This window comes from Malaclemys terrapin, chromosome 2 (assembly GCF_027887155.1).
Source record: "Malaclemys terrapin pileata isolate rMalTer1 chromosome 2, rMalTer1.hap1, whole genome shotgun sequence".
In the NCBI taxonomy this organism is placed as follows: domain Eukaryota; kingdom Metazoa; phylum Chordata; order Testudines; family Emydidae; genus Malaclemys; species Malaclemys terrapin.
Window position 1 is genome coordinate 256,949,560 of NC_071506.1, and position 288,358 is coordinate 257,237,917.

Genomic DNA, 288,358 nt, shown 5'->3' on the forward strand with positions numbered 1-288,358 from the left:
TTACCACGGCTCCCAGGAAGAGGCAGCCAGGTCCCTGCAGCCCCTAGGCGAATGCGTGGCCAGGGAGGCTACATGCGCTGCTGTCGCACCCCCAGGTGCCACCCCCATCGCTCCCATTAGTTGCAGTTCCCAGCCAATGGGTGCTGTGGAGCCGTCACTCGGGCGGCAGCAGCATGTGGGGCCTCCCTAGCCGCCCATGCGCCTAGGGGTGGCAGGGACTTGGCAACCGCTTCCAGGAGCCATGTGGACCCAGGGTAGGCAGAGAGCCTGCCTTAGCCTCAGGCCCCTGCTGTGCCACCGACCGGACTTTTAATGGTCACCCCCAGAGTTGAAAACCGGATGCCTGGCAACCCTACACGGGACCCAAAGAGGATAAAGGACAATACTGGGCCCGGGTAGCCCTGTCCCCTTCTCCTCAGCCTTCAGAGCATTCTCCAGCTGGAGAGGAAGCTTTAAAAGGGAGCCACTCAGCTCAGAAGGGGAAGAAGACAGACCTATCCTGAGGGCTCTTGGACAAGGGTGCCAAAGAAGCCTCCTTGTGGGGAATAGAACTGCATGCTGAGTCCAGTTGGGGCTGAAGGTTTGGTTGTCATTTCTTTTGCTTTTATTACCTTATATTGGACTTGGAGCTGGGGGGAGAGACCAATGGTAGGAAGTGACCCAGGGAGAGTAACTCTGAGGGCACTCAGAGTGCCAGATACTGTTGACTCTCATAGGACTCTGGGTGGGAGCCCGGTGGAGTGGGATGGCCTGGACTCTCCTACCAAGTGCCCCTGCTGCAGGAGGGTCATAAAACTTATTTCTATCCCATAATTACAGATATTATTAAGCTGCATTTGTTGGTCTACACAAAACTATCCATGCCTTTCACAACACACACCAGGAATGTATGCACATTTGAAAACAGACTGGACATGTCTTAGCTCAGTATCATTTTAGTCAATTGCATGGAGGAAATGAGGTGGTACTTTCTAAATTTTTAGACTGTCTTCTGGTGACCCACACAATGACCAGAGCTTTCCAGGTGTCTGTGGATTGCACAGGTGCATCCCAAGAGAGGGGATGCCCCTGCTCAAAGGAGACTCAGGACTGCCAACTCTCATGTTTTTATTGAGAGTCTTCCATCGTTTGGTGCTTTCCTTATAGCCCCTGCTCCTGAGAGCAAGTGATTAGGTGAGAATCTCAACTTTCATTTTTAAAAAAAAGGAAGTTTCTAGCCCTCACAATTGTAAATTGAAAACATGACCCAAATGCACCCTAGAGACTTGAAAACCAGAAGTCAATAAAAATAATCCAATATTTATTTATTGTAAATATCATTAATTTTAAGCCAATATCATGATTTTTAGCATGATATCATCTCTCCCAGGAGAAACAGCATCCTAATGGCCACACTCCTCATAAGGTATTGTGACATCTAGCCAGGGTGGGGCTTTTTGTGTCCTTGCTTCTGCCTTGAGTACCTGTGGAGAGGACAGTCACAAGCTGGATTATAGTTTTACTATACTGCAGTTCTCCTGGAAAAAAGGAAAACTCTCTCTGGCACTTCTTTATCTGGTGACAAGGAGTGAAAGTGGTGGTCAGTCATCTAAGCCAGTGGCTCTCAACCTTTCCAGGAGTCTGATTTGTCTTGCATACCCCGAAATTTCACCTCATTTAACCTACTTGCTTACAAAATCAGACATAAAAATACGTCACAGCACGCTGTTACTGAAAAATTGCTGACGTTCTCACTTTTACCATATAATTATAAAATAAATCAACTGGAATATAAATATTGTCCTCACATTTTGGTGTATAATATATAGATCAGTATAAACAAGTCATTGTCTGTAGGAAATTTTAATTTGTACTGACTTCGCTAGTGCTTTTTATGTAGCCTATTGTCAAACTAGGCAAATATGTAGATGAGTTGACTATCCCTGGAAGACCTCTGAGTACCCCCAAAGGTACACGTACCCCCGGGTTGAGAACCACTGATCTAAGCTGCCACTGGATGTCCCTGTAAAATGGATTCCCAGGCTGAAGAGAAAATGGCATTTGATTGATATATGTAAAATGAGAAGAAATTGACAGTAATTGTCCTTTGATTGTGACTTTACAATTTGGATTTGATTATATCATTCAGAGCTCAGCAGATTTCCACATCCTGAACAGTGCAAAACAGGCATGTTCCATTTACAAAAAGGAATTTCTGGGAAGCCTGTTGTGCGTACATATCAGGAGGCAGGATTGGCTGCTACTTCGTCGGATGGTTTTTATTTAATAGGGTTTTGAAGAGCATATGGGGAAAAATTCTACAGTGCTGCATCTAACTTGGAAATATGTTGTGCCTGGAGGAATAAGCTTTTAAGAGCTATAAGGTTCTTGTATCCATGTATAGTGTTCTAGTGCAGGGCTGTACATTTGGGCTTGCTTTATCACAATCTCTGAGGTTGATGTCTGGACTGTACCCTCTTGGAGGTTCAGTGTGTGTGCCAGAGAGCCTGTGCAGAGTCTGTGCAGATTTTTTTCTTATAGATTTTAGCTCAAGGCCTTGAGTTTTATAATATTCTCTTTTTGAAGTGAGTTGCTCTTTGGAGTGAGCTCTACTAAGTGTTCAATTCCCTTTCCTCAAAGTTCCCCCAATCACTTTCATATGGCAATATGTAACATACAGTATGTGACCTTTCAACTTTCAAGGCACAATTCAAGTGTTCTGCATTTGTTTTGTGATAGTTATTTGTAGTTATAGCTACTAAAGTGATTTAAAGATAGATCATTTCTGTATAATTTGAAGTATGACATAATCATAATGGTATTTGTTTTAACTAACTTCTTTATTTGATTCTAGTGGAATTCCACTTCTTTGTTTAATTCCAGTGGAAGCATTTCTGAATGTGAGTAGGTAAAACTGACACATAGGAACAATTTAGAATAGAGGCAAGAGGATAATACAGGTTATGGGCTAGTTTCTACAAGGAGCTGAGCACCACTGACTCTCAGTAAAATCAACGGGAGTTGAGGGCACTCAGCACCTTGCAGGATATGGCTGTATTGGAGATTTTGAAGACACGTTCCCCTAGAAAAGTTTTCTGTTTTTTGTTTTTAAAGGCAAATCAGTGCATTTGAACACACTCCAAACAGGACACTATCACCTTGAATTTTTTTAAATGGATTAATTTCAAAATATTCCAGTCTCTGTTAGAGCACACTTTAAATACTATGACCTGAAATTAGTGTTTAAAAAGCTTCCTTTAAAATTGTTAGATTTTTTTCCTGTTTCTCTGATGATGTTTATAATGGTCTTTTTAGGAAAGGAAAAATTGACCAAGGTCTCAAACCAGCAAAGAGTTAACATGTGCACTTACAACATGCAGAGAAGTAAAAAGCATGTGTAAACCTTTACGGGATCACAGCCTAACTAGATGTAAAGGGGAGACTGTAAAACTGACTGTACACAGTGTGCAGTGTCATACACATACAGCAAAGTGAAAAAAGAGACACAGTTTTTTACTAACTTCTTTAAATGTTATTAAAGTTAAGTATTACTTGTAAGTATAATAGGAATTTTTCAGACAAATTTGATTTTCAAATTGAAAGTATGCCTTTAAATTAAATTTCAAATATGTTTTCCTAATTTATTTACAAGTGCAGCATACATTATTTATAATCATAAGTAGTTTTTTCTTTTAGCCTTCAGTGGAACTGATGGTTGAAATTCTTGTAGTCTTAAAAGGATGCTTAGATCAATAAAAATTATCAGTCTCATTAAAAAGCTTACTTTCACAATTCAGAACAAAAAATACAACGCATAATGACACAGCAGGTATGTACAAACAAACTTGGAAACAAGAGTGAAAACTGAAAGAGAGTAAGATGTAAGCAGAAGAGGAAAAGAGACAAGTATAACCACTAACAACCTGAGTAAACATTAACAAGAAAAGACTCCCTGAAGGGAAAAGGTCCCTTTCTCATGACTTCTTTGTTTATTGATTCAAATGAAAAAAGATAGATTCCCACATTGTGAACCTGTTTTCTAACTAGTAAACAAACTCAAATAATACAATTAAAACACCTGCATTTTAAAAATGCATGAAAAACAACCTTATTGTTTTGACTGTAGCTTGTTTAGTCTGCTTTGAACATTTTAGAAGCTCACTATCAAAGGTTACAGAACAGATGGAGAAAGCAATGCAATAGTACTTTTTTATTTCTTAAACTGCATGGTGACATTCAATAGGTAGGCATCTCATATCTAGTTTGTGCTAAGAAGGCAGCAGAAAACTCTAATTTTAATTCTACAATTTGTATGGACAGTATATATTCTAATTTTTCATTACTGACAGCTATTTTAAATGATTTCTCTTGTATGTTGCAATCTGACCTGGTTAGTTGCTTTACAGGGATATTTTTAAGTCTGCCATTTCAAATACTGTACAATAAACTGAAAAATAATTAAACTTCTACGTCATAAATATCTTATTTTGATTCTAGTTTTAGTTTCTTATTTTTCTGTTTATTATGTGGAAGGGCTTATTTTAGCACTTTGTAAATCAACTGCAAAAGTCAATGTTATTAACTCTACCATATTCTGCAAGGCAGATGTCAAAGCTTTGCAATACCCACATAATACAGGCAACTTCCAAGAACTAGAGGGGCACAAATAATTTGCAAATGTAGCCACATAACTTTTTAAAGTAAAATTCATCAACACAAGCATATTTGTTTGAACTGGTCACAAATTGCTTTTAATTTTAGGTTCACCAGAAATAAAAGCTCACAGCTGATCAGGTTTGTCTTTGTTTTGGAGTGAAAAGGAAGAGGGCAGCTGCATCTGGGGTCCTATCCAAAGCCCACTAAAATCAATTGGAGTCTTTCCAGTGACTTAAATGGGCTTCCAATGAGGATCTTGGCTCTGCAACTACACATTATACTCTGGTCTAAGAGTTATTAAAAAAAAATCCAGAAATATTTCCATTTCTATATGTAAGACAGAAGAAGGGATTGATGAGGTACCCCCAAATATTTCCCACATAAAATAAAGTTGTAATAAACTGTCCTGTTACATGGCATAACCTAATTCACTGGAGTGACTGACATCCAAAGTGGCCTGCAGAGGGAAACAAAACAGTAGGTCTATGCTCTTATTTGCTAATTTATGATATATAAAGAAAGGTTTTTCATTAAAAAATATAGTGAGAGGTAGTTCTGTTTGTGGTTCTTCAACAATAGAAATACAAGTCTTGTCTGTCTGGTTTTTCCTAGAAGAACTTCATTGATGACCGAAGAACAAGCAGAAGTAGGACATCACAAATATGAACGAAATCAGAACAATTGATAGGAAGAGGGATTTTTAGTTAGACTATTGTGGGACCCAGGAAGCTTAAGAACCAGCATTTTGTATTTAGTACCCCAGTAATTTTTGGCAGAAACAGAGCAGTAGCATGGAATGAAGCCATACAGTATATACAATTAGATAGTCTTGATTAAACTGTACTGTATGAAAAACCACACAATGACCTAAATGTCTCATTTTTATACATCATGGACATTCTCAATGATATGATCTAAAAGGTCAATATCGAAAGGCCTTTTGTTAATGCCTTCTAGAAGGATTACATAAGTGTAAAGTATTATTATTAGTCCATTATTAGATGACAAGTCAGAAGACCTTATTTGCCACAATGCTATTTATCCCTGTACCTCTGCTGACACTATTTCTGGACAAGAGAGAAGATAATTTTTTGTGTTGGCAAAAGAGTGAAAGAGAAGTCTTTTCCACTGAAACATCATTCATATTAGGAAATTTTAAAAAATCCCATCAGTTCAGCTGCAATGTTAAAACTGCTGGGAGCCCTAATGTAGACATCATTCAGCTGCCTTGCGACATTTTTACCAGTAGTTTACCAATCAAACCTGCTTCTTAGCCTAATTAGCTGATATGGTAGTAAAAATGTCAGAGCCTTTTCTACACTAGGGCTCTCATCAATGTGAAAAATAGTTTGTGATCATGAAATGTTGGAATCTCCCAGTGGAAGCTGGTGAAATCTGAAAGTTGGTGGACAAAAGCAAAATGCAGAATCAGAGCCAATTTACTGCAAGAGGTAAAGATGATACTGTGTTAGGCTTAAAATTAGAAAGAATCAAAACAAAATTCATGCTTGGAGAATTTCTTGAGAATTTTCATTGGTTGATTTCAACTTTTATATTACATTCCTGTTCGTCTAGTTTATTTTTTAATCAGAATATTGTATAGTAAAAGTTCTGATTATCAGAATTCTGGCGAAACGTCCCTAAAGCCAGAACACTTTTCAGTTCTCCTACGATTGATCTATGTACTGACTTGCCTGGAACAACAGCCCCATGACACTTTGAAGGGTATAAAATAAGAATATTTAAAATGAAAAAAAAAATTGCCCAGCCATTGAACACTGAATTACAATCTACCCTTCCCTTTTCAGCAATAGGCAGAGTCCCTAGTTCAGGGATGTTTCATGAGGATACTGACATTACCAGTGCTTTGGAGATAATGCCCCAGATCCTCCAGTCTGATCTGGCTGCTTTGCACTGCTAAGCAGCTGTAAAGCTGACTTAGCTAGCTAATGGCCAATTGCCCCTGCCTGGGGGAATCTCTGGGTGACATAAAGGCGCCATAGTGGCTCCTATACTACTTCTTTCATGGGTCCCAATGTGAGGGGACAGATATGTCCATGGGAAAAGGTTATGGGCAGCAGTATACCTAAACTCCAGCAATCTCTGACTGCTCAAATGGCCCCTTGAAGCCATTGTCAGCCAGATGTAAATTAGAACAGCCCACAAGATCTAACCTGTAGTGGGGGCTTGCAGCACTCAGCCAGAGTTGAGGATCTGGGCCAAGTTGTGTAAAGGTTAGTGGTAGCACAGCTACTTTGCCAGGGACCTGGGATTATCAGAAGCCATGGTGTGTATCCCCTTTTCTCTAAATATAGATATCCTACAATGCCACTTCCCACTATAAGATTCTGTTACTTTAGCAAGCTATAACCACGTGAGCTGAAATTTTCCAGGCTGTATGTCTGTCTCAGATTGAAATGTTTTGGAAAACTTCAGCAAAAATGGTTCAGCTATTTCTGGGAACAAGGCTAGTGAAAAATCCATTGTTTTGCCATGTTAAAAAAAAAATCTGACAATATTTTGAGAAGCGCTAATGCCTCCACTATTACTAGTACTTTGAAGATGCTTTGACATGGCTGGGTATAGGCAGTGTTTGTCTAAACAGATTTGGCAGGTTGTTTAAGAGCCCTGCTAATACTGGGAGGGTGATCTTGCTATTAGGAGGGGACTCCACTATATCAAAGACTGGGTTAGAGGTCTTTTCTACTGAGAAAAATTATACCTTTAAAGTTGAAGCCATTCTGACTGCTGAGGCAACTCCTGGGTTGTCAGCAGGAGATGTCTAATCATCAGGCTCCATAGCCATGTCCTGCTATTCAGTGGTCCCACTGGTTCTTCCTCTGCGAGTGTATCTGGCCTGCCATACATTCCATCTCAGGGCTTCTCCTCTAGGAGCGTACCCTGCCTCTCTAGTGTACTTTCGTTCCCCTTTATCCTCCTGTTAAACCCTAGATTTGGGTTGCTCTCTGCTAGAGAGACCTGTCTACTGCACTGCACAGCAGTCTCATCTCTCCTTCTCCCAACTGAGCAACCTCAGTCTACTTATGGCTTAGCTTAGAGGAGAGATTAATAAGATTGGAGTTTTAAGCCTGGAAAAGAGATGACTAAAGGGGGGATATGATAGAGGGCTATAAAATCATAACTGGTGAGGAGAAAGTAAATAAGGAAGTGTTATTTACTCCTTCTCATAACATCAGAACTAGGAGTCACCAAATGAAATTAATAGGCAGCAGGTTTAAAATGAACAAAAAGAAGTATTTCTTCACATAATACACAGTCAAGTAGTGGAACTCTTTACCAGAGGATGTTGTGAAAGTCAAGACTATAACAGGGTTCAAAAAAGAACTAGATACATTCATGGAGGATAGGTCCATCAGTGGCCATTAGCCAGGATGGGCAGGGATGGTGTCCCTAGCCTCTGTTTGCCAGAAGCTGGGAATGGGCGACAGGGGATGGATCACTTGATGATTACCTGTTCTGTTCATTCCCTCTGAAGTACCTGGCATTGGCCACAGTCCGAAGATAGAATACTGGGCTAGAGGGACCATTGGTCTGACCCAGTATGGACATTCTTATGTTTCTTCTTCTTAACTGTTTAAGAACAGACAAACTATGTGGGCAAACTATGGCCCGTGGGACCGTCCTGCCCGGCCCCTAAGCTCCTGGCTGGGAGTCTAGTCCCCGTCCCCTCCCCCCCGTCCCCACTCCCCCGCAGCTACGCTGCCGTGTGGGCCGCACTCTGGCCTGCCGCTCCCGCTGGGCAGCGTGGGGAGCACAGCTGGCTCTGGCCGGGTGTCGCGGCTGCAAGCTCCTGCTGCTGGTAAGGGAGCGGAGGGGGGGGTTGATAAGGGAGCAGGGGGTTCTGGGGGGCAGTCAGGGAGGGAGCAGAGGTTCTGGGGGGGCGGTCAGGGGATGGGGAACAGGGAGGGTTGGGAGTGGGAGTCCTGTCAGGGGGCAGGGATGTAGATAGGGGTCGAGAAGGCAGTCAGGGGACAGGGGGTGTTGGATAAGGTGGTGGGATCCCGGGGGGGGGCAGTTAGGGGCGGGGGGGTCCCAGGAGGGGGTAGTCAGGGGATAAGGAGCAGAGGGTGGTTGGATGGGGATGGGAGTCCCAGGGAGGCTGTCAGGGGGCGGGGGTGTGGATTGGGGTTGGGGCAGTCAGGGGACAGGGAGCAGGGGGGGTTGGATATGAGGCGGGGGTCCCGGGAGTGAGCGGTCAGGGGACACGGAGCAGGGGGGTTGGCTAGATCAGGGGTTCTGAGGGGGGCAGTCAGGGGGCAGGAAGTGGGAAGGGGAGGGGGCCAGACTGTTTGGGGAGGTACAGCCTTCCCTACCCGGCCCTCCATACAGTTGCGCAACCCCAATGTGGCCTTTGGGCCAGAAAGTTTGCCCACGCCTGGTTTAAGAAAATGTAAAAGCTGATAGCATGGGGGCAATTCAGGTCCCCCCAAACTGAAGTTCCATAGGCGGTAAACTGCATTTTTTCCTTATTATTATATTGATTACCCAAGAGAATGTTCAGACTGGGACACATCACAATGTAGTTAAAATGCCCTTATATAAGATCCGAAAAATAGATGTTGCAAGTTTTATAGTAGGTATTAACTGTAGTTGCAAACCCTAACATTTCTTCAGTCCTTTCAGGCTGAATATTTTTAAAGCAATGGATGATGTTGGAATAGATATAGATGTCAAAGAACTTGTAAATATACTGCATAAGAGCAGGTTGGTCATAGTGAAATATTCATTAGCTATAGATAAAGTAGTCTAAGATTAACAACACAACTAAGTATGGTAGTTTTGGATTCATGGTCAAGACTGCTATTGTATATGCAGTGTGCTTCAACATCTTTTTTTTTATGCTGCAAATTAATCCTATGCCTAACTCATATTTAAGGTAGGGTCTAAATTCATATTCTTGAATGAAAAGGGATCAGTTTAAACCATCTCCACAGGGAGGGAAAGGGGTGGAAGCCATACAGTTTAATTTTATTCCCTTCACTGTTTAAAGGACAAGCCTTCAGTATTGTTGTTAATAATAATTAACTCAATTCCTTCTGCCCCATTCTTCAAGCTATTCTAATATCTGCAGACAAGCTAAAATGTAAACAAGTTTACTTGTAAGAATGAAGCACAGTTCTTTGAGTAACCTGATTTGGCAGAATTAGGCCCTGTCTATGCTAAACACACCATATTTTTGTAATCATTTGACCTGGTTACAACACAAACAGTTTGATTGTGTCCACATAGCAATTTCCCCCCCACAACACAATAACGTATGTCGCGCATACTTTGTTGTCTAACTATGGGTATATAAGTGCATTCTGGGAGAATCTGGAGAGGATACTGCCTCAGTAAGGCATAATGCCCAGAAGACACACACAAAGAATAACATACATCAAGCGATGCACTAAGGAATGTTTTACCACACAAAGCTAGAAGCAGGAACAACCAGTTAATTAGGTTACACAGGCAAGGTTAAGACAGTCCCACAAACACAGCCAAATAAGTTTTACAACCTGGTTAGAAGAAAGCAACCATGCGCCACTTTGGTCTGATTGCAAGGGTGGCACAATTAGTTACTATCATTATTAAATAGTGCATTAGCCATGACATCCAGGGAGCCAGCTATGTCAATAACTGGTTACAAACACTTAATTTATATTGCAAACAGGAATAAATATGATCCAGTTAACCAACTCTTCATTTTAGCACTCCTGATTACTTTGATTTTTATCATCTAGGGACCAAGTTCTGAAGTCTCATTCAGTCCTTATTCAGGCACAGCTCTTATAACCTTCAGTAGTTTTGCCTTCTTAGTAAACACTAGCAAATTTGGCCCCTAGATTATTATCTTTCACCCACAGCTGGTTTGTCTCTGCTAAAATTTTTAACTCTACTTAAATTATCTCAAGTTAGCTAACAACTTTCTTACATGGTCGTGTGGGCACTCCACGTTTGTTCAAGGACACAAATATTTGTGATTTAGCCAAGGGCTGAGTGTGTTGTCTTGGACCAACAATTTGTTGAGTATCCCAACTAGCATGTGTAAGTGTTAACTAACTCTGAGTTTAGACTCAAGTGCACAGATATCCACCCTGTAGGGAAGCTGATCTGCACAGAGGCTTTAAGCTCACTTTTACACTCTCCTGATTCTGCAGCTCCCTGCAGAACTAGTCCCCCTATACTATGTTAGAACAGCCTGAGGGCCTGTCAGGCTGAAAAAGATAAAAAATTCAGTTGCTTGGTGTGATGCAGGACAGTCATGACCCTTTTCCCTTCTATGTCAGTAGCAGGGTATGTATGAGGTGCACAGCTCTACAGCAGAGAATCACCTTGCACTGAGGTGATTCTCCCTGGTCCACCAAGCCAATTTCATAGCCAGAGTATACTGCTGGGGAGGTGTCAAATAGTCACACCAGAGAACTGACCATAGAGCCTGCTTTTCAGGTAGGCTAGGGCTCCTTTACATCATTCATTTACACCCATCCTAAGATATCTTGGCACTGCCAGTGGGAGGTTAAAGCTCCATTAAAGAACTGAGAATCAGACCCACTATGTTTAATACCTTAATGTTTCATCACATGTCTCATAAATTTAGCTCATAACCATTATACTATTCTTAGTCTTTTTTTTAAAATAATAATTATTTGTTGTGATTTTTATAAAAACAACCAAAGCCAAACAATTCAGACTTTTATTTATTTATTGTGGCAGTTATATTCCTTTTCTGGTTCTTTTTATGCTAATACTGTTTATTCAGAAGACACGCTACAAGCTCCAAATCTACAAATTTTGCAAATATATTAAGCACTTTGCAATAAAAGAAAACGAATGACATCTAGCAAGAAAATGTTTCAAAAATTAAAAAAAAAAAAATCTGTGCAGTGAAATAATCAAGAAAAGGATTGTAAGTTTGCATCTAAAGATCTGAGTGAGACAGCTGTACGGATATCACAACAAACAGAATAACTCCAAATGAGAGCCAAACAAGCAACAGCACAATATTTTGAAACAGCAAGGAAAAGGGTGGGTAATAGAGCTAAATCAGAAACAGAACGCAAGTTACAGGAGGAAACAAATATGAACCATATGGAAAAATATTCGTAACACATTAGTGTATAATTAAATAATATGCTGGAAAGGACACTTATGCAAGTCATCATAAACATAGACAAAGAATAAATGAAAAATGTGCTGCTCATAAAACTGGTTGACCTATTTGCCCTCTAATTGTAATCTGAGCAGCCACAAGTTCAGACATGGTGACTTAAAGCTGAAAATAATTATATTTTTGGTATATTACTTTGCTACTGTAAATCACAGGCTATAGATTAGTGACTATCAAAGTAGAAGCTCCAGGATATTGTAAGAAAGAGCTACTCATAATCAAATATATGAGCCCAGAATTAATGAGCCACATTGCTAAAAGAAAAAGAAGAAAGTAGTAGAATGTATTTGGAATGGTGGTAGAACTTCCCAGATTACATTCCTCCTTTTCCTAAACAGCAGTTTTTTATGGAGGGTGTTTGTAAATAAATCCACATGGCTGGTCCATACATGCTACAAACTAGGGCATGGATCCCCAGAGTAAAATTGGTGTAAGAGTGGAGAATTAGACACTGTTTGTCCTATTCATTAAATTTATACAATGAAGTAGTACATAAATCACAAAATTGGCATAGAGCATCATCATAGGTTAATTGCATTCTAACAGTAGACTCATCTGTGACAGCATTGGCAATGGAAGGGAGTGAAAAGTACACAAGACAAACAAAATGGTAGAGAAGTAGTTTGGATATGTATGATTCTTCATATGTTTACAAAGAAAATTTCAGAAGAAAAATACACAAGTCTGACCAGCCCATGGTAGATGTAATGTACACAAGTAAATGGCACTTAAGCATAGTGAAAACTAAGGTTAAGACTTTCTAAGAAGTCTCTTCTCACTTACTAGAGAGATTTGTAGAATTATTTAATTATTTTTATATAAATTGCACGTGGTATTTTTTCAGGTTAGTAAGGATGATAATTGGATCACAATTAATTTCAGCAACAGGGCTCAAACACAGAGAATTTCATGGTAAAGTTCTCAAATGGAGAAAAAAAGTTTGAGGATAAAAGTAGATAAAAACCAATATCTTTAAATTTTTGTTGTTGTTGAACTGTATAAAGAAAAGATCCTAAACTATACAATACAATAAGTACTTATATTAATAAATGAAAAAATCTGTATAGTAACCATGAGCACAAAATATTCCCATTGTACATGATTTACAATGCACTTGCACTAATGTGACTAATTTTTTTCTTAACACAATTTGCATCCCCTCCCAACCAAAGACTTTCAGTCCTAAAAGTTTCAAGCACATTATGTCCATATTGCACAAATTAGATTCATATTTAACTGGAACTAAATTTGTATAATATTCATATGGAGCTGAAGATTGGGCATTTTTGGTAACTGGCCACATATCTGGAATTCTTTCTATAAAGAAATATGCTTACAAACCAGGCTATATTTAGAAAGAGCCACAAGATACCATCTCTTTGCCCAGACCTTTACAAATAATTAAACTATTAATTCCTAGGTTCCTAGATGAAAAATCAGATTAAAAGATGGGAACAATAAGGTGTTTCATGTTTCTTAATTCTCATTTACAATATAAACTGACACAATTTAAACCTTGTAAGATGTGCCTAGATACTACAGTGATAAGCATCTTATAAATGCAGTAATAACATTTAACTAATTGGCCTGTATGAGGAATCAGAAGAGATTCATTAGGCCAAAACATCATATTTGATGATGGCTACATTTTATTGTGACAAACTTTTAAAAACAGTATAGTGAACATATGGAATTCTTCATGAGAGGCTGAGAGATCTGCAGTTGCTTGGTGATTAAATATAGCAAAGTTCAAAAAAATCCACTCATCTACTTGTTAATGGTAACTGGGAGGCTTTCAATGGTGAGTGGTGGTTGTGGGCTAATTCATCAATTTATGCAAAATGTAGCTTCTCTTTTTTTAGTTGCTAGTCCTTTTGGTTGCAAAGTTAACTTTCCAAATGTAAACTAATTCAGTGCTGTCTTCATGTGACTATAAACAGATCACTCCAGTGACCCTAGTATTATTTCTAAGCAGCAGCAGTATGAAATTAACAACCCTCCTGTCACTTTCACTTCTGCTCTTCACAAACTGGTGGTCAGCAAAGAAAATGACAACAATTGTCATCTGTTTTCTTGCTGCTGTTGCTTACAAATCTCCAAGAGACAAGTGTGTGAACAGCAACTATTCACGAGGAGTATCAGACAAAACTGAACAAAACCTCAGAGGTGAGGCTGAGGAAAGTGAAGAATAGCAAGAGATATACCCCATCATGCAGAGCAGCCAGTAGGCTGAAGGAAAAGTAAAGAAGCAGAGAAATGATACCTTCCTACAATAGTCAAGAGGCTCTAGGGAAGGAAATAATCTTCCCGTTCTCCCTCTCAGCAGCCAGAGGAAATCACCTTGATAGAAATCGCAGCTTCTTTAAAACTAAGAGCCAACGTGATTTCCCCCCCCCCCCCCCCAAAAGGTGAAAAGTTACAAAACAGAATCAAAACAAGCTAATTGAAGTACACATACAAAGGAGAAGTTTGGATTTTGGTACCATGTGTGCAAGAGACAACTATTATAAACCTTTTGAATAAAGAGAATATGAATGGTGAATTAAACTAATGAGATTTTTTTCCCCATCTTCTTCAACTGCCTTCTAAAACATCACAAGTTTAAAGAGACTTAAATCCTAGCACAGTACTCCACAAGCAACTCAGGGCAAACATCATCCGTAGAATTACAAGCATTTAAATGTATTACCTGTGTTACTAATACCTTAGGGCAGTGGTTCTCAACCTATTTACCAGTGTGGGCTGCATATGAAGCTCTCTATGTGTCATGTTATCCACACACTATATATATACTACCTGTATGGCTCTGAGGATGTCATGTGGGCCACAACCGTGCGCTGATTGGGCTGCATGTGGCCCATGGGTTGAGAACCACTGCCTTAGGCCCACCTGAAAGGTGCTCCACACGACTGGATGTCTGCTTGTATGCAGAGCAGCTTGCAGGACTGGGCCCTAGACAAGATTAAAACCCTGCCTTACTTTTCACCATTTATATTTTTTTACTCTTTGTAATTTACTCACTTTTAACAATAATATTTTACTGAGGGTTTCACTTGTATTTCATAGTCCATTTCACTTTGTGTTTCTAAGGTACCCTTGTACTTGGGCTTCAGAAACTTTTAATTCATAAAAAGATTTCTATTATGGATTGTAAATCTTTTAAAAAAAGTGCTAATGGGCATATCCTCAGCAGGCATAAACTGTCATAGTTCCACTGAACTCAATGGAGCTCTGGTAATTTACACCAGCTAAAGATCTGACCCTAAATGCTGAGCCCAAATTTACCCAAATTTTCAGAAGTATGCACAAACAATGTTGACATGTGCCTGTAAATGAGGGCTGTGAGATACTTGGGCATGTGAACACATAAATCCATGACTTGCATACACTTTTGAGACTGTGGACTACCCTGTCCCTTTAACACAATGTACAGAACAAATACACAGCTATAAAAAATTAGCTTACATAGATCAGAGTTATGAGAAAATATTTGAGAAATCTGTGTAAACCTCATGTTTCAGCTTTCTCTGTCACTTTTCAATTAAGAAAAAGTCACTTCAGTTTAAAAAACCCATTGTTTCTATAAAATGAGGTCATATATGATGTACATGAATACACAGATTACCTAAAGGGATGTGATAAGGTAATTTAGGCCCCAGATTTAGTAGTTTTTTAATTATTTTTTAAAATCTAATACAAGTAGAAATGTTTTCCCTGAAATTTACTGTGTTCTGTTCAGATTTAACCATTCACAGAATTGTTGGCAACCTAAACATCATAGAATTATTCGAGTGCATGAGAACCAGGAAGTGAGAATAACTAGAAATAAGAGGGAAACTGACTAACTTATTTTTGTTATCTAAACTGAGTGAAATGTAAAAAGTAAACAAATAGCATAAATGGTAAAAGATCAATCAAATGTCTAACATTTTCAGTTTTTTAATAACATGAGGTATTTATTAAATAAAGAAATATGTAGGTTTTTAATTTTTAAAATAACAGCATCTTTTTGGTGTGTATAACCTCTCCACCCCTCCCCCTCCCCTGGTAAAGTAGAAAATATGGTTTGTTAAAAAGATATTTGACTATTTCTTTACATTGTGGCGACAGCTCTCTTTTCTTCCTGTTTTTTCTTTCTTGATTAGAGCCCTGAAATGCAATATCAACATAATTTATGTAAATCATCCCATAGTAACACCTACACTTTGAAGTACATGACAAATTAGTCAGTTACTTCATATCTATATGGTGATGGAGATGATGGTAAGAGGTAAGTGAGGTCATGCTATACAAGTGGAAGAAGAAATGACAAATATGTAACATACATTATGTTCTGAAGCTGTTATGGCTACAAGTGGAGCTTCTCTGCCATTTTGCACTTGGGAAATCAAACTTAACTCTCTTCTTGGCCTCAGTTAACCTTTTATTTCCTAACACCAAGTGCTTTATTTTAGTAAATCAGATCTTCCCTATAGACTTGTATACCAAACAAAGCCAGACATGCTAAATCTCTCCAGCTATTTTGAGGGTGATGGTGAGAGAGACTCATGTGGAAGACAGGAGGCAAGACCTGCCCCTAGTGTTTTTGGCGAAGGAGACAGGCTCATTTTGGGGAGTGGGGGGAAGCAAAGACTCCTTCACTGAACATAACTTTTAAGGCAAGTATCTCTGTTCCGGAGATGACTGAAAGGGGATTTTGATTCGAGAATTTTGCTATATAGGTTAGTGTCCCTGCCCACGAGCATACCCATCACACACGGAAAATCCCCCGACCCCGCTCCGCATGGGGCCCCGGGGGAGATCCCCCTCCCGCACACCCATGCTCACAGGAATCCCCGCCTTCCTCGGTGGGGATCCCCCTCCTGCACGTCCCAGGTCCAAGGGCATCCCTCTCGCCTCCCGCCCATGGGATCCCCGCCCCCGGTAGGGATCCCCCTCCCGCATACCCCGTACCCACAGAAATCACTCTCTCTCACACACACACAGTACCTAGGGGGATCCCCCTCCCCCACACCCCTTACCCACGCGGATGCCGCGCCCTGACCCCTGTAGGGATCCCCCTCCCACACACCCCTTACCCACGCGGATGCCCCGCCCCCGGTAGGGATCCCCCTCCCACACACCCCTCACCCACGCGGATGCCCCGCCCCCGGTAGGGATCCCCCTCCCACACACCCCTTACCCACGGGGATCCCCCTCCCACACACCCCGTACCGACGCGGATGCCCCGCCCCTGGTGGGGACCCTCTTCCCACACACCCCTTACTCATGGGGACCCCGCGTCCCTCTTTCGCTCCCAATCCCCGGCTCCGCAGCCCGCACTGCGCTCTCCCCTACCCCGGCACCTGAGGCACTTTTCCCTCTTCCCCGTTCAAACGTGCTGCCGTAAAGCACCCGTCTCCCCTGGCAACAAGGTTCCGGCCGAGAACTAGGTGTAGGAAGGTGATGTAAAAGTAAAACCACCCAGTGTCGTAAACCAGGTCCGGGGGGGAGGGGTGGGAGGGGAGGGAGGGGGAGGAGGTGACTGGAGCATTTAGACACAAGCGAGAGGATCATGGCGGATGGCCCCAGGTGTAAGCGCAGGAAGCAGGCGAACCCGAGGCGCAATAACGGTCAGTCAGCCCGCAGGGCAGCGGCCCGCTCCGCGCCAGGCCGGCTCCGGGGCCGGGCCGGGCCGCCTGGAGTGCAGGGGGGACGGGAGAAGTAGAAAGTAATTTCCCTGCTGCTCCTCGCTGGGTGCCCGGCTCCCTCTGCACCGTTATATCCGCTACCTGGTGCCTCCCTCGCTCCCTCCCTCCGCGCTCGCTCCCTGCCTCCCTCCTCCGCCTAGTGGTGCCTCCTCGCTCAGCCGCCTGTCCGGGACCGTTACACGCTGCCTCCCCCACACGCCCGGCAGCGGCAGCACCTTCTCCTGCCGCTCCCCGGGGCTGCGGGTCCCCCCTCGCGGGGCTCCGAGCCCCTCGGGGGACCGCGGGGAGGCTCGGCCGGCCCTGGCAGCCCAACTCCCAAACTTGTTACCTGGGTGCGAGAGAGAGCGGGGGCAGGCGCCTCCGCCCCGGGCTGGCAGCGTGCGCGCCCCGGGCCGGAGCGGGGCGCCCCCCTCGCTGCCGCCGGGGCGGCTGTCTCTCTCCCCCACGGTACTTTCCCCGCTCGCTCCCGGGGGTGGAGGGGCTGGTGTGAGGCGTTACCTGGGGCGACTGGGACCCACCCGCGGAGTGTAGCGGGGTGACGGAAGGGGCTGCACTGTTGCTTGCTGCAGTGTGTATCGATTTGTGCTGATTTGCGGGGAAAACACTCCCCCCACGCCATGGGGGCCGCAGTGGAAGGGGAGCCTCCCCCACACCCCAAAATAGCCCGTTTGCTACTTTCGGAGCCGCCTTCAGTGCAGCGCAAGTTTATTTCTGTGTGTGGCCGTTGACTGGGCTGTTTCTCCTCCCTAAAAAAGTCCCGATCTCTGCAGGATTGTCGGGACAATTAGGTTTCATAGGAGTGGCGGAGAAGGGAGGGTTTCTGTCTGTGTGGCGGGGGAGGGAATGCGATTCGGTGAAGTTTCTTCCCTTCCTTTGGCTTTGGAGGTACCTGTTTGTATAATAATGGGTGGTAACGGTTTGGCCAGGGGCCCCTCTGCTGTGTGTCTGAACTGCTGCAGTCTATATAAGGAATTACATTTACATTTCAGACTTAAGGGGCTGTTTTTTTGGTACGTGTGTTACTTCAAAACGCATTTTGAAGATAAATAGAGAGGGGAATAAACGCTCATAACTCCTACTCCGTGTTTATCTTCAGAAAATAAGGAAACAGCTCTGTTAGCTTAGTAACTCTTTTTAATAGGATGTTAAACGGGGTGGGTTTGTAACCGTCCTTGGCAATTTTAGGTTTTATGTGGCATTTCCTGTGTAGGGTCACGGATAGGAAGGCTTTCAGCTGTGATTCTTACCGTGTGAACAGTTTTTTTCCCCTCCCCCTTTTAAATATATTTGAGTCGGGATTGATGTTTCTGATCACTGCTTCGAATTGTTTAGGTGTATAAATGCGTATGTAAACATTGGCCTTTTAAGGGACTAACAAGTTGATCTGATTGTTCTGAACTCGTGGCTTTTATTTTTACCGTATCGAGATATTATTATAGCAAGTATCGGTGTATTTAAAATTGCAGTTTTTAATTTCATGTTTTACGTCAGTACTTATATTTAGTTGATGTTGGCTTTATTAAAGGTAAGTTTAGAAAGTGCTTTTCTCTTCCACCTTATTTAAAATGTTGATGATCAGAGAAAGGGGCTTTTCTTGTTGCTGACGACATGTGTGTGACATGTGAGTCTGAACCACCCAGTGTCTGTGCAGGAGCAGTAAACATGTTTACCTGAGCAGGAAAGAAAATGGATTTTATCTTAAAGATCCCGTGATATGAATATCATCCTCTTAAAGCATATCAACAGATGACTTGCGAGAGAGAGAGGTTTTTTTTTCCCGAAAACCTAGCTTTTTGAATCAACGGGGAAAAGAGGTTCTCGATCGCTGCAGCAAATGGCAACTTGTGCAGGTAGAAAAAAAGATGGTGTTTAGTTTTCTCCTGCATGCATGTCAGCCCCCTCCTGTCTGCTGCTTTCATTCTCCAGGGAGGGATTTATTTACCACGCTTGCTGTCAGTGTTTTTTCCTTTGTGCTTAATATTAGAAAAACAGATTTGAGGCTGTTTAGCACAAAACGTTTTGTCTGCAGCGTGGATCGCTTGCAGAAAACAAAAGGTGTATAAGGCCATTCAGGTGTCTTTCATCTTCGTCACTTTTGGTCCTCATCATTGCACCTTTTTTGTTATCAGAGGCCTTTGATTCTTTAACTAATTTGTTGTATAGAATTTAATTTTTTTATTTTACAAATTAAATATAACTTCTTAAGCTATTGTGTATTTAAGCATGAGGCTAGGTTAGATAATGCTGGATAATCGAGATTTCTCGGCAGTGGGCTTGTGTCTGACTTGCAAATGTTTACTGAAGAAAATTGATAGAAAAATGTTAAACCTTTAGCATAAATAAGTAATTTGAAATTATTTCTGTGGCAAACTTCTAAATGTACTATAGATAGAGATCTTTTTGTTATCCTAAGATTAAGGAACAGTAGATCCTCTAGCCACTGTGTTACTAGGCATATGCAGTAAATTAATTTTTACTCTGTTCCTTTCTCCCTCTACATCTCTTCCCCCTGCAGGACATTTTACTGGATGTCAACAGTGTATGGCTAGAACACCAAACTGTGTACAGTACTCTAAACTTTAACGCTGTTGCTCATGTAATGGAGCCACATACAAGCTCTAATTGATTTAGCGTGACTTTTTTGATGCTGTCTATTATTATTATTATTATTATTATTTATTATTATTTATTATTTTTAACACCTATGCTTTTCTCCTTTCTTCCCCTGTTGGGAGTCCAAACTTATGGCTGCCATTCTGATACATTAACTCTGGATGGAAAGACAGCTGCACACCTTTCTGTCTCCAGAGATCGTTCCTTTGCTGCCTTTTGAATCAGCCAATAGTGGATGCTAGCAAAAGATCTGAATGTTGCCGGTGAAAGCTTTCTAGTAGAACCAGTATCTGGCACTTTCAGTTCATTCCTCAATAAACTATTGATTAAAGAGCAGCATAACACATATGAAAAGATCCAAAGAATAAATGTCTGTATGGTGTTTCTGTATTAGAATTAAATTACCAGACTATATACAGTATCAACACAAAGTGATTGATTGTATATTTTTTGTTTAGCATATTTGTGCTGGGGGAGGGGGTGGGGGCAGGAAGAAGGCTGTGATCCTTCAGTCTGATCTGCATGGACATTACCCTTACAGCTGTGTAGAGAGCCCCTGAAAAGTCAGTGGGTCCTGTGTAGGCACAGGGGTCCAACAGTGTGGTTCAATGTGCAGGCTTAGGGCCTAAGGATATTGTTTTGTCCCTGTGGCTTTAGGTCATACACCTTCAATTAAAGACTTTATTAGCATATTTAGCATGCATGTTGCTTAATTCTTATTTAAAGACAGTTCAGATATGGTTTATGGTAATGATTAATAATGGTTGATGGTGAATGTCTTTTTAATTTAGAAGTCAGAAAGCAACAACTATTACTTACTTATTTCTATCAAAGTGTTTAAATAAACTTCTCAAGCAGGAAAGCTAAATGGACAGTAACTCAAAATAATAAATTTCAAAAAATAAGTTTAGACATAACTACAGACACCTTGTGAGCACTACATCTTACACTGACAACCTCTACCAGCTTTTTGTGGTGGTAAAATATTTCTCCCTTTTAAAAAAAAATAAGTCTTGCTCCATGCAGAGGAATATGTGAAACTTACTAGCCATATAGTGTGGTCATGTTTACAAAATTGAAAATAAGGTGGATTTTTCTTTAACCTTTCACTTATAGTAATACATAATATTACTTCTAACAAGAATAGACAAACATTTTCAGGAAAGCTTTTTTTATTAATGACTCTCTAACTATTTTACAATTGGTTTTTCTTCATTTACCATTTTATGATATTTATATATCTTCCGTATGTTAAAATATAGATTTTAAAAATAACACTGCTTCCAAATAAGCCAAAAGTATGACATGTCTGTTACCTTCAAGGTGTTAACAACTGGCAGGATGTCAGGTGTTAGTGATACTTTGGATACTACATTCTTTTTCAGGCCTTTCTCTTCTCCCCCCCCCCCCCCCCCGCCCCCCAAGGTATCATGTTTTCACTCCAGCATTAATTTAAACTTGCAATTTGGGAATTGAGGAATGTAGCCCAAGTTAAAATTCTAGGCACAGTGAACAGGTCTGCTCAGCCAGCTGAGTTAACTGTTTGAATACAAAGAAATCCTATATCTCATGTAAACTAAATGCAATTTTTGACATTAAGGAGATAAATACTGCATTTTAAAATCTAATCCAGTTTTCTCCTTTTTAACTTTCTTCTGGGTTGTTTGTGTCTATTATAAAAATGGCTATGAAGCCTGTTATTTGAAGTTAATCAACTTATTTACTACTAATAGTAGAAATATTTTCACTTCAATTTTTACAGAGCTTCTGTAAGTGCATTAGTGATATAATCAATGAAAAAACTGCAAGCAGACAGAACTTCTATATAGAGGAATAGAAGTTAAATCTGACTCTAAATTATAGAAGCTTAAATTAACTTCCTCAGCGTGGCATCAGCTTTCTTATATCAGGAGTTTAGATGTTTTGGGAGAGGTGGGTGTTCAATTAATTGAATGTAAATCTTTTGTTTTGAGTTACCCTTTATCATATTAAATATTCCTCCCCATTGAGAGCGTGATGGGAATCTTTCCATAGATCTCACTGGGCTCTGCATCAGGCTCTGTATGAGTGTCCCAGCTTCTGTTGACTCCTGAACTTGGGTTTTATATCTTCAGTGGTTATCAGCCTGGTATCTAGATGTGCCTGTCTCCTTAATAATTGTATGTACAAAAGAAGATAACTTAATAAAGTTCAGGCTATTGATAGAATTTATATTCTGTTTTAGGAGGGAGGCTAGAGAGACAAGGCAGGTGAGGTAATATCTTTTATTGGACCGATTTCTGTTGGTGAGAGAGACAAAGTTTCAAGCTACACAGAGCTCTTCCTGAGGGAGGTGGCAAAGTGTTGGTTCATCTATTCTTAAAATTATCCTCTGTTAAGATTTGTAAACTTCATATTATTTTTTGTCATCAATTTACATATTGCACATGTGGACATGACTATAGAAACATGGGATATTCCCAGCCAGGGATAGTGATGATGATAAAACCATTATTTACACTTTTTTTTATTCCTAGGGATGTTGTACTCTTTCATGGTCTCTTTTTTTTAATTCACTTACATGCATGTGACTAGCATTAGTGACTGCAGTTTGACTTTTTTTTTTTTTTTTTTTTAAATCCCTGAGCACAATATCTGCTTGAGCAACTATTCACAATACTTACAAGAGGAAACACTGCTAAGACTGAGACTATCCAACCTGCTGGTTTAAAAAAGCAAACACTCAGATGCTCAAACTTTTAACCACAACCACTATGTTAATAAAAATTAGTTGCTTTTACTTGGTTGCTGTATTTTTTTTTGCAAAGATGGAGGACAAATGAGAGCTGATTATGCATATCACTTAGTATGAGGCACACCTTCCTGTGACCATAGAAGTGCAACAAGTGCTATTAACGTTAACAATTTTTATCTTTGTAGTGCCTAGAGGTCCTGGTTGTGGTAGGCTCTACACAAACACAAAAGACACAGTGCCTGCCCCCAAAAGATGTGACTCTGGAGAATTGGTTTCAATTCCTGGCTTTGCTACAGATTCCTTTGTGATCTTGAACAAAGTGCCTAAAGTTACATTTTCAGGTGTTCAGTACTCACAAATCGGATCAAATTTTTAAAAGTTCCTTTGTAGGCACGTAAATAAGGAAGAGATTTGTAAAGGTGCTCTGCACCCAGCAGTTGCTATTTTGCCACATATAACTAGACTTTAAGAACTCTGCACCTGTTGTGCTGACCTGTCTTGAAAATTAGCCACTTCATATTGGTACCTAAATGGGCAGTGAACTTTCTAGAAAAAATATGGCCCTAAGGGATTTGCCCAAGGTCACATATGTAGAAATGTGATGGGAATTGAACACAGATAACTTGAATCCCAGTCCATGTTTTGCCATCAAGAGCATGCATCCTCTCTGGTGAAGAGAGAACATTAAAGAAAAGGGATGGATCTGGAATAAAAAATTGGCAAATGCCTATTAAATGCTTAGGAAGCATCTTTGACTGACTTATTATTTGTATATGTTGACTTTAAATACCATTCACACATATCAAGGTGCAGGTATTAATGCATGTCAAGTGGTGGTACTTAACCAAAGCCAACTAAAAATGATTAAAGAAAAAATTAGGACAGTTTCTTCATGAATGACTCTTCCTACATTTAAAGTCGATGTGGAAGGAACGAGGAGCAAAAGTTCTGTACCTTAATTTTGCACAGCATAACAAGCAATAAATCTATTGCGAAACAGCGTGTAGGCAGGGACGCCAATCAAATAAAATGAACGAGGGAATTGAACTGTAAAGAATGCTAACTAGCGTTAACTGTCTAAATCTTCTCAGGTGTTCGAGTAGCTAGCGTAAGTCTTTACTTAGGCGGTTAATATACATGTTCCATCAGGGGAGGAGACTGCTTGACCTGCCCTTGGTCAGGATAGGACTGTGGCTGAGAGCGCGCACTACTGGTTGGCTGGGATTGCTAGCTTCAGAAAGCATTTGCCAGAAAAAAATAGCAGCATGGTGGATTTTTTCATTTTTAGATATGAATAGGGTTGGAAAATCCACCTGTTCAAGGTAGGCACAATAAACATCTGCTGAATTATGTTTACTTTTAAAATCTCTAGCCCTCATGGCTGCATGCATAGCCATCCAAGTGTGAACAGGGACAGCATAAATCTATGAAGTGATGTCTTCCTAAACTGCCTGGAAATCTCTAGTATCATGACTGCTTGGTGGGGAGGGAAGAGAGGGAATTACTGCTTTAGGGACAGAGAAGGCCTCTCTCGGGGGTAGGATGGCCTGGTGAGGTGGTGGCTGCTGCTACAGTCACCACCAACCCTGGATCATGTGTTTGGGTGGAGGGCTGGCATCCTAACTGAGAAATCTGTAGACTTGTGGGTGGAGTAGAGGGCATCATAAACTAATCTCTGGTGACGGGGAATGTCTTTGCTTTCATTTACTGAAAAACAGTGTAGGTTGATTGGAGGAGGGGGATAACTGGTTGTAGGAAAACATTGGGAGGTGTTAAGGAAAAAAACGATTTTTTACTCTTTTTGTAGGGGGTGGGAAAGTGGGAGCATTCCAACTGTCACTGAAGTCTGGTACCTTGTTCTATGGTGAACTATTCTGGTGATCTTTCAGTGGAAAAGTGTACACCCATCTCTTACAATGTAGTGCCGTTGGCTGGTTGTGCAATAGAGACCATAGTATAAAATATATATATTTTTTTGACATCAGTTGATCAGCTTATGCTTTGAAACACTAGGATTCCTAACCCTTAACTTTTCTCCTTACATGTTCTTCATGTAAATGAGCAATATTTTTTTTTTTTTAAATCTCACTTGGCTGTTGCCTCCAATATCCTGATTTAGTCAATCCCATAGGTTAATTATAAGATGCACAGGAGTTTCTCATCAGTCTTTAATCAGTTTTTTTTAGCTTTTTAATTTCAAGTGTCTCCTTGTTTTTTAAATTCTAGGCAAGAGTAATGAAAGTCCATGATTAGGTTGAAACCACTCATTGTTCTATATTGTTGTACTTCTGTATTCTCAGTCTCTTTCTCCACTTCAAACTAAATAACCCTAGTCTTTTAAAAATTGCCTCTTTTATGGAAATGTCTTCTGTGTATGTACTGATTACTGATCTTTTGGGACCTTTCTAATTTTTGCTGTGTTGGCTAGAATAAGTCCTATTTGATAGCCCAGACAAATGAAACTTCTTATTTGGTGAACAAGCTACTTACTTGCACTTAGATTAACGTGCATACCCACAACTAACCTAGGTATTTACCTGGACCACCACCATCATAGTATCTAGCACCTCCCAAGTATTTTAAAAACAAGGATAGCTTATAGAGTCCCCTGTTATGGTAATTGTGTGTTTGTGTCCCTGAATCCTTATCTAAATATTTCATTACCAGCGCTATTACCCTCTGAATCCATTTTCTCTTAAGGACTTTTGTTTACACAAGAACTTGCTCTCCTGGGTCTTCTGGAGGGTGAAGAAGGAAAACAAAAGTAGTGAAACTTAATTTTTTATGTTTAAGACTGATGGGACAGTAAGGGTTTAATTTCCTTGTCTTGATGGGGGAAGACTCTTCCCAGCACCTGACCACAACACACATTTTTCAAAATGTGGGGGCAAGAATAAAGGAGACGGTGATACAGAGGAGTCAGAAAAAAGCTTTTAGATTAGAGGCAGGTGGTGATATTTTTAAACTTCTTACCGGTCTCCATCTTCATTCTTCTGGGTCAGTTCATCCTTATCTCCCAACCCAACATTTCATGCTTCTCTCCAGTCATGTTTTATTTGACCTCTTGTGTCTCTTTTGGGGTGCTGTAACACTGGTTCAAGTATCCTGGGTTTTCCAGCATGCCTTTCTGTTCTTAACATGTCTCTGTTTCTGCTCCTGCTTCTAACATTTGACATGTGGGCTGCCAATAGCAGTATAGTGAAACTGATAATCCTGATCTATCACTCTGCTGCTCTGGTGGAGGACATGTTTACAGGAGCTGTTGTGGTGAAGGGTAAAAAGAAAAGCTTGAGGGGATGTTGCTGACAAACAAGGGAGTTGGATAGTAGTAGTTTCACCAATGGTCAAGTGAAAGAACACATCAGTACCTCTTCTGCCTGGTCCAGTGCTGCAAAATTAGTACATTCAGGGCCTGGTTTGTGAATGCTTCCCATCATTCTAGGAAACTCCCTTTCACTAAATTGCATCTGACAGAGTAGTGTAGATGGACAATGGTGTCAGCTGTGCCCACCCTATTTTGTACAGAGGGTTGCCAACATAGGGGAACTTTGGAGGGAGTAAGAAAAATAAGATTCCAAAATATCCACAAACAAATATGGTAGTTGCTTAAAAAAGGGGTGTGTAGGGGGAAACGCACTCCATCTGAAGGGATGGATTAGAGAAGAGACCCAGAAAAGAGGAGAAAATTGCTTGTGGGGGGGTTGAGTTATTTTTCCTAAGCTGAAGATGGCAAACTGGACTAGTGGTCCAAAAAAAATATTGTCTAACACCAACATTGTGGGATTCTCCATCTGAAAATGTTTGGGGGAGTGGGAGATTCTACTTCCCTTACTCCCAGATACATACATACATACATACATACATACATACTTTGTGTTTGTGCACAGCTTCTCTCCACACTTCAGTCTCTGAGCACCCTCCCACTCCAATACCCTTTCAGGGCTATCTTCTGAAATTTCTTTACCATCATTTTGTTTGTTCATTTTCCAAGGCTACAGATCACAGTGACCACCAGTCAACTAATTCTGGATTTGACTTCATCCAAAGCCTGGCAAACATTTTCTTTGGTCCAGCCTCCTGCTCTGCTCTTCCAAAACAGTATCAGGAGCAACAAGGAACAGAAAATTCTATCTAGCAGCAGCACCAGGAACACTGATGTTCCCTCTTGCTAGGTTCACTCTGCAGTTGCTGTGAGGGAAATATTGAGTAGCAAAAGCAAATCCCCCAGATGCAATTGATTCCTGCAGCAAAAGGGTCTGAATAGGAGACGAGAATACAGTGAATCTCTCTTAATGTCTACCTATTAACTTTCTCTCCCATCAGAAGAGAACCTGATAGGATCAGCATCAATTTCTTTCCGCTTTTGAGGAGGTGTTCTAGGTTATAGCAGAGGTGAGGTGTGATCTTCTATGAGATTGTCATGCAGGGGAATGTCAGAACTTTTGAGTAGTGAAAAGGGACTAGAAAACACAGTTCCCAAGACAAAGTGTACGTCTACACTTACCTCCGGGTCCGGCGGCAGGCAATCGATGTTCTGGGATCGATTTATCGTGTCTGGTTTAGACGCGATAAATCGATCCTGGATCGATCCCGGAAGTGCTCGCCGTCGACGCCGGTACTCCAGCTCGAGGGAGCCTTCCTGCCGCGTCTGGACCTGCGGTAAGTTCGGACTAAGGTACTTCGAATTCAGCTATGTTAATAACGTAGCTGAATTTGCGTACCTTAGTCCGAAGTGGGGGGTTAGTGTGGACCAGGCCAAAGTTAAACTCTTGTATTGTGCAGATTACTTCAATGAGTCATCCACAGCTATACTTAGGTCTTTTGTGAGAGTACAACTAATTCAGATACCATTAGTGAATTAGAAGCTCAAACTTTTGGTTCCAGTGTATGTTTATACTCTGAATTTCATCTGTAGATTTGTTGTTCGTAATTATTTAAACTTTATAATACAATCTATACAGATATTTTTTGCTAACATCCTATACCTCTTACTTCATCTAAGAGATTGGCTTAAACTCTGCATGTTATAACATGGATAAACTACACTTGCTCAGTTGGTAACGGTAATGATACTAAACAAAACAAGACTAACAACTTCCATATACAGAATCTGTTCTAATTCCTTGTCCTTATAAAATTCTCTCTGTGGAATAATGTTCTTCAGTAACTTATTTAACATGGGTGGTTGGTTTGTTTGTTTTGGAGCCTTCTTTAGGGAAAGAGGGAAACGTTCCATCCTATACCTAGTGCCTTTCCCTACCTCCTCCTCATTCTATACAGGAACAAATGAAATAAATGGTTTGCATTTTTCTTGCAAACAGGCCTTTATGGGGTGTGGGTGAGAGAGATTTCCCTCTAAATTGTAGAACTTGACTATTTTCTGAATATTTTTTTTAATATTCAGAAACTTCAGGAAATTGTAAAATTCATATTGCAATCTTTTTTACAAGCTTTTATTTTCTCTAACTGGACACTGTTCCTTACACTTCGACCTTTATCTCTAACCTATCCAATTTAGAACTTTGAGAAATTCAAACTTTTATAAGGATTTTTCTACAGAAACTTCCTGAGACTCCATCTTTGGCATCCTACAGACATTGCTTGTGTTATAATGACTTCCATTCTCTTGATATTTAAGTAAACTGAGGGAAAATCTTCACTAGTATCAGGCATTCCACTCAGATTTTTAATAGTCTAGGCTGAATAGGCTTAAAGAACTGCTATGTCTCCCACCAGCCTCCACAATGCTAGGTATGGTTGCAGGAAACAACTAGACAAGCTTCCCATAGGAAGGTATTGGATGGTCCAGCAGGCACAAGAACCAGCAAGTACTGATGAATTTTTTTCTTCCCCCTTGTCTCTCTTGCCATGGTAACTGTTGGTAGGAAATGCCAACAGCTTCAACAAATGGCTCTACTGCTTTTAGGCATACAAGAAGTTGTTTTCAAAGATATTGACACACCTGACATTAAAAGCAGCTTGCATCTGCTTCACTCCTTGTGTCCTGGCTTCCTTCTTAACATTAAGTAACTTAAAATTTTGTATTGGTAAACTTTACCACTTCACTCATTTTAATCGGTAGAAGAGCTTTGTGTAGTTTGAAAGCTTGTCTCTTTCAACCGAAGAAGTTGGTCAAATAAAAGATATCTCATCCACCTTGTCTCTCTAAAATATAAAGCAGTCTTGGTACACTGCACCATCAACCTCTTTCCACAGTGAGAAATAGCCATTTTTGATTGTTCCTCTTACCCAGTTCTTAAAGTTTGACAGTAGATTTATTTCAACTTGGTTCCCAACTCTTTTTAACAGCATCTCTTCAGAGATTATATTAAATATTTTGAAAGTCTAAATTAAATCCACCAGCTCCCCTTAATCCATTTTTTTTAAATTAACTGCTAGCATCCATGACTTTTCCATTGTGCCAAGTGTGCTAGGTGCTTTACAGACTAATCTAAAGAATAGGTCTTTGCTCCAAAGATTAAAAAAACTTAAGATGATGTTTTAAAAAAAAAAAAAGTGAACGGTACAGAGTTTAAGCATAGAAGTTTCTGGTTATCAGGGAATAATGTACAGATTATCGAGGGTGCAAAGTTTGGTTTAAGATCGGATGGCATAAGGAATACATAATCTGCAATATTCCCGATTGGGAGTAAAAGGTTGATGGGTCAAAGTACAGACATTGAGATATGAGGGTATGAAGTTCATAAAATGTCTATGTTCGGGTGTGGAGTATGATGATGAGGATGGATTGACCCTCATTTAGTGAGATTTAATGTTCAGGGAGTTTATGGTTCCAGTTCATATGATCCAACGGAGAAAGTCTCTTGGTCCCTTTCTCGTAGTCTAAGAACGATGTCACTCTGTCTCACGCCTCCTGGTACTGTCAGTGGCCGGTGATGTGTTTGATGCAGATGTCCCTGGACCATTGGATGGTGTCTGAGACTATGATGCGCCGCATGAGCCATGCGTAGCATCGACCGATACTGCAGGTCCGCAGCACGTGCTCGTTGCAGGAGTCCCAGGCACCCAGGGCTCCGACGATCAGGGCGTCCATCTGCACCTCATAGCCTTCGCTCTCTGTGTCAGCCAGGGGGGCGTACTTTTCCAGCTTATGAGCTTGGGCTTCGCGAAATGCCGGGGTCCTGTTCTCAAAGGTGATCGTGACGTCGATGAGGATGATCTCTTTCTAGGCCTCATCGGTGACGACGACATCAGGTCATAGCTGGCTGTTGGTACCAAGGATGGTGCAGTTCACAATAACTCCCCCAGGTGTGGTGCGATGGCTTTCACCAGGCGGTTCTGGATGGCGGCGTGGCGCAGCTGCCAGGCTCTGCAGTGGGGTTTGCAGCTGCACAGGACTACTTGTTTGAGTAGCCGCACTTTCTGCAACGCTTGTCTCAGTTCCCGTGGCGGACGGCTCCGTTGAGCGGGACGCAGTTGAGCCGGGCACGGTGGATGAACCACCAGTTGGTGAAACTGGTGAAGCCACCCTCGGTGAGGGAGTGGTTGCTGGCGTCCCACTTGCTGGTCAAATCAAAGGCTTTACTCTGGCCCGGTTTACATTTTAGGGTTTCCACGTACAGCGAGTGCATGGCGGCCTTCAGGGTCCTCTCCAGCAAGCCCCTGGCGCTCGGGGTGACAATGGTGTTGTCGTCAGACCTGATCTGCGGCACCTGGACTCCCAGCTCCTGGCGCTCCTCACACCACTCCCAGCAGCAGCCGATGTGCTTTCGCAGGTGACGCATGGCGTTGCGAGTGCGGGACCACAGTGAAGCAATGTCGCTCCCGTCCAAATTCCTCATCCAGGGAGCTGCTCAGGAAGGTGGCGATGTCTTGGTTGGAGGGGGATCTGCCGATCCGCTTCTCTGTGGTGTTCCGCAGGGTGTTTGCCGCGATGTTCCTTACCATGGCTTCAGGACATGTCAGCAGGCAGAAGGTGTGGGTGATCACCGCAATGTCGCATAGGTCACCCATGCGGGGGACATTGGCTCTGCCATGCCTGTGGGCGATGTAGACCAACTCGTTCATTCTGAAAGGACAGGGAATAAACAAGGGATAGCAGGAGGAATGTGACGAAAAGTAGCATGATAGTATGGTTAAATAAAACAAGCATCTTATTCCACTTTAATTTAGTGTTTTGAATATAGAAGAGTGGTTTGTCTAATCCTACAGGCAGAGATGTTAGGCTTTTATAGGCCTTTTGGAAGGGGTATCCGATCTACTTGAAGGACTGGAGGCCAGAAGCATGGTGGATTGAGACAGGGTTGCAGGGCATGGAGAGAAGAAAACTTTACTGGTTGGGTGGAATAAAAGCATAAAGGTTTGTGCAGAAATGCCCAGGAGTTAGTGTCTCAAAGCCTAAACAACCCAACCTAGTACCTTATCACAGCAGGTCAGGGTTTCAAAGACTTAAGCATTTTCTGCTGCCCATATTCCTCCTAAGCAGCCAGCACATGCTGTTGCCTCCTAACCTCTCTTCTCTGCTAGAGCTTGGAGTGGAGGGGAGAGATTTTATTTGCTTTGTGGTAGGTTTGCAGCATCCAGCCAGCAGATGATCTGCTCCTTTGTTCTGCTGTAAATGAAGGAGCCTTCCTGGACTTTGCCTCCACTCATGAAGTGAGGGCGGTGTCTTTTGAAACAAATGCAAACTCTCAATTGAACTGGCAAGTTAACATAAAACAGTTTGGTGTTCTGTTATGGAAGGAGTTGGACTCTTGAGGTTTGCAAAATTTTGTTTCCAGTGTTTTATTTCACCTGAGTGAAAGTCCAGTCTATCTTAACATTTTGTTTTTAGTCCTTAAACTCTGACATATCAAAGCTTTTTCAGATTTTCACATTGGAAAGGATGGTGTTTAACCACATGAACACTAGTTCATTGTCATTTTCATAATAATAGATTCTAGGGCTGGAAGGGATCCCGAGAAGTCATCGAGTCCAGTCCCCTGCTCTCATGGCAGGACCAAATACTTAAGCACTAAGTTCTTGTTACTGTATAATGTAAGTATTTGTAACTTACTCTAGTGGTATTCATGTTCTTATTTTCCTCTTTGACAGATATAGCTTACAATCTCCTTACTCCCTGGCTGCTTCTCTTGGTCAACAGTAATTACTGTCAATCTGGATGCATCATTTTCATGTACATGAGACTCACTTTATGACCGTTCCAGATTTCATTGTGTGTCTTAAGTACCTCTACATCAAATTTTCCTTCAGTCCTAGATCCTATTGTCAATAACCTTTCCCTCCCTCATTTCTATGTTTCTCTATTTTAAAGAGTGACTTTAGAATATGAAACCTACTGTTGATCCATCTGTGGCCCACAGAGAGCTTCCAGGTGACTCGGTGCTGCCTCCACCTCTTTCCTTAGATTTGTTCCTACAGACATCCAGGCTCTTTATGGCATTGAAAAGCCTGTCTGTCTATAAAAGAAGCTAGAGACAAGGAAGAACTAACCTAGATGCTTTCTGTAGAGCAGTGGCTTCTAGTGGAGGGAAGGGGTGAGTAGGAGGAGAATGGAACCAAAGCCACTCATGGCGACTATATCAAGCAATTGGTGTAGTTTATATAGTATCAAATGCAAAGAGAATGGTTCATGCAGTCATCATGGGAAGGGAGATTGCCAGTGAGACTCTGTAAAATGTAAGCCAGCCTAATGAACTCTTGTGTTGGAGCCATAGTAGATTTCCCTGAATGCCAGGGTTAACACTAATGAATGTGGCCAACCTATGTTTGTTACTAAAGTCTCCCTACTTTTCAAACTGAATTGGCACTCTCCGAAGTGAATGTCCCAGTAGACTGAGTCTCAAATGCACATACATGGGGGAAGAAGGTGTCCAAAGACAACCGTGACCTTGAGCAAAGAGGGGGACTTGGATATGATGGGGAAAATATTCTCCAACTGTTAATGGATGTGGAATTATAAAGATCACATGTAAAACTAGGGAGGTGGTAATGCTGCTTAATGTCGACTTGGTGTGTGACTTGCTAGAATGTTGTGCAGTGATCCCCACGCTTCAGGGAGGCTATAAAAAAAAGCAGAAAATAGCATACAAATGGAGGGATCAATTGCCTGAAGTTTTAAAAACTAATTAGGTTAGAAAGAACTTTCTTTAAACAAACAAAAAAAAATAGATAATGGTAGAATAACTACCAAGGTAGGTGGTGTCTGAGGCACAATTACTGCAGATACTAAATCTATTGCAAAAATTTGTTAGTGGGATTTGTGTAGTGAATAATCCTCCTATTAAGGAGGTTAACAGTATTGTTTTCAGGCCCTGATCCTCTTTTCTTCTCACTACATAAAAAAAATCAGTCACTTTGTACATCACAGTATCTGCAGCAGTATCAATGTGATGAGTTCTTTCTGAATTGTCTAATCTCCTAACTCAACCAACTGGCAATGATGACTTTCAAACCAGACTACTGCATTTGTTACTCTCATTGAAACTGTCAAATTGAGTTTGAGTGCACTGTTCTAAAATTTTGTTTTAACACTAGGTTCTGTCCACACTGGCTAGTCCAAACCATGTTAAAAACTGGTTTTGCTGAGATTGCAAAAATGCAGTTACAGTAAAACTCTATCCTTAGACCTCTGGTCTGCATAGGATCACCTTTCAGTCTTACTCCTGGGGGAATTCTGTGCCACTGCGCATGTGCAGAATTCACGTCCACTGCAGATTTCTTTGCTTCCCTGCAGGAAAAATTACTTTTTGATGGGGTAGCAAAGGGAAGCCCCAAAAGTTCTCATGCAACCCTCCCCTAGCAGTATGTTTTGGGTGCCCAGGGCAGCTGGCAGAGATACAAATCACTGTTGGGCTGGGGAAGACCTGGCTGGTGGCTCCTACCCTGCACCAGGCTCAGCTACTAGTCCCGGCTGGGCTGGGGAGGATGGGACTGGATCAGACCCACCCCCAGATTTTTCCCGAGGCTTCAGGAAGCTCTGCAAACCCTTCCCTCCCCCTGATTCCTGCACCCATTGCTCCTCAGCTGCAGGGGGAGGGATCACTGTATGGGGAGCTGCTCCCCCATCCGCCTAACCCCCATGCATCCAGACCCTCCCACCAAGTCTCCCCCCTGCACCCAGAACCCTCCCCGGCCAAACCGCACTGGCCCTGCACCTGGACCACTTAACTACACCTGGATCCCTGCTCCACTGAGCCCCAACCAGCTTCATCTGGACCCCCCCACTGAACTCCTCCCCCCCCCACACACACACACACCCTGCTGAGCTCTATCCCTACCACGCTGAGCTCCAACCACCTTCACCTGGATCCCCCTGCAGAGTCCCATTACCCTTGCACCCAGAACCGCCCCCAACAAGTCCCTGTGCATCCAGATATCCCCTGTACCCAGATCTCTTCCCCCTCCCCCCCATTGAGCGGCTTGCACCCAGATTACACTACACGGAACCCTCTCAGCCCACACCTGAATCCCCTCACACTAAGGCCCTCCACACTTGGATCCTGCCAGTCTGAGCCTGCCTGCCCACATTTGGTGAGCCTGGTACAGAGGGACAGGGCCCTGGGTTGTTTCTGGAGCAGACCCCGTCCTTGCAGTTTCAGGGTTGGGTGCAGCCTCACCACTGAGTCCATGTCCCAGGGCAGGGAGCTGCAGAGTGCCATGCTGGAGCCTCCACAATTATTTGACAAATTTGCAGAATTTTAAAATATTATTCACAGTTTTGGTGTTTTGTTTTGTTGGTGCAGAATGCCCTCAGAAAATTGAAACAACTGGGTCAGATTCTGGCCTCTGCTCCAGCAGCATATGGAGTTGTGGTGTGTGAAGAATAATTCCCTCACTGTAGGGTGGATGCAAGTGATTCTGCGCTGCCCAGCAGCACCCCATGGGCACAAGAATAGGAGTCTGCTGGGGACAGGAGAGGGCATTCTCATAGCATGTGGTCAGATGGAGATTCTGGACTGCAGAACAGCTTGAGTACAGCTGTCATAAGTTAAAGTAGCCCTGTGCTGCTTTAACTCATGGTGAGGCCACTTTAGCATTAAGAGCAGTCCAGAATTCGGGTTGTGTAAAGCTGCCTTTCCCTCAGTACAGATTCTAGCCTATTGTAGCCACACACTATAGAAACTACAGATTTAAACAAATCCTTTGTCAAGCACGAGTTTTGGAAGCCAGATGTACATACATTTCATTAAAAATCTAATGAAGTCACTTTTAATCTATAATAAAAGCAAATCAGAACTGGAAGTTCTTTGCTCAATTAACGATTTGATTTCAGGGAACAATCTTACAATTTGCTGAAGTGACAACTAAACTCACACTCATCTTTGGTAGCTGAGAGTGTGTGCTTCACAAAGGCATTAAAAAGAATAAATTAGTTTTCCTGCATTACTGTGTTTTGCCATCTCCCCTCCTCTTTAACTTTGTAGCCATCCAGCCTGCTAGTGTTTCAAATTGCTCCATGCTAACTGGCTTCTTCAAAATGTGTTTTGAACAGTTTTGTAAAAATTGACATTTGAGGTGTCTTTTTAATTGACTCTAGTTAGAAATCAGTGTGTTGCAGCTCTGCATTTCTATCAAAGTAACGAAGGTCTGTCTGGTAAGCCAGGATCATTACATCTGAATTTTATACTTGATCCAACTGACTAAACTTTCATTTATACAGAAAAGGCTTTCTGTATTTTAGGGGGCAAAGGGATAATTGAATTATCTATTCAGGGCCTGCTTTCCACCAGTTCACAATATTAGTTGTTCAATATCTGAGCTGTATTAATAAAAATTGGGATGATGTGGTTTTTTGTTTTTTGTTTTTTTTTTTATTCAGTTTTTGATTTCACTTTTAACAGCAATCTTTTTGGGGATTTTTATTTTCTTAGAGACAAAATTGTGCCACTTGCTAAAAAAAGAAATCTAGTTTGTTGCTTCATATAAATGACATTCTTTGAATTAAACTTACCAAACATTCCATGAAATATTCTTGGCCAGCTCAAGCTCCCATGTCAGTGTCTCCATTACTGTAGGGTTAAGAGAGTCCCTTTTTAAATCTGAGTAAGCAGCAGCTGAAATACTGCTAAATGACCTTTGACATAGGAACCCATGAATGCCCCAAGTATGATTTCACTTTCACCATGTTCTTTGTGAACCTGAATGCTTGTCAAATCAGATGTGTGTTTAGACCTTTTCACTGAATGTGCCTGGAGGGGGAGAACAAAGCATGGGGTCAATTTGGCATAATCCCCACGTTTATCTTTATTCTGTTATAGTGGCTTGTGGGGGATGGGGTAACTATTCTTCCTGAGGTGAAAGTGCAAGCAGAGTGTAGGGAGGCTATCAGTCATTTCTTCTAGACTTTTTTTCTCAACAACCTAGCTGGTCTCCTGTGATGTACACATGCTAATGTATGGCTGACTAGATAGGTTGCTGGTTGATATGCATGATTGCTATTTGCTCTACTCATCACTGTTATGTAATAGTAGCATCAATTGGCTAATTATGTGAAGTAAACAAATGTATATATTTAACCTTGGGCAACAGATGCAGAAATCTATACTAAACACTGCTTTCTTCTTGGCCTTGAAGGCGGGGAGATGAGTATTTGTGGTGTATTAAAATGATAGGTAAACAGAGTATCTTAAATTATTTTTATAAAGACTCCCAACTTACTATACATTTTTACTGTGTAATCTTCATTACACTTCCTTTTGCAGGTTGTCACTACTTTGAGTAAAACTAACTAATACATTTTCAAAGCATGTAAGGTTTTGTCGTTTGGGGAAAAAAATAGTAGAGCTCCTCTCCTATTAAATTATTACATGGTTCTGTAATAGTATTTGGAGATTTTACTCCTGTAGTAGATTGACTTTGCAATAAAGGATATTGGTTTCTGTATTGAGCTTGAGTGGTCTGAATCTGTAAACTAGCCATTGTGTGGAAAAGTACGAGTGGGTGGAGGAACTATATGACAAAGGGCCTAGTTACCTTTACAGTTTGTTCGCTGTACCTTGTACACTTTGTTTCAGAAGAAAAGCGCTATTCAGTGTCTTGTGTGAAAGACTGCCTCCTCACACACAAGACTTGTGGGAAATTTCTCTCCAACTTGTGGGTTTTCAACTTGTGTAGAGCTACATTGAATGCCTTTGGGATGTGACTCCAAACAGGAGGGGTGGGTGGGTGGGTGTGTGTGTGTAATTTATATTATATTAAAAAAACATCTTTAGACTGAGCATTTCCTAATTTGACACTTTGATAGTGAAAACAGAAATCAAACACCAAGAGCACCTAAGAGGTGGAATATGTTAGTCACTAAGTTTAAAAACTTACTCTTCAGAAAAGATGCCTTTCCAAGGGACTCCTGAAATAGGAAATTGCTTTCACTGAGATTAAAAATCTTGCTTTAATTTTGGGAGGAGGAAAACACACTTAAATGTAAAGAGCTAATTTAGTATTGTCTTAATCAATTCTGGAAGAAAAACTAGTTTTTGTTAATTGAGATCTAAACCTTATCTGCTGTCCTTGTTAAACCTGATAGTTGTCTTCACACAAACCCCATAAAAATGTACACGTACTTCAATATTGTATCTGGGTATTTACTTTGGAAAACAAAGGGACAACTTTTGTTTGTCTACATTAGCACAGCAGAGAATAAATTTTTTTAAAATACTCTTCTGAAAGCTTCTAGGTACACTTAAGAGGTGTGCTTCACTCAAAATATGACTATTATGGGGATTAAAAATGTAACTATTCTTTCTCTGCACCGACAGTCATTGATTTGTTTTTTATTTATTTTACTGCAGTCCTCTTTTTGGCATTGAAGTGGGAAAGGGTGTGGTGGGGGGAAAAAGAGCTAGGCTCATTCCTGGCTAGCAGCTTCCTTCAGGAACTCTTGTATTCTTACCCTCAAGCTTATCTTCTGCCCATCTGTACCAATAGCTGCTTTTCTTGTCTAAGAAGGTAATTCTGGGAAAGGATTAATACTACTAGGCTTTAGGGACATTTCCCAGAAGAGGCTGATTAAGAAACCCAGCCTGTCTCTGAGGCAGGCCTTGGCTCCATAAAAGCTCTTGCAATTTTTCCCCATTGCAACCTGCCACCCTCTGATTTTTCCGACCTTACATCAAAACTACTAACCTAAGTTCACAAGCATGTGCTCTTCTGAATTAAAGGAATGCAAGCCATAGCACATTTGCGGAACACCTGAACAATAGCCTCTTCTCATTCATACCAAGGGTGCTTCAGCTCATCTCTTCTGTGTTAGTAGGTTAGAAGCCGTCTCCAGTAGATAAATTTTCTGCAAACAAAAAAATGGTTAAACTTAATTTGGAAACCTATAGGCAAGGAGCACTGGCTTCATCTGCATGTACTAAGAATGCTACTTACTATTGCATTCAGGAACTGCTTCAATTTAGCCTTAATCTAGTGTTGGGGGGTGGGGGGAGGGAAATTACATTAATTGCATTGTGAAGGACTTTTTTGTCCCCCCGATGCATTCAGAAACTAAGAACAATTCTTTAATGTTTTATGCGAAAAAAACTTTATTTTACTAGCAAACTGAAAGAACTAGCAGGAGTCTCTCTAGGTGAACCTGTATGCAATTTTCACACATCAGCATTGATGTGGAGTGGTAAGCACGTACAAAATCACTGCATTCTCCATGTTGCTTGTCTCTCTTCTGATCAGCTGACTTTGGGCAAACATGGCAGCATCAACTGCTGAGTTTGCTAGGTGCTTCAGTGGTGGCTGGTTTTTCATGGTAGGCAAGGGACAAGAGTGCTGCTTTGATGGACATGGGGAGATGATGGATTCTTCCCTTTATATGTGTGTCTACGAGTCATTCCGCTAGATTGACAGGGAACAAGTGCTTTCTTTGTCTTAGTCGAGTGTGCAATGCCAGCAACATCAGGTATGTTGAAGAAAAGAACCATTGGGCACCTATTTACCTTGTGCCTGAAGGAGTACATTCTTACAAGATGGTCCATATTATTGCCACCACTTTTAATGTCATTGTAGTGGAGAATTATATAGGGTTTCTTTTTGTTTCCTCCTACAACTTTGTCATGAAGCATCTTCAATAGCATTATTACTGACTTGCCCTTCTTTGGCATATAGGAAACCAGAGTGAATGGCCCAGCAAACCTGAACATTGATGACTATTTTCTCTGCTGTGTTATGGATGCATCTCACTGGGTGTATGTGGCTTATTTCATGGGATTGTTCCAGTATAACTTCTTCACCAATATTCAGTTTGCTGAAGATCTAACTCAAAATTTTTTGAGGTAGATCCCCCAACTACATCTCTCCCAGTGTTCTATTGGGTCTGAACGTGAGCTTCTGATTGTCTGAAGATGAACTATCAATGGAAATCTGGTCTTCCTTCTCAGAGCAACTCTTGATGTGATCTGGCACGAAGTCACTATTATTTAATACATTGTCATCATATGACAACTTGCTTTCTGAGTTGCCAATCATTTTTATAAGGTCAGAAGCAAAATATTGTGCCCATTTGTTGGCTATCTTGAATTGTGCAACACAGAAAATTCCCTCAAGAGTTTCCTGAGTCTGCAGTGTTTGGAGCCCAATACCTGCATAGAAAATCCCCTTGAGTGTTGGGTATCCTCAACACAGTGGACTGATGCTGGTTCTCTTTGCCTAACAGGCCTGGAAGGACCAACCTCCCTGGAATACTTTCTATGGGGACTATGTCATTGCAACATTATCAATTAGTATATGCTGACTACTACAATACCAGATACTCTCACTAGAAGCAAATATGTAGATTGAACTACTAAAAATACAGGATAATAGTGCAACATGTTTCAGGTACACTGTTGTGTACCACATACAGTGTTTTCATATAATTTTTTTTCCCACTGAATCATGTACATGTGCCTAGGTGACAGTGTGCTAAAATAGCATAGTTGGAGGGCCACTAGGTCATGAATTACTGCAATTTTATATGCTTACGGGATATAACAGTACCCAGCAAATGTGTATGAGGTCTGAGTTGTAGACCCATGCAGAGAGCATTGCAGTAATACAATCTTGAAGTGACAATGGCATGGATGACAATTAGTCTGCTTCTAAAGGGAATGTTAGCCTCCAGATCATACACCGAAGAGAACAAAAAGCTGATCTGCCTGCTGATCTCCTGGTAACAGCAGAGAATCCAACCAGATCCCTAGATTGTGAATCTGACCAACAAATGGCAGACACACATTCTCAATTAAAGGGGCAATTGTTCTTGTCCTATCTATCTTAGAGTTATATGCTACTGCCCATCACCATAATGTGAGTACTGATGATTTTACATGGAAGGCAGAAAGTCCGTCCCTGATGTACCTATTGTCTGGTTGCTTCCCTCAACCAACTGACATCACCACTGTCTTGTCTAGGGCCTCGGTGAAGTTCAGTCCAGTTTGAGACACTGGGGCAGGGGAAGAAGACTGAGTGTAAGTGGAGGATGAATGGGGGTGAATGAACAATCTGGGTATGTATGAGTTGGTGCGGTGGCGGTTGAGTAGTTAGTCATGGTTGGTGTGGCCTGTGTGTGTTTCTCCTTGTCTGTGGTTATGCGAGTGGAAAATCTAGGGGTTTCTTCATTTTGATATTCATGGTAAGGTAGGCTCTTGTCCAGATTGGTAAATTTCCTTGGCAATTGTGCAAAACTGTCTTAATGTTTTGTGCACTTAAATTTTAAGCCATTAACTGACTCTGCTAGTTAGCTTCTTTTACCACAAAATTTTACTTAAGTTGAAAGTCAGGAGCTATGCTTGGATCCTGGTGCCTTTGGCTACCCTGGTTGCCCTGCTCTGTGGCACTATGAGCTAAGCGATCCTGGAGAGCTTGTCAGTGCCTCAAAGTACTGACCGCTAGGGCTGCCCCGACCCTATTTAGTTCAAGGTTTTGTGGCAGTGGAAGCTAAATTGCTTCTAGCTGAGCCAGTTAAGTGCTAAGGCACTTGAGGAAACCTTAATTGTTTAACTGATGAAGCAAAAAGCCAGTTATTGTTGATTAATATTTTCTCCAGCCTCCATGGTGTAGACTAACAATGCTAATAACTCTTTACTTAAAACTGGCTATGATTGTTTTGCATCTATTCCACTAGTAAGTCTTTCATGTATTTAAACAAAGCCATGTAAATTTGAGGGATCTGAAAATTAACCCCCCCCACTAATTCTTTAAATTTCTTGACTATTGAATATACTTGTAACTCTGTATAGTTATAGAGTATATTCAATAGTGTTTACTTAATGTGGCATACATTTGATGGTTCACATTTTTTGTTCTTCACAAGTGTTAAACCCTGCTTCAGCTGGAAAGAAGTATCCAATACCTATAAAATTATAATGGATTTCCACCCTACTACTTCTTCCTTCTTCTTTAAAAGCAACTTTTTTTTTCCCCTTCAGGTGGCAGCTGCCCCATCCAGCAGGGATTACAGTTGTGTAAATAAAAAAAAGGGTCTATTCTGCATCACTGTTAAACTATATGTGAAGTTGATAGCTCCGTCTACAGTTAGATTGCCCATCACTTGCCATTGTAGGACCCTATTTTCAGTTGTTTATAACTTTGGGTTGAAATATCGCAGGTGTTTGCTTCAGACTGAATTGACTTTTTTGGAAAGCTTCAGCAAAAACTGTTCAACTGTTTCTAAGGATATTGAGGAAAATACATTATTTTGCCCATGGTTTTAAAAAAACAAACAAAAAATCTTACAACCATTTCCTTAAGAATCTTTACTGTCTGCATGCTTTGGGGCAGGGACTTGAAATTTGGTACACCTCTACCTCGACATAACGCTGTCCTCGGGAGCCAAAAAATCTTACCCCGTTATAGGTGAAACCGCATTATATCGAACTTGCTTTGATCCGCTGGAGTGCGCAGCCCCACCTCCCCCGGAGCACTGCTTTAGTACATTATATCAGTATTCGTGTTATATCGGGTCTCGTTATAGCAGGGTTGAGGTATATGTGTGTTTCCCTTTGTGGCAGGGATATGCTTTGGGTGGGCCTTTTGCTGTTCCTATGAAAAAAATCCAAACTTGGCCAAATTATAAGCCTGTGAAAAATAAATTTGCATATGCTCAGTACATACTTGTTAGAATTTGGTAGCTAAATTCTCCAAAGATTCCACTGTACTGGGCATACTCCAGCCCAGGGCTGCAGGGGTGGAATAGGATTATTGCTGCTTCTGGCTGCTATGGGCTGCTGTGGTGCCAAGCGAATAGAATTTAGAGCATGAAGATTATTTTCGGTACTCCCAGTGCTGCCTCATTTGTTGCAGAAGTTAGAAGGTGGTAATAAATGAGGCAGGGGAACTGCAGGAACAGAGGATGGCCTCATGACTAAAGCAGTTGGAATTCTTCCCTGGAGAATTGGATTGTATCCCTGCCTCAGACACAGGATTGCTGTGTGATGCTATATAAGTCACTTAAACCAAACTTCACAAGTGGTTGCTAATTGACTTCCTCATTTTCTGGGTGACTTAGTTGAGACGCTGGGTTCTGAATTTTCAGATGTACTGAGCACTCACAGTTGTAACTGAAGTTAATGGGAACTGTGCTTTGAACATATGAAGTACTCTATAATACTAAATACTCTGAAAAATCTTGCGCTACGTGTTTGTAAAACGTGCATAATACCTCCTCTTCACCTCACTGGTATGTTGTGGAGATAAATTCACTTTCTGAAGCACTTGGATACTATAATGATGAGCACCATAGAAAATCCCATGAGGGAACTAATACTTCTGTATTCAGAGCAGGGTTTGAATAGTGTGCAGAAATAAGGGATGAGGCCACATATTGAACAGTAAGTACTCCTCAGGGAATTCTGTGCCAAAAAAAATTTAATTCTGCGCATGGTATTTTAAAATTCTGCATATTTTATTTGCCACAATAACACTATATAGTCGTGCCAGTTTCAATTAACAGTTTCAATTATTTTGGTAATTTATTTCAAAATACTTCTCAACAACTAGACACACACACAAATTTCCCCTAGGAGTATAGTTAAAGAAACCCCTGTGACAATCCAGTTCCTGTTTCTCTGTTCCCTCCCGCCCCTCCACCCCCCCCCCCCGAGCCCAACCTGAGGAGGGGTCAGATAGCTGCATCCCTACCCCCTCCAAAACCCAGGGATCCAGAGGGAGAAACAGCCTGATGCTGGGTTCCCAGGCTTATATGGCGTTTCCTGCATGCTGCCTCCTTCCTTCAGGGTTTGCCTGGAAACCTCCAGCTCCTTCCCCTAACACTGTCCTATATTTACGAGCTGTGGAGCGGGGCTCTGCCGAGTCCAAGAGCCCCTAGTGGCGGCCAGCAGCTCTGCAGTGCCAATTCTGGGGGGGGGGGGAATTCAGCACAGAACACTAATTCTGCGCAAATTCTGCGTTGCACAGTGGTGCAGAATTCCCTTAGGAGTAAATAAGGATAAAACAAAATATTAAATAGTCACTTATTCAATGAGTACAGTTCATCCTGTGTATTAAATGAGGCAGCAATCCTTAGAAAGTCAATGTGTGGTTATGTAATGAAAGACCATATCATTATGCAACTCACCAACAGGGTCTTTTTAAGGTTGTATGGGTAACTTTTATTCTGGTATTTCCTAAACTTTGAGTAGTTGACTTTGCAACCTTAACATTCTTTTCATGTAGTTTTTTGGAAGTAATAAAATTATGCCCATGGAAGTTGCATCCTAAGGATGGTAGGGAATTTTGTAACTCTATGTAAAAACACAGTATTAGCTTCCCAGTATGTGGAAACTTGATAGCTCATAATTTTAACTTTCCTCACAACTTTTTGTACACTGGGGAAGTTAGTACTCCATTTTATTACCAGGCTTGAACAAAAACTTCTGTACTGCACCATTTAAAAACAAACAAACCTGGTTACTGTTAAAATTAATGAGCTGTCACATGTGATGTTCCTTTTTCTTCCCTGTTGTTCACATCTCCTGCTACAAATGAGTGTTTGCTAATATTTTATTTTGTTTTTACAGAGTAAATCAGGCCCCCAAAATTTTTGTAATTATTCTGTAGAGGCTTCTGCTTTCTGAAGCAATTCATGCCAGCCAACTGTCTGCTGCTACCATGTATAAAAGCAGTGTTGAACGTAGCCTGGGCTTATCTCTGAACTATTATATTTTTATAATTTAGGCCCTTCAACCCACAATATTTAAATCTATATCCAGCCTGCTGGATAAATAAAAAGGGCACTTGTAGGCCTCCTGCCATTTGCAGAGTCACTGCCATCCAAAGTATTTCCTCCAGTGATAAGCAAAAACTGAGCTGTCTATTGCATCTCTCTGGAAATCACTTGAACTTTATAAATATAGTCAATTTCTAATTATCTGAATTTATCAGGAAGTATTTGTGTAATCCGTTTGATAATTGATACAAAAACAAATATACAGGCAATCCTCTGACTTATGACACAACTTGTTCCTGAAAATTGTCATAAGTCGAAACGTTATAACTTGGAACGGCAATCCACTCCATTGTAGGACTGAGCATTGTAAAGTCGAAACCAATTGTCGTAAGTCAGATCAGTGTGTCAATTCAGAAGCGTTATAAGTGCGTTTGTCATAAATCAAACGTTGTAAAGTCGAGGACTGCCTGTATATATATTTTTGAATTAGATAAACTGGAAATATGGATAATAGAGGTTGAAATACAGCTGGAGAGCCCTTTACACAACACTAAAAGGCACCACCTGTAAGAGTGGAATATGACAACTCTTCTAAAACGGAGAGAATTTTTGTGGGTAAAATCATTTAGTCAAAGATAGGGCTAGCTATGGCTACTACTGTACTGCAAAATGTGCTTTTATTTATTTTTAACCCACATATGGTTAGGGCCTCCATTTCTTGTCTCCTCTGAAAGACACCAAAGTGCCCATAACAGCATGCCTGTGCACTTGCTTCATATTTATTCAGAGGGGGGAAAAAAACAACTCATTGAGTGACAAACACCTTTTTGCAGCATTTGGTGTTCTTAAAACTAGGTATTCATCAGGCCAGACCCTGAGTAGTTTAGGAGATTTGAATATCGGAGCAGTGTTGCTGCCTTTCAAACTACTCATTCTGTTAGGTGGGCTTGGGTGGAGGATGAAGCCTGGCTAGAGGTGGGAACACTCTCCAATTGACCATATTTGGACAGAGAGAGAATGTCTCCTTGTTTTTCTTTTTTCTCTTTTTTTTTAACAAGAAAATTTGCTCAATCTATTGAATAAAGGCAGCGATGAACACAGCTTAAATGTACAGTAACCAGTCTAGTAAACAGAAAGCTTCCATGGGTTCAATCATCATTGAACATGTGATTGCTATGTAATAGCAATCACGTTATGATTAAATAAGTTTAGTATTTGTAGTACCAGACAAGATTCTGACTTCTAAAATCACATTTGATTTTTTTCATATTTCTCCCCAGCTTGGTGTTTATGGGGTAGAGTTAAGGTGATTAGGGTGTAGTAACTGCATTTCTTTCTTAACATGTTTCAATTTCTTTTTAAGTGTCACCTTTACTGTGAATTTCCTTGGTTTGTAATGTTTATTTTGAGGTGATTATAACATCCCTGTGGTGTGTGTGTGGTTTTTTTTGTTTTTTTTTGTTTTGCCATTAAATTACTGAAACGTACACTCAATCTTAACTTTATCATAACATAGACTTTTTTTGGGAGTGGTGGGTAAAATTTCCTTTGTCTTGATTATTTAAAATTTCATTCTCTCTCTTTCATGCGTGCGCACACACACACACACTTTCCCGCCCCCCCCCCCCCCCCAGGAGAATGTTACCAAGAGAGATTTCTAATGACTCGTAGTAACACTTAGAGATTTTTCTTCTTTTAAGATTAAATTTTAAAGGCAGGCTCACTGGTAGCACAAAACCAGAGTGCACTTACTAGTGAAGCAGGCTTTACAGCTGCTTTGGGTTACCAAAGCAAAACACCTGAAGCATACTAGTAAATCTGGCCCTTAATTTGCAGTCAATTTATCAGTTTAGAGGGTTGACTTAATGAGACTGGCACAAAGGAATGTGGGGTGGACAGGGAGAATTTGTCCCAATGTCTTTGTGCTTTAAGGTGTTCTCCTGTACTCTTGTCTCAGTTCTCTTGGCCTGGCAGTGTTGCCTCAAACTACAGTGGACCCATAGCACTGCTGCTTTGGCACTCTTTCAGTCACTGATGCCTAAATTATGCCACAGCATCTTTAAAGATGGGACAAGTAATCTGCCAACACAAAGTTTTGATGTGTGTCCAGTCTTCCTCATACTGCTAATTCATTACACTCAATAGAATTGTTGTATGAAAACTAGCTGTAGAAGAAGGGTGCTGGTTGGTTCTGTTAGCTCTGTCACCACAATGGCCTCACTTAAGGGTTATCTGACTTACTGATTTGATCCTGTCTAGAGATTACATAATCACAGTAATTAGATACAATCATCAATAATGTAGCTTAGATTGTAATTAACTTAAAATATAGCCTATGCACAATATTTCAATTCAAACTTTCTAGAAAGTTTGGTGTGTCTATTTCATTAAGAAACTTAGCATCTGTTTCCCCCCCCCCCCAATTAACTTAAAGGGCCCAGTTTTTAATGCTAACTCAGACTAATTAATGAATTTACTTGTCAGTTCTCAGAAAATTACTTCTGTACTTATTCTAAGTGCTGGAAGTTTGTAGCGGAGGCACTGTATGCTTAATATAAAGCAAAAGATAAATCCCTGCTTTAAGTCAAAATGGAGCTCTCTTAGCTATAGTCATGACCAGCACCTCCATAATATAATCACGACATAGCAATTAAAATAAACCAATAAAAGCTCCTACTCTGCAAAAATGCTAATAGGCATCAAACCTAATATCGGCCAGCTTTTTACTCCTAAATAAAGTGAAAGATAAGTACAGAATTTCCACACAAGAAAGGAAGAATGGTGTTGCTGTTAAAGCATTGAACTAGGATTCAGGTGATCTGTGTTTAAATTCCTGGTTCTGGTACAGGCTTGTGTGACCTTGGGTAAGTAACTTAATCCCCTGTTGCTTCAGTTCCTTATCTGTAAAATGGGACTAGTGTTTCCTCTGTCTACTTATAATCTTTTGGTCAGGGGCTTCCTATATGTACAGCACCTAAAAGAACAGCAGATTCTTTCATAATGCTAATATGAGAGAGATCCCAAGATGAACAGCAGGGCTGACAGTTTACAAGTGAGGAATATTTTTCCTGAGCAGTAGTGATCTAGAAATCCACTGACGTATGTTGCCACTTCTTTCAGAGCAGAACCTCATCCATTTAAAGCATGCATGCCTAGAAACTGCTCACTTTCAAGCAAAGTAACACCTGAATGAAAAATGGTATAGGAATTAGCTTAGTTTTCCATGCTAGCAGATTTTCCTATACTGCCTCTAATTTTCTCATTGAGTCATCCTGTTCTGAACAGAATTACAAGAACACTCCCATAACACACACTATTCAGATATAGTGGTGTTTTTTTTTTTCTTTTTAATTGCATCTGTGCACCTCAGCACACCAATTTGTGATTTTTGACTGGTTACTTCTCCTTTCATCACTAAGGGACAACACAGCTGATTTTTATTTAGGTACTCTTTTTCCCTCTGCTATTGAAATTCTTCTGCCGTTACTTTCTCTACCTAGTATTTTTTCTCTTCATAAAGACAGACAAAGTTGAAGCAGTTGCTGACTTATTTTCCTATGATAAAACACAGGTTGGACTTGAAATATCTCAGTACAGTTGAAGTGACTAACTTTAAATAGCCACTATGACTGATGATTCTCTATCTGCCCTTAGGACTGCATGAAATCTGAGTTGTAGGATGCCTGTCTTCAGATTCTCTTCAAAGCTTCTGAGGCTATTCGTTTAGTACAGGGCCATTCTAGTTCCCCTAAAGTATCTGACAAAAAGACTGATGGCAGTCCTTGGAAAAGAAAACCAGAGAGTTTATATCTCATTGGGACCTACCAGCTTATTCAGGCTCGGTTCAAGGATTAGCATCAAGTAATTGCGTCCTGTAACTATTTCACCTGACGTTTCTTCATCTAATTGAAAAAAGAGCTTGTGAGATAATTGCAACCTATTTGACCTTCCATGAGTTATAACAGGCACTTAAGGAAAGTTTATTATACTTAACACAAATGATTGGTTCCCCTGCTTAAGACATACCTGGTTTTTATACTGAGAATGTCCATGACTGATGTTCTACCTAATTGCACAGGTTTCCTGCCTGGAAGAAGTGGGCAAGACTTCACTCCAGATGTTGTCGTCGTCTTTTTTTCTTTTTCTTTTTTTTTTTTAAGTATATGTAACTCCCAGATTTCATAATGAGAAAGCAACAGGATTGCAGTTTGTGCTTATAGTCTGTGCTAACGGCCTTTTGGGCTGTATAAGTAGGGGCATTGCCAGTAGATCGAGGGACGTGATCATTCCCCTCTATTTGACATTGGTGAGGCCTCATCTGGAGTACTGTGTCCAGTTTTGGGTCCCACACTACAAGAAGGATGTGGAAAAATTGGAAAGAGTCCAGTGGAGGGCAACAAAAATGATTAGGGGGCTGGAGCACATGAGTTATGAGGCGAGGCTGAGGGAACTAGGCTTGTTTAGTCTGCAGAAGAGAAGAATGAGGGGGGATTTGATAACTGCTTTCCACTACCTGAAAGGGGTTCCAACGAGGATGGATCCAGACTGTTCTCAGTGGTACCAGATGACAGAATAAGAAGTAATAGTCTCAAGTTGCAGTGGGGGAGGTTTAGGTTGGATATTAGGAAAAAAATTTTCACTAGGAGGGTGGTGAAGCATTAGAATGGGTTACCTAGGGAAGTGGTGGAATCTCCTTCCTTAGAGGTTTTTAAGGTCAGGCTTGACAAAGCCCTGGCTGGGATGATTTAGTTCGGGATTGGTCCTGCTTTGAGCAGGGGGTTGGACTAGATGACCTCCTGAGGTCCCTTCCAACCCTGATATTCTATGATTCTAATCCAAAATATGCTGGCTTGACTAGTTCCCCAGTATGTTTTCTGAACACTGACTCAATCTAGCTACTGTAAATGGTCCCCCTTCTCTCCCTCCCCCTCCACACTCCTTCCCCCAAATTCTGTGGAGTCACTGGGTGCTATGGTACACCAAATCCTTCCAAGTATTTGGTAATATGCCAGGTGTACTGTGAGATAGAAATAAGTGCTGGAAACACCTACAGCATTAGTACTTAAGTTCTAGCACCTGGCAGTCTGCCAATCAGTCCTCTCAATTTTTAATGAGGGTGCAGTTACCATAGGTACAAATTCTTAGACATGTCACTTGCGTATATAGCTTCTTATACCTGACTAATGCACTGTTGTCTAAGTGTAACTTTGCCCACTAAGACCAAAACTGAACACGGTACTCAAGGTAAAAATGTGCTAATTTTATATATGTACGCACACGCACAATCACATTTTAATATTTTCAGTATTCTGTTCCTTTCTTCATGTATTCTAACGTCTTGGTCTCTTTGTTTTCAGTTTTATTGAACACTGCTGTGTACTGAGCAACAATTTCATTAAGCTGCCTATAATAATCTTAGGATCTCATTCGGGGTGGTTTTAGTTAACTTAAAACTCATGAGAGTCCGAGTAGCTCATATTGCTCCTTCCAATATACATTACCTTGCACTTACCTACACTGAAATTCATTTGCCATTGTATTACCCAATTATGCTCCTTGGAACTGTGATGGGGCTTCTTGCCAATTTGGAACACTTTCAGGCCACTTGCCCTTGCAGCCTCCCACACTAGCAAGCATCATGGCTTTCCTCCTTGTGTTCCTTAGTTGTTCCCTCAGGCCCCTTCCCCTGCTGTCTGTTACTCACCCACCCTCCCTAGCATTGAGCTGCCTATACCTGTGGCTCCTCCTTGGTATGTACCACCTGCATTTCTGGTATCTCCCCTCCTCCCTACAATCTGACCCTAGACCTTCCGTTCTCAATTAAATCGTGGTGGAGGACTCTCTACTGTCTGATGATTGGATTCCTAAGAAACCCTTCTGTGTTTGGACAGATCCTTAATATTACCATCCACCTGGTTTCTCTGTACAGGTAGAGGCAGTCAGATCTCCTCGTTCATCTGACCCATGGTACTCTTTCTCATTCCTTGCTAACTGACATGCTTGGAAGAAGTTTTGCCTTTGAGTATATTACTCCATAATGTCTACTAAGGTTTCTTGCACCTGCCTCTTGCACTTTTCCACCTAAAATCATGTAAATTAGGGGTGAAAGGACAAACAGCACATCAGTTTCATTTGAGGTATTAAGATGAATGAAGCCAGTTGGGAAGAGTTCCTATATTATCAAAAAAACATTGGTTTATTTTTAACGTACATGTTTTAAGGACTAAAACTACTGAACCTGTAATCATGAATAAGTATTTAGTAACAAGTATATCTTTTAATCTTTTTAATAGGGAAAGTTACTTTGAAGTGTGGCATATCAACATGAAGAAGAACTAGGGGTTTTAATAGCTGTAAATTTTTTTAAATTGGATGGCTTTGAGTTTAGTGTATTTAGGGTAACTTGATGGATGTTTCAGATCAAGGAAAAGTGAGTTCATTGCTTAATTGAATAATTCACAAGGCACAAAAGCAGCTTTTTTTTTTTTTTTTTTTTTTAACTCTCCACTCCTTTCTTCCTTAATGGCCCCTTCCTAGCCAAAGAGCAACTTTGTCTGGATGTGCAAAAGCTTGGACATGACTGCAACCCCAATGTTAACAGACTACTTGGTGGTCAGAAAAATCTGTCTCGAACTCGTTAATAAGCAAGAAAACTAAACTGTACTTAAATGCATGCATTTCATTATGAGGCTCTGTATTTATCAATATATATAAAGTATTTGAAAATATCAGCATTCTAAAAGTCTTGCCTCTTTATATTGTATGTTTCATACAGCATTAATTTTGTGGTTTTTCTTTAAACAAATAATGGAACTGAAGAGGCCTGTGTTAGAGCAGGAGTAGAATTAGCACCACTTAGCTCAGTTGTTACTGGGCCACTAAAATAATTCTTTTTCAAGTGACCCGTAAAAAGATTATAGGCCCTAAAATCTGAGATTTTTACAAGAGATTGAATTAAACAGTACAACATACTTTTTCTCCCCCTTCAGATACCAGTTGCCTTTTTAGTGACCTAAAGACTTTTTTTTTTTTTTCCCCTGGTAAATGAGACCATTATCAGGATGTAAATAGCCTAAATCCACCCCTTGACCTCATAAAGCTCCGTCAGAACGCTTGAATTCTGAACTACAATTGGCGCTCCTTATAGTCAGTTCTCCAACTAAGTGTCCCAGATTTCCACGACATCAGTTTGTTGGAGTCATATTTTAGACTGTGGAGATTGGTCATTTAATTCTAAAATTTTATTAAGGCTGTCAAGCGATTAAAAAAAATCGTGATTAATTGCACTGTTAAACAATAAGGATACCATTTATTTAAATATTTTTGGATGTTTTCTACACTTTCAAATATAGTGATTTCAATTACAACACAGAATACAAACTGTACAGTGCTCACTTTATTTGTGATTACCAAGTATTTGCACTATAAAAAAAACGAAGTATTTTATAGTTCACCTAATACAAGTACTATAGTGTAATCTCTTTATCATGAAAGTTGAACTTACAAATGTAGACTTGTGTACAAAAAAAACTGCATTCAAAAATAAAACAATCTAAAATTTTAGAGCCTGCAAGTCCACTCAGTCCTACTTGTTAAGCCAATCGCTCAGACAAACAAGTTTGTTTACGTTTGCAGGAGATAATACTGCCTGGTTCTTGTTTACACTATCACTTGACAGTGAGAACAGGCATTCTCAGGGCACTGTTGTAGCCGGAATCGCAAGATATTTTTGTGTGCCAAATGCACTAAAGATTCATATGTCCATTCATGCTTCAACCACCATTCCAGGGGACATGTGTCCATGCTGATGATGGGTTCTGCTCAATAAAAATCCAAAGCAATGCGGACTGATGCATGTTCATTTTCGTTATCTGAGTCTGATGCTACCAGCACAAGGTAGATTTTCTTTTTTGGTGGTTCAGGTTCTGTAGTTTCCGCATTGGAGAGTTGCTTGTTTAAGACTTCTGAAAGCATCTACACCCTGTCCCTTTCAGATTTTGGAAGGCACTTCCAATTCTTAAGCCTTGGGTTGAGTGCTGTAGCTATCTTTAGAAATTTTACATTGGTACCTTCTTTGCGTTTTGTGAAATCTACAGTGACAGTGTTCTTAAAATGAACAACATGTGCTGGGTCATCATCCGAGACTGCTATAACATGACCTATATGGCAGAATGCAGGTAAAACCATGCAGGGGACATATAGTTCTCCTCCAAGGAGTTCAGTCACAAATTTAAGTAAAGTGTTTTTTTTTTTTTTAACAAGCGTCATCTGCATGGAAGCTTATCCTTTGGAATGATGGGCAAAGAATGAAGGGGCATACGAATGTTTAGCGCAGGGGTGGCCAACCTGAGCCTGAAAAGGAGCCAGAATTTACCAATGTACATTGCCAAAGAACCACAGTAAGTCTGTAGCCCCCCATCAGCTCCCCCACTCCCAGTGCCTCCCACTCACCGGCAGCCCCACCAGTCAGTGCCGCCTCCCCGCACCTCCCGATCAGCTGTTTTGTGGAGTGCAGGAGGCTCTGGTGGGGGGGGGGGAAGGAGCGAGGGCATGGCAGGCTCAAAGGAGATGTTGGGAAGGGGTGGAGTGGGGGCATGGCCTGTGGCAGACCCAGGAATTGAGCAATGAGCATCCCCCAGCACATTGGAAAGTTGGCACCTGTAGCTCCAGCCCTGGAGTCGGTGCCTATACAAGGAGCCACATATTAACTTCTGAAGAGCCGCATGTGGCTTCGGAGCCACAGGTTGGCCACCCCTGGTTTAGCATATCTGGCACGAAAATACATTGCAATGCTGGCTACAAAAATGCAATGCAAATGCCTGTTCTCACTTTCTGGTGACAGTGTAAGTAAGAAGAGGGGGCAGCATTATCTCCTGTAAATGGAAACAAACTTGTTTGTCTTAACGATTGACTGAACAAGAAGTAGGACTGAGTGGACTTGTAGGCTCTGAAGTTTTACATTGCTCTGTTTTTGAGTGCACTTATGTAACACGTAGATTTTTTTTTTTTAAGTTGCACTTTCGCAACAAAGATTGTACGACAATACTTGTATGAGGTGAATTGAAAAATACTATCTTTTGTTTTTTTTACAGTGCAAATATTTGTAATAAAAATATACACCTTGATTTCAATTACAACTCAGAATACAATATATATGAAAATATAGAAAAAAATCCAAAATATTTAATACATTTCAGTTTGTGTTCTAACAGTGCAATTAAAACTGCGATTAATCGTGATTAATTTTTTTGAGTTAATCGTATGATTAATCGACAGCCCTAAATTTTATATTAAAAATACTACCGTCTGGCCTTAAAATCTATTAAATAAATGATTCTCTTCACAAAACAGTTCAAACATACAGGTTCCAAATTTCTAATTGTCAGAGAAACTCTTCTAATCTCCAGTCATTAAATGTCCTGGTTAGACTACTCTGAGGATTTACTCTTTCATATTTAATTGTTTACTATTCTGTTGCTGTAAGCCTAGGTCTTTCCTTTACTCCTTAATGACTTCATCCCAAATACTTCCTGAATAAACTTCTATTGATAACACAAATCTTCCTGGAAACTTCCTGTTCCATAACAAAGCATAGAAGATACAAAATTTTTAAAGAGAATTCTTAACTATTTTCCACAAATACTACCAAATAGTGCAAAGGTAGATTATAAACACTCATATGTTTAAATTACTACAACTCAAACTAGATAAAATTTTACCCAAATAAGTTCTACGAAATGCTCATGTGGTTCTTTATCTGCAGGTCAAAGTGATCCAGTTAGATACCAATTCATTCAATCTTACTCCAGAAGAAATGACTTCTCTCTCCTGACCCCCCAGCTACTGTTTGTTGTACACAGACTCCCAGTAAAGAAAATGGCACTTCATCTACCATCTTCCTAGGATGTGTTTACACAGCAGCTGGGAGGTATAATTCCCATCTTGGGGAGATATGCACTCTAAAAAATAAATATGGCCATGGTGGCTTGGCTAGCTGCTCGAGTATAATCCTGTCAGAGGTCATACGTATGTAGCTGGCGGTAGCAGCTCAGGCTAGCCATCCAATTACATATCTTGGATGGGATTGTACTCAAGTGGTTAGCTTGAGCCTCTGCAACCATTGTTCTTTTTAGTGCAAGAGGCTTGATTTAAAGCTAGCACATATTGGTTGATCTGAGCTGGGATTTGTACCTTTCTGCTGCAGTGTAGGCATAATCTGAGCATGCAAATACTAGGCACGTTGATTGCATCAAAACTGAATAGAGCTGGTAGTGTGGTGTGTGTAGTGTTTTTTTTTTTTTTTTTTAAATACTATAGTAATACTTATGAGTTGGGCGCATAGACCCAGGACTTCATTGTGCTAGGCACTGTACAACCAGACAACAAAAATACAGGCCCTGCCCTGAGGAGCTTACAATCCGTTCCCTTCTGGCCACATAGTATAATGCACTTCATTATATAGAGCTTTTCTGTAGAGCCATGTTGATCCATTATTGTTGAGCTTGAAAAGGTCAAAAATGCAATGATGGTTCTTGGGTGAAGTGAGCCACCAAGAACTCTACTTAATTTGAAGAGACTTGGGTCTGCTTGTAGTTTACTGTGGGACAGAATCTACAGTGCTAATTGCTGTGCTGAGAATGTTGGTGTGGCTGTTTTTCTCACCTCTGCTGTGGGACTTACATGAACACCTACTCTGCACAGAATTGGTGTTTGAGGGAGGACTGTAGTTGCAAAATATGCAACAGTGAAATACTCAAGTAATTTTGTGGAGAGGTATTTCCCCCTCCCCTTCCCATTGGAGCATTACACAGTGATAGGATTTGGGGGTGGGGAAGAGGTGGGGCGGGGGAGGTAAAAATATTTCTAACTTCCAACCTCTGAATTTCTTTAAGAGGGAAAATATGCCCTTACTTAAGTTTAGATGACATTTAAGGTGATTATAATTAAAAGCTTTGCTAATTGTTTGAATGGGCTTATGCACTACCCTTTTTCTCTTCCTCTAAATTAATTCATTTAGCAGAATGCAACCCCCGCAACCTCACAACTATGTGCATGTGGGTGCCTCTCTGTCTGGACTGCTGGGGCGGGGGAAGGGTAGATGCTACTTCTAATGGTCTCTTCTCCCTTGCCCACCTGTGCCCCCTCTCCCACCTGTTGGAGTTTGAAAGATGGCTAGCTGGAGGTTTGTGGGGAGAGGCTTCACCTGAAGGGGTGGGTAGGCAGGCATGTGGGGCTCAGGTAAGCCATTGACCCCCATGGACCTAGGGGCAAGGAGGGTATATAAACCATGTCCTTCTGGCTTGATGCCCTTCTGCTGCCCAGATTACCAGCTGCAAAGAAGCATCAGAGGAACCTGCCACTGTTCAACGTGGCAGTGGACCCACTCCCAATGCAGGATTGGAGTCCTACTGAGGATGAGGGACTAGGAAAGATTTCTCCCCCTCTCCCCCCCCCCCCCCGATATGGTGGAGGGACCTGGTGGGGTAGGTCAGAAGATAAGAATTTCACAATTTTAGTAGGTGGCAGGTGTGTCCTGCAGGTACTCATTGTATAGGAAATTGATTCCTTGATAAACTAGAATTGGAAGTGGACTCAGGGGAAGGCATTCCCTAAAGAAGCTGGGAAATGGGATTGGGGCTCCTAATGTCTGGTACAGTGAGGAGACAGTCCTTCTCCAGCCTTTTAACCCTCATAGAAGATGAGGGCATGGGGTTCCAGCAAGGGTCTGGGAACAAGCTGTGGAGGGGTAGGGGGCTGATGTCAGCTCTCCACCAGGTGGAAATGATTAAGGAAGGAATCATGACCTGTGCTCTGCGAGTTATTGCTGAATAGTTCAGAGATAATAAAAGCTGTGGCCTAATTAAACCACTTCCTTTGCATCTTGTCTTTCTTCCCACATGTCCAAAATAATATTAAACTGCTTCTTGTGTGACCTAGGTCTTTCCTACAGGCTGTAGAGTCAAAAACATTTCACCCTCTTGGGACTTAGCTTTATCTTATGGTTGTGTTTTTTTTTTTTTTTTCCAGCTCAAGACTACCCCTCCCCCCTCCCCCCCCCCCCCAAGGTTTGGATGCTCTTAGGGTTTCTGATTTGAGCTCTGGGCTGAGCAGTCCCATCTCTTTTCTTCAGATAGCTACTTGCACTTCCCAGATATCTGGAAAGGAACCACCAAACTAGCTTCTAGCAGGAGCAATGCCTGCTGTAGCTTTTCACGTCCCACCTCATGGCAGTTCCCCAGTGTACCAGTTCGTGATACCAGGCACTTCCAGAGGGTTATATACTTTTGTCAAAGAATTATACCAGTGAAAAAGGTTAAACTTAATGCACTATGAAATTCTTCTTTGTCTGGTATTTGTCTCCAGCTAAGGTTTAATTAAAATGAGTTCTAAGTTACTTTTTACATTTGTAGTAACTACACAATTTAGTGGAAAAAGCTACACTGAAGGATGCTCAACTCATATGAAAAGACACATGTGTAAGGACCTAAAGAGAACACAGTAGTAAATGCTAAAAACACAAAAGAAAAAAATGAGAAAGGGTAAGTCTTATGTTGCACCCCTTTCTCACACCACATTTTGTCTGTTTATATACCATCATAGGTGTTCTGTTGCTTTACAGACATGTAAAGATAATTCTCTGCCCAAGAGAGTTCAGTCTATCTCAGGATAAGATGATCTAATAGTATTATTCAGAATATAGTTTTCTTTTGGAAAACTTCAAGGGCTTGTAATTGGAAGATGACTTATGGATTAGAATTGGGTCTTCAAAATTTGTTCAAAGATTCAAAATATAAAACTTCCCTATATATTTTCAACCTCATTTATAATAATAAAGCTGTTGTCTTTCCATACTTAAGAATGTGATTATATTTGTTTAAAATCACAATTTGACCCGCCCTTCTTTTTGCCTACATATCTTGTGTTCTCACTGAGAATATCTTTGATCACGTTGAGGTTAGCCTGTTAGAGTATATGGGAGACATGAGTTTAAAATAGAGGGCTGTTCACTTTTTCTAGATGTTTTATAGGAATATTTTCCAGTTTATCTCACAACTGGCATAGTGTGTGTGTGGGTGTGGCGTGGATTTGGAGGAGGGGGGTTGTGTGGTTTTTGTGTGTGTGGTGGGGGAGGATATCTCAACAAGGACCATTGACTTAAACTATTTTTTTAAATGAGATACCTTTTTAGATTGAGTCGTCCTAAGCTGCTTATAAGCTTGAGTTATGCCACAGAATTTGAAGTCTGAAATCCTATTGAATGAGATATCCACAGCCTTTTCCTAAAGTCTGTATTCAAGTCATGAAAGACACCTGTAGCTGAAGACTCATAAAAGCTTTTTAGGAACTACTGCCTCAGAACACCTAGAGGGGTCATAATATCATAGAGCTACAGCAAGGATTCCTTTCTCCCTTGTGGTCCCCTGCTGCTCTGTTGATTTAACTGATGGGATTTTCATGGTTCCTCCTTTTTATTTTTTTCCCTCTTTAAACACCTTAATTTAGGATATGCTAGCTGTTTTTTAGTATCTACGATATTCTAATAATCTATTGAAGTAACTGATTTGTTATATGAAACCAAGTGTTATGCCAGTAAATATAGAACTTAAAGGCCAGTCACTAATAAATAATTTTGATAGAGAAATTAAAAGTAAAAAGAAAAGGATTAGTGCAAGACGCTTGCTAGGTGAGCAGTCATCTTGCTACTAACTTGTTTCCCTTTTTTACTTTTCTATATGCAATACTTAGAGACTTCATTATCCAGAAACTCCATTATAGTTAGACAAGCAATTTATTTTAAACTAATATTTCCTGGAATGGTGGTACCAGTTCAAAATAGTCAAGCACCTATATCCACAATAGCATTCACTGTAATAGAAGTACCAAAGTTCATTGGGTTGATCCTGACTTATTGGAAATAAAGTAGTATACTAAGTATTGATTTATAATTGAAAATAGTGAGTTATGAAATAAAAATGACTCTTAGTATATTTAAAGCAAAGAACAAACATCACCTCATTGTCCAGTTCAATTGTATTTTAATAGTGTTGTATAAAGCAACTTATAAAATGCTTTTTTGGAAAGTCATTTGAACTTACATATCTTTTCAAAATAAAGTCTTTTGAACAGACATTTTATAATAGAATCTCTCTGTGTGTGTGTATACATACACACAATTTTAAATGGAAATATCAAAAACTGTTTTCTCTCTGTCTAAAACATTATAAGAGATCTTTTGAAATGAAAAGGTACTATGGGTGGATGAAATAGCTTGTGAATTTTGAATCCACTTTTGCCAGAGTTAGGCTTTGTCTACACTGAAACCTGAACGGCAAAACTTTAGTCATTCAGGGGTGTGAAAAAAAAACACAACACCCACGAATGACAAAAGTTTTGCTGACAAAAAGCATCGGTGCGAACAGTGCTTTGTTGGCAGGAGAGCTCTCTCCTGCCATCAAACAGCAGCTACACTGCATGCCTTTTAGCCGCATGGCTGTAGAGGCACAGCTGTGTCGCTAAAAGGTGCGTAGTGTAGACATAGCCTAAGGCATCTCATTTGTTAGCCTTGGTATTGCAAGATTTTTGGTGGCTGAAAAAGATAGCTTCACAAATCTGAAACTTAAAACTGTGTACTATTAAATTGCACTCTTCAGATGTAAGGCAACCAGTGTATTTGGACTACTACTGTACTTGTTTGCATGTGTAAATTTCTTAAAGGAGTTGACCAATATCTGTTAGTTATGTAGTAGATTATGTAACTATTGAATTCAGTGGTGGAATTGGAATTCAGCCAAGGGTGCCCATGATTATATTATGATCTAATTCAGTAATTAATCTACCTGAACTAGTTGATGATGCTTACATGAAACTACTCATGCTATGGTAGAATTGCAATGCTGTATCCTAAACTTCTGTTCAGCTCTGAAATGACTGATCTTACCACAGTATAGAATCTTCTATGGAACTTTCTTAATATATTAGTTATAAACAAAAAGGATATAGTGGCTGAGGAGTTTGGTAATACATGCGGTCTTTCACTAGGTCACAGGCACAAATTTGGAAAGGATAGTGGTGACCAAAACTAGCTGTCAAACATCTTTTCATTGGTCTATGTGCAACAAGATGATGGTTTCAGTAAAGCGGTCTGTCACAATTGCCACCGTATTTGTTACTCTTAGCAGAGAGACTAAAGAGTGCATTGGCTTGGCCAACCATCTTCGTTCCAAGAGGTAGTCACTGCTAAACGGGGGGGATGCTCATCGGCAGGGTGCTATGGGGAAGCTCACAATGCTGCTGCCTGCAACTAAATTCATTCTAGAATTCATTTTAAAAGTGCTGTTTGGAAAAATGAAACTTTAAATGTGCCTTGTGTGTCTCTTCCACCTCCCCCAGTATCTGGCACAATAGTTACATTTAATGTTTTCCATTGTGTCAAGTGTTGGAGTCAGCAACGTTTGTGAGAGACAAATAGGGTGCACTTGAACACTTGATGGTAATAGAACCACACCAACCTACCAGCTGTCTTGTTGTACATATGTATGTCTCCTCCTTTTCACTCTAATGGTTTACACAGTTCCTGAGAACAGATAAGATATTGAAGTTCAGGCAAAGTCTACACTACAAACTTTTGCTGGCACAGCTGTGTGATTTGTGACAGACATAGCAGTGCTGGCAAAAGCCTGTATGTAGTCTAGATATACTGGCCAAGCTGCTTCCACCCTAGCAAGGGACATTATAGGGTAGCAATACTAGCAAAGCCTTCCAAGTCAACTTGGTCTTACAAAAAGTGAAGCAGGATTCCAGTGGAATTGCATATCTTGCTTGCTCACAGACCTGAACTCAGAAGATGGAATGATATGTTTTTGCTAACAAAAGGAGAGAGAAAAGTAGGTGCTAATGGTAATATAAATTATCTTGGCAGATAATTTAAAACTTTATCAAGCTACAGTCCTTATTTTGGAGATCTGGGGTTTTGTCTCCCCAGGATGAGAAGATCATTTTTAAATTAGATTAACATGAGCCTGTTGCTAATAATTTTGACTTTTGTTTACCACATCCTTAATTTAGTACTATTGTGATTAAAGATGTGCAGGTAAGCATATTTTACTAAATTTAAACAAAATACAGTCTTGATTTGGTCACTGTTAAACTTTTGCATCTAACCCCAGTTGGCTGTTGGCAGCATTCAGTTGCTCATGAGAGGAAGGGTGTGGAGGAAATGTGATATAGCTTGACAAATGGACTGTAACCCTTTTAGACTAAACCTGCTAGGACGTACACGCATAGTCAAGGCCACATGCTGCTTAAAGTTTTTTTTATATATGAAAAGAGAAGAGCAGCTGGTATATGTAGCTAACATAAGGTAGTTTGTGGAGCTGAGTAATAAAAGTATTCTAGTTTTGAACCCTCAGGCTTCTGGAAAACTGCTTAGCAACTAAAGATGCGACCTGAATTAAAGCAGTGTTTTGATTCAGAGGGGGAAAATGAACTAAGGCTAGGGTTTTAAAATTAGTTTAAGAAAAACATTTGTTCTGTTAAATTACATATACTTTATAAAGTGTCTTTGGAGGGAACTGTACATGGTAGAAGTACAATTAAATAGTCTTATGTTTAAAAACATAGGACAAACGTATGTTTGTTTTTCAATTGGAAAAATCAAACTTAGTTTTATAAGGCTTATGCACAAGGAGGGTTATTGTTTGGTTTTTAATCTGAGCAAGCGAGATCCTTATGTCACCATTTTCCGACACTCAATTTGATTTCTTCAATACCATATTAATATGATTGACTTTATCTGACTTACTGCTATTTTCTGTTTTGGGCTAGTATTTTGTCACTATCTGCGTAGATTGATATAGATTTATGGATGTGCATTGTAAGTCCTCATGCATTTGTGGTGCTTTGAAAGTGCCAGACCTACCTTTTAAGGCATGATGCTAGAAAGTATGGCAATACAGAGTTAAAGGAAGCTATCACTGTTAGCAAAGGTTATATAAATGTGTTAAATATTTACCGGTAACTAAAATAAAATTTAAAAAATTGCCATGAAGTTTCAGCTTTTCTTTGGCAGCCCTGACTCAGTTTCTCGTCAACTGCCGTTGTGAGGGTCAGGGAGCAAAGCAGGCTGTCTCTCTCGATTCTGGGGTGTTGCTAGAAAATTTTAGGCAGAGGGAGCCACCTTCCCAGCAGGTTACGTGACACACCTTTCACAGTAGGTGCCCCTACCCTTCTCCAGGATTTAAAAAGATAATATACCAGGTGAACTGGGTACCTTTTTTAACGTTGATTTCAAAACAACCAATTATTTTAAATATAAACTGATAATTTGAAATTTAGCTCTTTGTAATGGGGCATTTACTACATGCATAGAATCAAATATTAATACAGGAGAAGATTCTCATGAGCAATAAGCATATACAATTTTCTATAAAATTGTAGTAACACTTGTTAAAGCTGATCATATGGAAACACCCAGATTTTTATGGTCAAAATGTCTGAAACTATGGCGCATACTGCATTAAAAGAAAATCTTTTATGGGTGGCCCATATATCCATCTTCCCTCCCCCGCCCCCAACTTCAAACTAGTAATCATAGGGTTAGAAAAAATAAAAGCAACTATCTTAAATGATCAAGTGATTGATTGCGTTAAATACATTTATTAAGCTACTCTCAAAATATAACAGATACTGTAAATATAAAATTATTTGAATGTTCCCTTTTTAAAATGCACCATTTGCTTGGATAATTTGTCGACAAACGCAGAATTACAAATAGTTTCAGGGACCTAGTGTTCAAGTTTAAGTTCAAATTGAATTTCTACCTTAAACTTCCTATTTGGATCAGCTTTGATAACAAAGGTCAATGGCTCACTTCACTTCAAGAAAGTTTGGTAGTTGTCTTTGCTAGACCTCTGGAAGAAGTAGTTTGTTAAGCTTCATTGGCTGTTGAATAGGGTATTAGTGAATGGTTTGATTGCTTTATGTGTAAACTATGACTTTTATGACCTGTTTAAAACTAATTAACATGTTATGCTTTACTGGAAACCACTTGTGAGTTTTGACTTTGAACAGAATGGTGCAGTGAGAACTAAACCGATTTGTATTAGGCTTGGATTTTTTAGACTAGATTGGTGTGGTTGTTTTTTTTTTTTAACCCAGAAATATGAAATCAGCATTCAGTATTTTACTGACTGGGATTTCATTCTTGTGTATTCTGTTGCTGTTGTGTAAACTGAGTAAATTCACTATTCTCTGGCAGCCAATCACAATGCAAGACTTTTACGCCACTCTGCGCCTGGAAGAGGTGTGTTGTGTTTCGTTGTTCTCCCTGCCTCCCTTCCCCCCCCCCCCCCCCCCCCCCACCGACAGAGGCCTCATGCGGTGTTACTTCAGAATCAAGGTGTCAAATGAGTCAGCTCATTCTTACCCAAAACCCTAGGACTGCAAGAAGTATAAATTCTGTGGAACTCAATCTTTTTCTTAGGATGTCCTGTAAACCTTCCAATCCCTTCAGAATACAGTTTAGGCATGAGTCCTCATTAAAAGTACAGCTTGCTTAGTCATTTTTGCTTGCCGTAGAGCCATGGGCTGTATAATACTTTAAGAAAGTTGCATATTCATGTTTCCATAGTACCCATTCTCTCCATTCTGGATATTGATTTAAAAATACATCTAGTAAGAAGAAGCTACAGCTTTTGATGTGTTGGAAGTTCTCCTTACAGGTGACCAAAAATGAAGTAATAAGCCTAAAGAAGATTATTTATATGTATATATTGTATGAATTAGCAGCTGTATGGAAGTACTATCTCTACTTGAGGACAAAGGGGCTCAAATGGAGAGACCCTGGAGCAGATGAAAATAATAACTGACTGAATTATATTCTTTATTAGGTCACATTGCTATTTGGGACCTTTTAAAATGCAGACTTGCTGTTCTTTAGCCCAGGGAAGATTACCATGGCAGATGGTAATGTGGGAAAATTGAATCTGCAACAAAGCAGATTAGGCCATTTTACTGAACTTTAAATGATAATCGATGAGGTTGGGTTTCTGGCTAGACTTTGCACCAAGGTGTTTATGGTCTGTACTTATTCATTGTACTGATAGCATTTACCAAATCATACTGTACATTTAGGGAAAATGTTAAAAAGTGACATTGTCATTTAAAAAAAAATAACATTCTTTTCCCTTTGTTTGGGGTATAGAGCATATAATACTGTGACTACTGAATGTTTAAAAAAAAAAAAATTGTAGGGCACCTGTGCCTTGATCTTAACACATCCTTTTCCTGTTTAATTGTGCGACCTTAATAAATATTTTAAAATAAAACTTAGTCTAGGAAAACCCTATTTTTTAAAAACAATCGTTCTAGACTGGATACTGGCGAGTCTGCATTGGAGAGTCAGCACTAATTGCTAATGTATGCTAGAGAGACCAAACTTGCCACACTAGTTTGGAGTGTGTAATTGTGGTGGCCACTACCTAAAAGAAATCTGATTTACAGTAACTGGTGATGGAGCAAAGAACTTTAGACTCAAACTGCAAGAGCTAAGAATGATGGTTATGGAACTTGTGGGGGTGGGGAAAACAGGCATTTGGGTAGAGAAGAAAAACATTATCATGCTTCTAATTTTGACACTGATTTACCAAGTAATTGGGAATATATTTTTAAAAAATGTACAGCTAAAATAACTCTTCTAGTTGCATAAAATATTCCACTTCTCTTGGGATGCATGAGCCCAAGACACTTCCCTAGATTAAATTGAATGGAAGTGATATGAAGGTCACAGGTTGTGACTAACCTGTAGTATTGTGTGATTTTTTTTTTTTTTTTTTTTTTTTTTTTATAAATGAATTTAATCCGAAACACCTCAATTAAAAAAAAAAATTGGCCGTATGAAGGTGTGACTGCTACTGTTACTCATACTTTTAAAGCATGTGTCCTAGTATTATCAGAAAGCTCCTCTTATGTTAGGTATTGCATTCTCTCTAGATGAGGTTTTTTTTTTTTTTCTGTTCGTGACATGTTTAGTGAGATAAAGTGGGTGAGGTAATATCTTCTATTGGACCAGCTTCTGTTGGTGGGAGATACAAGCTTTTGAGATACACATCTCTTCTTCAGGTCTGGGAAAGCATTCAGAATGTTACAGCTAAGCACAAGGTCCAATGGATAGTTTAGCATGATTTTTAATGTCTAGCAAAGTTATGAATTTAAGTTCCCAGGCTCATCTTTTGAAGCTGTCGTCCAGGTTTCCTTCGAGGATGAGGACTGATAGATCAGATATAGAGTGATCGCTTTGTGAAGAGTGTTGACCCACAGGTGATATGGTGTTTTTGTCTTATCATTTTCCTGTGTGAGTACACTCTAGAGCAGGGGTCGGCCACCTTTCAGAAGTGGTGTGCCGAGTCTTCATTTATTCACTCTAATTTAAGGTTTCGCATGCCAGTAATACATTTTAATGTTTTTAGAAGGTCTCTTTCTATAAGTCTATAATATATAACTAAACTATTGTTGTATGTAAAGTAAATAAGGTTTTTAAAATGTTTAAGAAGCTTCATTTAAAATTTAATTAAAATGCAGAGCTCCCCCAGACCGGTGGCCAGGACCCGGGCAGTGTGAGTGCCACTGAAAATCAGCTTGTGTGACGCCTTCGGCACATGTGCCATAGGTTGCCTACCCCTGCTCTGGAGCATAGTGATTGTCTGGTTTCACCCACATAGTTGTTGTTGGGGCATTTAGTGAGCTTGATGAGATACAACATGTGGTGTGACAGGCATGTGCAGGACTCATGGATCTTGAAAGATGTAATGTGTGTGTGGAGGGGCGGGGTATTTGGTCATTGTAGCAGTGGAGCTATGTCTGCAGGTTTTGCATCTGTTGTTCTGACAGGGTCTGGTGTGGCTTTGAGTTGGTGAGTCCTAGTCTGTGGGGAGTTAGTTCCTGACGCTTAACTTGGAGAGTTTGGGGCGGAGAGGTTGTTCGAAGGCCAGAAGAGGGGCTCAGGAAACATTTTTTTCAGGATGGGATTCCCATCATGTATGGATTGTAGTTGTTTGATGATGCCCTGTATGGGTTCCAATATAGGGTGGTATGTAACTGCTAGCAGAGTGCAGTCTTTCAAAAGACAAGCCTGGGAACTTAAATTTGTAATTTTGCTAGATTTGAAAAACCACAGTCTTTATTAAGACAGGTTTCAGAGTAGCAGCCGTGTTAGTCTGTATCCGCAAAAAGAACAGGAGTACTTGTGGCACCTTAGAGACTAACAAATTTATTAGAGCATAAGCTTTCGTGGACTACAGCCCACTTCTTTGGATGCATATGCATATGCATCCAAAGAAGTGGGCTGTAGTCCACGAAAGCTTATGCTCTAATAAATTTGTTAGTCTCTAAGGTGCCACAAGTACTCCTGTTCTTTTTATTAAGACACTGGATTTAAGGCTTATTACACCAATCTGTAACTCGCTAGTTTAGTCTCTAAGGTGCCACAAGTATTCCTCCGTTCTTTTTGCTGATACAGACTAATAGGGCTACCACTCTGAAACCTTTTTATCCTATGACTACAGGGGTGTTAACAGACCACTTCACCTTGAATGGTCTCTTAGAATATGTGCTAACTACTTATGCTAAACTATCTCTTTGACCTTATATTATTTAGCTGTGACACTCCTGAGTACCTTTCCCAGACCTGAAGAAGAGTTCCGTGTAGCTTCAAAGCTTCACTCTCTCTCACCAACAGAAGTTGGTCCAATAACTGATATTACCTAATTCACCTTGTCTCTCTAATATCCTGGGACAGACATATCTACAACAACATTGCAAATGACATGTTAGGATTTTTTTGGTTTAGTTATTACCTTTCATTATGAGGAGCAGATAAGATGTACTGTAACTTGTTTTTAAAGATTCAGACCTCACTTATTGCTGTAATATTCATATTAACACTTTGATTTATTTTTTCCTGTATAGGAGTTCAAAGGTAACTTTAAGAGTAAATCTAATATCACTGATTAGAACATAATAGGTCTCAACAGAATTGTGACTTTTAAAATTAATGCAAGACTGAAACTAGTGGACAGATATCTTTAAAAATCTAGATATATTTGGCCACTGGAGGGCTCCCATATTTTTTCCTTTTATGCAGTAGAAACCTAGTGGGTGAATTGCAATATGTTAAAGTTCAGACTCAGTACACTTAGTTTATACTAAGATCTGATCATAAAACTTAATGAAAATCCTACTTAATTTACTGTGGTTGTTCAACAAAAATGCAGTGGTGATGTTTTTTTCCCAGAACATTTTAGCTATAAACTCTAGCCATAAACAGGGCACATTCTGTGTTTTGGTTTTGATTTTTATAAAATATGACTATTTGCCCATACATACTTGCTAAGATGAAAGATAGAGTTGCCATGATAGATTCTCATTTAAAAATTCTTTCTTGTATAGAATGAGCAGTGCCATTACTAACTAATCTTTGAGATATTAATGTGACTCTGAAGTACCTGTATAACTTTTCTAAATGAGAGTCTCCTTCTGGAAAATTTGGACCAGGGTGGAATTGATTTAAATCAAATGATTTAAATCACTAGTCAGGAAGGCTCAATTTAATCATGGATTTCTACATGAAAGTGCATTCTTGTTGGTTGTTATAACCTTAATACATATTCTTCAAAACTCAGAGATAGATGTAGGTTTCATTTTTAGAAGGTACAAACTATACATTTTTAAGTGATTTATTTTGAAAACTTTTCAGATTAGTTTTACAGCTATATCAGAAAATGAATGATTGTTTAGTTGTTTCATTTACCGAAGGTAATTGAAGCGGATATTTATGAAGTTATTGGGAGGTGAACTATCTCCAATTCAACAGGTTAGTCATTAATATTTGGAGGATTTTCTTGCTGTGCTGTAATAGGAAGAGAACATCAGACAGACATTTAAATTGTTTTATTTAACTAAAACAACATCATTCTGGATTTTTTTTCTTCAACAGCAAACATATTTGAACAAAACAAGCATATGATATTTTGAATGTAGTTAAACATTCAAGTTTGTTAAAATCAGGTTTGTTTTTGTTAAAATTGTTTAACTATAAAATAGTTCTGCAGGTAACTCAGTCATCTTCACCTTCTTTTTCCTGTTTTTTTATATTCTGGAAAAGAAAAACAAGCTTTCCTGCTTTTTTGGGTCCCAAACGATTTCTCAATTTGGAATGAATTAGTCCGAAGGAAGAAAATATTCTTTCTACACCGGCAGAAGAAGCTATTGCTGTTAAAAGTGAGATTAGCACTTCAACAGTCTCTGAATCCAAGTGCTTAAGTGACTTCCACCAGTTCACTGATGTGACTTTCTTTAAAACATCAGCAAACCTATATTTCTTGACTGGTTCACCCTTAGCTCCGAAGTTTATTATAGTTGGCATTATGGAGGGATGATTGCTGGATGTCCATGTCATAGCCAATTCCTCTTCTTCAGCAGTTAAGGTTTGACCCTGGTACCGACTATCAGGGCAGGCTCCAGGCACCAGATGAGCAAGCTGGTGCTTGGGGCGGCAGATTGTTGGAGGCGGCATTCTGCCCAATCCTAGGGTGGCACGGCCGCTTTTTTTTTTTGTTCTTGTTCTTTGGCCGCCCTGTAGAGGGCGGCGGTGCGGAGAACCAGAGCGCCCTGCAGGGCAGTCCTCTTCCTTCCCTCTCCGCCGACTGGAGCGGAGCCCTCGGAGCAGGCGGCAGGAGGTGGCACAGTGGGAGGGGCCGTGTGGCAGCGCCCCTAATGTAGCCCTTGCTGCCCCCTTCTCTCTGTCTCTCCCGCCCGCTCCCTCTTCTTCTGTGCCCCCGCACCCACGCTCCATTTTTTTTTTCGCTTTGACATTCTGGCTGCCCCGTGGTTTTTTTGTTTGGCTTGGGGATGCCAAAAAGCCAGAGTTGGCCCTGCCGACTATTGAGAATATTTGCAAGAAAATGAGCTGGAGATAGTGCTTGTCCCATTGTTTTTTTTTTTTTTTTTTTAATGCTTGTAATTTAACTCTGTCATTGCATATTTCTCTTTTTAAGATCTCACTCAGTTCTTTCCAAATTTCAGCAGAGTTCGCAATAAAATAGCGAATTCCCTGCATTTTGTTCAATGCTACAGAAATAGGCTTCAGGGTACTCAGTATGTGTTCAACATTTCTCTTAAGCCCAACGCTGAGAACTTTGGCTGTGACGGTTTTTCACGATTTTGTTCACAAACTCTCATCAGATTAGGCCAGTTCTTGATATAGTGCTCAAAACAGTCCACTACTGAGTTCCATTGCACATCTTGTGGGAGAGTTAGCTTGGCTCCTCCCACTTTTTTCAGAGCAGCTGCTGCAAAGTGGTTGGTTGTTACCGAAGTATTTTGCAATTTCAACAACATTAGCCTTTATTTCTGGAACACTTAAGTCTTTGGCTAGGAGGTGCATCAAATGAGCCCTGCAACCTTATGTTGTTTGCTTGGGATTCTCTTCTAAATTTCTTCTCATCTTGGATACATTTGCAGCATTGTCTGTGACCAAGCTGCATATTAAACATTTGAATTTTTCAGTTCGTTATAGCTTTTACTGCTGCTACTTGTAAGTATTCTGCTGTGTGTGCATTTTCTGATGTATCAATTGTTTCTGCAAGGAAGACATTCCCTTCTGTCGTCACACAATCACATACAACAGGATAATTGTGGACATTGCTTCACCCATCAGGACTCAGGTTAACAATTTCATCCTCTAGACCTTTTGCACACTGCTCAATTTCTCTTTCATACATTTTATCCAGCAATTTGTCTGCAACATCTCCTCTGTTGTGTGGACTGTATCCTGGTCTTAATGACTGAACCATGTTAATGAAGTGTGGGTTCTCAATCCTATGGAAAGGAGAGTTTGTTGCATTAACAAACCGGGCATTTTTTTTCCCATCAATTACCTCTTTTTGTAATCTGGTTCTTATCACAAACTTATCTGTACTGTGGCTATGTGACATACATGATGTGACTGAAAGACTATCATTGGCTCTGAAACTATTGAAAATGATGGTGATCTTGAAGATGGATAGTCTTCAGAATCCTATGTGTTGAGAATGGATTATCTTAAACAAAATAAGTCATTGCAGTTAATTTAATTATTATTACCACACTGCTCATTTAGAATTACTCATTGCATTCCCTGACACTCAGTACTACTTTAAAGGTGAAATTGTAAAAGGAAGATCTGCCTATTTCAGCTATCTGCCTATTTTTTATCACAACTGCATCTAAAATGATAGTACTGTAGAGTAACAACTATATTTTTTTGCTCAAACATGAGAATTCAAGAATAGTCCAGAAGGAAGACAGGCAGTCCTTAAGAAAGAAGTATGAAATAAAAAAGTTTACCAACCTGAAGATCCTGCATGTTCAAACATGTTCCTTTCATCCTCTTCAACTCAGCTTCCTCCTAAGAAGGAACACTTCTCATGATGTTGTTTTACTTGGACAACCAGGTCTTGCATTTCTTTGTTGCACTGTTTGCATTTTGCACTCATGCGTGTCTTACCCACAGGTAGAGGAACTTCATTAAAATTACGGTTACCATATTTCAACACTGAAAAAAGAGGACACTCCACAGGGGTGGGGGCCTGGCCCTGCCCCAACCCCACCCCTTCCCCAAAACCCCTGCCCCAACTCTGCCCCCTCCTCTGAATACCCTGCATTTCCCCCTCCTCCCTCCCACTCTGATCTTGGTTGGGGGTTGCTAAGTGCTTCCCTGCTCCCCACTTGCCCTGCAGCCTCTGTGAGCCCTGCTCCCCACTCACCCTGCAGCCTCTGCGACCCCCACCCCTGCAGCCTCTGTGTCCCCTGCCTGCCCTGCTCCTGCGCCCCCCGGCTCCTGCAGCCTCTGTGACCCCTGCTCTCAACTCACCCTGCACCCCCTGCACCCCCTGCAGCCTCTGTGACCCCTGCTCCGGACTCGCCCTGCACCCCCCTGCCCCTGCAGCCTCTGTGACCCCTGCTCCCGACTCGCCCTGCACCCCCCTGCCCCTGCAGCCTCTGTGACCCCTGCTCCCGACTCGCCCTGCAGACCCTGCCCCTGCAGCCTCTGTGACCCCCGCTCGCCCTGCAGCCTCTGTGACCCCTGCTCCCGACTCGCCCTGCACCCCCCTGCCCCTGCAGCCTCTGTGACCCCTGCTCCCGACTCGCCCTGCACCCCCCTCCCCTGCAGCCTCTGTGACCCCTGCTCCCGACTCGCCCTGCACCCCCCTCCCCTGCAGCTTTTGTGACCCCTACTCCCGACTCGCCCTGCAGACCCTGCCCATGCAGCCTCTGTGACCCCCGCTCGCCCTGCAGCCTCTGTGACCCCCTGCTCCCGACTCGCCCTGCAGACCCTGCCCCTGCAGCCTCTGTGACCCCTGCTCCCGACTCGCCCTGCACCCCCCTGCCCCTGCAGCTTCTGTGACCCCTACTCCCGACTCGCCCTGCAGACCCTGCCCCTGCAGCCTCTGTGACCCCCGCTCGCCCTGCAGCCTCTGTGACCCCTGCTCCCGACTCGCCCTGCAGCCTCTGTGACCCCCTGCTCCCCACTTGCCCTGCAGCCTCTGTGACCCCTGCTCCTGACTCGCCCTGCACCCCCCTGCCCCTGCAGCCTCTGTGACCCCTGCTCCCGACTCTCCCTGTAGCCCCTGCACCCCCCTGCCCTTGCAGCCTCTGTGACCCGTGTTCCCCACTCGCCCTGCAGCCCCTGCACCCCCCCCGTCCCTGCAGCCTCTATGCCCCCGTCTGCCCTGCTCCCCCGCTCCCCCGGCAGCCTCTGCCTGCTGGGGGCTTCAGACGCTTGGTCGGCAGCACGGGTCCCTGCAGCCCCGGACACAGCTTCCTTCCTGCCGCCGAGCTCGTTCCCCGGCCTGTCTGTCCCCACCGGAAACAGCTCCCGCGGCGCCGGGTTCCGGCAACGGGGCCACAGGAAGGGTCTCCCAGTGGCCGGGGGGTCCCCGCCCGCGAGGGAAGCCCGAGCCCTCCCGTTCCCCGCCTGAGCATTGTAGCTGGGGCAGCTGGGCTACGCTGCGGACCCGGCGGATCGTGCTGGGTGGACCCTGGCTTATGCCTCCCTGTTTCCCCGGACATGTCTGGCTCTTTGGAAATTCCCCCCGGACGGGGATTTGAGCATCAAAAAGCCGGACATGTCCGGGGAAATCCGGACATATGGTAACCCTAATTAAAATATTCTCAAACTGGGTCTCTTTTACAGCCTGCTGCCATTATAGGTTTTCCCTTCTAGTGAGAGAATAGTATGGTAGATCTTAAATCAGTGAAGGCTATACTCAGAAAGCCCTCAAGACTTCTGGAATATGCTGCTCAAAGTTTCACTTTTGTTACTATTGTCTGTCTCTTCTTTCTCACATTTCTCTCCAAACTTCTTCTCCTTGTCCAGCTCTATTTCGCCTCCAACAATCTTCTATTCATCGAACTTTTTGAAACTTTGTACTTTTAGAGAGAGGTAAGGGATTGACTCTGTACACACAAATTTGCAGCGGGACAATAGAGTTGAGGTCTGTTATTTCTCACCTCTATATTACATATTATTTATTTATTTACTTAAACATTTTTGCTGTTAACAAGTATGTGATCTCTGGAGATACAAATCCACAGTTTGAGAACTGCAAAACTAAGCATCTCTGATGGTATCTTCTAGACTGAGCACTGAGTCCCATTGGGTAGATAGAAAGATTAACCTGAATAATCTATACAGAAGCCCTGGAACCCCATAAGATTGGGTCCCTAATCAATGAACTATTGGAACTCCTTTACAAAACTTTTCTTAAACATTACATGAATATATTGTCTCGTGCTATAGAATTTATAATCCCTCTTCCATGGTGAGATATCTTTGAGCTATAATGCATTCTTAAAATGCTTTTTGAGGAAAAAACCTATCAAAAAATCTGGCTTTTTTTTTTTTTTCTTAAAAAAATCATTCATTTTTATCCACCCTGATTTGGACAAAATAAGGGAATTTCATTTCAGTAAATTCTGAGTTTGTCACTCACACTTATGATCTTGTAACTGATAGTACTGATGACTATCTTCTATAATGCTCACTTCCCAGAGGATGGCCCGTATTGCATGTTATGTGCAGGGGATTACTATAGTACTTTGCAATTTTTCTATGTTTTTATTTTCCAGTAATTTCTGCACTCTAGATATTGACAGTACAGAAAGCTGGGTTATCATGCATGCACTCTTTTTTTAACAGGCAGATGGAGCAAAAAGCATGTCCGTCTTTTTGGCATTATGTCAGCTACGCTTGCCTCTTGCACAGGACTTTGTATTCCCCCCCCCCCCTTTTTGTTCAATGTCCTTATATAGCAAAACAGATTAATTTTCCCTGCCTTGAAGTATATGGGGTAATTGTACCTCTTGTGACTTCCTCAAGAGCAGGATCCTTCTGTTCTGCTCGTGATAGATGCCATATTGAGACTCTCCTGAGAAATGGTAGCTCAAAGGCCTCATCTTGCACCTTACAACAGAAAAGAGAGAAGTGTTTCTGGGCATAAGAGGGCACATTTCCTCTTCATCCACCCTGTGTACATGCAGAGCTGGTTTCGGTTTTAAGCAAAGCCCTATAAAGCATCCAGAGCGCACAAAACAAACCTGTTTAGAAGTCACAGCTAGCCTATGTGACTCTTGTAATCGGGCAGAGGATGGTCACCATCTCATTTTACATCAATCTCTTCCTCCTTAACTTACATTGAAACAAGAATGGGAGAGTTCTTAAAATCTGTCCATTTTTTGTCTTAATTTGAGTGATTTTTTTTTCAACAACTCTATTTTCAAAAGAGGAAGGAAGATGTTAGATTTAGCCTAGAGTCTCTCCTTGATGCAGATAAGACTACTTACCTGCATGTGTATTTGCTTAATACGTTGAGACAGAGTAGCACTATATTTAAGATGTAAATCCTTGTCAGTGTTTCTAGAAGACTAATCGTGTTCTCTGTCTGAGAGTATATAAAAACTTGGAGGAGCAATAAATAAGTTTCCAGATGTGATGTATTCTTGGGTCTGTCTTAAAAAAAATTAAGACGCCCACGGCTGTTTCCTGGATTGAAAGTCAGCTCTTATAATGGACTCAGTGGTGGCAGGCTGCATTGAAACCCTGTGATGGGACCAATTTTTTGTCTTTAAAGCGGCAATTGTAAGCCAGATGGATGGTGTGCTAACATAGAGATAAGACACAGCTGGAGTCCTTAGTTTCCCCATTTGACTTCTACAGTGTCCAGACAAATAGTGGCTTGGTTTAAAGATTCAAAGGATTCCAGGCACAAGACATCTACGAACCGGTAAAAACTAACAGCAGACTTTTGTATGATATTGTTATAGCGGCGATTACATTTGTTTCCAAACTTGATGTACAGTCTATTGCTTAGATAAAATCAGTGGATTAAGCCTTTCGCAAGGGTTTTCACTTTGAAGGTCAGAATAATTGGCTTCTTGTTTTAAGACTTAAAAAACTGGAATTTTAAGACTGTTGTGCTGTAAGGATCGTTTTTATTTTGTATTTATTTTATTTTGCTAGGAAAAGATGCAAATAAAATTAACTCTTAAGATGGGTCATGATTTTGGGTCTATCTTTAATAAAAACAAAACAAAAAAACAGCCCCAACCCAAACAAAAAAACCTAGAAACTGGCTGCCTAGAAAGGCCATACAAAGCCACTAGCAAATGTTAATATGAAATGGTGACCATCTTGCTGAGGACAACTTGTTGCTTTATCCCATGACAGCAGTGGCAAATTGCAGTCCTTTCGGGGAAGGATAAAACTTCACAAGATTTAGGGCAGAAATCAAAGTCTTGTGAAATTTTTTAAAGCCTCCTAATTTTGCAATAGTCATGATAAAATCATGATGGCTAGCAATACTGATTCCTGTTTGAGGTGAGGAAATGTGGTGAAGGATGTTTTGTTTGTTGATTTGCAGCTTCTTAGTCTAAGCTCCCCTAATTCTTGCATGTGAGAAATTAAAGCATAATTAGAACTTAAAATCTCCACCAGTGAAATATATACAATAACTTCCCCAAAATTTGGCATACGGTTGAGTTCCAGCAGCTTCTCAGTCCACGGCTGATATTTCTCAGTGCAGCCATTTCCCTATTTAGTTCCTGAGTAATGTCCCATGACTCATTTTTATAGTGCTGCCTATATTGAGGAAACACCCAGACACCCTTAAGAAGCAGCTATCAGTCTTCCCCAGAGTGTAGGGAATAAGTGCCAGCTATATGGGACAAATCTTGCCTCAGGGTAAACCCACCCTATCTTAAAATTTTTGGGAAAATCACTCTCAGCTCATATTTATTTAAAAGGAAGTTGAGGCTGCTCAGCATTGTACGGGAATAGGTCTACAGATAACTTTACTTTCTGCTGAGAATTGCATTGCGGGAAAGCAGCAAAACCTTAACACCTGTATACAGTAGAACTCCTGTTTTCAGACTATTGGGCATTGAGGAGTTAATAACATTGAACATCTCAAAATCACAGTCACTAGGGACGTAAGTTGCAGTATGGTATACTGCATCCCTTTCTTCTTGTCATTCAGATTACTGCAAAGTGATTTCCAATGCAATGAAGGCATCAGAATGTGAAGGGATGTCATGGCTGATCTTTCTTTGACATCACTTTCATTGTGTGTTTTAATTTTTTTTTAACCTTTTCCCCATTGGGATAAAAGGTTCGTATAACTGGTCATTTGTAAGATTGGTGTTCATAACATTAAAGTTCTACTGTATAAACTCTGAAAATGACCAAGATTACTCTTGTTTTCTATGTTACCTCAATTTTCTGGAACATGAAGACCACACAAGGGATTCCAGATGTGGCTTTAGGAAAATGAAAATAAAAATACAGTACTTGAGTGAGAAAATACTTCTTACTCCTATTAAATCCAGCTACAGTGGCTCCATAGTAACTTCCAAACTGGTAGCTTTCTTCTGCCTCGCTGTTAGATCAACAAGGTAGCCATTAACTCTCAGAACTCTGCTTCAGGACAGACGTCAAAACAATGTGTGACCACAGTTGAATAGAAATTGAATCACAGCCATTTCCTCTTAATGTTTGCACAGCATTTTTTAGATGTAAAGCTCTGTGATTCCTGAGGAGTATTCCCTGGTGAATAGCAAAGCACTCTTAGCTCTAGTATACACTAGAAAAGAATTGCTGGTATAACTATACCAGCAAACCAGCCCAGTGCACAAGCACATTTTGTCAGTATAACTTACACCAGCTCCTCAAAAAAAAAATATTGGCAAAAACACTTTTCTCCCAGCATATAATTGCGGCTATACTAGGACTTTTGCCAGTTATAAATAAATAAATTAAATAAAACATTACACACTTAACCAGCACCACTCTACTGGCAAAATATTTTAACTATAGACCCGACCTCAGTACTTGGGTCTAGAGACACTCTGGATTGAGGTGAGACCAAAGAGACAAATGTTTGTTTGGTGTTATCTAGTTAGATGTTTAAATTCATAAACACATCTCTCAGTGCACATAGGGTGACCAGATGTCCCGATTTTACAGGGACAGTCCCGATTTTTGGGTCTTTTTCTTATATTGGCTCCTATTACCCCCCACTCCCTGTCTCGATTTTTCACACTTGCGGTCTGGTCACCCTAAGTGCACAAACAATGAAAACATTTAAAAAAAAAAAAAAAAAAGTAAGCTTTAAGTGTCATTTAAATACGCAGCATCTGAGGGAAAATTCTTTTGAAAAAGGCTATGCTTAGTCTTATGGTAGATCCATGCTAGTAGTACCAACTCATGCATATGCTTGAAACTCCCATTGCATACCCCGAACTGCCTCAATAGTCTCTTTAGATTTAACTTTAAAAGAAAATTTAAAAAGACACAAACTTTAAAAATCCCCAGAGAGGATCTGATTTAGCAGTCCCTGACTCACTACCAACTACTTGTCCATCCCCAGGGGGCTGTAGCAGTGGCAGAGAACCTGGCCTTCTACAGGCTTTGAATTGCTGGGCAAACAGTGGGAAAATAAGGGTTGTCAGGAGCACAGCCTTCTTACTGTCATGAGAGGCACAAGGAATATGTGCTCAGGGCTGTTATTGTGCATCTTCCATGAAGATTACTTTCTGAGAAAGTAATTTAAGCCCCTAACAAAATTAAGGTAGTATAATGATGAGAATAAACTTTAGCAACATGGTAGTTCTAAAAACCAAAAGTTTGAAAGGATGTCTGGAGTTAAGAAGTACTGGAAAAGCTGTAGTTCTGGTGTAAAGGTCCCTATTGGTGAAAGAATTCCAACATTGCCACTAACTCTGTCCCTCCTTAGTCCTTACCCTTGTTTATGCTCCCTTTTTACCAGTGCAAGAACCTCACTAGGTGCCAATTTAAACTAAAGTTTTGTGTTTATCAATTATGATACTTTGGCTTTGTTGTCCAGTTGTATAAGCTGCCCTAACCTTCTGGTATGTTTATGTAGCTTTGAATATATATTACCTTGAGGTAGATAGAATACCTACAGACCTGCCCCAATTGTTGATTTCACCATTAGCCTAATACGCTCATAGGGGAGATTTCAAAGACACAAATGGGAGTTGAGCATCTAACTGCCCATTCATGCTTTGAAAATATTCCCCCTCTCTTCCCCCCCCTCCGGCCACCCCAACATAACTTAGATTCATAGATTCCAAAGTCAGAAGGGATCATTGTGGTCAACTTATCTGACTGGCCATAGAACTTCACCCAAATAACTCTTAGAGTATATCTTTTAGAAAAACATCCAATATTGATTTTTAAAGTTGTCTGTGATGGAGAATCTGCTACAACCATTCATAAATTGTTAGCTGGTATAGCAAAGGCAACTTGTTCACAGGCTAGTGAACAGGGCAGAAAGTGATCCACCAACAATTAGTGAACACATCCTACAGTTTTGGCTCTTAATTTAAGAGTTGACACTTCCCATGATTGTTACCACTCATCTCAAAGATGCTTCTCAGTGGCAATCAGTATCTGTATTACTAGTAAGCAAAATAAACAGTTTGTAATTTTGTAACATGGTTGGGCACATAATTAGCAAAAGGAATGAAATGTAGTAAAAAGGTGAAATATACCACATATTGTCCTTCATCCAGATACTTACCTGGCTTAGCATACCTAAATACTTATGTCTCCATCTATAAACTTTTTCCTTACCCAAAAGTTTTATATATTCATTTTGAATTAACTTAAATTTAAGTTAATAACAAAAACAAAACGAGTCTCCATGAGAGAGAGAGTGGTGTGTGTCCTTTGTGACGTGCTGCATGAATTCTGCCTCACAAAATGACAGTTGCTGTTGTAGACAGAAATATAAAGATTCAGTACAAAGGATAGTCACAAGCTGAAAAGAGAAACAAAACTATAGATAGATGGAGACACTATTTCTGGAAAGGAAGAGTAGGTAGCACGATACCAGAAGGATGTACTTAGCTGTAGACTGACTAAATTTCACCAATTTTTAAAAGGGGTCACTTTAAATTCAGTGAGGCATAGAATTAATAACAGGTGATCTACAGGAGATGGATGGCAAGACACAGCATGAGGTAGCTGTTTGTTTTAGCTGCAGATTAATGTGTAGGTTTTTTTTTTTTTTTTTCCTGGAGGCCCTTGATATTTTGGATGCTCTCTGTTACTCTCCTACAAATATGGTGTCTTGGCTATAGTGGTTGTAGCTTTTTAAAACCACCTTCCCTCCCTGCTCCTGTAGCACTCTAAGATTGTTGGTCACTCGAGTAGGTCATGGATATGGAGTTTCAGAGTGATAGTGTCTCATTAGCCTCAAGCTTTATGTCTCTACTCTTCCAATGAACAGCTCAGCTTGCAACGAGAGTTTTCAAGCCCCACACACTCTCTATTGGATACCCCCACCCTGAGTAGCGCATAGCTTTCAGATGAGTGAGGCCCTGGGCAGGGGAGCAACCAGGAAAGAGAAGTGCAAAGAATGTTTAAAAATGAAAGCAGAAGACATGGGAAAACAAGATTTGGGGTGAGGTGGAAGAAGATCGAAAAAAGGAGTGAGCGAGAATGGTCAGAAATGTAGAGAAATGGCACCTGTGCTAGGGCATGATGAGGGTGCAGATAGCCCACACAGCAATTTGTCAAAAGGGGGCTTCAATAAAACAGGTTGAAACTCTTAATATAGTGATTTACAGTTTCTCTGTCCTTTCACTGATTAGTTCCAGCAATGTATATTGCCATAACTGTGCACCAGTCTACATTTAAAAGGTTCAACAAACTAATCAAAACTCTAACGTAAGTTTACATGCTTTTTATGAATCTTCATGTCATCTCTTCCATCCTCAGTCTGTGCTTGTATAAATCTACATCATGGTAAAATCATTGGGCCAAATTAAGAAGTGATGCAAGTTAAGCTCACGTGTACTTCCCTAGACCTACTTTCACCTATCCCACCCATGTGTAAGTGCTAAATTGCACCACTCACCTCTTCTGAATTAGTCATTTTAACTTTTATGCTGAGGCCCTGACTTCATTTTATGATGTGTAGGAGAGGCAATAATCTTTCTGATGTGCAAGGGGTGTTTCCCAAATGGGAGTTTACTACCCCCTTCACTCCTCTGCAGTTCATACATCTGCTGCCCCGCTCATTGTTTAATTAATTTTTTTTTAAATTAATGGAGATATTCCCATCTCCTAGAACTGGAAGGGACCTTGAAAGGTCATCAGTCCAGCCCCCTGCCTTCACTAGCAGGATCAAGTACTGATTTTGCCCCAGATCTCTAAGTGGCCCCCTCAAGGATTGAACTCACAACCCTGGGTTTAGCAGGCCAATGCTCAAACCACTGAGCTATTCCTCCCCCCCATAAAAATCCTAGCTAGCTAGCTAGCTATCTATCACCCACCAACCCACAGGTTTAGAACAGCAGCACAAGGAGGAAGGGGAAGGAAGCTATGTGGAGAAGAGGTTGCTGGACAAGCAGGAGAGCGGCTTGAAAGGAGGGACAGATGAATATTCTATTTAGAGGGCCTTCTCCCCAAGAAAGGAAAATTGGGGATGTGGGAGGGGGAAGGGGGAGAAATCCACCATATCAGCAAGGACTACTACCTGCCTTCCACCATACCTAGGGCCCTACCAAATTCATAGAAGATTAGGGTTGGAAGAGACCTCAGGAGGTCATCTAGTCCAACCCCCTGCTCAAAGCAGGACCAACACCAACTAAATCATCCCAGCCAGGGCTTTGTCAAGCCGGGCCTTAAAAACCTCTAAGGATGGAGATTCTATCACCTCCCTAGGTAACCCATTCCAGTGCTTCACCACCCTCCTAGTGAAATAGTGTTTCCTAATATCCAACCTAGACCTCCCTCACTGCAACTTGAGACCATTGCTACTTGTTCTGTCATCTGCCACCACTGAGAACAGCCTAACTCCATCCTCTTTGGAAAACCCTCCCCCCCCCTCCCCCGGTCAGGTAGTTGAAGGCTGCTATCAAATCTTATCTTCTGCAGACTAAACAAGCCTAGTTCCCTCAGCCTCTCCTCGTAAGTCATGTGCCCCATCCCCCTGATCATTTTTATTGCCCTCCGCAGGACTCTCTCCAATTTGTCTACATCCTTTCTGTAATGGGGGGCCCCAAACGGGATGCAATACTCCAGATGTGGTCTCCCCAGTGCCGAATAGAGGGGAATAATCACTTCCCTTCATCTGCTGGCAGTGCTCCTACTAATGCAGCCCAATATGCCGTTAGCCTTCTTGGCAACAAGAGCACACTGCTGACTCGTATCCAGCTTCTCATCCACTGTAATCCTCAGATCCTTTTCTGCAGAACTGCTGCTTAGCCAGTCGGTCCCCAGCCTGTAGCAGTGCATTCACGGTCCATTTTAGTCAATTTCACAGTCATAGGATTTTAAAAATAATAAATGTTCATGATTTCAGCTATTTAAATCTGAAATGTCATGGTGTTGTAACTGTAGGGATCCTAACCCAAAAAGGAGGAGTATGGTGGGGAGGGAGTGGTCGCAAGGTTATTGTAGGGGGTCTGCAGTACTGCTACGCTTACTTCTGCACTGCTGCTGGCAGCGAGGCTGATTTCAGAACTGGGCAGCAGCAGCGCAGAAGAAAGGATGGGATGGTATGCTATTGCCACCTTTACTTCTTTGCTGCTGCCTGCAGAGCTGGACCCTCAGTCAGCAGCCACCACTCTCCGGGCACCCAGTTCTGAAGGCAGCAGCGCAGAAGTAAGGGTGGCATAGTATGATATTGCCACCTTTACTTCTGTGCTGCTGCTGGTGGGGTGCCGCCTTCAGAGCTGGGCACCTGGTCAACAGCCGCTCCTCTCTTTGGTTGCCCAGCTCTGAAGGTGGTGCAGAAGTAAGGGTGGCAATATTGCGACCTCCCTAAAATAATCTTGCGGACCCCCCCCATGCAACCCCCTTTTGGGTCTGGACCCCCAGTTTGAGAAATATTGGTCTCCCCTGTGAAATTTGTATAGCATAGGGTAAAAGCACACAAAAGACCAGATTTCATGATCTGTGACGTGTTTTTTATGGCCGTGAATTTGGTAGCTGCTGAAGGAGACTTGCTCTGGGAAGACTCTTAAAGTCTGTTTGTTGCCCTGGAACTGAGCAGCAGTGCACTCGCTTGTCCACTCCTGCAGAATGGAATTTTTAAATTGTGTGTGTGAAGGGACTGAAAAATATACACTCAGTAAACGTGCATTGAACTTAAAGCCCTGTAGGACAATCAAACTGCCATGCATGTTGAGCAAGTTTAAAAGTAATCTTTATTTGATTCCAGTAAGTGAACCCCTGAAAACATGAAGGAGAGCCATTTTTAATGGGGACAGAGTTGTGGCAACAGGAGGACCATACTCTTGTTTAGGGTATAGCATCTAAAATTAGTAAACTTGGGGGGGGAGAAAAAACTAAAATTCCAGACTGTGATAATGAAGCAAAAGTTTACACTGAATAACTGCAGTTTACTTTGAATAACTTTCTTCATGAAGTGCTGTTAGTAACAATCAAGAATATTTCACTTCATTTCTATAGCGCTATACATGTTCAGTCTGAGAATAAATTCTGTTTAATTTGTTAAACTAATATATCAAACTGAGACCAGCTTTTCTATAGCATATATTTTTTTTACATCCAACTGATGAGATACTTTATCAACCAGCTAGGCAGAGCAATAGGAATTCAACAGTAAGCTATGCCAAACTGATCTGCACTCAACCTGTTTGTTTTTTACCTTTCCAAATATGGAGATGGAGTGGAGCTCCTATAAGGAAGAAGAGTTAATCCTTTTTGTTGTTCTGTGTATGGCTGCCATGTAAGCAGAAATTTACACAGAAGCAAATACAGAGATAAAACAATGTAATAAAACAGTTATTTGTTATTACATTTTAAACTTAAACTGTCTTATTGCTTTTATTGTTTTTATTTTTTGTAAAAGGGCATTAACTGTACAATCATAGAAACTGAAGGTGGAAAAGACTTTTTATGTAATTGAGACCCCTCCCACCTGCCAGTAAAGAATTGTTCTCTACAGTATATTTTTCAGCGCTTTAATCCTGTCCAGGTCAAAATAATTGCATTAAAATCATGTAAGGTTTATGTGTAATGGGGTTAAGAGTTCATTCTATCAAAAGACAAAAATCTGAGCAAGTCCAGCTTTGCTGTTCAATCCTATGTTAACATGCTTTGATGCCACTATTTATTTTTCATGATTTCTTTTGTGTATGACAGTGTACTTTAATTATATAAATGTGTGGATCTCTTCAGGTGCCTTTTTAATCCACAAGAATACTTACAGTAAATTACACAACCTATAATTTATAAGTAAATTTTGAAATGCAAAATAGCTGGCTGACACCTTTTATTTTGTTTAGGTTACATTCTTGTAACCTTGGAAAGCTGTCATATAGTATGGGGTGGTGTTAATGTTTTTAAATGATTTTCATAAGGATAGAGCCAAAACAGATTCTGTGAAATAACCAAAACTTCAAAATACCATGCATAAAGTGGCTAAGTCATCACCAGTGTGAAACTGATTCCCCTTATGCTTGACAGATACACACAAATTTTTGAGTCTATAAAGTTTATACTTTGATCTTTCCCATGCCTTAGACCAGACAAGAGTTTAATCCTAATACGTAGTAATAAGGGGAGAACACACAGGAATGTCTTTCAATTTGTAATGCAACTACACAGCTTGGCATTATATGATTCTTTCTGAAGTGTTATTTGGATGATAGGAATGGGGATAGAGATGGTATACAGGCTGCACTTCAGTTCTCTCCTCTGATTTGACATTGGATTGTCATGAGGATGGTTGTTGCCTTGGGTGACTTAAATCTCCATGCAAATGATGATTCTTCTGAGTTCCCTCATGGTCTCCATAACAACCATGAGATGATCCTAGATGGTTTCTGGTTCAACATACAAAGCAAGTCATAGCATGGATCTTGGGTTTTGGGATGCTTTTGGGGAAAGCTAATGTCTGTTACTTTGCCATTACGGTCTCTACTTGAGGTCAGGGCTCACCTTTTGCTCCTTTTGTGGCATAGGGCCTGTTTTAATTACTTGGCCTCCAGATGGGTAGAATCAATTGGGTTTGGAAGTCTCTCTGCAGAAAAATGCTGTTCAGATGAGTATTATTGATAGCTTGCTTAGACATTCTGATTTTCTGTTGTCCTCAACTACTGGCACTGTGGTTTTTAAGTCGTCTATCCCTTGTGTGTGAATAGTCTGCAACATATAAAACAATAAGAACACTAGAGCATTGGTGGTGGAAAGCTTTTTAAATGTGTTGACCTTAAGAGTCTAGAGAAAAACCCATCTTTTCATTGGGGCTTATCTGGACAGGAAAAAATTTTCGGATTGAAATCTGGAGGTGAGTGATGTGTTCAGTCTTTTTAAAAAATTGTTTTAAGGGTCTGACTGGTTATTTTAATTCTTGTTGTAACTTGATTGCTGGATTTTGTTGTATGATTTTTGTATTTATTGTGGCAAAGGCACTTAGAGCTGAGAATAATTGGTTTTTAAGGTGTTTTTAGTTATCCAAATAAGCAAAGTAAAAGTTTATTTGGTAATCAAGTTACTAACACTTAGGGTTAATTGAAAACAATTCTAAAAAAACCCAGTACATCTAATTCAAAACTAAAGGAAAAAAGAAATTATGATTTAGTAATCCAAACAGATTTCTAACTTTGTCAATCTAGGAAATTGATTGTTTGTACGTCCTTACATATTGGATGCAAAATATACCAATAGGAGATAGACATTCAGGTTCTAAAGCTCAGAAAATGGACTTCTTATGGAAATGCGTGTGCAGGTAGAGCTATAGTAATTCTGTAACATCTCATGGGAGCCCTACTGGAAGAAATTCACCAATATTATTATTATTATTTATTGTTGTAATTAATAATACAAAACTGAGGGCATTTCATGTACATGATGATATATGCAGACTCTTGCATTTAGTTTGAAGAAATTAGGATTATTGGTGTAGGTAGTTGAATTAATGTGACTAACTTTGTCTTACGGTTACTTTTTAGGTGGTTTGGCAAGATAGACAGGAATCTGGGGGACTGCTGCTTCCGTTTATTCACTGCAGCCATAGTTCTTGAAAGTGACACAGCCCTAACGTGCAAAATGTACTGAGTTGAATTTTCAATCTACAGTATGGTGTAACTTCAATATAAAGGGTTGGGACTGTGTGTGGGTAGGTAGGTAGGTGTGCGTATTAAGCTTTGCTTAACTATTCACCCAGTTTGACACAAATTAGTGCTCAATGAATGTTGTAAACCTTTTTATGAGTTAGCAGGCAATCTTGGTAATATCTTCTCCGGTATATCAGTCTTTTTTTCTTGAGAATGGAGGTGGGCATTTAATATACTCAACTTTTTAAAGAGAGAAGAGTTTCCCTATAAAAGTAGCAGGTAAGATGATGAGGTGAAGAAAGTGAACCCTTTTCTATTCTTGGGTGGGGAGGTGTAGCAGTGTGTGCACTTGCTTCAGACCTCACAAATTAAAAACCAAGTCTCTTTTTAACTTTATTTTTAAAAACCAAATTGAGAAATCCGTTTTAAAAAACATTAAATTCAGGTGACATGCAAAAGAAGAATACTCAAAATATCCCATATGAAGTTATTTTTATTAAGATTTATAGTGCATGCGCTTGATTATACAAATACTAATACTTCAGCACAGTTGCCTGCCATATTCCCTGGATAGTCATAAATATTTTATTTTCTCTTTTGTGTCTGGGGCCCACAAGCATAATAACCTTAAAATGTGGTACTTGCCTGCTATTTTTTATTTCATAATTTCAGTTTTACCTGCAACTATTATTCTTATGGAGCTTAAAAACAGACTACACTTAACAAGATGGGTACACATGTTAAAATACAAATATGTTTTAGACACTGATAATATAAATATATTCTGGATTTCGAATATTGTTAAATTGTTGGTGCTATGACCTTATGCTTTCAGTGTGCACTGGAAAAATCTTGTGTGAACAGGAAACAAAAATGAAACTAACTCCAATTATACACTCTTTAGCTGTAGCAGCAATATTCTGGTGTAGTAGTTACTGTCGAGTAGTCACGCAGTACAAAGAGTCAGTATTATCAGATCTCTCAAAAGCCCAAAACAGAAAGATTTGCAGTGAGACTATTCAAGTTAAGTTGGTGACTGACTTCTCTAGACCTTTAAGATTAAAAAAGGTGTGTGGCGGAGAAGAAGAAAAATGCTGAAAAGTGTGGGTGGCACATGTGCGTGCGCACAAACACCCCTTTTGGGGAGGCTAGCCCCCCCATCCCCACTCCACACCCTGTCCCCGCTCTTGACGGCCAGCCTGCCAGTGCAGCCCCGAACCCCAGCTGGCGCCTCGAGCAGCCCCAAGCCCAGGCCAGCCCACTGGCATCTGGAGTATCCCCGAGCCCTGGCCAGCCAGCGAGGGCCAAGCCTGGGCCCACCCAGAGAAACTCTGAAGCCTGCCGTGGCCTCACCCCGGGCTGTGGTGAGGTGCATTAGCGGAGGTTTGGGAAGGCTTAGTCTCTCCAGCCTCCATTACCCACCTCTGAAAAGCCCAGTTTTCCTCACAGATTAAGTAGGAGCCATGGATCTCAGTCTTAATGCATCAATTGACATAGTTTGTGTTGACTGAATTGGTTCACAGAAGTGTTTAATAAACAGCAATAGGGGTCTAAATGCCAGAGATAAGGGGGGAAAAACAGTAATCTAAAAGAGAAGATATTTTTGAGGCATCAGTGGGTAGCCAGGCAGCTCGTAAAGCAGCTGCAGTGACCTCGGGAAGCTCATTTTACTAATAAGTGTCATAAGGAATTGAAGGTTGAAAAACAAGGGGCCTCTGCATTTCACTACAGGAGCTTGCACAAGATTTGTGAACGAGTGGCTAGGAACTTCCATAGATTCATGGATTCTGAGGCCAGAAGGAACCATTATGATCATCTCGTCTGACCTCCTGTATAACACAGGACATAGAACTTCTTCTCCAAAACAATTCCTTTTGAACTAGAGCATACCTTTTGGAAAAACATCCAGTCTTGATTTTAAAAATTGCCAGTGCTGGAGCAGCTATCACAACCATTGGGAAATTTATTCAGGGTTTAATTACTCATATCCTTTAAAAATTTCCAGTCTAAATTTGTCTCGCTTCAAATTCCAGCCATTAGATCTTGTTACACCTTTGTCTGCTAGAATGAAGAACCCATTATCAAATATTTGATCTGCATGTAGTTACTCTTATAAACTGTGATTTAAGATGCCCTTAACCTTCTCTTTGTTAAATTAAATGGATCGAGCTCCTTGAGGCTATCACTATAAGGCATAAATTTTAATCCTTTTAATCATTCTCATGGCTCTTCGCTGAACCCTCTCCAATTTATCAACATCCTTCTTGAATTGACATCAGACCTAGACACAGTATTCCAGTAGTGGTCGCACCAAATACTTCTGCTTCAGGTCAAGATTTCTGTTAATGTATCCAAGGATTGTACTAGCTCTTTTAGCCATAATGTCACATCGGGAGCTCATGTTCAACTGATTATCCACCATGATCCCGGTGTCCTTTTAAGAGTCATCACTTTCCACAATAGAACTGCCCCCATCTCACCTCCATCTTGTACGTATGGCCTACGTTCTTTGTTCCTAGATGTACAACTTTACATTTAGTCATATTAAAATGCATATTTGCTTGTGCCCAGGTTGCTCTGTATCAGTGTCCTATCCTCTTAATTCTATACCAATCTGTAATGCTTTCTTGGGGCACCCAAAACCATAAGTCACTGTATTACCCTCTGCCTCAGCAAGAGAGAGCTTTGTTGGAGATTAAATGTGTCAGCTCCCTGACACACCAATTTGTCTGCCTCATCAGCAAATTACTTGAGACTCTGCTAGTTTCAACCTTGCCTTGCAGGCAACATTCAGTGAATGTTTGTTCCCGAACCACCTGGAAGAGCATTCCTCTGCAGTATCTAGCCCCTTTCACCGGACACTCACAGATATTACCAAGTCCGCTGCCTCCAAAAAGATGGTATACACCCAGCCTATTAGTTTAGCTGAGGAATGACACTTACTTTTATACACAGCACTGAGATGATTTTAAGGAAAAACCAGAAATAAATTTATTAAATAAGAACAGAGATTTAAGTGATAGTAAGCAAGGATAACAAACAGAAAATGATTACAAATAAAACAAAAGTAAAACACTCTTTCTAGTGTCTAAAATGTAACAGATTACAATCCTTGTCTCAGGCAGTTTCTCAGTTAGTTAGTTCTCAGCGTTCTCAACCCACATGGCTGGGGGATCCACCTTTCACAGATTCCAAGAGCAGTGGCCCCTTTCATCCTTAAGTGATGGATAGCCAGAACGTCTTTTTGTTGCTCATTATATTCACCAAAGTTCACTGTCTTGCCTCAAAAGCCAAGAAGACCCCCTTGAGTTCAGAATCCAATCATGCTGTTTGTTTTCCGTCTTCCTGCTTGTTTGATCGCCCTGTTTACCTTGGATCCAAATGTACTTTGTTGTCTTTTGTTTTTAACTAAGCCATGACTTTTCCTCCTTTGCCTGTTAGCTTTATCACTGTGTTTACAATAGATGCAAATATATTTATTATTCATTGTCTCTGGCTTACAATTCTTGACCCAGGCAGACTGGCCAATATACGTTCTTTTGTGTAGGACTCTGTTTATCAATTCTGCTTGGATTGCTTGGTCCAAACATATTTTAATCACATTTTCCAGTATGCCTAGATAACTCTTTACACACTAACTGTACATACATCACACACAAGTATTAATGAGCAGTGTCACCAGTTTTCATATGATACCTTACAACATACTCTTTGGAATGTATATTATAACAACTGTGTAGTGAGTTTGTGTAGTTTAAGATAGTGAACCTATTGAGGGGATCAAGGGTCTCTCACTCTCACAATTTTTGTCGTCTGTAAATTTTCAGTGACGATTTTTGTGTCTTTCTTCCAGGTAATTGATAAAAATATTAAATAGCACAAAGCCAAGAACAGATGCCTGCAGGACCCAACAAGAAACACACCCACTCGATGATTTCCAGTTTACAATTACATTTTGAGACCAACCAGTTAGCCAGCTTTTAATCCATTTAGTGTGTACTAATGTTAATTTTGCATTCTAGTTTTTTAACCAAAATGTTGTGCAATACCAAGTTGAGTGCCTTACAGAAGTCCGTTACATCAGCATTGTTACCTTTTATCAGTCAATCTTGTAATCTCTTTTTAAAGATTGTTAATTTAACAGAATCTATGTTCCATAAACCCAGTGATTGGCATTAATTATATTACCCTCCTTTAATTCTTTCTTAATCAAGTCCCATATCAGCCCCTCCATTATCTTGCCTGGGATTGATGTCAGATTGATAGGCCTATAGTGACCCGGGCCATCCCATTTACCTTTTTTAAATTCTGACACATTAGCTTTCTTCCCGTCTTCTGGAATTTCACTGGTGTTCCAAGACCTATTGAAAATCAACATTAATGGTCTAGTGATCTCCTCAGCCAGCTCTTTTAAAACTGTTGTATATAAGTTGCTGGACCTGTTGATTTTAAAATGGTCTAACTTCAGTAGCTGCTGTTCAACATCCTCCTGAGTTACTGTTGGAATGGAAGGAGTGTCATTGTCGTCATACAATATGACTACATCATCTGTTTTTCCCCAAATACAGAATAGATCTCTTTATTGGACATTTTTGCCTTTTCTCCAATATTCTTGATAATTCTACTATTTCGATCTAGCAATGGACCAATGCCATTGTTAGGATTATTTTTGTTCTTAATGTACTTGATTTGATGACTTAGTGTCCCTGTATTTCCCTTATCAATTTTCTACGATTCCTAGCTGATTTATATTCATTACTGTTGACATCCCCTTTCTTTCATTCGTTCAGCAGTCTTCACTTCCCCAGTGAGTCAAGGTATTTTTTTAACCATTATGACTTTTTCTTGATTGTGGCTTTTTGAGCATCTAGTAAAGTGTTCTTAAACAATTCCCAATTATCATTCACATTTTCTGTTTAAATTCTGTTTAAATTTCCAACAGTGAGCTTTGAGCTCTGCTTTGATTACATATAGGAGCTTTGTCCCAGGAACTGGGTTGGCAAAAGCTACTGCTTCAGCAGCTTTTAGACTGATGCACTGAATATCATTGTGTTCATGGATGGAAGAGTTGTGTGCAAGCTGTGTTTGTGTTAACAGTAATAGCAAATAATCCCAAATGAATTGGTATAATCAGTACTGTTTGTGATGGGTTTGGGTACATATTCTCACCCTGAAAACTCTCATGTGAAATTAACTTGTAGAATAAACTGAGTAAGAGGCATTCCTTTTGAGTTAATTTGGAGGCTGATTGCCTTTCATTAATATATCAAAGGGAGATCAGTTTCTATCTAGCCTGTAGTTATCAGATTAGTTTGGGGCTTGTTACCCATAACTCAAAGATTTGCATATTAAAGTAAGGCTACAGAATATGTGACGTCCAGTGACCTCCATGACTTCAGCCTGCAGTGGTGGGGAGCTGCAGAGTTGCCTGTGGGGGCAGGGAATGTCAGGGTACCCCCACCACTTTTGGCAGCTCTCAAAGCTCCAAGCAGCCGTGCGCGGCGGGGTACCCTAGAGCTCCCAGTTGCCATGGGGGGAACTCCCAGAGCTCCTGGCCCCTGTGGGCAGCAGAGGCACCTCACAGCTGCCGCAGGGGAACCTCCGAGCTCCTGAGTGCCGCAGGCCCCTGGAACAGCAGGGGTACCCCACTACTCACGGCTTATATGGGAGGTGGGGTTACCCCACAGCTCCCAGGTCTCATGGGCGGCGGGGAACCCCCAGAGCTGGAGGCTGCAGGGGTACCCCGCAGCCCCCAGCGGCTGCAGGCGACTCCTAGCCCCTGCACAGCTGCCCCGCTTCAGGTGGTGTGGGGACCCACAGTTCCTCATTTTGTCAGATACTTTTAGTAAAAGTCACTGGACAGGTCATGGCTTCCGTGAATTTTTTTTTTTTTTTTTTTTTTTTTTTTTTTGCCCATGACCTGTCCGTGACTTTTACTAAAAATATCCATGACAAAATCTTAGTTTTAATTATGGGATATTAATATGGTCCATACTAACAAAAAAGCGCCTTTTGAAACGCTCAGTATCCTTTCAGCTCAAGTTTCTCACATGTCATGTTCTTGGTGGCAGAGATTGGCTCTAAAGGCTGATCCCCTTTACTATTTTTTCATAATACTTTATCCTACACTCCATCCTAACATCACTATCGCTTGGTTTCATTGTTACAGAAGCTCTTTCCAACTCTCTCACCCATTGCCTGATGATTTTATTTTGTGATTTCTCCCTCTCCACCATCCCACACCCCATAGAACGAGATTCTGATATTAGAATCCCTCAACTTGAACAGTAATAAATGTTTTGATGTAATATTTACCTTTTCTTCACTTCCTATTGTTGCAGTATCTAATAGTTTAAGAAACTGATCATTTTGTTTGAGAGGCATCCCTGGGTTTTTTAGTCTCTTGGGGTGGTGCTTGTTTTCTCTGCCTCTGTGGAGAAAAGAAAATCACTTGCCTGTAATGCTGTTCTTGAGATTTCCATTCACCCGCTTCTCTTCCCTCCCCCTACCCCCCAATGCTCTTTCAGTTGAAGGTCCTGCTACATATTTGCCTATATAAATAAATAAAATTCTGTGCGCGTGTACACACACACACCCACTCTTGGATCCATGCAAGCTCTTTTATTGTATTGTAATGTTTTGTCTGTAATTTCCCAATCTCTTCCTGACTATCATATTTCCTTAGTTGTCATTTTGTTTTTGTCCCGCTTCGGGTAATCAAGTATTTATATGTCTGTTGTAGAGGAGTTCAGCTGGTGACTTTCCATACTGAAGCAGTGTAGCTCGATAGTTGAGTAGCACTAAATATGGATCTTCTCTTGCATCCATTACGCTTTTGAGCAAATTCTTCACTATAGCTACTCCACATTCAGCTAATCCATTGTTTTGAGGATATCTGGGATTAAATTCCTCGTGATGAAAGTCATACATTTTAGCAAAGTCCAGGAATTTCCTATTCTTGAACTGTGGTCTGTCAGCTATTACTGTTCTTGGAATTTCATGATGTGCAAATACAGATCTAATGTGCCTGACAAATGTTGTGGTCGTATCTGCAAGTCTGACTACTTCTAGGAAATTGGTAAAGTAGTCCATTATAACTGACTGATCATGTCTTCCCAGGTTGCACATGGCAATTCCAAAAGGACAAAGTTGGAATTCATAAGTTGTTTGTGAGGTGTCATTTGTTCTTGCTGCTGGGAGTCTGTACTCTGGTACACTGATCACTATTTCTTTGATGTCACTATTCATCTGTGGGCGGAATACAACTTCTCTAGCTTTTCTTTTTTATTTGGTTGTTCCCAGGTGCTCTTCATGTATTCATTCCGGTATTTTCCTTCTCATCACTGTGGGAGCCATGATCTGTGCCTCCTTCAAGAGCACTCTTGAGAGCACTGAAAGTTCACTTTTATAGTGGGAATAGGCAGATGGGAAGTGTTCAGGGTTTGTTTTTTTTTCTTCCTTTATTTCTCACTTGTATCACTACTTGTAGCATTTCATCTTTAGCTGTTTGTCTCCAGTTTATCATATGTGCACGGAGATACAGCACATGACATGATTAAAAATAAGTGTCCACATGTACGTTTATTGCTTGTTCCAGATCATCAAGCTGTGTATTGACAGATGGAGCATATGCTCTTGAGAGTGTGTCTGCCATTACTAAGCAGCATCCAGGTTGAAGTCCAAAAAACCTTGACAAATTAGTGAATTGGTTTGAAATAAACAAGATGAATTCAGTGAAGACAAATACAAAGTACTACACACAGAAAAGAAAAATCAAATTCACAACTACAAAATGGGGAATAACTGGGTTGGCATTAGTAATGCTGGAAATGATCTGGGGGTTATAGTGGATCACTAATTGAATTAGTGAACAATGTGATGCAGTTGCTAAAGAGGCTATAATTCTGGAGTGTATTAACAGGAGTATTCTAAGACATCAGAGGTAATTGTCCCACTCTGCTTGGCACTGGTGAAGCCTCAACTGGAGTGCTATGTCCAGTTCTGGGTGCCACATTTTAGGAAAGATATGGGCAAATTGGAGAGAGTCCAAAGGAAAACAATAAAAATGATAAGGTTAGAAAACCTGACCTATGAGGAACAGTTTAACAAAACTGGGCATGCTTAGTCTTGAGAAAAGAAGACTGATTGGAAACCTGATAAGTCTTCAAATATGTTAACATATTAAAGTCTGTTTATAAAGAGAACAATTCAATTGTTCTCCACGTCCACTGAAGGGAGGCAAGAAGTAACTGGCTTAATCTGCTGCAAGATAAACATTAGAAAGTTTTTCCTATGCCAAACCTAACTATAAGGGTAATTAAGTACTTCAGTTTTCCATGGGAGGTTGTGGAATCCCATCCTTTGAGGTTTTTAAGAACAGGTTGGGCAAACACATGTCAAGGATGGTTTAGGTTTACTTGCTCCTGTCTCCTCAGAGGTGGCAGATGGGAAGTGTAATTGCTTCTAGTCCTACATTTCTGTGATTCTGTGAAACTCCTGGGTCATATCATACTTCTGTATTTTCAAAAGTAGTCACTGCAACCCTGGAGGTGCTTCTCCAAATCCCTTACTGTGTATTGTAATAAGTGGTTTGTGATCACTTTCTGATTTGAAGCTACAGCCATAGTAAAAGTAGTACAATCTTTTACATCCATACATCAAACAATGTTTTTCTTTCAATTGGTGTGTGTATCATTTCTGCAGCTGTCATGGTCCTAAATGCATATCAGACTGACAACCAATCCATTCCATGACACTGTAATAGTATTGCTCCCAACCCTCCTTTTGAGGAATCTGTGGAGAGCTTGATGTCTTTCAATGGGTCAAAAAATTGCAGCATTGGCGCTGATATCAAAATGTGCTTAAATCATTGAAATCTTTCATGCTCTGGCATCCAGGCCCAGTCAGTGACCTTGTGGAGATGTTCTCTTAGGTGAGTTGTGTGAACTGTATAGTTAGATATGAACTTGCTGACCTATTTAATATGCCTTGCAGCCTTCGAATTCCCCTTTTTTATCTTCAGAATGCAGCATGTTCAGTATTGCCTGAATCTTTGATTCATTGGGCAAAATTCCCATTGAGTGGTCAATCTTTCTCCCAAGTATGTTATTTCTATTGTTTAAAATTGACACTTGGCCTCATTCGGTTTAAGGTGGTTAGCTTTTGCGATTTCTGGTCCTCTCCTCAGTTCATGATATTCAGTGACAGTGTTGCCCCAAATTATTGTCTCATCGGTGTACACTTTCACACCTTCCAGGCCTTCTAGCATCTGGCTTATTGTATGGTAAAATACTTCTTAAGCAGAATGTATTCCAAAAGGCAGTCTTAAGAAGCAGTATCTGCTGATGGTGTATGAAAGTACAGATCTTAGAGATTTCTGTCCAAGGGGTCTGCCAAAATCCAGCCAATATATGTAATTTGCTTGAAGAGTTGGGTTCCTGCAGTCTCACTTCTTGTAGGCAAGTGTGGTTTTTTTCTTATATTTTTGTTGAGCTCCTTAGGATCCATACATAGCTGTAATCCCCCCTCCTTTTTTTTAACAATCATTGAGTGAATCCAAACAGTTAGTGGTTCTATTATTTGAATATCATCTGAAGACATGTTCCACAACTCTTCTAGCTTCTTTCTTATGGTTTGTGGAGTTTTCATGTAGTATGTACCACAGGTTCTGCATCTTCTGTTAACTAGTTACTGAGAGGCACCCATTTCCTGTGAATACATCTTCAGATGATGTGATTTATACGTTCATACCTGGTTCTGTGTTGACTGTCTCTGTGGCATACATTCTCTTAATGAGACCACGTACCTTCTATGTGGATAGGCCCAAGACCAGTTGCTTGTCTTCGTATACCATCACGAATTCTTGTTTTTATCATTTTCCCTTTTTACTTAAGTGTCTATGTTCACACGCCCAAAACTGGTATTATTCCTCCATTATAGTCTTTCAGACACTTCTGATTCATGTACTTTCATATGGCTTCTTACAGCTCTCTTACGTACTGGGGCACAAGTAAACAATAAATTATCTTCTTTGGCACATAAGTGCCATTTGTGGACATTTTAATTAGCCAGTTTAAGTTTTCCTCCTCTTCCATTACTGCGCTTAAGAACAGCTCTTCCTTTTTAATGGAGGAATCCATGTTTGCACTTTATATATGCACTTTCCTGCTTTCTCTGCATATTTCAGCATAATAGTTGGGCTTGTTACAGTTTATTCATATCTGCCCAGATGCTGGGTATTTCATATACTTATGCTGGTTGCCACATGGCTGGCATTGTTTCCTGATCTTCAATTTTCTGCCTCTGGACAATTTAATTACTGTGGACTTTTCCCTTTGTGGTTTAGCTGTGGCACTCAGTCATATGCTGTGCACTTTCTCTAGGCTTTTTAGTTGTGTGTGTTCTACTGTTTAATAACCATTCTTAGTAACCATTCAAACTTTTTATTGTTACACCCTTAGACAGTTTGATCTGAGTCTTGACAGATTCCTATTGTTTCCCCTTCATTCTGTGTTCTTATCCTGAACACCTCTTATAAATAACGTTTTTTCCCCTAGGGACACAATGAATCTAAAACACTTTCATTATTTCCAGAAAGCTTTCCTCTCTTTCCCCACAATTATCTGCATGGAATCCATTGTATACATCTAGGGCTTCTGTATATGCCACTTTTAAGAGCAGAGCGGTATTTGGCGCATCTTCTAGTTTATTTGCCCTGGTGGCTTTTGTATACAATTCAAATTGCCATTTGAACATTTTCCAGGAATCTTCAGCTTTTCCCCTGATTCTCAGGGCTGGCAGGGTAGTTATCTGCAGTTGCGCAGCCTCTGTAGCATCCATTTCCAAGTTACTTATTTTACCTTGTAGTATCTTACTGATAAGCAGACTGGTGTAAAGATATAAACCCTTCCTTATTAACAAGAACTATGTACAGAAATGAGGTAACAATCTTCACATTGCCTTGTGTAGCTGCGACTGGCCTGTCCTGGGCTTATTTGTTTCTGCTCCTCAACAAGAATGGTCATCAGGGAAACCAAAAACTGCATAACAAGTGTACAGGAAGTGAGGCATCTCTACACTTTTTGGAGGACTTGCTCTATAGAGCAGTATACATACTTGAGCATCTAATCATTCTCTTCAAGGCTCTGTACAACTTTGCCTCTACATCTGTGTTAATTTTCTGCTAATCCTATCTTGCTGCTTTCACTCCTTCCATGCCCCTCTTCTAAACTTGGGTCTTTTTATATACTTTTTGCATTATCCTGTTCATGTCCTCTTCCATGGCATCCCTCACAATTAGAACACACACACACACACACACACACTCTCTCTCTCTCTCTCTCTCTCTCTCTCTCTCTCTCTCTCATATATTGTGTGGGGAACAATCGGTTTTTTTTTTCTTTAAAATCTTCAACACCCTTCTTTCTCAAAGCTTTTTGAATTAAATGTAGTTTTTTAAAAAAAATGTCTAAAGTCTATTTGTAAAGTCTGGCTTCCTTAGTGTCACAAATGTCAACTATATGGGCCCCTGCAAGAGAGAAATTTTATAACACCCACATTTATAATATTGTATGTAGAAAAGCTGGTAAAGAAGGCAGACCTAACTAAAGCTACTCCTTTGAAGTTTCTTCATTAGGTTCACAAACCCAAACAGAACAGAGTACTGATGAGTTACCAGGGTGGAACTATGGAAACAAGTAGCTTCTCAGTTTAAGACAGAGGAAAGTGCATCAGTCTCTGTACAGAACAAAAAAGTTTTCTTTATAACCTCGTTCCCCATCTCCTTGAAAAGGGTACAGGTTAGGCTATTAAGGCAAAACCCTGACTTCTACATTTTGTCTCATATTTAATTTAACTTGTCCTTTTACCTCCATCAACTGGGTTAAGGAAAGCAAGCTACTTAATGCATGTAAAAAGAGCTTACATAGTATCTGACACTTCAGTATGGAAAGGGTATATGGCTAACATTGTCAACATTAATTTACTTTGTAATTCTTGTCTACTTTTTCCTCATTAGGAGTTCATCCTCATTTTGTAGCTCCTGGAGCACATTAGCTTGCATTCTGATTTCAAAAGTTATTTATTTCTTTGAGATATTTCTTTATTAGTGTGACTTTTTGGAATAAAAATGCTGTTTTAGTCATAAAGTTGAAGTCAAGAAACTGAAAATTCTACTGTCAGTATTATGGTTCAGCATAATGTTTCCATAGTCCACATTCTGCACCACACACAAATATTTGTGGGCAGGTCTGAAGTTTAAATTAGGTTGATTGAGCATGAGACGTTAATCTGAAAAGGTCAACTGAAAAAGGGACTTCCTAAAACAATTCAGGTAAGCAACACTAGTCTATCAGAAATACTGTAATATAGAAAATGCCTTCTGAAACAATTCAACTAGATTTTTATCCAGTTGGGCAAGAGTATTTATTTTAAAATCTTATTAATTGTACTTGATATAAAGCTGTTTTCTTTCTGCCTAAATTACTCACTGTCAAATTAACTCTTAGATGCAAACTGTTCCTTTTTATTATTGAATTGTTTTATTATTGAATTGTTAGGCAATTTATTAAATATTTTTGTATCACTTAAAGAAATAACAGTATTTTAATACTCTGAACTGGTTATTCATTAATATTGCATAATTCCCCTTCTCCCCCCTCCCCTCCCCCCTTAACACTGTCATTTTAAAAAATAACTATCAGATTTTTTTTTAGTTTGATTTGTGGTTTGATGGAAAGTTTAATTTCATTTCAGGATAATAATCCAAGCAAGAGATTAACAAACTCTAAAGAATAAAAAAAATGTCAGAGCACTAAGAAAAATACAGGAAAATATTTGGAGCTTGTTACTGTCTTTCATGGTTTCCATTAGAGCAAATTTTTAAAGATAAAAACCACAGACTTGGTCTAAAATTTTCAAACATGTACACCTACTATTGGGCTCCTAAATCCAAATTTAGGCATCTGTATATAAAATGTCTGACCTTCTACCCTATATCTTCTCCCCCGAGAAGGTGGATGGATCTGCACGGAGCTGAGAGCCCCCACACTGTCCCTTTTCAGTCGGTGGAAGTGCTCCTGTTGAGCATCAGCCACAACGATAATTACTTATTGACTTTTAGAAGAGACGGGAGAAGAACTCTGGTACTTTCTTTAAGATCAGTGTTCTGCATATCTTAGTAATAGATCCTTAAATCAAGATAATGCCCATAATTTTGTACATGATGTACAAATGCTGTCCAACATGGTGCTTACTACTGTGAGCCATCGTAGTCAATGGCACTTCTCACAATAGTAAACACTATGTTGAGTAGTATTGGTAGGAGATGAACCTTTAATGGGAGTTTCTAATACTTGGTTTTAAGTGTTTTAACCAGACATACAATGAAATGTTTGATGGCAGAATGTTTCTTCAGTAGCTTGAATGGAAAAGTGGGAAGAGGGTGCAGGAAGAAGGGGAGAAAGTTGCATGATGATCTTTGAGGGCCTCTGTGCATTCCCATGTATGGGATTTAGTGCCTCTAGCATCAAGCTGTAGGACTATATAACACAGCCTTGTCCCATGGATGGTGCAATAGTGTTCTCAAGCTAGGATAATGCCATTGGTTCCATCTATGAAAGGGAGCTCCCTAACTACCAACCTCTTTGGTTCCCTTGTTGCTGCAGAGAATTAAATAGAACTACTTCTCATGTCCACAAGCTGGTTAGCCTTGTTGTTTGTTTGAGTAGTTTAGGCAACTTTCCTTGGGTATCCTCATGGCTATGTCTGGTCCTGAACCCTGTAGGTTCAAGAGACCTGCTCAGCCATCTTTCCAGAGCCAGATGTACACATTTGGTGCCCAGTGTGCTTGGGAGAGGCTCGCATAGTATCTCCATACACCAGAGCTGTAATTAAACATTTTAGCTCCCATTTAGCCCAGAGGTTTTCAAACTGTGGGGCATGCCTCCCTAGGGGGATGTGTCCTATAGTTTGAAAACCATCATCTCCTGTCAGGAGCTGGCAGATCAGAAGTTGGTGGGAGCTGCCTGGAATGCTCAGGCCCCGCCTTTCTGTTCTGTGAGAGCTGGGGTGCTGTTTGGCTGCATCTGCACAGCCAGCTGCTCCACAAGCTCCAAGCTGCACCCCTAACAAACTTTTGCCTCTGCCCCAAAGGAGCTTGGTGCAAGCCCATGACACCCTCTGGAAGCAGCCCGTAAGCCCAGTGCCCAGCGCCCAGCCCAGGCACTGGGGGCAGGTGGCTGTTGGCAGGGCAGACTTGCTCCCACCAGCTCCAGAAACCAAGGATGTGAGAATGGAGCGACCCCTAGGGTTACCATATTTCAAGTTCCCAAATAGAGAACAGTAGTGGGGAGAAAGAACTGCAAGGGGTATTTGGGGTGGGAGAACTGAGGGGTGTCTGTGTACTGGGAGGGATATTTGGGCACTGGAGGAGGCATCTGCCGCAGGGATACCCACTAGAGGTGGGCTGCCAGTGCTGGGGGGGAAGGGGAAGATGACTGGCACTAGGACACAGGAGGTGGCATCGAGCTACAGAAGCACCCAGCATGTGAAACAGCTCCATGCCACACCCTCCACTCCCAGTCTGGGCCTCTGCGGGGGCAATGCCCCCCACCCCAAACTACACCTATGGACTGTGGCCGACGCTGTTGGGCCCAATCCTGAGAGGGGGAGGGAGACACCGATGCCACTGGTTCCGATCCTGCACTGCTCCATTTTTGTGCCCCTGCCATCTCGGCGCCTTGGATTGCTGCCCCTTTTGCCCTACCCTGCCCTAGTTACAGCCCCACAGTACACAATTTGCTAGGCCTTCACTCCTTGGATGAGGAAGAACAGACTGTTAAGAATGCAGACCCACTAGGCTACTCTGAGATTTCAGTTGGAACATCTTAGCACTTCTTTTGGAATTTTGAGATCCATCTCTTTGTCTGCCAAGGACTTCTGTAAAGAGACAAGAGATGCACCTGCCACCCTAGCCTTTGTATGGTCCTCAATTTTGACCCATGATCCACCCCCCCAAGGTAAATACCTACTGTAGCAGAGCTTCCCACCCAGGACTGTCCAATGCCTCAGGCTCCATTAAAACTGCTGACTACTCTGGTACCTCATCTGTGTCGGTACTGCTGGTGGCATCAAATGTTCTGTCAGTGCCCTTAGTCCTCACTTGCAATGTTGATTGGTGTGAGTTATGCATACAGATCTCCTCGTTCTCCTGGTTTTAGGGACTCCAAAAGGAGTGTAGGGAGGAAAAAGAAGGAAAGCATGATGGTTCTCCTTTTCCATTGATATATATCACTTTTGGAGACTCCTTAGTGATCTCAATGCTGCCTCTAGCATTCACCCCTTCCCAGCTTGAGGCTCCAGTGACACTTTGGTAGCACATACCTCTGATACAGTCAGGTTTCCCCTTCTATGTCTGTGGGACGTCTGTCAAAGCTTTTGGCGACACTTCTGCTGCTTGACTGTGCAGCAGTATTTGTTGCTGGTTGTGACTGAGCACTAAGAGAGGGAGCTTGAGCCAGCACTCTGGTCACTATTAGCACCAGTTAGGTTCCCCCAGAGAAGGCCTAATTGCTCAGGGTATGCCTGAATACTAGGCCAGACTGCAGTTAGGATGTTAATGAGCTAATTACCCATTAACAGGCAAGTAATTTAAAAAGATCACAGGAATGAAGTGCTCAGAGGGGGATGTCGAAGAAAAGGAGAGGCTAGCTGGGCCTGATAAAGGGAGCCCCCTGTGTGAAGAGACCTTCTCCCTTCTTGGGGGAGTAAAGCTGAATGACTCTCTGAATCATGTGCATGAGCATGTAAAAGATGGGGAGGTGAAGCGCTGTACATAAACTGCACAGTGGAATCTATTAAAGGAAGGTCTCTGAGCAGTCTGTGTGAGAGTAAAAAAGACAGGAGCAGAAGGCTGTGCCTCTATCACTGCTATTGTTCAGGAATATCCTTGAGGAGCAAGGGATTGCCTTGGAATGGATCAGGCAAGTTCCTCCAACTTGCTGCAGAGAGCCTAGTTAGCTTTCCTCACCGGAAGCTGTATTTGTCTGGAAAGACCCAAGGAAGGGCCCCCTACAATTGTTAGTGTGGTTCTACATTCAGAAGTCAATGAAGGCATTGTTGAATGCTGCCAAAACTAGTATGGTACATTTAACACTGATGATCACATTGACACAATACTCCTTCTGGCACTGTAGGCAAAGGGCACAGTCAGGTCTGTCATTCCAAGTAAATTTCACGCTCTAGAGTGGCTCAGGGCTGAAAAGTTGCAGGGTAAGTATATTTACAAGAGCATGAATAATTTTTCTCTTCTTCTGAAAACTAGTTTTTGTCTTTACAGTTATTTACCAAAAGCTCCCCATACACTATAATCTTTAAAAAGCTATATTTTACTGGAATACAACAGAAAAGAAAGAAAACTTTGCTACAGTAGAAATGATTACTAATAGTATGTCTGCACTTGTGACAGCATGTAGAGTACAGACACTGCTACCCAGGTAGCATGGGTATAAATAGCAGTGTAGACAGCTTAGGCGGGAAGAGTGCCGTACACACCTGAACTCCCAAGGTATATACCCTCTGGTATACATGTCCACACTGCTGCTTTAGCTACGTAGTGTCACATTGACTCCCTGCTACTGGAGGCTTTTCGTGTTGCCTCCCTGCTGCTGAAGCCTTTCCCTGTGGTGTATAGCTATACAACGCAGTGACAAGTGTGGATGCAGTCTGCCTTTCACGGTGTACATGGTCTTTTACATGTGTAGCTACACATGTAGTGCCTGGACTCTACACAGTGCTGTAAGTGTAGATATAGCTTAAAACATGTAGCCATTAAATGCCAATCTGGAATCTGTAATTGTAAAATGTAGGGTTGCAAATGTTATACTCTAACAAAACCGAACACCCTTGCTCTGTCCCATCCTGCCCCTTGTCAGAGGACCTGCCCCTCTTCAAGGCTCCACCCCCGCTCATTCCATCCCCCTTCCCTCTGTCACTCGCTTTCCTCACGCTCATTTTCACTGGGCTGGCTCCGGGGGTTGGGGTGTGGGAGGGGGTGAGGGCTCTGGCTGGGGGTGTGGGCTCCAGGGTGGGGCTGGAGATGAGGGGTTTGAGGTATAGGAGGGTGCTTCAAGCTGGGACCAAGGGGTTTGGAGAGCGGGAGGAGGATCAGGGCTGGGGCAGCACGAGGGTGGGGGGGAAAAAGGAGGGAGGTAAGGTCTCTGGGGGTGTGGGCTCTGGGGCGGGGCTGGGGATGAGGGGTTTGGGGTACAGGAGGGTGATCTGGGGTGTGACCGAAGGGTTCAGAGGGCGGGAAGGGGATCAGGGCTGGGGCAGCAGATTGGGGCACAGGGGACAGTGAGGGCTCCAGGTGGGGGTGCGGGATCTGGGATGGGGCTGGGGATGAGGGGTTTGAGGTGTGAGGGTGCTCTGGGCTGGGATTGAGGGGTTCGAAGGGTGGGAGGGAGATCAAAGCGGGGGTTGGGGAAGGCGTGCAGGCTCCGGGACGTGCTTGCCGCTGCTTCCGGGAGCCGCTTAAGGTATGTCCCTCCTCTAGCTCCTATGCAGAGGCACGGCCAGGTAGCTCTGCACGATATCCCATCCGCAGGTGCCGCCCCTGCAGCTCCCATTGGCTGCGGTTCCCGGCCAATGGGAGCTGTGAAGCTGGCGCTTGGGGTGGGGGCAGCGCACAGAGCCTTCTGGCTTCCCCTACACCTAGGAGCCTGCCTTAGCCCTGCTGCATTACCAACTGGACTTTTAGTGGTTGAAAACCGGACACCTGGCAACCCAGGTAAAATGCCTCTTTTAACCCACACTGAAAAATATTTGCAAAAAGACAGTGGCTTGTACTCTGAGGCCCTGATTTTAGCAGAGCACTTAATCATGGGCTTAAAGTTAACCATGGGTGTAGTTCATTGAAGTAAATGGAATTATTTACATGCATAAAGTTAAATGTGTTCTATTGAGTTGGGGCCTAAAGCCTTAAAGTGTCTTTTAAAGTGTTACCACTGATGATCCATACTTCAGTACACACTAATTATGTAAAGGCACAAAAAAGGTCAGATGTTTCATATTGTGAATGGGAATTGGGCCACAATGTCAGTGGTAGAAAAAAGATTGGTCAGGTGTGCAAGATTAAGCTCTGTAGTTGATATTAATATTGAAATGGTTTTCTGATATGCTTAGAAATGCACAGCAGATCTATTGCATGTGGCCTTGGGCACATCTATGGCCTGTCTAGCATACAACAGTCTACATTTCTCAGAGTAGCAGCTACATAATTGTCCACATGGGTACTACTTGCTAGATGGAATGACAGTTCTTTGATGGATTAATGTCAAAGTAAGTGTTCCATTTAAGTCACTTGTCCAAATAAGAGTACTATCTAATCTTAATGTGTATATTTAATGACCACCTTTCACATCCCTTTAATGAAAATGAGTCTCTTAATGATAACTTTCAACTGATGTTTTCAAACACCTCTATGAGCACAACAGTATTTACTATACTATACACTTCTGGTATGTAGTGCTGTAGTAGTCTGTCTTTTTTTAAGAAAGTTGCGTTAGTATTAGCAAAATAGGTAGAGAACTGATATTTTGTTGGAGAATAAAACAAAAAACAACTCATCAACCATGCAGAATCAATTTGGCTCTGAAAGGGGGAACTGGATTCTTCTCTGGTGTCCTCAGATCCTGATTGAGCATGTGTGTAATTTCAAAGCAGTGTCACTTAAGCACATGCTTTAGTTTTTAAATGTATTTATGTATTGTCCTAAATAGAGAAGCTTTTCTGATTCAGGGCCTCAGTTGTTAACTGTCTTCAAGTTCCTGGGTTCCTTTTCAGCTGCATTGTCTCCAGATTATGCCTCAATTACACATGTGCATTCAAACAGAAGGCAACATGGTTGTACCCATATAATTGAGGACATAATTTGAGAAAAAATGGGTTGCCCAAGTAATTAGGGATAGTACTTAGCCTGCAAAACTTATAGTTGAACACCCAGAAACCGGTTAGGTACTTCACAAGAGGAGATTAAGACTCAGTCTTTGCATCAAAGTGTTTATAATCTAAATTTGGACATGCACAACAAGTGAGCATGAAAAAAATGGATAAAAAGGGAGGGACTATGGTTATAGCTAGAAAATACATATACATGATAATTCTATTGTTAATAATCATATTTATCATGTAATGCCTAAAGGCCAACCAAGATTGGGATCCCATTGTGCTAGGTGCTGTGCAAACTGTAGCAGACATCTCCTGCCCTGAAAAGCTTACAGTCTAGATGGAAAAGACAGACACAGGGTGGGGGGAAGGGGTAGAACATCCAGCAGAGTGAACAGTGTGATGGCAGCAAAAGTCACATTAGTTCTATGGTTTTTGGTGGGAGGGAAGTTCAATGAATGGGAAAGGGAGAGTGATGATCCAGGACAGAGGAAAAGAGGGGCAGGTGTGGAGAGAAGCTGAGGTGAAGAGACTGTGAGGGAGTAGGAGTGGGAGGATTGGAGTAAAACAGCCAATCAGCACAAGACAGAGAAAGTTCAGTCAAAACTATAGAAAGTTTTCCAATGTCCAAAGGACCAAATGTTCCTGCTTTGGCCACTTCTGCCACTATAGGCTGGAATCTGTGTTTTGGCTTCTTTTTACACTGTTCTCCCAAGCCCACATGGGGAGGAGAAAGGGAGACACCTCCTGAATGCTAAAACCCCTACAGCAGTAGTTCTCAACCGGTGGCCTGTGGGCCACTTGTGGCCCAATCAGCACAGAGCTGCAGCCCATGTGACATCCTCATGACCATACAGGTAGTATTGGATGCGGCCCACATAACACATTGTGGGCTGCATATGTGGCCCACAATGGTAAATAGGTTGAGAACCATTGCCCTCGAATATTTGTGTGAGGTTTCCCCTGCACCATTGTGGGCTCAGGTAGTGGTGCTGGGGGAGGTTTGGCTCCAGCTGGGCCCCAGCATAGCAGTCCCTGCTAAGGCTGTTTCTGCCCCTATTGGCTGGAGTCTCTGGCTGGCTTACAGCCAAAATAATTTTTTAGCTGAGCCTTGAATAAGGAGGGGGGAAAGTGGCTTACAAATTTTGGAAGGGCAATCTCAGGGAACAGCATATGGTAAGGTACAGATGTAGATGTAAGAAAAGAAAATGCAGGTGGCATCAGAACACAGTTTGACTCAGACCCAGGTTGAGTTTGCTGAAAGTAAACCATCTTTTTACTTGCAAGTTGAGCAATATAGAAATCACTAATGGTCAAATGTAAAGATCACCTTTACAAAGTCAATTTTGAGAACAGAATTCTACTGTAAGAACTTGTCGTCTAGCCTAGTGAGCTATTACCAGAAACCTGTACATAAGTTTTCAGACATTTGTTATTAGTAGACATTTCCATAAGCATAAGAACTGGAGGACAAAAAGGGAGAGGGAACTGGAATATACTACATTTTATGATTTTTCTTTAAAGTTAAATACAAACTGCTCTCAAAACAAAAATCAAAGTACTATATTTGAAACCGAGAGCTCCTTTCTTTGGAGCAAATAATTCTTAATTCCTGTGATATTCTCCATCTCAAAGATTTAAATGCAGTAAAACACCATGAAAATGAATCAAAATTACACTAAATGCACGATTAATGTATTTTATGCTTTAGTGTATAGCAAATTATCATAATGAGCAAACTACACATGGACAAATATCGAAAGAATCTCATCCTTCTAACGAAGTCCTCACCCACCATAATATGATCTAAAATGAGTATGACCTAAAAGTACAATGCAGAGAAGAAATAATTTGCAAGAGAAACTGTACAAAGAGCTGAATCCATATAAACTGGTGGTAGAAAGAAGGAAAACATGAAATATGGCTGCATTAAATATTCTTTGCTGCCACAAAATCGCTTCACTCACGAAAAAGCCAAAATAACACATTAATCCAACATCAAATCAATTTTCCCCTTTAACTAGACACATGATTAAAAATCATGAGCAATAGATTTTTTAACAGTTCTTTGTCTGAACCAAGGAGTACTGCAACTTGAGCCCAGCTGACTTCTATAAATAATTCTCTCTTTCAAGGCCAATAAGACACATACTGTTCCTTTCCTTTAAGTTTCTCATTCCCATTGCCTGTTGCTTTAGAAGATTTTGCTTTAAAAATATCTTTTCTGGCTTTGTGGACTTCAGTGGGATTGAAGAGGCCTCCCAAACAGGCATCCAAGCACAAGCCGTATTATGCAAAGTGCTCAAGAAGAAACTGCTATGTATTTATTAAAAAGCCACCTTAACCTACAGTGCAGTAATAAAATTCAAAAACATACCTAGCAGACACTTTTCAGTTAAATTAATCATATGGCAGGACAATTCCTAAATTAAGATTTGTATTTAAAATAAAGTTCCACTTATTTTGCTCTACATGCAACGTTACTTTTTTTTTTTTTTTGAGCCAATTAAACTAATACAGACTGATTACTAAATGCATTATTTTAAACTATGGCAAAACTGTGCTACCAATGGACATCTTATCAAGTAAAAACTAATTTAAATTATGACAATTTCATCCAAAATGATGGACATACTTTGAAACCTATTTTGAACAGAAGGTTACTATATTTTTGCAGGGAGATTCAAAATTAGTCATGCCTCTAGCATGCATATGAAGTGTGGTTTGTGAGTCACTGTCACCTGTTCCTTATTCATATTGTAGAGGTAGAAAAGAGATGACCTAGTCCCAGGTGGTTAGAACTGGTTTATTTCCAGTTTCTCCACCCAATTTTCTCATCTGTTACAATATACATAGAACAGTTGCATGTCTGGTCAGAGAAGTATTCTTAAAGTTTGTGGCTTTCTTTTCCTGCTTAATTTACATTAAAAGTTTCTCTGATACTAAAATTTAATATGCTATGTGCTATGACCATAATTTACTTCTTTGCAGTAATTAAGATCAGTAACTTGTTGGCATCTGAATCTTGCCAAGTAATCATAATTTGTTTTGAAAAACTTATTGCAACCAACTATAATAGCTGAAGATCTTATTCCACGACTGGATCACTATCTCTTGTGGTAAAACTCATTGGGGGGCACTTAGGAGGAGGAAAACTTTGTAAGGACATGCTTGTGTATTTTCTCTGTATAAACACACCAAACTACATTAAAAGAACCACCATTATTAAGGTTGCAAAATCAAGCACTCCGAAATTAGGAAATGTTAGAATTAAGGTTGCCTGTGCACCTTTAATTTGTCCCCCTTGTGTGTATGCATTATGATAATTTTCAGTTACAAGATCACACGTTTTATTCTAGAGGACCCTTCCCTCATTTAGCGCACGTCATGGATAGTGCGCAGTTACTGAGTAGCTATTGATAGTTTATTTTATCCTCATTGTTCAATGAATGGCCCTAGCTCCTTATTTACTGCACACTATTCAAATCATGCTCTGAATATAGGGTTGCCAACTTCCTAATTGCACAAAACTGAACACCCTAGACCCGCCCCTTCCCGGAGGCCCCACCCCCCACTCACTACATTCCCCCTCCCTCAGTGGTCGTTCTTTCCCTCACTTTCACTAGGCAGGGGCTTGGCATGCGGGAGAGGATGAGGGCTCTGGCTGGGGGCGCGAGCTCTGGGGATGAGGGGTTTGGGGGGCTTGGGGTGCAGGCTTACCTTGGGCGGCTCCCAGTCAGCGGTGCAGCAGGGTGGGGGCTAAGGCAGGCTGCCTGCCTGTCCTGACACTGTGTTGTGCGTGCGCCAGAAGCAGCCAGTAGGTCTGGTGCTAGTGGGTGCGGGGAGGCTACGCACACGCTGCTCTTGCCAACAAGCATCGCTCCCCCAGCTCCCATGGGCTGGTTCCCAGCCAAAGGGAGTGCGGAGCTGGTGCTTGGGGCGGGGGCAGCGCGTGGAGTCCCGTGGCCCCCCCGCATAGGAGCCGGACCTGCTGGCTGCTTCCAGGGTACAGCGCAGTGCCCTGGGACAGGCAGAGACTAGTCTGCCTTAGTACCGCAGCACCGCCAACCAGACCTTTAATGGTCCAGTCGGTGGTGCTGACCAGAGCTTCCAGGGTCCCTTTTCAATCAGGTGTTCCAGTCAAAAACCGGACACCTGGTCAGCCTATCTGAATACAGAATTATTAATGTCCTTATAGGCTTTTCAATGGTGTTCAACAATATAGCATTTACAAACATTAATAATCTGCACAGTCCTCCTGTTAGGTGGAGAGGTGGTGGTATCTCCCTTTAAAAAATGGGGAAATGAGGCACAGAGGTTAATGTAAAAAGTTTCCATTAATTTTTGGTGCTCAGTATGAGATACCTAATTGCTGAGTTTTTAGAGAATTTAACACTTATATAGCATTTTATGTGTTCAAAGTACAGCTCCCATTGACTTCAGATGCAGCTGCAAGTGAATGGCATGTCTGTAGTTTACACCCCAGGATATTAAGTTGGGCAACCAGAAAATGAGGAACACACAGTTACTGACCACGTGGGGAAAGATTGGTTTAATTGACTTCATGAGATAGAAACTCTGTGGCTGAGGCAGGGATAGAATCCAGTTCTCGAGGGCAGCATTCAGCTGCCTTAACCATAAGACCATATTTCTCTTCCTGCAATCATTTACCTCAATCACTATGCACCTTCCAAGTTCTGTAACAAATAAGGCTGGTGTCCTACAGACTGTAGCCTCCTTCATGCATAGCTGAGATTTATTCCCAGAGCAGGTCCATCTTGTGCACTGAATGAGGCAGTGGTCCTGTGGGGGGAAAAAGTCTTGTATTACATACCACATACTATTTTAATGCATATAGACAAGGAGACTGAATTAAGGATAGACAGGCAACCTTAATCCTGACAGTTCCTAACTTAAGTGTGTGACTTTGCAAACTTCCTGGTCTCTTAAAGACAAACTGAAAAAACAGAAAATCTCTTATGTGGCATTGCACTGGCTCCTACATGGTTCATCAGCTGGAAACCTTAGATCACACAGACCTCAGTCACTTGAGCTAATGGAATAACTGATAACAGTAGTAGGTTGCTTATCCTCTCTAAAGACCAGCACTAGAGGGGAATGACACACATTTTGCCAGTGGTTTTCACAGATGTTTGCTGATGGCTGGGAATAGTGAGACTCAGGAATTTTGGATTCCATTCCAGGCTCTTGTGAGGACTGTGCTATAGTGGACGCAGATTCTTTTGTCTCCCCCAAGCTTAACTGCTTCTGGCCCTTTCCCTTCTGTCCTATCTCTTTCCCAGCCCTGGATCTTGCCATTCTCCACTTCTCAGGTTTTTCATCCCAGTCCCAATCTCTTTGTCTAGTCAGTCCTAGTTCCTCCTCCTGGCTCCTCCTCCAATCTGTTTTCCCACCCCATCCCTGGCTTCTTGTCCCAGTCTCTTTGCTTTCCCACCCCATCCCTGGCTTCTTGTCCCAGTCTCTTTGCCAAAGGCAGATTATGGATTTGTGGGGCCCTGAGCCAGAGCAAGTGGGGGCCCTTCCCTGCCCCCTCTGCTCCTCCCACCCCCGGCTCTCCTGACCCTGCTCCCCAGCAGAAGCACCAGGTAGGCGGAGCAGGCAAGCCCCCATGCCCCAACCCTGTTCCATGGCAGGAGCGCTGGGCAGTGCAGGTCAGGGCACGGGGGCATCCATTTTTCCATAGCGCCCCTCCCTCCCCTTGGCCGGGGCCCCATTGACCCAGTGGCTAATCCACCACTGCTCTTTTCCCAGCCAGTCCCAGTTCTTCCCACCGCATTCCAGATCCTTGTCAGATCTGTCTCCTCTCCCCTCATCCCCATTTCCCTTACACTGGTTCCTAGTACCAATGTCCTTGTCGAGCCAATCCCAGTTTCTCCCTTCCTCTTGCCATCCTCTTGTCCAAATTCAGAGCCCTTGCCTTGTTGCCCTCACCTTGGTCAACCATCTGTATCTTCTTGCCTAGCCAGTCCCAGTCTCTTCCCCTGCCAGTTCCAATCTAGAATATCAGGGTTGGAAGGGACCTCAGGAGGTCATCTCGTCCACCCCCCTCAAAGCAGGATAAATCCCCAGACAGATTTTTGCCCCAGATCCCTAAATGGTCCCCTCAAGGATTGAACTCAGAACCCTGGGTTTAGTAGGCCAATGCTCAAACCACTGAGCTATCCTTCTCCCCTCTTCTCATAGTCTCCTGTCCCCAATCTACTCCTTTTCCTTCCCTGCGGTCTGGCTTTTGTCTCCCCTGAATTCAGATGAGACAACTTTCTCCTTTACGGTGCCTGAGTGCCATCACGAAGATCATTGCAAACACAGGAGAGAGAGATGCTCTTCGCTCAGTTCCAGTGTCTGGCCCCACAAAGTCCTAAAGCAATTAGGAGCACCCATTATAGATAAAGTCCAGTGCTTCACCTGTAGCCCTGAGATGGAGGGATCATGCTCACTCTCTGTGGGGATAAGGCATTCTCAGTTTGGTCAGCACTAGGAGCTGTGTGAGAGGTTCACAGATTCAGTCCACACTGAGCATCTTGGAGATTTTAGCTATTAAATGCTAAGATAACTTTACAGAGCATATGATAAGCATTTTCAGAGGCTTACAACTTGGCTAAATTTGGATTTTCACACAGGTAGCAAAAATAACTTCTCTGACACAAACTCAGGCTTCCCAATAGTCTTGAGTTTTGGAGGAGGGAATGAAGCCTAAATGCTTAAACTTTGGCAAAGTACAGTAACTCCTCACTTAAAGTCATCCAGGTTAACGTTGTTACATTACTGTTCAATTAGAGAACATGCTCGTTTAAAGTTGTGCAATGCTCGCTTATAACATCATTTGGCAGCCACCTACTTTGTCCACTGCTTGCAGGAAGAGCAGCTCGTTGCAGCTAGCTAGTGGGGGCTTGGAACCAGGGTGGACCGGCAACACCCCCGCCCTCCCCCATCAGCTCCCCTTTCCCCTAAGTTCCCTGTGTGGCAGCAGCCCAGCAGGTTATCAATTGCCAGCAGTTCAGCTGTCCCTCCCTCCACTGCCATGTGCTGCTCCTGCCCTCTGCCTTGGAGCTGCTCCCTGGAGCCTCCTGCTTGCTGTGCAGGGGGAGGAAGGAAGGGGGCTAATGTCAGGGTGTCCCCCTGCTCCTGCACTCTGCTTACCCCATCTTCCACAGAGCAGGGGGGACACATGACAAGGCTCAGGATGGACAGAGCTTCCTGGTAGCAGCTGCGGTAGCAGCTTGCTGATCTACTTAAAAAGGCAATGTACTTAGAGTGCGGTCAGCGTACTTTAAAGGAGCAATGCGCATCTCTCTCTCGCACACACGGTGTATGTCTTTGTCTTTCTCTGCCATGCTGTCTCCCCTCCCTCCACTCATGCTGCCTTGTAGAGTGTGAGGCTACATTAACGAGTTAACCCTTGAGGGCTCAGCCAATTGCTAGATCATCATTTAGCAGCAGTAAGGCAGTCCCTGGGAAATATCCCACCCTCTGACTTCACCACCTCAACCAAGCTTCACAGTCATCATTGCTGTGTACCAGTATTAAATTGTTTCTTTAAAACTTATACTGTGTGTGTATGTCTGCTGAAAATTTTTTCCCTGGAACCTAACCCCCTCCCCCATTTCAGGGCCGGCTCTAGGTTTTTTGCTGCCCTAAGTGAAAAAATGTTTGGCTACCCCCCCCCCAGCCCACCAGTGCCCCCCCCACCCACACCCCCTGCCACCCCAGCAGGGGGCTCCCCCCAAATGTGGGATCTGCTACCAGCACACGGCGGCCAAGCCCTGGCCCAGCCGTGACTCTGTCCCCATGCAGGTGGAGCTGCTGGGCGGCGCAGAGTAGAAGTACTTCCAAGTGGCAGTGCGGCTGCGGGGTGGTGCGGAGAACATGGCCCCTCCCTGGGCTTTGCGGCGCTGCTGGTGGCCAAGGTGGATCAGTTTGTGCTCACCACCCTCACCCCTGACATGCTGGCAGCTGAGGACCTGGAGAGCCCCCCGCACCTGCTGCTCTTCAGCCTCACCGCGCCCTGGCCCAGCCCCGGCGGGCGGGAAGGCGAGGATCTCCGGCTGCAGGGGCTCAGCACCGACGAGCCCAGCCGGCCACTCACCTCTTCACACACTCCGGGAGCCCCTCTCGCCGCCGCCGCAGTCCAGGCTTGGCTCCAGCGGACCCCACTTCCCTCCCTCCCCGGCTCCTCACACACTGTGGGCAGGGCTGCCCAGAGAATTCAGGGGGCCTGGGGCAAAGCAATTTCAGGGGCCCCTTCCATAAAAAAAAAGTTGCAATACTATAGTAACGTATTTGGAAATGTAAAAAATAACTAGTGAAATAGATTCAAAAATTAATTTGTAATAATTTGAAAATACACTAAATACATTATTTAAAAATATTAAATGCTTTAATGGTATGTATACATTTGCAATTACATAATGGGCTGTTGCTGGGTGATGGTTGGTGCCAATGGGCTGTCGCTGCCTGGGGGTGGTGCTGCTGTTGCCCAGGGCTGGGTGGGTGTTGGGGGGTACCCGGCTCACAGGGGCTGGGCTCAGGGCTGTGGGGAGATGGGGTTGGGGGGTGTCCGGCTCAGAGGGGCTGGGCTCGGAGCTGGGGGTCAGGGTTGGGGGGGGTCCGGCTCAGAGGGGCTGGGCTCGGAGCTGGGGGTCAGGGTTGTGGGGGATGGGGTCGGGGGGTGTCCGGCTCAGAGGGGCTGGGCTCGGAGCTGGGGGTCAGGGCTGTGGGGGATGGGGTCAGGGGTGCCCCGGCCCCTTACCAGGCCGCTTACCCCTCTCCCAAACATCGCTGCAGCCGCCTGGTGTCTCCAGCAGGGCCTGAGTTCCCGTCGCTTGGCCGCAGCTTGCGGCCCCCCCCCTCCCCCCTTACCGGCTGAAATGCCGGGGGATGGGGGAAGACTGAGGCGGGGGAGCCTTGGACATACCCAGGGCCTGGGGCAAATTGCCCCACTTGCCCCCCCGCAGGCAGCCCTGACTCTGGGAGCCCCTCTTGCCTCCACCGCAGCCCAGGCTCGGCTCCAGGGGGCGCCGCTTCTCTCCCTCCGCGCTCCTCACACATTCCGGGAGCCCCTCTCGCGGCCGCTGCAGCCCGGGCTACGGCGGTGGCTAGAGGGGCTCCCGGAGTGTATGAGGAGTGGCGGGGGGGGGAGGGAAGGGAAAGCTCGGCGCAGCAGGGGCAGCAGGAACCCATCTCCCTCCCTGCATCCCGGGCGCCGCTTCCCTTCCTCTCCCGCTCCTCACACACTCTGGGAGCCCTTCTAGCCACCGCCGCAGCCGGGGGGGGAGGGGGGGAGGGAGGGAAGCGGCACCCGGGATGCAGGGAGGGAGATGGGGTCCTGCTGCCGCGCTGAGTCTCCCCAGGGCAGCGCTGTACAGGGCGCTGCTGGGCTGGGCAGGGGGCGCAGATCCCAGCTCCCGCTGGCAGGGCGAGTGGCTGGGTCAGGGCCGGCTCCCGGCAATGCTGCCCCAAGCAAAAACATAAAAAAAAAAAAAAAAAAGAAAGGGAGGCTGGAATGCCGCCTCTTAGAAAGTGCCGCCCCAAGCACATGCTTGGAGGGCTGGTGCCTAGAGCCGGCCCTGCCCATTTACATTAATTCCTATGGGGAAATTGGATTCACTTAACATAGTTTCATTTAAAGTCGCATTTTTCAGAAACATAACTACAACGTTAAGTGAGGAGTTACTGTAATAAGCCACTGAAAAGAGAATCTTATAATGGGAAATGTCAGTCAACCTTAATAGGTGGTGACCAGCCCTGCCTATAATTCTATTCTATATAGGTTACTACATAATTCTGTTAGGCAGGTGGGGAGTGTGCTGTTCTCTCTGCCCCTCTGATAGCCAGAAAAACTGCCCTCCCCCTTCCCCTCCCCCCCCCCGCCCATCCTTGGGATTCTCCAAATGACAGGAGAATCTGTGTGTAAGTCTTGTGACTCTGTGCCGGCTCGGTCCTCAACAATCCATGTTTTTCCTTCTGCCTCCTTCCCCTACCCCTGGAAGTACAGTTGCATCTCTTGGCCCAGGTTGCCCCAGGGACACCTCTCAAAGGGAAGGAGACTCTCCAGAAAAAAATTTACTCTAGGCTGTTATCTTTTCTCTGTGGATCTACTAGTGGATGAGGTGTGCCCCATAGCTGGAGGAAGGGTTATCATAGGGCCAGCCAGTTCCCTCCCTATCTGCTGGCTGGATCCTGACTCCATGCAGTGCATTCTCTGGGGTTCAGGAAATTACAGGCTGTACCCATCCTCCCCTCACCTGTGTTGAGAAAGTTGCATCTACATATGTCTCTCTTCCTCAGTATTTTTTTCCTGCATTGTCAAATTTTGCCTTAAAATAAAAATACTGTTTGCAACAGCAAACAGAAGCAATAGTAGAGCTATTAGAGAATTCTGAAACTTTTCTCGAGTGCCACATTTTCACTTTTTAGGAGGTATCAACTAATATCTGTGCAACTGAATTGTCACATTTCAGAAATGTTGTTCTGCTTAGTGTGGAAATAATGCACTTTTTTACACATCTGTTTTGAATTAGAACCTATGAATGAGAAACTGCTGTTGTGAATTGTTTAGGACACATGGAGAATAAACAGGAAGAACTAGAAGTATTAGTATGTAATTTAAATTATGACTTAAATGGCATCCCAGAGGCTTGGTGGGATAAATTTCAAGGTTGGATTATTGATATAGACTGGTATAGTTTGTTCAGAAAGAACATGCAAGGAATAAAGTACATTATACATAGATTCATAGATTATAGGACTGGAAGGGACCTCGAGAGGTCATCGAGTCCAGTCCCCTGCCCGCATGGCAGGACCAAATACTGCCTAGACCATCCCTAATAGACATTTATCTAACCTACTCTTAAATATCTCCAGAGACGGAGATTCCACAACCTCCCTAGGCAATTTGTTCCAGTGTTTAACCACCCTGACAGTTAGGAACTTTTTCCTAATGTCCAATCTAGACCTCCCTTGCTGCAGTTTAAACCCATTGTTTCTGGTTCTATCCTTAGAGGCTAAGGTGAACAAGTTCTCTCCCTCCTCCTTATGACACCCTTTTATATACCTGAAAACTGCTATCATGTCCCCTCTCAGTCTTCTCTTTTCCAAACTAAACAAACCCAATTCTTTCAGCCTTCCTTCATAGGTCATGTTCTCAAGACCTTTAATCATTCTTGTTGCTCTTCTTTGGACCCTTTCCAGTTTCTCCACATCTTTTTTAAAATGCGGCGCCCAGAACTGGACACAATACTCCAGCTGAGGCCTAACCAGAGCAGAGTAGAGCGGGAGAATGACTTCTCGTGTCTTGCTCACAACACACCTGTTAATGCATCCCAGAATCATGTTTGCTTTTTTTGCAACAGCATCACACTGTTGACTCATATTTAGCTTGTGGTCCACTATAACCCCTAGATCCCTTTCTGCCGTACTCCTTCCTAGACAGTCTTTTCCCATTCTGTATGTGTGAAATTGATTTTTCCTTCCTAAGTGGAGCACTTTGCATTTGTCTTTGTTAAACTTCATCCTGTTTAACTCAGACCATTTCTCCAATTTGTCCAGATCATTTTGAATTATGACCCTGTCCTCCAAAGTAGTTGCAATCCCTCCCAGTTTGGTATCATCCGCAAACTTAATAAGCGTACTTTCTATGCCAATATCTAAGTCGTTGATGAAGATATTGAACAGAGACGGTCCCAAAACAGACCCCTGCGGTACCCCACTCGTTACGCCTTTCCAGCAGGATTGGGAACCATTAATAACAACTCAAGAATATATACACTAGTTCTGAGGTCGAGAAGGAGGTGAGAGGCAGACAAGTTGAAAGTCTGTGGGTAAAGATAAAATGGGGAAAAAATAAAGGTGATGTTATGCTCGGGGTCTCCTATAGGCCATCAAATCAGTAATAGGAAGTGAATGAAGCATTTCTAGAACAAATAACAGAAACATACAAGTCACAAGACCTGGTTGTAATTGGGGACTTTAACTACCCAGGACATCTGTTGGAGAAGTAATATGGCAAAACAAAATTTCTGGTAAGTTCTTAGAATATATTGGGAACAACTTTGTTTCAGAAAGTGGAGGAAGTAACCAAGGGGTTTTACACTTGATTCTGACCAATGGCTAGTAATTAGTTGTGAATCTGAAGGTGGAAGGCATTTTGGGTGAAAGTAAGAGATCAATATGGTTCCATCAGGAGCTCTTTAATGGCCTGCAAATCAAAAAGGAATCCTAGAAAAAGTAGAAACATGGATAAATTGTTAAGAAGTACAAAAGAATAGCACAAGCCTATAGGGACAAAATCAGAAAGGTTGAGGCACAAAATGAGTTACACCTAGCAAGGGACATAAAAGGCAATAAGAGAGGTTTGTTTTTTTTATATATATTATATATATGGTATGTGTCCAAGCTCCTCCTCTATCTTGGTGCTTATTGGCAGATTTTCTTGCCTCAGAGATTCACCATGTGGGTTGGGGAACAACCCAGAGACCTTCCCCTCTGGAAGAACCCACAGTCCAGGTCAATTGGGAGGTTTGGGGGAACCCAGGCCTGCCCTCTACTCCAGGTTCCAGCCCAGGGCCCTGTGGACTGCAGCTGTCTATAGTGCCTCCTGTAACAGCTACATGACAGCTACAACTCCCTGGGCTACTTCCCCATGGCCTCCTCCAAACACCTTCCTTATTCTCACCACAGGACCTTCCTCCTGGTGTCTGATAATGCTTGTGCTCCTCAGTCCTCCAGCAGCACACCCACACCCTTTCAGCTCCTTGTGCCTCTTGCTCCCAGCCCCTCACACTCACTCCACAAACTGAAGTGAGCTCCTTTTTAAAAACCCAGGTTCCCTGATTAGCTTGCCTTAATTGATTCTAGCAGCTTCTTCTTAATTGGCTCCAGGTGTCCTGATTAGCCTGCCTGAACTGGTTCTAGCAGGTTCCTGATTACTCTAGTGCAGCCCCTGGTCTGGTCACTCAGGGAACCGAAAACTACTCATCCAGTGACCAGTATATTTGCCCTCTATCAGACTCCTGTACCCCACTGGTCTGGGTCTGTCACAGGAGCAAGAGAAGGACGAAGGAAAGTGCAGATGTTCTACTTAATGGGGAAGGAGAGACAATAACGGTGACAATCAAGAAGAATGAGGTGTTTAATGCCTATTTTGTTTCTGTCTTCACTAAAAATGTTAGTGTGACCAGATACTCACCACAATTTAATATTAAACAACAAAGGGGAAGAAATGCAAGACAAAATAGGGAAAGAACAATTAAAGAATATTTAAATAAGTTAGATGTGTTCAAGATGTCAGGGTACTTAAGGAACTAGCTGAAGCAATCGTGGAAACATTAGCAATTATCTTTGAGAACTCATGGAAAAAGGGTGAGGTCCCAAAAGACTGGAGAATCGCAAATGTAGTATCTATCTTTAAAAAGGGGAATAAAGACGACTCATGGAATTATAGACCAGTCAGATACTGGAACAAATTATTAAACAATTTGTAAGCACCTAAAGGATAATAGTGTTATAAGGAATAACCAGTATGGATTTGTCAAGAACAAATCATGCCAAACCAACCTCATTTCCTTCTTTGACAGGATTACGGACATAGTGGATGGGGGAAAGCTGTAGATGTGATAAATCTTATTGATATATATTTGTAATAAGGCTTTTGACACAGTTCCACATGACATTCTCATAAGCAAACTAGGGAAATGTGGTCTAGATGAAATTACTGTAAAGAGTGCACAACTGGTTGAAAGACTGTACTCAGAGAGTAGTTGTTGATGGTTTGCTGTCAAACTGAGAGTATGTATCTAATGGGGTCCTGCAGGAGGCAGTCCTGATTCCCTTTCTAGTCAATATTTTCACTGATCACATGGATAATGGAGTGGAGAGTATGCTTATAAAATTTGCAGATGATGCTGAGCTGAGAGGGGTTGCTAGCACTTTGAAGAACAGGATTAGAAATCAAAACAATCTTGACAAATTAGAGAGTTGGTCTGAAATCAACAAGATTAAATTCAGTAAATACCAGTGCAAAATACTGCACTTAGGAAGGAAAAATCAGATTGTAAAACTACAAAATGAGGAACAGTTGACTAGATGGTAGTGTTGCTGCTAAGGCCCCAGGGGTTATAGTGGCTCTCAAATTCAATATGAGCCAAGAATGTAATGCAGTTGCAAAAAAGGCTAATATCATTCTGGGATGTATTAACAGAAGTGTCATATGTAAGACATCGAAAGCAATTGTCCTGCTGTATTCAGCATTAGTGAGATCTCAGCTGGAGTACTGTGTCTAGTTCTGGAGGCCACACTTTGGGAAAGATGAGGTTAAACTGGAGAGAATCAAGAGGAGAGCAACAAAAATGATAAAAGGTTTAGAAAACCTACCCTATGAGGAAAGGTTAGAAACACTGGGATGCTTAGACACAAGAAAAGAAGAATGAATGGGGACCTGTTAAGTCTTCTGATATATTAAGGGCTGTTGTGGAGAGGGTGGTGATCAGCGGGGATCCTAGCAATCCATTTGCCATGAAAAAAACTCCAAATTTGTGATTTTTACAGAGTTTCTTTAGTTTTTACATTTTGTGAAAAAATAAAATCATATATTACTCTTAACTAAATTTTACTGAAAGTACCAGTGTCACTTATTCAAAGCACACAACCTACCCCTTTTGAATGCGCGTTAAATTTATATAGCGAAACATACTGCAATAAACTGTTTCCAGTGTGTAGTGGTTACTTCCAGGTTCATGTTCTAATGCATCTCAAATTTCACTTCAGCCTCCAGACGTGAGTACAATAGAACCTCAGAGTTACAAACATCTTGAGAATGGAGGTTGTTAGTAACGCTGAAATGTTCGTAACTCAGAACAAAACATGGTTGTTCTTTTAAAAGTTTACAATTGAACATTCACTTAATATAGCTTGGAAACTGTATTATGCAGAAGAAAAATGCTGCTTTTAACCATCTTAATTTAAATGAAATAAGCACAGAAACAGTTTCCTTACATTGTCAAATCTTTTTTAAACTTTCCCTTTACCTTTTTAGTAGTTTACATTTAACACAGTACAGTACTGTATTTGCATTTTTTTTGTTGTCGCTGCTGCTTGATTGCATACTGCCAGTTCCAAATGAGGTGTGTGGTTGACCAGTCAGTTCATAACTCTGGTGTTCGTAACTCCATACTGTAATTAACATTATGAAAAGATGCCAAAAACTTTAAAAATCACCCCTAAAAACTGTGTCACTGAGTTTGGCAAAGACATATTGATGGTAATGTGCTGTTCTGTACTGTATGTAGCATGGCTGTAGATTACATTTGAAGGCAGACAATTGTAGAACACATGGAAAGTGCTAAACTGAATGAAAAGAAATGAAAACAAGAGGCTGAAACCGCAGGGCCATCAACAACAGTTAAGAAAAGGCACTGTGAATAGATTAATTAATATTAATTTTATTATAAGGATTGATGGCACTGGTAGGCGTCGAACTACCTTAAACATTGTAAATATATCAATAAAACATTGTGTTCAACTGATACTTCTATATATTCTGGCTAGGGAAATTAAAGTTCAGCATTTCATTTTAACTGTAGAAAAAGGAGGATTTTTATGGTGTGTTTTTTTTTTTTTTTTTTTAAATCAGAGAATTTTGTTTTTTTATCATGGAAAAGTAGGATCCCTGCTGGTCACTTGCTCCCTATGTCTGCTGAAGGGAGGACAAGACGTAATTGGCTTAATCTGCAGCAAGGGAGTTTTAGGTTAGGTATGAGGGAAAACTTTCTAACTATAAATGTAGTTAAGTTCTGGAATTGTCTTTCAAGGGGGGTTGTGGAATCCCCATCATTGAAGGTTTTTAAGGCCAGGTTGGAGAAACAGCTGTGAAGGATAGTCTAGGTTTATTTGTCAAGCCTCAGCACAGAGGACTGGGGAAGTTGATGACCTCTTGAGGTCTCTTCCTGTCCTACATTTTTATGATTCTATGATGTTCAGAGTTAAGCACTGAAAAGATATATACTTAGAAAACCAAAACCTTTATATAATAATGTGGGTGTGTAAAAGTTGATCTCGAGCTAGGTCTACACTATGGGAGGGTGTGGGGGGTCGACCTAAGATACGCAACTTCAGCTACGTGAATAGCGTAGCTGAAGTTGCGTATTTTAGGTCGACTTACCTGGCTGTGAGGACAGCGGCGAGTCGACCGCTGCCTCACCACCGTCTGTTCTGCTTCCGCCTCTTGCCGTGGTGGATTTCCAGAGTCGACGGCAGAGCCATCGGGGATCGATTTTATCATGTCTTCACTAGACGCGATAAGTCGATCCCCAATAGATTGATTGCTACCCGCCGATCTGGCGGATAGTGAAGACGTGCCCTCAGTGTTTAAGCTTCTCTTTTAGAGATTTCATTCAAGTCCATACAAGCTTCACTTTTTACCACCACTTCAGTGAAGGCCCAATCAATACTTGAAACCCACAACAAGTACTTTCTGTACATCGCCATTTGACCTAAAACTTATTTTCGCCTCATTTTTTAAAAAAAGATGATCCAAACTGATCAGTAGATAATTGGCTGATTTTTCCCAATGTCTATCACCTTTGCCTCCTCCTTTTTTAAGAATACCATCTATAATATTTAAATTTTGGTTTTTCAAACCTGCATTTTATACATTTAAGAAACTTCTTCCATGATTGATGCAGACCATTAATGTATATTATTGTCCATAAATTCATACTTTTGTGGCATTGGCAGTTGCTGTATAGTACATCTTCCACCTTTTGTTCTGTACGTGTCTGTTGCTGATATAACAGTTAAACTATGTTTGTGAATTTACTATGACTTCCTCTTTAAAACTACATAATCTGAAAAATATTGCATTTTGTAGCCTTATTAATCTGAAATTTGTACAAATTTCAAATTATATATCTTGAGTTTGATGCAGAAAGTTAGGATTTCCAATTGTATGTTAGTACTTATGGCTGGAATTAGACCTGCAAATCCAAGAATCAGCACTATATAATAAAAAAACAGGTTATTTGATTTCAGCCACTAGAATTGGGGTGCATTGTCCCCTCTCAAATCCAGCCTGAACAGAAGGCAGTTGAGGATTAATTAATATGCATCAGGATTAGTTTCTCTATCAGTTTATAGGTAACATACAGCAGAGACATTGGTCATAGTTCTTTTGGTCTATCAGCGGTTTCCCTTGCTTGGGAACAGCTACAGTCTTTTCTCTGTACCACACTTTTGGGATGCGGTAGTCTTGGCTATGACAATTCAAAATTGGAGCAGCCAAAAGCATTTGGCCCAAGAGCATTGTTAAGCTACAATTGATGTATAACCAGGTCGAGCTGTTGATCAGTAAAAGGAGCCATCAGATTCATGTCCCCACTCGGAGTCTGCCATCTGTCAGCAACAATCATTTTAACTGCATGGCTTAAAACATTCTTGATTAGAAGGAATCGGCCACTAGCAGTGATGCGATGAAGTTTAGTCTGACTGGATTTTCCCTCTTGATCAGACTAGATGTCCACTCAGTCTCTTAACAGTTTGCCAGGGTTTGTTACTGGAATGCATGAAGTTCAATTTGAAGACGGGTTTCTTTCCATCACTCTTGCCTGGTTTGATCTAGATGGTCTCTACTTCTGTCCAACCCCACCCCCCCAAACACCCTATTCATTCTTGGTGGATTTAAATTCTTGATATTGTCTGGTTTTATCAGATGACCATCCAGGAATTAATTGTTGATTAAATCAGTGAAGCGTACATTTCTTTGCATCAGCCAGAACTTTATTGATGAAAGTTTGGTAGACAGCACTGATATGGTTCCGAATATCTGATTCCAAATCTTTACCCACAAGAGACTCCAACTTGGATTTGAACAGATCCCGGCTTGCCTTCTGGAAATTGCACCAAGGTTTCTGGGGGGGGGTCACTTTTACTTGGAATTTGCATGTCTGCTGTGATCAGGCATAGCTAGTGCAGGGAACAAGGAAACGTATCAAGCACTTGAGGCTGCATGACCACTAGAAAAAAGAAGAACAGGAGTACTTGTGGCACCTTAGAGACTAACAAATTTATTAGAGCATAAGCTTTCGTGGACTACAGCCCACTTCTTCGGATGCATATGACCACTAGAGGGTGCTGTCCAGTTCAAGGAAGGAACCTGAGGTCCATCTTTTATTCTGGGGGTGGCTACTTAGGATCCTACAGAAGCTGCAGGTTGACCATCGATGCCCACTCCCCAAGCCTTACACCATCCACACTATCATCAGGGTATCCCCTGTGGGAATAGTGTGAATTTTAAATTGCCACAGTGAACTTAAGGTCCTGAGAAGATGGGAAAGACAGCAGTTGGCTGATGGAGGTTTGTAGACATTAATAAGAATCAGATCCTTCACTTTTATAGCTTTCCACTTGATAACATTATTTGAACATGATGATGAGACCGGTGTTGCTGGAATACCTTCCAATATTGCCTATGAGGGAGTGAGTCACAAAGGCAAAGCCGGGAATTGATAGTTTAGTGTTAGTAACTGTGTGTGTTTCCTGAAGCAAGATGACATGTGCTTCAAGTTCTTCTGTCAGCTGAAGGGAGGATATTTCTCTTGGCCACTGAAATTCCTCCAATATTGAGATGCAGCACCTTGAGAGCCAATCGCAGTGCTAAGATTTGTAATGTTGACTCTGATATGGGCTCCCTTGGATGATGATTCCTTCTGACTGTATTTCTTTCACTTTTTATGATAAGAATTTGAGCTCAGATTTTGCGTTTTGTCAACTTTAGCTTCAAGTTCTTTGTGTGACTCAAGACATAGAAAATACATTTGAGTCAGGAAAGAAAGTTGACACAGTTCTTGTTGACCTGACAGCAATCTGAGACACTGTAGAATGTTGAGCTGATTGCCAAGCTGCTGCACAGTTACTTCTTGTAGGCCAATGGTGCGATTCATCCAAGAAATGATCAGTAACCAAAGCTTCATCCTGGAAGCCAGGAAGAAAATCTAATCACCTTAAATGTGTCTGTAACTGCCTTCCACAGGGTCATTTTTGGCTGCCCTTTTGTTCAGTATCTACATATATAACCGACCTGAAATGAAGGACAAGAAGGATGTGTATGCTGATGATTAATGCTACGTTTTAGTCACAGGTATTTTTAGTAAAAGTCACGGGCAGTAAACAAAAGTCCATGACTTTTAATATATACCCCTAACTAAAACTTGGGCAGGGGGGTGGGGCCGTGGTGCTCAGAGGTGCGGTCCGGGGACACTGTGGGTGCTGGGGGAGTGGCCTGGGACCTCTGTTGGTGCTGGGGAGTAGGGGGCCAAGCCTCGTTGCTGGTGCTGTGGGGGCAGGATTGGCGGGGCTCGCAGGCTCCCTCCTAGGCTCCAAGTCTGCATGTCCCTGCAGCTCCAGCCGGGGGAGCTCCAATCACTCTTCCCGCCACAAGCGCTGGCTCTGCAGGTGCAGCTCCCGTTGGCTGGGAACTGCAGCCAATGGGAGCTGCAGGGGCAGGGCCTGCGGGAGCAGGCAGTGCGCGGAGCCCCCTGGCCTCTCCTCCACCTATGCCAGTGGGAGCTGGGGAGTCCCCCACCCCAAAGTAAGTGCCCCCTCTACCCCTCAACATCCTGCCCCTAGCCTTGAGCTCCCTCCCACACACCCAAACTGCTGCTGCTGGCCCAATGACCTCCATGACAAACAGCCTTACTGATGATATCGGTATTGATGGCACTGGAAATTGGCACTAGGATTGAAGAGACTCTCAGCCAAGACATAGATATTTTGATCACTTACATCCACCAGTGGAGATTAATCCTTAGTGAAACCAAGACAGGGCAACTACTTTCTTTCTAAACAGTCATCTTGCCAGTCAATCCATCTTGATCTGTGTACAAGGACAGTTACATTCCATTCCAACCAATTGCCACATACTTGGAGTAAAACTTGACTGTAGCCTGAGATACCAGCCTCACCTAGAACACCTGAAAATGAAGATCTCTTCCTGTGCTGGCTTGATACAATAACAATCAAGAAGCTCCTAGGGAGCAGACCCTTCAGTCCCTTGTACACATGTATTGGCCCTGGTATTCGCTCCAACTGAATACTGCTCTGCAGCTTGGGGGGTGCAGTTGCCATGCTCCTCTTGTCAACATGGAGCTGAATTCAGCCATTTGTATTATTAGTGGCTGCTTGCATTGTACCCCAACCTCCAGTTTGTATGTGCTAGTGTACATAGCTCTGTCAGACCTTAGATAAGATGCCATTACTGTTAAGTCTGCCAGGAGAGCTATGACAGATGAAACCAACCTATTACACCTCTGGTTGAAGCCCCATTTTCTGACAGGAATCAACACACAGCAGCAATTGAAGATCTGGTTTTATTCAGAGAAAGGATAGGAAGGAGTGTTTGTAAGCAAGACATGAGAAGTAAATCTCCCACTCTAGTCAGCATTAGTAAGGCCTCAGCTGGAGAACTGTGTCCAGTTCTGGACACCACACTTTGGGAGGGATATGAACAAACTGGAAAGAGCCCAGAGGAGAGCAAGAAAAATGATTAAAGTTGTAGTAAACATGACCTATGTGGGAAAAAAATGGGTTTGTTTAGTCTGGAGATGAGAAGACTGAAGGGCAACGTAAGTCTGCAAGTATGTAAAAGGTTGTTTTAAAGAGGAGGGTGATAAAGTGTCTCCTTATCTGCTGAGGACAGGACAAGAAGTAATGGGCTTAAATTGCACAAGGGAGATTTAGGTTAGACTTTAGGGAAAAAACTCCTAATTGTAAGGGTAGTTAAACACTGGAACAAATTACCTAGGGAGATTGTGGGGTCTCTGTCATTGGAGATTTTTAAGAACAGGTTAGATAAACGCTGATCTAGATCATCCCTGACCAGTGGTTCTCAGCCAGGAGTACATGTATCCCTGTAGGTATGCAGAGGTCTTCCAGGGGGGAACATCAAATCGTCTAGATATTTGCCTAGTTTTACAACAGGCTACCTAAAAAGCACTAGCAAAGTCAGTACAAACTAAAATTTCATACAGACAATGACTTTTTTATACTGCTCTATATACTATACACAAATGTAAGTACAATATTTATATTCCAATTGATTTATTTTATAATTATGTGGTAAAAATGAGAAAGTAAGCAATTTTTCAGTAATAGTGTGCTATGACACTTTTTTTTGTATTTTTAGGTCTGATTTGTAAGCAAGTAGATTTTAAGTGAGGTGAAACTTGGGGTACGCAAGACAAATCAGATTCCTGAAAGGGGTACAGTATTCTGGAAAGGTTGAGAGTCACTTATCTAGATAATACTTAGTCCTGCCTCAGTGCCGGGGACTGGACTAGATGACCTAGCAAGGCATTGGCGCGGACTTTTGGTTTTGCTAGTGGGTGCTCCTCTCCGCCCCCTCTCCCCTATGTAAACTGCAGGTGGGGCCTCAGGGGGAAGAGGTTGAGTGAGGGTGGGGTCTTGAGGAAGGGTGCGGGCTGGGTCATGTGGGGAAGAGGCCAAGCAAGGGCTGGGCCTGGGGCAGAGCAGTGGGCGGGGCTTCAGAGGGAAGACGCCAAGATGGGGCAGAACAGGGGGTGGGACCCACAAAAGATTAATCTGGCCCTGTGGGTGCTGAGCATCCCCTATTTTTTCCGGTGGGTGCTTGAGTACCGGAGCTTCCACAAAGTCAGCACCTACATATCAAGATCTTTTCCAGTCCTACATTTCTACAATTCTATGATCCTGTGGACCCGGCTGTGACATCACGTCTAATCTCTAGACATCCCTTTGCTAAGGCAGCTCAAGCACTCCTGGAGAAGAGCACTACTGGCCCTTTAGCATACACTACTGTTCAGCGTTGCTAGTGAGTGGAAGCAGCAGTGGAAAAGAGTCTAACACACTAAGTAAATTCAGGAATCCATTGCTGTACGTGCCTCCTTGTCCACTTGAACACAGATCCTGGACCAGGCTCAACAGGCTACTCTGGCTCATGCAGAGTTGCCACAGCTGTGTACTAGATTGTCCTGGTCTCCTCTCCATGTTGAGCAGCGTTGCAATCAGCAACTCATGTTATGGAAGAGTGCCAACTTGACATCTAGTGGGCAGTTTATGCCTTGCTTAGCCTCCCTTCATTCAAAGGCTATCCTTTAGTTATGGAACCTAGACACAGAGCTCTGATGTTTGCATATGAGAAGACATTACTAGATATTTGTTAGTGATATTTTTTAACTAGCTATACATATTTTTAACTAAAGTGAAACACATTTCTGTTTTTGTCTAAAGATGGTTTTACACAGGATATTTTGGCTAGTGGGCAAGTGATTTTTTGCTTAGAAACTTTGCTAACAATGATGTTTTACAACAATTTGCTTATTTCATCTTCCAATTATTTTTTTTTTACGCTGATGGTTAACTTATAGAAACTCTTTCATTGTGTATTTGAGCTTCCTATACCTCACTAAAATGTGGTCATTTTAAAACCCTGATCCAGATGAGCTTTTGCTAGACCATTTGGGCACAAAGGGTAAAAATGATCCTGTTTGGGCTTGTTTTTGGCACAACTTCAAATTCTGAAAGTTGTCATAGTTGCAGGTTTACACTGCAAGTGACACTGAGTTGAGCATTATAAATCTGGAAAACAGCAGGAAGCAGCTTCTAAAAATAACATTAAAGATTTCCTTATATTCCCAAGTATTAATCTACAAAAATCTATACTGCCCTCATCTGTTCTTTGCATTCAGTTTAAAAACATCTGTTTAAATTTGCTTTTCCTTTTAACTTCACAATTCAAACTGAATGATTGCTGTCTGAATTTGTTTAAAAGTAAATACTCTTATTTACTAGGACCAACATTTGACTAGTATGGCTAGTATAAAGTATTTAGGAAAAGATGCTGGTAGTGTCACCTATAGTTAAAGTTGCCTAATGCTTTCCTTGATAAAGTCCTGTTTTCAGATACTTATAACTTTGTCAAACTTTAAGTATTTGAACTAAAACTGTTCATGACTGGTGTCTGTCTTGAGCTTTTTTTTTTTTTTTTTCCCCCTAAGCCTCAAACTGCTGAACCATTTTACTGAAATGGGGGTGGGGAATGTTTTTGCTCATGTTTAAATTTTTTTTTAAACTATTTTGAGAAGATCTAGGTTCTCCATGTTTTGGAACAATTTGCTGGAGGGATTGTCCCAGGGCAAGAAAGATTCATGTACCAATTTCTAAGACTCTGAAAATCACCATTTGCACATACTCAGCAGAGGTTTGTGAGATTTTAGAAGCAAAATTCTCTGAAGATTCTGCCAGCACTGAGGAAGGCTGTCCTTTCAACTTTTGCTCCTGGATGTTGGGGCCATTGGGGCATCAGGCACTAGAACGGAGAGCTTGGAGAGACACTTTGCAGTGCTATGTGTTTCCCCTTCTAGTGCCCAGGCAGCATTGAGGAGAAAGAGGAAGCAGCCTGACCCCAATGCAGAGAAGCGAGGAGTCAGAGGGAAGGAGTGGGGGAAGTTGTGGGGAATAAAGAATGGGATAGTAAAAGAGGGAGCTGGGAGAAGAGATGATGAATCTATAACCCCCGGAGAACTCTCCCTTGCAGTACCTGTAACTGAAAGCAGGGTTCCTGGGTCCCAACATTTTTTCTGTTGTCAAGCAAATAGCCATTAAATCCCACTAGCAAAGGGTCTTATTCCTCCCACCAGTGGCTGGCTCATATAGGACACATCTGCACTTCAAGCTGGAGGAGTAAGTTCTGGCGGGAAGAGACATACTGCACTAGCTCTGACTGAGCTACCTTGCTAAATATAGAATGTAGCTGTGACAGTGCAAGTGACAGGAAGGACTAGCCATCCCAAGTACATACCCATCCAAGATGCTATATATGTACTTGAGGTGACTAGCCCCTCTCCCTGCTGACCTACACTCTATTTTTAGCACAGAGCTGGCACAGGTGTGTCTCTTTAAACTGGAATTTACATTTTCAGTTTGAAGTGTAGGTGTACACATAGTCTAATAGCCTACCTCTGCTGCCAGTTATTCAGTTACCTCAAATTGTGGAAATCTGTGCTGTTGATCTAATGCTGCTGGTGACCCATGTGGGGGTCAGTATAGTTCCATCTAATAGAATTCATTTTTAAAGTTTGCTTTTTTTTAAATGTAGGAAATTACATTTAAAAATCATCAAATTAAAAGAATATTAAGGCTGTAATATTAAACACTCAAAAGTTAAGAAATGCCATATGTAAGCAATGCCAGATTGCCTGTGTAATCTTAATTCAACCCCCCTTGTGCATGTGCATTATGATAGTCTTTAATGATATGATCACATATTATTTTTCCCATACGACACCTGCTTCATTCAGTGTACAAGATGGAGGGTGTTTGGGAATGAATCGGGTTGGGTACTGACACCCTGGTCCAGATTTGCAGAAGTATTTATCGCTCACAATAACTGAACTCAATTGGAGGTGTAGTTTGGACTTATAAAGTGCTATAAAATGTTAAGTACTCTTAAAAACTAGGCCCTCAAGTGTTCATGTGCGTCAGGTTTGTATAATTTTTGGTATTGCCTAGAATGGGTCCAGGCAGACCTGTCCAGTCCGTAGTACGGACCGGGGCAACCGCCCCGGGTCCCGCACTTTGGGGGCCCTGCGCTTCAGGGGGACACGGGGTCCAGGGCGGCCTGGGGTTAGCGGGGGCTTGGCGCCAGCAGCAGCAAGCAACCTGGCCCCATCCCGCCCCACCCTGCCAGCTCCCACCATTGCTCGTGGGATGGGGTGGAAGCCAGAAGGAGGTGGGAAGGGGTGGAATGGGGGTGGGGAGGGGGCACAGCAGGGGCAAGCTGGAGCCAGGCCCCCTGCTAACCGCCCAGGCCGCCCTGGACCCTGCATTTCCCTGAAGTGTGGGGCCCCCCCAAAGCGTGGTAAGCCCAAACATTGGTGGAGCCAGGCCCATGTTCCTAAATATTGGTGGAGCAAGGGCCCCAGGGGCCCATATAACTCACCACCATGCAAGTGTAGGTATCTCAAGTGTAGCATACAAATTAGTGGACACTTCTAACAGTTTTGATTTTAATCTCCTTCTGCTTCAGTTCCCCATCTGTAAAATGGAGATAATACCACCTATTGTCATAGGATGTTGTGAAGATTGATTAATGTTTATGAGGTACATAGATATTATAGTGATGAGCACCATAAACAAAGCTCATGATTAAGTTAATACTATTTTCAGTGCAGGGATTGGATGGTGTGTGGTAAATAAGGCCTGGGGCCACACATTGAATGATGGGGATAAAAAATAAATATTGATTAGCTACCTTTTCAGCAAGCATGCTGTTCATCTTATGTACTGAATGATGTAGGAGTAAGGAGGAAAAAATTGTATGTGATCATGTAATTAAAGACTATACCATAATGCATACATACAAGGGGCCCAAATTAAGGTTCCACAAGCAATCTTAATTCTGGCAATTCCTAGCTTTTGACTGCTTGACTTTGCAACCTTAATATTCTTTTAATGTAATTTTTTGGTCTGTAATTTGTATTGTTGTAGTTTTTACTGGTGGTTCTTACTACAGTTTCTTTGCATAGTTTCTTTTATTATGTTGGGAAGGTTTATATAGTTCACATTGTTCAGAAAATTTAATCTGAAAAATCAGAAGTGCTATTTGCTTTTCAGTCTTCATCTAGTCCCATGGAAGTCCAAGTCCTGCTACCATCCCTGTCACGTTTCTGCAAGTGAAAGTTTGCACATACCATCTTCTCTTGCTGAAATCAGTACTTTACTAGAGGGACCAGCAGCAGGAAGATTGTGGTTTTTTTTTGTTTTTTGTTTTTTTTTTAAATAAAAATAGGGTGTTTGTTTAAAAACAAAAACAGGTAAGGTTCCTCTTCCTCTTCTTCATTGTTTAAAAAAATCTCACTCTTTCTGTAGTTCCCTGTTCATTCTACATCCATGGTACTGTACTTTTTGTTTCCTCACACAGTTATTACTTCTTGCGACACTGCTTCAAGAGATTGGAGTTTATTACAGTCTCAAACTAAAAGCAGCTGTTTCAGGATCTGAAATTTTCATATACCAGAAAAGCTTTTCACACAGTATTGTTTTCTTTCTTTCAAAAATGCTAAACTGTTGCTACCAATTGAAACCACTAATTCCTCTACTCCCTGCTAAAGTATCATCCATGATCTGCCCCCTAATATTTCTAGCAGTGCTATATTACAGCTTACTATGCTGTATTTAATTTAGTATCTGGCATAATAGAATGCTAGCTTGTGCTACTATTGGAATTTATACCACAGAGAACTCTGAAGGCTTTAAAAATATACATGAGAAAAAGATAATACCCACAGTACTTTTTCTAGGATTTGGACAAAATGAGATTTACGTGTACGAAAGGGTTCTGAAAACATGGTATAACATTAGTGGTATTTCATATCCATTAATGACTCCTGGAAACATCACTTAACTGATCGCACATTATATCCCAATGTGTTTACATAGAACTCTCCATTTATTTCATTGATATGGACCCAGGTATTTATAGTTTTGTTGGCCTTGTTTCACCTGGCCCTACATCCAACCTGATAACACTTCTCTGTCTCTCTGCTGAGAGCAGCCTAACAGCTGTGGGGTGGATGCTTAGCCAGTAGGGAGAGCCAGAAAAAGAGAGTGGCTTTATTCCTTCCTCTCTCCTAGCATGCTGCTTTCCCGAAGTGTGCTCCATGGTCAGGAAGAGCTGTCTGCCCATCCTTTGTGTTCTTAGTTTTCCCTCTGGAAAGGAGATAGGGTTGCCAGGCGTCTGGTTTTCGACCAGAATACCAGGTCAAAAAGAGATCATGGTGGCTCTGGTCAGAACCGCTGACCAGGCCATTAAAAGTCTGGTTGGCGGTGCAGTGGGGCTAAGGCAGGCTCCCTGCCTGTCCTAGCTCTGTGTGGCTCCTGGAAGCGGCTGCCATGTCCGGCTCCTAGGTGCAGGGTGGCTCTGTGCTCTGCCCCTGCCTCGAGTGCCAGTTCCGCCGCTCCCATTGGCCGGGAACCATTGACAATGGGAGCTGCGGGGGCAGTGTCTGCAGGCGCGGGTAGCACTCACCACGCAGCGCCGCCTGGCCGCCTTTGTGCCTAGGAGCCAGACATGGCACCCGCTTCACAGAGCTGTGCGTGGCCAGGACACACAGGGAGCCTGCCTGAGCTCCGTTGTGCTGCCAACTGGGAACCACCTGAGATAAGCACCGCTTGACTGGAGCCCATGTAACCCACACACCACCTGGGTGAGGTGCTCTGTCCCATCTAGTGGCACTGAGACCACTTAGAGAGAGAGATTAATGAGTCTGACCTACAGCCTTAGCGAACGGCCATATGGCTTTTAGTTCATGCAGTAGAGGCTCCTGCACTAAGCTCCAGAGCTCCCAGGTTAGATCCCGCCTGCTGACGACCGGGGTCTGTCGGTGTTACACCCACACCCCCTCTCACACCCTAACTCCCTCCCAGAGCTCGCAACTGAACCCCCTACCCCAGCCCTGCGCCCCCTCCCTGAGCTTGGGCCTCCTCCCACACCAAAACTCCCTCCTGGAGCCTGCACCCCTTCCCACACCCCCTGCCCCAGCCTGGAACCCCCTCCTGCACTCTGAACCCCTAATTTCTGGCCCCACCCCAGAGCCCTCACCACCTCCTGCACCCCAACCTAGTGAAAGTGAGTGCGGGTGGAGGAGAGTGGGGGGGGGCCTCAGAGAAGGGTGGGACGGGGCAGGGCCTTGGGGCAGGCAAGGGTGTTCAGTTTTGTGCGATTAGAAATTTGGCAACCTTAATGAAGGGGAGCGGTCCACAGAGACTCCTTGACCTTGGGTGGGGAGAGAATGAAAGATCCTGGTATATGGAAGAAGGAAGAATAGGGGACGTAAGCCCTGGCATGCAGAAGGGGTTGTGGGCTGCAGGGAGTCCCTAAACTAAAGGGTGATAGGAAGGTGATACACAGAGAGCTAGTTGGCAGGAGGGTGGATGGAGGGATGCAGAAAGCACCTCATGCGTGCAATGAGCTCTGCCTACAGAAGCAATGAAGTGTATGACCATCTAGTTTAAATACCACAACTTTTTAACTGGACATCTTTGCATAAAAAACAGACATTAGAAATGGAAAAGACTGGTTTGATCATCCAGTTTATCAGATTGCCAATGCAGATGTGTTCCTGATAGTATATTTTCTAGTGCTTTATCCAATTGAGCTTTTAAAACTTCCAAAACAAGAGGGTTTTCTGCCACTTAACTTGAGAAGTCTGTTCCTCATCTTGGTATATTATCATAATGGATGGGTGAATGGGTGGGTGTTTACAGGATGGGGCCTAATATTCTTTTGGCTGTTTTAAATTTCATCCCATTAATCCTAATTATAGTCTCTTATCCATGAGGGTGCTACAGTGCTAACTGTTAACACTTAAGAAAATTCTAGATGTTAGATCCCACCCCCTGCATTTCTCTTAGCTAAATTATTTAATCTCTTAGCCTTTTCATACAATTCAGTCCATCTAGCCTCTTAACTAGTTTGTTGCTCTTCTCCCTGTTATGTCAATAGCTTTCTGGTAGTGAGGCATCCAGAATTGCATGCATTATTCCAAGCATGGTTGTGTAAGAGTCATATAGAGAGGAATTATCATTGAGATAGTTCTTTGACTTGGTATTTCAGTATATGCAGCCCATAATCTGCTTTTTTGCTTCCATGTTACATTACATTACATCATACTGGCATTGAGTTAAGCTATGTCTACACTTAAACTGCTACAGCAACACAGATGCAGTGCGTAGTGCTTCAATGTAGTTACACGCCACATTGAAGGAAGGAGTTCTCCTTTATCGCCTCTCGGGGAGGTGGATTGCTAGGTCGGCAGAAAAGTTCTGCTGACGACCTAGCGCTGTTTACACTGAGGGTCAACTTAACTACGTTGCTCAGGGGTGTGGATTTTCACACCATGAATGACGTAACTGGGTCAACTTAACTTTTTAGTGTACACCTGACTTTAGGGTATATCTGCAGTGGGGCCAGAGATGTGACTGCAGTACTTGTAGACATACCTGAACTAGCTTTGATATAACTAGCTCTCGAATAACAATATCAGTTAGGGCTGCAGCAAGGCCTATACAACCCCTCTTAGGATCCAGGGTGTTTACTCGAGCTGCTAGCCTGTGCTGCTGCCCAGGCTGCTGATGCTTCACTGCTATTAATTATTTAAGCGAGCTAGATCAAAGCTAGCTCAGGTATGTTACACAAAGGTGCTTTTGTCACACCTTTAATGGCTGTGTAGACATACTTTTAGATCCAGGAATAAGCAACAGAAGCAGATTAATCCTTACCAAATATTCTTGATTTTATGCAAATAGCCATAGTGCCAAGTAAGACTGTAGAATAACACATCAGCAGAGTTGTTTCTAAATATAATAGTTTTAAAAAAGTTTTCTTAGATATTTTGGTGGCTGCTAAAATAGCTATGCTTTATTTTACAGTTGAACTTTTTAGAATGTGTGTGTGAGAGAGAAAGAAATTTCTGTAAAAACTAAATGTTCTTAGTTAATATCATAACTGTCAATGGACAGTGCTTTCCACTTTTAAAGAATTTGTTGCATGTAAATATGAAACAAAATATAAAAACATATATAAAACAAATATAAACAGTTAACTGACTGCTGGTCTGCTTGGTGAAAAGTTTTCTGAATAGTAAACATTTTTGTAAGTAATCTTCTGTTACAATACAAAACTTGGTGACCTAGACACCTACTGTTCTATTTATGTACATTATTCAGATGGCTGAGATATATCATTTCCACTTATCAACAAGCGCAACTGAAGTGTAAAGGCACAAATGTTTCCTCTGTTATATTTGTGAGATTCATTCTCCACTGTCTTGTTTGCAACATCAAGATGTCCTTGAAAAGATACTGAATCCATGGGTTTTATTCATGCATATGATAAAACCTTACCCTTCATTCTAGTTGCTATTCTTTGCATACAATTTTTTTTTTATTGAAATGTCTTGTCTGACACTGGCTATATTCTTTTTACTTCTAACTATCACTGTAAGGACTATATCTTTATCAATTGAAATTAGTATCATGGTTTTCCTTTTACTGTTTTAAAATTGCTCCCCCAGCCTTTATAGTTGCAGCGAACTAGAGCCTTGACTTCCAAATCTAGATTTTTTTTTTTTTTCCTCACTAGGCCGAGTTTAAATGTTTCTTCTGGTTGCTTCTAGCTGCTATTTTGGGATATGTTGTATTGTTAATCAGTTTTAAGATAAGTTCTTACAGTTTGTTTCTAAATTTATATAAGTTATACCCTTAAATGACTTACAAAATCTATTGCAAGAGTAGGGTAATTTAACCAGACTACAGGAGGAGGAGTTCAAATGGTTTTCTGACTATAATGTAGTATCTACTGGCTACTGAAGCTTGAGAAATTAATATAGATATGAGATTGGGGTGCATTACCTGGTTGGAAGGCACCTGATTGTAAAAATGTATGGAAAGCACAAATTTCCAGCTACTGATCATGTCCATTGTCTGCTAGGGTTGCCAGGTGTCTGGTTTTCAACCGGAATGCCTGGTCAAAAGGGACCCTGGCAGCTCCGGTTGGCACCACCAACCGGGCTGTTAAAAGTCTAGTCAGCGATGCGGCGGGGGCCCTGGGCTAAGGCAGGCTCTCCCTGCCCTAGCTCTGCTTGGCTCCCAGAAGTGGTCACCAGGTCCCTGCAACCCTCAGATGCATGGGCAGCCAGGGAGGCTCTGCACGCTGTCCTTGCCCTGAGGGCCTGCTCCGCAGCTCCCATTGGCCAGGAACTGCGACCAATGGTAGCTGCATGGGTGGTGCCTGCAGGTGCGAGGGAAGTACGCGGAGCCTCTCTGGCCACCCATGCATCTGGGGGCTGCAGGGACCTGGCATCCACTTCCAGGGTGCCATAGTAAGTGCCACTGGGACCCCGCACTCCAAACCCCCTCCCGCACCTCAACCCCCTCCCCAGTTTGGAGTCCCCTCCCAAAGTCCACTCCCACTCCCAGCCCCCTTCTGCACCCCAAACCCCTCATCCCCGGCCCCACCCCAAGCCGGAGGCGGAGCGCGCGCATACACACACACACACACACACACACACACACCCCCCTCCTGCCCCAGACCGGAGCTCCCTCCTGCTCCCTAAACTCCTCATCCCTGGCCCAATCCCAGAGCCCCCCCCTCAGCTGGAGTTCTCACCCCCCTCCCACACTCCAACCCCCTGTCCCAGGCTGGTGACACTGGGTGAGGGTGGGGGAGAGCAAGCAACGGAGGGAGGGGGATGGAGTGAGCGGGGGTGGGGCTTTGGTGAAGGGGCAGAGCCAGAGCGGGACCTCGGGGAAAGGGCGGTGAAGAGGTGTTCAGTTTTGTGCAATTAGAAAGCTGACAACCCTATTGTCTGCCCTTTTTGTTCTAGAAACACTGTTTGATAATTGTAAGGGTCTCAGTATTTTTAAGTTAGAAAAGCAAGAATACTCATTTTAAGGATTGAAATCCAGTTGTATTCTTGCATTTTAAATGCATTTTAAAATATGAAAATCAATTTTTTCCTACCCTCTTTTTTTATTTTCTAAGGCCTTAATTCAGGTTCTAGGTTCTCTTGCAGAAGCTGTATTTGGTGTTGTCTTGTATTGTAAGACTTTTAAGATAAAGCCTCATTCTACTACATAAATTGGCTGTATTGAAAGGACAACCATTGTGTGCTCTCACCAATAATTCCTATAAGTAAACTCACATAAATCATTCAAAGAATCCAACTGGCAGTGAAAGACTAACATCTCCTTCAGAATATTGATCTCTTGCCTGTTAAACCCCACAGTATTTATTAATCTGATTTCTTAAATTATTTGTATTTTATTTGGTGCTAAGAAACATGATCAATTTTTGTTGAATTAATTTATTTCCAGTGATGTTTATTTTAATTAAACTTTTTAAAAAAATTCTTTTTCCCCTCATGCCCATAACACTTTTTTGTGTTTTTGTCTTTTGCTAAAAATTATCTTCTTTTTTTAAAGAGAGGAGTGTATTGGTCTTAGAGCATAAAGTTTCTGAAATTCTGTTATTTCCACTTTAATGAGATATTTACATGGGAGCTTGCTATTTTCTCAAAACATTGGGTGGATCTGTATTTCAGTTATGTACTCAGTAAGTTACTGAAAGTAAATTTAATTTGGCTAAAAAATGACTCCTGAAACCTGATATATCGTCTGAGACTGAGAGAGAAAATTTGGTTAAGAGAAAAATATTTAAGTACAAATAAAGGTTTAAGGTACATTTTGCTTCTGAAAAGTGTTCCTCCTTATGTAATATGTACTATTCTTGGTATACATCGTATATCATGCACTGTGCAAGTTTTAAATCTGATAATACAGTATGAGCTTTGGTTGTTTCTGAAAAATGCAGTTAGTATGCCTTCAGTTTGCCTTGCAAAACCAGGAACTAGTCTGAGATTAAAGATAATGAGGGAGGAGCCCATAGAAAAAAGACATACTCATATTCAGCAGTTTCAAGTGTAATTGATTGATTCTTCAAAAGGTGGATGACAGTTCCAGGCCCTTGGGTAAAATACTTAATTAACAATGTAGTTAATTGAACCTGGGTTTTTTGTTTTATTTTTGTGAAGAGGGGAATGCTTTATAATGCATCAATAGAAGTATATTATACATTTGGGATGCATGTCTCTGGTGTGATCACAAAACTTAAGTCCCTAAACACTTTCTTAGACAGTCCAATTTGGCCAGTAAACCATACATTAAACAGATGTAGTTCACTGAGATTCTGCTACCTTAGTGATGGGCTTTTCATAGACCATTTGGGTATTTTAGTATATGAACTAATAATGGCTCTAAGATCCTTTTTATAGAAACAAATAGAGACGATCTACTTCTAATAGCTGTATTTTGTGGAGTCTAGAATAGTACAAATGTTACTTCTGGGCACACTGTGCAACAGAATGAATTCCACATATCGCAACAGTACACTTTTAAATAGGTATTATTAAAATGATGCAAAAATAAATAGCTTATCACTTTTTAAAGTGTCTCAATTTTATGTTTTGAAAGGGAAAAATTTGAGGGAAATATGGCATCTAGACATAAATCCAAAATTATGGAGAAGAAACTAAAGCTCTCTTATGAGTGATCATCCCATTCTACAGACCTATCAGACAAACCTACTGATTTGTACCTAATTCAAAATGACTTTAGAAAGCAAAATGTAACTCTCAGTATATACTTTCTAACAACTTGCTCATCTCTTCAGGTTATTGGCAAGAACCACATTAATGGAGTCTGTCACTAATCTAATTCTAATTCTTTCATCATTCTAATTCTTTTGTCTGGTAGAGTAAACTATAAGTCCCCCCAGAAGCACATCCTTTCACTAAATAGAATTTGTATACATATTAGGCCACATTCAGCTGTCCTGTCATACAAAATGAAAGACTTGGTAAGACATGCATTAACTGTTCTGTACTTTAGATCAGTCTTATTACTGGAGAACTAGATGGCTCAAAAAGAGAAATTAAATCCCACCTTTTGTTCATAACTTTTAGTTGCTACTATGAACTGATCACCTGATAGCTTTCTAGCATATATGGGCTCTCTAGCATATATGAAATCAGTTGGTTGTCTTAGTCCAGTTTCCAGTGGACATGTTTATACATCTGGCACTCATATTGGCCGTCCCAGCAAAGAAGTCATGGACTGCACTTCTGACTTCCAAAAAGTGGTCCCTGCAAGTAAAATTAGAGCTACATTAATGGGTTATTAAGGGGAAGCTTGCAATCAAACGAAATATAACTCAGCATTTTCTGGTTTTCTAAAGTTTAAGGAGATTCTTGCAACCCAAGAGAATCCAACAGTCTTAATTAACTATATCCTCTTTTGATCTTAAGAAGCTCCTCACAGGTCACACCTTACTCCTCAAGCTATCTGTCTATTGTGATCTCTAACAATCACCAAAGTACTCCTTGTATCAGAGAGTGGTGAAGTTCCATGGGACTCTGTAAATAGGAATATTGGTTTGTAATTGTGGGTCTAGAGAAATGGCTACTTTTTGTGAGCGAACTTAACTACTATGTACTCAGTTACTATGCCACCCTAATGGGGGCAGAGTTAAGGCTGTTTGGTTCTGTTAATTGAGAAGTGGCACCTTACCTCTTTATTATCTGGTTTTCTGTTATGATACCAATATCAAATTTAATTTTTAAGTCAAACTGATTTTAGAGAGGTTTGAAACTTCAGGTTTACACCAATTAATTGTTGCGTGCTTACCTGGCATGGCTACTCATCACTCCTTAATATAAGACTATGATACAAGACGTTTTAAAGCTACATTGATCACCCATTATCATTTTGCTGCTCTGTTGCCTTCCAGTCTCCCCTGCTTCACTATTATCAGGTATAACTTTTACAGGTGATCAATAAACCAATGCAGCATACTCACTTGTTTGGCTCCAAAATAAAATCGACAACGTTATCTACCTCACAGGGAAGATTCAATAGTTGGGATCAAAGGGAATGTGTGTAGGAAGATTTAATCGGATGACTGTTTTACCAATTACTTCATAGTATCAAGAAGCGTGATAGTACAGACACTCCCCGAGTTATGCAAACCTGACGTACGGAAAAAGTTCCGTAAGCGTGTGGGGAGGTTTTTTGTTTGTTTTTTGAGTAATTGTCAGGTATACATCCCCAATTTATGCAAAATTTGACTTACGCAAGGCGTTCCGGACAGAACACTTGCGTAAGTCTGGGAGCATCTGTGCGAAGAATTTTAAAGGAACTTTAAGGTCAGACAAATGCCTGGAGTATCTGGATATTCAAATGCAGTATGACTGACAGTCCTGTCTGCGCTCAGAGATTGTCTCTGGACTCTTCCAAGCTGCCTCCAGCCACTAACATGTCGGCCTCTAGGCTCTGAGCTCTTTATTTCTGCTCATCTTCTGGAACAAAGCTGGGCCTGCAGGGGAAGAGCTGTAGCTGTAATCCCCTGGGAGTGTTAACCCTTTAAATTGGGGTTTTATGTTTTTAAAAAACCAAACCCATTATTCCTAAATATAAGGAAAATTCTGACCTCCCTTTAGAGAGGATTGAATTAATAAGATTCTGAAAGATAAGTGTGCAAGACTTTTTACATAAGAGCCTGTTGTATTCTTCTGAGAGAAATGGGTGGGTGGAAACACCTTTTTGATCATGGTTTTTGGACCAGAGAAACAGACTGTCTAATATAGATGTCCCTTTCACCAAGGAAGAGATTCTAAAGGATGGCGAATGTAATTGTTGGTGACTATAGCTTGGTTATACCATGTATTAATAAGTATAAAAGGTTTGAGTCTAATCTCACTGGTCACAATTGAGCTCAAAGTGTATGGCAATTAAAGTTTCCCAGTCTCTATCCCTCAGTTATATTTTTCACTAAGAAAATTAATTTTGAAGAGTATAGCTGTGTGCTTATATCACATTACACTAAACCCTCAGAACTAGGATGATGAGACTTGGAAAAAGTGCATTTGCAAAGGATTGTTACTTTTTAATTTTATTTAGTAATGATATGATCAGAACTAAAAAATCAACTTTGCTTTTAAATTACACAATAAAACAAATTCATTTGCTGTAGTTCAAGAATTGCTTTCCTGTCCCCCTCTTTTATTTACATGTTGGGTGGACATGGAGTAATACATTAATCCTGGAGCTTTAGCTACTGTGGAACTTTTGTGTGATATGTCATGAATACATTCCTTTCTGTTAAAATTGTTTTCAAAGTGAATGTAAAACACGGTTGAATTGGAATTATTTGTACTTCTTTGTACCTGTTTTGCACAAATAGCAACAAATAGTTTGACTTCTGTGTTTGCTTTCTGAGAATAGCCTGTTAGTTGGTTTTCTAGTAGAGATGTTTATGGAAACACAGGACTTTTAAAGCAGATATTGAGAAATATTCAGAGAAAGCCAAAGCTGAATTAGTAAATTCAAGTCTGAATGGAAACATCAGTTGAAGAGTTATGGTCAACCAGCTAGGGAACAAAAAACATGTTATATGCCAAATTAAAATAAAACTACATAGTTCAAAGAGTACTGTTAACAAACAGCTCACAACTTATCTAATTCTTTGCCAAACTATTTTGAAGAACACACTTGAGAAAATTATTTCCTGATAACTATGAAAAAGGTGACATTTTAATAAATTATATATTGTAAATTGTTCACCTAACTTATAGATACACACACAATTATTGGATAAATGGATGCTTTGTCTTTTTCAAATTACAGATACACAGTATTCCACCTAAATTATACTGTGTGTTGTGATTTAAAAGTACATCTTTCAGCTAAATGCTTAAGAATTACTCTGATCACTTAGACTGTTTTCAGCTGGTGGATAGTTTACTTTCTCCTCTCCCTCATGGTTTCCTTCACACACCTCTTCATGGGGCAACAGTGTAGGAATCCTGAATACCCCCAAAATGATATCCGTTGGAGCTTCCTCACTTCTTTCACCAGCAACAGCACAGAGAGCTGGGGCAATACCTGCCCTTTCCAGCCATATTCTGATGTCATCAAGACCTATATTTTAAAACATGAACTCAGCTGTTATTTACATGCGTCTTGCTACTGTAATTGGTTTTCTTTTCTCTTCTCTTCAGTTTCCACACTCAGTTTGGTGTCATACCGATCTCATGCCTCTGCCCTAGCCATCATGCCTCTCTCCATTCTTCTGTCCCTCATTTTTCACCTCAAACTTCTTCCCTCAAGTTTTCCTTCTTACCGTCCTCATACTTATCTTTTCCTCTATTTATACCCAACTGAGCACAAAAAACAACAACAACAAAAACCTTAATCCTGTTCCTTTAACATTCTTGTTTTTAAAGGAAAAAGAATCACCTAAAGTCAAATCATGATCAAGGATGGTTGTAGTCCTTTTCATCTTATTTACTCCCTTTGTGTGTCTTGTCTTGTTTAGATTTTAATCTCTGCTGTACTATACTGCCCCTAGAATGCTTGAGTGCTTCTTTAATAATGCGAAAAGTCTTTAATAAGACTGGCAAATAACATTGTCTTTGCAATAGGCAAAACTTCTGTTGTCCATAGAATGTTTCAGCCTTTTCTTCAATACTCATTTGCTAACAGGACATTTACACTGTTGCATCACACTCCTCCAGAATAATTTCCTTAAGTAATTTTTCTTCAGTTGTTTGTTTTTTATATAATTGGAAACTGAAGTAAGGCAGGTAGAGCCCCCTGCCTGACTCTTCTCTTCAGATCAAGTTTTTCTTATGCTAGGGTTACCATTCGTCCGGATTTACCCGGACATGTCCTCCTTTTGTGTGCTAAAAATAGCGTCCGGGGGGAATTTGTAAAGCACTCACAATGTCCGGGATTTCCCCCTCCCCTGGCAGAGCAGAGCGAGCGGCTGGGAGGGCTGCAGGAAAGTCCCGGGCTGGACTCCGGAGCAGCTTCCTCCTCCCACCCCCCACCCCCCCTGCATTCTGAGCCGGCCGGCAGCTCCTCCTCCTGCAGCCCGCTCCGGCAACCCTGTGCAGGGCCAGGGACCGGGTTTTGTGTTGTGCTGGGGAGCTCAGCCATGTGTCCGGCTGGCACAGAGCCCAACACCCTGTTCTGAGCAGCAGGGTAAGGGGGGGCAGGAGAAGGGACAGGGAGGTTCTGGATGGGGCAGTCAAGAAACGGGTGGGGGCTTTTGGAGGGGAGTGGAGAAAGTTTTGGGCAGTCAGGGTACAGGTAGGGGGTAGGGTCCTGGGGGGCAGTTGCGGGGGGGTCTTAGGAGGGGGCAGTTAGGGGACAAGGAACAGGGAGTCTTAGGTAGGGGGTGGGGTTCTGGAGGGCAGTTAGGAGCAGGGGTCCCAGGAGGGGGCAGTCAGATGACAAGGAGCGGGGGGTAGGGGGCTGGGAGTTCTGGGGGGGAGCTGTCAGGGGGCAGGAGTGGGGAGAGGGATCGGAGCAGTCAGGGGACAGGGAGCAGAGGGGTTTAGATGGGTTGGGAGTTCTGGGGGGGGCTGTCAGGGGGTGGGGAGTGGTTGGATGGGGCGTGGGAGTCCCAGGGGTCTGTCTGGGGGTGGGGGTGTGGATAAGGGTTGGGGCAGTCAGGGGACAAAAGGCAAGGAGGCTTAGATAGGGAGTGGAGTCCCGGGGGGCAGTTAGGGGCAGGGGTCCCAGGAGGGGGCAGTCAGGGGACAAGGAACGGGGGGAGGGTTGGGGGTTCTGGGGGGGCGGGAAGTGGGAGGGGCTAGGGCGGGGCTCCTCCCGTCCTCTTTTTTGCTTGTTGAAATATGGTAACCCTATCTTATGCACTCACTCAGATATAGAAGTCATCAGAGGCCAGCAGGGATTGCTGAATTTGAAAAGTGATATTTTTGTAAATGTAGGTTGTAAATGTAGGTTGTTGTTTTGTTTTAAATTCCATTTGTGACTAGTTTAGTAAATTGCTTTGAATAAAAATATTTAGTCTGTGGCATGGAATTTGGCCATATTTTCCATAACCTGAAATACTTAAGTCATTATGCATGTTTGCCCTTCCCCTTGTACAATTCCATTGTACAATCATCAGAGTCCCAAGGTTAACAGTGGTGTATGTCTGTTGTATTTTATCCTCCAAGATTTTCACCCTTGGAATATTGCATCCTTCCTGGCACTTCTGTCGTCTAATCACTTAACTTGTTTTAGAGTCTCTACATGATCAGGAAATTCAGATCAGCTCTTGACATCAATAGCTTTTTAGCCCAAACTCAAGATTACTTTGGGAATAAAGATTTTACATTAAGAATTCTACTTGTACGCTTCCTAAACAGTTGCTTATTAAAGGTTCCATAACAGTTGGAAACGCTCTTCTGAATAGCAATCTTAATCCTAACTAGACTGGATTTGTGGATGTTATTCTGAGTTATCACAGGTAATGACAGTTCTAGTGTTCGTACCTCAATTCAGTAATCTGTACTATCTGCGTATTAGTTTCTGGACAGTTTAAAGTGCAACTCTACTCTGAAAAACGTACATTTAAAATGGCATCTTAGTGTTTAACAGTTCTGTTCTTTTTAAGTAGACTGTCATATCCACTGGCTGCAGTGACAAATAAGGGGTTTTGTTTTGTACTATTTATTCTTTCTGTTAGTAGTGCAGATGGAACACAGCGGAGAGAAAATGAGCAGGAGTCATTGCAAATCTCTTAGCTTCTACTGGCTGAGATCTGTGACCTTATACCCCAGTCTCATCTCCCACAAAACCTGCTTCCATTCTCTACTTCACCCTCAGAGCTCTTTAGCCTACTTCTACTTCCTCTTCCTGCTGTCCGTCACACTTAGGGTTGCCACCTTTCTAATTGCTGTAACCAGACCCCCTCGCAGCCTTACCCCTCTGCCTTGCCTCCCCCCCCCCGCCCAAGGCCCTGCCCCTGTTCAGCCTCTCTCCCCAAGGCCCCGCCCATCACTCGCTCCTCTTACCCCTTCCCCTGTCACGCGCTGGATCATCTCAAGGAGCCTGTCTGCAGGTTGGAGGCGGCCCCAGCTGAGCAGGGGCTGGCACAGATTAATGACTCAGCACCTCCCTCTGCCCCACAGTAACCAGACTTTTGGTTCGGGTGCCATTTAGGTAGGGTGACCATATTTCCCTATGCTGAATATAGGACACATAGTAAAATTACTCCTATTCAAGCAAGTTCAGCGGCAATCAGTCAGAACTATACAGTACAAACATTCAAATTAACATTAAGTTGACTGAGCCCCCATTAAAAAGAAATACTGCATAGTTGGATTCTTTTTATTTATCTTATCTTTAAGGCTTAAGCTTCACATGGGAACACACACACCCCTCCCCCCTCCCCACATACCCCTCTCTTACACAGGGGGATGACCGACAGACCGACCCTCCCTGCCCAGAGCTCTCCACTCTCCATGCCTGTCTGGGTCCCCAGGACGGACCCACCTCTCCCAGTACCTGGCGCCACGTCTTCCCCAGGCAACACATCGGGGGCGGGGGGGATGCAGAGTCACATGCCCCCCACCCCAGACTTCTGCCAGGGTTCATACCAATGGGGCCAGCAGCAGCCTTTCAGCACTGTGTGGGAGGGAAGGGACGGGAGCCACGGAAGGACGACAGGCCTGGCCATATGTGCTGCAGCTTTGCCCCACCACCAGCCTTGCACACCCTTCCCCATTGTCAGCCATTGGACCACCCCACTCACCGCTGGTGGGTGGGAAGCTGGCGAGCAGGGATCCAGCCAGCAGCTGGACCTGCCAGTACTGATGGGTGGGGGAGGCAGAAAATACAGGACAATTTGCCCATTTTAAACAAAAAGTCAGGACACCTGCAGGAGGTCTTAAATACAGGACACTTGGTAAAATTACTCTTTTTCAAGTGAGTTCAGCGGCAATCAATCAGAACTATGCAGTACAAACACTCAAATTAACATGAAGTTGATTGAGCCCCCATTAAAAAGAAATACTATGTAGTTGGATTCTTTTTATTTACCACCCAGACACAGAAGCCAAAAAGCAGACTGTCCAGGTAAAACCCAGACAGATGCCAACACTAGTCACACTCCTGCATCCTCTAATCTCTTTTAATCTAGAAACACCTTCTTTCCCAAAAGTACTCTAGATTCTAATAATGTCTAGCTTTTCCTCTCTTAATTCCTCTTTCTTTGGCCTCAGATATCGCCACTTTCCTCCATAATCTCCTTGATATTACCTGAAAGCCCCCCATCTCCCTGAAACTCCCCACTGTGCATTTCTTCTCACTGCCCTTTCTCCATGGTAGCCTTCACTTCTCTGCGATCCGTTTCGTCTATCATCCCTTCCTCATTTCTTCCTGACTTCCAGGATCTCCTGTCCCTTCCCCCTGCTACCCTCTCTTGCTTCCTGCCCTTTCTAATATCACCATTCCTCTTCCTGGTGTCCATCTTTTCCTCCTTTCTTCCAACCCCCAAATCGTCTATCCCCTAGTATCCTTCTTCCCTCTTCTTCTATCCTGGCATCTATCCCCTGTATCACACTCTGCCCTGGCTTCTACCCTACATCATGTTGCATCTTCTCCTGGTAGCCTCCATTTCTCTCTAATACCAATAATCCCCAAGCCACTTTCCATTGGCATTTGATTTTTCCCTCATCTCTACAGATCCTCTACCCTCCCCCTCCTTTCCTATTCCCCAAAGCCCCCTTCAACTAGTTTCCTCCTCTAATTTAAGCTTCCTCTGCTTTTCTCTCCCCACACCAAAGATCATCATTGCCTAGAATTCTTTCCCCGTCTTCCCCATCATCTACCCCCACAAGGATCTCCTCTTTCTTCTTACTGCTGTCCTCAGTTTACCCCGTCCTCTAACAAGAATTCACTTGTTCCTCCTTCTGTGTATTCCCCTTCCTCAAATATCTTCCTATCTCATTATGGAGTTCTCTATCCTTCCATTCCAAAATGTCTCCCTGTAGATCATCTTCTGTCTTGAATCTCCCTATCTGACACTTTCCAGGGCTCTGAGTCAACATATAGGGATCTGAAGCTGTGGGGTACAGAGACAGTACTATCACCTCTATCAAGGCTGAAACTTAGTGGGGACAGGTCTTCTATCCATCCTTAAAATTACAGCTGTGCGTTTGTTTTTGGATAACATGAGGTAGTAGTGAGCAACATTTTCTCGGAGAACACAGTAAGAAGCAGGATGGTTTTGTCCAAGAGTACTCCAATATTTATTATAACTATTTTGAGTGATGACAAAACATAGATTAGGACCAATTTTGTGAGAATTTCTCACCAGGAAGGGACCTAAACACAGTCGGTACTGGGTGTGCGTAGCGGGGAGGGCATTTCAGCCAGTTTCATCATTGAAATTTTAGGTTTTCTTGAAAAGTTGTACCTAACAACCCATGGAATGTGTTAATACCCTTCATTGCTTACTAAAGCTATTAGAGAGACACCAGAGCACATTATTGATGAGAATTATTAATGTTTTCTTTTGGAAGGGCAAACTGCCTGACATCTTTGAATGCTAACAACCTTTCCAATTATCCTGTCTCCTTGTGAAGGAGATCTCAGGGAACTGGTGGGCAGGATCCCCTGGGAGAATAACATGAGGGGGAAAGGAGTCCAGGAGAGCTGGCTGTATTTTAAAGAATCCTTATTGAGGTTGCAGGAACAAACCATTCCGATGTGTAGAAGGAATAGTAAATATGGCAGGAGACCAGCTTGGCTTAACAGTGAAATCCTTGCTGATCTTAAACACAAAAAAGAAGCTTACAGGAAGTGGAAGATTGGACAAATGACCAGGGAGGAGTATAAAAATATTGCTCAGGCATGCAGGAGTGAAATCAGGAAGGCCAAGAGTAACAAGAGGGTTTCTTCAGGTATGTTAGCAACAAGAAGGTAGTCAAGGAAAGTGTGGACCCCTTACTGAATGAGGGAAGCAACCTAGTGACAGAGGATGTGGAAAAAGCTAATGTACTCCATGCTTTTTTTGCCTCTGTCTTAATGAACAAGGTCAGCTCCCAGACTACTGCACTGGGCGGCACAGCATGGGGAGGAGGTGACCAGCCCTCTGTGGAGAAAGAAGTGGTTCAGGACTGTTTAGAAAAGCTGGACGGGTACAAGTCCATGGGGCTGGTTGCGCTGCATGCAAGGGTGCTAAAGAAGTTAGCGGATATGATTTCAGAGCCATTGGCCATTATATTTGAAAATTCATGGCAATTGGGGGAGGACCCGGATGACTGGGAAAAGGCTAATGTGCCCATCTTTAAAAAAGGGAAGGAGGAGGATCCGGGGAACTACAAGCCAATCAGCCTCACCTCAGTCCCTGGAAAAATCATGAAGCAGTTCCTCAAGGAATCAATTCTGATGCACTTAGAGGAAAGGAAAGTGATCAGGAACAGTCAGCATGGATTCACCAAGGACAAGTCATGCCTGACTAACCTATTGGTCTTCTATGATGAGATAACTGGCTCTGTGGATGAGGGGAAAGCAGTGGATGTGTTATTCCTTGACTTTAGCAAAGCTTTTGATACGGTCTCCCACAGTATTCTTGCCGGCAAGTTAAAGAAGTATGGGCTGGATGAATGGACTATAAGGTGGATAGAAAGCTGGCAACATCATTGGGCTCAAAGGGTAGTGATCAATGGCTCCATGTATAGTTGGCAGCCAGTATCAAGCGGAGTGCCCCAAGGGTCAGTCCTGAGGCCAGTTTTATTCAATATCTTCATTAATGATCTGGAGGATGGTGTGGACTGCACCCTAGCAAGTTTGCAGATGACACTAAAGTGAGAGGAGTGGTAGATACGCTGGAGGGTAGGGATAGGATACAGAGGGACTTAGACAAATATAGAGGATTGGGCCACAAGAAATCTGATGAGGTTCAACAAGGACAAGTGCAGAGTCCTGCACTTAGGGCGGAAGAATCTCATGCACTGCTATAGACTAGGGACCAAATGGCTAGGCAACAGTTCTGCAGAAAAGAACCTAGGGGTTACAGTGGACGAGAAGCTGGATATGAGTCAACAGCGTGCCCTTGTTGCCAAGAAGGCTAACAGCATTTTTGGCTATATAAGTAGGGGCATTGCCAGCAGATCAAGGGACCGTGATCGTTCCCCTCTATTCGGCATTGGTGAGGCCTCATCTGGAGTACTGTGTCCAGTTTTGGGTCCCACACTACAAGAAGGATGTGGAAAAATTGGAGAGAGTCCAGCAGAGGGCAACAAAAGTGATTAGGGGGCTGGAGCACATGACTTATGAGGAGGGACTGAGAGAACTCGGATTGTTTAGTCTGCAGAAGAGAAGAATGAGCGATGATTGGATAGCTGCCTTCAACTACCTGAAGTGGGGGTTCCAAAGAGGATGGATCTAGACTGTTCTCAGTGGTACCAGATGACCGAACAAGGAGTAATGGTCTCAAGTTGCAGTGGGGGAGGTCTAGGTTGGATATTGAGGAAAATCTTTTTCACTAGGAGGGTGGTGAAACACTGGAATGAGTTACCTAGGGAGGTGGTGGAATCTCCTTCCTTAGAGGTTTTTAAGGTCAGGCTTGATGAAGCCCTGAGTGGGATGATTTAGTTGGGGATTGGTCCTGCTTTGAGCGGGACATTGGACTAGATGACCTCCTGAGGTTTCTTCCAACCCTGATATTCTATGATTCTCTGATTTGAAAAAATCCTGAGCCACATCTGATTCCATATATTTCTTTGATCTCTGCCACTCTGCTTAGACTTGGATATGGAATTGAGACACCAATAATTATCTATTTGTAACTATCTACTTCTATGTCAACTAACATCAGAAAATATGAGCACCTAGTCTGTGACTGATATCACCTCTCCAAAGTGCTGGTGCTCACTTTTTTAACCTATTGGCAACTTCTGATACCAGATAACCAGAGGATGCTGTTGATTTTCTTGTGGGATCCTCCCAGCTTAGTTGGTGTAACCCTTCACCATTCAAACCTTCAGTTGGAGACATTCCAGAGGGTAGTGCTAGCTAACTTTATCCTCTATAAAATTGTGCAGGGTTCCATCTTATCAGCTCTCCTCTTCAATGTGCTGTACTGTTATCAATATGCCAGAGATACACAACTCTATAACTTGTGTTTGATGAAAATGAGACATAGTTTTATGTCTCACCAAGGATATGATCTGGCTGAAAGCAAACTAGTTGAGACTCAATATGAACAACACTGAAGCTGCTGCATGTTGGAGGGAATAATTTGAACTACTCCTACAACTTACCGAGTTCTAAAATTTTTCTATATTTCTAGTTCTATATTTTCACCTGAAAAAATGTTCAGCCCATCTCAAAAAGCATATAGCAGAAATAAAGGGAGTTTATAGGCTGGCAACAAGAATGATTTAGCGGCATAGAAAAACTGTCATATGAAGAGAGATGAATAAGAGGGGACATAATAAAAGTATACAAAGTAATGAATGGTATAGAAAAAGTAGATAGTGGGAATGCGTGTTCAGTGTTTCATGTAATACAAGAACAAGGGTACAATCAATGAAATTGAAAGGTGGCAAACTTTAAACTGATAAAATACTCTTTTGCACATTGCACATACATAATTAGACTGTGGAGCTCAATGGTATAAGGTGATATGGAAGCCAACAGCTTAGCAGAATTTTTAAAAATGTACATATATGTGGACCAAAAGAATAGCCAGAGATATAATAGTAAATATTTTGTAAAAAGAGCTTTGAAAGGGATATAAATCTTCAAGTTTTGAGACATCTAGCAACCTGTAATTACTAAAGATTAGGAAGAAACTTTCCCTGGGTGAGATTATCCCATAACTGATTACTACAGGGTTTCTTCCTCCTAAAGTAGCTGGTGCCGACCATTATTAGAAAGTCCTGGACTAGACAAATCACTGGTGTTCCTACGATGCTTGTTGATGAGGGGAAATATTTTGGTAATCAGCACCATCTGTTAAGGACATCTGGCTACATTTTGCCAAAATGGCTATTAGTTTTGGGGTCCTAACAGATCTGATTAGAGCTTCTGGATTTCCAGGGAACTGTAGTAGCCAGTAAAGGCTGTTGTTCATGACTGGCAAGAATATTATCATAGAATCATAGAAGATTAGAGTTGGAAGAGACCTCAGGAGGTCAACTAGTCCAACCCCTGCTCAAAGCAGGACCAATCCCAACTAAATCATCCCAGCTAGGGCTTTGTCAAAAGCCTTTGTAAAAACCTCTGAAGATGGAGATTCCACCACCTACACATTCAAGTTATGCAATTGCTTCTTTTTTATGAGGACCTTGCCATGGTCATCCACAATGTTATCACTTCCCTGAGTAAACTACTATAGTGCACTCTATTTTGGGGTACTCTTGAAATTCATCTGGAGGCTACACCTGGTGTGGAATACAACTGCTGTCCTCCAGAGTGGAGTAAAATGGTATGTACACAAAAAAATTGTGAACAAATCCTTGTACTGATTTTTGTTTACTTCTGGGTGCAGTTGAAAGTGCAGAAAATTTTAAAGCTCTTAACGATCTGAAAGATCTCTCTTCCCACTGTGGTAGTTGATAGACTTCTGGGAGGCTCTTGCTGCCTGTTCTTAGGGTCAGAAGCTGGAAATGATAGTAGGATTTTCTTATTCAAGGGACCGACTTTTTCTGGCTCATTCCCCTTGATATTCAAAAAAGTAGTATATTGCAGGGCTCAATACAAAATGCATATTCTTGGTTCACTTTCATTATTTTAATACTTTATAAATAAGTGCTTGGCTACAATGATAATAGTACTCTACAAATCAAAAATATAAATAATAATCGGATAGGAGGAAAGCTGCCTGAAATCTGTTGCAGTTGTGATGTAACATTTTGGTATGCTTCAAGATGGTGTCACTCAGATGCAAAATTTTTGCTTAATTTTTCTTCCTCTTCTCTCTCTCTCTCTCCTCTTTCTTTTTCTCTGTCCCTAACTTTGCTTAGTTAAATTATACCAACTTTACATCTGGATTTAATTTTATCTATTACAAAAATCTAGCACAGATATGCTTATTCTTGCTCTTCTACTCTCCTCCTAGTTTTTATTTGTTTGTTTTTTGTTGTTTGGTTTTGGGTTTTACTACATATTGACTACTTTTACTTAGTTTGGCACATCATTTTGATCAACTGTTTTTCAACTCTATGAAAGGGAAGAGGTTTTTATACGTTCCTGTTTGTATTCATTCTCTCTTCTCTTGTCTCTCTCAATTTCTAGAATGGTTTAAAACCCAATATAATAATAGAAATAGAATGGAGGGTTTTATATGAAGCAGGAGTTTACTTAAATTAACTGTCTGCTGCTTCTGAGTGAATGTAGAGGAGCATTTTTTCTGAGTACCTTTATACAAGATCTTTGTCTAATGGACTTACTCAGGTAGTGCTTATACATTTAATTGATCTTGTATTATTTCATATTTGTAAATATTGTCTTTGGAGTGAGGTGTGAATAGTATGAATTCTTTAAGGGCTCTGTTTAAAAACTATAGCATAATTTGACTGTTTTATTGATCTGACATAGAGTACATACTTGCTATTGTTTGCACCAATTAATAAAATAATTTGTTGGCTTTCTTTTAACCGAACATTTTAGAAATGCAGTTCTGTTATGCTGTAGAATTTGAATTGCTTATGTACTGGAATATTTACTACCCTCTTTGTTGTTTCATTTCAGAATGACCTTATTTAAAGATGTATGAGGCTATTTATAATCGACTTTGTGGCAATGATTAAAGAGGTGTGAATAATAGGTTATTGGAAGTTGACAGCTTCTTGTTTACTAAACCAGTGTTAGAACATTTATGCTGCTCAGTTCTACCTCATTTTTCTAAGGTGGGATTTGCATTTTGACAAGTGCATAGCATGGGTACGTGTTTGGCTTTTTTTTTTTTTAAAGTGGTTACCAATGTATTGGTGGTTCTTATTTTTTACATCTGTGTAAGACTAACAAATCACACACTATGTACCTAATAATCATTGTACCATGTATTAAGATAAGAGTCAACAAATTAGTTGTTTGGCTTGCAGAATGCCTTTCAAAGCATTGTTCTTCCCACATGGAAATCCTTCAGATGTGCTTAGTCAAATAGTCAAAAGTCTGTCTTTCTGACAAAAGTAGTGCTTTTTATGAGTGCTTCTAATATTTTTATTTTGAAACATAGGGATTTTTAATCTTTCTTTAATAATTCAATCCCAAAATGGCAATGTTCGATTGTTTTCCTAAACGTTGTTCAAAAGCAAGATTCAAAAACTGATTGGACACAAGTGATTTTATTTATTTATTTTATTTTCAATGTATTTTTATTTATTTTATCTTTAAGCAATTCAGTATTTTTGTTACAATGCTCGTAAGCATGGTTATAAGCAGTAATAAGCTTGTATTACTATCAGCTATTTATCCACACAATTGTAAAGCACAGGTAACTTCTTCAGTTTCTCTCTGGTCTCCTGCTATTAATAACGTCTTTGACCTAGTGTACCCCTTCTAAAGGTGAGCAGTAATTAAAGCTCCCTGCTCAGTCTTGTCTTTCTTTAGCGGAAATAAACAGTTCCATGTATGTCTCTAGATACTATAATGATGGGCAGCAGCATACAATGTTAAAATAATTGAAAGGGACAAGGTGATGATGTAATGTCTTTTATTGGAACAACTTCAGTTGTGGAAGACAATTTAAGTGATTCTGGATGGAGATTGATTTGAGAGGCACTGGAGAACTTCTAGAGCATATGCCATATGTATCTTGTGACTCTCTGCCAACAGAAAATTGATAAATAGATACACTTTTCTTCACCAAGGTGTTTTTGCTCCCAGTGATTGAGCTTATTTAAAATCTCTTCATGCATTTTTGAACTATTACCCAAGAAGTGGAGGAGGAGGATTCACAAACTTATCTTGTTCCATATTTTAATATCTGTATGTTACTAATGAGTAATATATTAAAATAATAGTTTAGTAGTAATATTACTAATAACATAAGTGAGTTATGGAAAAAGATTTATAATTCTTGCTAGTTTCTTTTTGAAAGTTTGTCTTTATATAGTCTTTTTAAGGTAATAGAATAAATAACCATCATACTACCACCTTCAACTGTAATCTCATTAGTCACACAGGATTTAGCCTGGCTAGTACTTAGATGGAAAGTCCCAGATACTGCAAAAATTATTACTGACCCAATGATCCTGAAAGTATTCTGAGCAATGAGCTGTTGTAGATCCTACCTTTTAGATTAGATACAGTATCAAATTGAACCCATTTATACTTGTGCTGTCAAACGGTAAATTGTATTTTTATAAGAATCCTGATACGAACCCCTGTTTCCTGGTCATATTTAAATTATGGCAGTTACATTCTTTCAGTAGTTTTAGTGATGATATTCTTCATTCCTCCTCCTCAAAACTGTGGTATTGTTTACCTGACCCAAAATGAGTGCCACATTCCACTCTAGAGAGAGTTACATTATAGTGTTGAGTGGTAGAGCCTTAAATAGTCAGTTAAAGTGCTTTAGAATCCTCCTGGATGAAAAGATCTAAATATAATGTGGTATGGGGAAGGGGACCCCAGAGAATTGTATGGTCTTCTACAATCTACAGAATTTTTGAAAACCTCTCTAGGTGCCTTATGAAGCACTTTGGAACTTAGTTTTTCAACTTAATTGGAATGTAATAAAATAAAAAGTGTGTGTATGCCATTTTAAAAATAGATTACTGTTCCCTGTGCTAGAACTGAGCACCCTAAGAAGGATTCTTGACATATACTCTTGGTCCTTGTTTTCTGTTTCTTCAGGATCCCCTTCATTTTTTCCAGGCCTTCTCATTGCACTTTTGACCTCACTTGCCTATCTGTGCTATTTCTGAATAAATGCCACTAATGTCCTCTTGCTGCACTAGTGATGATGCTTAGCAGACACATTACAATTTGATTGACTAGCTAGTGGGTGAGTTTTCCTAAACTGTTTGGGATGGCAAACAGCCTGAGAAAAAATGTTGGAGCTCAAATGTCACTTCTGACTGAAAGTCATCCCTGCTTTTACTATAGTTTCAATACTTTTTTATTTAGTACTTCACAGTTACAGATAGTTTTAAATTGTAATGTTTTCTTTTAAAAGAAACATTGCTCCATTTACAGATTTAAAGTGGTATTTAAATAATATGCATGTTAATACTACAACATAATAAGTCAGTGAAGGAGTTCTGGACTAAAGCCAGGGCGAAGAATGCTCACATGTGTTTCTCAGCACTGTCCAATACTGCAGAGCCATGGAAGGGTTTCATTAACTTTTTTTACTGTATGCTTGTGTGGCCTAGAGTTTGTAAATCGACAGGCTTCACAAGTGTTCCAGATGATGTATTCTTACAGTACCTTTTATGGCTGTTGGTTTCCGGAGTACAGTGATTACTTACCTGCAGTGGCCAAAACTAGTTGCTTCCTGTTACAGGTCAGTGGTTACCTAATTGGTCTAAAATTAGCTGATAAACAAAGTTGATCTTTGCTATTACACCTTTGGGTTTCCTAAGTCATGAAATATTTAACCTGTAATAGGAAGTGCTATGCATTACCTTGTAAGGTTATTTCTATTTTTTGCTCTCCCACTCCCCCCCCACCCCCCAAATAACTAAACTGTCATTTATTTTGACTTATAAAAAGATGTGTATTTTTAAAACAAGTTTACTAATAAATATTATTTTACATGGCTACCCCAATGTTAGATTTATTTTTACATAGTCTATAATTAGGGTTGCCAGGCGTCCGGTTTCTACCTGAACACCTGGTCAAAAAGGGACGCTGATGGCTCAGGTCAGCACCGCTGACTGGACCACTAAAAGTCCAGTCAGCGGTGCGACAGGGCTAAGGCAGGCTCCCTGCCTGCCCTGGCTCTGCATGGCTCACAGAAGCAGCTGAAATGTTTGGTTCCTACGCACAGGGGTGGCCATGGGGGCTCTGTGCGCTGCCCCCGCTCCAAGTGCTGGCTCTACAGCTCCCATTGGCTGGAACCGCAGCCAATGGGTGCTGTGTGGGTGGCGCCGGCAGGCACGGGCAGCACCCAGAGCTCACTGGCCCCTCCACTTAGACAAGCCGGCCACTTCTGGGCGCTGCCTGAGGTAAGCGCTGCCCGGCTGGAGCCCGCACACCAAACCCCTTCCCACACCCAACTACCTCCCAGACCCCACACTCCAAACCTCTTCCTGCACCCCAACCCCCTGCCTCAGGTCAGAACCCTCTCCCACAACCTAACTCCCTCCCAGAGCCTGCACCCCCTCCTGCACCCCAAACCCCTCATCTCCAGCCCCACCCTGGAGCCCGCACCCCCTCCCATATTCCAACCCCCAGCCATGAGCCCCTCCTGCACTCCAAACCCCTCAGCCCCAGCCTGGAGCCCCCTCCTGCACCCCAAACCCAGCCCCACCCCAGAGCCCCCAGCCAGAGCCCTCACCCCCTCCTGTACCCCAATCCCCTGTCCCAGCCCGGAGCCCGCTCCCGCACTCCAACCCCTGCCCCAGTCTGGTGAGGGTGGGAGAGAGCGAGCGACAGAGGAGCGGGGGATGGAGTGAGCGGGGGTGGGACCTCAGAAAGGGGTCAGGGCAGGGCTGCAGGGAATGGGCGTGGGGCAAGGGTGGGGCAAGGGTGTTTGGTTTTGTGCTATTAGAAAGTTGGCAATCCTACCTATAATTAAATAAAGACATTTTCTGGAAATACTTTTCAGCCCTTACTAGTTGAGATCTGACAACTCATACTTCTCACCAACTCAGCTGCTATCCAAAGAAAGTTGTCAGTTTGGGATTAAATACCAGCAGTGGTATGAAGTTTTTGTTTGTAACCAGTAATAACCAGCAAATTTATAACTTTATTTCAACAGGCTTTCACCAGCCAAAATTTCATACTAATGAAAACATTTTAATACATTAGAGGGAAAGATTGGAAGATCCCCAGTGATAACTACTATGTAGTAGATTTAGAGTGATTTGTCAAATGTGCTATCTTGCCCTTCATCCATAACATGGTTAAGATTGATCCAACTCTCTTCCACCCTCCCCCAGCAGCCAGACGTTTGTCTCAGGCTACCGTGCTGAGCTCTTTCCCTTTCTGACTTTACTCAGCTTCCTCTCCCCACATTCTCTTCTGGCTCCTTGGCTTTTCTGTTCCCACTTAGGCCCTGTTCAATGACTCCTGCTCAGTGGTTTCCCTACTCAGCAGCTTCCAATTCCCTCTCTCTCTTTCCCACTAAACCAACAGCTATAGGGATGCTCTCCAGCAGCAATCTTCCTTTCTCTAGCAGCTCCCTGACCTCTCCAAGATCTGGATTCCTCTCCTAGAGGAGGGGGACAGCAGATGACGGATTATCTCTGACTGTGCTGATCATCATCTTTGGAGCTGCCATCCTCTACTTCCTGGCATCTTGCCCTACTATTTGGTCCTGTTTACATGGGTTTGCAACTACAAAGATGGGCCACCTGTTTGGGGGGGAAAGGGAAAAAATGTTAAATACTTTGAGACGAAAGTTAAAAATATATATATTTTTATTTCTGAGGCATGTCCCATATTTTAAAAGTGTTATTAGTGTTACAAATTGGTCTAACAATATTTTAAGTTAATTGCCTTACTCATACTTCAAGTGCAAATTCTTTTCCTGTCACCTTTTTCCCATTTACAGAGAACATGTTTGTACACCTCACAATTGTTCTATATCTGAAATAATGTCCCATTAATGAGGTTTATCAGTGCAGAAAAACTAGCTTAACCATTTTGCCTTTATTAGCATTGTTGTGTTCTGTTTATCTCCTTTCCAAGGAGTAAGTGAATCACAGTCAGACTGACCCAATATACAGTATGTAAGTAACTGTTTTAATAAATAAATTCTGTTATAACCAGTATTGCAAATACTTAAATATATACTATTTAAATAAGCGTATTTATGAAGTTAACTGAAATACCATATTTACTACCTTAACATGTATAGATAGCATTGTATGCTTGCTGTCTTCAATCTCTCTGCCTTATCTTATCAACTATTGAGATTTCTACCTGTATGTGGAGCACTGAAAATAACTCACAAAGTATTTGAAAACAACTTATTCTCTTCCTTTTCAGAATGCTCTCTCTTCATGCGTTGATCTAAGCCATTGCAATCTGTGTAGAATATTTCTCCATTTTGGACAGGATTGCACCCTCCCACAGTAAAACATAATGGAGGAGGCTAACAGAGAGGCATATCTCTGAGAAGTTCATAGAGATTTCCCTGCAACATTTTCTTGGGATGGAATAGCATTTAATTTCCTGCAGATTTCCTCATTTGAATCACATTGATCCCCTTGATCAAAAGAAGGGCAGGACTAGCCATGCCAAAATCCTGCTGCTCCAAGCTGGTTCAAACTCTCAAATGCTCACTTCCTCCTAGAAGAATAACTCCACTGGGGGAACACTACCAGGGGTTCCACTGGCCATGGGAACTTTCGTTATTTTGAGTACCCTTTCCTTAGAGCGGATCCTAACCATGGAGGTGAGGGTTCCATGAAACAGGTAACACAGTCACAGGCTTTATTATTTCTTCCTGGTAAGCTCTGAGATACCAAGATGAGATAATTTGCTTCCCCGACCGAATAGAGATTTTTTTTTTATTGGCCTAATACTAGCTCCCCGCCCCACTAGCATTCAACTAGTTCTTCATATATGCAGCCTTCTGACAAGTAGAATATCTCTATTTGAAAGAGTATGACAGAATTTCTTTTCCTATCCATGTCATTATTAATCTGAAATCAGACATGTCTGTTACTTACCCGCTATACTTCATTTTCATTTACAAAAGGCTAACAGAATTAAATTCAAGGCTGCCTGAAATGCACGTCAGCTCATTTATATGAACAAATGTAGTTTCTAAAAATTGGTCCTTTCTAGTTAAGTTACACCTAAGTTGATTCTTTCTCAGCTTCTGCCTTATCACTACTCTTTCATCTTACATATGAATTTCAGTGTCAAATGGAACAGACAAGCTCCCTTAAATTAAAGTTTCAAAATCTGTAACTTTGTTCCTGTGTAGACAATGAGAATTCAAAGGTATGGAACTGAACTGAACACATTTCTTCATCACCATCATCATTAACAAGTGTTTTGACATATCTGGTGTAGAATAAATTCCATTCATCACAGTAAAAATCTTCCAATTATCTTTTATTCTCTGATATTTTGTATCCTATTCATACTCATGACCTGGTGTGTTCCCCCCCCCTTTTTTTTTTAGTGTAATGTATTTGAGAACCATTTACAGACTCTAATGAATTAAGGGTCAACCTTAAATAAAAATGAGTGCATGTATTCTTGAAAATTCAGTGTATGCTGGAATTGTATAGCTTATAAAGTAAAAATATTTATATTCCATAAATGCTTTAGCATTTGATTATTAATAAGCATTAATTCAGCCCACATTATAATAACCTGATATTAACTGAAGAAATTCAGAAAGATCATGCAGAACTCTTGCTTCTTGTTTCAGCTGTATCATACTGGCTTTTACTGTTTTTCACTGCCAATATGGGAATGTTGACAGTAATATGTACATGTAGCTGTACCTGTATGCTTAACTAAAAACAGCAACAAAATAACTCGGAGAAGTAAGATTTAGACGCATATTAGCATGTGGCCATTGGTTACTATTGCAAGTGAAGAAAACCTAAAATTCGACAGGAGAAATCATCAGTCTGGGACTGTCTGGAAAACAGATGTGAGGCAAATTGATAGAACCTCAAAAAGTGAGGTAGAGAAGAGATTACTGGAGGGTAAAAACTCACATATCAAGTGTTTTAAAACATAAGTCATGTTAACTGCATTTTTTTGTTCTATAAAAAAGCTATTTCCCCTGGGGCTGAGAAAACTATTTCTTCTTCAAGTGCTTCTTCATGTCCATTCCACGTTAGATATGTGTGTGCCACATACACCATTGCCAAAGATTTTTCCCTCAGCGGTATCCGTTGAGCCAGCTTTAGTGCCATCTGGAGCCGCACGCTCATGCACTGGTATAAGGTGTGCTGCCAGTCACGCACCCTCTCAGTTCCTTCTTACTGGCATGACAGTTGCTATTACAACCCTTCTTGCTTCAGCAAGGTTTTCTTTCCAGTTGTTTTTGGTATAGGCATAGTTAGATGGGATGGAGGGGGGACACTGCTCCTCCCCAAAAAACAGATTGCAACTCCCTCTGCCCCCGATTTCTGCAAGCGCCGAGTTACCCTGCACGGCTAGCTTTGCTCGGCCTGTGGGGTGGGAGTGGGGAGGGGTTCTGTCCTTCCCACACTGCACCTCTCTCCCCTGGCAGGCCAAGCACAAAGTAGCCTGCAGCTGGGCTGGGCTGGGGAGCAGGATAGAGCTGCTGCTCTGGATTGCTATCTCAGCAACAGGCGGGAAGCAGGAACCCAGCATGTGGCATCCCCTTGGCGGCAGCAGCCCCAGCAGGGAGGCGGCTGCAGTAGCACTGGGAGGCACCAGAGCAGCCACATCACTGCAGCAGCTGGCGCCAGGGTGACTGCAGCTCCTGTGCTCAGGTCACCACAGCAGCAGTTGGGCTCCCCCATTAAGCTGTCCTGTCTCATCCCGTCCCCCACCATCACTGGCAGCCCAGGTACCACTCCAGGTGGGAGGCGAGCCAGTTAGCCAAGGGAACTGGCTTCAGCAATGCACGGGTGTGTGTGCATGCATGCGAACCTGCGCTTTGCCCCCCTCCCAAATACAGCACTCAAACTATGCATATGTTTTTTGCATTCTAACTTTGTTCTTAGTTATCATACTTTAGTGTATATAGTTTTTGTAATTAGTATTACTGTACGTAATGTAAATAGATAGTTCCTGTTGTTCAGGGACTCCTTCACCCCAGGGGATGGGCATGTCCTGATCCCCAGGTTTCAAATCTTGTGCCTCCTTTGGCAAACCTATGCCTGTGAGTGACCCACACTCCAGCTGCTTGAAGTGCTTGGGGGACTCACATGAAGGACAAGGCCAGATCTGTCAGGACTTCAGACCTCATACTAAAAAAGCCAGAGACATTTGGCTGATGGCTATCCTTATGGAAGCCACCCTCAGAGCCGAGTCACTCCGATTTGGGGTTGAGCACTTCAGCGTTGGTGTGAAGTACTCCTCCAGCAATGAGCTCTTCCTGGCACCATTCACCATCCCCGGTGCCGAGGAAGAAACACAAAAAGCAGCGCACTAACAGAGGGGTCTTGCTAGTGTAGAAGAAAGACAAGCAGGGGAAAGGCAGTGCAGAGAGACCTGGGCCACTCTTCCACTCCTGGGCCTGTGATAGCATTGTTGACTCTGCTTAGAGCATTGAGTCTGGTGCAGGACCCTCTACTGACACTTGGAAGCCACCATGGAACCAGCAGTCTGACTTATGTTGACCCCAGGGGGTTTCCAAGTTGTGAGGGACCAACTCTCTTTCCCAGTCTCCCAGACCTCCAATGGGACACCCTCCAGCTCCAGTTCCAGAAGCAGGAAAGAACAAGGGGTGTTGGGCTTCTTCCCAGCACCAGACACCCCCCCCCCCAACCCCAGCATCCTCTAGAAGCAAGCCAATCCTGATCTCAGTGTCCCGACCATCTCCGGTCTCCCGCCCGTCCTCAGACCCCCAGCACTGCATGGTGGCAGAATTGGGTACCGCTCCATTGTGGTCACCAAGAGAGGACTCCTCTTCTGAGTCCAAAGGGGAACCCTATATGCAACTCAAGGCTCACCACTGGTACCCAGCCTATATGCCACTGGACTTCGGTACCAGTCTCCCCGACGGCACTTGACCAGTGGGTCACTGGCCTATGCAGTGGCCTTAATGGAACCTTGACTGCTCACAAACAGCATGTAGGTCACACATGAGTGTCTGTGTAGAGCTGCAGCCTGCCAGCAATACTCCAGTAGACACTGGTTTCCCCCAGCCTTGGTTTCCCCTTGTCGGGTGACCCCTTTCTCTTCTCCCCAGGTTCCCGCCTGCAGTGCTCTGTCCAAGGTGCTGCTGGGTTGCCGCCTACTCCAGACACAGTCCTCCCTCCCTGAGATCCAGGCAGCTATTCACCCTGCTCTGCCCTGTGGATCTTTTTATATGGGCCTGCTAGGCCCCGATTGGTTGCTCTTCACAGCCCCTCTCCTATTGGCTGCTTTTCACACAACCTCCCTAAGGCTCTCTTAACCCCTTACTGGCTAGTGTGGTGTGGACACCCCATCATAGGGGTTCATTGCCCGTGTATAGGGTCAATGTGCAACAGTGTGCTACTTTAATTTGAGTTACCAAACAATTCAGTTTAAACACAGCACTGGATTCGTTTTAATTAAAGAATAAAACAGTTTATTTAACTACAAAGAGAGAGAGATTAAATGAGTACATGTATAAGGCATTAAAGTCAGAAATGGTTACAAGAGAAAGAAAGAAAGAGAAAATGCTTTCTAGTAACTAAAATGTAACAAACTAGACTTGGCTCAAGGTAAAATCCTTGCCACCTGTTCCCAGCAACATAGCTGATCAAATTCCCAAGTCAGGATCTGCACCCAGAGTTCAAAGGGCTGTTTCCTTTGTCATCTTTGGTGAAAGAGCAAGAGATCCACTGGGGTGTTTTTGCCTTGCACTTTTATAGTCCAGTCCCCCTTTGATGTGGATTCTTCTGAATAGTACCCCTAAAAGCAAAGTTTATTCAAATAGTAAAGAAGGTAACATAGAGGTTTTTTTGGAGGTAGGGTGAAGGGTTCCCCCATGCTCTTTCTTCTCTCCTGTGTATGCTCAAATGCCAATTTACCTTGTCTCCCTCTTGTTGTCTCAAGAACCTTGTTTACTACTTATATGTAAATTGAGGTAAACACACATTCCTTTCTCTAATTTTTTTTACATTTGGCAGGTTGTCATTAATTTTAAATATTAAAAAAGATCAAGTGCTATTTCAAGCCTATATCAGTGCAGTTGTTATATTTAGAGTGTTTGGTTAATATTGTTGGGAAAACTCAAATCGGAATTTTTCAGTGACTCCCAAGCTTAAGACGAAATATGTTAGAAAAACTTTAAACTTTAAAAAAAAAAAAAAAAAAAAAAGAGGGGGAGAAATTAAGATTCTGATACACCTCTTCACTAGATCATAGGTCTATCCTTATGGTAACAGTCTTGTACTCTAATGGTGGGAGACCTGATAGGATATGTGTACATTTATATAATGTGTGTGCTTCAAAAGTGGACTCGGAAGTTGTACTATTTACAGAGCCTAGAGTCATGTAGTGGTCATATCTGTGACAAATGATAAATTGCATATTGTCATGCAAATTTGGTTGTCCTAGGGATCACAAGAGTCATCTAGTCTAACCACCTACCAAGATGCAGGATTTGTTGTGTCTAAACCATCCAGTACTGATGGCCTTCTAGCCTCCTTTTGAAAACCTCCAGTGAAGGAGCTTCCACAACCTCCCTAGGCAGTCTGTTCCATTGTCACACTATTCTTACAGGAGGTTTTTCATGAGATTTAATCTAAATCTGCTATGCTGTAGTTTGAACCTATTGTCTCTTGTGCTGTCCTCTGTGGCAAGGAAGAACAACTTTTCTCCAACTTTTTTATAGATGCCTTTCAAGTATTGAAGACCATTATCATGTCCCCCCTTAATCTCCTCTTTTCCAAAATAAACATACCCAGTTCCTTCAGCCTTTGCTCATATGGCTTGCATTCCATCCCTTTGATCATCTTTGTCACTCATGTCTGGATCCTTTCTAGTTTCTCTACATTCTTTCTATACATTGGTGACCAAAATTGAACATAATACTCCAGCTCAGGCCTAACCAGCACCAAGTAGAATGGTGCTATCACCTTTCCTGTCTTGCATGCTATGCCTCTGTTAATACATCCTAAAATTGCATTTGCTTTTTTTTGCAAAAGCATCGCATATCTGACTCATGCTGAGGTTGTGATCCACCACAACTCCCAGATCCTTCTCAGCAATGCTGCTGCAAAGCCAGCTATCCCCCATTCTATATTTGTGTATTTATTTTTTCTTACCTAAGTGAAGCACCTTACATTTGTCTTTGTTGAATTTGATTTTGTTGTCTGATTGTCTCATCTCTACACACTAATCCACCTTCTCTTGGGGCTGTTTCTATTTTGGCTCCCAGCAATGCCACTCCTATCAGTAGTCCCCTCTCCAAATCCCAGTTTGACCCTACCTCAGTGTCAAACAGAAGCATGTGCTGAAGGCGTCTGAAGCTATAGTGTCAGTGACATAAAAGGTAGGGCAATGCAATGACTGTGGAGTGGGACTTGGTCCTGTCTGTTGCATGTCCCTCTTCCTCATTTTTCCTGGAGAAGAATCCTCAAGACATGCCCCAATCTTTATTCCAGGCAGGAACTGGCCAGGTGGCCTGTTCTATCAGAGGCACTGAAGCTGAGTCACAGGCCCACATGAAGTCAGAGGTTAGGGTGAAACAAATGTCCCCACTTTCCTCCCAGTAGTGTAGTGTCACTCCTCAAATCTGTGTTTGAGTTGTGGAGAGGGAGGTGACCAAGGCACTTTCTCTCCCTTCTCAAGCCTTCAGTGCTATAGTTGTCTGCTCTTTCCTACACAGGGTTTTCTTTTATTAGTAGTATAGGTGTAGCTGGTGGCACCACATATAGTTAAGGTTGCCTCGTGCTTATAAGTTGCTTAAACTTTTTTTCCAAACTTAAACCATTTGGGCTGAAATTTTCTATGCCGCTGGCTGAATTTATTCATTTATTTATTTTTATTTTTGAAATTTTAAGCAAAAATGGTTTGTCCACTTCTAAGAATGAGGTTAAGGGAGAATACATGTTTGCTAATGTTAAGTAAAGTTCTTACCACCATTTTATTGAAAAGCTCTAGCTCCTCTATGCTTTGAAGCAAGGACTTGAAATTTGGCAGAAGAGTTGTTCTAGTATCAGGGATGTACCTTTTGCTATCCCAATCCACCAAAATGTGACCAAATTAAAGCCTCTGAAAATTGCCATTTGCATACATTCAATAGAGGTTTCTTAAAGGCTGGCAGCAAAATTATCTGAACATTCTGTCTGTACTGAACATGCTCCAGTCTGGGTCTGCATATGGCTTTACCTGTAACTGCTCCTGGCTATCAGTGGCCATTGTGGTGTCAGGCATCAGAACAGAGAGCAGGGAAACTCTCTCCTCTGCTTTGAATAATCCCTCTATTTGTGCCAGGGGAACACGGAGAAGGAAGAAGCAGCAGCACTGCTATTCAAATGTAGAGGGATCAGGAGCAGAGTGGGGACAAGATTAGGCTAGGACATGGGGATGAGAAGGTGAAATAGGGGAGAGACTGGGAGCAGGGACAGGAACAGAGAGGGAGCATGACAGTGACAAGTTGGGGTGGGTGGACAGGAGCAGTGAAGTGTGGGACAGGAGTATAGGGGATGAGGACAAGCTAAGAGAATAGAAGCAGGGAAGACAGGAACAGAAGGAGACAGGCTGTGGGAGCAGGGCCGGTGCAACCATTTAGGCGACCTAAGCGGTCTCCTAGGGTGCTAGGATTTGGGGGGCACCATTTTCTTCGGCAGCGACTGCGGCGGCCGGATCTTCGGCTGCCCAGGTCACCGCCGGCATTTAGGCGGAGGGAGCTGGGGCAGTGGAGCATGGGGGAGGGCGGCCTGCAGCAAGGGGGGGGGTGGCACGCAGGGGAACTCCCCATCCCAGCTCCCCCCCCCGCCCTGAGGCGCCCCCTCCCATGGCACCCCCCCCGCGGCAGCTCCCTACCCCCCACCCCAAGGCACCCCTGCCACCCCAGCTCACCCCTGATTGGCGCTGCAAGCCTGGGAGGCGGGAGAAGTGAAGCAGCCACGGCGTGCTCAGAGACGAGGCGGGGGGTGCCTCAGGGTGCGGGGTGGGGAACTGCCGCGGGGGGGGTGCCTCAGGGTGAGGGGTGGGGAGCTGCCGCGGGTGGGGGGGCGCAAGGTGGAAGTTTCGCCTAGGGCGCGAAACATCCTTCCACTGGCCCTGTGTGGGAGACATGCTAGCAGACTGGGGTAGAATGGGTTGGAAAGGTTTGTAAACACTAATGAATGCTCCCTTCCAGAACCTGGAAAAGCATGTAGGATTCCTGAGTTCACAACATTCTTCTGCTGTCTGCAAATAGCTGTGAAACCCATGGGCAAAATGTGTGTCTCTTCCCCCTGTAGTGTCTTCTGCTACCACCACCAGTGATTCCATCAGTTCAAGTGGTAGATGTCTGTGCTGAACATCTAAAGACCCTGCTCCTGACCAGTGTGGTGGTCAGTTTGGTTCCATATGATGGAATTTGTTTTTATCAGTTTGATTTCCTAAAAATCTAGGAAATTACATTTTTTTAAAAAAAATATGTTGAAAGAATGTTAAGATTTCGAAGTCCAGCACTCAAAAATTAGGAAATGCCAGTATTAAGTTTACCCAGGCAATCTTAATTTGGTCCTCTTGTGAGTATGCAGAATGATGTCTTTAATTACATGATCACGTCCTGTGTTTTTCCACAGGATGGGATGAATCAGGGTTGGAGGCGAATGAGATTGTTGGATCAGGGTCTTAATTTGTAAAATTACAAAAATATTTTTTAAATGTTTGTATCTTTTTTTCCCTCAGCATTGGTTCTATGTTTACAAAGAAGACTAAAACATGGGTAGAACAAATGACCAAGAAGGAGACAGAGGTCAGACTAAAGTACATAAAAATATAAGAATGGCCATACTGGGTCAGACCAAAGGTTCGTCTAGCCCAGTATCCTGTCTTCAGACAGTGGCCAATGCCAGGTGCCCCAGAGGGAATGAACAGAGCAGGTAATCATCAAGTGAGCCGTCCCCTGTCACTCATTCCCAGCTTCTGGCAAACAGAGACTAGGGATACTATCCCTGCCCATCCTGGCTAATAGCCATTGATGGATCTATCCATCATGAACTTATCTGTTCTTTTTTGGACCCTGTTATAGTCTTGGCCTTCACAACATCCTCTGGCAAGAAGCTCCACAGGTTGACTGTGTGTTGTGTGAAAAAATACTTCCTTTTGTTTGTTTTAAATCTGCTGCCAATTAATTTCATTTGGCGACACCTAGTTCTTGTGTTATGAAAAGGAGTAAATAACACTTCCTTATTTACTTTCTCTACACCAGTTATGATTTTATAGACCTCTGTCATGTCCCCTTAGTCATCTCCTTTCCAAGCTGAAAAGTCCCAGTCTTATTAATCTGTCCTCATACAGCAGCCATTCCATACTCCTAATCATTTTTGTTGCCCTTTTCTGAACCTTTTCCAATTCCAATGTATCTTTTTTGAGATGGGGTGACCACATCTGCACACAGTATTCAAATGTGGGCATACCATGGATTTATATAGAGGCAATATGCTATTTTCTATCATATTATTTATCCCTTTCTTAACGATTCCCAACATTCTGTTAGCTTTTTTGACTGCTGCTTCACATTGAGTGCATGTTTTCAGAGAATTATCCAAAATGACTCCCAGATCTCCTCCTTGAGTGGTAACAGCTCATTTAGACCCCATCATTTTATATGTATAGTTGGGATTATATTTTCCAATGTGAATTACTTTGCATTTATCAACATTGAGTGCTCTATGTATTTCCATCACATGAAGGTAGATATCACTAATATAGTCCTAAAGATGCAGAGGAGATGTTATAATTTGGAATTGTTATAATTGTTCTATTCAAAAACATTATTTCTTTCTCTTACAACCTGTAGAAACAAATGTTACACATACTGAAATTTTAATATTTTTAAAGTATAAACTATTTACACTTATATTTTTGGTGTAAGATTCTCTGCTACATACTCATATCAATAATCACTGGCAGATTTTCATGTATTATTATGAAGTGCTCTGACATACCTTGACTGAGAAAGGGGATTTAAAAAAAAGGGCAAATATTTATCAATGTATAAGCCTACAGATGTTATTATACCGGCGATACTCCTCCAGAGGTTAAAAGAATCATATCTATGATGCAGTAATCTCACTACTTAGGACACTTGCACATCTATGCTATTTGCACTGTTAACACTCCAGAAGGTAGATTAATTCTCTCATTTGAAATTTTGCCTATTAAAATGGGAGGCTAGATTCCTGCTCTTTTGAATTCCGCTTTTTAAAAAAAAGTAAATATTCTAACCATTTAAAAAAAGCATTTAGGCAAGGAAATAGTTTCACCGCGAATCAGCAAACCACTAGCTCATTTCCTTCCATTTCAGAAGAAAAATGTTCCATGTAAAATATGCACCAGCATGACAAAACAACCTTTTTGAATTTAAAATGATCACCACATATTTCATATATACATAATATTATTTTCATAAAATGTAATGTGCAACCACTCCTTCATGGTTTTAGGTTTTCTGTGACAACCCACAAAGACACATTCTGGTGTATGTACAATGTGATAATGTTATCATATTAAGACCTTTCTATTCTATTGGTACTAACAATTACACTTTATGTATATTAAGTTTTGAAAGATAGTACTAATAAAAGAAAAACAAAAAGACTTACATTAAGTTGACAATAGAAACCAAACCAGAATTATTTAATTGTATCTTCCTAACATTTCTCTATTCTGATTCCAGTGTATAAAGAGGATAATGGCAGTAGGAAGGAATTACATCAGATACTCCTGTTACAATAATTTCACATACTCAGTGGAGCCAAATTGGATCCTTTTACAGTAATGATATTATTTGGCACATTTACATAAACACCACACAACAACTCTTTAAAGGACTCTCACCTGCAATCTTTTAACTAGCATTAATTTAACATCTTAAATATACAGAAAAATATCCCACTCATTCTGATAGTTCATTAGATGACTTTTCATTTGTTATGAGCTTGAAATTTTATAATAAATTCAGCTCTACCTAAAAATTGGATTGTCCAAATCCTTATATTTGGCCATTTGATCTGTTGAACCTGAATTACTTTATCTTCAGAGATCAGTGAATCTAATTATGCAAAGTAGAATTGCTGTAAGTGTTGAGAAGCACTGGTGTGAAGGACAGCAATAAGCCAGGGTTCAAATGCCATCCCTGACCTGAACAGCAGTAATTTATGAATTTACGTGCCTGAAAACATTGTCTAATTTACATCTACGTATACAAACAGACATCAAGTCCAAGGAGGAGACAGAACAATTACTTTTTTTTTTTAGGTGACAAATCTGAGGAACTGTCCCAGATTGAGGTGTCATTAGAGGAGGTTTTGGAACAAATTGATAAACAAAATAGTAATAAGTCACCAGGACCAGATGGTATTCACCCAAGAGTTCTGAAGGAACTCAAATGTGAAGTTGAAGAACTACTAACTGTAGTCTGTAACCTATCATTTAAATCAGCTTCAGTACCAAATGACTGGAGGATAGCTAACTGTGATGCCATTTTTTAAAAAGGGCTCCAGAGGTGATCCCGACAATTACAGGCCAGCAAACCTGACTTCAGTATCAGGCAAACTGGTTGAAACTATAGTAAAGAACGAAATTGTCAGACACATAGATGAACGTAATTTGTTGGGAAAGAGTCAACATGGTTTTCGTAAAGGGAAATTATGCCTCACCAATCTACTAGAATTCTTTGAAGGGTCATGTGGACAAGGGGGATCCAGTGGATATAGTGTATGTAGATTTTTCAGAAAATCTTTGTCCAGGTCCCTCACCAAATGCTCTTAAGCAAAGTAAGCAGGGATGATTCCCTAGCCTCTGTTTGCCAGAAGCTGAGAATGGGTGACGGGATGGCTCACTTGATGATTACCTGTTCTGTTCATTCCCTTTGGGGCACCTGACATTGGCCACTGTTGGAAGACAGGATACTGGGCTAGATGGACCTTTGGTCTGACCCAGTATGGCTGTTATTATGTTCATTGTACAGCCGTTTCTCCACAAGACTATTATAATATGTCCTCCAGTTTGAACAAACATAAACTCTGACTCTTTCCAGGTACCAAATGATAGGGGAAGATGTTGTGTAACATCTCCTTTGTAAAGCTGCCACTAGGCTTGTTGTTTTGTTTGTTTTGCTTGTTTATTTGTTTTAAAACATTAATTCTCTTTGGAGCTTGTATAGTGTGATCTAGGCTTGTATGCACAACTCGTGTATACTAGCTTCTAAAAGAAGAATGTACAATAACTGCTTAGCACCTACACTAAACATGTTGGATGTGCTGTAGTGATGCCTCTAAAGAAATCATAGTTATAGTCTGAACTGAGTGTTTTTGTTGATTTATTTTTTGCTTTTTGTCTCCATGCAGTTACCAATTACAATAATGTGGTAGAAACAAATTCAGATTCAGATGATGAAGACAAATTGCATATTGTGGAAGAGGAAAGTGTAACAGATGCAGCAGATTGTGATGCTAGTGTGCCAGAAGATGACTTGCCAACAGACCATACAGTATTACCAGAAAACAGTGAAAAAGCAGGAAGTACAAACAGTTGCTGGGAAGATGAAGGTATGTTCCGTTTGGGTAATGATGCTCTAATTAGAAAAATTATACTTGGAAACATTCACTCAATAGAATTTTTTTAATACACTTCGTCATTAATGTGTATTTGTAAAGTTGGGGCTAGATGCACAAAGAAGTGAAGGAGTGGTGATGTCAAGAAAATTACTGGGATTCACAAACCCTGAGTTTGGTACTTAGCCTCCCTGTGAATAGGGAGAGATAGGCATCTCTAGAATGGGATTCACAAAAACCAGTACACTAGGAGGCTCCTTGCCTAAGCTAGCCAGTGGGAGGTGCTAAGCCCTGCCTCTTTCTCAGAGATAGATGCTTAAGTCCAGGCTGTAGGCAGGTGCCTCCCTCTGCTTGGGATTTTCAGATGAAAACCCTGTCTTGGTGGTAGGTACCTATGCTGTTTTAGCAAGAAGCTGGGGTCAAAAGTGCTGAACTCCCTAATAACTTTTAACCCGGTGATGAAAGGTACTCACCTGTGTTGTGGGAGATGCCCAGTTCAAGTCCCCCTTCCACCGGAGAGAGAGAAGGAATTTGAACAGGGATCTGCTACCTCTCCCGTGAGTGTGCTAGCCACTGGGCTATAGGATGTTCTAATATGCAGCTCCCTCAGTCTCTCCTGTTGAAACTGTATCAATAGGGATATATCATTTTTTTTAAAAAAAAGTCACTGGAGCAGAGGGACTCAATCCAGGACCTCCCATCTGTCAGGTGAGTGCTTTAACCATCAGGCTACATTATCATTTTCATGTTTATTCTCTCTCTTTCTAATCTGATGTTGAAAGTATTCCATGCTTACTGGATCGGGCCTTCCAGACGAGTTAGGTGGGGGAACACCTAACTTTCCCTTGTTCATGAATCACTCAGGACAGGGGCATAGGAATGGGGGGGCCTAGGGGCAAGAGCCACTTGGGGAGCCCAGGCAGCTTTGGGGAGTCGCCGACCCTCCACCTGCCCAGGGTGGGGGGGCCCAAGAGCCTGTGCCCCGGCTGTCGCTCTTCGGCCCCCAAGGCTCTGCCCCAGGACGGAAGCCGGAGCCAGGTCAGGGTAGGAGCTGTGCAGGCAGCTGTGGGGAGCCGCGGACCCGCCACCTGCCCTGAGCAGAGGGTCTGAGGGAATGGTGACAATTGGCCAGGGGCTGCTCTCAGGCCTACCCAACCCCAGGCAGGTGGAGGGGCCTGGACTTCCTGGTCCAGCTCCAGTTTGGCTGCAGGGCAGGGCCTCCAAGGGAAAAGGAGGGTTAGGGGCAGGGTCTCGTGACTCCCCCACCTTTAGGAAGAATCCCATACATGCTGTGCTTTCTCAGAGCTCTATCAGTTTAATTTCACCTGCTTTTACTGTTCTTATTTAAAATATACCATCAGCCTTTCAAATCTAGCTGATAAAATTGAGCAGCTGAACCAAATTGTACTATAAACTTGGTATGTGTGCAAGCATGAGTTTGAGAGACAGGTGGCTTAGCTTTTAAGCTTGGCTCTAAATAGGTCCATATGTATAAATTTGTACAAAACCATGACTTTGGATTGGGCTCAGTTATTAACTTTACTATACTCTTGATTTTTGTCTCTATTATAAATACATTAAATATGCAGCAAATGATCATGTCTACTTCAGTCATTTTTACTAACATAGACTTTCATAGCTGTTTGAACAGCTAGTAGATTAATATACTGTGTGTTTCCTAAAAAAGTTTTTGACATTCAATACTGAAAAATATACATACTCTAAAACATTCTTCTTATAGCGAAGAGAAGTCGGTTTTCTTGGTTTGTTAACATTATGATTTATGTAAGTATGTGATTTGAGTATTTCGCAATAGATAAATCAGAGAAAAGGAGGAGGATATAGTAGTTTTACAACATTTCGATTTGCTGTGTATTTATATTTTTGACATATGTAGTAAGAAAGTTAAGTCACAAGTATTTTGGTGCTCTTGGTTGTACAGCATAGGTCTAAGGAAACAGCACTTGAATATGTGCTTTTTGTCTTAAAGGGGAAAGCCAATAGGGTGAGTAACTGAAGGATTGAGAACATCCCTGAAACACTTATGTGTGTGTTTAGAATACTGGTTTACAGCATGTGTAGCAAGTTGTGTTTTCATCACTAACCTGTACTGAAATTTTTCCTGCATATGTGGACTCAGTGTACTTTTTGGTTTTCATCTGATTGATCAGTTCAGAAAAATGTAAAAGTAGGTGCAACATACTTAAACTACATTTCATTATCAGATCAGTTTCTTTCCGTTTCCAGCAATTCTAACTGAAGTTCTAAAAGATCTTCAGAACAGGTGTCTCAAATATAAGGTGTATATCTCAAGAGGTTTAACTGAAACACGCATACATGTCTCAACAAGTGAACCACATGATCCCATACAAGTTGATGGCAATGTTCCAGCATTGGTGTGTGTTGTGATTCTATAAGGTCTTATTTTCCCCCCCCTTTTAGTTTAAACTAAAACCTACATTATATTTAAAAAAAATATATTGTTATAAAGTAAAGTTTTCTGATGAAAAAATATAATGTTATTAAACTAAGGCATGATAAATTTCCAAGTAAAATATATAGGAAATTCAGAAAATGCATATTTTGCTCCTCTTACAGTTTTTTTCAGGTGTTTAAAACTTGACTGAAAAATTCCATTCCTGCTGGATTTCTGTATAAGCATCATAGAATGAGAGCAAGATTCTTTTTATCTTTCTCTGTTTAAAAAAATAGTTCAGACATTTGAGGAATCCAAATGCATTGAAAAAATTAGTTCAGATACATTTTTGTGTTTGTGTAATTCAAATCCATAACAAGGAGCAATAGCTTTTGGCATTAAGAGTATAATTTTGAAAAGACCTTATAGAATCAACAAAATATTCAAGCTCTGAAAACCACATAAGATGAAATTTATGCTGCTGAAGAGGGCCCACTCAAGACCCCATGCAACATTTAAACCCCACATTAAGAATTTAAGTAGGGCTTAAGTGCAAGGCATCTGGTATGTGGCGAATTTCAGCCATAATGTGCACACACTCAGCAACTGGATGCCATTCATATCTAGTGGATGCAATGCTTATTAAACTATTTTTATTTCTGTATTCCTTTTGATTTAAGTTTACACTTGTATCTTGGTGCCTTCCAAGTTAAAAAAAATAAGCATGGTTACTAATGTCAGTCAAATGATGTTTTCTCACCATTTTCCATCTATCCTCCTCACTCCAAAGGGGAAGAGTTAGATTTGGTTTATGTCTTTTACTTCTACTTAAAAAAAAACAAAAAAACCCAAAAACTAATATGCTGTAGGTTGCTATCCAGGAAACCCGTGTTGAAGCGAGTCTTGCTTGTCAATGGGAAGATTATAAGGTTTGTGGTTATTCTTAGTTTCTGCCAGAGTGTATTCTACACTCTTGGGCCAGCCCTCAAAAAATCTTGTTTCCTGCACTTATAAGCTTCACCCCTGAAGTATGCAAAGCCATCATTTCTGAGGAGCAGAGCTGTTGAGGGTGGTCAAGGTCCTGGAGGGTAAGACCTTGTATAACCAGACCATGTCAGTTTTTATAGCCTTAAAACTGACAGCTGAGAATTTAAACTTCAATTGATGTTTTCTAGAGAGGCTTTGAAGTTAAAGAAGTACAGATTGTCTTTTCTCAGTAACCTGGGTTACTGAGGAGGCATGCTGCAGCATTCTGCATTGGTTGCAGCTTTTTTCAGGCCTGATGCTTTCAAGCCCAATGTAAGCTGCATGACGTAATCAAGCTCAGAGATAATGGAAGTGTGGTATGATTCAAGACAGGTTATTCCCAAAAAGTACAGGCCCTAGCCAGTCAGAAAGGGTAGATCAACTTGACTGTAGACAGTTCTTGCTGTGTGCCAATCCAGAATCAGAAAGTTGTCTATAAAGATTACTACACTACAGAATGCCTTGATGATATGTGGAATATCTCCTCCTCCACTAGAGACAGCACTGTGGCAAAAAACTCTTTGAAGTGTTTCTCTGTCTATAAGCCAAACCTCCTTTTTGCTAGAGTTTAGCTTCAGCCAAGTCCACCTTATCCATGTGCTGATCTTTGTTACCTAACTGTCTGACTGTGGTGATACTGTAGGCTGTGAACAATAGGTAGAGTTGTGTGTGTTCTGCATATTGTTGGCATTTGAGCCCATTAAATCTCTCCATTTCTCTGAGCAGCTGTATGTAAATATTGAAGAGGAAGGGAAGAGAAGGGAACTGCATAGTACTTCACAGATGAGGGCTCTGGCCTCAGAGGCACAGACGCCCATCACTACCCTCTGTGTGTAGCCCTTGAGAAATGTTTCACACCATTTTAGAGCTTCTGCCTGAGCCTCTGCTACTTCTCTTAGGCTGGATAATAGTAGTCTATGATCAGCTATATTGAATGCTGCACTGAGATCCAAGAGTATGACTATCCCTTCATCTATAGATAGCAAGAGATTGTTCATCCGCACTACCAGTCGTGATTTTGTTCCATGTCCTGGCCTGTCACTTCACTCGGAATAGTGCAGAGCAGGTAGAACAGTGCCAAGGATCTGACTCATTTGCTGGTGTCCTCATCTAGGATGAGGTGAGTGGAAGATGCCCAAAAAGCCTTTAGTCAAAGTGCTGCAAATCACATTTAAAGGGGCTTTTAGCATTAAGTCCAGACTACTCTTGGATAGCAGAACTCTGATTCCTACTAACTGGTTAAGGACTATTTAGAAAAGCTGGACGTGCACAAGTCCATGGGTCCAGATCTAATGCATTCAAGGGTGCTGAGGAAGTTGGCTGATATGATTGCAGAGCCATTGGCCATTTTCTTTGCAAATTCGTGGCAATCAGGGGAGGTCCCAAACAATTGGAAAAGGGCAAATATAGTGCCCATATTTTAAAAAGGGAAGAAAGGAACCCAGGGAACTACAGACCGGTCAGCCACACTTCAGTCTTCGGTAGAATCATGGAGCAGGTCCTCAAGGAATCCATTTTGAAGCACTTGGAGGAGAGGAAAGTGATCAGGAACAGTCAACATGGATTCACCAAGGGCAAGTCATGCCTGACCAACCTGATTGCCTTCTATGATGAGATAACTGGCTCTGTGGATATGGGGAAAGCGGTGGATGTGATATATCTTGACTTTAGCAAAGCTTTTGATACGGTCTCCCACAGTATTCTTGCCAAAAAGTTAAAAAAATATGGATTGGATGAATGGACTATAAGGTGGATAGAAAGCTAGCTAGATTGTTGGGCTCAACGGGTAGTGATCAACGACTCTATGTCTAGTTGGCAGAGTTGGAGCGCCCCAGGGGTCGGTCCTGGGGCCGGTTTTGTTCAACAACTTTATTAATTATCTGGATGATGGGATTAATTGCACCCTCAGCAAATTCTCGGATGACACTAAGCACGGGGGAGAGGTAGATATGCTGGAGGGTAGGGATAGGGTCCAGAGTGACCTAGGCAAATTGGAGGATTGGACCAAAAGAAATCTGATGAGGTTCAACAAGGACAAGTGCAGAGTCCTGCACTTAGGAAGGAAGAATCGCATGCACCGCTACAGACTGGGGACCGACTGGCTAAGCAGCAGTTCTGCAGAAAAGGACCTGGGGATTACAGTAGACGAGAAGCTGGATATGAGTCAGCAGTGTGCCCTCATTGCCAAAAAGGCCAATGGGCTGTATTAATAGGAGCATTGGGTAATACAATGGGCTGTATTAATAGGAGCATTGCCAGCAGATCGAGGGAAGTGATTATTCCCCTCTATTTGACACTGGTAAGGCCACACTTGGAATACTGCGTCCAGTTTTGGTCCCCCCACTACAGAAGGGATGTGGACAAATTGGAGAGAGTCCAGTGGAGGGCAATGAAAATGATTAGGGGGCTAGGGCACATGACTTACGAGAAGATGCTGAGGGAACTGGGGTTATTTAGTCTGCAGAAGAGAAGAGTGAGGGGGACAGGGCTGGCTCCAGGGTTTTTGCCGCCCCAAGCTGTGGGCGGGGGAAAGCCATAATCGCGATCCACCACGCCGCTTTCTTCTTCAGCGGCAAGTCCTTCCCTCTGAGAGGGACCAAATTGCCACCGAAGAGCTTGACATGCTGCCCCTTGGCCGCCCCAAGCACCTGCTTGCTCAGCTGGTGCCTGGAGCCGGCCCTGGAGGGGGGGGGATTTGATAGCAGCCTTCAACTACCTGAAGTGGGGTTCCAAAGAGGATGGAGCTCGGCTGTTCTCAGTGGTGGCAGATGACAGAACAAGGAGCAATGGTCTCAAGTTGCAGTGGGGAGGTCTAGGTTGGATATTAGGAAACACTATTTCACTAGGAGGGTGGTGAAGCACTGGAATAGGTTACCTAGGGAGGTGGTGGAATCTCCATCCTTAGAGGTTTTTAAGGCCCGGCTTGACAAAGCCTTGGCTGGGATGATTTAGTTCGTGTTGGTCTTGCTTTGAGCAGGGGACTGGACTAGATGACCTCCTGAGGTCCCTTCCAACCCTGATATTCTATTATTCTGTTTGATCAGAGACTGTCCTGCATTCTTCTCCCTAGCACTGGATATCTTTTTCTCCTTTCTGCTCCCCAGTGGCTATGTTTACAGCATAGTCCTTGACTCCTGAATGCAAGGTAAACTGTTCACCGATGTTCCCATCCTTTGCTGAACATATATGACTACAGTCATTAAAGTGATTGTATATTTGTTAGCCTTGCAACACACTTCTGCAAATAATATAACAAAAAATATAGAATACATATTCTGGTTATTAAACATCTGCTATGTAAAGGTTAACACTGTGGGGAATTTACAAAGACGGAGTTAAATTTGTGTAACTTCAGGACACAGAATACCTTCCTACATGAAGAAAAAAGAAAGATGAAAGCTCAATAGGTGGCTATGAAATTACTGCTGTTTGTTTATTGATTATGATAGTGCCCAAAGGCCTAATCAGGATCAGGTCCCTAGGTGCTGTACAAGCACACAGGAAGGCATAGTCCATACCATGAAGAGTTTACAAACCAGTAGATTTGGGGAATTTTTTTTACCTTCTGTAAAATTAAATCCTGTTGCCACTGAAATCTTAAATTACTCAGGATCAGCTTGGCTAATATTATTTTTGCCTGTTATGAAGCCAGAGTGGCTTGCTGTAAATTGTTATAAATAGTAAGTAAACTACATTAATAACCCCACCTCTCCAGCAGATCCCATTGTCCTAATGAAGAGCCCTTTTTATAGGGGAAAACACGGTTTTGTGTCGTATGGACTATTTTAAATAAACTAAGTATTTGGTTTTAGTGGATTTACAGCATGTAAAGCTTTTGGACTTGAAGCACATGACAGTTACCATTGGTGGATTGGATCAGACCAACAAAACATGGATTTGTCTATGACTAAGACTTTTCAAGTGATGGTCAAAATTAGAGCTAGATTAAACCACTCCAGTGTTCCTTTAATTATATATCTTGTTTGTAAAAACATCTGCAAGTGCAGGCATACTTTCTAACCTATTAGTTCCGTAGACTTCTGTCAGTCTTCATTACTACTGTCTCCACTATTAGGGTAGTTTGATTATTCATCCTTTTCCTTTTGGAAAGATCTATTTAAAATGGAACTTAAAGTAGTCCTAGAAGTCCTCAGTTTATGTGTAAAGCAGAAATTGGCTTCTGTATTGATTAAAAAGGTAGCATGCCCTTGCTTTTTTAATAACCACTACAAATTATGGATTCTAGCATTTGTTGTGTGATTACAACACTTTTAGCTCACTTCTGTGGGAGCATAAGAACATAGGAATTGTCATTCCAGATCAGATCAGTAGTTCATCTAGTCTAGTATCCTATATCTGAAAGGGGGACAGGACCAGATGTTTTTCTTTTCTATTCTATTCTATTCTATTCTATTCTATTCAGGTTTTATGCCATGCTTATCATTGTAGTATCTGAGTGCTTTCCAGTAGTGCATCTGTCATGTCTCGTTTGTTCTCTCATTTTTTCCCCAGAGGGAGAAGCATGTGCAGTGGAGTGTCTTGTTTTGGTAGTGTTTTTTTTTTTTTAATTTATTAATAAACATTGCAATGTGTATATTTAGAGACAGCAAAGTCAAAGAAATGTGCCTTGCCCTTGGAGCAAAAAGCGATGAGGTCTGTGATGGTCCTCAGTTCCTGGGGGAGTTCATTCTACAATCTCAGAGTACCCCAGAGAAAATTGTGTTTCCTTGCATGGGTGAGCTTTACTCTTATTGTTGAGAGTCCCATTGTGCCAGAGGAACGTAGAGGAACATGCTAGAATCCCCATAATGGACAATTATAGAATAATCTATTTAACCCCCACCAGCTGGTGTAGTCTCTGAAGCACTTGTATTTTTTGTCCTAATTAATGTAACTGTGGATTTTCTCATTATTCATATACTGTAAATGATCTGCTGCCTTTTTTTAATACCTCTAAGTTCTTGGACTTGCTATATGTGGCAGTGAGTTCCACAGGATCTCTATGCATTGTGCAAAAAGTACTTTTTGGAATAAAGATGTAGATTCCACTCTTCTGTTTTTAGAGAACCAAAGATTTTTAAAGCTTTTATACAGCACCTACCATCAGCGGAACATTCCTGAACTAGAAAAGCATATTTAGCATTAATCTTGAATAACACTTCAGCTGAAAAATATTTGAGCAACTAGTTGGCTCTTTTTTCTCTTTTTGGTATTATTTCAAGTTTGATGTGACCTTTGGGTTGGAAAATTCTATAGGTTGTGATGGGCTTAGATAGACACTGACTTCAGATCCAGACTCTGCACTTCATACCAGAACTTGTACTAAATAAGAATACCATAGTTGAGCATGTATTGATTACAATTGCAAGTACAAGTTACCATGCTTTTATCAACATTCCACATACTACACGGCTCATTCCTGAAGTGCCACTGTCTATCACAGAACACAAGGGAACTGGACAACTGGATGGCTCAAGAGACATTTAGTAGACTATAAGGGTTTTCATGTTCACTACCAGCTACTGGCTCAAATCAATACAGTCTGAAAGTTGTTACTGATTGAAAGATGTTTAGTAGCCTGTATAAAGTGAGTTGGTAACCTTAGACAAGTTCATACTGGACATGTCTCCAAATTTTAAAAGTACCATAACCTTCAGGACTAATTGCCTCTCTTGTTAATAGTCAAAGAGTTGAGGCATGTTGGTGGAGGTGTGTGCAGAAGCCTCAGCTGTCAGTGTCTGTGCTATACTAGATTTGTAATTAATGAAAGAATTTTGGACTCTTGTATAGGACTGCTATTCTAGCTCCTTCAGCAGCAAAAGCTTCACTTAAAAACCCCCCCATCTGGAGCCACTGTTTCTAGAGAGAAAACCGTAGACAGAAACAATAAATGATGGCCACCATCAATACATATTTGATGAAAATATGGGGCTGGTAGTGAAAGTGACCTTCCAGTATAGAGGGTCACCATTCTGAAATGGTGTGGAGAACACCATGACCCATAGAACAGTTTCACCAGATTTAGTGCCTTGCTTAGACTCAGTCTTAAAACTGATTTAAAATTAGCACATAAGGAAATGTCAGATCATGATTTTGAAGTCAGTCCTATTTTGCAGAGATATATGAATCCTTCAATAAATCATCCAACTGCCCAGAGATATGCAGTGGTGTCAGTAATAGTACTTTTGTATAAGTGGCAGGGCCAGCTCCAGGCACCAGCTTACCAAGCAGGTGCTTGGGGCGGCCACTTCGGAGAGGGGCGGCACGTCCAGCTGTTCGGCGGCAATTTGGGGGACAGTCCCGCTTGGAGTGAAGGACCTCCCGCCGAATTGCAGCCGCAGATCGCAATTGCGATTGCGGCTTTTTTGTTTGTTTGGCTGCTTGGGGCGGTGGTGTGGTAATTCCAATACACAGGAAAGAAGTTGGTAAAACACTTAAAATCAGTTTTACACAACTGAAATATATGCTTTAATTCAGTACCAGTATTTTCTTGTTTTCTCAATTCAATAGTCAAACCTAGCAAGAACTCTCATAATGATTTTTATTTGGCTGAGTTTAATAAGCTCTAGATGTTTGCAGGTAATTATACAGTATTACATGATAGATTGTTGCAAATAATTTTGGAGTAATTACTGATGATCTGCTGATTTTGCTAGTTAGAAAAAGCAGAGCAAATGTGTTAATCTTACAATAAATTAACCTCTGAAAGCAATAATCTAGTGAATCAGATACTAAGAACAAACTACTTACCTTTCATTCTAAGCAGCACACTTTGTACTTGCCAGAAAGATACTTGTACTACAAAAATACCATATTTGGATATGTAACAGCAATCCTTATCCTATTTTTTCCCTGTCTTCAAATAATTACTTTGGTATTGTATGTTTGCCTTCTGTTAAAATTGCAGTTTCTTTTTCTCGTAAAATCTTTACGACCTGAGAAACTCAGTACAGCTAAAATCATGAGGAATCCATATTTTTTAAGTATATGAGATTTAAATATATTTTCCCCAAACATTAGAAAAATATGGAAATTTTTGTTTAAGAAATAAGGGAACGTTTGTAATATGCAAAGAAAGATGATGGTATTTTTAAATGCTAATTATTCCTCTTTTGTAATATTATATTTCAGATGGAAAAGAAACAAAAGAAATCCTGGGGCCTGAAGCTCAAGCCGATGAAGCTGGATGTACAGGTATTTGTCTAATTAAATTCCGCAATCTGTGCCCCTTATCCATAGAATGTTCTTGGGATTGGAATAATGTAGTATCTCTGGAAATCTTTTAGGATTCCCCCTCACCTTTCTTTTGAAATTGCCTTTCTCTCCTCTACTTGATGCGGTAAGTTGCAAACACTGTTCTTGGTGAAGACGACTAGACTGGACTCCCAGTTTAGATCTCTTCAGTCTTGAGGTTTTGCTGACAAATGACACAAAGCAGCCCCTTTCCCCAAGGGGCTAATTGCAGTGCCTCTGCAGCAGCTTAGCCTGACTTTAGGAGAAAGGAAAGGATGAGGACTCTGTCACCGGTGTTTCACATGGTGGTATAGCGCGCTGCTATGGGCCACAAGACGGAGCCTAAACCCATAGCCATTAAAATGAACTAGAGTTAATATCTCAGTATTAACTCTTCTGTTAATAGTAATATTACAGAGTAGATAAAATAGAATGTGTGTCTTCATCTTCAATACTATGCTAGAAAATGTACAGCTCCTTTTTGCTTACTATATTTTTCTTCAGTAATGTTGAAAATAATCACTGTATACTTTAAGGGAATCTATATACTATTTTTAAATGGTCAGATAAATTAAGATATATGCTAATTGGTCAGTACATAGATACTAGAGTGATAAGCATTATACCAGGGGTGGCCAAATGGTGGCTTGCGAGCCACATGCGGCTTTTTAACTGTAAAAGTGCGGCTCATGGAGCTCCCCACCCATCCCCCCTGCCAATTCTCCACCTACCAGACTTGGGGGGTGGAGCTCAGGACCTCTGCCTTGCAGCAGGGTGGTGGGGTAGGGGCTTCTGCACAGCAGGTCAGGGGGTCTCGTGGCTTCAGCTCTGCAGGGTGTACCTGCTGGAGCTTGGGGCTCCAGCAGGAGCAGGAGCAGGGCTGAAGCCCTAAGCCCCAGCAGGCATCTCCACTGGAGCTGAAGCCCCGAGCCCCGGCAGGTGCCTCCCAGCTCTTGAACTCCTGAAGACTGTCATATGCGGCTCAAAGGGTCAGTAAGTTTGGCCACCCCTGCACCATACAAAAATGTAGGATTATTTGGAAATATGTTTGCATTTTTTTAATCTTGGTATACATATTTTAACCATAAGGTCAATACCAAAGAGAACAAAGAACTACTTTACAGTGTGAGACTTCACACTGTGAGACAAATGGTAAAGCTTTACCTTCTTATTAAAAATATGCTTCACATTAATAACTGAGAATGAAGTATAGGATAGTAATTTACAGTCAAAGCTTTCATAAAATACATTTCATGGCAGTAAGTATAAGCTGCATGAATAATGTATTCCAGCAAATATTTACTAGCAAATATTTGTCATGCTATAGTTTATGTAAAATATTTAACTGTATTTTTGCTAATAGTGAAATACAGTTTTAATGAAAAACAATTGAAGTTGATCATTGATTTGTGCCAAGTTTAAACCTAGATGATTTGGAACAGTACTAACTAGATCCAGAGTAAACTGTTTGAAACCTGTGGCCAAACCCTGTGAACAAGTTACTCAAACTCTCAAGCTTACTGCATTTCAGCCAGCAAGCATGCTTTTCAGTGAAAATCTGCATGAATATGTCCTACGCGTTTGCAGTAATGAACAAACTTTAAATCGACTCTTGAAGGCAACAAATTCAGCCTTGCAATTCCAGGATCCAAAGAAGCTGCAGGAATGGCAAGCGACATTCAGAATAGGATCACTCAATCATGACCAAGAATCCATCATTTTATCCTAAGATTTTTGGAAAAGTTAAGTGGAACAAAGGAGCCTAACATGGACAAAGTTAGGACTTTAAAAAAAAAAATGTCCTAAGTTTTTATTTTTGTATTATCTTTTATTAATCTGAAGATGGAGGAACCATTCAGGAAGGGAATCCACAAAGGGAAATAAAAACATAATGCCACCATTTAGTGGTTTGAAGGGAGGCCTTGATAATTGCGACCTGTAGGTGATTTCTTTTCAGTCTGTATACTTTATAAGGCAAACCCTAGGTCCAACTAGTGCGGTGGAATTGATTGTTGTTCCAAATAGGTGGTTCCTTTGAATGTGCCTATTTAGAAATTAATTACGTCTTATCTGTTCAATTACTGTTTTCAGCTTACCCCAGGAAATCCACATGCAATGCCTCGTTTTGATACATACTTTGTGTGATATTGAGCAAAATCTCACTGCCAACTTGAAATCTAGTCAATATCTAAAAATAGTTTAAGACATGGTCCTCTAACTCTGCTTGCTAATTTTCATAGTTTTACAACCACATTTTCTTATTTCTTCCCCCAATTGGTATGTGAAACACAGACAGGGGACAGTGACTGACTAAATAACTGAGCCTGCAAGGAAAACAGCGAAACATTATACAAACAACTTCGATTCTGTTTAAGTTGGTATCCCTTTAACTTCACTATGTCATAGTTTCTCTATTTGTAAAATTGGGCTAAAACTCTTTTCTCTCACAGGGCTTAACCTAAGACTTAATTAAGATTTGTGAAGTGCATTGAGATCCTTGAATGGAAGATGCTATAAAAGTGCGAAATATTATTGTCATTTATGTATTATTTTAAAATGTTTTCTTATGACATTGAAATTCCATTAACAAAGCTTTTTTTTTTATTTTAGTAAAAGAAGATGAAGGTGATTCTGAAGTAGAAAATGAACAAAATCATGACCCCAATGTTGAAGAATTCCTTCAACAGGAAGATACAGCTGTTATTTACCCTGAAGCACCTGAGGAGGACCAGAGACAAGGCACACCAGAAGCTAGTGGTCAGGATGAAAATGGTAAATATTATTTCACTAATCAGTAGTCTTTACAAAATGAATTACACTGAAAGGTTGACCTAGAAATTCCCTATATTTTAGAAAAATAAAGATCCAGGCATCTATTGTAGACTGTGTAGCTGTTGAAATAAATGGAAGTTCAAACCGCTGATTGTTATGTAATGAGGGTATAATCAAGCAAAAATTACTTTTAAGGTTTCTGAAGCTTAAATGGCCTTAGGTTTAGCATTGACTATTTATTTTTATGATAGATTTTGCTTATACCCTCTTATAAATTCTGTTTCACTTACTTGTCTTGTGTGAAAGTAACAATTGATACATGCGATAATTAAAACATTTGGGTTTTGATTATTTGTACTGGGAATTGTTAAGTGGACATGCTAGTCTACAATAACGGAGCGTAAAATAACAGTTTAGAACTTCATTTGATAATATATGCAAAGGCAAACAACATTTAAATAAATAAATGTAAATGGATTGAATCAAACTAGCATACTTTCTGTCAAAGTAACTTGTGTCTCTGTAACTGGTTGGTTATTTAAAACATATAATAAAAATAATTGGCAAAGAGAATCTGCTAGATAATAATTCCTTGAAGATCTAAATAATTTCTGGCAAGTTCCTTCTCAAAAGACTAATAAGAAAATAGGAAATACTGGCTTACATACAAAATTCTCTTCTGGAATAAGAAATGGCTAAACAGTAGAAAAATAACAATTAATGGTTGTTTTTCATAGTGGAGATAAATTGCAAGATAGATAAAAAATATTATTTACAAAAAATTAAATATTTTTAAAATTTAAAACACAATTTTTAGTTGAAATCAGATTTTTTTATTTACATATTGCTAGTTCTTTCTTCCCATTTTATAACCTTACATTGCAAAAATGGATGTTCTGCACTAATTTTCTTAATTCATTTCTTGGTTGTTAGCAAAACATGCATAGCCTACTGAGAACTGTTGCACCAGCCAGGATGGCTATGATTGATGGGTGTGGCACCAGGCATCGTGTAGTGAAATTCCAAGATCTGGCTCAATCCTGCAAATCCATGAATACTTGGGGCAGTGCTAGGTAGGGTCAGGGCGTGCACCCCTTTGCACATCAATGGAGAAATTGATAGCATGCTGTGCTGGGGTGTTTTTGTCCATCCTGGCATCATGGCTGAAAAGCATGCAATGCTGTTTTTCAGTGAAATGAGCAATGAAGGAAGGCCAGATCTCTGCAAGATTATGACATTTCACACAAAGTCAAACAAGTTTATCCTTAGGATTTGGCACTAACAGTGCATATGGAGTGTCTTTAGCTGCTCCAAGTCTGCCTGTAAGAAGGTCCAGGTTTCTGATCCATATATACAGGTAGTACACAGGTTTGATATATCCTGAAGTTTGGGCTGGTCTATACTAGAAAGTTAGTGTAAGCTTCCTACCTCTCAGGGCCCGGGTGCACCCGCCGGTGGCATCGGGGAATTGGTATGCCTATCGGAGAGTTGGTCAGGCAGCCTGGCGTGCAGCCGCGCAATTGCACACTAGCAGTTCAAACCTACAGAGGAGGATTAAGCAAACAACCAGTCAGCCTGTAGTCCAGGCTTCCTGCCTGGGGTGAACGGCAATAGTCTATGGCCCAGGCCCTCTAGGTGTGGGCTTGAGCAATTACACGGTCTATGGCCCCAGCCGCCTGGCTGGGGTAAATGACTATAGTCTATGGATCAGGCCTTCTGGATGAGGCCTAGGGTTCAGGCCTCCTAAGGTGATGGCCAAGCAAACAAACAGTCAGTAATTCCGGCCTTCTGACCTAAAGGTTCGCGTACAACCATCCTCACATATGGATTTTCTACAGCAACAGAACCCCTTACATCACTGTACTAAGTGTCTACACCAGTGGTACTCAAACTTTTTATAATTGTGGGCTGCAGGCCACAGGTTAAGAACCACAGAGTCCCCCCCCGACACACACACACATTCCTCTATGCCCAACACCCTCCGCCCCCCCAGAGACCCCTTCACAGAGCAGGGCCAGAAGTGGAACATTGGGCCAGGCAGCTGGACCCTGGACCACAGCGCAGGGCTGGGCAGCCGGACCCCATAGTCAGGACCCTGCTGCCGGGGGCTGGGCAGCCGACTGCCGGGACCCCGCCACCCATGGCTGGGCAGCCGACTGCTGGGACCCCACCACCCAGGGCCAGGCAGCCAGATCCTGGGACGCCGCCACCCAGGGCTGGGCAGCTGGCAGCTAGGACCTGGATCCCGCCGTGCCAGGCAAGCAGCTGGACCTCCAGTGCCAGGCCAAGAGCAGAGTGCCCAATGCGGGCCGGCAGCCAGGACCGGAGGCGCAGGGCCAGGAGTGGAGCCCTACCTAAGACCTGTGCTGCAGCACCCCCACAAACTCCTAGTTTCCAGTGCCCCTCACCCCTTCACTGCCCAGAGCCCTGTCCCAACCTGCCCAGAGACCCACTCTCCCGCACCCTGCCCCCATGTGGCACTCACCAGCCCCCTCCTAGCAAGAGCACTCCAGCAGGCTGCCAGACGTGGTCTCCCATTCAGCCAGCCCCGCCCTCTGCCAGCCCAGAGTGGCAAATTTTGAATATTTTTTAGCGCACAGCTGGGCCATAGGTCTACACTACAGCGTGTGTAGTATAGATGTACCCCAAGTCTCAGTGCAAAGACATTTTTGCTTCCATAAGTGAGACATGAACTTCATGCAGGAGGCTGTGAGATATTTTCATCAAAGAACATCTAGTTTGCTGCACCTATTTGGACTCTGCCTGTAGCCTATGTAAATGAACTCATCAACACTCACTACAATAGTCAATTCCACCTGCACCGGGGTTCTGGTGGCCCAGCTCCAAGATTCATGCCATGAGGCGTTCAACTCCATAGTGGAGACAACATCTTGGAGACCTTGGAGGGCAGAGCTGAAATTCTCTGACTTCATCACTAGCAGGGCCGCATCATTGATGTAGCCTTGGTCAGTTAAAACTTCTTGACCAATCTTGATTCTGACATGTGGAGTGGCAAGTCCCAATATCCAGTTGATAGCTTCACAGAATAATGCTGGGAAGAGAATGCATCCCTGCCACATACCTGGGGTCATGTAGAAACATGGAGAAAGCTGTGAACCACTATACACACTCACACCAACACCAGTGTGAAGACTGCACACCAGATTTATCTAAACACCATTCCCCGTCGCCGGTGCCCAAAAAAAAAGGCTAGGAAGCACGGGTCCCCAGCACCAGGCAAGAAGGGCCATGGGTCATCAGACAAGGGATCCACTTTGGGCCACCCAGCCACTCTGGAGCCACGCATTCGTGCCTTCCCCAGTCAGGGCCCTTAGCCCTTGAAAGGTCCACCACCGACTCCTGGGAGTGACATGGGACCTAAACTCCTGACAGCACTGAAACCTTCACAAACTCCCCCAGCACCAAGAGAGCAAAGGCCTCAACTCACACCATCGACGCAGCATGTGCCTCAGGAATCAGCAAAGGCTCCCCATAAGGGCAAGCCAGCTGCTAAGACCTCTCGGGGCCAGTGGAGCACTGCTGATCCCCCAAGACAAAGCAGCGCTCTCCACCCCTGCGCCGCAGATCACCGGAGTCACAGCCCAGATCCTTTGGGGCTTGTCCTCAGTCACTGGCACTGGGATCGTGGTCCCCGCCGTCTCGACACAGATCACCTAGAGGGAGACGCTGGTCTCCGTACTACCAGCACCATTCGCCCTCCCACCGGTCATCTTCTCAGCGCAGGTCCAGGTTGCCTGCCCTGTGGGAGTACTCCCCATTGCATTTCCAGTCCCCTTGACACCAGTCTCCAACAGCAATGGTCAGCAGACAGACTCAGGCTTCAACGGCTCCACCGCAAGGCAATTCTTCTGGCACAGGACAGTTCAGCCCCTCGCCTACACTTCACCAGTACGAATGGGCACCTGAGGCCACGTCAACATCAGCTGTACCGCCCTGGCAACACGGCCAGTGGCCAGTGCAGTGGCCTTATTGGAGCGCATGGGGAGTGCCGGTCATAGTGATGCCCCCTTCACACCTCTCATCGGCAGCTGCCTGAGCAACAGCTGGCAACACTGACGGCACTGGGCTTGGTGCACGAGGCATGCTTGGAGGTCAAGGCAAAGGAGCCTGCACCTATCCCAAGCCTCCCTTCCACCCGGGGGAAGATTCCCCAGGGCCTCCCCCAGCAGTAGTTCTCATCTTTGTCCCCAGACAAGGCAGTTGCGGGACCCTCGAGGACCAGCCTGCCAGACAATTTTAAAGAACACCAGGCCCTTCTTCATCGGGTGACCGAGAACTTGATCCTGGGGGTGGAGGAAATGTATGAGTAAGCGGACACCTTGTTTAATGTCCTGTCAGCCGCTACCCCAGCCTGTGTCACACTACCAGTGCATGACGATGTTCTCAAGATTGCCAAGGCCCCCTGGCAAACTCCCTCATCCATCCCTATCACCTCAAAAAGAGCGGAAAAGAAATACTTTGACCTGGCCAAAGGGTTTGAGTACCTTTACATCCACCCTCCCATGGGCTTGCTGGTGGTCTCTGCAGCCAATGAAAAGGATAAGCAAGGACATACCAGCTCGACACCCAAAATAAAGAGGCCAAAAGATTGGACCTGTTTGGGAGGAAAATTTATTCAACTGGCAGCCTACAATTCCACATGGCAAACCATCAGTCCCTCCTAGGGAGATACAATTTTATCTTATGGGACTCCCTCCATAAGTTCAAGAAGTCCCTCCCGCAGGGCTTGGCCCAGGAATTTGGCAACCTGGTGGAGGAGGGCACCACAGTGGCTCGGTGCTCCCTCCAAATGGCATGGGACACAACAGCTAAGGTGGTCGCAGCAGCTGTGATTATGAAGCGCAGCTCCTGGCTTCAGACCGCAGGCCTCTCCCAAGAGCTGCAGACCTGGATCCAAGACTTTCCATTTGATGGGATCGATCTTTTTTTCAGAGCAAACAGATGCGAGGCTGCATGGGTTGAAGGACACTAGGGCCACCCTTTTCTCATTGGGGATGCATACGCCGCAGTCTGCGAGAAAGTAGTTCTGGCCATCATCACCCGCCACCAAGGCCTTGGCAGTCTCACCTGCACAGCTTGGTCCAGCAAAGCACCCAAGGGGCCAGAAGCATTCGTTTTGAGGGTGCAGTCGAGAGTGATGCCCCAGTCACCTCCCAGGATACACCCTGTTCTTTCATCAACCATCTTCATCCCTACCCTTCATCCTGGTTGCGAGTCACCTCGGACTGTTGTGTGCTGGAGATAGTGTCTTGAGATAGTGTCTCAAGGTTACACCCTGCAAGACCTTGAACTCCGAGTCCACCTCCATTGGCATTGCTTGTGAGTCACCTAGAATGGAATCGATATGAGCAAGCACTCGAAGAAAAAACAGTTACCTACCTTTTTGTAACTACTGTTCTTCAAGATGTGTTGCTCATGTCCATTTCATTACCCGCCCTCCTGCCCCTCTGTCGGAGTTGCTGGCAAGAAGGAATTGAGAGGGCGTAGGGTTGGTGGTGCCTGATATACCAGCGCATGAGCATGGCACGCAAGGGGGCACCACTGCTGACTCTACAGATAATGCTAACGCAAAAATCTATGACGACCGCACACGTGGGCACGTGCATACCTGGAATGGAATGGCCATGACCAAGACATCTCGAAGAACAACAGTTACAGAAAGGTAAGTAACTGTTTTTTCATCCCAGTGTCTGCAGCCATGTGGTTTGCCAGGTCACGTGGCTTTGGACAGTCATCAGCAGGTGCATAGTGTGTCTTTCATAATGTATTTTCCTTCCTTCCAGGACTTGTCCGTCAAAGAGCAGAGTGAGTTGCCTGGTTTTGTGATGGGGATGTTAAAAGGCTGTTTATGGCTGCCAGTCAGGAGTGTGATGCATAGGCAGGAGGCATATTGTTGTACTTTAGGCTGTCCTCTGCTTCATTGGCCAGGGAGTTGATATAAATCTCATGGTCATGTTTTACCCTTTCCCCCAAGGCCCTGCCCCCACTCCACCCCAAGCTCTGTCCTCATTCCACCCTTTTCCCCAAGGCCCCACCCCTGCCTCTTCCTGTACCCACTCTGCCCCCACCCCACCTCTTCCCACCCAGTTCCACCTCCTCTCCCAAGTGTGTCCCTTCCCTGCTCCTCCCCCTTCCTCTTAGCACCTCCTGGAACAGCTGATCGTGGTGGGCAGGAGCCACTGGGAGGGAGGAAGAGGAGTTGATCAACAGGGCCACTGGCAGGCGGGAGGCGCTGGGGGAGAGAAGGGAGCTTGGCTGCCAGTGGGTGCTAAGCACCCGCTAATTTTTTTCCGTGGGTACTCCAAGGCTAGAGCACCCATGGAATCAGCATCTCTGCTTGTCAGTGACACAAAACTAAGCAACTTGTGAGACACTTGAAAAGGATGCAGTGAAACTAGGGAATTAGGCAGCATGATGGAAGACTAAGGGTGGGATTTTAAAATGCCCTGATTTATTCTGTTACCATTTTGCCATTGACTTCACTGGAAGCAGTGTTAGGCCACAATGAACCTTTTAAATATTACACCCTAAATGTAAATTAAACAAGTGCAAGATACTGTAATACACATTGAGTGGTACTCAGACTGGAGTGGAGTGGGTTTCCACATCACTCTGCATCACTTAAAAATGAATTATAAATGGGACAGAAAATAGACATTATAGAAAGATGATGATAGGATGGCCACACCTTTACTATTGTGTTCAGTTTTGCTGAACACAATAAGGCAGAGAAGAGATTGAAAGTATCCACAGTAGGGTACAAGAAACAGCTATGTAAAACCTACTAACCTCCAAACATAGGCAGAGTTTAGGGAGCTCATGGGAGGGCATTGCCCTCCCAAACTGCAAGCCTCAGGCAGGCAGCCTAAGTGTGCAATGTCATGAGTTCAGCAGAGGAGACAGGAGACTGCTAACAGCTTGTGCCCCTGAGGCAGGGAGTCAGAATTTTGTTTATAAACAGAGTTATTAACAGGTGATTGAGATAAGAAAGGGCTGTTAGGATGTTTCCTAAAGCTAAATGATCTGTTCCAAGCTTGGTGAACTGCAAAAAGTAAGTAGCCTAAATAATAGAAAGTAACTAGATTTTTTTCTACAAATGTTTCAGTTGTACTCAAGAGGTAGTAACAAAGTTACTAATACTTTTCTTTGAGAAGATAACTGACTTTTTAGACAAAGGAAATACAGTAGATCTAATGTACCTGGATGTCATTTAATATACTTCCACATGAGAAATTGGAGAAGATGGGGATTAATATGAGAACTGAAATACAAAGGAAATGCAGTAGATCTAATCTACCTGGATGTCAGTAAGGTATTTGATATACTTCCATATGAGAAATTACTAGTTAAATTGGAGAAGATGGGGATTAATATGAGAACTGAAAGGTGGATAAGGAACTGGTTAAAGGGAAGACTACAGTAGGTCATACTGAAAGGTGAATTGTCAGGCTCGAGGGAGATTACTAGTGGAGTTCCTCAGGGATCAGTCTTGGGACCAACTTTATTTAACATTTTTATTACTGACGTTGGCACAAAAAGTGAGAGTGTGCTAATAAAATTTGCAGATGGCATAAAGTTGGGAGGTATTGCCAATACCGAGGAGGACTGGAATATCATACAAGAAGATCTAGATGACCTTGTAAACTTGAGTAATAGAAACGGAATGATATTTAATAGTGCAAAGTGCAAGGTGATGAATTGAGGGACTAACAGCAAGAATTTTGCTATAAGCTGGGGATTTATCAGGTGGAAGTGACAGTGGAGGAGACAGAACTGAGTGTATTGGTTGATTACAGGATGACTATGAGCCGTCAATGTGATGCAACTGTGAAAAAGGCTAATACGGTCCTAGGATGTATCAGGTGAGGTATTTCCAGTAGAGACAGGGAAGTGTTAGTATCATTATACAAGGCACTGATAAGACCTCCTCTGGTGTATTTTGTGCAATTCTGGTCTCCCATGTTTAAGAAAGAGATTAATTCAACGTGGAACAGGTGTAGAGAAGGGCTACTAGGATGATCTGAGAAATGGAAAACCTATCTTATGATTTAAAGAGCTTGGCTTGTTTAGTCTAACCAATATAAGGCTGAGGGGAGATATGATTGCTCTGTATAAATACATCAGAGGGATAAATGCCATCGAGGGAGAGGAGTTATTTAAGTTGAGCATCAATGTGGACCCAGAACAAATACATATAAACTGGCCATCAACAAGTTCAGGCTTGAAATTAGGTGAAAGTTTCTAACCATCAGAGGGGTGAAGTTCTGGAGCAGCCTCCCAAAGGGAGCAGTGGGGGAGTAAAAAAAACTAACTAGCTTCAAGACTGTCAAGGCTGCTTCCCCACTCTGAACTTTAGGGTACAAATGTGGGGGCCTCCATGAAAACTTCTAAGCTTAACTACCAGCTTAGATCTGGTCCGCTGCCACCATTCCCAAGTGGATTCCCTTCCCTGGGAAGCCTTGAGAAACTCTTCACCAATTCCCTGGTGAATACAGATCCAAACTCCTTGGATCTTAAAATAAGGAGAAATTAACCATCCCCCTCCTTCCTCCCACCAACTCCTGGTGGATCAAGATCCAAACCCCTTGGATCTAAAAACAAGGAAAAATCAATCAGGTTCTTAAAAAGAAGGCTTTTAATTAAAGAAAAAAGGTAAAAATCATCTCTGTAAAATCAGTATGGAAAATAACTTTACAGGGTAATCAAACTTAAAGAGCTCAGAGGACCCCCCCTCTAGCCTCAGGTTCAAAGTACAGCAAACAGAGATAAACACTCTAGTAAAAGGTACATTTACAAGTTGAGAAAACAAAGATAAAAACTAACACGCCTTGCCTGGCTGTTTACTTACAAGTTTGAAATATGAGAGACTTGTTTAGAAAGATGTGGAGAACCTGGATTGATATCTGGTCCCTCTCAGTCCCAAGAGCGAACGAACTCCCAAACAAAGAGCACAAACAGCCCCCCCCCCCAGATTTGAAAGTATCTTGTCCCCTTATTGGTCCTTTGGGTCAGATGCCAGCCAGGTTACCTGAGCTTCTTAACCCTTTACAGGGAAAAGGATTTTGGAGTCTCTGGCCACGAGGGATTTTATAGTACTGTACACAGGACAGCTGTTACACCCTTCCCTTTATAGTTATAACAAAGTCTGAGCGTGATAAGTTTATGGAGGGGATGATATGGTAAGACTGCATATGATGGCATGTGGCCCATTGGCGACTGCCTGTAGCAAAAATCCCTAATGGCTGGAGACCGGACACTAGATGGAAAGGGCTCTGAGTTACTACAGAGAATTCTTTCCCAGGTATCTGCCTGGTGGGTCTTGCCCACATTCTCAGGGTCTAACCGGTCATCATATTGGGCTCCAGGCACCAGCCGACCAAGCACGTGCTTGGGGCGGCACCTTGTAAGGGGCGGTCAATCTTCGGGTGGCGGGGCGGCACTCGGGTTTTTGTTTGTTTGTTTGTTTCGGCGGGGCGGAGTTCGGGGGTTGTTTTTGTTTCAGCGGAGCAGCGCTCGGGGGGTTGTTTTTGTTTGGTGGGGCGGTGTTGGGGGGGTTGTTTTTGTTTTGGCGGGGCAGTGCTCCCTTTTTTTTTTTTTTTTTTGCTTGGGGTGGCAAAAAAGTTAGAGCCGGCCCTGCCCCCCCCCCCCCCCCCCAATATAGAAGTCAAACTATACCTATGCCTGCAAATTTGAGCATTACTTATACTGAAAATGCAAAAACTAAGAAGGGACTTAGTTGAGAGACACAACACTACAAAGAATATAGTGAAAATTGATCTAAGTCTCCTCTTTTCTTTGTCCCTCTGTGCAAGAACAATGGAACACTTGATAAAATTGAAAGGCAGTAAATTCCAAGCAAACAAAAGGAAATGCTTCTTTATGGAGCATATACTCAACCTGTGGTATTAATTGCCACAGGTCATCAAGATATATAATTTAGAAGTACTTTCAAAGGTATTGGCTAATTTTATGAGTATTAATATTTGTAGTTATGCAAGTTAAAATAACAGTCCATGCAAATTTACATCTTGTGCTTCAGGGTATAAGATCATAATCAGTGGGGTTCAAATAGAAATTCTGCCCTCTCCCTTGCTCTGCACAGTTGGATAATTGTATGATGGCAGGAATTGCCTTCCATTTCTTCTGAAGCATGAAGGATTGGAACTGCCAGAGGCAGGGTACCGCACTTTATAGATCAATAGTCTGATCCAATATGGTAAATCCTGCATTCCTAAAACCAGGTTTTTATTAATCTGAAAATAAAATAAAATAAGAGACCTTTGAGACAATATTTTCATTTTTATTGTTAAACGTGTGAGAAGATTAACAGCCAGGATGTTTACAATGTTATACGTAAGTTACTTTCTGTATAATATACTTATGTTTAGATAGCAATGTAAGAGTTCTTGAATATATGTACTTACATATAAAACCATAAACATGTCTTCTCACACACAGTCCTGCCTAGTCATAGAGAGACTAATTCTGATTTTACTTTATGCTGGTGAAAAGCACAAGTAACTCCATCGAAGTCAGTAGAGTGACATCAATGTGAACCTGTGTATAAGTGAGATCAGAATCAAACCTGTTTGTTTTCTGCCTTTTTCCCTTTTTCCCCCATTGCATATTAGTGACATTTGTACCACAGGCAATGTGTGAATACATGCTAGGAAAAACTGAAATAAGAATTCTTATTCTGAGGTATATTCCTCCATGTAAATTATGGAAGTTACATGAACTTACGTATGTGAAAATATATCCCCAACATGTTTATTCTTATTAATATATTTGATCTTTCATTTTATCTAAATAAAGGTTTATTGTCTGTCCTTTGCAGGAACACCAGATGCATTTTCCCAACTGCTGACCTGCCCATATTGTGATAGAGGTTACAAACGCTTTACCTCTCTGAAGGAACACATTAAATATCGCCATGAAAAAAATGAGGATAACTTTAGTTGCTCATTATGCAGTTACACATTTGCATATAGAACACAGCTTGAACGCCACATGACATCACATAAATCAGGAAGAGATCAAGTAAGTGGAAGTTTTATTAATTTATATATTGATTATCATACGTGTAACAATATTTATAAACACTTATTTATGCTAGCAATAATTCAGAGCTAAGAGTAACTTCCATACCAGACTGCCTACATGCTAAGGTCCTGATCCTACGGTCTTTGCTTGGGCAAACTTGCTATTAAATTCATACTTTTCTGTAGGTAATCACTGTGGGATTAGGCCCCAAATGAGGTGTCTTTAGCCACTCTATGTTTAATAATTGAATTTCTTGAAGTGTTTTATTGCCTTATAGATAGTGTGTTTTCTTGAATTTTGTACCAATTGGGTATTGATGCCTGAGCCTTGTGACTATACCAGATATTATATCAAATTTTGTACTCAACCAGTGACATTTTTTCTTTCACAAAGTTCATTTTATAATTTTGGATCTTCAAATGCATTTTTCTTGCTTTCTTACTGCAGGAAGAATCACTGTCTTTATGAAATATAGTAGGTTCTTTATGGACATTTGAGTAATGAAAATAATTGTTTGTACATAAATAAAATGATACAATACTAGAAAAATCAACAAAAAGGGCAAAAATTATTCTAAACGGGTTTTTCTGATCCTGAAAGGTGCTGAGATCTCACATGCATGCTGAGATAAATGGGACTAACAGGTTACTCAGCTCCTCTGTTCCTCTTGTGTGACTGACTCTCGGGATTGATTATGATGTTTGATCATAGCTGTTATTATGGCAGGTTGTAAGTAACTTTCCATTTGAACTGCATTAATTCATAGATATTTTTTTTAAAGCCAGAAGGGACCAGTAGGATCCTTTACCCTGACCTTCTGCATAACACAAGCCATAAAATCTCATCCATTCATTTCTGCATCAAGCCCACAACTTCTGTTTGAGCTAGAGTATATTTTTTTAAAATCTATCCACTCTTCATTTAAAGACTAAGTCACAGAAAATTCATCATGTCTCTAGGTAAGTTGTTCCAATGGTTAAACACCATTATTGTTAAAACATTGCACCTTATTTCTGAATTTGTCTAGTTTCAGTTTCTAACCGTTGGATCTCAATTTACCCTTTTTTGCTGGATTTAAGAGCTGTCTGCTATCAGAAATCTCTTCAGAAATCCATGTAGGTACTTGTGGACTATGATCAAGTCACCTCTTAATCTTCTCTTCAATAAGAAGCTCAATATGTGTAGTTTAAATCTATCACTGTACGGCTACATGGCTCTTACTATCATTTTTCAGTTCTCAAATCATAACTATAGCTCTTTTCTGAATGCTTTCCAATTTTTGAAGTGTGGACACCAGAACTGGACACAGTATTCCAGTAATGGTCTCATTAATGCCATATACAAAGATAATATTACCTCTGTACAACTATTTGATATTCCCCTGCTTGCGCCTCCAAGAACCATGTTCATCCACTTAGCCACAGCTTCGCACTGGGAGCGCATGTTCAGTTGGTTATCTACCATTACCCCTAAGTCCTTTTCAGTGTCATTACATTCCTATCTTGTAACTGTGGCCTTTGTTCTTTGTATGACCTTGTTCTTTGTCTGACCTTTCATTTGGCTGAATTAAAACATGTGTTATTAAAATGAGTTCACCTTTAAGCTATCCACGTCAGTCTGTGTAACTGGCTGACATTGATTTTTGTATAGTGTTAATCTTTATCACAATGTTATGCAGTACTAAGTCAAATGCCATGCAGAAATCTAAGTATATTATGTCAATAGTTACCTTTATCAATTAAACTTGTAATATCAAAAAACTATATAAAATTTGTTGACAAGACATATTTTTCATAAAGCCATGTCGATTGGTATTAATTATGCTACTATCCTTTAAATCTTTATACAACTTTAGTCTGGGATCAGTGTCAAGCTAACTGGCCTGTGATTACCCTAGTCATTTGGTTTACCCTTTTCAAATAGGGCACAATTTTCACTTTTTTCCAGTCTTCTAGAACTTCCCCATTGTACCAAGAAATCTAATATTCTCTTTCACTTGCAGCAGGAATAACTGTTTGTCAATCTTATCATACTATTTCTTGTATTCTACTTTCTAGGTAGCTCTTTTGTAATTACTTCGAAGTAATTTATCTTTGGCTCAAGAAACTTGTTAGTTGTTGGTACTAAGATTTTTGACCATTTCTCTAGGCGTCTCTGAACTCATGGTCCTAAGAAATCATTGTGAAGACTTGTAATATTCCAAAAAAGCTATGTTTCAATCCTTTGAATTCACCAACATTTTTTATTCTAGTTCTTTGTTTTTTATTTTGACTTTTCTGTTAACCCATTTGACAGTGCATTGGTAAAGCTTGATGTGGTGTGCTTGAAAGTATCAAAGAGAATTGTTCAAATGAGCCATTCATGAAGTATGGACCTTCACTTGTTAACTCATCTGGAATCCAGTGCAATTTATTACACTGTTACATTGCTATTTGATATGTTGTGCAAACTTCATTTAAAATAAAAACTCAGTAGTAGTCTATCAAGAAGAGGCAAACTTTTCCATTCACGTCAAACAGATCTGTGCTAGCTTTGGACCAAGTTCAATCAGGAATCTTATGTGATTTCAGAGGGCTTTTTACATTCTTTTCCCCACATTTATTGCAGACTTCACATTTTGGGTACTTTTCTTCTATGTCTGAATTAATAGCTGACCAGAGGAGGATGTCTCAGTCTCTGTTCTTACGGTTTTCAATACTCAGAGACAGCATGGATTATTCTTAGCATTTCTGACTTATTTGTGTGATGATATGACCGGTAAAGAATCTCTTTGTAAAGAATTCCATCATATGCAACAATTTCATCTCTGTCCCAGTAAGTTTTATTTTTGGATTTGCCTGAGCATTCTCCATTGGTGATCCATGTAGAATTACAGTCATGCTGTTGTAAGGTTGGATCATTTTGTGTTTCTTGACTCCTGGGGCTACTGTTACAGTTTTGTGAATAAATAAAACTTGTTTCACTCAGAAATGAAAGTAGTTTGTAATGGTTATGTTTTCCAATCATGGAACACATACAATATCCTATGATTTAGGTGCTCTGTCAAGAAAAGCCTGGGTATCACTATGGAGAGATCAATTACCATATCTTCTCCATGCACAGCAATGGTCAAAAAAACAAACAAAATGTTAGGATGTACAGTAGAACCTCAGAGTCATGAACACCAGAGTTGCAAACTGAACGGTTAGCCACACACCTCATTTGGAACCGGAAGTACACAATCAGGCAGCAGCAGCAGAGACCAAAAAAAAAAAAAAAAAAAAAGCAAATACAGTACTGTACTGTGTTAAATGTAAACTACTAGAAAAATAAAGGAAAAGTTTAAAAATAAAGATTTGACGAGTAAGGAAATTGTTTCTGTGCTGGTTTCATTTAAATTAAGATGGTTAAAAGCAGAATTTTTCTTCTGCATAGTAAAGTTTCTAAGCTGCATTAAGTCAGTGTTCAGTTGTAAACTTTTGAAAGAACCATAACGTTTTGTTCAGTGTTACAAACATTTCAGAGTAGGAATAACCTCCATTCCCGAGGTTTTTGTAACTCTGAGGTTCTACTGTATATGGGACAGGAAATAATACTGAGGATATTATACTGCCATTATATAAATTGACTGCATATCCTTACCTTGAATACTGTGTTCAGTTATGATTACTTCACCTCAAAAATAAAAAGGGGTGGAGAACTGGATGACAAAAATGCATGGAAAAGCTTCCACATGAGGAGAGATTGAAAAGACTAAGGGTATGTCTTCGCTACCGGCGAGATGGGCGGGCAACGATTGATCCCTGAGCGCTCTCCCATCGACTCCTGTACTGCAGCTTGGTGAGAGGCACAGAGTCGACGGGGGAGCAGCAGTAGTTGACTCACCGTGGTGAAGACACCATGGTAAATCGATCTAAGTACGTTGACTTCAGCTACGTTATTCACATAGCTGAAGTTGTATAACTTAGATTTCCCCTCCCCCCCCGCCACCCCCCCCTCCCTCCCAGTGTAGACCAGGCCTGAGACTGTTTAGAAAGGAGAAAACAGGGAACATGGTAGGATACAAAATATAGAATAGTGTAGAGAAAGGTAAATTGAGAGCTACTGTTTACTCTTCCTCATAAGTTAAGAACAAAAGAACAGCCCATTCAAATTAAAGGCATCAAACTTAAAAATAATTGAAGGAAATACTTTTTTACACAATACATAGATTAACTTCAGTGCTGCAAAATATCATGTTGTCCAAAAGCTTAGTGGGATTAAAAATTAATTAGATATCTATATGGCTAATAAGAGCATCACAATTACATTAAATACTCCTGGGGGAATTCTGTGCCACTGGGTGGGCACAGAAATCATGTCGCTCCGCAGATTTCTTTGCTTCCCTGCAGAAAATGACAGAGAAGGAAAGGGAAACTGCAAGAGTGGTCAAGGACCCACCCCAGCAGTGCTGGCACCTAGTTTCCATTGCCCGGAGCAGAAATAAATCACTGTGGGAGTGGGTGGGACGGCAAGGTATTGGGGGGGGGGGGGGCGTGTGCAGGGCTGGCCTTACCATGAGGTGAACTGAGGCGGCTGCCTCAGGTGCCAGATTGTCGGGCGGCGCCACTAGAACCCATAGTGTAGAAAATTGTGTCTGCTGCTGGTGCATATGTATTCTCTCTGCTCTAGATGGTGGAGTGCTGTGCTGGAGGAAGGAGGGCACAAGAGACATAACAGACAGGCAGGAGAAAAGTTGAGAGGGAATAACAGAAAGCAGCAGGAGTGCCAGGAGAGAGAGGAGGAGGAGCCTCTTATGTACCTCTCTAGCACCCCCAGGAGCCTGGACTGATTAACACCAGCTTCTCAGGGAGCTTCCTCTTTCCTGCTGCTTCCCTGAACCCATTTGAGGAGAACAGGCAGTCAACTGAAGTAGTAGGAGCCAGTTAGGCTCTTAAGACGCTGATATCTTGCCTCACTCAAGCCCTGCTACCAGCCTGCTTATTTGTCCCCTTCAATTGTGTGTTGAGAGCCACTATAGCTGGCACAGAACAGCAGTCATGAGTGAAAGAAGAAAACGCCCCTCTGGGGCAGCATTCAGAAAAAGAAAGAAAGCAAAGAAAGCTTTTCTATCTAAGCAGGAAGGAGCTCTCCTGAGATACATAGACACAAATGTTCACGGTGAGCCTTCCGGCCCCAGTGAGAATGTGAGTGGTGAGGAGATACCTAATCTTCCAGTTAGTCAGAGTGCAGGTGACCTGGCAGCTACTCCAGTATCCATATCTCCATCTCAAATGGATGTAACCATGCACATTCCTGAAGAAAAGTGTAGATCAGAGAAGAGTGTGGTGGAGGCACAAGAAACAGCTGCTGCTGAGGTTAGTTCCTTAAGTCTAGATGATCCAGGACTGTGGACCCACTTGAGCAGTAGCCTGGGGGTCTTCCTTGTACTTCATGGGCCACAGCAAGTGAAAAACTTCATGTTCCCCAAAGACAATGAAAATAGAAGTTTCCATCCAACACATTACTGGCGTGAAATCCCCAATGGTGACAAAGTGGAGAGGCCATGGCTTATGTACTCAAAAACCCAGAATGCTGCATACTGTTTTTGTTGCAAACTTTTCCAGTCTAATGTTCCAGCCAAATTGGATTCTGCAGGAACAAAGGACTGGAAAAATCTGGCATGCCATGAGAAGGCAGCAAATCATCAGAGAGCATTCCATAGGTGGAAAGAGCTTGAGATGAGACTAAGGTTAGAGGCCACCATAGATGATCAGCATCAAGAGAAGATTGCATCAGAGTCTCTTTACTACATACCTGACATCACCCATACGGAACAAATGGCTTTAATGGTGCGTTTTGTAACAACAACAGAACCTGGTGAAAATGTCCCTGCAATGTGACTGTCAGAGAGCATTTTCTAGAATTTGTTGACATTGATGATACTACAGGAGCTGGTATGACAAATGTGCTTCTTAAAAAACTGGAAGATATGGGAATTGCGATAGCTAACATGAGAGGTCAGGGCTACGATAATGGTGCCAACATGAGAGGAAAGAACAGAGGAGTGCAGACACAGATCCAAGAGTTAAACCCTCGAGCTTTTTTTTTCCCATGCAGTTCTCATTCATTGAACTTGGTGGTCAGTGATGCAGCATCAGCTTCTAGTGAGGCTGCTGAATTTTTTAATGTAATTCAAAGCATCTATGTATTTTTCTCTGCATCAACTCATCGATGGCAAATTTTGAAGCAACATCTGGGAACATCCTCTTTGACACTGAAACCACTGAGTGCCACATGATGGGAAAGCCGAGTGGAGGCGATAAAGCCTATCAAACAACAAATTGGGAAGATAGATGATGCCATAGTTGCCATTATGGAGGATAATGCTATGACAGAAACTGTTTGTGGGAGAACAGCGGCAGAAGGAAATGGAATCACCAGAAACATACATAACTTCAAATTTCTGTGTGACTTACTGTTGTGGCATGACATACTGTTTGAAATAAATGATGTAAGCAAGAAACTCCAAGATGTTGATCTTAATATATCTGGAGCAATGGAACAACTGGACAAAGCAAAGTCATACCTACAGTCTTACCGGTCAGATGAGGGATTTCAAAACGTTCTGAAGAGTTTGGCAGAGGAATTTCACACTGAAGCTATTTTCCCACCCATTCAAGAATACAAGTCACCGAAGAAGAAGACATTTTGATTACGAGGCACGGGATAATCCCATAAGAGACCCCAAACAACAATTCAAAGTTGAATTCTTTAACCAGGTGCTAGACTGTGCAATACAGTCAGTTGAAGAACATTTCATGCAGCTTAAGGAACACAACAGTATTTTTGGGATGTTGTATGATATTCCCAAACTCCTCACTATACCTGAAGAAGACCTACACCAGCAATGCAGGGCACTAGAGACAGTGTTGACACATGATGCGCGATATCGATGCGAGTGATTTAGGTGATGAATTGAAAGCCCTTTCAAGATGCATTTCAGGACCGTGGACCTACAGGAAGCAGTTGAAATCTTTGCACCCAAGAAGGCACGGAAAGCACCACTTTGCTTATTCAAACAGATAAAAATGCCAGTGTTGACTAGGCAGACAAAAAAAGTTACATTTGCTGTTCAGGTGTTTGAAAGTTAAGTGTTACTTATAGTTTTTGAACAAGGCATTTTAATTTGTTAGCTCTCCTTTATTGGGGTAGGTAGCAGAGCAGTACCATGAGAGGAGAAGAACAGGAAGAAGGCAGAATTGAGACCTTTCAAAGTTTCGGCTCAAGCGAGGGAGCATGGGGGCATCATTTGAGCTCCTGCCTCAGGTTCCAAAATGTTGTGGGCCGGCCCTGGCATGTGCCACTGCTCCCCCCATTTCTGCAGGCACAGAGCTGCCACGGGGAGAGAAGGTGGCCATTTGGGTTCCTGCCTCAGCAGCTGGATGCTGCCTCCTGAGTCCTAGTGCCAGTCAACTTCCCCTTCTATGTGTGCTGGGCAGTTTTCTGTACAGTGGTGAGTGCCTGCAGTGGCGCAGGGCAAGGGGTGTGAAGGAAATGGGGAAGAAGCAGTGGAGATAGGATAGGGAAAGGGGTTGTGTGAGTGAGAGAAGAAAGAAGAGCTGTGGCAGGGGGAAGGGGATGGGGAAGAGAAAGGGATAGGAGAATGGAGGGGGTAGCGGGAGCCTGGGACACGGAATTCCCTCAGTGGTGGCAGCAGCAGCAGCTGGGGCTCCCGTGGGTATTCAGGCGGAGTTTCTTCAGAAGAATATCCATAAACTCTCCAACATTCTCCAACCCTCTGTCCCTGGGAGAGTGGCCCTTCTGATTAATGAGGTGCTTCTCAAGCCTGCGAGTGCTCTTTGGAGTACTATTAGCAGCCAAGTGGTTGGAGAAGCGCTGTTTTGTTCCAGTACAGGGACACAAGGGATTTTAGTCCCACCTGGCCCCAAACTCCTGGTAGTCACAGCAGTGAATGACAGCGCTTGGCAGGGCAGATTCAAGTCCTCCCCCAAAGGCAGAGACTTGAAGCGCCTAGATCTTTTAGGCAGGAAGATATACACCTCATAGTCACATCAGATGAGGATTGCGAACCAGCAAGCCCTGCTGGCCAAATATGACTTCCTCAATTAGTTGGTTTTGGCCAAGTTTGAGGAACAGTTTGCCCAAGGCCTCCTGGGATGAATTTTGTGTTTTTCACTGAGGGCAGTTTCGTGGCAAAAACATTGTTGCAATCTGCACTTGAGGTGGTGGACACTTCGTCCAGGGCTATGCCCTCCACAGTTACTATGAGGAGAGCGTCCTGGTTTCAGATCTCTGGGATTATATTGGCTGTCCAGCAAGCAACTGAGGACTTGCCGTTCAATGGCCAACCCTTGTTTTCGGATAAGACTGATGAAACCCTGTATTCCTTCAGGGATTTGAGGGCCACCTTAAGGTCCCTGGGGGTGTATACAAGACACGCACAGAGACGCCATTATGGTGCGCAGGAGCAGCAGTGATACCGGCTGCAACGCCCTTTTGTGCAGCCCTTCCCCCAAAGACAGCGAGACTACCCCAGGAAATTGGGAAACGATCAAGAGGAAGCACTCAAGCTCGGGGTCTGGCCACTCTGTGCATCTTTCTTCAGCATCTGCTAAACACCCATTTTGACTCATTAGGCCAGAACATTGTTCCAGTTGTTCTTTCTTTCTCAACATCCCCCTGTTCCTTTGGGGACAGGCAGGCTCACTTTTACAGTGCCTGGGTATCGATAATGTCCAACAGCTGGATCCTAGACACTTTCAGCTGGGCTAGACCATCCAATTCCTCTCCAAACCCCTATTTCCCCCCTCCCCACCTCCTTCTCACAAGATACTGCTCTTTGAACAGGTCAGCTCTCTGGGAGGGGTGGAGGAGGTTCTGTGAGAACACCGCAGTGCTGGGTTCTACTTCCAGTATTTCCTGATACCAAAATCTAAGGATGGGATCAGGCCCATCCTCAGTCTCCACGTATTGAACACTTTTTCTGCCTAGCACTAAGATTGGTTTGCTAACTCAGTTATTTACCTGATTGGATTGCTGGCTCAGCTTTTCACCTGATCACATTGCTGGCTCAGCTTTTTACTTGGCTGTTTTCTTTCCTTACCAGACAAGCAGGCATCTTTTCCCATGTGCCAGCACCAAAAATGTACATCCTACACATGCCTTCCAGGACCGAATAGGCATTCAGTGGTTCACACACTCATGGGCCATACCACTGTAATGTCCTATGTGAAGACACAAGGGGGAACTCACTCCAGAGCACTCTGCCTGGAGGCAGTCAGTCTGTGGCAGTTCTATATCAAAGAGGACATCACCCTGATAGCTGTCTACTTACCAAGGGTCCAAATTGTCTTGCAGATCATTTCAGCAGGATTTTCTCCCCAAGCCACAAGTGGTCCCTAACGTCAGAGGTCCTTCAGATGGTGTTTGCAACATGGGGCATCCCTACATTCAACCTCTTTGCAACAAGGGAAAAGAGGAACTCAGCCCAGGCTCCCTCTCTGACTCTTTCCCCTGCAGCTGGAAGTCAACTCTACTGTATGTATTCCCTCCTATCCCAGTTCTTCCCTAGGTCATCGCCAAACTCAAGGCAGATTGAGCCAGGCTCATCCTGATTGCCCTAGCATGGCTGAGGCAGCACTAATTCTCAGATCTCCTTGCTCTGTCAGTTCAGCCTCCCATGCCTCTTCCTCTCCTCCCTGACCTCCTTACCAGGACAACGGCCACACCCTGCATCTGGCGACCCCTTGACCTCCCTGCATGGCTGAATGAGGAGGAAGAGCATTGCTCAGAGGCTGTTTCAGAGGTCCTACGTAACAGTAGGAACCCTTCCACTAGAACGACCTACTTGGCAACGTGGAAGAGATTTTCCATGTGGTCCTTGGCCCGTAGGACCCATCCAGTGGAGGCTTCCATCCAGGACATCGTGGAGTACCTGTTACAACATCAGGACTTGGGCCTCGCACTCAATTCTCTGAAAGTGCACGTGGAAGCAATATTGGCATTTCATCCACCTACCCAAGGGAAATCTGTTTTCTCCAATACCATTGTGATACGATTTCTGAAAGGACGACTCCTTCTGAATCCTCCAGTGTGAGAGCCAGTCCCCTTGTGGGACCTGAATGCAGTTTTAGCAGCTCCAATTGGACCTCCATTTGAGCCCCTTGCTTCCTGTCCGCTGCCCCTCCTGTCTCAGAAAACTGCATTACCTCTGCCAGGAGGTTGGGAGAGTTGCAGGCCCTGATGGCTGGGCCTTTTCACATGCAGTTTTCAGGGACAAGGTGACACCAGAAGTTTGTATCCAAGGTGGTCTCTCAGTTTCATTTGAACCAGGTGGTGTATTTGCCTGTATTTTTCCCCAAGCCACATTCCTCCCTGGAGGAGCAACGCTTCCATTCATTAGCCGTTAGACACTGTCTAGCCTTCTCTCTAAGCAGAACTGAACAGTTTCATGCTTTGCCATGCCTGTTCTTATTGTATGCGGACTACATGAAGGGACAAGTGGTCTCTGCCAAGACTATCTCTAAATTGATAACAAATTGCATAAAGACTGCTTATGAGATAGTGTTGGCCACACCTCCTCAGCAGATATGGGCACATTTGATGAGAGGACCATTTGACCATTACACAATCACTGCTTCTTCCAGAGCGGACGCTAATGCCAAAAGAATGGTCCTGCAATCCTTAGGTAGACTTCAAGCCCTGCCTCCAAATGGGGGTACTGCTCGCTAGTCATCTACTTGCAATACACATCTGCATCTACTCAAAGAAGAAGAAACGGTTACTTACTATAGTTCTTCGAGATGTTTCACATGTGTATTCCATGACCCAGCCTCTGGCCCTTCATATAGCCAGGGGAGGGGCTACAGGCACGAGGCAGGAGCACCACCCCCTCTACAGGTACTGCTAAGTAAGAGGCTCTGGCTCTGACACATGGGGCGGACACACACCTTTACTTGGAATACATGTCTGCATCACATCTCAAAGAACCAGTTACAGTAAGTAACAATTTCTTCTTCTACAGAGGATTCCACAAAGAACTTCCCTTTTTCAAAACAGCTGCTATTCTTAATGGGACTGAGGCCACAGGCGACCAGCTGAAGCCCTGAAGCATGAGATTAAAATATGTTATAGCCATTATCATGATACAGAATTACAAATGCTATGAGCCTGCCGAATGCAATGCAGGCAATCACACTCTCTCAAAGGCCTATGAAGGAAGGGTTTGAAGGTGAGGATTCGTAGATTCACAGATTCCAAGGCTGCATGGGACTACCACAGCCATCCAGCCTGACCCCAAGGCCCCTATTACACACACACAGGCTGGAGAAAATACCTAATCTTAATTTAAAGATTACAAGCAGTGGTGAGTCCAATACCTCCCCAGGTAAACAGTTCCAATGTTTACCTCGCTGCTAGGAAATTGCATCTTATCTCAAAGTTGAATTTGTCCAACTTTCATTTTCAGCCATTGGATTTTGATGTCCCTTTATCAACAAAATTGAAAAGCCCAGCACTATCCTTTACTATTTGTAAGTAACTATACACAGTAATCAAATCCCCTCTCATATTTCTCTTCAATAAGCTGAGGAAGTTGAGCACCTTAAGCTTCACATTGTGAGGCTTGTTTTCCAGCCTCTAGATCATTTTTGTGCCTCTCCTTTGAACTCTTTCCAGCATTTCCACATCCTTCTTAAAAGCTAAAGTGTCGTCTGCCAGTATTTGCAAAGAATCAAGGGCAGAGAAACAATAAAGTGTAAAATAGTATTGTGGAGCCTCAAATAGAGTATCTTGTACAGTTGCTAGCAAAACATACAGCTGCATCCAAATGGTGGTAGAGCAGGGGTGGGCAAACTACGGCCCGCGGCCACATCCGGCCCTCGAGCTCCCACTGGGGAGCAGGATCTGGGGCTTGACCTGCTCCTGCACTCCAGCCAGGCCGCTCCCCATGTGTGTGCTGAGGCTCCTGGAAGCAGCAGCATGTCCCCCCTCCGGCTCCTATGTTTAGGGACAGCCAGGGGGCTCCGCATGTTGCTCCTGCCCCAAGCGCTGCCCCCGCAGCTACCATTGGCCAAGAACTGCGGCTAATGGGAGCTGCAGGGGCAGCACCTGCGGACAGGGCAGCGCGCAGAGCCACCTGGCCGCACCTCCGAATAGGAGCCGGAGGGGGGACATGCCGCTGCTTCCAGGAGCTGCTTAAAGTAAGTGCCACCCAGAGCCTGCACCCCTGACTGCCTCCCGTGCCCCAACCCCCTGCCCCAGCCGTGATCCCTCTCCCGCACCCCACCCCCCTGTCCCACCTCAGAGACTCATCCCACACCGTGAACTCCTTTTTTTTCTGGCCCCATCCCAGGTCCCCAGTCAGAGCCCTCATCCCCCATGCCCCAACCCCTGCCCCAGCCCTGATCCCCCTCCCGCCCTCCTAACCCCTTGGTCCCAGCCTGGAGCACCCTCCTATACCCCAAATCCCTCACCCCCCCAGAGCCCGCACGCTCCCCACACCCCAACCCCCTGCCCCAGCCCAGAGCCCCCTCCCGCACCCTGAATTCCTCATTTCTGGCCCCACTCCAGAGCCCGCACCCCCAGCCAGAGACTTCACCCCCTCCTGCAGCCCAACCCCAAATTCATGAACATTCATGGCCCACCATACAATTTCCATACCCAGATGTGGCCCTCGGGCCAAAAAGTTCCCCCACCCCTGTGATAGAGCATCAGTGGTCTCGTTTTTCATAGACAACTTTATTTAAAATTAAGTTTGTTGCAAATATTTTTTATATAATAAACTAACTCCGTTTGCTCTAGCAGTAAATTTTCCTTTCTCTCTCACCTCTATATTGAGAATTTAACAGCTCTGACTATACTTTCAAAAATAATATACTTGGTCAGTGTTTAAATATATACATTTGTACATATAAACTATTTATACTAAAATAAAGGTGTATTTATTTAAACTTATCTTTCTTGGCCTATGCTACTTTAAAAGAATTGTAATGTAAATAAGGCTAAAATGGTTAAAATACTTCAAATTCATAATAAATGTTCTCACAAGACATAACAAAAAGATAGCTAAGTGACTTCATCACAATTGTTAACAAATATTAGGTGTTTGAGGAATCCATTTATTATATTGCATATTTTAATGTAAATTTTTTGCATTTCTTTTGAGAATAAACTGTGACTGAGAGTGCCTTTGTTGTTACTGAACCATCTTCTCTTCAGCAATCCTGTGGTGCCATTACATAAAGAATCTAAGGCCAACAGTAAGAGCTGGAAGCATGTAAATGGAAAAATCAAGTCAACCGATTACATTTTAAACTGTCTCTAAATGCTTTAATGTTTCTTTCTTGTATTCCATATCCATTGGATGATTTTTACAAACAGAAAAGGGAATATCTTACTAAATTTCTTAGGCACGTAACCTGGTCATATTCCTCTTAAGTAAAATTAGGATAGAGAGCAATGTATTTTTTTTAACTGTACCAAATTTACACCAATTATTTACATGGCTCCGTTTTCTAACCTGACCACTGATCTGTTTCTTTTTTATAAGTAACTCATACAACCCTCAATCCCTCAAAATGATGATTGACTGTATTCAGTTTTGAATTACTTCTGTGCTGAAATTTGAAATTTTCCTTATGCTGTTTTTTCATTACATTTGAACGCCTTTGTACTCTGAATGAATTTCAGATTTTCTCTTACAGAGACATGTGACTCAGTCCAGTGGTAATCGAAAATTCAAGTGCACTGAATGTGGAAAAGCTTTCAAATACAAACATCACCTAAAGGAGCATCTACGAATCCACAGTGGTAAATATTCCAAGTCTTGATATACATAATGCATATTATCAAGTGTACTCAGTATGACTTTGGCATGAAAACACTTTTGTAACTATAAGTTTAAAATATAAAGTTTATATTTTGTTCTTGGAGATACTGTAAATTCTGGCCCAAGTACTCGGCTGTGCCCAGGGTGCTCCCAGTGCAACTCAAGAGGCTTTGCAAAAGTGGCTTTAAGCTGAGACAATTAAGCAAAACTTCAGCTGTAGTATTAGAGTTCTGGCAAGTGTAAAAGCAAAGATAGTCAGAAGGAATTTGGGGATGTTTTGTTCAAGTTATGTGTATGTATACAATTTTTAATTTTAGAAAGTGGACAGCCTTTGCCTTGACCTCTTTATAAACTGTTGTCAAAGTCATGTCTGTGACCGTTTGAGAGGAGAGATATTGCTTTCCTATTACTTTAGTATGATGGAGATGCACCGTAACCTAATCGACTCTCATTTATCTTTGTTTAGGAGAGAAGCCATATGAGTGCCCAAACTGCAAGAAGCGTTTTTCCCATTCTGGTTCATATAGCTCACACATAAGCAGCAAGAAATGTATTGGTTTGATGCCTGTGAATGGTCGAGCTCGGTCAGGGCTCAAGACGTCTCAGTGCTCCTCCCCTTCCCTTTCCTCATCACCAGGTATCCCAGCGAGACCACAGATACGGCAAAAGATAGAAAACAAGCCCTTACAAGAACAACTTCCTATTAACCAAATTAAAACTGAACCTGTGGATTATGAATTCAAGCCCATAGTTGTTGCTTCAGGAATCAACTGTTCAACCCCTTTGCAAAATGGGGTTTTTAGTGGTGGTAGCCAATTACAGGCAACCAGTTCTCCTCAGGGTGTGGTACAAGCTGTTGTTCTACCAACAGTAGGTCTGGTATCTCCCATAAGCATCAACTTAAGTGACATTCAAAATGTACTTAAAGTGGCAGTAGATGGTAATGTAATAAGGCAAGTATTGGAAAACAGTCATACTAATCTTGCATCCAAAGAACAAGAAACAATCAACACTGCATCCATACAACAAGCTGGTCATTCCCTCATTTCAGCTATCAGTCTTCCTTTGGTTGATCAAGATGGGACAACCAAAATTATCATCAATTACAGTTTGGAGCAACCTAGTCAACTTCAGGTTGTTCCACAAAATCTGAAAAAAGAAAATTCTGTTCCCACAAACAGTTGCAAAAGTGAAAAATTACCAGAAGATCTTACAGTGAAGTCTGAGAAAGATAAGAACTTTGAAGGAGAGACCAATGATAGCACTTGCCTTCTTTGTGATGACTGTCCAGGAGATCTTAATGCACTTCAAGAATTAAAGCACTATGACCCAAAAAATCCCACTCAGCTTCCTCAGCTCAGTGAAACAGAAGCTGAGAAGTCTGAATCCCCTGTTCTGTCAGAAACAGGGGAGAGCAACTTATCTCCTGGTCAGCCACCTTTAAAAAATCTTTTATCTCTTCTAAAAGCATATTATGCATTAAATGCACAACCAAGTGCAGAAGAGCTCTCAAAAATTGCTGATTCAGTAAACCTACCACTGGATGTGGTAAAAAAGTGGTTTGAAAAAATGCAAGCTGGGCAAATTTCTGTACAGTCTTCTGGACCATCTTCTCCTGAACAGGGCAAACTAAGTAATCCTACAGATAATGATAATCAAGCAGGACCTACAAATCCAAGTGAACTCCACGACAACACAAGTGATTCACAAAACTCCCTCAAGATAATTAAGTCTCAGACTTTATCAGTGGGATTGACCCTGAATGGTTCACGAAGTAATACGCCATCCCCATCACCACTAAACCTCTCTTCATCCAGAAATTCCCAGGGTTATGTGTACACAACAGAGGGTGTACCAGAAGAGCCACAAATAGAACCTCTTGACCTTTCACTACCAAAGCAACATGGAGAAATATTGGAAAGATCTACCATAACTAGTGTTTACCAGAACAGTGTTTATTCTGTCCAAGAAGAACCTTTGAACTTGACTTGTGCAAAAAAAGAACCACAAAAGGACAGCAGTATTACAGACTCTGATCCTATTGTAAATGTAATCCCACCAAGTGCCAACCCCATAAATATTGCTATACCTACAGTCACTGCCCAGTTACCTACAATTGTTGCCATTGCTGACCAGAACAGTGTTCCATGCTTAAGAGCTCTAGCTGCCAATAAGCAAACCATTCTGATTCCACGGGTGGCTTATACATATTCAACTACAGTTAGCCCTGCAGTTCAAGAAACACCGCCAAAACAGACCCAACCTAATGGAAATCAGGTACCTAAGCCTGTGTGTATTCTTGTATGTACTATGTGTAGAGGTGTGGCATAATTCAGGTCATTATTTTTACCAAACTAAGAAATATTTTAATGGGAAAAGGAAAAAAAGCCAGAATTGATTAAAATAGTGTTTAAATTGTTGATAATATTTGTTTTGGTTCCATCCTAATAAGTGGGTGATGGAAGTTATTGTAACATTTATCCCTTTGAAGCCAAGCTGGTACACAGTAGGGCAACACACAGAAACTAATAGTTGTGTCAGATTTTCAGGACCAGTTTTCAATCTAAATAATAGATATATGATCTACTTATGAATTCCAGTACCCTTGGTTAAAAAACAATGTAACCAGGCTCATTTACTTTGCTGCGCCCTATCCCCTTCCCTCTCCCCCTCCCCCCCAAAAAAGGCTGCGTGGAACATCTTTATCCTCCTATTTCGCCCTTCCTGTCAGCTCCCCTCCAGTACTATCTCTTGATCTGGTGGGTAACTGAACTCCTCCTGTACCATAATGGAACTTTAAACAAAATGAAAAGGAAACTTTCATTGAAAATGGGGCAAGTGCTTGTCCTTTGCATGTGTTATTTATGTACTCTACTCTGTTTCTACCTCAAGATATGTCTGTGTGATCAGAGTCGATCCCACTGATAGTTGTACACAAATTATTAAGGTAGGAACAGAGAAGAATAAAAAAAACAAAACATGCAAAGGATAAGATCTTTTCTTGGTTGACTCCTTGTAAGTAGGTAATGGAAGTTTAATATAAACTCTTTCCTGTGCAGTTGGAAACTGGTCAGCCTGGGTTTGGACTGACACAAGGTATGTGTGTGTTTGTTATATATTACTCATGCATACTGAGGTAGCTAATACATATTTTATTTGGATTTGAAAACTGATGCCAAAAATCTAATACAGTTTTTGTGTTTTTTGTGACTTGCTGATACCATTAAAATATGCTTTTATGCTTCTTGAGAGTGAATTTAGCAGATGAATCACAATTACAATTACTGTATTATGGCATTATAGGTACAGTTTTTGTTCATGGAATATTAGCATTCCCTAGCTAGTTACTTTAGGTTACATTTGTAACAGAATTATGGGAAAGAAAGTAGCCAGTATTACAGAATTGAACTCTAATGTTAGCATAATTTTAATTTCCACAAAAATGGTGACACATTTAGATGCAGATGGTGTACCTTGATGTAAAAAACTGTTAGAAATATCCTGGGTCTTCCACATTCCCAATGCCCTTTTATGTACCTTTTCATTCTATAATCTCATTTCCCTCCCTTATCCAGCTCTTAGTTGGTGTGTCAGTGCTCCTCTGAAGGTTGGCCTGAAGCCAAATCTTGAAACTCAAACATTGCAACTCTGTTAAGTACTGGTTTTCCAGGCCTTCTAGTTATAATAGATCAGGAATTTTAGTGTCACAAAGAGAGAGTCTTTTCTTGGCTATGTAAATGTTAGAATTAAACAACATTGTTGGTCAATTTATTGAAATTAAGTGAAATTACAACTAAAATTCCAGGATATGATTTATAATCTCGCCTACTGTGTCCATGGAATTTGTACTATGTTTAATATTTTTTTTGTAATTTTCTTAGGATGAAAGGCAAGATACTAGCTCAGAAGGAGTCTCAACTGTGGAAGATCAAAATGATTCTGATTCAACACCACCCAAAAAGAAGATGAGAAAGACAGAAAATGGGATGTATGCTTGTGATTTATGTGACAAAATATTCCAGAAGAGCAGTTCACTATTGAGACATAAGTATGAACACACAGGTATGTGGTAGTAAATATAGTTTTTAAAATAGTTTCCTTATTTTAATTCTGATTGGATTCCATGCTTCAAAAATAACATGTAATATGTCCATGGTTGAAGGGTGGAGGAGAAAATAACTTTTTCATCATCATGGCTCAATGCACACCTTTTTCAGTAAACCTACATTTTTTATGTTTGTTCTGTTTTCATTGCAATTCCAGGATGTTATTTGTTTTGGGTTTTTTTAGGGACTAATGCAAAAACGTTAAATGATCAGGCATCTCTTCTCCAGCTGAGTCATGGTCATGATGATCTGACAGCCCCTCTAATCAGGGACTCATTTCTCACCTTCCAGCTCATACTGCTGCCCTCATTATTATCATTTGCTATTTACTCACAAAGCACCTTATACATGTGGGATGCTTTACATACAACTAAAAGACAATGTCCCTGCCCCCAGGCATTTTACAATCTAAGAGTCTAATCTAAAATCATTTGGAAATCAGTGGGAGTCCTCAATGAGTTTTGAATCTTTCACAAAAAGAATAGCGTTGCAGTCTTAAGTTTTTTCATTTTTATTTCTCTGCATTCCTCCTTTTAACTCCAGTTCTGGCTGTTTTGGTCGTTTATTACATTCTTTTACTTTAGTCTTTGCTATCTTGTGTATTAAAGACATGTTTTGATATGTGTGTCTTCATATGCCTTTTTCTTTTTTTATTAACTAGATCTCTGTATTATTTCTCTGTTTATCTGCATTACTCTTTTTTTAAATCTCTATTAGGTTTGGTTCTTAATGGTGTATTATCTATTAATTCTGTTAATTTTATTTTCAGTCTTTCCCATTCAGTTCAATTTCTCAGTGTGTTTCTCAACAAAATATGTATTTTTCCCAGCTTTGCTTTCCTAGAAGTTTAGCGTGTTAGTTTCTCCATTTTTAGAACATCTAGTTCTTTCTATTTTACTTTCTAATTAAGTACAGAGCTCAGGAAAAGTGCCTGTTTGACAGTACTAGTCATTGCTCTTCTGTGTACTGTGATCAGAAAGCTACCATTTATCTGCATCTTTCATATCAAGGCTAGGCCTATACAAACTTTTTTGCCTAATTTCTACCCTATTTAATTGTGAGTTTTGAATGCTGAAACCAAACTAACATTACTGGATTCTGTGGTATTAATTTAGATGGAATATATGGGCCCAAAGAGTCAAAGGTGTTAACATGACTCTGAAACTACAATATTAAACAGTTTTAAAGAAGTGTTGGGGTACAGAGACCTCAGCCTGCTTAGTCCCATGGCAAACACCATTACAAATCATTGTAATCTTTTATTAAAGATGCAGAAAAAGAAGAAAAACAGTTAAAGCATTTGAAATGTAAAGAAATAAGTGAGGCTTTCGTTTTAACCACATCCCTTGTCCCTTTCCCTTTAGCTGCAGACAGTCTTTAAAAGAGGGGGGCAGGGAGTAACTTAAATGGTATCAAAGATGATGGTAACTGTCCTTTTTGGAAGAGAGAAGTTAGTTGGAATGGCTGGAGCGATTGTTACTGTTTTTGTTGTTGAAGTCCAATTCCATTTCCTAGAAGACAAAACAAGACACAGAGAGAGAGAGAGAAAGAGGGGAATGAAAAGAACAGGGAAGATAGAAAACACAACTTCTGTCTCTGGTTTTGGCTTTCACTTGCATCCTCACTGCTGGAAAAGCACAGGCACAGCACATGCTCTTACCAGCCACTCTGAGTCCTGGCAATCTCGTATCAGCATTGGGCTGTTTCGGGGTCATTGCCTTTAGCTGCCCCTTTTTGCTCAGAGGCTTACAGCAGTGTTGCAAAATATACATTCTTGTAGGGTTACCATATTTCAGCGAGCAAAAAAGAGGACGGGAGAAGCCCCACCCTAGCCCCGCCCCTGCCCCTCCCACTTCCCGCCCCCCCTGATCTCCCAACCCTCCCCCCGTTCCTTGTCCCCTGACTACCCCCTCCTGGGACCCCTGCCCCTAACTGCCCCCCAGGACTATCTAAGCCTCCCTGCCTCTTGTCCCCTGACTGCCCCAACCTTTATCCACACCCCCACCCCCAGACAGACCCCTGGGACTCCCACGCCCCATCCAACCACTCCCCACCCCCTGACAGCCCCCCCCAGAACTCCCAACCCATCTAAACCCCTCTGCTCCCTGTCCCGACTGCTCCGATCCCTCTCCCCACTCCTGCCCCCTGACAGTTCCCCCCCAGAACTCCCAACCCATCTAAACCCCTCTGCTCCCTGTCCCCTGACTGCTCCGATCCCTCTCCGCACTCCTGCCCCCTGACAGCCCCCCCCCAGAACTCCCAACCCATCTAAACCCCTCTGCTCCCTGTCCCCTGACTGCTCCGATCCCTCTCCCCACTCCTGCCCCCTGACAGCTCCCCCCCAGAACTCCCAGCCCCCTACCCCCCCCCGCTCCTTGTCCCCTGACTGCCCCCTCCTGGGACCCCTGCTCCTAACTGCCCTCCAGAACCCCACCCCCTACCTAAGACTCCCTGTTCCTTGTCCCCTAACTGCCCCCTCCTAAGACCCCCCCCCCAACTGCCCACCAGGACCCTACCCCCTACCTGTACCCTGACTGCCCAAAACTTTCTCCACTCCCCCCAAAAAGCCCCCCCCCGTTTCTTGACTGCCCCCTCCAGAACCTCCCTGCCCCTTCTCCTGCCCCCCTTACCCTGCTGCTCAGAACAGGGTGTTGGGCTCTGTGCGAGCCGGACACGTGGCTAAGCTCCCCAGCACAACAAAACCCGGTCCCTGGCCCTGCACAACAAAACCCGGTCCCTGGCCCGGACCGGGTTGCAGGGGAGAGCTGCCCTTGTATCAGCACAAAGTGCTCTCGCTCCCGTTTTGCTACGCTGCATGGCAGTAACCGCTCCCAGTTGCAAAAGGGGAGGGCTGCACTTTGTGCTGAGACACTTGCTCAGAATGCAGGGCGGAGCTCCTCTCCAGCTGCTCCGGAGTCCAGCCCGGGACTTTCCTGCAGCCCTCCCAGCCGCTCCGGGGGAGGGGGGAAATCCCGGACATTGTGAGTGCTTTACAAATTCCCCCCGGACGCTATTTTTAGCACAAAAAGGAGGACATGTCCGGGTAAATCCGGACGAATGGTAACCCTACATTCTTGGCTCGTTGAACCAGATTCTTATTGGACAGAATGCAAAAGGGGAAGGAGAAGAAATAAGGTGGGGAAGGAAAAGGACACACGGGAAAGGGGTGACAAAGTCTCATATACCAGGTTGTGTTTGGGATTCACCAGAGCCAGTGAGTGGAGGTGGAGCCCTTTTATGGTTTGGTTTGGTCAGGACATCTTTTGGGAACAGGACAACCAAGACACAATGACTTACACTGGAACCCAGGGCCCCAGGAGACGGTGGGGGTGGCAGCCATGATGGTGAAGCTCGCTCCTTCACCTCCCTTCGCTTTCTCTCAGTCTCCTTTATTTTAAGGACCCCAAAAGGGACTGATGGGCAGAATAGTCTATCCTCCCATTATTTTGTCCACCAATAGGCCTAATTTCAGACCCACCAATTTTGGTTCACTGATTTCTGATCTCACACTGTTCTTGTTTACCAGGCATGATCTTGATCAGTTTTGTTTAGACTAATTCAGTCTTTTTTCTTTTCTCTTTTCTCTTCTCTTCTTTTCTTGTTTTATTTTTTACCTTTTCCCATCAAATTATGTTGTTATTGGCTATTATGACATTTTATGAACTTTCACTCACTTTTCACAGTTGAGCTCACAATTAGGGTAAATTTGTAGGCCCAATTATCACACCAGTTTGTTATGTTTAGAAGAGACATTAAAAAATAGCAGAGAGGGGACAAAGAAAAAAAAACTGAAAACTGGAGCAGATTGAAGACTGAGGGATAAACAAATACAGAGAGACTGAGTAGGGGTTAGGGGAGAGATTTTTCTAATGAATTTGATGGGACAGAATAAACACTTGTGCCAATCTGTTTTTGGGGGTGAAGATGTTTCTTCTCCTCTCTTCTTAACACAAAGTGAACAAAAATATTTTAAGTGAGTTATGAGTGGAAAAAGTGGGATTAAAATCCAGGTTAAAAATGGATTTGAATTTGAACTAATTTTCTATCCAAAAAATGTTTCATGAAATTCCCCATCATTAATTGGGATCCTATTCCTCTTATCCCACCTGATTGTGGGGTGTTCATTCACTAAAAGTAGCACCCAGGAGCCAGTCTATCAACTTCCTACATTCTGTGCAATTTTGGCAAATGGCTTTCAAGACAGCCATTCTTGTTCTCAAATTATTCAGCTATGTAGAAATTCAAGAAATTCAATTCACACAGTTCAACAAAGGAGTTAAATGGATTTAAGCATGTGATTAAGCCAGTGAAACTCAAATGTATGCTTAAAGATAAGCACTTTGCCAAATTTGGGCTTGAGCATGCTGTGGATGATGGTGCTGAGTCTGCCCTTTGTTAGAATGGAAAAATAGGGTCGATAAGTGTTGCAATTTTCTAATGTCTTTTATCATCTTTTTTGGAATAAGGTTTTAGTTATCAATGTGGATCTTTATAGTTCCATTGAGTTAGCTATACAACTGGCCTAGAGTTGGTCTCTACAGACCTGTCTCCATTCTCTTCCTACGATGAGCAGGGTATACAGTCACCTGATAGTCTCATCGCAAAAGGAAGACTGATTTATTGAGTGCAGAAAATAAGTCTTATACACAAGCCTCTGACCTTGTGATATATGTCATATTCACTCATAACTTTGGATGGGTTTATTTACATTTATTATTATTTTGATTTGTTAAATCCTACTTTCAGCCTAGAATTTAGGCTAAAATTCAATGGGAAATGGGTTAAGTCCAGTTAACTCCAAAGCAGACTGCAAGTGTTACAAAGGGATCTCACAAAACTGGGTGACTGGACAACAAAATTGCAGATGAAATTCAGTGTTGATAAATGCAAAGTAATGCATATTGGAAAACATAATCCCAACTGTACATAAAATGATGGGGTCTAAATTCACTGTTAGCACACAAGTAAGAGGTCAAAAAAATCAACAATGTTAGGAAACATTAGGAAAGGGATAGATAATAAGACAGAAAATATCATAATGCCATTATATAAATCCATGATATGCCCACATCTTGAATACTGCATGGAGATCTGATTTCCCCATCTCAAAAAAGATATTAGAATTGGAAAAGGTGCAGAGAAGGACAACAGAAATCATTAGGGGTATGGAATTGCTTCTATATGAGGAGAGATTAAAAAGACTTGGACTTTTCAGCTTGAAAAAGAAACAACAAAGAGGGGATATGATAAAGATCTATAAAATCTTGACTGGTGGGGAGAAAGTGAATAAGGAAGTGTTATTTACTCCTTCACATAACACAAGAACTTGGGGTCATCCAATGAAATTAAAAGGCTTCAAGTTTAAAACAAACAAAAGGAAGTACTTCTTCACACAACACACAGTCAACCTGTGGAACTTATTACCAGGGGATGTTATGAAGGCCAAAACTATAACAGGGTTCAAAAAAGAGCTAGATAAGTTCATGGAGATCCATCAACGGCTTTTAGCCAGGATGGTCAGGGATGCAACACCATGCTCTGAGTGTCCCTAGCCTCAGTTAGCCAGAAACTAGGAGTGGAAGATGGGATGAATCCCTTGATGATTACGTGTTCTGTTCATTCCTTCTGAAGTACCTGGCATTGGCCACTGTTGGAAGACAGGATACTGGGCTAGATGGACCATTGGTCCGACCCAGTATGGCCGATCTTATGTTATGTTCTTAGGGTCCTTTGAAAATCCCAACCTTAATGACCCTAAGAAAAGAACACCTTCTTAAATAAATCTTCCAACAGTTGTACCAAAATCCAAATGTGAAACCGCCGCTTTTCAACAAATAGTCTCCACCAACCATAGATGATATGGAAACCAGTAATAACAAAGTGTGGAAATTAAAGTTACAAATATTTGCTTATTATTTTTAGGTAAAAGACCTCATGAGTGTGGAATCTGTAAAAAGGCATTTAAACACAAACACCATTTGATTGAACACATGCGACTGCATTCTGGAGAAAAGCCCTATCAATGTGACAAATGTGGAAAGCGTTTTTCACACTCTGGGTCTTATTCTCAGCACATGAATCATCGCTACTCCTATTGCAAAAGAGAAGCAGAAGAGCGTGATAGCACAGAACAGGAAGAGACAGGACAAGAAGTCCTAAATAATGAGCATGCTGGTGCCAGAGCATCCCCATCGCAGATCGACTCAGATGAGAGAGAAAGTTTAACGAGGGAAGAAGAGGAAGACAGTGAAAAAGAGGAAGAAGAAGAGGAAGACAAAGAGATGGAAGAACTTCAGGAAGAAAAAGAATGTGGAAAACTACAAGAAGTAGAGGAGGAAGAAAGAAAAATTGAAGGTAACATGAAGAATGAAGAATCTGTAAATCAAGTGAGCAATGTAGAACAAGAAGCTATACAGAATGATGAGCGGGTGTCAGAAAAAACAAACAAAGCTTAACTGATAGTTGTTTTTTTTTCTATAAGGAAAGCAACTAATTGGTAATGAAGTTTGTTCTATACTATATATGCTTAACATAGAAACACAGTAGTCTGCATACTGTGATTTCTGTTCACTACTGTGTAAAAAATAAAATAAAAAAAATTATAGTAAAATAAGAAAATGAGAAAAAAAAAATCCAGGTGTGCCTGAACCTCAAACCTAGTAATTTTTCATGCAGTTTTCAAAGTTAGGAACAAGTTTGTAACATGAAGCAGATTAGAAAAATACAGTGACTCTGGAAGCAAAGATTTAACAGGTTGTAGGAAACCTGATTTATTAGACAAGCATCTGGCATCATTTGTTTTATCAGTATTAATTTTCATTCTTATGTTGATTAATTTTAAGCTGTACAATTGGGAGAGATTTATATGATTTTTTTTTTTATCCGGAAAACATTTGCTAAATCCGCTTCAGTATTTTATTATGTTTAGAAAATGTGAGAACTTCTGCACTACAGAATTCCCTTTCGCAGAAAAGTATAATGCAGTTCCAAACAGTGCTAGACTACCTTTGTAAATTCAACCTAGAAGGTAGCAATTATAACATTAGATGTTGTAGTAGAGCATATTATCATTTAAAGTGTATTGTTAGCCTTAAGAAAGCAACTGATAGAAGAACTGAAGTTTCTTACTCATGTGGTTAAAAATGTAGTTGAAAAGATTGTTGTTGAGTTCTGATTGCAGGGACTAACAGTGTTAATACTGGTAAGGACAGCAAAGTCGTCAAAAATCAGTGTTTGTAATTGTGTTTTGAGTATGTAGTAACAATATGAAGGATATGATATGAAGCTTTGTATCTCCTTTGGCCTTATGCAAGACCTGTGTGCTGTAAGTGCCATTTATCAGTATTTTAAAGGCTCTGACCAGCCTTTATCTAATGTGTGGCCTACAATAACTAGCATTTGTTAATTTGCATCAAACTTCTAAATAAATCATGGGGGGGGGGGAGGGACACTCAACCATCCAGAAAGTAAGAACACTGGTACATTTCATTATTTAATTCTTCAGTATTATGTTTGGTTGATATCTAATTTGCAGAATTTCTCTACAATAATTACAAGGGAAAATTTCTAATCTGCTTTATTGGTTTACTTTAATTTCAGACACATACATGACATGTTATCTGGCTCATAAGTGTTTCCAAATGTTAGTTATTATGGACCCCATTTATTAACAATGTTAGCTGATTTTTACCTATCAGTATTATTTTATTTCTTTTAGTTTATAGATCTGTGCAACATTTTGTACTGTATGTCTTCAAACCTGGCAGTATTAATACCCTTCTTACTGACATATGTACCTTTTTAGTTTTAGAAAACTTTTATATTTATGTGTCTTATTTTTATATTTCTTTATTTATTACACAGTGTAGTGTATAATACTGTAGTTTGTATTAATACAATAATATATTTTAGTATGAAAATTTGGAAAGTTGATAAGATTTAAAGTAGAGATGCAATTGGTTCTCTTGCATTGAGATTTGATTTAACAGTGTTATGTTAACATTTATACTTGCCTTGGACTGTAGAACAGAAGAATTAAAATGGGAATGTATTAATTTTACAGTTGCAATCAATTCATTTTACCTTTACCCAGTTTTTAATATAAAGCTCTTACATTTTGAAATTCACTGTGTGACTAATAGCATGATGCTCTGCAGTTTTATTAAGAGATTAGCCTAACCATAAAACTCTCATTTCCTTAGGAAGCCAAATTAGAATAATCTTATAAACAGTGTTGGGAACAATGTTTAACATTTTTGTGCCAATTTGTTCCTGTATTCATGTATGTAAGTTACAAATCTGAATCTTCATTTTTAAGTTCCTTGTTACATCATGGTCATTTTCTAGTTTTTTACCAGGCTCCCCATCTCACAATAAAATGCGTCAACAAGCCTGACTTACTGTCATTATTCCAATAATATAAGATGATTATGTTTTGAATTATTTTTGAGATGTCATGCAGACTTCACTCTTAGCTTAGATACAGATACTCCACTTGAGCTGTGTGTAGGTAACAAATGATTAAGAGCAAGGGATAGGGATAGCTGTTTTGGTGGTTCACTGGCTTCTATAAAGATATACCAGAGGTTCCGGTTTCAGAACCAAACCACATGTTTTCTTGGATTTTTGTTGCTTTTGGATCTGCATTGTATACTTTTAAATGATATATCTCATTAACACTTATTTTAAAGCAAATAGTTCTGTGAGTGTTTTCTTGATTTAGCACTAGGTTCAAGCATATATTGCTGTTGGACTTTCTTACTGTTTCTAATGCAAATTCAGGTGTAATATTTTTTTAAAACTGTAATTTTACATTAGTGGCTTTTCTGTAGCAGAGATGTCAGTTCAATATTTTTAGCAACTCATATCTTTACATTGCATATACTATATGTAAAAAGAAATGTACTGTAAACACACACCATTTACAAACAATGTTCTGCTGTCTTAATGATCCCTAAAGAGCATTTTGATGTGAAGGCCATGCATGTTGTGCTTTACATTCAAATATCTGTGTTTTGAAACACTTTAAATCCTATTATAGCATGACTCTTCACCATTAATACATATAAAGGATTGTTCCTATGTAACAGGTTTCTCTATAAGATAGCTAGCACTTTGGCTGTATTTCATCACATAATATACCAAATATTGCAAGGTTTAAGTGGAGTAAACTGCTCACTGAACAGTATACACCTCTTTGAGAAAAACCTAAAATTGATTTATAATGCTGAAGAAAGATAAATTGGCTTTTAATTAACTTCTTTGGATTATAACAGGAATTGTGCAGGAGATTTATGACTTCTCTCAGAGAAAACTGAATCTGTGTCTAAAGATCCTTTAAAGGCATAGTTAACGATGCCCCTCTTAAAGCCCATTTCAGAACAGGCATTTCGGCACCTCCACCATTAAGGATTATTTCTACCTCACTTGTCTATAGTAATAAACCCAGCGAGACATTTGTTTGAGATGGGGTGGGGGGGAGAATACTTGCTTTTGCACTGTAAAAATGAAACAGGATTTGAGCAAATCAGGAAGTTATCTGTTATCTACTGTTACACGTGATAAAGATTCAGTTATCATATAAATCCCAGTTGCATGTGAAAGGCCAATAGCTTTCAGTTCCAGAACCTCAAATGAAGCAAGAGAAAACTATGCTCAGATAGAAAACAGGTTCTGAGTAATTTGGAATCAGGAAATTCCATGACTTTCTGTGAGGAAATTTATATTGATTACAGATTTAAACCCTGTGTTAAAATTCTGAAGCCAAAAACACGTATATCAGCTTTAGCACCGTTAGATTTCAGAGATGGGCTCTGATGCTTCTGGTTTATTGTTTTGACATCGTGTATTGTCCATCTGAGGAACTCAGATGCATTACAGTAACTCTGATGCATTATCCTAAATGCAATTGGAGGAATAAAATCAATTGCAACAAGGTGGAACTCTGGAGACCTGGATTGTATTCTAGACTATGTCACCAAGTTCCTACGTGACCGTAGACAAGTCAGTTAAACTCTCTGGACCTCAGTTTTTACAATAGTAAGATAGTGATCATACTTATCGGTATATATTTCACAGGGGTGCTGAGAGTTTAATTTTATGAATGTGTATGTAAAATATTTTAGATACAAAGATGGGAGACACTGTGTAACTATAAACCATTATTTATTGATAATTTCCTTTTTGGAAGAACTTTCTATTACTCCAAAGGAAATTACAGTGAAGACTGAAAAAGAATCAATCTTAAAGGGGAGGAAAAGATAAAACTGCATACAGTATTTTCAGAATCTCATGAAAGCCACACTGGAATAGTTAGTATGAAAGCTGTCCAGCAATAAAAGCCCATCTTGCAAATCTTATGTGACTAAGCTGTACTCACATAGATCCGTTGTCTACTCAGCAAGTAACATTTTGCAATATTAGGTGCCATGATTGACTCAGGATATAGAGCTGGTGAAAGCACAATATGATGTGTGCATACAGACCCATGCTCTGCCACTACATGAAGCTGCCATCCTTGGATTTGGCTCAGAACCCATTGCAGAGAATTCTTTTTGACTTTACAGACAAGGACCCGTCTTAAAATGCATCTTAGAGCAATATTGTCTTCTCCTGAGACAGCAAGTGGCAAAGCAATTACAGGAAAAATCAGACTGACAGAAAAATGTAAAAGTAAAAGGGTATAAGATCTGAATATATATTTTCTCTCCTAAACAGAGATTACAGGGGAAGAGAGAAGTTAAAGTGGAATAAGGGTTTACTGAAAGGGAGTTTTATCCTATGATCTGTGTTGTGTTTATAAACTGAAAAGTGATCCAGGTGAGTCAGTCTCAGTGAGGTCACAGACTATTGTCTGTGTCTGTTTCTCCCTTAAACTCTGCAGCCATGAGATGACTCAGCCATTCTGCCCCATGATGCGGAGGAACACCACCAGTCCAGATCAAGAAAAAAGGTAAGGCTCGTTTAGAAGCAGTATGGCTCAATGGGATAATGATACGTACCTCCTTAATTAAGTACTTTGAGATATACTGAAGAAAAGTGCTATAGAAGTGCTAAGTATTATTATTACATATTATTATTGGGGTATAGGGGAAGAAGGGTCTCCTGGGCTCAAAGATTCAGAGAGAGCAGGAGTAGAGCTCTGAAATGGAGAACAGGAGAGGAGCAGAAAAGATCCTAATGCAGAAATAACTGCTTGATTTCATCATCTCCCAATTTATGCATATTGTGCATGTCTTTATTGTATGCAATATGCTGTGATGTTTTGATGCAATTTTTACATTTGTAATTGTTTTGTGAAACAGCTGTTTAATTTCTGACTTTAATAGTAATATTAGTAAATTGAATATTGGAACCAAACATGTAATGTGTATAAGTCATGAACACTTTTGATGGCAGATGTGGGGGTTGGCCCTGTAGTTATGTCTACATTGCAGTTGAGGTGTGATTCCAGAGGCTTCACTGTTGTTGGTACCCAAGCTAACTAGATTAAAGCTAGCTCAGGTTGTCTACATGCGCTGCAATCTCATACCCTGATTTTGGATCTTTTCGATATTGTCAGCTTTCCAGGACAGGAACGGTCCTCATTTTATGTCCTGCAAAGTGCTGAGCAAATTTTTGGCATTTAAATAATGAGGTGCTTTACATAGTGAGTATTTAACCTAGGGACTTAGGAGTAAATGAGCTTTGAAATGTATGTATATGAACTAAGCGTGGCTCCTTGTAAACTTCGGATTTTCTTTTACCTAAAAATGAATGGGAAGGGTTTAGTTAATTTGTTGTTACAACTAATATTCTAGCTTGCACTTGTAGCAAGGGGCTGAATCCTACACTCCTTGGACACTGGCAGAATGCAGAATTGGGCTGTTAGAAAGGAGAGACCTGTATGTAGAAAGGTGCTGAGGAGAAGCATACTAACTTTTTAGATGCTTAGACTGCTGTATGCATCTTTCATTCTTAGGAATCTCTTTTTAGGCCAAATCCTGTGTGACTGACTGCACATCATCTCCTTGAAGCTCTTGACCATGTATGTGAGTCAGGCTAACAGGATTTGCCCTCTTGTGTTTAATAATATCCAGATGTATATTTGTTCTTTCAGTATTAAAAAATACACTTTGATATTTGAAACAAATTGCTCTGGTGCTGGAGATAAACTCATCTGAAAAAGCTGCAGTGGAAAACAGTGCAAAACTCCAAAAGTATGACATTGAGGCTATGTCTACACTTAAAATGCTACAACAGCATGGCTGCAGTGCCACATAGCTGTGCCACTGTAGCACTTCAGTGTAGACACTCACTACAGCCACGGGAGAGGTTCTCCTCCCACTGTAGTTAATCTACCACCCTGACTGGTGGTAGCTAGATCTGCAGAAGAATTCTTCCATTGACCTAACAATGTTTACACTGGGGCTTTGGCTGGCTTAACTGCATCTCAGGGGTGTGGATTTTTCACACCCCTGAGAGACAGAGCTATGCCTGTGTAATTTTTCATGGTAGACCAGCCCTGACTTGCAATTAAACATAGTTACACAGCAAAAAGATGTGGGGTTTTTTTCAATCAAGTTAGCTCAATTGATTCAGCTTACCTTGATTGACAACCGTCCTCCCCCTTCACATTCATGTGGACATAGCTTAACACCTTTTAGATTGTTTGGTAGATCTTCAGATCATATCAGCTGGCTACCTTGTGGCTAACACCTTATAGATTGTTTGAAGTGGTCATGACTACAACATGATCAGCTCAAATGATGTAAAAGGTGTTAACTTGTGGCTGCATCGCTGTTAAGGGGAGTTTGCAATCCAGAAAAAAGACTCCATTGAGTTAACACACCTTTTCCCCCCACGTAGACATGGCCTAAATGTCAAACCCTCGGCTTAGCACACAGCTCAAATAACTGAGCCATGTGCTTTTGGAGCCTTTTGGCAGCAGCTAGCAAAGATGTTCTGTAGCCTGCATCACTATTGTTCTTGCCATGTGGGATGAGAGGAGGCCAGGTCACTATTCAACTACATTAAAGATTGAGAGGTGACTTGGTTACAGTGATAAGTACCTTCATGGGGAGAAAATACAGAGAATTAAATAGCCCTTAAATGTAGCGGAGAAAGGCACAATAGGAATCAATGGCTAGAAGTGGAAGCCAGACAAATTCAAATTAGAAATAAGGCAGAAGTTTGTAACAGTGATGGTAATTAACCACTGGACCAAACTACCAAGGAAAGTGGTGGATTCTTCATGTCTTTAAATCAAGACTGGATGCCTTTCTGGAAGACATGCTTTAGCAAAACACTAGTCACTGGGCTAAATATGTGGGTAACTGGATAAAATGTAATAGTCCCAGAAACACAGGCGGTCTGACTTGATGACGTGGCAGTGTTGCCAGCTCTTGTAGTTTTTTTTCACGAGTGACCAGGATTTTGGCTGGGGCTAGAGCCAGATTTCTGATGACATGAGAAGCTCCAGCCCTCTAGTGAATTTGAGCCCTCTGATGGCTGCCTGCCCCACTTGCTTGTCTCCTGAGGCTCAACAGCCAATCAGATCTGCTGCTGATAGAGTTGTCTACATGGCCTCCTCTCAGCAGCCCAAAAGCATTCTCATGGGGAGAGGAGGGAGCTAAAGATCCCAGGAGTTCAGAGCGGCTCTGTTCCCTCCTCTCCTCTCCCCAAACTCCCCGCAGAATCTTGCCTGGGAAAGGACAGAGAGGAGTGAAGAGCCCTTGACCTGCCCCACCTCCCCCACCCCCCGTCCTGGAAAGGAGAGAAGGGACTGGGCTGAGACCCCCCCCTTACAGCTGGGAGAGGAACTGAGGAACCCCAGGATGACCAAAGGTGAGGCTGGGTGGTGGGCTGAACTGATATGGGTGAAGATTGAACGAATGCAGAGCCCTGCAACCAGACCCAAACCCAACAGGACCCAACTACAAGTGTTAAGGTTGGGTCAGGTCACCTTTAATGATTTTCTCCTGCCTGTGGGGTTGGCATGGTGGCGGCAACATGTCCTGCTCCTGCTGGCCACAATCACCTCACTGCAGAGTGAGCATGCTGATGAGTCGCAGCACCTCCCATGGGCAGGAGACGGCAGCTGCGGTGCTGACTCAGGTTCCAGGGGGAAGGGTCAGGTCAGAAAATAACTCGACCCTCTCAGGCACATAGATTCCAAGGCCGGAAGGGACCATTGTAATAATCTAGTCTCATCTGCTGCATAGCACAGGTCATAGAACTTCCCCAAAATAAATCCTACAGTATATCTTTAGAAAAACATCCAGTCTTGATTTAAAAATTGTCAGTGATGGAGAATCCACCACAACCATTGGTATGTTGTTCCAATGGTTAATTAATCTCACAGTTTAAAATTAACACCTTCTTTCCAGTCTGAATTTGTCTAGCTTCAATTTCCAGCCGTTGGATCGTGTTATGCCTTTCACTGCTAGACCAAAGAGCCCATTATTAAATATATGTTCCCCCTGTATGTACTTCTAGACTGTAAACAATTCACCCCTTTAACCTTCCTTTGTTAAGCTAGATTGAGTTCCTTTTTTTGTCACTATAAAGAAGATTTTCTAATCCTTTAATCATGCTCAAGGCTCATCTCTGAACCCCCTTTAGTTTTTCAACATCTTCTTGAATTGTGGTCACCAGAACTGGACACAGTATTCCAGAAGTGGTTGCACCAGTGCCAAATACAGAGGTAAAATAACCTCTCTACTCCTACTGAAAATGCCCATTTATGCATCCCAGGATCGCATTAGTCCTTTTGGCCACAGAATTGCACTGAGAGCTCATGTTCAGCTGATTATTCACCTCAACCCCCAAATCATTTTTGGTCCTTTTCTCAGGGTAGAGTCCCCCATTCTTAAATATGGCTTGCATTCTTGATTTCTAGATGTATGACTTTATTTGGCCATATTGAAAAGTATATTGTTTGCTTGTGCCCAGTTTACGAAGTTATCAAGATGCCTTTGTGTCAGTGACCTGTCCTCCTCATTATTTACCACTCCCCCAATCTTTGTGTCATCTGCAAACTTGATCAGTAATGATTTTGTTTTCTTCCAGGTCATTGATAAAAATGTTAAATAGCATATGTCCAAGAACCAGTCCCTGCGGGATCCCACTAGAAACAAACCCGGTGATGATTTCCTGTTTGCTGTTACATCTTGAGACCTATTAGTTATCCAGTTTTTAATCCATTTAATGTGTGGCATGTAAATTTTATATTGTTCTATTCTTTTAATCAAAATGCCATGTAGTACCAAGCCAAATACCCTGCAAAAGTCTAAGTGTGTTACATCAACACTATTACCTTTATCAACCAAACTTGTAATCCCATCACAAAAAATTAAGTCAGCTTGACAGGATCTGTTTTCCATAAACCCATGTTGATTAATATTAATTATGTTACCTGCTTTTAATTCTTTAGTGAATGAGACCCATCTCAGGTGCTTCATTATCTTGTATGGAATCAATGTTGGACTGACATTGAGTCAGGTGGTCTTGGGTCCAGTTTGGGCTTAAAAATTAGGCCCAAGCAGACATCTAAACTGATCCTGTGCTGAACAGATAGGGGTGGGGGCTGGTAAAGACAGATGAAAAAACACAACACTGTATAATCTTTGTAAAAATCTCATCACTTTTTGGGGTCTGAATCATGACTTTTGAGCTCTTGAGGTTGGAAATGCTGCTTACGCTTCCTTTGGGCCTTAACATCTGTGAATCGGTGCTGCAGGGTTGGCTGGAAAAGGGAGCTTAGATTTGTGCTCTGCTGCTTCCGCCTATGCAGCTGTCCTCAGCACGGTGCTTTTTGGTGCCAAGAGCAGCACAGCGCAGAGCAAAGCCCCCTCACTGCCAGCACCAGCACCAGCCCCTTCCTTCAAACCCCACCCTGTGGAGCAAGAAGAACCAACAGGCCTCAGTGTTGGGAAGGGATAGAAGGATAACCCTGCTGTTCCCCCTCTGCAAGAGAGCATGGGCATTTAGGTTGCCCTCCTTGAGGGCAAGAACAACCATCTGGCTCTCCTATCTGGCTCCCAGTGTGGGGAGGAGAGAGGAGCAGTGGAACCTAACAGTGGGACTCATCAGAAAGCATGGTGGAGAGGAGCCCTCCTGGCAATCTTTGTGGGGGGAGAGCGAGAGAGACACTCCCTATACACAATGCCCTGTAACCTAGCAGAAACCACACTAAGCTGCGACCCAAAAGCTCCAATCCCAGTGCTTCCACTGACCACTGTCAATATTCCTATGTCCTTCACAATGCTTATGATAAGCCAAGATTTCATAGGTTGGCAGCAGGGTGGTAGTGGTGATCAAATTGGTGAACAATAACCGAGCTTCTACAAGGTTACTTCATGCAGAGCTGGGAATGGAACCTATGCCTCTAATATAACAGAGTGTCTTCTGCTTTGCCACATTGTCTTTTAGAAAGACCATGACAAATTAGGTCTTTCTGTAATCTACACTATTGCCCTTTAGCAGTTGCGCCACATATAGAGGTTTATGCTGTTACTACTTCCATGCAAAGAGGGCTGGTTCTTTAGCTCAGGTGGTAGAGGCTCAGACATTAACATCTAGAGTTCCGGTTCAGTCCATCAAGTTGAGCCAAAAAAAGGTAGTGGTACATTTGGCTGTACAGTTTGTAGCCACTAGATTTCAACATAGTCCCAGAACCAGGAAGAGAAACCAAGAATGCTAATGCCCAACATTCCAGTGCTGTCTGTCTCACAAATACTTGTGTAATAGATAGGTGATGTGAGTTGTCTCTCTGTCTATGGGCTGGTCCACATAGAGGATAGTAGCATTTTGCCCCCCCACTCCCACCCCATTCCTGATTGCTACTATATATGAGGTGGAAGATTATGGGTTCAAATTCTGGTGATAATTCATGTGAAAGTTAAAAAATGTGTTTGTATAAACCTTAGCGTAAATACAGTGGAATAATTGTATGATTTTATATTTTAAAACTTTGCTTTTAGCTGTGAATTCGGATATTGGTACCAATATTGGTTTTACGGTTGCATTTTGCCTGGGGAGCCATGCCTCCTAAAATAGCATGTGACAAACATAGAGTGTGTTTGAGATTTCTCTTCTCAGAAAACAGGCCTAATTGATGTGGACACAGCGGCAAAATGAGGACAGACACATGCATGGAATTAAATGGCAGGCCACAACTTTTATTAAACTTGACCACAGGGGAGGGTTCTATCCACCCATCACCCATAATCTGCTATACCAGGCATTTGATTGGTTCCAGTGTGGGAGTTACAGGGCTCTTTACCATATAACCTGTAACTAATGCCCAGGTTTACAGGGGTCCTTACATGTAACCCATAACATGGGGTGGGCTCGACTCGGCTCCCTGAGTCCTAGCACCCTCCCTGCACGAGGGGGATAGAGAGTGCAGCAGGGCAGGGATCTTGGTCCCGAAAGACCACAAGGTCTCACCCTGTCACATGAGCCCAAGACTAAACACCAAAATCCCAGGTCTCTTACCTCTGGGGACTGTTCGTTTTATTCTCTTAACCACACTGGAAACCAGCCACATAGGGTGCCAGTGACTAGCTTGGAAGCTCCCCATCCAACCATGCTGCCTGGTATCACACCACCTGCACAATCCAAGCCTGTACATGCCATAACTGTATGTCAGCACCACGATCTGACAGATATATGCCATCATCCCTGAATACTTCTGGCTGATTATAATGAATGTCCCTGTGCTGTATCACTGAACTCCCTTTCTCCAGGGATATCGTGGTGACCCCCTTATTTACTTTCTTACTAGCTTTGTCCACATGGGCTGGAACTGCTCACAGCCCCTGCCTGTCAGTGAGTGCAGAAGTGGCATGAGCTGATCCCACTGCATGCCTCTTCTGCAGGGCCGGCTCCAGGCAACAGATGAGAAAGCAGGTGCCTGGGGCGGCACATTGTAAGGGGTGGCATTCCAGCCAATCTTGGGGTGCCCAGCCCTGCAGGGGCACGGACCCGGCCAAGGGGGCGGGGACAGGAACTAGTGATCCCCTCCGCTCACTGTGCTGCCGGGCTCCCTGGTACGCGCCACTCCCCGCCGCCTGCACCGGCCTCCGCCTCCCGCGCCGCTCTGAGCCCGGCCAAGCTGCCTTTAAAGGAGCGGCTGAGCCAGCAGCCCCTGGGGGCTCAGCCTGCCCAGCCGGGAGAGGCACCCCAAGGCCGGAGGAGGGAGCCCCTCTCGCCCAGCTGCGAGCGGGCTGCAGCGCCTGGCTGCCCACGGGCGGAGGGAATGGGCAGGTGCTGCCCTTCACCCCCCTGCGAGCCGCCTTGACCCCCCTCCATGTGCTCCCTGCAGTTGCTGGGTGGTTTTTTTGCTTCGGCAGTTCGGACGCCTTTTTTTTGCCTGGGGCGGCAAAAAAGCTAGAGCTGGCCTTGCTCTTCTGGATGCGAACAGCTTCGGTCCGAAAGCCAAGCTGAGATCCAGCTGCCGTCCTGGCTGCCCTCTTGTGGGCCCGATGCACTATAGAGTGCCCACACATCCAAACGTTGCTACGCTCTGGGTAGCTTCTGAAACAAACAAGCACATTGGGTTAGGTACGTTTTGCCATTCCCTGCCATCTTTTCCTTGGTGCAGACATAAGTCCTGTAACACCTTGATTTCGAGTGCCCTAATGCCTGCACCAGCCGCAGGGCAGAACACTCTGCAGCCACTAACGTGGCTGTCCCAATCCTGAAAGGATGAGTACCAAATTTATCCTGGTCAAGACCACAGTAGCACAAGGTTTTTTTCAGTACCGCACTGAATTGGTACCTTGTCAGGAAGCTGCCATCACCACATGTGAACAGCAGGCCCAGCTGGAGGCCCCAGATTTTTAGTGAGTGTGTAACATTAGCATTTGTGGGAGGATTGTGCCTCAGGACATTGCTAATGAGCTGTAGGGTCTTTCAGATGTAGGTCACCAGTGTGAGTCCTGTCCAGCTCAGCGGGGATCAAACTTGTTTTCATTTAGGGCATGCTTGGTCCCTGTTACAAACAGGCCTGGTACCACACTGTATGCACACCATGCTGTTGAGAATGTACCCAATTCCTGGATCCCATGTGCTTCCAAGTGAATTGGGTATGGGTGGAGTTTAGTCATGATTTGAGTCCCCAGGCTCAGACCTCTTGTCTGAGCTGTTCCTTGTGATGTGGGACTCTGCAGTTCAGCTGCCCTAGAGCCCGAAACCTGTGCCTCAGACCTCCTAAGCCTCTGTCACCTTTAGTCAGTCCCTCAGAATTCCACTTAACTGTGCACGCTCTGGACTGCTAGTTTAACCCCTTTGAGATACCACAGCAGGAAAGCAAGGCACACATTCTTAACCACAGAGCCTTTGCTCGTAAAGCACTTGAGAGTTCAGATATTTGAGAACTCTGTCCCCTACCACAATAAGCCTGATTCTGGGCCCCCTAGAGAGGACTTCTACAAGAAGGGCCTAATTCACCTTCCTGTCTATAATTTTATGAGACTTGGCAATACTGTAATTGTCACATGTCCATTTGGGTGAGCAGGGGAAATTAAAAATCAGGAGACCAAAAATATGATTTAATCTTTTTAAAGCAATATCATGGGTTTTTCTTGGGGAGATTTGGGAGAACTCATGGTATTTTAACATTTGGAGTTGGCAATACCGTATTCCAGCCAGCCTGCCTCCTGCTGCTCATGTCTTGTCCCAAGACCCCAGTGGGTGTGGGTGCTGTGAGCTGTAGTTACTTGTATCTAGCACATTAGGATGCATCACTTTGAGGGCTTTAGGTGCTACCACAGTATGAATGTTTAGAAATAATGTGAGTACGAGGTTAAACGAGGGTATCAGGGAAATGGATATTGTGGCAAACCTTCTATACAAAGGGAGGGCCCACGGGGAGTGGGGGAAGCTGGTGTCAGACGCATTACCTGGGGATTCTCCTGCACCAGAGAAGTCCCCAGCTGACTTTTTAAACCCAGATTGCTGACCCCTTTGTGCCACCAGAGCAGTGCAAAAAGCCCAGCATGGGGGCTAGGTTCTGTCTCAGGGAGTTCACACTGCACAAGTGCTCTGCAACCAGAGGACATGGAAGGGGTATACATATCCTATGGAGAGATAATTCTGACAGGATCTGAGGAGAGGGGATGTATTTTCCCCACAATTTATTTAGATTACTGGAGCTCCCCCAGTGTGGTTGGTGCTTCCCAAACATAGAGGAAGACATAGACCCTGCCCCAAAGAGCTTAGTCTTTATAAACATATATAAATAAAAATCTGGACAGTGCTTACCTGCTCCCCTAATTCCCTCCCTGTACATCTTCCCCTGCTGGGATTACTCATGTTCTGGCGGACACTTGCTCTTGGCACAAGTAATCTGAGTGGGTGGCTCTGCAAGGGCTGGTTGTCAGAACATGGGAACAAAATGACTCTTTGGGCCTGATCCTGAACTCAGTCAACCCAAATCAAAGTTGGGAGTAACTCCATTGCAGTAAATGGAGTAAAGCCTGTGTAAAGCCATCAAAGTGAAACCATAATCAGCATTTTCATTCTTCTTCCAGAGATGTCCCTGTGGGTGCGCCACTTCAGGTAATTATGCATTTTTGCTCTGAGAGTTTTGCAGCAGTGCCTGTACAGGTCGCACACTCGCGGTGCCTGCTTATTGTGCCGTTGGTGCTTCATCTAATACGCATGCTACTCAGTCTCCTCAGTTCCTTCTCAACCATCCCTGGCCTGAGACGGAGCTCAGCAGTCCCATTGAAAACCTTCGTTTCTACTAGACAAGTTTAGATAAATTAGTGAGTTAGGATAGTTTAGATATGTTAAGTTTCAGTTATTAGAGTTATGTTCCCTACCAAAAAAAAAGTTTTAATTTTTCCATCCCTTAGTACAGTTAGTATTAGGTTAGAAAAATGGCTGGTTCACCAGGATTTAAAAGATGCACAACATGCAGAGAGGCGATGCCTGTGTCAGATGGACACACTCAATGTGTTTGTTGCCATGGGGAAGTTCACATTCCTCAGAAATGTGCCCATTGTAACAAACTGAAAGCTAGGGCATGCAGAGAGAGAGACCTGAAACTGAAACTCATCTTGATGGAGAAGTCACTAAGACCAGCCTCCAACCCGGGGCAGGAACCCTCTTCCTGGCATAGGTCACCAGTCTCTTCACCGCCAAGATCCCCAAAGACCAAAAAATCTGCAAAAAAAAAATGGCCATCCTCTTCGCTTCATAGAGAACAGACCAACACAAAACAGTCACCAACTAAATCACTCTCATCGGTGCCGGGCGCACCGTGCAGTGGCCAGCACTAGAACCCAGCACTCCGGTGCAGAGTCTAAGGGCTCTAAGCTGTCCGTCTCCACCATGGCACCGTCAACAGTGCTAAAGGAGACGAGACCAACAACCGCTCCTATTTCCGTGCCGCAGTCCAATGCTGCTAGCACAACAGCGCCGACACAGACTGCACTGATGTGGCTCAGTACTCCTGACACAACGGCACCTTGCTCTTCAGCACCGAGGCTCTTGGTACAACACAACTTTCTGCACCAGAAGGATCTGTTGGTCTCCTTGACACCAGAGTCCCCTATTTTAGGCACCGATGTCTCACTGGGGTCAGCGGTACCATAGTAACAGTTATCTCCGATAGCATCAGAGTTCTCGAATGATGAAGATGAGGAGGTTGAAGGGGTATTCTCCCCTCACCATTCCTCCCCAATCAGGATACCTATGGCTGCTGGACCACTACGATCACGGTCCACATATACGCACGACATGCCACCATGGTACGGTCACCCGTGGATGGTATCACCCAGGCCTTCCCTGGTCACTGGCCATCCTGGAATCCCTGTGGGTCTTACAGAAGATACCACAGCAGGCATTCCCACATAGGGAAGACACCAGATCCCCACCTCCACCCTCGGAGACCGTAGTGACCAAGACAAGGGATGAGAGGACACTGCTCCTGACACCTCGCTAACCAACAACAATTCATCCTCCTCACTGGACGAGGCTATTATGCCTCCACCCCCAACCAGTGTGGATGACTTTACCCACTTCCAAGATTTGTTCAATAGAGTGGCCAGTTAGCTCAAAATTGCTCTGGAGCAAGTGCCGGAAACTCAGCATGAGCTAATGGTTATCTTACAGACATCTTCCTCCTCAAAGATAGCGTTGCCAATCGATGGGGCTATCATGGAACCCACCAAGATGGTATAGCAAATTCCAGCCACCATAACTCCAACCTGCAAAAGGGTGGAAAGAAAATATTATGTTCCCTCGAAGGCATCGGAATTTTTATTCACACACCCAACACCCAACTCACTGGTAGTGGAAATGGCCAGCCAGAGGAGCAAACAGCAGTTTCAGTCCACAACCTTCGATAAAGATAATAAGAGGTTGGACCTATTCAGCCGCAAAGTATATTCTTCCTCCATGCTTCAGTTCAGAGTGGCAAATTACACAGCACTACTTGCCAAATATGACCACAGAAACTATGGAAAGTTTATGGACTTTATTAACAAGATTCGAGAGTAAAAGAGAATTTAAATTGCTGGTCTCCGAAGGACAAATGATTGCGCACGCGGCTCTACAGGCCTCGCTAGACATTGCTGACATGGCCATCAGGTCCACCGCTACAGATGTGGTCATGAAATAAGCCTCATGGTTTAACTCCTCAGCATTCCCACAGGAAATACAGAACACAGTTGAAGATTTCCCCTTCGACGGAGAAAAATTGTTTGCAGCCAAAACCAGTGAGATACTGCACACTATGAAGGACTTGCGGCCAACTCTCCGTTCGCTCAGCATTCATACACCTGCCACAAAAAGGAGACAATACAGGTATCAACCATATCAGAGAAATAGATACTCAACATATACACAGCAACACCAGAGGCCTTACGAACAACAAAGACAGAGACCACAACAATGCTGACTTCCATCACCAGTGGCATCTCAACCTGCTTCCTCTAAGCAATAAATTAGAAGGCTTGGTCGATGGCTTAGAAGATCTCTCCCACATTCCAGCACTTATTCCATCCATCCATCTATTTGGAAACAGTTTGCTCCCATTATACCTGAAATGGGCTGCCATCGCCATGGACAAATGGGCCCTAGAAGTCATCCATATGGGCTATACCATTCCTTTCCTGTCCATACCTCCCACCTCACCCCCGTCCCTCATCAGGGACCCTTCTCATAAACATTTGCTATGCCAAGATGTAGATCATCTCCTCCAATTACGGGCAGTGGAAACTATTCCCGTGCAACACAGGGGGAAGGGGTTTTATTCCCACTACTTTTTAACACAAAAGAAAAATGGGGGATGTCGACCTATCCTTGATCTCAGGCGACTGAACAAGTTTGTCAGAAAGCAATGGTTCAAGATGGTCACCTTAACAACAATAATACCAGAGCTGGAGCAGGGGGACTGGTTTTCAGCCCTCAACGTGCAGGAGGGTTATTTTCATGTTACGATATAACCTACCCACAAGTGTTTTCTGAGATTTACTTTGGACACAGACCACTATCAGTTCAAGATTTTACGTTTCAGCCTGTCAACAGCACCTTCATTTTCTCAGAGATTCTCGCAGTAGTAGCAGCACACCTTAGAAAACAAGGAATAATAATACTCCCTTAACTGGACGACTGTTTCTTGAAGTCACACACTCGATCAGACACCTTTCGCTCTACCCAAACAATGATAGATTGCGTCCAGAGTCTCAGTCTACAAATAAACTAAAATAAATAGACAATAGAACCATCTTAACAGTTAAAAATTAATTGGTGCTTATCACGACTCAGTGGCAGCGAAAGCATCATTTCCACAAGACAGATTCGACACGATAAAGACACTTATATCCGCAGTGCAGAACAGCCCACAGGTCACAGCCCATGCATGCCTACAACTTTTGGGCCACATGGCAGCATGCACATTTGTGGTCAAACACATGCACTTACAATACGCTGCCTGCAAGGATGGCTAGCAACCATCTACAGACCAAACAAACACAGGTTAAACATACGATTAACAATGCCTGCCACGGTCAAGGATTCATTAACCTTGTGGACTCAACCACACAACCTGTGCTCGGAGATCCCATTTACGCAAGATCCTCCATCACAGATGATCACAAAGGATGCCACCCTCATAGGGTGGGGAGTACATAAGCAACATCACAAAATTCAGGGATTATGGTCCACAGCCAAGACAAGGCTACACATAAACCTACTAGAACTTCATGCCATCCACAATGCCTGCCTCCACTTTCTACCATTCATAAGAAACCAAAAATAAGAGTAATGACTGACAACATCGCTTGCATGTTTTACATAAACATGCAAGGGTGAGCTCGATCACACTCGCAATGCACCAAGGCTATGATACTCTGGAATTGGTGCATCCAAAACAATATCCGCATCTCGGCTTCCTACCTATCTGGATGCCAGGACACAATGGCAGAGGAATTCAGCCAGACATTTTCCCCACAACCACGAATGGGAATTAAATGATGCAATACTGCAATGTATATTCCAAAAATGGGGCTACCCACAAATAGATCTATTCATGCCTGCCCGCAACACCAAATGTCCAAGATTCTGCTCCAGAGCAGGTCTGGGAAAGCGATCAATGGGGGATGCATTCCTGACCAGGTGGAATACAGACCTCCTCTGTGCATTCCCATCAATGCCATTACTACCCAGAGTAATACAGAAAATAAGGACTGACAAAGCCAGACTCATCCTAATAGCTCCCACATGGCCAAGACAAGCGTGGTATCTGTACATAACACAGATGTTGGTATGTGGCCCAATCACTCTCCCGCTTCAGATGGACCTGTTAACACAACAAGAGGGTCAAATGCAACATCTGAACATAGAGATGCTACATCTGAAAGCATGGTTCCTCTATGGTTTTATGTAATGACAAACTAAGTTGTTCTGAACAGGTCCAGCAGGCGCTACTCCACAGTAGAAAACATATTACACGTAACACCTACCTACAAAAGTGGAAGAGATTTACAGCATGGTGCACCACCAGACAAACCGCTGCAACATTTGCACCTCTTCCATTGATATTAGACTACCTCCTGGAATTAAAACAATCCAGCCTCTCCATCAGCTCAACAAAGGTACACTTCGTGGCTATCTCTGCTTTTCACCAAAAAATTGGCGACACTACAATATTTGTTCACCTAATCACCAAGCGCTTCCTGGGGGACATTCAAACCATGTATCTGGGCATGAGACCACCCACACAACCTTGGGACTTAAACTTGGTCTTAATGACCCTCACTTGGAAACCGTTTGAACTCTTAGCAAACTGCTCCCTACTACACCTATCCATGAAAATGGCGTTCGTAATAGCGGTAGAGAAGGAACTGAGGAGTCTGGGTCGCACACACACTAGATGAAGTGCCAATGGCGCACGAGGCAGGCATCGTGCATGTGTGACCCATACAGGCACTGCTGTAAAACTTTCTAAGCAAAGGCGCAGGGACGCACTATCACCAGGAGTGGAGCACCCACAGGACACACTTCTCGAAGAACCTCAGTTACTGCACAAGGTGAGTAACCTTCTCTTCTTCCTCCCATCTTTTAACAAAAGCAGAGTTATTTGTGTTCCTATTTCAAAGGCAAAAGTAGAAAATGCAGAGCCAAAATTTGGCCTGATGAGTTTATTAGGCATTTTTTTCCTGGAATGAAAATCTACAAAAAATAAAATATGTTGCTTTAATGCCATAATATGGTTAATAACCCTACTTATCTGTCATGTTAGTTATTATGATGTTTCTGTCATCATGTTTAACAGTGAGGGCTCAGTACTGCAAATACTTATTTATATGAGTGATCTCTACATGTGGAAATAATTCATATCAGGATTACTCACATGAGTTAAGCTTTGCAGCATCTGACCCCTACCTTGCAACTAGAATCTTCAGAAGTGTCATTTTAAAAAAACTGCCATGGAGAAAACACAGTATTTTCCTGCTTTACTATAGCTTAATGGGAACATTCTATTTGGCTCATTATTCCATCCCTACAATCTCTATTTCTGTCTAAGACTGACATTGCTCATGCCATTAACTGCATTACTCATGCCATAATAATGGAAATGTATACAATATTTTTGAATCTGTATCCATTCAACACACAATATTGGACCCTTTTAATTTAAAGTAGCTACAGAGTCTGACATCTGAATAAGCAAATGTTTCATGACCAAAAATGTGCTTAAGTCATAGATGTTTTATATTCCTGATTTTAAAATATATGGAAACAAGCACTGTTAAATATATTCTGTTATCACTCTATGTAAACATGATTGCATATTTGTATCTTCTATCCTCTCTTTTTTTAACAGTACAAACAATAATTAAAGCACTTTACAATACCAGAACAGGAGCCAACTTACCTTAATTGTCACAGTGGAACCACATTATGCAATTAGACAGCTGCACCTAATTCACTTCTTAATTCAAATTGTTTTATTTATATAGTGCCTTCTAAATACAAACTTTAAGCTGTTTATTGGGATTTCTCATACTTTATGCCCCCAAGATACACTTAGAGACAGTCTTACATATTTTGCATGCCAACTTTTCTTAGTTTACATAACTGAAACACCATTGAATTGGCGGTCTTCTATCACTTTGGAAGTGTTCTCTTCCGTATTGTCTCTTTCATATCAGGTTTGATGCCATATTTCAGATGTTAGCTGCTATGAGGCTTGCTGAATAAATTTAATATTCCATCTTTGACTGTGGAAAGTTGAATCTTCATCCCCCTGAAGGATGTTCACTAACATGCAGATGTCAAATAGTTCCCTAACAGTTCTTCTGAATTGCAAATTATTGCCAGGAAAGGAAAATTAGTTCTGTAAACTTGTAACACATTCTACCTTTGGGACTACAACATGTTAAACTTCCAAGGTTACAGCTTTCCTCTGACCTTGGATTGGTAGATGCTGCCACCACCCAAGTGCAGAAACCCTTTGAGAGCCCAGGAAGGCGCACTTGGAAATTCCTTCCTGTGGGGTACCCTCAAGCCCTTTCACCCCCTCCAGGGAAGAGCTGAGAAAGAAAGCAAAGGAAATCAGCTGTTGCCACCAGCTAATTAAACAACATGCACAAACCTCTTAGGACACAAAAATCCAATTCTGTTATTAAAAAAGGTAAATTTTATTTAAAAAAAGAAAGAAAATACATCTGGGAACTCAGGCTATTGCTAGATTTTTTTTAACAAAAATACAAGGATTAAGCACCAAGAATCGCTTTCTTGAGGTCCAGTTTAAAGGTTACAAGCAAAACAAAAGCACCTGGGGTTAGCACAGAGGAATCCACAAGCCATACAGAATTAAAAGGGATAAGCCTAATCGAGTCTTCCTAGACATTTCCTGATATACTTACATATCTGGGGGTTTAAATGAGTAGTTTCTAGGTATGATACTGATGATTTTTTTCATACCTGGTCCAAGCTTCTTGCTGCATAGTTCCAGCCCTGTCTGCCTCTCCCCGAGAACAACAACAGACAGACAAAATGGGGAGTCTTTTCTCAATTTTAAGAAGTTCTAGCCTTTCCATTGGCTCTTTTGGCCAGGTGCCCACTCACTTCCTTTTACCTATGCATAGCAGTGAGACTTTTTAACCCTTTACAGGTAGAGCAATTAGAGAACAGCTACTAAGAGGGATTTTATAGCTACTGGCTGGCTGGGTGTCCATAAAAGGGAGCTACTGCCACCCTCCCCCCCTTGATTTATCACAACAGGTCTTTAAATATTAAGTGTGATAAACTTTAAAAGCAAAAACCTGTGTTTGCTTCCTGCACAACCATGACTTAAAACTTCGAATATTCTTTATAGTGTAATCCATTTACCTAGGCTGTGAGCAATTTGTAGCAGGGACCATCTTCTCATATGTGTGTATGTTGCCTAGCACAGTAGGGCCCCCAGTCACTGTCTGGGACTTACCACTGCGACGACAATACAAATAATAATAGTAATGGACTTATACCACTGACATTCTAGCCAACTCTTGTTTTTATTTCATCTGTCACAGGACCTCTGTATATCCTGATGACATATCAGAATGGAGCTGGGGGCAATGGCATTCAAGAGCCACTGTACTGATAGTTGTGAACTAAAGTTCATCAGAAAGGTCAAATAGTCATTGACAGAATAGTCTGTTGGCAGAACTCTCCTTCTGAGGCCTCCGCAAATATACAGGGCTGAGTCAGTCCAGGCAGTCTGAGAAACCATTTGGCCTAGAAAATTAGAGAGACTTGGTGAGTGAGGTAATATCTTTTATTAGACCAACTTCTCTTGGTGAGAGAAACAAGTTTTTGAGCTTACACAGAGCTCTTCTTCAGAGCTGGGAAACTTACTCAGGCCAGGTCTATGCTACAAACCTACAGCGGTATAACTATGTCACTCAGGGGTGTGAAAAATCCACACCCCGGAGTGACGTAGTTACACCAACCTAACCCCCTTGGGTAGAGAGCACTATGATGACAGGAAAGCTTCTGCTGTTGACATAGCTACCACCTCTCAGGGAGGTGGATTAACTTCACTGACAGGAGAAGCTCTCCCTTCAGCATAATAGTGTCTTCACTAAGGACATGTCTACACTACAAAATTAAGTCAGCCTAATTTACACTGGCATACAGCCGCTGCAGTAATTACATCACTTGTGCATGTCTACACTTTGCTCCTTATGTCGGTGGTGCGAATCCTCACCAGGAGCGCTTTCACCAATTGAACTGTCAGTGTGGGGCATTGGAGCTTCTGAAAGCCAGCAACAGTTGTTGTAAGCAACACAGTGTCTACACTGACGATGCGTCAACCTAAATACATCGACATTGTCTCTATGCCTCTCATGGAGGTGGATTAAAACGCTACAGCAGCGCAGCTGTCGCATTGTATGTGAAGACAAGCCCTCAGAATGTCAGAGTTAAATACAAGGTGGAACAGATTGTTTATCATAATTAGTTAACGTATATTTCAAGGGACCATTCAAGGTGAAGTGGCCCATTAACTGTCATGGGGGGGGGAAGGAATAGGGGGAGAAGGCAGTTGAGGGGAATTGTTAGTGGGTTATAGTTTGTTGTAATAAGCCATAAATCCAGTGTCTCTAGTGAGTGAACGATTTTTAGTATCAAGCAAAATTATGACTTTAAGCTCCCAGGCTCATCTTTTGAAAGCATTGTGCAGGTTTCCTTTGAGGATGAGGATTGATAGGTGAAAAGTGTTCACCCACAGGTGATAGGGTGTTCTTGTCTTATGTCATTTTCCTGTGTGAGTTCTTTCAAGAGTTTAGTGCAGGGATGGGCAAACTTTTTGGGCCGAGGGCCACATCTGTGTGGGGAAATTGTATGCAGGGCTGGGGCAGGGGGTTGGAGTGTGGGAGGGAGTGCAGGGTGTGTGTGGGGGGTGGTGGTGTGCAGGAAGGGGTTCAGGATAAGGGATTGGGGCAGAAGAGGGGTGTATGTGGGGGCTCAGGGAAGGGGGTTGGGGTGCAGGAGGGGTTCAGAGTGCAGGAGGGGGATTAGGGCAGGGGTGCGGACTGTGGGAGGGGGCTCAGGGCAGGGGGGTTGGGGTGCAGGAGGGGTGTGGAGTGTACGAGGGGGCTCAGGGCAGGGAGTTGGGGTGCACGAGGGGGCTCAGAGCAGGGGTTGGGGTGCACAGCGGTGCAGGGTGAAGCAGGGAGCTCAGGGCAGGGTGTTGGGGTGCAGGCTGCACGAGGGGGCTCGGGGCAGGGAGTTGGGGTGCAGGAGGGGGCTCAGGGCAGGGAGTTGGGGTGAAGGAAGGGTGTGAGGTGCAGGCAGGGGACTTAGGGCAGGGTGCAGCAGGGGTTCGGGCTCCGGCCAAGCGCCACTTACCTAAAGCGGCTCCGGGGTGGCAGCTCCCTGAATGCCTGCCCTGTCCCCAGCCCCGCGCCGCTCTGCTCCAGGAAGCACTGGGGGAGGGAGGGCGGAGGGCTCCACGTGCTCTGCCCTTGCCGCGCCTCTAGGTACCTCCCCCGAAGCTCCCATTGGCCGCGGTTCCCCATTCCTGGCCAATGGGAGCTGCGGGGGCGGTGCCTGGAGTCATGGGCAACGCATGGACCCCTCTGCTCCCCTGCCCGGAGGCCGCAGGGACGTGGTGCTGGCTGCTTCTGACAGCGGCGCAGGGCCCACGGCACCATGGGGGGCAATCCCGCGGCCCGGATCCAAAGTGGTGTAGTGATTGGTTTCACCCACATAAATGTTATTGGGTTATTTAGTGCACTGGATGAGGTACTCCACATGTTGTGATAGGCATGCATAGAACCCATGGATCCTGAAAAGTGTTTTTTGGGGGGTGTTGATCAGTGTAGCAGTGGAGATATGTCAGCAGGTTTTGCATCTGTTGATCTGGCAGTGTCTGGTGTTGCTTTAAGTTGGTGTGTTCTGTTCTGTGGGGTGCTTGCTTCTGAGGATGAGTTTGGGTGTTGTTTGAAGGTCAGAAGAAGGGATTCAGGAAAGATTTCTTCCAGGATGGAGTCTCCATCCAGTATGGGTTGTAGTTGTTTGATGATACCCTGTATGGGTATCCAGTGTGGGGTGGTAGGTGATAACTAGGGGTGTGCAGTGGAAGGGGTTTTATTTCTATAATGAAGCAAGTTCTCTTGGGGTATTTGTGTGGCCTGTTCCATCATGCTGTCTCCACTGCTACAATGATCAACACCCCCTACAACACATTTTTCAAGATGTTCAGTTCCCAAATTAATGGCTTTACCAGTGTCCAACATGGCTGTAAACAAAAGCTATCCAATAACCCAAGGGCCAAGATGCATCCAAAGGTTCCTCCTAGCTCATTTATAATTTACTCAACCTTTGCTCTCTCTCAGGAGTTTAGCATTCTAATTTGATGCTTGCATTCATATTGTGCATTTATGAATGCAAAGTTCTTGCAGCCACTAAATTATCTTGAACCAGATTCTGATACCCATGTCCTTGAAATCAGTAGGATAATCACAGAGTGAAGTACTACTCAGTGCAAGTAGAGAATCATAATCTTTATCCTGATAACAGTTATGGCCAGATTCTGCCATCTTTACTAATCTTGTAATGTCTTATCTGTAGGTACTACAAGGTGAGTAAGGATACCAGAATCTGGTCTTTAATCTAAATGTTCCCAGGAGATTTGCTTTAAGTCCTTTTTTAATACTTGGAAAAACAAAATAAAATCTGTTTATGGAACTAAAGAAATCTCTCTCCTTCCATTTCAACCCTGAATTGCAGCCTAACTTTTGACAAAAGGGAGGAGATACAGTCTTGTTTTAAAGAACTCTGAATCTCCTTGGCAGTATGCCATGAAATGACATTAACTCAATATAATTACAGCTTACTAATGGCTTAACCCAGGCATTCTATCTCCCACAATTTCTGTCTCTTCTGCATATGACACTTCCTCCAGTTCTTGCTAAATTTCACTAAATACTGGTGAGCTGCCCCGATGGAGCAAATAATTTACACTTTTCACTATTAGGGCCATTACATGAAACCATGAGACTGGATGTGTCTTCATTCTTTTAGCTGTTCAGTATTTCAGCAACAGCTGGCATAATGAGCTGAATGTGAATGGTTTTGTGTTTGTAGTATAGCCAATCTCTGGAATAAATGGGATGGGGGAGGGAAATCCCACACTATAACCATCACATAACAGTACAAAAAAATTAAAACTGCCATGGAGCATGTGATGAGACTTATTAATATCTGTACTTTAAAGTGCTTTGATCTCCTTGGGTGGAAGGAGCTATAGAACATCCACGTATTATTATTATTATCATTTATTATTTATTTATTTTGTTTTTATAGGTGGGCTGGTAACATTGTCTCTTATTGAGGCTACACAACACTTCCAATTACAAAACCTTGTTTTCAGCTGCTTATATCATTGCCAAACTGGAAACATTTGGGTCTTTGCACATGATTGGTAGAGATTGGTTCGAGCTTAGTAGTTAAAATCTCTGACAATTCCGTTCTCACTAAGGATGCCTGAACCTCTCACAAGTCTAGTACTGACCAGTTTGTGCATGCGCCACTCCCACAGAGGGACTGAATATGCTTCAGCCCAGCTATGGGAACTCTGAATGATTTCCCCTCTAATGGCTGCTACTAGCTGCTCCATGCTGAGGTGGGGTCAGGAACCAGAACTGAGAGCAGTGATCCTGCCATTCCTATGCTGTCAAAAACCTCTCTGCTGGTGCTGAGGCGGCATGGAGAAGGAAGCTGTCTGATTTGAATGCAGAGGGGAGACAAGCCAGAGCAGGGGGAAGATAAAGGACCAGATTGGGACACGTAGACTGGGTCTGGAGAGAAACATGATTGGTTGAGCAAGAAGACTGGAACTGGGACAAGAAGCCTGTGGAGTGGAGAATGGGACTGGGACAAAGAGACAGAACTGGGAAGAGACAGAACTGGGACATGAGGGAGCAGACAATGCAGAAGGTGTCAAGCTTGGGGGAAATGGGTGGAAGATTCTGTGCCCACTAGAACACACTCTTCTCCTGAGCCTGGACTGGTACCCAAGCCTCTTGAGTCTCACTATCCCTCAACTGTCCATAAATATCTGTGAAACTCACTGGCAAGTGCAAGGGTGTGTCTCATCCCTCTCTAGTACTGGTCCACATAGAGGATGACAACCTACTATTGCTATCAATTACCCAACAGCTCAAGTGGCAGGTGTCAATGTGGTGGTTCTACAGGTTCTAAAACTGTTAATGAACCATGTGGGTGTCAATATTATGCCACACCGTGGAATTTGTTTTTCCTGTTCACTTTTTCAAAAAAAAACCCTAGGAAATTAAACACAAAAAGAACATTAAAGAACATTATTAAGGTTGCAAAGTTAAGCATTCCAATGTTCGGTAGTTGGGTTTGTGATGGCAGGAGAACTGCATGGTGAATTACCGGCTGGGTGCAAAGAGGCAGACCTCTTGAGACGTCTAGATAGACATGTGCAGTGCTTGGGAGGAGCCATTGGTTGTGGTACATGTAGGTACCAATGACATAGGAAAAGATAACGGAGTGGTCCTGGAGGCCAAAATTAGGCTGCAAGGTATGAGATTAAAGGTCAGGACTTCCATGGTAGCATTCTCTGAAATGCTGCCAATTCCACATGTGAGGACAGACCGACAGGCAGAACTGCAAGGTCTCAATGTGTGCATAAGATGATGCTGTTCGGAGGCAGGATTTAGGTTTATAAGGAACTAGGAACCTTTTGGGAAAGGAGGAGCCTATACAGGAAAGATGGGCTCCATCTAAACTGAAACAGAACCAGATTGCTGGCATGTAAAATTAAAAAAGTTGTAGAGGAGTTTTTAAACTAAGGGCTGGAGGAAAGCTGACAGGTGTGAAGGAGCATGTGATTTGGACAGATACATTACTTAGGGAAGGATTTATTAAAGTGGATAGTCTATGTGCTAATAAAAAGGAGAGGATAGAAGTTGATAAAGTATAGGTAAGAACTGAAGAGAAACAATCACATGAAAAAAAGTTCCCTTCAATTACATCACAGGAAGGCAGACAACTAAATATTGACACATTTTATAAGTGCTTATAAACAAATGCAAGAAGCCTAAATACTAAGGGAAGTTGAGTGCCTGCTATTGAATGAGGATATTAATATAATAGGCATCACAGAAATTTGATGGAACAATGATCATCAATGTGACACAGTTGATCCAAAATATCCAGGATCCAAAATATGTAGGAATGACAGAGTAGGTTGCGCTGATGGGGGAGTGGCACTGTATTTGAAAGAAAGCATAGAGTTAAATATAGTAAAAATCTTAAATGAACCTAAATATACCATAGATATTCCATGCTTGAATAATAAGAGTAGATCAGTAGGAATATACTACTGACCACCAGACCAGGATAATGACGGTGACTGTGAAATGATCAGGAAAATAGAGACGCTACTAAAACAGAAAAAACAATAATAATGGGGGATTTCAACTATCCCCATATTGATAGCATACATGTTATCTCAGGATGGAATGCAGAGAAAAACTTTCTAAACACCAGTAGTGACTGGTTAGTGGAGCAGCTCATCCTGCAACCTCCAAGTGGAGAAGCAATTATTGATTTAGTCCTAAATGGATCATAGGATCTGGTCCGAGAGATTAATATAGCTGACCTGGTCAGTAATAGCAATGTAATTAAATTTAACATCCTTGGGGAGGGAGAGAAACCCATCACAGTAGAATTTAACTTCAACCCCCTCTCAGAAATAGGTGCCAAGTCCAGGCTGCAGGGAAGTGCTTAACTCTGCTTGTGATCCACAAACCAGGGAAAGATAGGCATTGAGCTGCCTAAGTTGCATGCAGGGCCCGAAACAAAATGGATAGGGGTGGGAGGATGTCCTCCCTTATAATGTTTAGCCTATGGGATTAGTTACTTACTCGGGATGTGGCAGTCACCCTATTCAAGCTTCTTCTCTCCCCTCAGAAGGGATTTGAACAGGGCTCTGCCATCTCTTAGGTGAGTGCCTAGTCATTAGGCTGTAGAGTCATTTAGCTCTTTCACTGGCCCAGTTAATATTTAATTATTCAATTATTTAATTAAAGTGGAGCAACCTCAGCAGAGGCAACCCCACATCAGAATATTCCATGCACAACCTGAGTTCTGGCATTTCTTAACTTTTGAGTGTTTGACTTTGCAACCTTAATAACCAGTGTAGGTTTTTTTGTGTGTAATTGTATATAGGGTCACTATTATTAAGAACATTCTTGTAATCTAATCTGTTGCAAGTAAAATACTTTATATTTACATAACACCATCCATAGACCTTCTCATTGGGAGCTTTACAAGTGTAGTACAGTCATCAAGTGTAGATAATAAAGAATTTTTTCAGTATATTAGGAACAAAAGGAATCCTAACAATGTAACAATGGTGTTGTTCTATTACTAGATGGGAATGGTAGAATTGTTAATAATAGAAAAAGTAAATATATTCAATAAATAATTCTATTCTGTGTTTGGGGAAAAAAGCCAGATGATGTATTCATAGTATGTGATGAGGATGGAATACTTTCCACTGCAGTAGTAACCCAGGAAGATGTTAAAAGCAGCTACTAAAGCTGGACACTTTTAAATCAGCAGGTCCAGAGACTTTGCATTCAAGAGTTTTAAAAGAGCTGGCTGAGGAGTTGTTTGGACCATTAATGTTCATTTTCAATGAGTCTTGGAACACTGGGGAAGTTCCAAAGGAGTGGAAGAAAGCTAATGTTTCAATATTTAAAAGGGGTAAACCGGATGACCCAAGTAATTATAGGTTTGTTGGACTGACATTGTTCCCAGGCAACATAATGGAATGCCTGATATGGGACTCAAAGAATTAAAGGAGGATATATAACCAATGCCAATCGATATGTGTTTATGGAAAATAGATCTTGTCAAACTAACTTAATACCTTTTTTTGATGAGATTATAAATGTGGTTGATAAAGGAAACAATGTTATTGACTTAGACTTCTGTAAGGTATTTGACCTGGTACTGCATAATATTTTGATTAAGAAGCTAGGATGTTAAAAAAATCAACATAGTATACAATGAATGAATGAACACTGGGTAACAGGTAGGTCTCAAATTGGAAATCATCATCAAGTAGGTTTGTTTCTAGTGGAATCTTGGCAGAGACTGGTTCTTGGCCCTGTACTATTTAACATTTTTATCTGTGACCAGGAAGGAAACCAAACCATCACAGATCAAGTTTGCAGATGACACAAATATTGGGGAGAGATAAGTACTGAGAAGGGTAGGTCACTGATGCAAAGCCATGTGGATCACTTGGCAAGCTGGGCACAAGCAAATATGTGTTTCAGTACAGCCAAATGTAAAATCATGCATCTAGAAACCAAGTATGCAGGCCATTCAAGATGGGGGACTCTATCCTGAGAAGCACTGACGGAAAAGGACTTGGAGGTCATGGTGAACAATCAGGTGAATATGAGCAGTGTGATGATGTGGCCAAAACATCTAATATGATGTTTGGATTATAAACTGGGGCATTTTGAGTAGGAGTAGAGGTTATTTTACCTTGTATTTGGCACTGGTGTGGCTGCTACTGGAATACTGTGTCCAGTTCTGTTGTCCACAATTCAGGAGATTGTTGAAAAATAGGAGAGCATTCAAGAAAAGCCACAAATATGCTTAAAGAATTGAAAACCTTCCTTCTAATGATAGGCTCCAGGACCACAGTCTATTTAGCGGTGGAAATATTAAAATCAAGTGTTTTCTAAAAAGTCTGCTCTGGTTCGAACAGGAATTAATTCAGGGACATCGTACAGCCTGTGTTATACAGAAGTTCAGACTAGGTGATCACAATGGTGCTTCATAGTCTGAGTCAGTCCATTCCCTGATTGGTTAATCTGGACCAGGATTTAGATAGACTGTGTGTTGTGTCACCGCAGCACAGGCTATGTTCCTCAGGCTGCTAGCTAGAGGACTCAAGGAATGCTGCAAGTGTCTCTGCATGTCCAGCATCCTGAACAAATAAATAATCCTTTTTGTGTTTGTTACGCCTGAATCCTGTCATTTCTGTATCACAAGGGACACTACAACAAGCACTGGTTAATTTAGTGTTAAAACACCCCTGTGACATAAATATTATCACCCCATTTTACAGAAACTGAGGCAGAGAGTAAGATCAGGAGATTTGCCCCAAGCCACACAGGAAATCCATGGCAGAGCTGGAAATAAAACCTTGACTTCCTGAGTTGCAAGCCCTGTGCCTTAACCACAAGACAATCCTTCCTCCCATACTCCCTAAATGGGCCTGATCCTGGCTGCCTTGTGGATATTTCTACATGATCAAAGGGGGTACTAACAAATCAGAATTGTCCACTACGACCATGGTAGTGTTTGACACCCACTTTGCACAAGTGTGAAGAATTTGGCCAACTTTGGGGAGTTTGCGTAGTTGCTGCAGGTGCTGCACTTGTTCTGAGGATGAACAGAGGACTTCAGTCCACAGAGTTGCCAATCCAGCATCGTTCTATGAGCAAGATATTTGCAAAAAAAATCATTGGGGGGGGGGGTTTTATATACTGACTTAATGTTACTTCACCCTTTATATGGTTTGTCTGTAGCATGATTCTTCCACTTGCATCTCTACAGGCACCACTTCCCCATCTGCCATTGTGTGACTCCTTAGTGTGTCTCCTGGGAGAAGTCTCACCCAACAAGGAAAATGCTTATGAGTCTTCTCAACTCACATATTGCATCTGAGAAATGCCTGGGACTATTTCTGAGAAAAGTAATAAAATCCAAAGGTTGAATCTTTGAATTAAAAGGTGGCTGGAATTTTGGATCCTATTGAATATTTTGGGAAGTGTAGAAAGCGACACACTCAGTGACTGTCAAATATAAAATTTAGCAGGTGGGAAGGCAGGCGTATGATATATCTGAGTGTTTTTCTGGACCCTTTATAACATTACCTACAACAACCACAAATATATGTACCAGGAGGTCAGGCTGGTCAAAAGCCACTGGCAAAGGAGAAAACAAGAATCTTGCTGATCAAGAGAGCAAACAGAATGAGATGTAGGCTGAGTTTTTGTTTGGTTTTGTTACCATGGGCTCTATTTTAGGTCAGAAAGGGGGGTGGGACCCCCTTGTGTCAGAAAGGGGGGTGGGACCCCCAGATGTGTCAGCATCTGCATATATAAATTATTGGCCTTTAGTGGCAGACCCAGAAGAGAAAAGCCCTGCTCCTACTGACAGCTAGTAGAAGGTGGCTTGTGCTTTTGGAGCTCAGTATCTTGGACTGCATGTGTGTGTTTCCAGGTGGCTCTCTGTTACAGTAGCCGTTCTCTTTGTTTGTCCTGCACCCAGAAAGGCCTAAACGGACACTGCTGCTGCTAGAGGTGCTGCAGCAAGCAACATTGAATTCTGATGTAAAGACTCTGATGCTACCGCTTTTTTGACTAGTCCCTTCTTGGCCCCTGATTTTTTTCTATTTTTCAGTCTCCGTTCTTTATCTAAATACAGGCAGACATACTCTTTGTATTGTGCTGAATGGGACTGCAGATGTCCTTTTTCTTCCTTCCTGTATGGTACAGCATCTTTCAATTGGGAATATTTTTGAGACTGTATGTATAAATATGTGCTTATTGGGCTATTTAAACTCAAAGTTATGGATTACTTTCAGTCGTAGGCTGCCCTTTCTCTGCGTTTTATTTTGACTATTATTATTCAAGTAATTACTTCTGGTTAGAGTGATAGTACTTCAGAGTCCTTAGCTGAGGTAGCAAAATAATAACTGCCTTTTTTAGAGAGATTAAGTCATCTAGGCATAATTGAATCTGGAGAGGTAATTCCAGTTCAGACCATTTCTAAAGATATTCCATGTACACTATTCTCCCAGTAGGAAATCAACTACCAACACCGTCCGCCACAGATACATTTCGGAATGCTAATTGGTAGAACGTGCTTTACAATTTAACCTTTTCATGAGTATCTCCATACATTTCACTGTAATCTTATTCTTTTTCCAATGACTGAACACTGTAGCTGTGAGTATGTTTCTTTCCCTGCCAAACACATAGAGCACAGACTAGTCAAACACAGTATTTAAAAGTCTTTCCCTTTCACGCTGAGTCTACAGCATAATGTTTCTGGGGTTGATAAAACTGCACTGAAATCAAAATGCAGTAGATTTGTATAAAAGAGATCAGGAAAATATGTAAATGTTGCCATTTTTACAGGGTTGTGAATTGTTTGCAGAAGGAAACCACAGGCCTTATAGAACTTGTATGGTCACTGGGAATTCATCCCCAGAAAAATGGCCTCTGGAGTGAGTCAATGTTTGACACAGTTCAAAGAAAATATTTCTTAAACACCAATAAAAAGGGATGTTTGCTTCTAAAAAAGAGCCATAAGAGTCCTAAAAATATAACTTGAAATTCTTGACGGAGCACAAGACGAGGAGTCAGCAAGCCAAGTCTCAGTTTCACAAGTGATTGGTGTGTGACTGTGGGTAAGTCACTTAACCTCTCTGTGCTTAGTCACCCTACCTGAAATATGGGGTTCGTAGGGTGTATTGACCTTTGTAAAGATCTTTAAAAGCTCTGGATGAAAAGCATTGTACAAAACCAAAGTATTGTTCAGTATATGGTTAAATGAAGCTGAGTGGTATATGCAAGGTTGATTTTGAATACAAGCAACGCTAGTAGGAGTTGACTCATTCCTATTTGAAGACTTTCCATCACGTGCACAATTTTCAGCTTCTAAGAGGGGGGATGGAAAGGTAAGGACACAACATGCTGCTAGACTTCATTTGCCCCTCCAACAGCAGGCTCAAAAGATAAGGCAACTCCTTCTCATTTTCTTCCCTCCTGACATCATATACAGTAATGATATTACTGGTCACAAAGCAGCAGCCCTTGTTTTGTGATGCAATGTGCCATTACTGGACCACTCGCACCACAGGCAGAAAATAGTTCTGGAAGTTATGGAGCGTGTTAAGTCTTGTCACAGTGGATAAGGGCAAAGCTATCGGTTCAGCTGTTTCCTTATATGATTCATAAGGAAAACTCTCATTCCTGATAGTCCTTCACTCCTCAGTGCCAGTAGTCAGAATTCTAAGCGTAAATACAGCTGCCACTGTCAGTAATGTACTGACTGGGGATGGCTACCACAAAAAATTAGCTCTGTGCTTTGACAGTTGGGTCCCAGTGTTATCTCTCTGAACTAGAATAACTCAAGAATAACCAGAGACATGTTTCCCCAAATCACTTTGGGCATTGGGTTATATGAAGCTTTAATTCTTTGTTTCTCCTTATTTAAAGAAGAAACAAACAAAGCAATAAGGAGAGAGCAGTAGCTCTAGTGTGAGATCTGTAGGAACACAAAGACAAGTAGAAATGAGAATAAACTACAGAAATCTCACACAAAGAGAAGAGGAAACAAAAGGTAGCATTAAACCTGGAAGTCGCCAGCCTTGCCTAACAGAGCATTGCCAGCAGGCTACAGCTGTGCACCATATAAGCAGGTGAGAAAGCAACATTGAGAAAGGTGTAAAGTTGGTTCTGTATCAAAAATGCATCCAGTCCAAGGCACCTGAGCATCTGCTATGTATTTATGTGTATTTTATTTCTAATTTAAAAGATTTAAGTAGGTGAGTATCTAAAACTAAAAGACTACATGTGAAAGAGGACCTGGGAGGTGGCTGAATGGCTAATATGTGGTCATCAAAGGCTACAGGGCTTGTCATTTCTAAAGATTGGGGTGGAGTCTCTTTTAAGTAACTTGTAACCATTAGAATCAAATGATCAGTGCCTGCAGACCCATAAAACGGAGAGCTTCCTAAATCAGCTGTGGCGAGAGAATCTGTACTTCTCCATTGCAAAAACAAAATAAATACTGCCAGCTGTTATAGTGCCAATGTAGGTAAATCAAATGTTATTGGTTCTAAGTGTGACCCACAGGGGGACCAGATAATAAGTGTGAAAAATCAGGACACTTTGCGGGGTGGGGGAGTATAGTTGCCTTGCGTATATAACACAAAGCCCCCAATATCGGGAAGTCTGGTCACCCTCGTGACTCACATGGTGTTAATTCATTACATGCAGCCAAATTGCAATCCGAATGGTGCAAAGTTCTTTCTTGTCTAATGAAACATCACAAAAATACAGTCAAGTAAATGGTTTCTCATTGGATCCTTAACAGACAGCACCATGGATCGTTATAGGCAGAAAGTGAACTCATCTGAACCAAGGGCAACTGGCTGAGCTGTCGCTTTATTGCTTGAAATGGGGCGAAGCAGGATCCTCCATGCTATGTAAAGGTCTTGCTCCCTGGTGACAACTTAATAGAGCTTCTCCTGTAGCTGCTGCTCTTGGATTGAAGGAGCCAGATTCTAACTCCCAGCAGGAAGAGAGTCCTCATAGTCAGCACTAATGAATTTTGCACTCTGGGTGAAATCCACCCAGTAATGCCTGGATGGTAGAAGATTCCAATTACACTGGAATTATGCATGGAATGGGCACTGATGACACAGGCATTAAGGGGAACTCCACACCTCTATATAGGAGGAGTAGCCCTTCTTCTAGCTCAGGGACTGGATCACCAGCTGGCACAGGGAAATTATATGCTGTCTATGGGCTGGGTGTGGATTCCCTCTGTTAACTCACAAAGACCCATTAACTTTGCCTTTCTGTAGAGCATATGTAGAGGCCAGGTTACTTCTATTTCCATGCACAGAGTATTGCTGTAAAAGTTAATAAATTTGTCACTTCTCAGTGTTTCTTTCTGCTATTTCTGTCCTTGATAACGCTGTCCAGGGCCAGTTCATGTTTTCTATAATAGGAACACACAGACCAGATTAGCAGTGGTACTGGAACAATTTTTATAATGGGGTTGATGAAGGCAGAAACCATGTATTTGGGTTGTTATTACTACTTCAGGCCACAGGGTACAGCAGCACCCCCCACATTCCTAGCTCCAGCACTTATGCAAATTAACATAAGCACTCACTGCAAAATTCTAGTATCTCAGAACTGTCTTCATTCTGATCTTCTCACTGGATGTTTAAAATGTTTCAGCTCTTAGGCAGTAGGCATAGTCTTGGAGATTCACTTTTGAACAATGTCTACCAGAATTGCATTAAGACACTTGGGGAGTTGATCATTTTGCTTAAACCAAACAGCCTGGCAGCAATCAAAATCAGACCCAAACCCTAATCCTTCACTCAGTGAAGCTCATGGGAACTTGGATGGGAAGAGGAGCAGGCGCCTCCAATGGTGAATAAAAGTGCAGAAATGTTCCAACTGGCAACGTTAAACTGCAGTGGGGAAACTACTGTGGTACCCAAGATGGGATACTGATAAGGGTCTGTCCCAGACCACTAAATCAGATCAGAGAAGAAGAAGATGATGAGGGATTACTTCTTAAGCACCTGTTGGTAATATGTGGAACAAAAAATGGTGGTGTTGTGAGGGACAGATGCTGGAGGTCTCTCTTGCAGCCAGAAGTAAAATATCATTAGAGTTTCTAAAAATTAGAGATGATGATTTTCTAACAAAAAAAAGTATTACACCTAAAATGAGTCAACTCTATTTTGGACCTCATTATGATGGATAAAGAATTAGTCACTGGACTAGAAGTTGGTGGTTGCCTAATACCATTGATCATGATCTGATTACATTCAATACTGGCAAACAGAGGACTGTCCCAACTGTATTATATATATTATATTTGGTGCTTCAAACGGGCTAATTTCTCATAGTTGAGGAAAATTATGAGTGAAATTGATTGGGGGGGGGAAATTTAGACAGAAAATTTGAATAAAAATCAGGAGTTCTTTAAGAAGAGTTTATTAAATAGCCAAAAAGCCATGAATCCACAATCAAAGAAGAGAACAACTTTGGCAAAAAGACCATCTTGGTTCAGTAGTGAAATGAAGGAAGCAATTAGATATAAAAAACTGCTATCCATTATCCATAATATATAAGAAGTTTAGAAAATTGATAAGAGAAGCTAAAGACATCAGGGAAAAATCCATGTTAGCTGAACTAAAGGCGATAAGAAGGAGTTTTTTTAGTATATAAGGAAGAAAAGAAATCATAGCTCTGGTACAGACCCACTGCTAGATGGAGATAGTAAAGTTGTTAATGATGGAGAAGAGGAAGAAGTGTTGAATAAATATTTCTGTTCTGCATTTGGAAATAAGCAGGATAATGTACTTGTATGACATGAAGATTAAATACTTTCCAGTACATCAGTAACTCAGGAATATATTAAACAATATCAACTGTGGATAAATATTTTTAAATCAGCAGACCTGGATGACATGCTCCCAAGGGTCCTAAAAGAGTTAGCTGAGGAGATCTCTGGCACACTGATGTAGGATGCCTGCTCCTGCTTGTCAGAGGGATGCTGCTGCTGTCGGAACAGGAGAGTGGTGTGGAAAATTTGTTTTAATACAGCCAAATGTGGGGTTCTGCCAGGATCAATATCACCTGCAATGCTATTCAACATTTTCATTGATAATCTGGAAGTAAATATAAAATTGCTGTTGATAAAATTTGTGGACAATGCAAAGATTGGCATAATGGTAAATAATGTTGAGGACGAGGTAGTCATACAGAGCGATCTGAATCACTTGGTAAGATGGGCCCATTCAAACAAAATTATGTTTTAATACTCATAGACTCATAGACTCATAGACTTTAAGGTCAGAAGGGACCATTATGATCATCTAGTCTGACCCCCTGCATGCTGCAGGCCATAAAACCGTCCCTACCCCTTCCCTGGACTCTGCTGTTGAAGTCCCCAATCCTGTTTTAGGTGACTTCAATCGGCAGAGACCCTCCTGCTAGAGATCCCTGCCCCATGCTGCGGAGGAAGGCGAAAAACCTCCAGAGGCTCGGCCAATCTGCCCTGGAGGAAAATTCCTTCCCGACCCCAAAAATGGCGATCAGTCAGACCCCGAGCATATAGGCAAGAGTCACCAGCCTGACCCCTGTCAGCCATTATACGATTTACCTACCATTGTTTGGTTTTCCTTGACTACTATGTTTTACCATTAAACCATTCCCTCCATAAATTTATCTAACTTAATCTTAAAACCAGACAGGTCCGTCGCCCCCACCGTTTCCCTCGGAAGGCCGTTCCAATATTTCACCCCTCTGACGGTCAAAAACCTTCGTCTAATTTCAAGCCTGAACTTCCCCACGGCCAGTTTATATCCATTCGTTCTCGTATCCACATTAGTACTAAGCTGGAATAATTCTTCTCCCTCCCTTGTATTAATCCCTCTAATATATTTAAAGATAGCAATCATATCCCCCCTCAGCCTTCGCTTTGTCAGACTAAACAACCCAAGCTCCTCTAGTCTCTTTTCATACGACAGGTTTTCCATTCCTCTGATCATCCTAGTGGCCCTTCTCTGCACCCGTTCCAGTTTGAGTTCATCTTTTTTAAACATGGGAGACCAGAACTGCACACAGTACTCCAAGTGAGGTCTCACCAGCGCCTTGTACAACGGGAGCAGGACCTCCTTATCCCTACTAGATATACCTCGCCTAATGCATCCCAAGACAGCATTGGCTTTTTTCACCGCCACGTCGCATTGTCGACTCATAGTCATCCTGCGGTCTACGAGGACCCCTAGGTCCTTCTCCTCTTCCGTTACTTCTAACCAATGCGTCCCCATCTTGTAACTAAAATTGTTATTAGTCATCCCCAAATGCATTACCTTACACTTTTTACTATTAAATTTCATCCTATTTCTGATACTCCAATTCACAAGCTCATTCAAGTCTCCCTGCAGGATATCCCTATCCTCCTCCGAATTTACAACGCCTCCCACCTTCGTATCATCCGCAAACTTTATCAGCCCACTCCTGCAATCGGTCCCGAGGTCAGTTATAAATAGATTAAATAAAATGGGTCCCAAAACCGAACCTTGAGGCACTCCACTAGTAACCTCCCTCCAACCCGACAGTTCACCCTTTAATACGACCCGCTGCATTCTCCCCATTAACCAATTCCTTATCCACCTCTGGATTTTCATATCGATCCCCATGTTTTTCAGTTTAACCAATAATTCCTCATGGGGTACAGTATCAAACGCTTTACTGAAATCCAGGTATATTAGGTCCACCGCATTTCCCTTATCTAATAAATCCGTTACTTTCTCAAAGAAGGAGATCAGATTCGTTTGGCACGATCTGCCCTTCGTAAAACCATGTTGTAATTTATCGCAATTGCCACTAACCTCCAGGTCCTCAACTAGTTTCTCTTTCAGAATTTTCTCTAACACCTTGCACACTACAGATGTTAAACTAACAGGCCTGTAGTTACCCGGATCACTTTTTTTCCCTTTCTTGAAAATAGGAACCACATTAGCTATTCTCCAGTCTAACGGGACCACCCCCGAGTTTACAGATTCATTAAATATTATCGCTAACGGGCCTGCTATTTCCCGCGCCAATTCCTTCAATATTCTCGGATGAAGATCGTCCGGTCCTCCCGACTTAGCCCCATTAAGGCAATCAAGTTTTGTTTCTACCTCGAATACGGTAATCCCCCATCCCGAATGCCCCTCTGTAGTGGTGCTAGTATCCCTAATACCTTCATTGGCCTCATTAAACACCGATGCAAAATATTCATTGAGATATTGCGCCATGCCTAGATTGTCTTTAATCTCCTCTCCGGCAATAGTCTTCAGCGGTCCCACTTCTTCTTTCTTTGCTTTCTTCCTATTTATGTGGCTGTAAAACCTCTTACTATTGCTTTTAATTCCCCTCGCTAGGTCCAACTCTACACGGCCTTTGGCCTTTCTCACTCTATCTCTACATTCTCGGACTTCACTAAGGTAAGTTTCTTTACTAATCCCTCCCCTCTTCCACTCTTTGTACGCTTTCTGTTTTTTCCTAATCACCCCTTTGAGTCGGTCGCTCATCCAGCTCGGTCTAAATCTCCTGCTTTGTAATCTTTTTCCCTTTTTTGGAATGCAGGCCTCCGACAGCTCATGCATCTTTAACTTGAAGTAATCCCAGGCTTCTTCTGCCTTTAGATCCCTTAATACGTTTGCCCAATCCACTTCCCTTACCAGTCCCCTTAATTTGTTAAAATTGGCCTTTTTAAAATTATAAACCCTAGTCTTTGACTTAATTCTGTTACTCCTCCCATGTATTTTAAACCGAATTAGCTCATGATCACTGGAGCCCAAATTGTCCCCCACTAGCACTTCCTCAACGAGGTCCTCACTGCTTACCAGAATCAAATCTAAAGTGGCCTCCCCCCTCGTCGGTTCAGCTACCACTTGATGAAGGAATTGATCAGCAAGCACATCTAGGAACATCTGAGCCCTATTATTACTACTAGCGTTTGTGCCCCAATCTATATCCGGGAAGTTAAAGTCCCCCATAATTACACAGTTTCGATTAGTAATTACTTCTCTAAACACATTAAATAGTTCCTTATCCATATCCTGGGTCGATCCCGGCGGTCTATAGCACACTCCAAGCACTATCCCCGGAGAGGCTCTAGTAGTCCTATTACCCAGTGTGAGTATTGCCCAGACGGACTCTGTGTTATCTAATCCATCCACTATTATTTCTTTACAGCTTATTTCACTGTTGACATACAATGCCACCCCCCCACCTTTACCTTTGTTCCGGTCTTTCCTAAACAGCGTATACCCCTCCATACCTGTGTTCCAGTCGTGACCGTCATTCCACCACGTTTCTGTTATTCCTACGATATCCGGTTTCAGCTCTTGGACCAAGAGCTCCAATTCCTCCATTTTATTACCTAGGCTTCTCGCATTGGTGTATAAACACCCTAATGTATGTCGTTTAGCCTGTCTCCCATTAGTAGCACTATATGTTGCGGGCCTCCTTGCGCCCGTCCCCCCTGTCCTTCCTATGTCCAATCTCGTCTCCCCGGCTATGTCTCCTCTCATTTTACTCACCTTTTCCATACTGGAATCTGGCGTGGAGATTAACTGTGCATCTCCCAACCTTCTCCCCAAACTTCCTAGTTTAAAGCTCTTTTGATAAGATGAGCCAGCCTCCCTCCCAGAAGTCTATTTCCTTCCCTACTCAGGTGAAGCCCATCCCGCGAGAACAGGTGTCTGTCCCCAAAAGCCTCCCAGTGGCCATACATCCCAAAGCCCTCCTTATAGCACCACTCCCTTAGCCAAGTATTTATTCTCACAATCCTATCAGCCCTTTGCTGCCCTTCCCTCGGAACGGGCAGAATCCCACTAAAGATAATCTGAGCCTCTATCTCCTTGAGCGTCTTCCCCAGCCTGGCATAATCTCCCTTGATTCTCTCTAACGAGAACCTAGCCGTGTCATTCGTTCCTACATGAAGGATTATCAAGGGGTTCTTACCTGCTCCTTTTAGGATCCTTTTCAACCGCAAGTCCACATCGCGTATCTTTGCGCCCGGGAGACAGCACACCCTTCTGTTCTCCGGGTCCGCCCTGGTCACAGGCCTGTCCAATCTCCTCAGTAATGAGTCTCCAATTACATACACCTGCCTTCGCCTGGCAACAGTGCCATCTAGTAATCTAGTCTCTAATCCCTCTAGTCCTGACCTGAGCCTGTTCCTATCTTCCCTAATGCTCCCCCTTATGCCTTCCTGAATCCTCCCGGGGCCCAGAATTGGTGCTGTCTCCATCAACTCCTCCCCTCTCTCTCTCGGACTAGCCGCTCTTCTCTTCTTCCTCACTCTCCCACCTTCAGCCGCCACCTGCTGCCCCTCCACCTCGCTATCCAAACACTCCCAATCCAAATACAGCCAAATGCAAAGGTATTCATCTAAGAACAAGGAATGTAGGTCAGACCTACAGAATGGAGGGGCTATATCCTGGAAAACAGCAACTTTGAAAAGGACTTGTGGATCCATGAAAAGCAACTCAGCATTAGTTCCCAGTGTAATGCTGCAGCAATAAGAGCTAATGCAATCCTTAGCTATATAAACAGGTAAGTAGGAGTAGGGAGGGGATTTTACCTTTGTATTCGGTATTGCTGAGGCCAATACGGGAATACTGCCTACCGTTCTGGCGTGCATATTCAAAAGAGATTTTGAAAAATTGGAGAAGGTATAGAAAAGAGCCACTAAAAAGATTCAAGGATTGGTGAAAATGTCTTATAGTGAGAAACTTAATGAGCTCAATCTGTTTAGTTTATCAAAAAGAAGATTGAGAGGTGACATTGTTAGAGTGTATAAGTACATGTCTTCATGGGGAGACAATACCAGGTACTAAAGGGCTCTTTAATTTAGCAGAGAATGGCATAACAGGAACCAGTGGCTGGAAGCTGAAGCTAGAAAAAATCAAATTAGAAATAAAGGAGAGTTTTTTAGCAGTGAGGGTGACTAATCACTGGAAAGAACTATCAGGGGAAGCAATAGAGTCTCCATCTCTTGTCTTCAAATCAAGACTGAATGCCTTTCTGGAAAATATTCATTATCCAAGTTATTGGCTTCAATACAGAGATAATTGGTTGAAATGTAATGACCTGTGATATACAGGAGATCAGACTAGATGATCTAATGGTTTGTTCTGGTCATAAACTCTACGAATCTTCTGCTCTGTTATTGTACAGAAAGAAGAAATGAAGCAATGGGAAATGCAAAAAATAATCCTTGGCAATTTAGTTTTGATTTAAATGGGAACAGGATTGTTTGTATAAAATGGCTATATACTAGGAAGGTAAGCTGAAATTTACTTAGGAAGCAGTTTCTTCATTAAAATATACTAAAAGGTATTGGGAAATTTTTGTTTAGTAAAAAAAAAAACAAATTTGAAAATAGACAGAAAGATAGATAAGAAAGAAGGCAGGCAGGTATGTATGAACGAGGTTTGAAGGTGTTCTCGTACCATTGTGAATGGTACAGATTAAGAACCCGACTTGTATATAGAATAGATGTCCCTTCGTAACATAAAGGCCAAGCTGGATCCTAGAGAGATCAATAGCAACGCTGTCATTGACTTTAAAGGGAGCTAGATGCAGGTCATAGAGGGTTATCAAGGCTTTCTATAGATTTTCAGCTGTGGGACTCCTATTAAACTCACAGGGACTAAAATCCTTCAGACCTCTTTGAAAAGGTAACCCAGAGTTGCACTGTCTCTTTTTTTAAATGATCTCTCAGTTATGGGTTGCTCCTATGACTACTGATGCTGGGTTCATTGGAAAGTAGAAATATGTTTGGTTTTGGTTTTTTTTTTTTAATTTATTTAACATTTGGGTGCAACTTCCCCTTCTCTTCTTTCCCCCCCATTTCCTATGAAAATTCACGGAGGATTGTTAACACAGACCCGCTAGATTTATAACGACTGCATTAAAACAGGCTGTAAACAAGTACTGTGGAGAACACATTGAGCTACCAGGTATGTAACATATGTAAGGGAATTAGAGAGTCACCTTAAAATATGTTAATAGCCTCTTTGTGCCCTGACCTCTAAGTGGGAAATGAAGAAAATGTCTACTCGGCTGCCAGCCCTTGCATGGTTTGTGTCAGCTGGACCTTCTCCAACAGGGAGCTCACAAGAGAAGGACAGACGTTGTTGCTCCATAGTGCAACGATATGTGTGTGATTACCCTCTGTGAACACAGGGAGAGATTTGCAGCACATGCCCTAGCGCAAGTCTGAAGAGAGGTTACTGACAACTTTGCTGATTGGAGAACGTTGCTGGGTATTCCTGCGAGTAATCATAGAGTGAAGAATTCAGAATAAAATCAGAAACTGTCCCAGTAAGCCCCATTCCAATCTGCTGAGCTGAAACCTGACTGTTACGGGCTCTGCAGTGCAACACCACATTGATATCTTGATGCCATTCCAGAGCATCTCTAAGGCTCTAGGAAATTATCCCCAGAGTTCAGGGAGGAGGAGAGGGATGGCGGCTTCCCTGTGCAGCAGCCCTCTCCAACCATCCCCAGATCATAGTGTGCTCTGGGCCAGCGTGGTAAACAGTTGATGATGTATACATCTTGCATATTAAAACATACTACATCTTGCATATGTACCATAAATATCATTGTGTTGTAATGCACTCTGGTTCATGTATGCAGAACGCAAAACGTCTTTGCTCTCACTACTAGAACGTTCAGCCTCTATATGGTACAAGTGATAGCAGTGCAAACTTCCCCACGCTATCTCACACAAGAACTCAGGTGTGTGTCAGAACAATCACCTCTAGTATTTAAATAATTTGGAATTTCATAGAATCATAGAATCTTAGAATATCAGGGTTGGAAGGGACCTCAAGAGGTCATCTAGTCCAACCCCCTGCTCAAAGCAGGACCAATTCCCAACTAAATCATCCCAACCAGGGCTTTGTCAAGCCGGGCCTTAAAAACCTCCAAGGAAGGAGACTCCACCACTTCCCTAGGTAACGCATTCCAGTGTTTCACTACCCTCCTAGTGAAATAGTTTTTCCTAATATCCAACCTGGACCTCCCCCACTGCAACTTGAGACCATTGCTCCTTGTTCTGTCATCTGCCACCACTGAGAACAGCCAAGCTCCATCCTCTTTGGAACCCCCCTTCAGGTAGTTGAAGGCTGCTATCAAATCCCCCCTCATTCTTCTCTTCTGGAGACTAAACAATCCCAGTTCCCTCACCCTCTCCTCATAAGTCATGTGCTCCAGCCCCCTAATCATTTTTGTTGCCCTCCGCTGGACTCTTTCCAATTTTTCCACATCCTTCTTGTAGTGTGGGGCCCAAAACTGGACACAGTATTCCAGATGAGGCCTCACCAATGTTGAATAAAGGGGAACGTTCCTCGATCTGCTGGCAATGCCTCTACTTATACAGCCCAAAATGCCGTTAGCCTTCTTGGCAACAAGAGCACACTGTTGACTCATATCCAGCTTCTCGTCCACTGTGACCCCAGGTCCTTTTCTGCAGAACTGCTACCTAGCCATTCGGTCCCTAGTCTGTAGCCGTGCATGGCATTCTTCCATCCTAAGTGCAGGACTCTGCACTTGTCGTTGTTGAACCTCATCAGGTTTTTTTTGCAATCGTGCTACACCATCAGCTTACACATTCAGCATGGTGCATGCTGATTGGGGTTAATGGGTTTTGTGCTTCCACACCCTCACAATACAGTATATTATGCTGATCCTTTGTAGTGTAAGAGGTTAGCCAATGTTATACTCCATAGGGACAGGGTTTTTTCCCCCTGAAAGTCATGTTTTCTCTCTTTTATTACTTTTTTTGTATTGCTCTGTGGCTTGAGGGTTCATTTGTACACAATAGGTGTCCCTCATTCCTCCCCATCACCCTAACTTCCCTTTGTGTCAGCAGGATCTTGCATTCACGTGGGCTTGACTAAGTAATCTAGACTGTCTGATTCTCCTCTGAGCTCCGTCCAGCACTGGTGGATTTTGGAGTTTCAGGAATGAAATGCTTTGCCTAACTTCCATCACCCTTTCAGCCTGGAAGTTAAAAGAGAAGAAAAATTGTTAATGTTTTGAGTAAGCATGCTAAACGGTTCTCAACCTCCAGCACTAAGCAGTGGCTCACAATTAATTATATTTCTCTACAAGAGCTTATAGGACATATTGAAGCAATACATCATGGGAAACTGACAGGGAAACAGTGAGTTTGGACTTAAGTGAATACATTTTTGCCTTGCTAGCTCTTGGTACATAGCCAATTACAACAGAGCAGGAGCTAGTTTGAAAAGACCACAGTGAGCAGGTGTGCTCCAGACATTGCTGGAAATACTGAAAATAATACCCTTAGGTAGCGCACTTCTGCTTAGTGTCTTTAAGGCAGTTTTGGTGGTAAATGTGCACCCCTTGTGAGAGTCATGAACACCAAAATGTTTTTTGGTTAGTGTTCATTTTGCATCCCTGGAAAGGATCATTCTGTAACACCTCCATGGTGTGAGGAAATTGAAAAATTGAAATGATTTAAAATCAAATGTGATAATGTTCTTTGTATACCATACTATTTGCCAAAGAGTCAGAAATCCAAAGTGCCCTGAAGTAAGAGATTTGCTTTCTTCCATAGCTGCAGTCAGTCACATGCAGTACTGTTACCTGCTAGCAATACTGACAGAATATTTTTTTCATTCCCCAAATTCCAACTGATGCTCTATAGAGAAGCCAAAGTCAGCAATATATTCCCCAAACCAGAAGTCATGACCTTCATTTCCAGGCGAACAGCTACTACTGTTACAAACCCCGAACCACACTGCCTGCTGCCTGAATCCAAGAAAATCACTTCCTTGTGCTCAGAAACCTTTTAATCTTCACTCCATTAGTCTGGGCCTCTTGATTAACTAAAAATCTCAGTGCCAAATCTTGAGCGTTGATGAGCACTCCTAGGTCCCCGTTGAAGTCAATGGGAGTTGCAAGGGCTTAGTATCTCTCAGGATCTAGTTGGGTTTTAACAAGGTCCATGCACTAGCACGGTATATTTCCCCCTAGTGCCTATTATTTCAGACCCTGCACTTGCTGCAGCATGTGTTTCTCCTCTGGAGTAATGGCGTATAAAATCACTTTGATTCCTGATACTATTTCAATTGAAATCTCATCCCCGCCCATCACCACCTTTGTTGAAAGATGAATTAACAACGCTTTTGTTTTATTCCACTCCTGAATTTTCTATACATTGCTGAGAGCCTCCAGTACACACTTAGGGCAGAGAGCAGAAAGAACAGAATTAAATTAAAGGCAAACTACCTTCTAAACTTCAGTGGCTGGGCAGAGCTAGAGGATTTGGGCCAGCAGAGCTCTTATAAGAAATAAGACAATCTTCAAGTATTGTATTTCAACAAATAAACCAGTGTAGAAAGAGTCACAGACTATATCAGTAAGAATTGCATCTGCAGTTACACTATTGCAAGAGTTGCCAATCTTTATGCTTCAGGTCATAAGATGATCACCAGCTGGGGACAGGAAGAAATCTGTCAATGTAATTGAAGTTTAGACCTCCAGTATTAGCCACTGCTGGAGAAAAGACACTGAATTACATTGGCCCATACCTATTTTCCTAGAAGAGCAGAGCTTGCACACAGGCACACAGTCTATATGAAATGTTTTATACCTCAAGTGAGCAAAAAGAAGAAAAATTAGATTTATTGGCTTCTTTGCCTCAGATTGTTCTCTTGCTTTTAAATCACAGACTCAGTCCCCCAGAGTTGGGATTTCTTTCTAAAATTAAAATGTGAGTATTACAAAATGAACATTGTGTAGGTTATATAAAGCTTCACCATATTTTTTTTTTTGAAACCTTGTCTCTTAGATGTGTGAGTGTAAAAAAAAAACTCAGTGAAATGGACATACCTGTCAACAGTCTCATTCACCCATATTTCCCTTTGGGACGGGAAAGAAAAGGGACATGGCAGGACTTATGGGAAGATAGTTTCAGCTAAGGTGTGTACTGTAAAGGCTTATGGAGGTGGGGTGAATGTGGAGACGTCAGCACTAGCGGTATGATGAGAGGAGTGGATCTTACATTTGATAAATAATATGCTTAAGGAGTCATATGGAAAGAAGAATTCCATTAGAACCAAACAGGTATCCACGTGAATGTCACATTTGAGGGGATGGCCCAGAATGCAAGTGGATTGCTTCAGTTTTCTTGGCTCCATGATGAATGAGAGCTGCAGCAGCTCCTGGGAGAGCCAGAGGAAGCTGGCAATAGATTAAACAATTATGATATCACTGAAGTCTGGCAAGATCAGAGGGTTTCTGAAATCAAAAAGCTTAGGCTTCTCCAGTCTCTTTGGTCTGCACTAAGCTAACTGTCTGTGTGAACAGGCAAGTGGGGGGGGGGGAAGGGGGAGATTTGGTTTGAGACCTTTGAGAAGGAAGCTCATGGAACAAGCACAACCCCAATGAGTGAGAACTTACAAAGATGAAAAAAAAAATCCTGACCAAACAAAGAACAGCCTAGGTCCAGAAGAGGAAGATAACTTCAGCTTCTAGGGTGAGACGTGCCAAGGAAAAGGCAAAGCAATCAGCAGATGTAAGAGAATCATCTTATACTGGGCAGTTACATGAGCCACAAAGGCAGAAAGGACAGAGGAGGTGATTCTCCTCCACCTACCCTTTACACCAGTAAAGCAGCAGTAACTTCAGTGAAGTTACACTGATGTAAAATGGTGCAAGTGAGTGGAGAACCAGGCCCAGTGGTCCCTGTGCACCTACCTTTCCATGTGCGCAATTTCAACCAGCAATTCCAGTCTCTTCCTCTTATTAAACCAATGACAAAAGCTCCAGTATTCTGCAGTAATAGCCCAAGACACTGCTGTGTTGCTGTTGTAAGGTGTAGTGATTTGAGTTATTACTGTAGACTACTTGTAGTACTTTTTTTAAGGGTCACTACTGTGCTGGCCCAGCAGAGGCTGGAATGATGCAACTCTAGGGGCTTCTGCTGGTTATACAGAGTTGTACCATTGAAAGGGAGCCTTTTTTGTGTCCTCCTGTCCAAAGGCTGCTATTGCAGGATGGTTCGGCCTTGCTTATTGAATGTATGACAACACTTCTTCCAGAGGGATAAAAATGAACTATGCCACCTCCAGTAGGCTTCTCTGTGGGTGGAAAAATATCTAGGGAAATGGCCACCACCCAGGAAAATGTGGTTTAAAAAAAGCAAAAAACAAAGAGTATTACAATAGTATGTAGGGTGTGATTACAGGAGTGCTTGGTGTCACAATGTGACACAGCAGCTCTCCCCCTCTGATCCTGATCTGTTGCTTAATTACCGTTTGTGTTCCCACCTATGCCAGGTCAAGCAGGACTACATGAAGAGAGGAAAGAACTCAGTCCAAGGGAGACAACCCAGGAGAGATTTCCCTCTCTTTGGGAAGACCCTGCTGGAGGCAAGCTAGAGGGAGCCACAGGGAGCAAGTTAGGCTCAGGGCCGGTGCTACCATTAAGGCGAACTAAGCGGTTGCCTAGGACACCAAGATTTGGGGGTGTCAAAAAGCGGTGCCCCCAATTTTTTTTACAGTGTTCCTCCCTGAGCGCACCATCGCTGCCTCCCAGGCTCCCAGGGCCAATCAGCTGTTTGGGGCCGCAAGCCTGGGAGGAGAATTAGAGCGGGGGCGGCGTGCTTGGGGAGGAGGTGGAGCAGAGGTGAGCTGGGGTGGGGAGGTGCCGCATGGCTCCCCGGGCTGGGGAGCTGCCGCTGGGGTGCCTCAGGGCGGGGGGAGAGGGGGAGCTGCTGCAGGGCTCCCCACCCCAGTTCACGTCTGCTATGCCCCCTCCCCGAGCACGCCATCGCTGCTCCACTTCTCCTGCCTCCCAGGCTTGCGGCGCCAATCAGCTGTTTGGCGCCACAAGCCTGGGAGGGGAGGAGAATTAGAGCGGGGGCGGCGTGCTCAGGGAGGAGACGGAGCATAGGTGAGCTGGGATGGGGAGCTGCTGTGGGGAGCTGCCGCAGGGCTGGGGGGGGCGGCGCAAGGTGGAAGTTTCACCTAGGGCGCGAAACATCCTTGCACCGGCCTTGATTAGGCTTCTTGGGAGGCCCTGAGATCAGGCCTGTAAGAAGCAGTGATGGCTCTGGGAAAGACTGCCAGAGTCAGGGAGGGGAGGCAGTGGGGAAACCTGCTAAGAAGAAACAGCCCTGGGAGGCAGTGCTGTGCCTAAGAAGTGGAAAAGAAATTCTGCAGTGCCTCAGAGCAGGGGTATAGAGCAGAGAACTTTAACATAGCCCAAGAGGGGAAGAAAGATCATTTATTTGGATTCTGTAGTTGGACTGTTAGCCCAAAAGGGAGTGAATTTTAAACATGACCTGGCTGCAAACAGCCATCATGGGGCCAAACAAGTGGTCACCAGGGGGTGCTAGAGAGGAGGATCCCTGCAATGACACAACCTGAAGTCAGGGGTTAGTGAGTGGAATCAGTTAGTCTGATAGGAAAACTGCAGCAGGATTATGAATGAAAGATCAGATCAATGGACTCCCAGAAGTATGCCTTATCCACAGGACTAACCTTCCCCCTACTCCTTCCTTCTCTCCATTTAGCCAAGCACTTTTGAGAGGAGATGGTAAAGATTTACCACAGACTATGTCAGGAGGTTTGCTGAGGGGAGAAGGCAGAACACAGTGATGGAGTCAGGCAGGGAGATGAGAGGGAGGAGCACCCGCTGATGGCCCCTCACCTTTGGAGGTCCTTGAATTTGGGATTATTGACAGGAGCTAGCTCCTTCTCTTAGTGGTGTCTGCAAGGGTCTCTCCTCATCCTCTTCTCTTGACCAGCCATGCCCCAGAACACATTGAGAGAAGCAGCCAGATGTGGGGGCAGGAGAGGGGGCAGAGACAACAAAGACCCATTCAACCCCCACCCCAATTGCTGGGTGCTCCTTCAGCTATCTGGTGTGCTGTGCTACCTGGCCCATTTGCATGGTCTCCTGTTCACAGCGCACATACAGTCTGTTACTTTTCCGTGTGTGTACCTTCAGTCTTTAGATTCCAAGCATTGCAAAGTATAGTACAGAGAGGTCTGTGGAGGAGCCTTATACACAGCTTCCCCTCCCTATAACATCCTGTTTCTGCCAACTATATATCTTCCCGTTATTGGGCTAATTAGCCCAATCATTGCCCCCAAGTATCAACAATCCCCATCATTATCATTCCAGTTAAACGTGTAATCTTCTCTGTTATGCAATTACCTAAGTGACCAAGGTGCTACAGCTACTCTGTCATACCCGCTATGAGACCTCCTCAATACCCACCCCTCAGAGATCTGCTCAGAGAAGCAGCTGATGGTGTGGGGGGAGTGGAGAGCTGCTGGAAAATCCTGAACGAGAGAAGTTTGGATCAGCTGTACGTGGTGAGTTCTAGAGCACTTTTCTCCCCCAATTCTCCCACTATCTTTACAACCTTCTGGAAATCTGACTTCTGACAATCCACCAGACTTCACAGGGTTACTTACATCAGTGAGCTGTTTCAACATTGGTTGCTTATTTAGTAGTTATTTAGCTGCCCGTAATATTATAATGTTTAAAGTAAATAGGCACCTAAAAGAATAACAGGGCTTGTTGGTGAAGTGACCAAATTATGATAACTGTGAGGGTGTAGGCTAGAGGCCATGTGATATGACAACATGCTAAAAATTATAGAAAAAGGCAAGGAAAGGGAGTCTATGGAAGGAATACGTCATGAATTAAAAGATTACAAGTAATGAAAAACAGCTGGAGAATGAAAGATGTCAGATTTATGTAGAGATCTGTAGAACTACCCAGGCATGGCATGCTGGTAAGATAAACCTCCTCCTTCCAGGTCAAGCTACTGCAAGATAAATTTTCTTTCATATACATTTGTAAAATGTAACAGTGGCATTATATGGCCAGTTAAGTTAATGCCTAACATCCCAGACAGCCTGCTATCCCAAGCCTTTTTCCCATTTGCAGAAGTAATGGTTTTACGAAGGGCAGATCGTGCCAAACGAATCTGATCTCCTTCTTTGAGAAAGTAACGGACTTATTAGATAAGGGAAATGCGGTGGACCTAATATACCTGGATTTCAGTAAAGCGTTTGATACAGTACCCCATGAGGAACTATTGGTTAAAATGAATAACATGGGGATCGATATGAAAATCCAGAGGTGGATAGGGAATTGGTTAATGGGGAGAATGCAGCGGGTCGTATTAAAGGGTGAATTGTCGGGTTGGAGGGAGGTTACTAGTGGAGTGCCTCAAGGTTCGGTTTTGGGACCCATCTTATTTAATCTATTTATAACTGACCTCGGGACCGATTGCAAGAGTGGGCTGATAAAGTTTGCGGATGATACGAAGGTGGGAGGAGTTGCAAACTCGGAGGAGGATAGGGATACTCTGCAGGGAGACTTGAATGAGCTTGTGAATTGGAGTATCAGAAATAGGATGAAATTTAATAGTAAAAAGTGTAAGGTGATGCACTTGGGGACGAATAATAACAATTTTAGTTACAAGATGGGGACGCATTGGTTAGAAGTAACGGAAGAGGAGAAGGACCTAGGGGTCCTTGTGGACCGCAGGATGACTATGAGTCGGCAATGTGATGTGGCGGTGAAAAAAGCCAATGCGGTCTTGGGATGTATTAGGCGAGGTATATCTAGTAGAGATAGGGAGGTCCTGCTTCCGTTGTATAAGGCGCTGGTGAGACCTCATTTGGAGTACTGTGTGCAGTTCTGGTCTCCAATGTTTAAAAAAGATGAACTCAAACTGGAACGGGTGCAGAGAAGGGCGACTAAGATGATCAGAGGAATGGAAAACCTGTCGTATGAAAAGAGATTAGAGGAGCTTGGGTTGTTTAGTCTGACAAAGCGAAGGCTGAGGGGGGATATGATTGCTATCTTTAAATATATCAGAGGGGTTAATACAAGGGAGGGAGAGGAATTATTCCAGTTTAGTACTAATGTGGACACGAGAACGAATGGATACAAACTGGCCGGGGGGAAGTTTAGGCTTGAAATTAGACGAAGGTTTCTGACCATCAGAGGGGTGAAATATTGGAACGGCCTTCCGAGGGAAACGGTGGGGGCGACGGACCTGTCTGGTTTTAAGATTAAGTTGGATAAGTTTATGGAGGGAATGGTTTAATGATAAAACATAGTAGCCAAGGAAAACCAAGCAATGGTACATGAACAGCATAATGGCCAACAAGGGTCAGGCTAGAGACTCTTGCCTATATGCTCGGGGTATTACTGATCGCCATATTTGGGGTCGGGAAGGAATTTTCCTCCAGGGTAGATTGGCTGAGCCTCTGGAGGTTTTTCGTCTTCCTCCGCAGCATGGGGCAGGGATCACTAGCAGGAGGGTCTCAGCCGATTGAAGTCACTAAAACACAGGATTGGGGACTTCAACGGTAGAGTCCAGGGAAGGGTCTTGCGGCCTGCAGCATGCAGGGGGTCAGACCAGATGATCATAATGGTCCCTTCTGACCTTAATGTCTATGAGTCTATGAGTCTATAAGTAGTCTGAATATGAATAACGTAATTATAACTTGGGTACCAAGGTCTTCACATTTCTAAAAGTAAAGCTTCATTATGTTGTTGTTGTGTAAATGTTGGTGATTTAGGACCTGATCTTGGGAGAGAGATTGAGCTCCTCTAGGTCCCATAGAAATTATGGATGCTGCAATGGGAGCAGATCCTTGAATTTCACAAACAATATTCATATATGAACTACTCCCTTCTTGCTAGATGTTAAGTGGCATGTGCTATCTGTTGCTAATCATAATGTTAGGCTATTTTGTTGCCCAAATGTCCAAGCACTTTTTTTTTGGGTGCTCCAGAATTAAGCATTATATCTTTTCAGATTTGGCAAAGCATTTTCTGTTCCACAGAAAGAAAAGTGTGGTGAGAGAAGGAGCAAGGGTATTTAGAGCAGGGGTGATTGTAGCTATATGCCAGGACTTCTTTTTGTATGGAGTGGCTAAAAAGCTGTCTAATGCTGATTCATGGCTGCATCTGTAGTTTCTTATTCATTTGCTTGAACTTGAAGACATCCCAGGGTTTTAATTTTTTTTTTTAATTTCATTTGTTTTAAATCTGAATGTAAAGGGCTTGCTCACTAGACAATTAATGTAAGAGAAAGTGATAATCTTCACAGTATTGCTGAAGTAATAGCTAGGCCTTTTTATCCATTTCTAGTGCACCAATCACTGGGTGCCAAATACAAGAATTAAAATCTGTGTCATCTTGGGAGGACCATTTTCTCTGCTTCTCCCTTGTGATGTTTTATTATGTGGATTTTACTACATTCGAGCCATATATTTCTAAAATTTATTTACATTGAATGTACCTGCTCTTTGAATGGGGAGCTTCATCTCCTGTAGAATAAGTGTATAATGTTGGTAAAGTGCAAAGTACAGCACTGACCACCTTTAGAAGCAGAAACAAATATAATTTAGTGCTGGGGAAAGATGCCATCTAGACAGCCTTGGTAATCGAAGTCTGCAGTTCATCCATAGACAACAGCAATACAAGAATGTTGACATTTCTCCACCTGTGTGCCCTGATTGTGATTGGGAGAGAGGGTCTCTCAGAGTTAGATGGGCAGATCGCTCTCATACACATTAATTTCTGGCGAGTTTACAATTAGGGCACTTATTCATACCAGTTGTGGTGATATGGACTGAATTTAAACCAACTTGGCAGCCTATGAGCAGACATCGTCAGACACTAATGAATTTTGGTTGCTATAGGGGTGACTAGAGCCATCTTTGAGGTAGCCACACATCCAGTCCCAGTATGATCTGCAGTTCTGAAAAGAATGTCTGAATGTGGGTATAGCTGTATTAATGAGTGTGTTGTTATTGATAAAAGTTCTGCCTAGCAGGAGCAAGGGGGGTTGAACTTGGGAAAGAATTTGCAAACCCTCTGATCTATTCATGGCTCGCTGGCTGAGTTCACGTACATTCTATAGTCTCACATCCACTCTGAGTAAAGCTCCTTCCTAAGAAAGCTCTTGACAAAACGTTATTCACATTGTATTAAGTGTGCAGTGGGGCTTTCATTTATACCCGATCTATGCTTGATTGTCTGCTTCTGGTGGGGGAGGGCAGCAAGATCACTCTTTATTCACAAAGGAAGATGCAGGAGAAAGTCTCGGCTGTGTGTGAAGCTTTTTGCCACCTCCGCTTGTACATTCCTGAAATCTGACACTGCCAGTAATTTTTTTGTTTTGTTCCAAGGTGCTCATACTTCAGACGGTGGTGTCTTGACATTCACATCCATTATGTGAACAGATTGCGGAAATAGCTCAACTCGGCATTCTCTCTCCCTCTCTTTGTGATATTAATCTGCTGCTGCGTTCTGGAATTGAGTGGCTGTCATTCTCGTCCCTGGATCATAGACACACTGAACAGCCCGCATGCTCCCCAATACCTAGAGTGCTAGATCATGAGGAAGGCAGAGAGCATTTTCAAAATTAGGCCACCTCCTGGTTCAAAATTGAATCCACGTCAGCACATTTGAGCATTTCACCCAGCTGATCAGACACAAGTGCTCTGGGTAAAATATAAGATCTTTAGTCTGATGGTTGCTACTACTAATATCACATTATGGGAACCAGACTGGCTTCATTAGGCAGTGGCTGAAAAGTGTACAAATGAGACTGAAGTCAGCAAATTTTAAAATGACTGTTTCTGTTACTGTGGCAAAGAATGATTAGCTTTGAGGTGAGGAGACCGTGTTACCTTTTTATACCCTGTTGACTCTTAGTTCTTGCATTTTTATACAAACACTGCAGGCTGGTTCAAGCAATGCAAACTGGAGTAATTACTCCAGATCTCAATCCATCACTCCTTGGAGCAGATGTCCTTAGGGAAAGAACCTGCAGAAGGAAAAGAGAGAGGAGAAGAGAGAAAATTAGAGTAATTGTACATTAGTGAAATGGGATGCCCATCTGGATTGGGGACTAGCGCTGGCAGAGCGCATGGTTGCTGCACAGGATTTTGCCATGATATTGCACTATTTGCTGTAACCATTGGACGCTTTTCTGACTACCAGCACTTAGGAGAAAACACGTCAGACGGGGGACATATCAAAGGTTGGAAAACAGCTACTTCCTCTGCTTAACTATTTCTGAAGCCTAAACACTCGCTCTTCTGTAAAACGCAATGAAGATTTTTTGGAAGGGGCAGAAGAAATGGGGAGACCTGAACTGCACCAAAATAAAAACAAAATAACCCATGGAGCTGTCTGTGTGAAAGCTAAAGAGGAATGCAAAGATGCAATGACAAAACAAGCCAGAAATCTGGAGGCCTGGGTTCTGAAACACGTACAGTGTGTGGTGTTCTTACCGCAAACCAGAAATATGTTCCTATTTGAAATGGTTGAATCCACAGCTGTTTTAAAATCCCTTGGTACTTCTGAGACAAATGATCGAAGTCAGATTGTGCTAACAGGGTCAATTTTAGAGCCAAGCGAGAGCTGTGACTGATGCAGAATCACTGCAATTCCAACCCTTTTCACATCAATCACTGCTCAATGAAAATCCTGCGGGGCTGCCGTACTTTCTTACAATGTTGTTTACATTAGAAGATGATGTAAAGCTCCTCCAGCAAAACTCTGCTGCTGGATTATGATCCTCACTAATGGCAAGACAGCTAAAGTTCCCATACTTATTGCAGCTGCAGGACAGTACTGGGAGATGTGCAGACCACCTCCAAATTCACACCTCCAAATGCAAACATTAATGTGTATAAAACATACCTGGCAAATTTTATTCCTTTATTCCAATGATTATAAAGTACCTTGGGGTGAATCTGTATCCAAGATGCTTTATAAAGTAACCACCATTGACGTACTAGCTGAAATGGCTTTAATACATTTCCTCAGAGTAGCAGTTTTAATTCTGAGAGGGTTGGCTATCAGGAAAATAATATTTTTCTCAGAATCACACCTGAGGTCAAAACCTTGGCCTATATGTCAGAGCAAATACATCACAATTTTCTTTTGAATTGCTAGGACAGTAGTCACCAGAAAGACAAAAGTGATCTTCAAGGGAGTATGCGCCATAGCAGGGAGGGTGAAGAATCAAATCAGGAAATAAACCCTTCCAGCAATATACTATAATCACACATTGGGAAGGGAGGGCTCACAGTTGTTCCAGCTGTCAGGCTTTGCTAAAGAAAGATTGTGCACCTGTTTAATCTTGATTGAAAGATCTCGAGTTATGATTGCTATGCTCTAATAAACCCTGTAAAATATTTGCATATTAAAAATACAAAAAAGGAAATCTTTTTAAAGTGACAGTGAATGAATAACATCTCTACCTCCTTTGTCCTCCAAGACTCTGCTAGACAGGCTATTGCTTATTTCCTCCCTCTTTTCAACTTACTGATTCAATGCTTACCTGCATTCTTTAAAAAGGAACAAATACTCTGGACAAACCAATGGTGCAGAGTGGTAACCATTTAAAAACAAACAGGTACCACCCAATAGTATCCAAGATCTCCTAGCATTTCCCTGTATTCATGTGACAGCACATACAAGCCCCACACCAAAAAGGGAAGGACTAAGGAGCCACATTAGGCCCAGGCAGCCCCATCCTGCCACACCTGCAAAGTCTGTGGGGTTGGAGGAAGAGCTCAAAAGGAGACCAGACCAGTTCGGCAACTAGTAGAGGTGAACAGACCTATGTTCTTAGCTCCAGGGAGAAGCACTGCTAGAGGTCCACTACCTGGGTCCTCTGCCTATTGGGACTACCAGCCCCGCTGAGAATGGGACTCTTGACGCTCAGAAGGTCTGAAATTTACCTGTGTTTTATTTTGTTTAAATGTCTTTACCCATTGGGAGAAGGGGACTGGTAGGAAATAATTTTTGGAAGCAGCAGAACAGCACCTTTGAGTGCAGCCCTCAGGTATCTGCCCGGATTGGAACTAGTGGAGAAAGTGGGCCCAGTGGCCCCTGCCAACCTCTAGGGAGTGCAGAACCTATCCTGGCACAAGAAAATCTGGAAGGGCAAAGACCGCTGAAACTAGGCGCTAGGGATCTGAAGACATAGAAACGCCTGGTGACCCCTTACCTGTGCATAGGGCTATCTTTTGCCAGGCTCCTTCGCATATCTTAAGAGGAGTGAGGTGCTATGGGCTAGATTCACAAATAAACTTACTTATGGCAATGCTGAGCATCACCACACATAACTTTTAGGTGCCTAGAAAATCATAGGGATTCCCAAAGCCTGAGTTAGACACCTGGGCTTCCTAGACATTGAATGGGGAGTGATGGGTGCCTCAGAGAGGGATTCACAAAAACCAACATGCTAGGCACATCTCCGCTTAAGCTAGTTACTGGCAGATGCCAAGGAGAGGGGTGTGTCCTTAACCCAACCCCTCTCAGGGAGTTAAGCATGTAAGTCTGGGCTGTAGGGAGGCCCCTTTCTGTGCTTGGGATTCTCAGCTGTGAACCCTCATGAGGAGTTAGGCACCTATGCTGGTTTTTCAAGAAGTGTGAGAGAGAAGGAGCTCCCTCATAACGTCTAGCCCAGTGGGTAGGGTACTCTCAGAGTGAGTTTAGGTGCCTACAGTGTTCAGTGGCAGCTGGCTGGGAGTTTTGTGAATCCCAGTGGAGTCTGATTCTGGGATTTAGGTACCTCAAGTGGCAGTTGGGCACCTAACTCCTCTGGTGAATCTAGCCCTATGCAACTCAGTTGGGGGTTGAGCCTCCGGAACTAGAGTCCCACCTGTGAGGATTGAATGTGATGGCTGGCAAGCACCTAGAGGCAGACTCACCACAATGCTGTGCCCAGATGCCAGGGGGCACTCAGGCTGTGAGTTGCCTACTACAATTCAGAACAGGAAATAATGCAGCACCTCAGACGCTGCTGAGGTTTTAATGGTGATCACTGTGGGCCAAGAAACTCCATTGTCTTGGCTCTCCCGATACCAAATATCGTCCTCTTCTCCCCCCCGACCCCGCTACTATTGAGGAGTCTGGCTTCCTGACTTCAGGTCCAGTGAGTCAAAAATCAGATGTTTTTTTTTACTTGAACTGAATGTCCCTGACTCTGGAACATCCCTACAGCTCATGTGATGGATATTTTCAAATCCTATCCTGGGTTTCCGAGTAATCAGGATACAAAAGAGACCTGGACTCGTTTGTCCCCCTCTTTTAGTCAAGCATATATCCTTAAAATGTGTTCACTCACCTGCTGTGCAGACTGACTTTGGAACATTCCCTTCTGATATCACCTTACATGCTCTCATATACTCCATCCTATGTGCTAGCAAACTGCCCTGCACTAACTTGCAAATGCTGCGGTGGCAAATGGCAAACAGAAAACAGACGTTAGGCCTTGCTCAACTTCTCTATTTCATATTGAAATGTCCAAATTCTCTCCTGGAAGGCCTTTCATCATACTGATAGCGAGACACATTGCTTAATGCACTACTACAAAGTGCTTGGATACTAAGGTTGTTAGGGGGATACAAGAACCTATCTAGAACAGAACCTAACTGACATTGCAATAGCTTCTGAAACTGAGCTTGAAAGCTGTGCATCATGAAACTGCTCTATTCTGGTCCTGAGGACAGCAGGAAATGTGGTCACATGATCCATCTTGCCATGCATATTTGGCAGACTTATCTGAAAAAGCTGGCCTCAGATGTGGTTTTAGAGGTAGCTGATGTCTGGTTGACATGGTCTGTTTTCAGATGTGGTTTCAGAGGCAGGCCTCTCAAGTGCTCCTCGTTTTGCAGAGTGCGTCTCACGTGGGAAGGAAAACTAACCATGCTCCTGCTCCTCAGGCTTCTGCTCCTCACTGGGCCCAGATCTGGCAGAGCACTGAAGCATGTGCTTAAATCTATCTGTAATCAGTAAAGCACATAAGTTTTGCCTGTTTAGGTCTCTCACTAATTTCCAACCTACTAGTTGGAGTGGTGTTGCTGCCCTTCTGGTTCTGGACCCATTACGAGGCGCTTCTGAGCCACTGGATGCTCTGGTCTGTCCCCTGCCAGCCTTAATGACCCTGTCCAGGCACTTCTGTGCAGCGCTATTCTAGAGCTCCCTTGCTATGGCATGCAGTGAGTACAGCTGTCCTCTTTGTGTAGCTGCTTCACCCATGGTCCTTATACAGCCCCAGGGCATGGCTCAGATAGTATGGAGGGCCTTACATGGGGCCTTTACACATGGTAAATTTAACCCAAACCATGTTTTTTTACTATTATTGTTGTGGAATAGACAAAGGCCATAGTATCTCTTGTCTCCCCATTTACAAAACCTCTGGATTAATGAATATCTACAATTTCTCAAGACCCTGCTGTGGGGCTGAGCCCCACATCACCAGGTAAAGCACTCTTGGCCCCTGCAAGCGTTTTAATTCTTTTCATTCTTTAATTCTTGCAAACATAGAGCAAAAAATCACTCAGGTGCTGATGTGCCTAATTGCCCAGCAGTGGCAGAAAGTGATTTGGCAGCGTACTCTTCAACCTGCACAGACTGATTCTTCACCTTGCCATATGTCTGCTCAGACATTTGCTACTCGCCTGAACAAACATCATGACAGCCTGGAAACTCCATAAAAGCCATGCATGCTTTTCTAGAGAGGCAAATAAAAATAATTCCAAATGCTCAGTTTTTCTCCGTGTCTGTGCTGGAGGCTAGAATTATGTTTCCAATCCTGCTTCCCACTCCTCTCCACTATCTCCTCACTGTAAACCTTGCAGATGTTGGGAATGAAATCCTACTTTCTTATTGGTTACCATACTGGTCTTTATGTGCTAAAGAAAGACTGGTAACATAAACAGAACCATGGAAAAGATGGCTTTTCCTATCGCTATTTGCAGACTGGGTTGGTTTATTTCAGGCTCTAAACACATGCTGCCCGGGCCGGTGCTACCATTTAGGCAAACTAGGCAGTTGCCTAGGGCGCCAGATTTGGGGGCACCAAAAAGTGGTGCCCCAATTTTTTTTTTAACATCGTTCCTACGCCCCCTCCCCGAGCACGCGGTTGCCGCTCCACTTCTCCCGCCTCCCAGGCTTGCAGCACCAATCAGCTGTTTGGCGCCACAAGCCTGGGAGGGGAGGAGAATTAGAGCGGCAGTGTGCTCGGGCAGGAGGTGGAGCAGAGGTGAGCTGGGGTGGGGAGGTGCCGCACGGCTCCCCGGAGGGGGAGCTGCCACAGTGGGGGCGCCTCAGGGCAGAGGAGGGGGCAGGGAGCTGCTGCAGGGCTGGGTGGGGGGGGTTGCAAGGTGGGTGGGGGGGGTGCAAGGTGGAAGTTTCGCCTAGGGCGCGAAACTTCCTTGCACTGGCCCTGCATGCTGACAGTCATTAATGTGCAGGAAGTGACCTTCCTATCAGTCATTATTGCTCAACTGTCCTGCAATAGAAAGTCTCAGATTGTCAGACAGTAGGAATGCTGCACAGTTACTACTTCACTGCTATTCAGTACTTTTCAGGAACTACACAGATTGCAAATCCATGCATTCTGATAGGCTACTGCCCTCCTGGTGCTCATGGAAGAAAATACTGCAGTGAGCCCCAACAATAGCCCCAAACACTTGCTGTATTTATCACTATTACAATCTGTAGTGTTCGGGACCATCACTTTACAACATGGTAGAACACTTTTACAAGGACAATCATATTTCCACCATAAACACAGCAACCTCAACTTCTTGCTTTATCCTGCTGCTGGGAGAAGAATATCTGCAAAATATTTAATCATTAGGCATTCTAGTATAATGATGCCTTCAGGATATTTCCTTTTGACTCAGTATTAACAGTATCCCAGGCTAACAAGTTCTTTGGCTCGGGTATCTTGTACATTCCTCTTTCTCATACTCCCTATTGCATTGGTCTCTCAGCAACAAAAAGTTGACAAATGCCTTCCTCTAAATCCAGCGTCCTGTTACTGCCTTCATCAGGTAGAAGGGGCTGAATTGCAGCAGTCTCAGCCCATTACCCAAGGAAATTAAATAAAAGAACATTATTGGGAAATACGGGCATGAGGAATCTTATTTGGGTACTTGATCAGATGAAATGAACTCACAGCCAGTCTGTATACGCTACCTGCTGGAGTCTCAGTGCTTTCTCCTGTGCTTCTTACCCCTTTTTTGTGCCACATAGATGTTCCTTGCTTAAATACAAGTCCTTCCTCAGGCAAAACTTCCACTGAAGCCAGTGAGAGTTCTGCAGCAGTAGAGACTGAATCTCTCTCCTAGTCCTAGATGTATTAGGAAGAAGTTTAAATCCATAGCAGACACATTATATGTGTGCTTCTGGGGATGAATGCACAGGGGAGGCTTAATGTACCATGTATTGTTGAATTTCCCTGACTCTTCTTCGCAGTATTCCTCTCCCCAGACAGATGCACAGAGTACATGCTGGTGATTGGAATTCAGATGTCTCCCTTTACTGTCTGAACCCTTTATGGGTATCAGTGAGACAGAGGGAGCACAGAGGCACATAATGTTCTGGGGGAGAAGGTGTGCCTGCAAGCTGTCACCACTCACAGACAGCCAAAATGGATACTGAGCCAGGACTGCTGGATCCTGTCTGGAACCCAGCCAACCTGAGGGGAGAGAGAATCCTGCACAAAGAGGAGAGGCATTGGTCACTCAGTCTAGTTCCTGGGCCAGATTCAGCCCACAGAACTGAACCTATTTGCATCAGGGATTTGCTTGCTTTAATAACAGGCCACCAACTGAGAGTCCTTGGAACAAATGAGCTCTTCCGTTGTTTGCCAGAGCTTTGAACCACTCCTACACAATTCCTTTGGCCACTAGAGTTGCAGCCTTGTTCTCCCCTTCTGTCCCTTCCAAAATTACCTGCTTTAGTCCAAGGAACTGTCCTGATTGGTCTGTTTGTCATCTGTGAGACTGCCAGCATCAAAGCTGTCCAAATAGCAGTTACTTTATCAGTTTGAACAACCCAACCAAGGTCAAGGGAAACTCAGATTCATGTCCACAGTGGATTGAGCTTTCCCTAGAAGGTGTATATGTGCAGGACAGCTATCAAAATCAATACACTGGTTTCTTGTACAATTCTGCCTCTTCCCAGGCAGTTGTTTGCCATAAAAATATTACTATTGGCTTCCATGAATGGGGAATACGTAAATACATTCTTCACAGGACTTTGTTTATTCACTCTTCACACATGTCATACTTAAAGTCAGACTTCACACAAGAAATAACCATCCTCATATCTCACATCATCCCATTTGCACTGGCTTATGTGGTATATTAAGAGGCTTAATGGCAGTGTCTTGGCCTGCACTAAGGCAGTAGGATTAAGCCATGAAGAAAGTAAGTGGGTTTAAAGTCCTTGCCTCCTCACCTTAAAACAGGGGTGTTCTATTTGCTTATAAAACTGAAGAGTCTTGCACTCCATAAATCCTGCCACATGATTTTACTTTTTTATTTTTATAATTCTTGAGTGAATTTATTGCTCGTGAAAAGTAGGGGCTTGGCTGCCCTGGAGAGCAGATGCCTTTATTTAACAGAACAAGTACAGCACTAGCAGGGATAGTCCAAAGCTTCTCTGCCAGGGTGCTTCAACTCTGCTCCAGAAGCGCCACCTCAGCACTGGGAGTGGAGTTCAGTTTCCATGTCCATCAAATCCTCAGCCTTCTACTGAGACTGCCAATGAAGAGGCTAACTAGAGCCACCTGTGCTGATGGTTTTTCTACTGGAGAAACCTATTTATTTATTATCCTATGCTTTTCTCACCCCAGCCTCCCTCTCCCTTCTGGCTTATTTGTTTGATTCCTCTGTTGTGTCTTGCCTTTTAGATTGTAAACTATTTGGGGCAGGCACTGTCACTTACTGTATAGCACCCTGGGTTGCTGAGCTGGTTGTGCCCTTTAGGCCCTAATGCAATTTAAATGATGAATAATAAAATAATAGTTCAATTCCTAAAAAAGAGGCTAAGAATTCCAATTCATTTCAGCAAAGAGCCATCTGATGGCAATGACTTTTGGGTGCTATTAGTCTAACTTGGATTTGAGCTGGTGAGCTAGAAGTGAAAGTCTCCTGGTATTATTATTATTCAAATTAATATAGCACTGAAGAGCCCTGGTCATGGATCAAGACCCCATTGTGCTAGGTGCTGTACTATCACATCACAAAAAGATGGTCCCTGCCTCAAAGAAAATACAGTCTACGTTGCAGCGCCATCCAGATCTAACTTTTATTTATTTAAAATTTCACCCCAGGGAAGCCACAACTTATTTTCCAGGGGTTCCGGGAAACACTCATAAACTGAATAAATTAATACAGTTCAAATATTAAAGCAAGGTTTCTCTGAATTAGATGATCAATAAAGTACACAAAACATTAAATGAATCCAGTCATTCCCTATTATACTGTATATACATATTTTTGTTTCAAGTAAATCCAGCCCAGGCTTTTCTAAGAGACGTAACAAGTTTGACTAGGATGCATTTGCAAACAGGTGCACTATGGCTTTTTTGCTATTGTCTGAAATGTTAGGAATGGGCCACTGCCAGAGGCAGCGTACCAGACTTGATAGACCACTCTGGCTACCCTTTGTTCCTGTGTTCCTATTTTAATGTCTGGTGGGACTGAATTCCATTTTGCTAATTAATATTTACCAAGTCTCTCTACTCTGGGAATACAAGTTAAAGAACAACGCCCCATAAATTGAACATGGCCTAGAATTAGCACTGTAAAAATATGTCAAGAACATTTCCTCCTTAATACTGAAACAATAAAAACACTGCTGTGATTCACATCTACTTTTAGTACTCAGCCAGTCCAGCTTCTCATATTGTACATTTTACTGGGTTCTGGGTTCATAGGATTCCATGCAAACTATGATGCTAGGTAACGTGTTAGATCACATCTTTATAATTCAGCATCCAAACAGTACGTTACCTGAGTCTCTTGGTATCATCTGCAGCGAGGATGTTCATGAGTTCATCTGGCTAACCCCAAATAAACAGGCTACATCATAATAACCCTACCATGTGCCTTGTGCTCCCTCTGGGAACCAGACTAAACTCCATCAGATGAATGCCTATATGTTTCAGCACTTCTTGTCTAGACCGGAGGTTTTCAAACGGTGGTTCATGCATCACTTGGTGCTGAATCTGTGGAGAACTGGCTGGTCACAAGGTATCTGCTCCACCTCCTTCTTTCCATCTGTTAAATTTGATTAAAACAAGCTATGAATTAATTATATTCTTCCCCAGTATTACATAGAAAAGTAAGTAATTGCTGCAGTTGCTACAAGGCTGTTATGTAGTCACATAAGAGAGGAGAGGTTGTACGCTTATACATGGGAGGGGAGGTGTCTGTGAGGCAATCTCTCTATTAAGATGTAGTTCACCCCACAACAAAGTTTCAGAACCCCCAGGTATAGCAAAGTACTGTAACAATATTCTTTTTAAAATGTGAACTGATCTTGGCCTAGAAAAAAGATACCAAATAAGGCCTAGAAGACCAGTGACTGGACCACTAAGTGTTCAGCTTGGACCTTTCTAAATAATATATCAAGACAAAACCAGAAATCTTAATAAGAATTGAGCCTTTTTTCCACCTCTCTTAATACTGTGACTAAGGGATGGAAACTGATCTGATGAAAGTTCAGTGCTTTGTAGAGTGAGCCTCTAAAGCCCAGGTTCAAGCTAGAGAAGATACAGAGAGCCACTGCTACACAGGGAGATCCACAAGAGGTTGTGCCTCAAAAGGGATCCTTGAAGATGATGTTGCCTGCTTCTCTCTCTCTGCAATCTACTGCAGGGAGGACTTAGACCATCTGGGCTCTGCACTGATTCCCAGATTCCTCAGTCCTCTTGGCAACACAGCTCCCCAGTGCAGGCTTGCCAACCACAATCATTCGAAAATCATGGCTCAAAAATCATGAGATTTTTAAATAATAAATGTTGGGTTCTTTGCCTTCTGGGTTTTGAGCCTCTTGGGTGTATTTGATTCACCTTTTCAAACTTTTCTCTGCAACCATGAGGGTTAGAAAGATACTTCAAAAATATATATTCTATATAAAAAGATGAGATTCTCTTCAGATGAAGAGCATCCGAGTGCTGCTAATTTTTGCAATCATAATGTGAGGCAGGGACTGTCTTTTTTTATTTTGTATTTGTACAGCACTTCGCTCATAACTGAGCTTTTAGTGTGTTATCGGACATGGGAATATGCATCTGAATCTCTTCTAATCCTGCCTCATTTTGGGTGACGTGGATTTGGCTACAGTTGAAGGAACGAGGCAGAATTTGAATATTTACACAGGTCATCATGTAACTGCAAAAAATGTAGGACAGACGATTTTGCATTAATCTGTAATGTTAAGTACTTAATCAACAAGTTAAATATTCTTCAGGTTCACAGCTCGAGTGACAACATCTGAATAGTTTTCTGCGAATTAAGTGGGCTTAAATCTAAGCACATTAGTGTTTTTCTAATTACTGCTGATAGACGTAACCAGGGTTCCAGGTATGCATATTTATTCCAGGGAGTAGATAATGTGTTAAATCCAGCTTTGGAGGTGGTTTTTTTTTTTTTTTTTTTTTTTTTAAGAATTGTAAAAGCCTATTTAAAGGACCAAAGCATCAGAAACATATGGCATTAGTGTTGTTTATTTGACATTTGCTCACTAAGGAGCCCTCTCTTGCACTTCTGTATGTGGTTTGGTTTACTGCACAGTATGTCTGTTCCCACTAGAATATTATCATCATTACTATGAAATACAAGACTATGAACAATGATAGTCATAATTTTTAAAGTACCTAGTCATTCATCTCTCTGGGCTTTCTGGGGCACCCTGTCTACTTTGTGTCTCTTCCTGGTACTCACATCGCCCTGTTTCCATAATAGCTGCCGAGCACCTTGCGATCTTTAGCAGATTTATGCTCACAACAGCCCAGTGACGTAGAGCAGTGCTATTATCTCCCTTCTACAGATGGGGAAATGTGACCAACCAGGTCACATAGGAAGTTTGTGACAGACCAAGGAATTGAACTAGGCTCCCTCAAGTGCCAGCTAGCACCATACCCATTCATCCATCCTGCCTCTCTAATAAGAAGTGATCTGCATAAGCCCTAATCCTTCAGTGTGTAACATGTAGGTGGACTGCTGCACCCAGATGGAACACCATTAAAATCAGTAGGTTTTACAGCACCTAAACTTTTGCTGTAAAAATTCCCTAGGTGCCTAGGTCTGTGCCTCTGTTTATGCTCACTGCTGCCTCACTCTAGGCACCTGGACGCCTAAATCTCAAATCAGGGGAAGATAAGCAGGAGAGCACCTATCTTGTCTCCAAGGCCTGAATCTAGTAGGCATGCTCAGAGGCTACCTAACTCTGCACAAAGTGGGAAGAAGAGAAGGAGGAGCAGGCATTTAATTGATACAGCTGCTGCCTACCAGGCACACCTGTTGGAAGCAAACAGAAACATGGCTTCAAAACATTTCAGAGAATTATTATTATTATTATTTTATTATTGTTTTGCATTCCAGCCTCATCATCAAGAACAAGCCATCAGCTCTTCAGTAGAAAGGAGCTGTAAGGACTTATTGAAGCCCATTTGTGCTGATTTTTAAAGCCACTCAATTCACCCTCCCAAACGGGTCACTGTTGAGTTATAGGAAGCACATGCATTCCAGTGGATGAGTACATTGCTTCCACATTAGCTTTTAAAGGTTATTTTCTTACATGGGTGCCTTGGGCTAAGAATAATTTAGTTTAGTTTAAAAAAACCCTGACATTTCACCAAATTACTATTGGACTTGTACAATTTTGTATGTTTGATATCACTGGACTCCTAACTGGCCTGGTGGTAATGCATATGGAGCTGCCATATAGAATATATAGGGTTAGGAACCCTGAATCCCCAGGCTAATAAAGCCAGTGAAAGTGCTTAGGGTTAGGAGTGTGTGCAGTCTGCTTAGGGGCCAGACACTGCTTGCTGGGCGGTTTGTGCAGCAGCAGTTGGTTTGCCTTGAAGCAGGTTACTGTGAAGATTAGCAGCGGAAGTTGGCTTTTAGAGGTTGGAGATTCAAAAGATTATGCTGTTATTATTTGTTATTGCATTATAGATATAGAAAATTATACTGCACTGTAGGACTTAGGCCATAAGGCCAGAACTTTCAAATCACTGTGTTTGGTGCTTTATAGATGACATGAGATTTTAGGCACCAAAATCCATAATTAGACACCTTCAGTAAAAGTGGCCTGAGTTTTCAGAGGTGCTAAGTGCCCACGGCACTCATTGACGCTTATTGAGTTGGAGGCTCTCAGCACCTCTGGCTTTTATACATCTGTAAAGCACCTGGCGCTACATAAATAGCAAAGCTATTACAATAAGTAACATGCTAAAGGAAAAGTAATTACAGCAGAATTCAGAGGAGGATGAACAAGCTCCCTAGTATGCCAAAGTTGGTGTCCAGGATGGACCCAGGGAAAGTGAATCCCTCCTTTGAGTCCTGCTGGGGAGAATCTTTCCAGAGTCCTGATAAAGTGAAGCCCTGAATGCCACGCTCAGCATGAGCAAATAATTGCCAGATTTGGCTAGAAGGAGGAGGAGGGGGGAATTTGCTAAGAGAAAAAAGAGCATTTACTAATGTTGTAACCGTTAGCTGCTATTAGCAGTGAACCAGGTGTAGACTTTGTGAATATTTTAAGTCTAATTTAATTTAGCACTCGGATTAGGGGTATACTATTTATAAGTAAGCAACATGGAATGAGTCCTCCGGTCTTGAAGCAGGTGGGAGCCAATTTAGCTCAGAGTCAGTGAGTGTTGTGAGTTTTGTCTTTGCCCTGCAGGGAGCAGCTTGAAGCCCTGTATATCAGGCAGTGCCAAATAATCAGTACATAAAGAATAGACCTAAGTTGTCTAACTAATGGAATGCTTTTTAATAGGCAATGTGAGTGTGTCTCGTTGGCTCTGTTATACCATACACTGAAAAACAGCATAACCCTTTGTGTTCAATAATATTTGCATAAGGTAAAGTAGAAGTGGTTTGTTCTGCCTTGATGGCTCTCCCTTTTAGAGAGGTGAATTTGGTATCTTCCACTGGACACAAAGAAACAGCTTCCAAATGTCCATGTAGGAGGCCTTGCTGAAGAGCAGTGGTGCTGCACTGAGACACGTGACAGGGGCTGTGTGAATGCGGGGAGCTCTGACTTCTCGCTCTAAGTGCAGAGTTTGCTTCACTGTCTAGACGCCATGGCTCTTATTAAATCAGATTCAGAAGTTGGAGACACTGGTCTGGCAAAGTTACCAAAGCAGTAAAACATTATAGGAGACAGGGACAGACAGTGAGGTTTGCCTGTGGGATTCATATGGGCTGAAATCTTGTCAGTGCAGTCAGCAAGAGGCAGAGCCAGTCCCAGCAAAAAGAGGAACTCTTAAACATCCAGCAAGCAGGATGAGGAGCTGTTGAAATCAGAGAACTGTCAATTAAACCAGTGATATTGAGTTATTTCTGGTGCCGTGGGTTATTAACATTTACCATTAAGGGTTGTGCATGTTCAGAATGGCAACTGAATAACAAACACTATTATACTTTGTCTAATATTTAAAATCCTCCAAATATTATCACTAAGAAGTAATAGATCTTATGTGTTGGGTTACAGAACATGTTCTATAGACAGAGACTGACTCTCAGCACTTCTAGATTTCTGACTCTAACCTAATAAAACACAGGCACCTTGAAAGACTACCTGTGACCCAAAAAACAAATTATGCTGCCAGGGCCTGATCTTATAAGGTGCTGAGCAACCACTACTCCGTCTGACTTCCAGGAGAGTTGAGAGGTCTCAGCAGCTGGCAAGCTCTTGTACAGAGAAGACAGAGCCCAGCTGGTTTGGAAGGGTTTGCTGTACTTCTCAAAGTAGCAGTGCACCTTGCCATGCATGGGAATACATTAAATGTTGTAATTCACCTGACTGAGAAGTTGTTCACTTATGGCACTAAAGTATCTGTGAAATGTTTACTGTTGCTGTACCAGGCACACACTTCATTTTTTAAACAGGTCACAATTTGAGTCTTAATATTTGCCTCCAAAAATTGTTTTTATGATAATTTAGGGGCTTTCCTGGCGCATCAGCCAAACGCTGAAAGCACTGATGCTAGCACCACATAGTGGCATGAATAATAAAAATAATAATTAATAAATAATGTTAGGCAATATTTAGATTTTAGTATCACATAAATTCCAATCAGGATAAGAAGAGTTGGTCTCTACCCAAATTCCAAGAAAACTGTGTGGCCTCAAGCCTGCAAAGACTCTGTGCACATGAGTAAAAGTAAGCATGTGAGTAGTTCCATTGAAACCAAAGCATCTTTATTCTATGCCATCTTAAGACAATAGCCCAAAATGTGCGGAGTATTATATATTTTTAAGCAGGATTTTCTATTTAGTGTTTAATTTCCTTGTCCTATTTGTGAATGTTTGCTGCATACTCAAGTACATGGTGAGCTCTTAGAAATGTGCTGGGTTGAAAATTGCAGGTTGGTTCTATACTAGAAGTGATGGAAGCCAAGAAATCCCACTGCACGGACAATTCAGATATAGAGATGTACACTCACTTTAGTTTTCCTTTTAAACTATCTTGCTCACTTTAACTAGCTATGTTAAATTATCTTTCATGCAACTTCTCATACACATGTTTTCCCAGAGACCCTGTTATTTCTCTCTAAAAGAGAGAAAGCAGAACCAATCTGGAATTTCCACTTAACTCAACTTGCCATGGCTTTACAAAAGGGGCCACAAAAGCTGTCTATTGTTTTCTTATGCATTGCTCCATATTTGCTTATATCCTCTTTGATTATATCATATGGTATAACATGTATATTCTAAGGGCCTGATCCCCAAAGCACTTGCTACTGAGTGTAATGCTTGCTACCATCAGTAGTTTGCTGAAAGCAATGAAACTGTTTGGTATAAAGTGTTTGAAGGACTGGGCCACAGTGTAATATCAAATACTATCCTGCACACATTGCACTGCATCAGAGATTTATGGAAACTGGCAGGTTTTTCACAACAATGGAAGTGGCTTGTGTTAGTACACCAGTCCCATTCAGGAGTTACCCAGCATGGTTTGTATTTGCAAGAGTTCCCAGCTAGAGTTAGGCAGATCACAGAAAGCCCTGAGAAAGATTATCCTCCAAAAATAAACCAAATGTCAATTTACACATGTAAATAACCCTGAGCACCATCGTTTTGAAAAAATATACTATGAGCCATCTTCCCCATTAGTTCTCATAAGACAATAAGTGCCGTTAAAGGGTTACGGTGTTGTTTGTGTCTGGGGATATGCTTTCATTCTTCTGACAACAAGAGTTTGCATAGAAATTAGAAAATTACAGCTGGTAAAGGTCTGTTAGGTCTTCTGGCCTGTTACGTCTGATAAAAGACATAGGATCGAGTGAAATAAGGGTAGAATGTTTCATTCTATTATTCTTTACTGGGTTTGCTGTAACACAAAGGCTTTCTGCTCTTAGTTGCCCTGCATGCTAGCAGATGATGAAGATACAACAAGCACAGAGACTTGTCAAACCTTCAGAGACTCTTTCTTTGTAGAGATGAACTCTGTTACTAGGATATCTGACACATGCAGGGATGAAGGTGTTAATCTGTTCACATCTAAGGCACAGTCTGCAGGCTGCTAGTAATTGTGGCCCCATAAATGTGCCTGTCATGCCGCCTAAGTCTTTAAATATCAAAACTCAAAATAGATGTCTGTGCAACATGTTGGGCCCAGCGCTATTGTTTTGTTAGACAGTATTATTCATTTAGCTACAGCCAGCTGCTCTCTATATTCAGAGGAACTGGCTGGAATTTGCAACCAGGCAGACTGGGATGATAACTTATTCCCTAGGTTGAGAAACCAGTGCATCAAAAGTATGCTAAATAAATATCCACTAGAAACTCCTTGCAACCTCAAAAACAAATATGCCCATTAAACATTAATTCCAGCATAAGTTGCATGACATGGTGTTACTGGTATGTTCGTCATGGCAGGTTATACCAGGATGTGGTGCTATGTTAGATAGCGCATTGTAATTTACTAGATAAGGTGTATGGATCCCACTGCCTTCTGCAGGATGGACTGGACCTGCTTAAGTGTTTGTGATTACATTGCCCTCTAGTGGCAAATCCATGAAGAGGTTAAAACCCTAATGCTGCTAAACCTAGCCTAGCAAGAGGTTCTTGGGTTAGCCAATATAGTGTGATACAACATGAAATGGTGTCATGTTACAGCATGACATAGGACATCAGGAAGGATTTAAACTGACATGGTGCAGGCAAATTTTGTACAGCCATAAGTTACTGTATTTTTATGGAGAGTGTTCTTACAGAAAAGAAGCAGTGTTTGATTGTTTTCATTCTATTCTTAAACCTTTTGTGGCTATTGCAAGGCGAGTAACAATACGTACAGTCCAGCTGCAGATTGATGATTAACTCACAGGCTGTGAGTTGCCCCAACCCCTCTTGCAATGTTTGGCACTACTTTAGAAGCCACAAGAACACATACTCTCTATACATTGTTATTGCTGCTCAAAGAAATTGAACGTTGTTCATACTGTCCTGTGAAAGCAAACAGGATGTTCGAATGAAGGGGTGGAAGTACGTGTAAACCTCAGTGTTTTCCTTGTTTGCAAGAAACTGCAAGTCAGCTAGTGTATTATCCTAGGACAGTGGTTCTCAGCTAGTGGATAGTGACACCATCTCCCGCCAAGGAGAGCACCGGCATTTGTTTGTAGAGCTCACAAGGATAAATTGAGCCCTGGCATAAAGTGGCACAATTTCAACTTCAGTGGAGCTGTGTCCACAAATACCAGGGCTTAATTTGGCCCCATTCCCTGTCTTTAATTTTCTGCTGAAGTGGTTTTGCTCAGTTGCTTATAACAGCTCCTTACCAGGCATAAGGAGCACTGGTGAGCCATTGGGCTGATTCCTGGGGTGCATCTCTTGGAGCCTCACAGAACCCAACAATGCTTTCTTTGAAGTACCAGCAAAGGATTCTCCAATGCATTTAAGGAGGACCGGCTGCAATGGACTGAGTATTGGATTATGGAGTGAAAAAGGTTGTAAACCCATGGCCTATTGTTTTGAGATATGATTTCTTCTCTTCCAACCCCATATCTAGCTGAGATTGCTATGAAGTTTTAAAATGAGACCAGTGTAGTTTAACAACGATGAGATGAGATAAGGACAGACAGACAAGATTCCCACATTATGAGCCTTATGCCTGTCTCAATTACACTGGTGTAAATCAGGAGTAACACATATGAAGTTACACATGTGATTAGAAAAGTCAAACTCTATACATTTCCCAGCTGAAGACCAGATTCTGCTCTCATTTACATCAGTGCAAATCTGGGGTAACTCCACTGGGACCCTTATTTTTTTTTTCTTCAAACACTAAAAAGCAGTGCTACATGATATTTTCAGTCCCAGTGTGTTTTGCTTTATATTAAGAGAAAATGGCAAAACCTGGATGCCTGAGACAGCACAATGCCTCTGCTCATCTCTCACACATTGTGCTCTCTCATCTCTCATACACATGTGCGTTGATTATATGACAGGATTGCCTGCTGTAACAGAGGCGTGGACTTGATGACCCATGAGATCCCTTCTAGTCCTTTGTCCTACTTAT

At 42.3% G+C, this 288,358-nt stretch overlaps 1 protein-coding gene across 2 annotated transcripts; it reads left to right on the forward strand.

Moving 5' to 3' along the window:
- Window positions 1-17,337: 17,337 nt before the first annotated feature.
- Window positions 17,338-218,289, forward strand: ZEB1 (zinc finger E-box binding homeobox 1). 2 transcript variants are annotated; one of them, XM_054020885.1, is made up of 9 exons: window positions 17,338-17,418; window positions 167,261-167,461; window positions 178,041-178,103; window positions 180,753-180,914; window positions 191,773-191,975; window positions 205,664-205,769; window positions 206,255-208,065; window positions 209,670-209,850; window positions 215,817-218,289. In XM_054020885.1, exons 1-9 carry the CDS (start codon window positions 17,361-17,363, stop codon window positions 216,347-216,349), a joined length of 3,318 nt encoding a protein of 1,105 aa, XP_053876860.1. In that variant the 5' UTR covers window positions 17,338-17,360; the 3' UTR covers window positions 216,350-218,289. The 2 variants fall into 2 exon arrangements, with proteins under 2 accessions (XP_053876860.1, XP_053876861.1); XM_054020886.1 differs by lacking the exon at window positions 17,338-17,418 and adding an exon at window positions 19,191-19,346.
- Window positions 218,290-288,358: the final 70,069 nt, after the last annotated feature.

Bases quoted from the DNA above. Each gene is read 5' to 3' on its own strand.
- ZEB1 (XM_054020885.1), top strand. From the start codon at position 17,361: ATGGCGGATGGCCCCAGGTGTAAGCGCAGGAAGCAGGCGAACCCGAGG. The intron at 167,462-178,040 runs GTATGTTCCGTT...ATTATATTTCAG, and splicing joins CAGTTGCTGGGAAGATGAAG to ATGGAAAAGAAACAAAAGAA. The intron at 208,066-209,669 runs GTACCTAAGCCT...TAATTTTCTTAG, and splicing joins CCCAACCTAATGGAAATCAG to GATGAAAGGCAAGATACTAG.